At 41.6% G+C, this 243,793-nt stretch overlaps 2 protein-coding genes across 2 annotated transcripts; one reads left to right on the top strand and one right to left on the bottom strand.

Moving 5' to 3' along the window:
• Nucleotides 1–5,521: 5,521 nt before the first annotated feature.
• On the bottom strand, nt 5,522–120,682 carry LOC126176355 (enkurin). Its single transcript, XM_049923509.1, has 5 exons — nt 120,520–120,682; nt 50,390–50,541; nt 43,438–43,661; nt 18,886–19,026; nt 5,522–5,707 (listed from the first exon to the last, which is right to left on the bottom strand). The coding sequence occupies exons 1-5, from the start codon at nt 120,603–120,605 to the stop codon at nt 5,522–5,524; spliced, it is 789 nt and encodes a 262-aa protein (XP_049779466.1). The 5' UTR covers nt 120,606–120,682.
• Nucleotides 120,683–120,933: 251 nt separating this feature from the next.
• On the top strand, nt 120,934–140,891 carry LOC126175189 (FAU ubiquitin-like and ribosomal protein S30). The gene is made up of 4 exons (XM_049921782.1): nt 120,934–121,079; nt 121,381–121,461; nt 137,890–138,084; nt 140,632–140,891. Exons 1-4 carry the CDS (start codon nt 120,963–120,965, stop codon nt 140,755–140,757), a joined length of 519 nt encoding a protein of 172 aa, XP_049777739.1. The 5' UTR covers nt 120,934–120,962; the 3' UTR covers nt 140,758–140,891.
• The last annotated feature ends 102,902 nt before the right edge of the window (nt 140,892–243,793 follow it).

The following is a 243,793-nucleotide window of genomic DNA, read 5'->3' as shown; positions in this document are numbered from 1 at the left end:
TGTGGTTCCCTGGCTGGAAAGCATGCTCCGCAACAGCTGATCGTTCCGTTTCTCCTCTTCTACAATTTCCCCACGGCATAACAGCCCGGATAATTATAATGGACATGATATTTCCGGCCGTGAAAGTTTACATTTTAGTAACAGACATAGATTGCACAGATAAGAGTCAAAACCAAGATGGTACCCGACACTGCATTATTGATTGCTACGACTCCACGATGGTGATTATTTCAATATTACAGCATGTTCCTAGCCGGCCGGAGTGGCCGAGCGGTTAAAGGCGCTACAGTCTGGAACCGCACGACCGCTACGGTCGTAGGTTCGAATCCTGCCTCGGGCATGGATGTGTGTGATGTCCTTAGGTTGGTTAGGTTTAAGTAGTTCTAAGTTCTAGGGGACTTATGACCACAGCAGTTGAGTCCCATAGTGCTCAGAGCCATTTGAACCATTTTTGAACAGCATGTGCTGAAACATTTTCTCTCTACAGATACATCACTTCGGTGTTCATACCGGCTCGCTTAACATCCCTCTCCCAACTCCCACTTGAGCATGAATGCAATTAATCATCATGTAACAAATATAAACTAATAAAATAATATTACAAAAAACTTTCTTAACAAATTCCCTTAACAAATCGCCTTTTAACGGCAAATGGACCTACTCAGTTTACCTCTCATGATTGGTCTTTGTTCTCATTTATCCAGTGACTTTTGTATTCATTATTTTGGTATATCTCTCGACAGTTTATCTTTGCAACAAAGGTTTGCCTAATGTTTTCCCAAGAAATCAATTCCTAAATCAATTTCATATGATATTACCAGTACCCACTAAGGTAGTCTCACTTATTTCCACCACTTCAATAATAAATACAGCTTAAAGCCTTTCTGCAATGTTATGTTCAAAAATGGCTCTGAGCACTATGGGACTTTACATCTCGGGTCATCAGTCCCCTATAACTTAGAACTACTTAAACCTAACTGACCTAAGGAGTTCACACACATCCATGCCCGAGGCAGGACTCAAACCTGCGACCGTAGTGGTCGCGCGGCTCCAGACTGAAGCGCCTAGAACCGCTCGGCCACACTGGCCGGCGCAATGTTATGTTCCCCTGCACCTTACGGCACTTTAACATGTGAATTGAGCCTTGGTGATTTTGCACTCAAAGAGACAAATCTTTCAGCTGCACGTTACTGACAGCAGTTTCTCTCAGATGCAACAATCACTGTTACTAATGTTTAAACTTGTTGGTCAGGCATTAGAATCACTTTAAAATGATGTATCTTCTGTTATGAAGTTGAATAAAAAGTTTACTTAAGCTCTTTATGCATTCGGATGTCTTAGTTGTATACACTTTATGTTGCGCAAATACCGTCCATATTTTATAAATACTATCAACGCCAGCATATATTATAAGAGGTAAAAGTCTTTTTTTTTATCGTAATAAACTGCTTGAACTACACTGAACAGTTTCCGTTTATTTCGCAATTGTCTGCAGGATCTGTACCTATTTAATTCCCATTTTAGTGATAAGATTACATAATTTAACAATAACATTGCTATTAAACTGTTACACCAGCGATTGAGTATGGAAAAGCCGAAATAAGTCTGATGAACAAAAGACATTCTACACTGCGTAACATACCACGTGCAATTCTTGACAAACAGAAGCATCTACTAACGCAACTTGAGAGTTGTTCTATATTCGACCTGTGACAGACTGAAAAGCTACCATACTGGAAGAAACTGCAATTTATAAGTGACTTTGTATTTCTTTATAATTATCAAGACGATTCACTAGAGAACTTGGTATTCACCGTAGAATAGCTTTATGTCTGCTACCTCAGAAACATGTAATACTCCGTTACTGACATATCAGTTCTATCAAGTACGGAAAGTTAAGTTACGGCTGTAGTAGAACTCCAACTCCAATCCGGATTCCTACCTTTTGCAGTCAGATCTCTATCAATAGTGACTTCCAAGCTGTAGTGATACCAGGTTGTGAATTAACATAGAGTACTTTATCACCTGCACGATGTGTGGTGCCATCTATAGTTTTGATTTTATTACAACAATTTTTCAGTATAATGAAAACCACAAAGTGTTTTGTTTGCTTTTTCGTTACATGTCCTTCTTGGAGACCTGCCGAGCGTTGAATTCTATATTTTTCGTGGAGTGAGTTTATCACGTGGCTGGATTCAGTACTCACCCGGTTGAAGGCCGTCCACTGCAACAGAATGTCTGAGACTATTCCACATCTCAGATTACGATCTTATAATGAAATAATTGAATGAATAATGGACGTAATTTGAAATTGTATTCAGCCTTCCTTGTCCACGCTAGAATAACATTCAAATTTTAAGAAGTGAGTTAAAATTTTTTATTAGGTGGCATACCATTGGTACATCTCTGATGAACTTAAACACAGTTGAAATGTTCGTAAAATTAACTAATAATCATTGAACTATGAATATTATCTCATGTGTCCACGAGGAAGATTATTTCATTTGTGACTGTTGTGACAATTATAATCACCCGGTAACATATATTTGAAAAAAATAAGTGTGAAAAGTCAGACACAGTATTTTGGTGATTCAAAGATCGGAATGAGCTGGTACTGAGTGAATTTGTCCCTGGTTTTCTAGACTTCTCAGCACCCTATAATGCACTGCGGTGTCCCAGCTGTTGCCTTCAGATCTACAGGTTGGCACTTTCCGTAACGTCTTGGTGTTGTGGAGGCGCTCTTGCGTGTGTCTTAATGATCTTACTCCACCCTGTGGTGCCGTCAGACTGACGATACAGTTTGGTCATTCTGTTGCAGCCGCCTTCTGCGCTCTCTGCTCGAATGTTGTTTGTCAATGCCCCAGTGTTGTGCCTTGCTATTTGCAGCACTGGCTTTCGTGCTTGCCAGGGAAAACTTAAACAAATTTTATGGGCACCCAGAGTTCCCCTCTGTAGTGAAACAATATATTCCGATAACCTGAAAATAACCACAGGATGTACGAATGTTGAAATCTTTTAATTTCAAGTATAGCTACTAGTTCAATAACGAGCAGTTGATCGATTTTAGTTGATCACTTGCGATCTCTTGATATAACAGACAGAACTTTACGAAGTTTCAGTTAAAATTTTGCATTTTTCTTTAACAGTCAGATCAGTAAAGAATGAGTGACTATTACCACCTTATTAATCTCCGGATTAGTGAATGTAAAATATCATTAAGTTGTAGGCTTGTAACTAACACAAGTATTTTCGTTTAAGAGGAGTTGGTTTGTATCAGTCCATCGTCGTCCAGTTTGAAAATCGTTGTTGAACTTTTCGATGGATTTTATTTGTGTGTGTTCTGTATTTTGAAGGGTTTTATTGTCTTGTGTATGTGGGTGTACAGAATGTGGTCAAGATTTTAAAGTCCTTTTTTTCGAGTTTTAGGAATATTCGAAGTTAGCTTTCATAGGTTATGTCAAAGTAAACGCGTGCATGAGTGAGAAACCTGACAAGAATGAGTGAAATCGGGAGAGAACCATCTGGTGATTTAGAAAGAGTAGATAACTGGTTGATGTTGGAGGCTCAGCAGGAAAGCATTCGGCAGGCTGATTTTAATGGAGCACAGAGAGACCTCACAGTCTGGAGTAAATGTAGAATAGGATCACACTAATAATCAGAATCGCAGGGATACCTTAGAAACAGAATCCATGGGCGAGCATAACGGGATAACTTCACAGGCGACAGAAGCATCTGACGCCACCGATCACGAAACAGTGAGACAGTGTGTTGGAAATTATGAACCCACTTCTCAGACCCCAACAGCAATTGATTTGCAAACTTTTGTAGTACATCAGTTCACGAAGAGTGACGAACAATTAAAAAAAAATTGATAAAGGAAGTTATCCGTTTTGCAATGCCTGTAATCAAATTCACGTAATCCTATGGGGAGCTGTCTGTTTATTGGTAAGGTCACTCAACACAGAACTTTCTGATATCAACGTGGATATGTTAATGTCTCAGCCGTAAACTCACAGTATCATGATATGACGATAGTGTGTACGAGCGGAATAAAGATGAGCGAGTACTGTAAATCCTCTATAATGCGAGAACACAATGACAATGTGTTTCAGTTGTGTCAGCTACCAAATGTAACTGCAAATAAAACCAGTTCATACAGACCGAGATGAAAATATCTTCACTATATACCATAATGAAAATTTAAGAGAGGTTTAAAACCTTGACCTTATAACCATCGAAAGAGGCACTCCCTTGATCTCCATTAAATCTCCGAATATAAGCAGTGTTAAATTTTGAAGTCCCGTCGATATCCAGATGTTTCGAGATTTATATTCCAATAGATTTTTGTGTTTTAAAATATTATTCGTCATAAAACGTACAATCATGAATATTAAAGGATATTTAGCTAAAAGAGAGAAAGGAAGTGCGACTTTTCGTGGATATGCAGGCTTAAAACTACACTGAACGAACGTTTTCGTTAGCTGTTACACTACACAAAATATTTTTTAAGTTTTTCAAGGCTGATAAATAGTTCGAAATACCGAAATATTGGACAGCCATGATCATCATCAAAGATTTTATTTAATGTAGAAAATATATCCCAATAAATATAACATTTTAGTCACGGTTGTTTGGAAGAAATATTCTTCAGATGCTGTGCCGAAAACACTATAGTGCGTACAGTATGTCTGACAAGAATTTATTGTGTTCCGAGGTTAGGGAATAAATCTGTCCTGGAATGTCACAGGTCACCATGAAGAAATTCGGTTCTCGATACAAACCGCATATTGTTCCTGAAACAGGCGTAGTACTAGGATTGACTTAGTTCATTCTTTCGTTCAATGGTTTAGCGTTATCTAAGTAGACTGCCGACTCTCTGATAGTAGCTCTAATCGTTTCCTTTCCTTGCTAAGAATACAAATTTCTGAGTGCCATCAAAACCACCCTTACTCTCTGATCATTTATACAGTCTTTGAATTTTATGTTTTTGGAGACAACAAACTGTCTTTTTTCTCTCAGAAACTTTACTGTGATAATGAAAAGCCTTTGAATAAAAAGGTTATAGATCCAAGCTACGCTTTGTTATGAAGCATTTCGCGATGTCGCTAATCATTTCCAGAGGCTGTAACCAGAAATCAGTTGCTGCATCTCACGTGCAGCATGTTCGTTCAGTTACTCATCAAGTGACGTGTTCAGCACAACATTCGCTAAAAGCAAAAGCTGTTTCAGAGAGCTCAGCTCTATTCCCAGAGTGTCATATTCATAAACCTCTTCCCGTCTGCGAAACTTATACAGATACATGCAAAGCAGGAGCTCTGTAAAAGCGGAATTAGGTAGAGAAAATCTTGGAAGGCTTATATTATGTTCCAGAGTTTTAGACTTTAAATTCTCGAGTCTTATGGATGAGCGACAGAAACAGGACATATATCCTCCCTGTTCAACACAGAATTTCATTAGTCTGACGCAAACCATTGAATGCAAGTAAGGCTGATGTATGTACTTCATTCACACTTTTTATTGGTCACGATGAATTTTCGTCATCATATATGTAAATATATTCATGTTTTTCTAAGAAGGTAATATCGTTTTCCAACTGTGTTAATTTCTTTTCCAGCATAATTTTTCTTCTGAGCATGGATGGAGTCTCAATGATAAGAGGCAGCCTTTGATAAGCGGTTTCGGCCTCTTCCCAGTTTTTCTTGAGACCCTGAAACAATAATAATACGTAGTCAGGAAAAAAATACTTGTTTACACAAATACATCTCATGTTCTCTGCATAAAGGGCCAATTATTCTCTATCTTGGTTGTTAACATCGGAAATTACAAGGTACTTTAAAAGTTATAAATCAACTCTAATGAGCATTTGCTACGTGAATAAGTAGCTTGGAGAAAAGTTATCGCTTTACGACAGAATCACAAGAAAAAGTTGGGAAAGAAATTCACATAGAAATCTGTAATGGACGAATGCATTAGGGATCTCTTCCTTATAAGAGAGCTGTGACTACAATATACCAGCGATCCTCAGGTCAATGTACAATACATTATACTGAGTGAATATTAACAAAACTGAAAAACTGCAGGACGGATTCCTGACTGGAAAAGGTCCTATGAACATGTGTCCGAAAACGCATCTTTGCCATGGTAAATGGCGCTGACGAATGACGTTCCTCTGACCACGTGGCGTGTGTTATTTGTTTGTTGCAGGCTGTGTATTCACGTCGGAAACAAGGCGAGATGGTGTTTGTGTGCAACAAAGCAGAGGGAAACGGTCGGAAGCAGTACGGCTGTACTAAAACAAGCACCCTCACAGACACCAATCACATCACACAACATTTCAAGCCCTTTTTGGGCCTTTTCATGTTCACGCAAACGCCCAAAATTGGTTTCCATTCAGGAATCCGTTGATGCAGTTTGTCGATTTTATTAATGTTCATGCCGTAGACAGTAGCTGGCATTAACATTACTTGAATAAAATCTCCTCTGTGTCCAAGCCCCGTTCTTTCAGATAAATTCCTCGAATTTTCAACAGCTGTCTCCACCGTCTCAATTAAGGTGGAAGTCCTGTATTTTATTGTAAACGTCGCAACTTTAAAACCAAGAAGATTCTGTTAAGTCGTGGCACCACGAAATATTCCATGAACACTTTAACTTTCCTTTCCCCCTTTCTATTTTCTTTCGGGATAATGCGAGGCATAAGCGATTGTATATATGTGTCTGTATATCATATAAAGTCGTTTTGTCCGATTTTACGTTTTTGTACAACAAATACATGACGGATACGATTGAAATGCTTTAAAGTACTGTTATTCTTAATTTAACCAGATACTTTAGTCAAGATAAACATTATCTGTCCTGTTCACGCTGATCTTTCAGCCCCCTTAGCATCTACATTGTACTCATCTGTTGGCAAAACAAGCCTATTAAAAATTCAGCGTTACGCAACTAAATCCGTTCGATCTACCACGTCCATCGTATACGGGAGGGGTCACAAGCTCTCGAACTGTTTAGAAATTGTATCGTTAAACAGTTTAGTATTCAGTCTCCTTCGAAAATAGACTAGTTGGTTTTATTTGCACTTTCAACTTTATGCGACTACGCGTCGAGCATTATTTGACCCAAGAAGCTAGTAAAATTGACATTTCTTGCAAGTTGACTTGTGGTACGTACTACTCGAGGCAAGGTACTGCTTCACTTTTTGTTTGATGTTGAGGAAGACATAGTTAAACGATATAGAAATCAACTGTTAGTATTTCCTGACGTTGACCCGATGCGAAAACGAACATTTCTAACACTGCTTTATACTGAAGTCTTAGTCAGACTCTTAGGAAACCAACGAACAGCAATAACAGAAGGACACAACAAAGTGTCTTGCTTGTAAATTTTTGGTAAATCGTAGTCTGGTACGAAATATTTCTAGTCGTCGGAAAATTCAAGAACAATTTGCGTTTCTCAGTTGTTCGACCTTTGCTGCCCACGTCCCGTTCCTAATACATTACGCATGGATACATTTCTATACTTTTTTTTACATTCACAGTGCCAGATTTGCACCTGGTGGCTGAAATTGAAACTAATTCTTTTCTCATCGTAAATCGGTTCCGCAGTGGCGCATTAGAAAATCTACCAAGTTTTACTGCCATAATTACAGTCCACAATGGACCTTTGTGAGTAGATGCACTTTAATTATAACCATCTTGTACAAAATACAATTATAACAATTAGAAGAATTCAGCAAGCTAAATAAAGATGTAGTTTCATCATATCTCAGTTTAGAACTGTGTCTAAAATATAGAATAATACTTCATCATGCACTTGATACGTAGGTATCTAGTAGAACAGTTAATGATGGAAGTGACCCTCGGTTGTATACAATCACTGTAAAGAAATACAGACTACTGTATAATAGCTGTAAAAAGAAGCATAGGGCTAGAGATAGGGAGATGCTGAAAAAAATGTATTTGGTTTTCAAGAGGGCAACGCGTGAAGCCTTCAACGATTATCGTGGCAGAATACTATCGAGGAATATCTCACAAAGATAACAGAAATTCTGGTCATAAGTAAAGGCTGTTAGTGGTACTACAGATACGCATGGACGAGGCAGGTATTGCAATTGAGGGTGTCGAAACTAAAGCAGAAACGCTGAACTTGGGGTAATGCCCCAGTTTAATTCTCGCACTGCTGCAGAGACGAGTAATATAGATATTATTATCAGTGGTGCTGAGAAACACCTGTAATCGCTAAAATTAAGAAAGCTCCAGGCCCTGGCGGAATACCTGTGCGATTCTATGCCGAATTTGTGGCTGAGTTAATCCTTCTTTTAACTATAATTCGCCTAGATTCCTCGAAATGTAAATAGTGCCAGTAGCTTGAAGAAATCATATGTGACACCTATCTACAAGAAGGGTAGCAAAAGTGACCCACAAAAGTTTCGTCCAATGTCCTTGACGTTGTAGAATCTTACAACATACACTGAGTTCAAACGATACGAGATACCTCGAACAGAATGACCTCCATGTCAACCAGCTTGGATTCCGGGAACATCGATCACGCCAAACCCAGTTCGCAGTTTTCTCACTTGACTTCCTGGAAGCAATTATAAAGCCAGTCAGATGTAGTATTTGTCTATTTCCGCTAAGTATTTGATTCAGTTCCCCATATAACCTAAGATAAGAGTACGATTGTTGGAATATCAAGTCAATTTTGTAACTGGATTGAGCATTTGTTGGTAGGGAGGACGAAGCAAGTTATCTTGGATGGGGAGTCATGGAGAGATGTAAAAGTAATTTTGGGTGGAGCTGGGTGTGCTCCAGGAAAGTGTGTTGAGATCCTAACTATTCACGTTGTATATTAATGACCTTGCGGACAATACTAATAGTAAGGTCAGGCTTTCCGCAGATGATGCAGTTATGTACAATAAAGTACTGTCTGGAAAAAAATAAATAAAAATTAAAATTAAAGTAAAGAACTGTACTCATATTTAATCCCGTAGAAATGTTGGAACACGTGAGGCAATACTGACCCTATGACTTATCTTAGAAAATAGATTAAGGAAAGGCAAACCTACGTTTCTCGCATTTGTAGACTCAGAGAAAGCTTTTAACAATGTTGACTGGAATACTCTCTTTCAAATTCTTTAGCTGGCAGTGGTAAAATACAGGGAGCGAAAGGCTATTTACAATTTGTACAGAAACCAGATAGCAGTTATAAGAGTCGAGGGGCATGAAATGGAAACAGTGATTGGGAAGAGAGTGAGACAGGGTTGTAGCCTATCCCCGATTTTATTCAGTCTGTTCGCCGATGACATTGTAATTCTGTCAGAGGCAGCAAAGGACCTGCAAGAGCAGCTGAACGGAATGGACAGTGTCTTGAAAGGAGGATATAAGATGAACATCAACAAAAGCAAAACGAGGATAATGGAATGTAATTGATGCTGAGGGAATTAGGTTAGGAAATAAGACACTTAAAGTAGTAGATGAGTTTTGTTATTTGGGGAGCAAAGTAACTGATGATGGTCGAAGTAGGGAGGATGTAAAATGTAGACTGGCAACGGTAAGGAAAGCGTTTCTGAAGAAGAGAGATTTGTTATCATCGAGTATAGATTTAAATGGCAGAAAGTCGTTTCTGGAAGTATTTGTGTGGAGTGTAGCCATGTATGGAAGTGAAACGTGGACGATAAATAGTTTAAACAAGAAGAGAATAGAAGCTTTCGAAATGTGGTGCTACAGAAGAATGCTGAAGATTAGATGGGTAGATCACATAACTAATGAGGAGGTATTGAATAGAAATGGAGAGAAGAGAAATTTGTGGCGCATCTTGACTAGAAGAAGGGATCGGTTGGTAGGACATGTCCTGAGGCATCTAGGGATCACCAATTTAGTATTGGAGGGCACCGTGGAGGGTAAAAATCGTAGAAAAAATCGTTGAAATAGGTCACCTCACACAAATACCTGAGTGTAACACTCTGTAGGGATATGAAATAGAATGATGACATCAGCTCAGTCATAGATAAAGGAGGCTACACATATCGGTTAATTGGTAGTATAATAAGAAAATCCAATAAGTCTACAAAAGAGATTGCTTACGAATCTTTCGTTCGACCCATCCTAGAAAATTAATCATAGGTTTGGGATCCTTACCAGACAGGATTAAAAGGCGATATTGAGCGCGTACAGAGGATGATTACAGGTATGTTTGACTCATGGAAAATTGTCACAGAGATGTCGAAAAAACTGAACTGTCAAACGCCGGAAGATACACTGATCAGCCACAACATTATGACCACTGCCCATCGCGACGGTGGATGCTGGCTGGTGGCGTTGTGGACACGTTCCGCTGTAACAAAAGTATGTAAACGAAGCAGACACAGACGGGGGATCACCCTAGCGAAGATATGGATTGCAAATGGAGAAATCCACTGAGAAAAGCAACTCTGACAAAGGCCAGATTATCATTACGCAAGACCTGTGAACGAGTATGTAGAAAACGGCAAAGCTGGTCGAATGTTCACGTGCTGCTATCGTGAGCGTCTATGGAAATACGACAGTGAAATTGTCACTAGGGGCTAAATGATAAGACATCCACGAATCTTCACAGAACGTGGGGTCCAGAGGCTCTGCTCTGAAAAATAGGACAGATGGTGATCTGTGGCATCTCTGCCGAAAGAGCAAATGCTGGTGCACGCAAAAGTGTTTCGAAGCACACCGTTCATCGTACATTGTTGAACATGGGCTTCCACAGCAGACCATCCCTACGTGTTCACATGTTGACCCTAGGATATCGTCAATTACTATTTCACTGGGCACGGGACCGTCGGAATTCGACCGTAGATCAATGGAAACATGTCGGCTCTTCGGATAAATGACATTTTTCCTGCACTGGGTCGATAGTCGTCTCCACAAACGCTGTCATAGAGGTGATCGTTGGTTCGAAACGTACAGCGCGCCTAGGATGCAGTCTAATGGTAGCAGTATTATGCTATGGGAGACATTCCCCTGTGCTTGCTTGAGGCATGTGGTAGTAACCGAAGACACACTGACAGCCGCGAACCCCCTGCATCCCATCATGTTTGATATCTTCCCCGACGGCGAAGTCATCTTTCAGCAGTATAATTGTCCGTGTCTCGGAGACAGTGTTTTGAGGAGCATTGTAGTAAACTCGCATTGATGTCCCGGTGACGAAATTCGCCTGATGTAAATCCTATGGAACACATCTGGGTCGCTATCGAGCTACGAACAAACTGTCGGGTCCCTGATACACGAAATCAGTGATGTATTTGTTCCACAGACGGACAAATAAGCTATTAAGCAAGTGGTCATAATGTTTTGGCTCATCAGTGTAGATGCTAACTATCCATAGGTAGCCAGTTTACGGCGTTTCAAGAATCACCTTTAAATGATGAATCTATGAATATACTACGACCCCCCACATATCGCTCCCGTAAGGATCGTGAGAACAACATTTGATCAATTACAGACTACACAGAAGCATTTATAGCATCATTCTTCCTGCGCTCCATACGTGAGTGGAATGGAAAAAAGTCCTAATAATGGTGCGAAGGGATGTAACCTCTGCCATTGACCTCACAGTGGTATATAGAATATGGATGTAGATGTATAGCAACACTGAAGTCATTCTAGGGGCAAAAGACATGAAACGTCTGGCTTGTTGAGTCGCAGCCTTAGCACCGGCAGCCCCATTCCCGACATGTCGACGTCTCTAGAACCCCATGTGAATGGCATACCAGTACCAAGCACAGCGAGCGAGGGAACACATTCCTGGATCCGTTGTACTAAAGGATGGTACATTTACATCGCAGAGAGTCTCTGGAAACCCGGAGGGAAACAGAGCATACGAGAGATTTAGAGGTTTCATTTCGTGCTGTGTGTGTGTGGGGGGGGGGGGGGGGGGAGGGTTGTACGAAGGTAGCCTGATGAAAAGCAAACAGCTCTGCAGTAAAAATCGAGCACTGGTCTAAAGGTTTATATCTAAAGATCTCTTCGCCGACGACTAAGGCACATCGCGTACTGAGACCATCCTTAGAACCATCTGTGTAATCAAAGGCACTCTTCTCAAACTGCGTAAGAAACTCCAGAAGTGACAAGCACATCACGGAAGTTCTACACCGAGCCAGGAAGGGAAGGATTCTTAGCCCTCAGTACCAATGCACGTAACGCAAGATGAAGCTTTCGAAGTAGGATGCGAAAGCGAACTCTGAGTGACAACAAGGAGGCAGTGCGTGCCTCAGATTGCGCTCCGTCGTCAGGCCACAATTGTCCCATCGGGACCATCCGACCTCGGTGTCATCCTGATCTGACGATGCGGATAGGAGGGGCGTGTGGTCAGCACACCGCTCTCCCGGTCGTTAAGATGGTTTTCTTTGACCGGAGCCTCTACTATTCGGTCCAGTAACTTCTCAATTGGCATCACGAGGCTGAGTGCACTCCCAAAAATGGCAACAGTGGTACCTCAGATTGGCTTCCATGAAAATGATCAAAAGTGGAAGCATAAGATGGGTGACTGGACGTAGGAGGCCAATCAACCAGCGTATCTGCAGAGGAGGACATCGCCTCATAATACTAGAGGTAATTCAACAAGTAAATGTTATCCGTAATGGATGTAGCTGTATTCCGTGACTAGTCCTTTATAGGGGTTGACTAACAAGAAGGAGATTTTATTTAATGCACGGCTGGTTTCGAGCTTGTGCCTATCTTCAGATGTTTTTCGTTAACTTACACGTTTCAGAGCTCATTGTTGTAGATCAAGTACAGTTCGAGTGTCGATGTCATTTCCACATCATATTTCTTACAAAAACATTTCGAGTTTTTACACATTAACTGTACACTAAGGTCAGAAAAGTCATGGAATAGCGATAGGCAATAGGCGATAGGCGATCGCAGTAGTATCGCGTATACGAGGTATAAAAGGGCGGTGAATTGACGGAGCTGTCGTTTGCACTCAGGTGATCCATGTGGAAATGTTTCCGACCTGATATAGCCAGACTTTGAACGCGGAATGGTAGTCGGAGCTACAAGCATGAGTCATTTCACTTCGGGTATCGTTAGGGAATTCAATATTCCGAGATCCACAATGTCAAGAGTGCGCCGTGAACACCAAATGTCAGGCATTACCTCACCACTGACAACACGGCTGCCGACGGCCTTCATTAACGACCGAAAGTTTCGGCGTTTGAGTAGAGTTGTCAGTGCTAACAGACACGCAACACTGAGTGAAATAACCGCAGAAATCAATTTGGGACGTACGAACAAGGTATCCGGTAAGACAGTGCGACGAAATATGGCCTTAATGGGCTATGACAGAAGGCGACCGACGGAGTTCGTTTGCTAACAGCACGAAATCGCCTGCAGCGAATCTCCTGGGCTCGTGACCATACCGGCTGGACCCTAGACGACTGGAAACCGTGGCCTAGTAAGAAGAGTCATCATTTCAGTTGGAAAGAGCTGATGGTAGTGTTCGAGTGTGAAGAAGACCCCACGAAGCTATGGATCCAAGTTGTCAACAAGGCACTGTGGAAGCTGGTGGTGGCTCCATAATGATGTGGGTTCTTTTTTCACGGAATGGCCTGGAGCCTCGATTATGTTCGGCAACTTGAACACAATTGGCAGACATTCGTGGACTTCATGTTCCCAAACAAGAATGGAATTTTTATGGATGGCATTGCGCTATGTCACAGGGCCACAGTTGTTGCGATTGGTTTGAAGAACATTCTGGACAATTCGAACGGATCATTTGGCCACCCAGATCGTCCGACATTCATCCCATCGAACATTTATGGGACACAATCAAGACATCAGTTCGTGCAACACTTTCACAGTTATGGGCGACTATAGAGGCAGCATGGCTCGATATTTCTGCATGGGACTTCCAACGACTTGCGTTGGAGACGATTTCCTTGGCAGCTTCGGAGCTCCTGGTTTCGTAAGCGTTGTAAAGCAAGATTCCTCCATGGGTAGATCAATGACAACTACAAAATCGCCATCGCAAAGGAAGAATGCACACAGATTGATGGTTTTACTGCACCTTTGTTATTTTGTTCGGTTTTTTGTTGGGCATTTTTCTTTAGTTATTGCAGGTGACGGCTTATTGGGCCTCTGAAGCTTAGGAGTATTTTTGAGATCGCTCCATCGGAGACTCATGAGCAATTAGGGAAATGAATGTCGACTCAAGCAGATGTCGGTTTACCTGACCCAGCCTTGTGTATGCAACTATGCAACTGGCAAGGAAGGGGGGGGGGGGCGCCAACAGGTGTCCCAGTGGTTGTTCGCTAGCGTTTGTTATATCTTAACAGCCATCCACCCCATAGGCACGTTACCCACACAGAGACTGAGATCCTTTTAATGGATTCACGCTGTTAAGCCAAGGTACCTCCCCATCCTCCGAAACGCACAACATTCCATTGTCATATCTAACACTAGTCGCTAAGTATGCTAACGTAGAAGAGGACTGGCAGTGGTGACCAGCGCTCAGCTTGAAAACCCCAGGTTCACAATGCAGTGCTGCACTGCTGTTGGAGATCCTTCAGGAAAAAAAAATCAGTCCTCCCATCCCTAATATTTACTGATACCTGTCCTGCTACGCTACCGCCGCCACAGCTCTAAACTTCACTGATCGCCCAAAACCTTCTGCTTCCACCGGTAGGGCTTTCAGCTACGATCCGTTGCGGTGCGGCCACTGGATGCAACACATAAAACATTGAAAGTTGAGTAAATTATAATCTGTGTGTTGCGTTATCGTTAGCCATTAACAAACATATGGCCGCAATTTTCAATTCGTAATGCGTCTGGTATGGGAGTAGGCCACTCGATTGAATATTCTAGCATAAACTCATCCCTATTATCACTGAGGTGTTCACAGTATCTCAGCAGTATTTAGTATTAATCAAATAGAAGAGAACGTTCTCCCTTTGCCACCATTCCTGAAACTCTTGTCTTGTTACAGGGGGCAGTTTATGAGGTATTACGGATTATCTATGTTATAAGTGTATGTATCGCGAACAGCAGTAGTTCCAGCCTTATGATCAAGTGTATGTTATATTAATTCGCTGTAATAATTCTCCCTGTACGCATATCAAATATCATAAGAAGTTGAGTGGAGATACTGTTAAAATGAATTAAGTTGCAAAAACTTGCACACCAAGCGAACGGTCAAAATACTAAGACTCTGCACTCTGGTTCGCAAGGACAACCCTTCAAATCCCAGTCCAGCCATCCTCATTTGTGACGGGTCGATTCCGGCGCCAGCGGCTGCCACTTTGAATTCCCGCCGAGTGGCGCCTGCGGCGGCCTCAGCGACTGAGAGGACGCTCCGTGATCGGTCGCTCCCGTGCTGCTGGCAGAACCTCCAGGAGTGGAACGACACAAGCTTCTCGCTGATGAGGAGTGGCTGCAGTCCTTGCCTTGGTGATCCGTTGGACTGATCGAGGCATATGGTCTGTCAACTGGAGGTTCCAAGCCGTTGTTGAATCGAGTGGGCATGAAGTATTTTATGAAGGGTCCCGCTGGAGCTGCTCCATAACGCCAATCGCCAAATTTATCACTCTGAGCGACGTTAAACAGCAACATAAAAGGAAGGTGATGTTGGTCGAGATGATCGTTTCTAACTCTTAGCCTATGTGGACTCGTGTGGCCTTTATAGCTTGTAAAAGCGCATTTACTGCCCATACGACTGAGTGACTTGGTTGTAGTGAAGTACGTTACTAGTGCGCATCGTGGTTATTGTACTGAGTCCAGCTGGTTTTGCATGTGTGTGCTTGTCTTGACAACAACCACGTTTATTACATTATACTGAGTGTATCCTGTTATTCATATTATTGTTGTTGAACAATTCAGTATGCACTGAAGGGCCATGCAGAATAACTTGCGCACCTACTCCACTCTTCGCAGTAATCGATAGATTATCAATAGCTTTATACACTGTAAGGGGCGAACGCCTTCTCCTAAAATAACGCGGCATAGCTAGTCTACGCACTACACGCGAACTTCATTGTCACAGCGATAAGGTGGGCTGAACTCAATTAGAAAGGCACACTGTATTCTTTCTTTATTTTACTGAAAAGTGATCAGCAGCACTTTGTTTTTCTACACTCGCAGACAACATAGTAGTCTCTCTGTCAAACTCTATGAGTGGCGAATCCCTTGGTTGGCCCATACTACCACGACGATTATTCCACTCAGTGCCAACACTAGATTCGCGTGAATGCATCACTAAAAATCTAATTGTTGCCAAAACGGCACACGGCAATTTAAAATTCGTTTTCCCTGTATTGGGGGATTCTGATATCGTATCAATCCCGCGTCCGGCTATCCTGATTTAGGTTTACCGTGATTTCCCTAAATCGCTCCAGGCAAATGCCGGGATCGTTCCTTTGAAAGGGCACGGCCGACTTCCTTCCCCATCCTTACCTAATCCAATGAGACCGATGTCCTCGCTATTTGGTCTCTTCCCCCAAATAACCCAACCCAACTCTGATATCATAAATATGGCCCGCCATTCTCGGAAGCTACACAATAATTTTATTCGACGAGGCAGTCAGGTATGGCCAGCAGTTGTGAATGGTAAGTACACTACTGGCCATTAAAATTGCTACACCACGAAAATTACGTGCTACAGACGCGAAATTTAACCGACAGGAAGAAGATGCTGTGATATGGAAATGATTAGCTTTTCATAGCTTTCACACAAGGCTGGCGCCGATGGCGACTCCTACAACGTGCTGACATGAGGAAGTTTCCAACCGATTTCTCATACACAAACAGCAGTTGACCGGCGTTGCCTGGTGAAACGTTGTTGTGATGTCTCGTGTAAGGAGAAGTGCGTACCATCACGTATCCGACTTTGATAAAGGTCGGATTGTAGCCCATCGCGATAGCGCTTTATCGTATCGCGACATTGCTGCTCGCGTTGGTCGAGATCCAATGACTGTTAGCAGAATATGGAATCGGTGGGTTCAAGAGGGTAATACGGAAAGCTGCGCAGGATCTCAACGGCCTCGTATCACTAGCAGTCGAGATGACAGGCATCTTATCCGCATGGCTGTAACGGATCGTACTGCCACGTCTCTATCACTGAGTCAACAGATGGGGACGTTTGTAAGACAACAACCATCTGCACCAACAGTTCCACGACGTTTGCAGCAGCATGGACTGTCAGCTCGGAGACCATGGCTGCGGTTACCCTTGACGCTGCATCACAGACAGGAACGCCTGCGATGGTGTACTCAACGACGAACCTGGGTGCACAAATCGCAAAACGTCATTTTTCGGATGAATCTTGGTTCTGTTTACAGCATCATGATGGTCGCATCCGTGTTTGGCGACATCGCGGTGAACACACATCGTCATCGCCATACTGGCGTATCAACCGGCGTGTTGGTATGGGATACCATTGGTTACACGTCTCGTCACCTCTTGTTGGCATTGACGGCACTTTGAACAGTAGACGTTACATTTCAGATGTGTTACAACCCGTGGCTCTACCCCTGCGAAACCCTACATTTCAGCAGGATAATGCACGACCGCATGTTGCAGGTCCTGTACGGGCTTTTCTGGATACAGAAAATGTTCGACTGCTGCCCTGGCCAGCACATTCTCCAGATCTCTCACCAATTGAAACCGTCTGGTCAATGGTGGCCGAGCAACTGGCTCGTGAGCATACGCCAGTCACTATTCTTGATGAACTGTGGTATCGTGTTGAAGCTACGTGGGCAGCTGTACCTGTACACGCCATCCAAGCTCTGTTTGGTTCAATACCCAGGCGTATCAATGCCGTTATTACGGCCAGAGGTGGTTGTTCTGGGTACTGATTTCTAAGGATCTATGCACCCACATTGCGTGAAAATGTAATCACATGTCAGTTCTAGTATAATATATTCGTCCAATGAATACCCGTTTATCATCTGCATTTCTTCTTGGTGTAGCAATTTTAATGGCCAGTAGCGTATTTGATTATTACCGGATTCGAATATAAATTTCCACTTGTGATTGGTGTTCACATTTATTAGCTTCTGGAGGAGGATAACGTATGTACGTCCGAAACCGGTAAACAATAAATATATACGTTTTGCAACTGTTGGCTGTAGCTGACACGTTGCGCGTGAAAAGCTTGCCGTTCACCCCAGGGCCTAAGTTGGTTGCAGCGGCAGATAGCTTTGTTGTTGCGGAGCGCTTTCTCGTTTATCTTCCGGGCTTGTGTTCCTTGTACCAATCAGTTGCTGCAGTGTAAGATTTGACACTGAAGTAACACGGATTCATGAATATGCATCTTCAACTGCAGTACTTATTTGTAGTAAGGAATATTAAATTAAATTAACGCTCTTGTAATACAGAGCAATGGGTAGAAGAAAAATCCCATTCAAAACAGTAGTAAGCGTTTGTGTGTCTCGTGTTGCATAACGCTTTTAAATGCAAGTACAATTACTATTGGTAATCAATGAATCATCCGCCCACAAAGGCAACACAACACTTCGTCATATAATTACAGTGTCACCACTTTGGATTCGTTGATGTGGCAGGAATCTGAAACAGAACAGTCAACACGATGTGTCCCGAATGGTGCCGAATTTTAACAATCAGTGCTTGGGGTCCGTTGACCAACTTATCGCGCACTTAGTATAGCTAGACTACCAGGGATTCATAAAATACTAAATCATGTAGGTTACCAAAAAATAAGATCGGAACATAGACGCCCGAGGTGTCGCCCCGTAATGTCATTGTAGCCTCTTGAGCAAAAACGTTTGACGACCATTCTTATACAGGGCTCTATGAAACACATGTCCAACAAGAGACAACTGATACGAATGTACAGACATTTTCACCGGTCGGTTTTGGGCGCAGTCGTGTAACAGAGGAACTACGTTTACGCCATTGCACTCACCTCTATCAGTTCCGTCCGTTCCGCTTCTGACAAGGCTCTAGTAGCCGTCTCCGCTGGATCCTTTCCTTCCTCTTCCACCTTTTGTTGCTTCTGGCAATCTTTCAGTCGTTTCTGCAGGTATTTCGGAACTTTTCCATAGCCCTAAAACCAATCATTATTAGTAGAACAAAGTATTCTTAGTTGCTGAAAGTACAAATCTCTCATTCGACGTAAGAGTGACACAGTTCAGTACACTCAATCGGAGGAACTTTTACCAGTCAGGACACCTTTGTACCACGTAGCACTTTATTTCAATGGCTGCTGCTCCACCTACTTGCGTTATTTTGTACTAAAAGTAAGTTTTATTACCTCTGTGATTTCTAGTTAGTATTTCAATTTTCTTTCCAACTTCTTACAAGCTCTTAGGCTTGTGATTATCCTTTGATTGTGGTGTCTGTCGAGAGAGTTTCTGGCGACAGTGATTTAAACTGAACAATGTCATGTCCATACAAATATCTTGATATTTCAACGTAAATCTGTAATACTGAATTAACACCGCTTGTTTTTTATTCTTAATTTCTGATTTTCTTCTCACATAACCTAAATGAACCTAGATCATTAAACATAGGAAAAATTATTTGCTTTTAAGAGCAGTCTAAAGTTATCCTGAATGACAGTGTGACTTTGCACCAGCATTAAAACTGAAATATTACCCTAATAGGGCATAGCTAGTATCTATTTTCACTTTTTCAAGCTATCAGTAACTAAATTATAAAAAGTGGTACAAAGTTATCCCGACTGACTGAACCTACGAATTGTTAAGAGTCATTTTTAAAGATCTTGGAGTGCTGAAACTTGTTTAATTGTGACTGAACGTACAACTTTAGTGACGTACGCTGACACTAAGCTAGGCATATTGCTGCGATGAAAATGAGACTGACGCTCAATCGATAAATAAAAACGCAAGACTGCAAGAACGTGAGTCTGAATTAAATGCTCGTTGACTACCATGGCACACTAACAGAAAATGATAAAATGAAGGTTGTCTACCAAAACTGCTTAACCGGAAAAGATAACACACATCCTACGTTCTATTGTCACACCGATGGAACATTTTAAACACGGAAATAAATGATTGCGGAATCGAAAAACAGCTCAAATCGCTCTGTAGAGGAATGGCCACAGGACCGAACAGGCTGCTGCACATTAGATTCTACATTGAATACGCGGAGACACTGGCGCATCAATTCAGCGTAGTCGCTAAAATCACAGTGCGTATCAAGAGACTGGCAAAAGGGTCAGGTTGATCTAATCAACAACAATATTCGTAGGCCTCACGCGCAAAACTGTATGTCTCATTCAGTTACATTAATTTGTTGTCGAATAAGTAACATATACTGTGCTGAGTTTTCTAGAGAATAACACCTAAACAGCGATCAACATGGTCCCCAGATACCGACCGTGTGAAAGGAAGGCTCCAACATGAGACCCAGGAAACAGTAGATAGCAGAGCTCAGATTAATTCCGTGTTGCATGTATTCCAGAAATCAGATAATCCCAGCCTGACGCAAAGGTTGGCGGCCAATCACAAATATAAATAAATGTGATGTAAGACGCGCAAAAAAGTTGGAAACATCCGATGATATTTGACAACACAATCGAACAACAATCAATAGAATCGGTCACAGCCTTCATGTATCTAGGAGCTTCTGTCCGGAATAATTTAATCTGAAATGACCACATGAATCTAATCGTTAGGAAGACAACTGACAGGCTTATTTATAAGGAGAATTCAAAGAAATTTAATTCAGGTGTGAAAGACGCCGCTTACTAGCTTGTTTGGACAACTTTTAATATTACTCTTAAGTCTGGTATCCTTAAAAGCCTGAATTAACAAATGAGATAGAAAAGGTTACGGAAGCGCTGAACAAATTGTCAAGGTTTTTTAGCAACTGTGTTTGACAGAAATGCTCGAAAGATTGCAGCAAGCTACACTACAAGAAAGTTGCTTAGCTCCACAAAATTCCGAGAGTCCAAGTTCCAGAACGATTCAAAGGACATATTGCTTGCTACAACATAAATGAATTGCCAGAAATCATGGGAAGGTGTGCAGCGTACGCCACCCAAATGTTGAGGCTAGATGCAGCGAATGTCGGAGCTAGTCTAGGCTAGGAACGTGAGCGGTCTATTACAGACAGTCGTTTGTATATACGGCTCCACACTCACTGTGAATTTCTTCAGGGGAAGTCATTTTCCTGCGTAAATTGACCAAACTGATCAGAAAAAATTATCTTAAACTCTTCTTAAGAAAATGCAGATGACGTTCATTAAAGTCAATCTTACATAGTAGTTTCTATTTCAGTTAAATTTTATTACGTAAATATCTCATCAGTTTTATACTATAAGATAAATAAATTCCATTCTTAATTAGCCTAATACATCAGCTTGGTTTTTGAGGGAAAGTACTTGTTCCTGAATCTCTTGGAGTTTTCGCATAATATAATTTTCTTAATTTTATATCTCCAGAATCCATTCTTTCTCCATCATGGATTTCAAACAACAATACACATCGAAATTAAAAAAAAATTTTAGAAAAGAACAATAGGGGTGTTTTTGAGAATTTCCAAAAAATATTGTTTCAGATTTTAATAAAATCAAACAAATATTGCAGCATAACTGTGTAACGTGTTAAATTGAAGCTTAAATCATGATTTTGACATTGACATCATTTTGAACTTGCTAGCATCAACAGTTCCGAAGTTACACATTTGTTTCAGGGCACTCTTAGAAAAATGAGACATTTGCATATATTGAAATTTGAACGGTAAATTATCTGTGAATCAAAAGAGAATGAAATTTCGTACTTTGTTTACTCTACGGTAGAGAAAATAAACAAAGTACCATAAATATCTCACACTATCAGTTTCGAATATTTGATCGATTTGATATCGACTATGTTTTTCAACACTGGTACTATTCGTGATACACTTCTATTAAGCTATGCTCCACTCTATATTGAGACAAAATCTCATACGTCTTCAGCGTAACATGCAAATGCTAATTAGTCTACAGAAACAAGACATGGAAATTTCATTGTTTGGTATCAACATAAAACGAAATATGTTACAGAAATTACTTTCATTTCCATTTATATTCATTTCCTTATCCATGCTACTCATAAGACAATGTTCCACACTTTTCCTTTGAGATAGCCCTGTACCAGTTGCTCCTTCAAGCGTGCATAAATCTGTGAGAAATTATTGATTCCTGTTTCGCAATCCAGCCGTTCTTGACATTCCACAATTCTAATAACGTCTTGAAACATAAAGCGCCACCTTCTATCGCATCTTCTCATCTCGTTATCTGAAGTTTAGCCGAACGATGTAGCCGAGTATAACAATGACTAGCTAATTTACCATTCCATAATTTCACTTCCATCTTTCATTCACAGCACCTTTTTTGTTTCTCAGTCAACTTTTTACGTTAAATCTCGTTTCCTGTTCTCTAAGATTGTGACAGATGAAATATTAGCATGGTCGATGTGAGTTTGGAAGACGAACTACATCCCATTTCGCCAAAATGTTGTGTTTCATCAAGTTGTTTCTCGTTACTACTTCAAAACGACCTCTGAGATGGTAATTGGTCAATAGTGACGAAACAAATTTTAAGTTTCCAGAAAATGTCTACAGTCCAATTGGAATCACGGTTTTTATGGTTAACCCTTTCGTCAGTCTTCCGTAGACTCTTCAACAGTCCGACACACACTAGGAAACGGAAATTAAATATCTCTGGAACGTTCAAACAGTGTTGAGCAAATGACATCTCCGAGTAAATTACATGTTCTCTTATGAGAGAAATATATTTTAATGACAGTTGGTGGTGTTCAGAAGCAAATGAAATCGCCGAAAATCTACGTGTCTACAGAATCCAAAGGTGTCTGGTCCGTACGAAATTCCTAAGTCCCTTTCCCATCATCCAGATTTAGATATTTGTTTGTTTTGTTTGTTTAAGGTGAACGCTAGAAGAGGGTACAGTACTCACCAAAATAATCTAATAGAATTAGTTATAGAACTTTATACCTGTGTCACCCACCTTACCTACAGGTACAAATATTTGGGAACAGAGAAAGAAATGTGTTAACCCACAAGTGCCTAGTTTGAGCAATTGCGCATTATATGCTTGGTGAAATTAGAAAACAAGAACATAAATGCAGTAAAAACGTTTATTTAGCAGACAGCGTTTCCTAGCGGTAGAAATGAAATTAGGTTTCACCAGCTTGAATATACACACATCAAAAACAAATTTTGCATCAACCCGGTTCCCAGAACTCCTTAAGATAGACGTTGACTGTGGATATTGTATCACAGACACAGTCTTTTTGACTGTTGAGAGGTCTCACTTAACCCGCCCAGAGATGTAAACAACCATGCTTGAGCAGCACCTGTTAGACGGATGGGGTCTAACAGCCGATCAGTTCCAGCTTTCCATCAGGAAGGAGGTACACGGCTCGTGTTGTCTGTAGTTAAACCGTGCCTAGACGGTCAATACCGCGGTTCGATCGCGTCCGCATTGTTACTCTGAGCCAGAAATAGGTCTCAACAAGGGAACCAAAGTGATGTTGTTCAGACATGGAGGAGATACAGAGAGACAGGAACTGTCGATGACATGCCTTGCTCAGACCGCCCAAGGGCTACTACTGCAGTGGATGATCGCCACCTACGGATTACGGCCCGGAGGAACCCTTACAGCAACGCCACCATGTTGAATAATGCTTTTCGTGCAGCCACAGGACGTTGTGTTACGACTCAAACCGTCCGCAATAGGCTGCATGATGCTCAACTTCACTCCTGACGTCCATGGTGAGGTCCATCTTTGCAACCACGACACCATGTAGCACGGTACAGATAGGCACAACAACATGCCGAATGGACTGCTCAGGAATGGCATCACGTTCTCTTCACCGATGAGTGTCGCATATGCCTTCAACCAGACAATCGTCGGAGATGTGTTTGGAGGCAACCCGGTCAAGCTGAACGCCTTAAGACACACTGTCCAGCGAGTGCAGCATGGTGGAGTTTCCCTGCTGTTTGGAGTGGCATTATGTGGGGCCGATGTACGCCGCTGGTGATCATGGAAGGTGCCGTAACGGCTGTACGATACTTGAATGCCATCCTCCTACCGATAGTGCAACCGTATCGGCAGCATATTGGCGAGGCATTCGTCTTTATGGACGACAATTCGCGTCCCGATCGTGCACATCCTGTGAATAACTTCCTTGAAGATAACGACATCGCTCGACTAGAGTGGCCAGCATGTTCACCAGACATGAACCCTATCGAACATGCCTAGGATAGATTGAAAAGGGCTGTTTATGGACGACGTGGCACACCAACTACTCTGAGGCATCTATGCCAATTGCCGTTGAGAAGTGGGACAATCTGGACTAACAGTGCCTTGATGAACTTTTGAATAGTATGCATGAGGCCGTGCTACTGGGTAGTAGAGGTTCCGGTGTGTACAGCAATCTGGACCACCGCCTCTGAAGGTCTAGCTGTATGGTGGTACAACATGCAATGTGTGGTTTTCATGAGCAATAAAAAGGGCGGAAATGATGTTTATGTTGGTCTCTACTTCAATTTTCTGTACAGGTTCAGAAACTCTCGGAGCGGAGGTGACGCAAAACTTTGATGTGTATACAGCAGATAACACAATCAAATTAATCTGTTCTAAACTGAGGATTAGCACTTTCTTCCAACGACCTCTTCAGTTTTAAAAGATATCGTGAGGCCGAATATAATAGGCAACCCTGAACAAAATAACCTCATTTTTAGTAAGGGAGAGCAATTCCAAAAACGTAGTAAGTAAAGCTGTCATCAACTCGAAGGTCGGTTTGAACAGCACAGTACTTTATTAGGCTTGACCCTATTTGAGATGATATGCCATTGCCTTCCTGCAATCTTTGATCTGACTTATTCAGCCATATATACTGCAACCAGCTGTTTGACGTGGAGTTCGAACCACGAGCCATCTTGGCATTTTTCCATTAGTAGTAGTAACAGTAGTAGTAGTTGTTGTTGTAGTTGTTATCGTCGTCTTCAGTACAAAGACTGGTTTGATGCAACACTCCACGTTGTTCTATCCTGTACAAGGTTTTTTTCACCTTTTTACGAGTTGCATTCAAGAAGTGAAGCAACACTTTTTTTCTGAAAGGAGATTTGTCGTATTGAGGATTCCAATACACGGTATTTTTCCCAACTCTTCTGGCTACAAAACCTACTTCTCAACATAGTCTCCTTCCTGAGACGGCCTGTATACCTACGTGGTACCAATCTACTGGTCGACGTCGGAGCCAACAACTTTCTGCATCATTAACATCCCCATCATGCTCGTATTGCTTCTCGCGAAGTGGATCTTCCATTGCTCTTTACGGTCTTCTGTTAGGAGGCAAGCAACCCAGCAGACACACATGAATATCTGCAAGGATCTGGATTTCAGGCAAAAGAAACTTAATGACAGCTCTCTGCTTGGACGCACCTCCATTATAGACGCCATTTTGAAGGCTACGTATAGTGCCACCATCTATCGGATATAAGGACAAAAACGTATTCCACGATGTCACGCAAGAAATTCCGCTTTTTTCCATGAAATGGCCGAGAAAAAAATAACACGCCTCGTATACATCCATCTGAACTTGCTAACTGTAATCAAGCATTGATCTCGATCTAGAGTTTTTAACTCCTAGTCTTCCATTTATTACAACATTGATTATTCCTTGATGCCTCATAATGTGTCTTGTCAACCGATCCCTTCCTTTAGTCAGTCCGCAGCTCGTGGTCTTGCGGTAGTGTTCTCGTTCCCGACGCACGGGGTCCTGTGTTCGATTCCTGGCGGGGTTAGGGATTTTTCCTGCCTCGAGATGACTGGGTGTTGTTGTGTCGTCTTCATCATCATCATTCATCCCCATTACGGTCGGAGGAAGGCAATGGCAAACCACCTCCACTAGGACCTTGCCTAGTACAGCGGTGCGGGTCTCCCGCATCGTCCCCTACGCTCCTCGGAGTATGGGGCATCATCATCATCCTTAAGTCAGTTTGAATCATTAATTTATTTTCTCCCTGATTCCATTCAACAGTTCTTCATTAGTTATCCGATTTACCCATCTAATCTTTAGCATTTTTCTATAGCACCACACTTGAAAAGCTTTTATTATCTTCCTGTCTGTACTGCTTGTCGCCCACGTTTCACTTCCGTACAAGACTACATTCCACATCAATACCTTCAAAAATGTTTTCTAACCCTTAAATTTAAACTAGACATAAATGCACTTCTCTTTTTCCAAAATAATTTTTTGATTACCGCAAGTCTGATTTTATATCTTCACTTCTTTTGCCATCGTCAGTTATTTGGTTGCCCAAATAGCAAACCTGGTCTACTACTTGCACTGTATCGTTTCTTAATCTTATTCCCAGAACATCTCCTGATTTAATTCTACTAGTTTCCATTAATGTTGTTTTACTTTCGTTTATATCCATCTTATAAACTCTTTCAAGAGACTATCCATTTCGTTCAACTGATCTTTCCGTCTCTGATGGAATTAAAATACCATCAGCTAACCTCGAAATTTAAATTTCTCCTCCCTGAACTTTAATCACCATTCTGAAGTTCACCTTGGTTTCCTTCATAGCTCGCTCAGTATACCAATTGAAAAGTGTGGGTGCAAATACAATCCGTCTCACTCCTTTCTCCGGTTTTGCCTTCGTATCATATTCCTTGTCTCTTATAACTGCAGTCTTATTTCTATGCAAATTGCAAATAACCTTTCATTCCCTGTATTTTTTCCCTGTTACTTTCAGAACTTCAAAGAGTGTATTCCAGTCGACATTGTCAAAAACTTCCTCTTAATCTACAAATAACTATACCGCAGAATCCGTATTGCTCCGCGTTTTCCTATATTTCTACGGAACCCTAACTGGTGTTCATCGAGATCAGTTTCTAGCAGTCTTTCCATTCTCCTGTAAATAATCAGTGTTAGTATTCTGTGACCATCACTTATTAAACTACTGGTTCAGTAAAATTCACACCTGTCCTCAACTGTCTTTCTGATATCGAATTATTACATTCATTTTGAAGTCTGAGAGTATTTCACCTGACTCATATGTCTTTCACACCAGATGGAATAGTTGTCATACCTGGGTCTGCCAAAGGCCTCAGCAGGGTAAGGTCGGCTTAATTCGGTAAAAATTTGTTAAAGTATTTTCACAAAACATATTTTTGTCGCATGTACTTGAGAAGTATGTTCTTTTACCTAAAAATGTGTTTCATAGTTTGTCTGTAATAAACAAATGAAATCTGTTCTTTTATAATCACCCAGTATAAATATACATAAATATTGTTCATGGTTTCACAAAGTTAATTGAAAAACGAGCTACTTGGACCCTATTTGCCTTACTTGAAGAAGTAAGGCGACTCGAGTCGTTAAGTCCGGCGAATAGGTTCATAACCAAAAAGTTCTTCTCACATTAAAATAACAACACATTTCCCACAATTAAACATTTTCTTCCCCACTGCAGTAACACATTTCTCATGGTACCATTCCATGCTGTTGCTGCACACTGAATGCAGTCAGAAAGTTTCGCCGGTACTGGGTCGCCGTATTTAAACTTCAAAAGCAAACAAGACAGTTCCTTGTAAGAGGTTTCACTATCTTCATCGCTTTCTTCAGAGGATTCCCGTGAACCTGATTCTGTTGAGTCATCCTGTGGGTGTAGTCTCTTCTTAACCTGGCGTCTCTTCGAGCACTATGGCTGAGAAGACTTTTTCCTTTTGTTTTCCAATATTTTTTAGTTTCATTTATATTTTCTGGGGATGTAAGGTGTAACGTTTTATGTTTCCTGGGCGGAAGATGTTAATGCAGACTTTTTTGGGACTGCAGCAAGACTTGGAATGAATGATAATAATTTGATGTGTCATTGTTATCATGAACTGGACTAGTGGGAGGTGACGTAGACTGAAGGTCGTATCCCTTTGGTGTTTTTCCTTGGTTCGACAGTGCAGTACTCAGCTAAAACTCATGTTTAGCTATTGAGTTTCCATCTAATGAAAAATGTCTGTTGAGCGAAATCCCTTTTATGCAGCTGTTGGATTGTCGCTTTGAAAATGTTTACAGATTTTATATCTTCACTTCTTTTGCCATCGTCAGTTATTTGGTTGCCCAAATAGCAAACCTGGTCTACTACTTGCACTGTATCGTTTCCTGGTCTTCCTTATCCCTTGAACCGAGCGAGGTGGCGCAGTGGTAAGACACTGGACTCGCATTCGGAAGGACGACGGTTCAATCCCGCGTCCGGCCATCCTGATTTAGGTTTTCCGTGATTTCCCTAAATCACTCCAGGCAAATGCCGGGATGGTTCCTATGAAAGGGCACGGCCGACTTCCTTCCCCATCCTTCCCTAATCCGATGAGACCGATGACCACGCTGTCTGGTCTCCTTCCCCAAACCAACCAACCTTATCCCTTGATCTTTCTTGTTCCTTATTTCTTGACCACGTTTTAACTTTGCTGGATAATCTTTTCCAAACTGCAGTCATCTTCGTAGACAGGAATGCCGCACCTCAAATATTTTCACTGCATCGATCAGCCTCAGCCTCAGCCTCACGGTAACGTTTAACATCATTTTGCATTACATTCTAGACCCACAGAAAGACTTTTTCCTTTTATATTTTCTCATCTGCAATACAAAACGAAAACAAAATAATGCAAAACTAATAAAAATCAATATACTTACATAAAAATATTGACGTTTCTCGCTAGCGTTGTACTCCCATGATTCACTGGAAATGCAAACTTTTTTTCTCGTTAAGTGGATAGTCCTGCAGGCATATTAACGCCCCGATAGCACGATAATCTCTTCTCCAATATATAAACTTACTGTACAACTAATGCTTAATAAATTACTAAGCGAATTATCAAAGATATGCTAATGTCAATCCAAAACTATTTTACAAAGCTGAATATTTTCAGAACTTGACAAACGTCATAGACCTCTACAGACTAGGCATTTTCCTCCATTTTCCAATTATACACCGAATTCCAGCAGTCATTGCTATGTGGCAACATTTATTTCACCACTTCGTATGTGACGATCAGGAGGAAATTTTACAATTGGCTGATTCCCTAGTTCTATGGGAATGTCATTTACTACTGTCGTTTTCATATGACGAAGACTGTATGTAAAACAATTATATGGCCCAGTACTGTTACGGTGCATGAGTTCCGTATTAATTCGGGCCAATAGAGAGTATCGAGCATACACAAATAACAGCAGCGTGCTGTGTCACATGCATGCTTCATAGTGAGAAATTGTTATAGAAATGTCTAAAACACTCAACCTAGCAGACATTCGAAAAAAGAAAAGTTACTACAATCCATCTTCAAGAGACAACCTATGTATCTTCTCCAACAGCCTTCATACTGCTGTACTTGGGGTCATGAATATAAACTTCTCCTGATAGCATAACCTACAGAGACACATGAAGAATCATTTTTCCGCATAAATCCGTAACAGACCAGGAAAATTTCCAACATTTACGCAATAACAAGTATCCCTGCCACAGATTTTACAGTGAACTTCATCTTTTCATCTTCTTTTAAATCATCTGCAATCATTTTCTCTGTGAATTCGCAAGTGTTCTCTACAAAACATCGCTTGGTTCAATGATAAGGCCAACTAGCATGGGGATCAAATTATTTTGTTGATCCATTCCGTTGAGTGAATTTCTACCACCATCTTTTTCATAACTAAGCCAATCTACCGAATAAATTTTCTGTAAAGTTTCACTGGTATACACTGTCAACATTCTCAAAGACTTATACTGTCCAGCTGGAGCCTGAAGACGAGACTGGCGTTCAAGGGTAAAGCCGATTTCCCCCGTTAATGAAGTCTGGCGCTGCTTTGAAAGTGCTAGACTCTTTCGCAAGGAAACTTCGCGAAACTTATCAGAGATGTCGATTTTAAGCCTCGAAAAACAAATCCACGATTAATGCCTCGTAGAACTTTGCTGGAAAGATAAAAGATTATATCTAACAAAAGTACCATGACCGTTATGTTATTTTTTCCTGTGAAGCGCTCCGCCCTAAAACTCTTGTGTACATTATAGTGTTGGTAAGGAAAGGGGGGGGGGGGTGAAGATTTATTTTTTACATACTCTCTCAACGTTTATATATACTGGGGTACTGTTGTTTTAAAATAGATGGTATCATTTGCATAGAATTCGAGAACGCTTCAAAATGTAGGAAGTTATATAGTAATGTAAAACTCATTAATTTGTTACACGTGCAGAGGAAGGAGGAAGAGGAAACAAAAATCTGAACTTCACTTCACCCGTGTTAGTGATGAACGAGTTCCGTGGCTGTGGATTAAATTACTTGGAAAAATGCAGCAACCAGCCACTTTTTGCTGTGTCTCTTCAAGTATTAACAAAAATCCTAACTTACTGCTATTTGTGTAATAATGTATGTAATATGTATGACATTTAGATTTTATATCTGAGAATGTAGGTAACCTAATTGTAAAACAACATCATTAATATGAAAGGCAATTAAACCCAATGAATTCTGTGGAAATCGCAGTTTTCTGAAAAGGGATCCGTTTTTAGTAAACGCATACTACTACTATACATGTGAGTCAGTCATTTCATGTAATTCGACGAAGTTCGGTCACAAAAAATTTGTGTGGATAAAATGTGAGACTTGAATGTCACAGTTATAGAATGAAACCAATAAACTCCTGAAAATTTCAGTACTTCGGTACTGCCTTTCTCTTAGCATATCACTACTCTCACCTCACGGGTACATTATACTACGAGGAAGGTTCACAATGTTCATATTACTGACATTGTAATAACTATGTTTGCCATTATAACCTATACTTATTTTCACTGAACGGAGATACGCAGCGGTAGGATATTAGAATCGCATTCGACATGATCGTGGTTCAAATCTCCGTCCGACCTTTTAGATTTCGGTTTATCGTTGTTTCCCACAATCCATGCATATTACAAAAATGGATGTACGTATGTAAGTTCCACGCCTTCTTCTAAACCACTGGACCGAATTCAACCAGACTTAGTAAACATATCTCTTACTGTCATACAACAAACGCTGTGCGGTAAGAACCACCAACCTATCATCGTTCAGGAGATATCACGTCATAAACACCGTATCTAAATAAGCCACTGAGTGAGACTACACAACTAACTGTAAGACACGTAGTCCAATGAGATGCATGGAAAATACCGCAGTATGCGTAAAGTTTTAAACATTTATTCTTTACTACTATGACACTAAGTCGAATCAGCTTAAGGAAATCCCTGACAATTGACAGCGCTTTTGACAGCTTTAAACTGCGAAGCGCAAACGGCTTTAGACGAAAATAGCAGTCTACAGAGCTTTGAAGAGGCGTTGCCATAGAGACGTTTACAAAATCGCGTTGTAGACACGTGAAGCAGCTCCGCCTACTTAAACACAGTTCATTTTTTGTTTTCGTTTCCAATAGGAAATTGGCAATATCCGCGCCCGGGCAATGCCGGATCTGTCAGCTAGTACTTAAAATAAAATTCCGTGATTGTTCCTTTGAAAAGCATATCGACGACATCTTTTCCACCGTCCTTGCCGTACACAAGCGTATCCTCCGTGTTTAAGGACCTCTTCACCGACAGTATACTGGACTCTGAATATTTCTTTTTTTATTATTGCATTGGGTAACTCATTTACTCACGCACATTTCTGTGTAAAGTATAAAGGGAATTTCTGAGTGTGTAAGAGAAGGCCTGAGTGTCCTGATCTTACCAATTAAAATAATTTCATGAATAAACCATGACACACCCTTGCGGTAAATAACTCTACACTTGACTTCAAATGTTTCCTACTCACTACAGCAAAGTCAGTGCTTAAAATCACGCGCCCCTCCTAAACGTCCAACGCCTCTTTTTGTAACTCGTTTGTTAGGTTGATTGGCTTGATTCACAGCATCTAGTTTTGGAGGAGGAGATTAGTGTTTAACGTCCCGTTGACAACGAGGTAATTAGGTACGGGACACAAGCTCGGATAAGAAAAGTATGGGGAAGGAAATCGGACGTGTCCTTTCAAAGGAACCATGACGGCATTTGTGCAAAGCGATTCAGAGAAATCACGGGAAACCTAACATCAAGATTGCCAGACGCGGGTTTAAACCGCCGTCCTTCCGAATGCGGGCCCAGAGTGCTAAAACAGTGCGCCACCTCGCTCGGTCTCACTAGTATTCCCACTGGTTCAGCCCCCTCTACAGCTAAAATACACCTCCAGTTCAATGCTATCCTGAGAGACCCTGTCGTAACCAAACTTTGTAAATTAAAGTCAGCATAACTATTGTCTTTGTAACTGCGACGTCAAGGGAAACGTTTGAGTACTGGTCGGGAAAGATGCTAGCCCTAAAATTCCATCAAAATAAACAATATACTGTGTAAAATTCCGTGAGTGGAACAGTATTTTGCATCAGAGGAGAAGCCGCTGCATTAGTTCAACGCTGCTGACAAACGACGCATCTCAGTTCCTGCATGAATAGGAATATTATCTAAATAAGCCAGCGAACGCTTGCGGTTCCCTCAATGAGCATGGCGGCAATGCGCTTCATGCATATAAAATCACTCTCTAGAAAGGTATTCGGATCGCTAAATTACTCTTCTAACAAACTGTCTCTACCGATTTTCAAAAGGCTTTTGACAATTAAAGTGGTGCTCCATACACTTTCATAGACATCTCGTTTTGTCATTCTTGATAATAACCTTATTGGTGTAGCCTGCCGTTCTTTAGCGTCATGAGTGGCGTGCAACTACATGTTGTAAATGTCTGTAATGAGTGTACTTGGAACGTGTGTCTACTGATTCTGTGAGGAAGAATATTAAGATACGAATGCATTGGCAGTATGTACTGATAAAAGTCGTCTCGTTGGCTGCAGTAAGATGTCTGTTTTCTAGGGCATGCTCTGCTATACTCCGTTAATCTTAAGAATAAACGTCATGTAAACATTAAACTATGTATTGTTCCGTGTTTTCTGGAACCTCATTGGATTTCGTTTCGCGTGGAGTGGAAGCCAAGGTGTCTCGAGTAAATCAAGTACGACGATAATGATGATGATGATTGCTTTGTGGGGCGCTAAACTACGCGGTCATCAGCGCCCGTAAAAAAAAAAAAAAAAAAAAAACAATTTTTACACAGTTCGATTCTTTACACAGTCCAATGGAGTTACTGTCACGAATTATTATGAAGATAAAATGATGAGGACAACACAAACACCCAGTCCCCGAGCAGAGAAAATCCCAAACCCCGCCTGGAATCGAACCCAGGACCCCGTGATCCAGAGGCAGAAACGCTAGCCACTTTTTTTTATCCTCTGCAAATACAAAAAAATCATTTTAAAACAAATCACAAATGTAAAGGAACAGGGATACAGGGATGTTGTTTTTATTTATTTATTTATTTATTTTCCATAAAGATCACTCTGTTAATTGGAACATGTAGATCATTTCATGGTATAGTATGTGCATTATTTATGGAGCGGTGAGAGAAGCGTGAGGTTCATTATCAGCTGTCAAATGTGCACACCGACTGCACCCGGCACATCCCAACTGCGTGGGGGGTCGAGGAAGACTGCCTGAAGATAGTTGGCAAAGGTTTTCCGATACTGTAACCATCTATGAACCTCATTGTGAGCTTGCTGCAAGAAATACCAAAAGTCGAGTCGCGACTTGGCAGCATCCCCATAGAGGTAAGCGATCGTCCCACCTTTGACCTAGATGATCGAGTGTGATTTAGTCGCCGGAAAGTAGTCACTTTCCGGATGTAAGAAGGAAGCAGGTGTAATATGTTGCGGGGTCACACGGAGGTAGCAAGCCACCATCTGTCTTCCTAGGAGCCATACGTCCTACACCGCGATACAAGTTAAGCGGTGATGGTCGTCATCCACTTGGCGACATTTCGGGCATAGTGGATTGTCCACTAGTCCAATTGCATGGAGTCGTTGGTTGGTGTTGAACTTGCCACAGGTGACAGAGAACCACAGTGCCCGAACGAAGGTAGGAAGGAATTTTTGGTGCACATATCTCCAAATCTTCGGCCAATGCAACTTGGGGTGTTTGAGTTCAATGACATTACGACTTATCCGTCGTAGCAGCCAAACATAAAAATCCTTCGCGCATGGTGGTCTCATGCGCGGAAGCACGTCTCTGATATAACTAAGTTCCACGATAAATGTTGATACATGCGCAAAATGTGACGTAATGTTGCCCACCGCCACCGGAGGTGTGAGGGACGCTGGAACTAGGAGATCCAGTAGGCGGGATGTAAGGGAATCACGCCCGCTACGCCATTGCTTGTACATAGTGGCTAGAAGGAGCGCCGTCGCTCGGCAGTGAACATTCGTAAGTCCGAGTCCCCCCTTGTCCGTACGGAGCGTGAGCGTTGCGTATCGCACCTTGAGGGGCGATCCAATCATCACAAAATAGCCTAGTGCTGATTTAAGTCGACGTCCGAGCGTGAGTGTTAGGGGCAGGATCTGCGAAATACGCACTATTCGAGAAACCACATAAGTGTTCAGATATTCGACTCGCTGCAAAGGATCAAGGCGCCGTAGGAGATGTTGTCGGACCATGGTACGTGTTGTCTGTAAAATACGTCGGTAGTTAACTGCCGCAGTATGTTTTACAGATGAGGTAAAGTCTATGCCGAGATAGCGGAATCGTTGCACATAAGGAAACGGACTGATTTCTTCCGGCGTAAGTCCCCTTCCAACAGGCACTGCTGCCGATTTGCTCATGTTCACTGCACTACCCGCCGTCACGCTGTGGTCCAACAACAGTTCAAGGACCGTCTTCACCTCTTCTTCAGAACGAACGAGCAGCAGGAGGTCGTTCGCATAGGCACGACATTTGAAGGTGTAGCCCCGCAGTTCCATCCCAGAAAGAGAATTTGTGAGCCTCGCAATTAATGGTTCCAACGCTATCGCGAACAGCAGCATCGAAAGAGGGCAGCCCTGGCGAATGGATCGTCGAATTTGAATGAGCCCTGCTATACGCCCATTAACCTGTACCAAGGATTGTGCGCCCCCATAAATCCTTCTAATGAGACCAGTAAAACGGTCTGGAAATCCCATTTGTTCCAGTACAGCGTACAGATAGTTGTGGCGCACCTTATCAAAAGCACTGTCAAAATCAACCGCCACCATCGCCGCTTTAAGCCGGCACTCCTCCGCCAGCGCTATCACATCACGGCATTCGCCAGTAGCTGTTTGCACATTCACCGATCCACCCGGTGTCGTCTGTTCTGGAGAGAGAACGCTACGAATTAACATGCGACATCGGGACGCTAGCAACCGTGCAAAGATCTTATAGTCGGCATTAAGCAGGGTGATGGGGCGATAATGTGTGACCGTAATTCCTGGCTTCGGTTTATGTACTGGCACCAAGAGGCCTTCCATAAAAGCTGGTGGAATAGGCGCATCGGAATTTAACATCTCGTTGTACATTTCCGTCCATCGCGGTGCCATTTCGTTGCGAAATTCTCGATAAAATTCAGCAGGAAGTCCATCAATGCCTGGGGACCGATTCAACGCACCCTTTGCGATCGCATCATGTACTTCCCCACAGCTAATGGCTTCCAGTAAGGTTCCCGCGGCGTCCACCGTCAGTGTACGGGAGACGTACGTGGCTATACGTTCGAGGTCATCGACAGGGGCTGCTTCTTCCCGATAGATGTGTTGGTAATGGTCGACGAATGCAGAGACAATGTCCGCTTGACGCGTCACTCTTCGGTCTTCGCGGGTAATTAATTCCCGTACCAAAACGCGTCGTCGGTGCTTTCGTTCATTCACGACGTGGTGCATGGAAGGAATCTCGTGCCTAAAGCCACTAGTTTAGCTTTTATCCTTTTGCGTTCGATCCAGACGTCCTGTCCCGGCGGACCATCGTCCAGGTCGCGCAGCGCTGCAAAATAAAAGTCGGTCGTACGGCGGCGTCATTCTGCCATCTCCCTGCTATATGAGATGAACGTACGGCGAAGCGCCGGTTTAGCACAAGTCAGCCACCAATCAAGCTTCGTCGCATACCTTCCAACCCTTCGCTCGCACATCGTCCATGTCTCAAGGATCCGGTGACGGCATTCAGGATCATGTAGATGTTGAATGTTTAATTTCCACTGGGCCTTACTGTTCCACACCTCTCTACGGGGAAGAAGCACCGTACAGATGTAAGCGCTGTGATCGGAAAATGCCAATGGCCAGCGTTCCGCGCCCTGGACATCATTTGCATGAGCGCGTGAGATATAAATACGATCTAACCTGCTCGCCGAATGACTTGTCACATAGGTGTATCCCGGTGCATCTCCATGTCGTAATTCCCACGTGTCACTAAGTACAAGGTCGTTGACAACGATTCGCAACTCTTGGCTGATGTTTGCTTGCGGCCATTGGTCTTTCTGGCTGAGAACACAGTTGAAATCTCCACCAATTATTACACATTCATAACGTCCATGGAAAAGTGGGGCAATGTCTTCTGCATAAAATCGCGCCCTTTCCCGCCGCCGATTGTTTCCCGACGGTGCATAAAGATTGATGATGCGTGTCCCAAACGTCGTGAAAGCCATTCCCCTGGCCGACGGAAGGTAACACACGTTTTCCACTGGGAAGCCATCTCGCACGTAAACTGCCACCCCACTCCCATTGTGATCTCCATGTGACGAATAGGATTGGTAACCTGCGATGTATGGGAGTGCAGCTATGTGGACTTCCTGCAGCAAAGCAATATCCACATCAGATGCCCAAATCGTTTCCTTCAGTAGGTGTATTTTGGCCGGTGAACGCACGTCATTTATATTGAATGTCGCAATACGGTTCGCATGGCGTTGAATCCCACTCTGTCGATGCGCAACACCATCTCCCTGCATCGGCGCTGGGGGCTGAGTTAGAAGACGTTCTCTCGCCCCTCTCCCTTCACCTTCAACAATTATTAGGCCGTCTTCGTGAGTGCCGGCTGCCTCTGTATGACGTCCGGCGCCTCTTCAATATCGTCATACCACATCTTTGCAGGCAGTGATATATTCGTGTCCATTGCCACAGCTTCTGCGTCTGGAGAGCCAACTGGTTGTGATTCCTCTTCAGCATCACCACGTCCCGGTACCGTCAATGTGACAGACCGCTGCGGGTCTGATCGAACAGTTTCCATTGCCTCATCCGGTTTCGTAGAAGCTGTTGTGTCGTCTTGGTCCACAGGCACATCGTCGTCGGGGCAAGGGGAGTCATCCCTAGGAGATGTCGTGCGACGCCGCCGTTTCCTCCTTTTCGGGGAACGTTGTTTGCGTGATCTTCCTTCCGTGTCCTCAGATTGTAGGGAATCACGGCTGCCCGACAGAAAAGCATCCGTAGGAACAGGAAGCGTTTCGAGTCCCATCGTTGGACTTGGCGGGAGTTCGGTCGAAACTGATGTTGTCGTCACAGAGTGCGTTCCAGACGGAACAGCATCCGTAGTGGCTGGAACTGCTTCGTGTACTATCGTTGTGCTTGGTGGGAGCTCGGTGTCATCTGATGTTGTCGCCGTAGAATGTATGCTCGATGGAGCAGCATCCTCTGTCATCCCGACGTCTTCTACAAGGTTTCGGAGAGTGCCATCTTGATCTTCCACCAGGGCTGTGTCTTTTCGGTCATCAGCGGACGCAGTGAGGGCGTTGGCATAGGTGATCGGTAGTACTGTCATCGCCGGCGACGGCTCCCGCACATCTGAAGGCAGTTGCGTAATCCGCCGTTGCATACAGTTCGACCTGAGGTGTCCCTCCTGGCCACAGCCAGAACATGTACGTGGTTGACCATCGTAAATCACCACCGCCCGACAACCACCAATTGTCAGATAGGACGGTACATGCTTCTGAAGATCAATAGTGATCTGTCGCACTCCGTTAAGAACTGGGTACGTGGCGAATTGTGTCCAGCGTTCTGCTGTGTGACCATGTACCGTGCCGTATGGCTTAAAAGCCTCGATAACTTCGTCAGCCGGGAGCTCAAATGGCAGCTCAAAAACACGTATTGTCCGTACACCCAGACCAGCATGTTCTACAGTTACCGTGCCGACATTCCCGTCACTATGGCAAAATCGGAGACCTGCTTTTGTCGCCTGTAGAATTCTCTCACACGCCGCGTCATTTACCATCTTAACATACACCGTGGGACTAACGATGGACAGATGAATTCCGACAATATCGTTTGGCGGTATCTTGACGTCCTCTCGAATGAATCGTTCCACTGCTAAAGCCTTTGGTCGTTCGTAGTCTTTGCAGAAATTGAATCGTAAGGTAGTTTTCCTGTATTTGTTCGCCATGATCGTTGTTACTAGCCCGCGCGCAGACTAAGTCCACAAGTAAACAAACACTCGCACACGCCGCACAGGCGGAAGTATCGGACCTCCGCTTCGCACGGCCGCTAGCGCCGAACTGACCATCTGAGCTACCGAAGCACGACTCACGCCCGGTACTCACAGCTTTACTTCTGCCAGTACCTCGTCTCCTACCTTCCAAACTTTACAGAAGCTCTCCTGCGAACGTTGCAGAACTTTCTTTCCTGTACTCGTTCGCCATGATCATTGTTACTAGACCGCGCGCAGACTAAGTCCACAAGTAAACAAATACTCGCACACGCCGCACAGGCGGAAGTATCGGACCACCGCTTCGCACGGCCGCTAGACCACGAGCTGCGGACGATCCAAGAATTCTCCCAACATTTCACGTCCATGAGACTAGACAACGAACATGTCGTCGGCTTAACGGTATAAGCAACTAGGCTTTTCAGGGTGATGTTCTAAAAGTACTCCATAAATAGGTTGCCTATAACTGGAGCTAATGGGCTCCCCATCGCTACGCTATCCGTGTGACTAGAACGTTCTCCATGACACAAAAATACGATGACGTCAGAGTGTGCTTAAATAAACCCACCACAGTATCGTGCAGTACTGGGAGAGAAGATCTATAGACTCTTTGATGGTAACGCGCGTGAATAATGACGCCAAACTGACCATAGTATCTCCTTCTCCAAGACGCAGGAATTTAATTCGTCGCATGAAGTCAATCGTATTCTTGATGTGTTGCACACAGTGATCAACATGAGGAGTAAGGATGCTGGCCAGATGTTTCACGAGTCTGTAAGTCGGTGATCCAATGAAGCTCACAATGAAAATTTGTGACGACACCCTCAATAGGGACAGCAGCCTGCAAGTAAGCACGGCTTGGGATCAGGCCATCGGAAGGTTGAAGCGGGGCGGAGGGTTCGCAACGAAAATATTATCTTATATGGCACTGAAGTGGGCATTAGTGACGTCACAGAAGGTAGCGTGGCTATATAAGGATGGTAGCAGCAATCAAGACAGTCGCCATTTGACAGTAGCCAAGGATTACTCGGCCGAAACCCTCTAGATTTTAAACAACTTGACGCGGCTGGAAACTCGAGAGAATTTAATGGGGAAGACGAAATGGTTCAAATGGCTCTGAGCACTATGGGACTTAACATCTAAGGTCATCAGTCCCCTAGAACTTAGAACCACTTAAACCTAACTAACCTAAGGACATCACACACATCCATGCCCGAGGCAGGATTCGAACCTGCGGCCGTAGCGGTCGCGCGGTTCCAGACTGAAGCGCCTAGAACCGCACGGCCACACTGCCGGCAATGGGGGAGACGATTAGACATGGACAAGAAAAGGAAGGAACAGAATAAATAAATTATACACACACCCCAATCCCCCCCTCGCCCTTCATTCCCTGCTCCATTAACTTCTTTCCTAGCCCATGCTGCTTACTCTCCTCGTTACTTACTCACAACTCCTCCCCTTCTTTCCTCCCCTCTCCTGTGTTTCCCCACAGTCAGTTGAGGCACTGAGAACCATAAGCGCACAAAGCACATAAACAAAGTTCTGTGAAAAATAGATGTTCGTGAAAATCAAATTTATAATAAAACTCCGGTCACATAGGTCTGAATTGCTTTTTAGCCAAGTCCCAACGTCGTAAGCTTCCTTCAAAAAAATTATGTACCCACTTTATGTTATGAAATATTAATTAATGTTTAGGACTATAATTATTTCCATATATAGGCTAGTGACAATAGTGTCATTTGACAGAACCACAACACAAAGAACATACACGAAATTTATCACACACGCTGCTATGACATATTCCGACATGTCAGGGTCTTCATTATCATTTCCATTAAGCACATCTATGGACCTTAGGTTCAGATAAAACTGCCGATACACCTCCGACTACAAAGTATTACTACTACATAAATGATGTAGACACCAAATTATGAAGTCAACCCTAGATACCAACAGAGCAATGCAGAACAGATAAATTTTCTGATTTGGGCCCTTATGAAACTGAAATTTATGAGACAGCTTTTTGTGAATGTTGAAATGGTTCAAATGGCTCTAAGCACTATGGGACTGAACATCTGAGGTCATCAGTCCCCTCGTCTTAGAACTACTTAACTAACCTAAGGACATCACCCACATCCATGCCCGAGGCAGGATTCGAACCTGCGATCGTAGCAGCAGCGAGGTTCCGAACTGAAGCGCCTAGATGTGAATGTTCATACACACAGTGTGGTTCTACAGATATAGATGAAACTGGTTCACTGCAAGATCAATAAAGGTCAGGTATTCGTGGAATAATCTCAAAACCAAAGACAGTGTTCTTTAGACCCTCATGGGTCTCAAGGCCTCAACTGTTGTATAAGTAAACATTTTTTTGACTATCGTCCGGCTAGAGCAATTTGTTTTTAACTGATGATATAATGGACGGTCTCTCATAAAACCGGAAAAATATTATTGTATTTTCTTCGCTACTTTACGATCCCTGTAAATGGGTAATATTTGCTTGTGTTCAATCTGTTACAAGCCCTCATAATTTTTTTTCATTACTACTTCAGGGTCTTTGTAATTATACTATACCGTATTTGTTGTAACTTTGTTAGTTCGGTAGCACTAAAAGTTAATAAATATGTAATTTTGCTCATTCCCCGTCTCCTCGTTTTTGTTCCTATTTGTCTGCGTCTCTTCCTGTCTTTACAAACTCATGGATTGAACATAAGATAATGGATATATCACATCCTCACACATACAGCGCCGGTGTAATTTATTGTTGTATTTGTGCGCTCTAAATAAATTGAAACGTATTTTCAGTCATGCAGTTTTGCAATACCCAGTTGATTTCTAGTTGATTTCTCCTCAGTATTTTAAGTACTGAATTGTCCAGTGCCCCTATCTTGTCACCCTGTCTTCCCTTCCATCCCTTCTCATAATCCCTTTCACCTAACACGTGTATTATTTGTGTGTTTTTGTTTAAATGTAATCTGCCCACATTTCAAATTTTTAATTCTAGTTCTCCTCAAAAGAAAACCCCTTCTTATACACTCCTGGAAATGGAAAAAAGAACACATTGACACCGGTGTGTCAGACCCACCATACTTGCTCCGGACACTGCGAGAGGGCTGTACAAGCAATGATCACACGTACGGCACAGCGGACACACCAGGAACCGCGGTGTTGGCCGACGAATGGCGCTAGCTGCGCAGCATTTGTGCACCGCCGCCGTCAGTGTCAGCCAGTTTGCCGTGGCATACGGAGCTCCATCGCAGTCTTTAACACTGGTAGCATGCCGCGACAGCGTGGACGTGAACCGTATGTGCAGTTGACGGACTTTGAGCGAGGGCGTATAGTGGGCATGCGGGAGGCCGGGTGGACGTACCGCCGAATTGCTCAACACGTGGGGCGTGAGGTCTCCACAGTACATCGATGTTGTCGCCAGTGGTCGGCGGAAGGTGCACGTGCCCGTCGACCTGGGACCGGACCGCAGCGACGCACGGATGCACGCCAAGACCGTAGGATCCTACGCAGTGCCGTAGGGGACCGCACCGCCACTTCCCAGCAAATTAGGGACACTGTTGCTCCTGGGGTATCGGCGAGGACCATTCGCAACCGTCTCCATGAAGCTGGGCTACGGTCCCGCTCACCGTTAGGCCGTCTTCCGCTCACGCCCCAACATCGTGCAGCCCGCCTCCAGTGGTGTCGCGACAGGCGTGAATGGAGGGACGAATGGAGACGTGTCGTCTTCAGCGATGAGAGTCGCTTCTGCCTTGGTGCCAATGATAGTCGTATGCGTGTTTGGCGCCGTGCAGGTGAGCGCCACAATCAGGACTGCATACGACCGAGGCACACAGGGCCAACACCCGGCATCATGGTGTGGGGAGCGATCTCCTACACTGGCCGTACACCACTGGTGATCGTCGAGGGGACACTGAATAGTGCACGGTACATCCAAACCGTCATCGAACCCATCGTTCTACCATTCCTAGACCGGCAAGGGAACTTGCTGTTCCAACAGGACAATGCACGTCCGCATGTATCCCGTGCCACCCAACGTGCTCTAGAAGGTGTAAGTCAACTACCCTGGCCAGCAAGATCTCCGGATCTGTCCCCCATTGAGCATGTTTGGGACTGGATGAAGCGTCGTCTCACGCGGTCTGCACGTCCAGCACGAACGCTGGTCCAACTGAGGCGCCAGGTGGAAATGGCATGGCAAGCCGTTCCACAGGACTACACCCAGCATCTCTACGATCGTCTCCATGGGAGAATAGCAGCCTGCATTGCTGCGAAAGGTGGATATACACTGTACTAGTGCCGACATTGTGCATGCTCTGTTGCCTGTGTCTATGTGCCTGTGGTTCTGTCAGTGTGATCATGTGATGTATCTGACCCCAGGAATGTGTCAATAAAGTTTCCCCTTCCTGGGGCAATGAATTCACGGTGTTCTTATTTCAATTTCCAGGAGTGTATAATCTATTGTTATTTCACGTCATTACAAGTTTTCAGTATTTGATCAAGTTAATATTTTATTTTTCGACGTTTAACGTTCGGTCCTAGCCCCGTTACAACCATTCCACCTCGTGGTATGTTATGGAAACTTGTCTTGTAACTGCTGGTCCGTGTCAACTGAGTACCAACATCAGTAGAATTACCACGTGACACGATACTTCATGTCAAGCTTGTTTATTGAACCTGAGCTTGGTTGTCAAGGAATCTGAATAGGTTTCCACTTAATGTGCCTTCCGTAATTTATGCTAGTGTGTCAATCGTCGTGTTCCTCGACAGATGTTCTGATGGTGGGTGATGCCCGAAACGCGTCAATAAAGTTTTTATAACACGTATATCCTTGCTCTTCAGCGACCTGAAGCAATGTTAAGAGCGTGCTTAGTCAATCATGGAATTCGTCTTAAATGATTTAGTGCAACCTGAAATAAGCTAATTCGAGACATTCAGACGAGGTTCTGAATGCAACTTCTGCCCGTTCCAGTACAATGTAAACGATAACATGTCTGTCTGTCTTCGGGATTGGCAATTTGCAATGTTGTCCATGTTGAAGATTTTTGTATGGTAAATAATACATATAATCATAACAGAGTGTGTGCAGTGCTGAGCCTTGTTGTTTTAGCTGACAAGCGGGTTGCCTTACCTTCTTAAGGGCGTAACGTGGAACAGTACCGGAGGGCTCTAGAAGGCGCGTGTCGCCGCGGCGGGTTAGCACGTACCGCGGCACGGGCTGCCGGGCTCGAGAGCGCATCGCGTTCACCACGTTGTCCGCTCGGAAGTTCTTCTCCTGCACCACCGGCGCTTTTGGGACCACATGCTTCGGCACTGGTGGCACGGGTTTCCCAATGCCTTTCCCGTGGCACTGGTCTGCAATGCACGACATTCAAAGGTCATGAAGTTTTATAAAGGAAGTAGGCACCAAGTCATCATAACCTCGCACAGTGTCAAAGCAAGTCGCCTACCCAAAGGAAGAGAAATGGGGACACAATTATATTTGTGTACTCATCCTCACGTAACGATGTAGCTGCGTTATGCTGTCACACGTACACCACTGGCCACTAAAATTACTACACCAAGAAGAAATGAAGATGATAAACGGGTATTCATTGGACAAATATATTATACTAGAACTGACATGTGATTACATTTTCAGGCAATTTGGGTGCATAGATCCTGAGAAATCAGTACCCAGAACAACCACCTCTGGCCGTAATAACGGTCTTGATACGCCTGGGCATTGAGTCAAACAGAGCTTGGATGGCGTTTACAGGCACAGCTGCCCATGTAGCTTCAACACGATACCACAGTTAATCAAGAGTAGTGACTGGCGTATTGTGACGAGCCAGTTGCTCGGCCACCATTGACCAGACGTTTTCAATTGGTGAGAGATCTGGAGAACGTGCTGGCCAGGGCATCAGTCGAATATCTTCTGTATCCAAAAAGACCCGTACAGGACCTGCAACATGCGGTCGTGCATTATCCTGCTGAAATGTAGGGTTTCGCAGGGATCGAATTAAGGGTAGAGCCACGGGTCGTAACACATCTGAAATGTAACGTCCACTGTTCAAAGTGCCGTCAATGCGAACAAGAGGTGACCGAGTCGTGTAACCAATGGCACCCTATACCGGGTGATACGCCATTCTGGGCCGGCCGAAGTGGCCGAGCGGTTCTAGGCGCTACAGTCTGGAACCGCGCGTCCGCTACGGTCACAGGTTCGAATCCTGCCTCGGGCATGGATGTGTGTGATGTCCTTAGGTTAATTAGGTTTAAGTAGTTCTAAGTTCTAGGGGACTGATGACCTCAGAAGTTAAGTCCCATAGTGCTCAGAGGCATTTGAACCACTTTTTTTTAACGCCATTATGGCGATGACGAATACACGCCTCCAATGTGCGTTCACCGCAATGTCACCAAACACGGATGCGACCATCATGATGCTGTAAACAGAACCTGGATTCATCCGAAAAGATGACGTTTTGCCATTCGTGCACCCAGGTCCTTCGTTGAGTACACCATCGCAGGCGTTCCTGTCTGTGATGCAGCGTCAAGGGTAACCGCAGCCATGGTCTCCGAGCTGATAGTCCATGCTGCTGCAAACGTAGTCGAACTGTTCGTGCAGATGGTTGTTGTCTTGCAAACGTCCCCATCTGTTGACTCAGGGATCGAGACGTGGCTGCACGATCCGTTACAGCCATGCGGATAAGATGCCTGTCATCTCGACTGCTAGTGATACGAGGCCGTTGGGATCCTGCACGGCGTTCCGTATTACGCTCCTGAGCCCACCGATTCCATATTCTGCTAACAGTCATTGGATCCCGACCAACGCGAGCAGCAATGTCGCGATACGATAAACCGCAATCGCGATAGGTTACAATCCGACCTTTAACAAAGTCGGAAACGTGGCGGTAAGCATTTCTCCTCCTTACACGAGGCATCACATCAACATTTCACCAGGCAACGCCGGCCAACTGCTGTTTGTGTATTAGAAATCGGTTGGAAACTTTCCTCATGTCAGCACGTTGTATGTGTCGCCACCGGCGCCAACCTTGTGTGAATGCACTGGAAAGCTAATCATTTGCATATCACAGCATCTTCTTTCTGTCGGTTAAATTTCGCGTCTGTATCACGTCATCTTCGTGGTGTAACAAGTTTAATGGCCAGTAGTGTAGCACGCGTCTAGAAGTTATAACTACCAACTACTTAAATACCATGGAGTTCGTCCACACAAGAATTAAATTTTGCCAATACTGTTACACCAATTGCATTTAAATGCATTATAATATTCTGTACTTTCAACAAATATCTTCCATTTCATACTTTGCCATCCTCGCACAATACACAGCCTCAATTCTGTATCTATGACAGTGAATTTAAAAATGCTGGTAAGTCGCTTAAATATGCAGATCCAGACGGTATTAAATCCTTTATTGTGGTCGTTAAGCGTTTCGGACACAGCGCATCATCAGATGACCTGGTGACAACTAATAACGACAGGTGCAAATAACGATATCATACAATACAACCAAACTAAGGAAATATGATTATGTAAACCGCAAAAGAAATTAATTGTACACAGTTTTGAAGAACAGAAGTACATACCATCTGTGATCATTACGTGCATTGCCAAAGACGTTGAATAATGTCCATACAAAGGTCAAGCAAACCACATGTGCTGTCGTATACAATAAAAAGACCTAACCACCAGCTGACTAGAGTTACAGTCTAAAGGCACCGTTAGCGGAGCAATAACGTAAGGTGGTATCGCTAGAGGGCAGCACTACTAATATTGTGTAAAACATAAATAATAGTCTAATATAAAATAATAAAAGCTGAATCAGCACTAACGTGCAAAAAAGTCAATTGTAAAGCATAGTATAATAGTACAAGACATACCATTTCCAGCAACTTCATATAGAACCACACTCGGAATGATCTCATAATTTCAGTAGAGAGCATCACTTCCAATGCAAAGTTAATTAAAATAAATTTCAATAAAACACAGAAAACTAAAAAATTAATTCATTTTTACCAGCACAGCTGTCCAGGAAAGTCAACAGTAAAACCGAATGCAATAGTACTGATTTAGTAAAACAAACATATTGTTACGTGTTGTCTCTATGTCTGCAATATGACTTAAAATTATACGTGGTCATTAATAAGTCCACAAAACATAAAAAAAGTTAAACGAAGAGTGACCGGATGGGGACTCATTGTTTTTTTCTAACCACAAATAAATGTTGAAAAAAATCAAAGCACCACCTACGACTATTTGAGATCTATTCACTTATTATAAGTTTCGGGTCTACCAGATTACTCACATATATTTCACTTTCTTAGAAATTGTCCAGTACTATACCTTTGTTACCAAATGCAAAACAGACATACTTCATTGTACAATGGGGCTGCAAGAGGCCCGGAATGCATACTATACCAACAGCCGCTTTCAGATTTCTATCGATTCATACGCTGCCATCTCCGAGTGTTTTCTTGGAGGGGATATAACTTAAGTTCGTGCCGAAGACGAACTGAAGTACTGCAGACTCGTTGTACAGCGAAATGGGAAGCGGACTGGCGATTTTCTAAAAGAAAAATTGACCTGCTGATGTCTTACGATTCATAAAAAAAGATGTAGTTCTCAGGATATCTGTGACTACTAATATGTTAATACGTCGTTAGTAGTATCAGAAAAGAAGTGGTGGTAGTAGCACCAGTTTTATTCACACGTAGATCACTTTTACAGGGGTATTAGATTTGGAGGACGGGTAGATAAACGTATGAAAACACCAAAAACACAGCACATTATCATGCACAATGCGGTGTCAGAAAATCGTTGGCGCTCGAGACAGCTTCCAATCGTTTTGGAATGGATAATTACAGATACTGCACGGTTTCAAGGGAATATTGTACCATTCTCCAAGAAAAATAGTGGAAAGTTCAGGTAATGATGATGGAGGTGGGTAGCTATCAGGCACCCTTCTCCCCAAAGTAGGCCAGAATAGCTCAATAATATTGAGAGATAGCAACTGTGGTGGTCATGGGAAATGCGACTACTCTTCCTGGAGCTCAAGAATTAGTACTAGACGATGCGAGTTGTGTGAACAGAGCTTTGTCGTTTTGGAATAGAGCTTCACCACTGAGGAACAAACGTGATACCATGGGATGGACCTGAACAGTGAAAATTTTCACATATTCTTTGGTTGTAATGCGACTTTGCAGAGTAGCCATGTTACGGGCATTTACATCACTAATGAATGGTATTCGAATTCAAGCTCACTTTTTCAATTTCCTTCATACAAAGCACCCTTCGTGTTGTTCCGGTGCCGACAGAATTCGCGAGTGCGACGTTCAGTTCTGCAGTGACTTTTACAGCTGTCGTCGCTTTATTTTTCGTCACAGTCTTCTTCAACGACCGTCCGTCACGGTTACTCAGCACATACAGGGTGTACATAAGGTCCGCGAACACTTTCAATTATTTGTTGCCAAAGAACAACACATTGTACAGATATCATACATATGTCACTTTGAAGAAAAACCCTGAAAGTTTTTTTTCATGTATACCGCCACAGCGTAGTTTGGTAATTTGCCGATAGGCAGCGCTAGTCGCAAACATGGCGAGTTCGGGTGCGGAGCGAGCTTTCTGTATGTTGGAGTTCGACAATAACAAGTGCGCTACAGCTGTTCAGCTGATGTTTAGAACCAAGCACGGTAAAAAGGAACCAACAAGGAAGGCCATTTACCATTGGCACAACAAATTCGTTACGGCGGGTTGCTTGTGCCTGGCAAAGGGAAGCAGACGTTCCAGTGTGACGTTACTGCGGTATAAGTGAATGTGGAGCGCGTACGAGAGACATTCATAAGGAGTCCAAAGAAATCGGTGCGTCGTGCATCCCGCGAACTCAAAATGAGTCCAGTGACAATGAGGAAAGTCCTGCGACAGAATATGTCTATGAAGCCATTCAAACTGGAGCTAGTGCAGAAGCTCAATGACGACCACAAAGACAAGCGTTTTGAATTTTGTTCGCAGTTGCAACAATTGAATGAGGATGGGTTGTTGTTGGTTGGTTGGTTTGGGGGAGGAGACCAGACAGCGTGGTCATCGGTCTCATCGGATTAGGGAAGGATTGGGAAGGAAGTCGGCCGTGCCCTTTCAGAGGAACCATCCCGGCATTTGCCTGGAGTGATTTAGGGAAATCACGGAAAACCTAAATCAGGATGACCGGACGCGGGATTGAACCGTCGTCCTCCCGAATGCGAGTCCAGTGTCTAACCACTGCGCCACCCCGCTCGGTATGAGGATGGGGATGGCATTGTTGATCGCTTAATTTTTAGCGACGAAGCCACTTCTCACAGTAATGGGAAAGTGAACAGCAATAATTGTCGAATCTGGGATACAAAGCATCCACACGAATGCACTGAATTTGAGCGTGATACCCCAAATGTAAATTTTTTTTGTGCCTTGTCATGTCGAAAACTGTACGAGCCATTCTTCTTCGTTGAGATTACTGTCACTAGATATTCCTACTTGGATATGTTGCAGTAATGGCTGATGCCGGCCGTGGTGGCGCTACAGTCTGAAACTGCACGACCGCTACGGTCGCAGTTTCGAATCCTGCCTCGGGCATGGATGTGTGTGATGTCCTTAGGTTAGTTAGGTTTAAGTAGTTCTAAGGTCTAGGGGACTGATGACCTCAGAAGTTAAGTCCCATAGTGCTCAGAGCCATTTGAAGCAAGTTATGGCTGATGCCTCAAATGCAATCGGACTCTCCATTCATCTTTCAGCAGGATAGGGCTTCACCCCATTTTCATTGTGAAGTTCGTGGGTACCTGAACACGGAGTTACCGCATAGATGGATCGGCCATGCTACAGAAGGGGACAGCTGTTTCATTGCCTCCCCGATTACCAGATCTCACACTCCGTGTGTTTTTTTCTGTGGGGACGCACTGAAGATCTGGCGTATATACCGCCTCTACCAAGTGATGTAGCAGAGGTCCGGGAGAGAATACGGGAGGCGACTGCCATAGTCGGCGATGCCATGCTGGGACAGATATGGCAAGAATTCCATTACCATATTGACATCTGCTGGGTCACTCATGGTTCGCATACCGAATGTTTGAAACAAAAACAAAAAAAACATTCGAAGTTTCTCTTCAAAATGTAATATTTATGACATCTGTACAATGTTAAGTTCTTGTGCAATAAATAATTGAAACTGTTCCCAGACTTTATGTACACCTTGTAATTCATATGCGTTGTGACTTAGCGGATGATGTTTTTTCGCTTTCCCTCTCTGCGCTATAAATCGGCGATACGGTGAGTCTTGAAACACTGTACACTCCGGCCACCTTGGTTTACGAAAGCATCCACCATACGAGCATCAAAAATTTGCCCACGTTCGAAATTCTTTAGCTCCAACATAATGCAGTCAGAACTACACAGAACACTGTTCTTATCACGACTGACACTTGCGACGTATTGAGTACATGGCACAGATAACGTACCTGGTGAAATACAACAGCGCAACTTGCAGGGTTGGCTAGAATCTGCATTTGTGTTCAAGCACGCATTTCTCGAGGTGATTCCCATATTTTTGCCCGTCCCGTGTAAGTGTAGTTTAAGTACCGATACTCATGCCACCAAGATACTGAAAATACTGAACAGACAGACACTTCATACAGTCCAACTATCCAGTGAAAGCCGACTTCTGATATTTCAAGAAACAGGTTAGCTGTATTCTAGGAATACACAACAGTCACCTACATATCATTACTTCAGGACTACGAAGACAAAATTAGACTAATTACAGCTCGCTCCTAAGCATTTAATCAATCATTCTTCTAGCACTTCATTTGCAAATGGAACAGGAACGAACCTTAATACATGGTACAGTGTGAAGTGCCCTTTGCCATCCACTTTGCAGTGGTTGGCAGAGTATATAGATCTTCTAGTTATATCTCCAGTACACACTGTTTATATGGAAGATGAAGATAAAACAATAAAGAGAAATGTGACATATTTTAATTAAGAAACAACTGCAGGACTGAGTTTTATATCTAACACAAATCTGTTTAAACAGGATGAGTATGGTACATTCGCTTACCTACTTCTGGTTTTGGTGGAGTAATGCGTGTGTTTTTCCTAAGAAATTCTTTCGGTTTTCTCACACGAACTTCTGCTTCGCCAAATGTTTTATGGCCATACTTGTTCTTCTTGGCTTCAGCTTTAATCAGGGGTCTCAACTTTGATACGTACCTGAAAATTTCATAAATTCTTTAACACCTTACCCACTCAGAGTAATAGTTACTCATATAATTTCTTCCTCATTTTAAAACAGAGAAACAAAATAATACGGTGTATTTTCTTCCCACCTACTTACACAGAAGTAAAATCAAACAGATATTCAAAGCTTCATACGTGTTAAGTTATGTTCAACGTAAGTTCTATAACAGAAAATAGCTTTGGAAAGTATACAACGGTCGACAGATACGTTCAGAATAAAACATCATGTTTCAGACTTCTGAAACCAGACGTTATTTCATTATAAAGTAAGGGAAAAGCAAGTAAAACTAAAGGAGCAAGAACATTGTGGAATTAATTAGAGAAATGAAATCACTTATATTGCCAGGAAAGCCTTCAAATGGATGACAGAAAGAGAAATAAGGTTAACACGAGGGTTGGAACTTTAATAGCGACAACTATTTATTTACAGCTCGTACAAAATAGATACATGTTTCAAAGTTTTACTGACCTTCAAAGTAGTCACTAGCATTGTATATAAGCAGTTGCCAGCGATGTGGAAGTCGTAGGATACTCTTAGCAGTTCCAGTTGTGTTGACAGTTCGAGCGGCGCGGTCTATTGCCTGACGAATTTGTAGCAGTTCTGAAGCGAATGCCGTGAGGTGTTTCCTTCAATTTAGGAATAGATTTGAACTTACAAGGGCTTAAGTCAGGTGAGTGCAGTAGGTGGCATAGCATTTAGCAGCCCCATCAGCCAAACAAATCAGTAACAGCTTGCACTGTACGTGCTTGAGCATTGTCCTGCAAAATGATGGTTAGGTCCTGCAGAAAGTGTCATCACTTCTGTCTCTAAGCTGGTCGTAGGTTGTGTTCCAAAAATGAACAGCATAGAGATAGAAGTGATGACACTTTCTGCAGGACCAGACCATCATTTTGCAGGACAATGCTCAAGCACGTACAGTGCAAGCTGTTACTGATTTGTTTGACTGATGGGGCTGCTAAGCACTATACCACCTACTGTACTCCCCTGACTTAAGCTGGTTCAAATGGCTCTGAGCACTATGGGACTTAACATCTGAGGTCATCAGTCCGCTAGAACTTAGAACTACTTAAACCTAACTAACCTAAGGACATCACACACATCCATGCAGGATCGAACCTGCGACCATAGCAGTCGCGCAGTACCGGACTGAAGAGCCTAGTCCACCGCGATCGGCCTGACTTAAGCCCTCGTGAGTTGAATTATATTTCTAAACTGAAGGAAACACTTCATGGCATTCGCTTCAGAACTGCTACAAATTCGTCGAGCAATAGACCGCACCGCTCGAACTGTCAACACAATTGGCACTGCTAAGAGTATCCTACGACTTCCACATCGCTGGCAACGGATTACACACAATGCTGTTGACTACTTTGAAGGTCAGTAAAACTTTGAAACACGTATCTATTTTGTACGAGCTGTAAATAAATAGCTGCCGCTGTTAAAGTTCCAACTCTCGTATGTAACACCCAACATCAAAACTTTCCGGTCTTGCAACTAATATTATCCACGTTGCGGTCCAACGTCCAACCCATTGGTACTTAGTGATTTCCCAGTTTCAGTTCTATGGCCCACCCATTTTCCTCTAGAAATTCATCAGGTATAATCTACCAGGCCATTCTTCTCTTTTAATTCCACTATGTTATGCAGAAGTTCTAACACAAATGTGTTGACTGTATAACTATTCAGCAATGGCTATGGCGTTTCGACTGAAGGACACACTTCTTAGTGACAGTGGAACTGAAAACCATCTCAATCCAAGTGAAAGTCTGCTACAGTAGATTTGGCTTCGCTGCTGATAGACAGAAGTGTCTTCACAATCAAAAAAGCAGTAAGAGCGAATTGTATTCGAGCACTATTCGGCAATTTATATTACTGATAATTTGCAAAATACTCAAATAACCACCACTGTAGTGACAAAGACGCTTTAAGAGCCTAAAATTAATCTTGAACTAAAGATCCCATATCAGATTCACTAGGAGGTTTCTATATGTAACAACTGGAAATAGCATACAAATTACTCAAATCATATCCTCTGCAAAACTATAAATATGATACTTGTCAGTGCCATATACGACAAGGTTGATATGATGACTGCAAAATTCGGAGGAAATCGAGCTGTTCCGAACTTCACTATACGGTGCCTGTACTCTGGAAGGACCATAATTATACAAATATTTGGCGTCGCCTCATGCCACTTGGACCATCATTAGTAGAGGATCTCTGTAGCTCTGTATACAGGGTGGTCCATTGATAGTGACCGGGCCAAACATCTCACGAAATGAGCATCAAACGAAAAAACTACAAAGAACGAAACTCGTCTAGCTTGAAGGGGGAAACCAGATGGCGCTATGGTTGGCCCGCTAGATGGCGCTGCCATAGGTCAAACGGATATCAACTGCGTTTTTTTAAATAGAAACCCCATTTTTTATTACATATTCGTGTAGTACGTAAAGAAATATGAATGTTTTAGTTGGGACCACTCTCTTCGCTTTGTGATAGATGGCGCTGTAATAGTTACAAACGTATAAGTACGTGGTATCACGTAACATTCCGCCAGTGCGGACGGTATTTGCTTCGTGATACATCACCCGTGTTAAAATGGACCGTTTACCAATTGCGGAAAAGGTCGATTTTGTGTTGATGTATGGCTATTGTGATCAAAATGCCCAACGGGCGTGTGCTATGTATGCTGCTCGGTATCCTGGACGACATCATCCAAGTGTCCGGACCGTTCGCCGGATAGCTACGTTCTTTAAGGAAACAGGAAGCGTTCAGCCACATGTGAAACGTAACCCACGACCTGCAACAAATGATAATGCTCAAGTAAGTGTTTTAGCTGCTGTCGCGGCTAATCCGCACATCAGTAGCAGACAAATTGCGCAAGAATCGGGAATCTCAAAAACGTCGTTGTTGAGAATGCTACATCAACATCGATTGCACCCGTACCATATTTCTATGCACCAGGAATTGCATGGCAACGACTTTGAACGTCGTGTACAGTTCTGCCACTGGGCACTAGAGAAATTACGGGACGATGACAGATTTTTTGCACGCGTTCTATTTAGCGACGAAGCGTCATTCACCAACAGCGGTAAAGTAAACCAGCACAATATGCACTATTGGGCAACGGGAAATCCACGATGGCTGTGACAAGTGGAGCATCAGCGACCATGGCGGGTTAATGTATGGTGCGGCATTATCGGAGGAAGGATAATTGGCCCCCATTTTATCGATGGCAATCTAAATGGTGCAATGTATGCTGATTTCCTAAGTAATGTTCTACCGATGTTACTACAAGATGTTTCACTGCATGACAGAATGGCGATGTACTTCCAACATGATGGATGTCCGGCACATAGCTCGCGTGCGGTTGAAGCGGTACTGAATAGAATATTTCATGACAGGTGGATTGGTCATCGAAGCACCACACCATGGCCCGCACGTTCACAGGATATGACGTCTCCGGATTTCTTTCTGTGGGGAAAGTTGAAGGATATTTGCTATCATGATCCACCGACAACGCCTGACAACATGCGTCAGCGCATTGTCAATGCATGTGTGAACATTACGGAAGGCGAACTACTCACTGTTGAGAGGAATGTCGTTACACGTATTGCCAAATGTATCGAGGTTGAGGTTTTAAGCATTTATCGCATTAATGTGTTATTTACAGGTAATCACGCTGTAACAGCATGTGTTCTCAGAAATGATGAGTTCGCGAAGGTACATGTATCACATTGGAACAACCGGAATAAAATGTTCAAACGTACCTGCGTTCTGTATTTTAATTTAAAAAAACCTATCTGTTATCAACTGTTCGTCTAAAATTGTGAGCCATATGCTTGTGAGTAATACAGAGCCATCTATCACAAAGCGAAAAAAGTGGTCCAACTAAAACATTCATATTTCTTTACGTACTACACGAATATGTAATAAAAAATGGTTTTAAAAAACGCAGTTGATATGCGTTTGATCTATGGCAGTGCCATCTAGAGGGCCAACCACACCGCCATCTGGTTTCTCCCTTCAAGCTAGACAAGTTTCGTTCCTCAAAGTATTTTTGTTTGACGCCTATTTCGTGAGATATTTGGCCCGGTCACGATCAATGGACCACCCTGTATATGCTACTGGTCTTGAACGCTGCTTATTACTCCATTTACTAGAAACAATTAGTTTTATTAGTATTAGTGTGTTTGTGTTCAGTTAGCGTTTGTCACCTATGGATTTACTGTTGCCTTCTGACATAAACAACGGTAACTTCAATTCACAGTAACATTTTCTACATTATGAAGTATAAAATCAATAAAGGAGTCGTTTGTAAGCATATTTTGCTAGTTATCTTCCACACCGTACAGGGAAAAAAATAAATTGTCGTGAATTCAGTTCCTATTTGCGTAGAACTTCACTCATTATATGCTGTGAAATTCTTGTAATCGAGAATGAACATTGTAGATAATATTGTAACACTTATTATTTCGAAAATGTTAGCTACTGAGGTAATATAAATTATTTCGCTTGGATCGTACTGATATTCGTAAATATTTCTTTTATATCTACAAGAATGAGTTCATGGAGATGGCATAGTTCCATGGCAGATGAAGTTCTGGCTGATCAGGTATTAAACTGCTAGGCAGAGGTTTTAGAACAGCACCCAGTCGATTCAGAATTTGGAGGAGATTCTGACGTAGATAAGGCAGCTACGGTTTCTACAGCTTTAAACATTGCTGTAGCGCCTGATGGTAGACTGGGTAACACAGTGTCATGTGGACCAGAGCACCTTCTAGTACAGCAGCAGCAGGAAGGACAGACTGTTCGCCTGTGCTAGAAGGAGCATTTCATGGAAGTCGTGAAACTTATTCCACTACCGAAGTTGCTGCAAATATGCATTCATATTTATCGTCTTTGGTGTGAACAACAGTCTTTTGGGATATGTCTTCCTTCTGAGGCTACATGCTTACTAACGGAAGCTCACATAGCTAACTTACTTACTGCAGAGTTTTCAAACATTTTCATCACAGATTTTGTACTCCAGATTCATTGATGGGAATTTTTACCACCCCATAACTCCCGGCAGACACACAAATACAAAATAAATTTAGTAGTTTTATTGATTACTGTTTCCAAAGAGTATATACTGGCTAATATTTCATTGTTATGCTGGATAAACCATTTTGTCACTTACAAGGTTAAGGTGCCCCTGCAAGAAGAACAACACACTAACAGATCAGGGGATCTGGGAGGCCATGGAATCTCATCTTTTCTTGAAATTATACGATTGCCAAATAATTGGCGTACGCCAGTCATTGATATTCGTGCTGTTGTGTGATGCTGATTCCTCTTACTGAAACCAGCGTTTGTTAACAATTCGTGGAATAATCTGTGGTTTTTGAGCAGCAGAGGTTTCGAGCACGGAAACTTACCGATCGGATGTGACTTTAGTCGCAAGACCATCTTCGTTGTCAAAAAAAAATAAGGGCTATTAAGTCATATGGTGACACAGCACACCACACGATGACTTTGTTGCTGTGCAGTGATCGTTTGTGTAGCTTAGTAGGATTTTCTTGTGCCCTATAATGAAAATTTTGTTTATAAACAAATCCATTAATATGTAAATTACTTTTGCCGGCCACTGTGACCAAGCGGTTCTAGGCGCTTCAGTCCGGAACCGCGCTGCAGCTACGGTCGCAGGTTCGAATCCTGCCTCGGGCATGAATGTGTGTGATGTCCTTAGGTTACTTAGGTTTAAGTAGTTCTAACTCTAGGGGACTGATGACCTCAGATGTTAAGTCCCACAGTGCTTAGAGCCATTTGAACCATTTTGTAAATTACTTTCGTCCAACATCCACGAATTGTTGACAAATTAATTGTCGTCGTTTATCTTTTCAAGCATTGGTTCATATAATTATCGTTGCATTTGGTGACAGTTGGACGATGTGCAGCTTGTATGAATGGTAATATTAGTCCTATATTAATACTGTTCAGACATTTGAGAAGGTAGAGAGAGGGTGTTCTGATACGGGATAGGTCACTGATTACATCACCGATAAGTCACTGGATTTCCCTACCCCCTCCTTTCTCTCTGAATAAAATTGTGGGAAATTTTAATATTGGCGCGAAATTCAGAAAATGCGAGAAATTCAAAAATTGGTGGAAACTTTAAAAAAAATAGCCTAGTTGTGCTCGTGGGTTTTCACCCTACTCCTTCGTCATCAGTGTGGAAGCGTGGCTGTTGTCTAAGAATAAAATAGCGGAAAATTCAAAAATCCAAGAAAGTGCATTGTCATACTGGAATTCAAGATGGCTTACCTGGAATATTGGCATTGGCTCTAAGACGTCAGATTACCCCCTGAGACAAAGGATATTTCTTTCCGCTAGATGCCAAGCCCTGCCTGTTAGACAAAGCTTGCCAGTCTGCTGATCTACCGTAAGTAGGTTTTTTTATTGGTATCGCCACGTAGCGCTCTGTATGAAAATCACTGGCTGTGCTGTGTGCAGTCTGTGGCTGGTTAGCATTGTTGTAATATTTGTCATTGTAGTGTTGGGCAGTTGGCTGTTAACAGCGCGTAGCGTTGCGCAGTTGGAGGTGAGCCGCCAGCAGTGGTGGATGTGGGGAGAGAGATGGCGAAATTTTGAGAGCGGACGATCTGGACGTGTGTCCATCAGAAAGAGTAAATTTGTAATATTGGATATCATGGACTGATATATATATTATGACTTTTGAACACTATAAAGCTGACAGTAGCGGCGCTCGCTGTATTGCAGTAGTTCGAGTAACGAAGATTTTTGTGAGGTAAGTGATTTGTGAAAGGTATAGTTTAATGTTAGTCAGGGCCATTCTTTTGTAGGGATTATTAAAAGTCAGATTGCGTTGCGCTAAAAATATTGTGTGTCAGTTTAGTGTTGATCCGAATAAGTAAAGAGATAATATCTGAGAACGTTCAGTTTTGCTCAGCTGTTTGAAAAGCAAAGAACGTAAGAGGTTTATCAGCACAGTAATTCATTAATTTTTCTAAGGGGACGTTTCATATTACATAATGTTCCTTCAAGCTATTATTCATTCAGACGGGTTGGAAGCTTCAGTTGTAGTTGTCAAATCACTTGTTCTAAGTTGTTGTTGTTGTTGTTGTGGTCTTCAGTCCTGAGACTGGTTTGATGCAACTCTCCATGCTACTCTATCCTGTGCAAGATTCTTCATCTCCCAGTACCTACTGCAACCTACATCCTTCTGAATCTGCTTAGTGTATTCATCTCTTGGTCTCCCCCTACGATTTTTACCATCCACGCTGCCCTCCAATACTAAAGTGGTGATCCCTTGATGCCTCAGAACATGTCCTACCAACCGATCCCTTCTTCTGGTCAAGTTGTGCCACAAACTTCTCTTCTCCCCAATCCTATTCAATACTTCCTCATTAGTTATGTGATCTACCCACCTAATCTTCAGCATTCTTCTGTAGCACCACATTTCGAAAGTTTCTATTCTCTTCTTGTCCAAACTATTTACCGTCCATGTTTCACTTCCATACATGGCTACACTCCATACAAATACTTTCAGAAATGACTTCCTGACACTTAAATCTATACTCGATGTTAACAAATTTCTCTTCTTCAGAAACACTTTCCTTGCCATTGCCAGTCTACATTTTATATCCTCTCTACTTCGACCATCATCAGTTATTTTGCTCCCCAAATAGCAAAACTCCTTCCTAATCTAATACCCTCAACATCACCCGACTTAACTCGACTACATTCCATTATCCTCGTTTTGCTTTTGTTGATGTTCATCTTATATCCTCCCTTCAAGACACCATCCATTCCGTTCATCTGCTCTTCCAAGTCCTTTGTTGTCTCTGACAAAATTACAATGTCATCAGCGAACCTCAAAGTTTTTATTTCTTCTCCAAGGATTTTAATACCTACTCCGAATTTTTCTTTTGTTTCCTTTACTGCTTGCTCAATATACAGATTGAATAACATCGGGGAGAGGCTACAACCCTGTCTTACTCCCTTCCCAACCACTGCTTCCCTTTCATGTCCCTCGACTCTTATAACTGCCATCTGGTTTCTGTACAAATTGTAAATAGCCTTTCGCTCCCTGTATTTTACCCCTGCCACCTTTAGAATTTGAAAGAGAATATTCCAGTCAACATTGTCAAAAGCTTTCTCTAGGTCTACAAATGCTAGAAACGTAGGTTTGCCTTTCCTTAATCTTTCTTCTAAGATAAGTCGTAAGGTCAGTATTGCCTCACGTGTTCCAGTATTTCTACGGAATCCAAACTGATCTTCCCCGAGGTCGACTTCTACTAGTTTTTCCATTCGTCTGTAAAGAATTCGTGTTCGTATTTTGCAGCTGTGGCTTATTAAACTGATTGTTCGGTAATTTTCACATCTGACAACACCTGCTTTCTTTGGGATTGGAATTATTATATTCTTCTTGAAGTCTGAGGGTATTTCGCCTGTTTCATACATCTTGCTCACCAGACGGTAGAGTTTTGTCAGGACTGGCTCTCCCAAGGCCGTCAGTAGTTCCAATGGAATGTTGTCTACTCCGGGGGGCCTTGTTTCGACTCAGGTCTTTCAGTGCTCTGTCAAACTCTTTACGCAGTATCGTATTTCCCATTTCATCTTCATCTACATCCTCTTCCATTTCCATAATATTGTCCTCGAGTACATCGCCCTTGTATAGACCCTCTATATACTCCTTCCACCTTTCTGCTTTCCCTTCTTTGCTTAGAACTGGGTTTCCATCTGAGCTCTTGGTGTTCATACAAGTGGTTCTCTTATCTCCAAAGGTCTCTTTAATTTTCCTGTAGGCAGTTTCTATCTGACCCCTAGTGAAATAAGCCTCTACATCCTTACATTTGTCCTCTAGCCATCCCTGCTTAGCCATTTTGCACTTCCTGCCTTCTCATTTTTGAGACGTTTGTATTCCTTTTTGCCTGCTTCATTTACTGTATTTTTATAGTTTCTCCTTTCATCAATTAAATTCAATATTTCTTCTGTTACCCAAAGATTTCTACTAGCCGTCGTCTTTTTACCTACTTGATCCTCTGCTGCCTTCACTACTTCATCCCTCAAAGCTACCCATTCTTCTTCTACTGTATTTCTTTCCCTCATTCCGGTCAATTATTCCCTTATGCTCTCCCTGAAACTCTGTACAACCTCTGGTTCTTTCAGTTTATCAAGGTCCCATCTCCTTAAATTCCCACCTTTTTGCAGTTTCTTCAGTTTTAATCTACAGGTCATAACCAATAGATTGTGGTCAGAGTCCACATCTGCCCCTGGAAATGTCTTACAATTTAAAACCTGGTTCCTAAATCTCTGTCTTACCATTATATAATCTATCTGATATCTTTTAGTATCTCCAGGGTTCTTCCATGTACACAACCTTCTATCATGATTCTTAAACCAAGTGTTAGCTATGATCAAGTTGTGCTCTGTGCAAAATTCTACCAGGCGGCTTCCTCTTTCATTTCTTAGTCCCAATCCATATTCACCTACTACGTTTCCTTCTCTCCCTTTTGCTACACTCGAATTCCAGTCACCCATGACTATTAAATTTTCGTCTCCCTTCACTATCTGAATAATTTCTTTTATTTCATCATACATTTCTTCAATTTCTTCGTCATCTGCAGAGCTAGTTCACATATAAACTTGTACTACTGTAGTAGGTGTGGGCTTCGTATCTATCTTGGCCACTATAATGCGTTCACTATGCTGTTTGTAGTAGCTTAAATGGCTCTGAGCACTATGGGACTTAACATCTATGGTCATCAGTCCTCTAGAACTTAGAACTACTTAAACCTAACTAACCTAAGGACATCACACAACACCCAGCCATCACGAGGCAGAGAAAATCCCTGACCCCGCCGGGAATCGAACCCGGGAACCCGGGCGTGGGAGGCGAGAACGCTACCGCACGACCACGAGATGTGGGCGTAGTAGCTTACCCGCATTCCTATTCATTATTAAACCTACTCCTGCATTACCCCTATTTGACTTTGTGTTTATAACCCTGTAGTCACCTGACCAGAAGTCTTGTTCCTCCTGCCACCGAACTTCACTAATTCCGACTATATCTAACTTTAACCTATCCATTTCCCTTTTTAAATTTTCTAACCTACTTGCCCAATTAAGGGATCTGACATTCCACGCTCCGATCCGTAGAACGCCAGTTTTCTTTCTCCTGATAACGATATCCTCTTGAGTAGTCCACGCCCGGAGATCCGAATGGGGGACTATTTTACCTCCGGAATATTTTACCCAAGAGGACGCCATCATCATTTAATCATACAGTAAAGCTGCATGCCCTCGGGAAAAATTACGGCCGTAGTTTCCCCTTGCTTTCAGCCGTTCGCAGTACCAGCACAGCAAGGCCGTTTTGGTTATTGTTACAAGGCCAGATCAGTCAATCATCCAGACTATTGCCCTTGCAACTACTGAAAAGTTTGCTGCCCCTCTTCAGGAACCACACGTTTGTCTGGCCTCTCAACAGATACCCCTCCGTTGTGGTTGTACCTACGGTACGGCTATCTGTATCGCTGAGGCACGCAAGCCTCCCCACCAACGGCGAGGTCCATGGTTCATGGGGGGGGGGGGGGGGGTTGTTCTAAGTATAGAATTCAAAACGGGCCCCAGATTCTCCTCTGACGTTACCCGCCGCCTGCCGCGAGTTAAAGTTCAGCTGTCCAAAGTTTAAACAATTATCCCCCACCCATTTCACATCATAGTTTAAACAATTAAGTTATGAGCTGGCTTGGCTTATGGTTCATACCACTCAGATTGCTGCTACTGCCTCACAGTCCATTACACTACACCATGAGTCAGAAGCCGCGCCACCGTCAACAGTGACAGCTGGCCACATTCACGGTGAGCCGTGCAGGGCTGGGAGCTCTGAGTCTCACTCACCTGGAGTCACGCCACCGTCCGCTGGTGACAACTCCGACCGGAGAGACACCACATTCGACAATATAACACGAAATGCAGTATAGAAGTTCGCATTCCCTACGCTAGTATGTTTTTGTGACGCCGCTGCAGTCAGAACCTGTGTGACCCAAGTTAAAATGAAGGGTAACATGAAAAAATGCAGAAAGTACACTCGTACCTTAACCCCCATGACAGGGATTCAAAATTCGCAGCCGGCCGGAGTAGCCGAGCGGTTCTAGGCGTTTCAGTCTGGAACCGTGCGACCGCTACGGTCGCAGGTTCGAATCCTGCCTCGGGCATGGATGTGTGTGACGTCCTTAGGTTAGTTAGGTTTAAGTAGTTCTAAGTTCTAGGGGACTGATGACCTCAGAAGTTAAGTCCCATAAAGCTCAGAGCCATTTGAACCAAAATTCACATAAACTGAAAATGATGTATAGCCCGCTATTACGTTCTGCACGCAAATTAAAAAATCGAGAGACACATATTCGTCCTTCTGGAGGTGGATACTTATGTGCTAGCTCTGGAGCAAAAAAAAAAAAAAAAAAAAAAAAAAAAAAAAAAAAAAAAAAAAAATTCAGTTACTACGCTTGTAAAATTCATCACAACAGATTTATGTGTTAAACAGATGGTGGCTTTTTTTTACCACGAATTAACATAGCCAATCACCCCTGTACTGCTATAAACAAATCGTTCTTATACGCAGAAGCCACGTAGCAACAACACTTGAGAATGAAAACTCTTATGTTTATTTACAAGTTAAATCTTAGCCATCAAGAACGTGTCAAATTTATAGGACAGGAAAGTATGACTTTTTTTCTAAGAGAGTAGTGGTCAATACTCTACTTGTACACATCTCAAGATGAAAAACTGAGCTCTCATCAAAAACAAAATTCATCATCTACTGGACGTAACGTGCAATGAGGTGCCCCCAGCAACAACCATTTAATGGGAATCACGCAAGAAAGTGCTAGCTGGCCAAATAGTCTGCGTAAGATTCACGTGCTGCCCATCACTGCAGGGTCGTACTGCCGACTCATGCGGCGGAGAGATGTCACCGACTCTGGCCACAAGCCACTGGTACGCTGTTGTTAGCTAGGTTCGATTTGTGGGATACATTCGTGATCGTAACCGATTGGTGGAGACTGATAATTCAAACTATCGAAGTTTCACATCACTACTGCGTCGGAACAGCGAATATTCTACAGAAATCAATTAAATTTGTACCGAAATAAGTGTAAAGCTCCTCTCCTGGTGTTGTCATACGCTTTTAAAAGCAACGTCATACCGACAACACTGAATTTTGCGTTGAAAATGGCCACCAAATTATCAACCTAAGATGCACCCAGATTATTTGTCATTCAGACAGAATGCATAATAGCCTAGACATGTTCGAGAATGGATGCCAGTGAAATGTATTTCTTGGAGAGCAACACTGCCAGCAGAACAGTTGGAAATTGTTACATGTAATTCTAACATGTGGCAGTACTATCCATTGAATTATCGCGTTAAGATGTTCACATTTCTCCTACAGTTCCGCACATACATTTCTGATGGATACTGGTGCTAGAGATACAATGGCTTGTTAATGTTTCCAAGAAATCTTACTCTTCTGTTTGCTTCTCCTGTGTGACCCATCTCTAACTACGAAAGGTTTTCATGATCATAACAGTTTGATATGTTTCACACAATTTCATATGTTTTAGTGGTATTGCATCTCTCAAGTACATTGTACTCAAGTACATCTCTCTCTCTCTCACACACACACACACACACACACACACACACACGCACACGCACACGCAAGCAAGCAAGCGCGCTCCCGGGGTCCCGGGTTCGATTCCCGGCGGGGTCAGGGATTTTCACCTGCCTCGAGATGACTGGGTGTTTGTGTTGTCCTCATCATTTCATCATCATCTAGGAAAATGGCGAAATTGGACTGAGCAAAGGTTGGGAAATTGTACGGGCGCTGATAACCACGCAGTTGAGCGCCCCACAAACCAAACATCATCATCATCAAGCAAGCGCGCTCGCACGCGCGCCTACACACACACACACACACACACACACACACACACACACACACACGCGCGCGCGCGCGCGCAAAATAACTCTCAAGCAAATGGCTGGAGAAACATATGCATAGAGTCCCAATGGCCAGCAAAGACACGTCTGAAGATGCCGCAGACATGGTGGTATACTAACCTGACTATCGCTCGCCATACGACCAGGCATTATGGAGTGATGGTCTCGGGTGGCATTTCATTTCATAGCAGGACTCTTTGGTTGTCACCTGTGCTAACCTTACAGCACGGAGGTCAGCCCTTCACGGCAAGTCATCCTGGGCTTACATTTCAGCAAGATAATGCCCACCTGCACACGGCAAGAGTTTCTACTGCTTGTCTTCGTGTTTGTCAAACCCTACCTTGGCCAGCAAGGTTTTCAGATCTCGGTCCCATTTGAGAACGTTTGGTGCATTATAAGTATGGTCTTCCAACCAGCTCAGAATCTTGACAATCTAATGCACCTGCACGGAATCTGGAATGATGTCACTCAGAAGATCCAACAACTTCATCAATCAGTGCCAAGGCGAACAGCTACTCACTTAAGGGCCAGAGATGGACCAATGCATTATTTATTTCTTCAATTTATGAAGCTCCTTCTCTTGGATAAATCATGCAGTTTTCTGAAATTGTATTCAGTAGTTCGTCTGTATATACGCATCACATCTTCCGATTTCCGTCCCATTCTGATAATTCCTTCATGGTGTGTCGTTTTTGTCTTAAGAGTGTATATCAAGCTAATACCTCTGGTGGCTTCAAATGCTTTGACGAAAAATTGCAGTCTTCTGGTCAGTATTTCTGATGACGGAAATTATCTTGCAATAAAAGGAGATATGTGATTCCTAGAGCATAATATTTGTTGGGCCCAAGGCAGCCTGACAAAAATTATGATTTAAAGAGTGATACAGATGGCATAAAGAGAACATTTCGATTCCATTGGTTTTCATTATATGCAAGGTTGGTTTAGTCCAAAGAAGTTAAAGGTACATTTTGTAATTTGTGTGTGCTTTTCCAGTGCAACACACTCATCATATTCAGTTAGAAACCGGCTACAAAGTATGAAGTAGATTACAACAGAGCCATCCGCAGGTGAGTGTGGATGTTATGACAAACAAAACACAACATAGCCATCGCACATTGCAAGGCAAGCTGTCCAGGTGAGATGTGGAAATAGTTGACCTAGCAGCACCTAACTGAAAGAAGGGAGAATCCTTTCAACACCATCAACAGTGGAGGTGTTTAGTAGAAGTGCCGTAGGACATAGCAAATCTCAAACAAGCACCGCCCATGGGTGTATAAATACCTAGCAACTTTCGTACTGAAATGACCTTGTGTTAATATTGCAGCACTGCCATCATGGGGCAAAGACTCTTGGGACACCCTCCAGAATGTTGTACGGAGTCCGCAGTTCGACTTCACATCTGGGCAGCTTGTCCAGAGACATGAGACACTGAGCTGCCTCTGCCGCAGGGCCAGCCGAGCCCTGGGACACAGCCCGCCAGCCACAGTGGGTCATGGCCGCTGCAAGGCTGGAGACGTCAGTCATGCCTCGGCCATCACTCTTAGCTGCTTCACACGCACAAACGCGGTAGCCAACTGGATGCCTCAATCATAGTGCCTCTGCTTGTATTGAATTGTAGCGGAGGGTGGTAATAAAGCATTTGAAGAGCACGAAACTAATTGACTGACTCCAGTCCTATTTCACTGACGTCCAGATACCAATGCCACCTTGTTAGAGCAATGTCTGAACCTACAGACTACAGTACGGCAAGTCAAGAAAATTTTATTGTTGAGTGTTTTAGCCGTGGAAAAGGTATTTAACTGCCATCCCTTTTGTAACATGACTTTGTTTCACAAGTAAAGAGTCAGAAAATTTGTCATACTTCAAAGGAAATGGGAGTCACGATTGGTTAGCATCTGGTAGATGCACACAGTGTAACTTAGGTCATTCAGCACCGGGTACAAAATCAGTGTCAATGACATGTTTCACATGTTAATGCTACGGGCATATTGCTGGGCAGTGCTGAGAATCGAAATGGTCCATGGTTGGATGTAAGAACTAGGTTAATATGTTTTATTTTGTGTGTCTTGTGATTACTAGTGTTTGAGATTGAGTATCGGGAAGCACAAGGCTTCTGCAGAGTCAGAGACACAAGGTGTGTCAGAACCAGTAGCAGTTGACATACTATCAGAGAGGTCAGTACAGGTGACAGCAGTTAGTAGGAAATTACGTGGTCTAGTGGAGCTGCAGTCACTACAGTGAGGTATAGATTTGTCAGCCACACGTTTAATTACTAAATTTATGGTAAACAAACTGAGGATGTGCAAGCATTTCTAGAAGATCTGACGTGGAGCTTTTAAGAGTAGCAAAGTTCAGTTAACAGGAGAAGAAAAAACTTATACAGTCTATACACATGCTCTCAAGGGAGCTAGAATGTTTGAGGAATTTAAGAAACGGTTAATGCAGATTTATATGAAGCAGAATAGTGCCAGACATTTTAGGGAGCAGTTGAACATGACAACAAAGAAGTGTGTAGAAACAGTGGAAGAATTTGCAGGCAAAATAAGAAGGATCAGTGGGTGTACTTAAGAAGTGAGACAGAATGCTACGATGAATAAGATGGTTTTATGAGAGGCTGAGCAGAGGGCACTTAATGCATTTTTGAGAGGCTTACCTTTGAAGAGGTTAAGAGTGTGGACAGGGGATTCGAATGAAATGAGCGCAGCTGTTGGATTAGCCTCACAACATGAAGAAATTTATGCCAGTTGGAGTGCAGATTAGACAGATAGTGTTTTCAACCCCTATAGGGTGTTATAGGTGTGAACAAATGGGGCATGCGAGGAGGAAATGTCAGCAGCCTCAAAACAATGGTCGTAGACACAGAGGCCGCAATTTCAGAGGTAAGGAATCAGGAAAGAACCAGACATTAAATGCCAAAGGGAACCCAGTCATTCAGTTATGTTAGATGCTAAAAAGTCGCTTGCAGAGGTGGATTGTGCAGTCAGAGGAATAGTAGGAAAGAGATATTGCAGGATATTGTTGGACACAGGGACACATGTGTCAGTTGCCAGTGGGGATCTTGTGTAACATAAGCAATGGCACCCATCATGATACAGATTAGGTGGAGTGGGAGATAAAAATGTCACACTGTTGTGAACAATGGATGTAGATTTTTGCCTGGGTATGGTTCAGTACAAACAATTGTAGAGATAGTAGCACATGTAAGTGAGGACTATGACATGACTTTGGTGTTGGATTCTTTAGTAGAAGTAGAAGTTTATCTCATAACATACAATTTCAAGACACTGACTTACAGTACAGGAGACTCATCAAAACACAAAAACTGGTTTACAATTTACCTTACTTACTTAATTCAGCAATTAATAATTTTTCTTCAAGAGTAACAAACTTTTTTAAGATTAACAGTCCTAAGTATTTGCTCTCTCCTGCTCAAATTTTCAAATTATCATTTATGAATTCTTTCACTGAATAGTAACATTTTTGCACTAGTTTCTCATATAAGGATTTTTGAGTATTTCTAAATTTATGCTGAGCAATTCTCTTCCTTTCACTTTGTTATAAATTTCCATGCCCATATAATGTGGAGTCTGAGCATAAAGTTTTAAATAGTGGGTGGGCAGCATAAAAGTATTTTGATTTCTGGTGATGTAATCATGTTGAAAATGATTTGGTACAAATAACTCTGGGTTACTGTGTACAGAGATAATCAGCTCATATATGTATAGTGAGGGAACACTTAATATATGGTACTTAGAATTTTTAGGAGTGGGTGACATGATTTTCTTCGCCCTACATTGTGCATATTTCCAATGAGGTTTTCTGAAGTTTTAGTATTTGACACATATGGTTTGAGTTACCCCAAAATACAAATCCATACCTTATTACTGATGCAAAGCAGCTGTGATATGCTACTTTTCTTATGCCCATACTAGTAGCATTGTACAATATTCTCATTGCAAATGCTAGGCTATTTAATTTATTTGCAAGGTACTGTATATGTGATCCCCGTAATAGATCTTTATCTAGTTGCATTCCTAGGAATTTCACAAATTTCCTGCAAATCCTGGTTTCTGTGACTCACCTGAAAATCATTTAATTTTGCTTGTTTTGTTTTAAACTGAATTAACTGAGTCTTTTCCATGTTTAATTTTAACCTGTTTAAATCAAACCAGGAATCTAATTTTTCTAAAGTATTTAATACAGTTTGTGAAATTTGATACGTACTGTTACTTTCAATGATTATAGATGTCATCTACAAATAAAACTGAGTAACATTCAATATTCAGTTCCAGATCATTTATGTAAAACAAAAACATTGGGGTACTCCATGTGAAATTGTTTTCCATTTTGAAGTATAAGTTCCTCTCTCTGAGGTTATAATGAATCTTTGTCTTTGGTTGATTAGATAAGACTTAAACCATTCTAATACCGTCCCCCTAATTCCATACTTTTACAGTTTACAGAGTAGCAAAGAGTGATTCACACTATCAAAGGCCTTTGATAGGTCACAAAAAATTCCTGTGGCATGCATTGAGTTGTCTAGAGATGAGCTAATTTTATCAGCAAAATTATTTATGGCAGATACTGTGGTTCTACTTTTTTGAAACCCATACTGATTTTTTTGAGATTATTTCAAATTTTTTAATGAAATTTTGGATTTTTATGGTCACTACCTTTTCAAATATTTTTTATAGTGATGGAAGAAGAGATACTGTGTTGTAGTTTCCCATATGTTCTTTTGTGCCTTTTTTAATAGTGGTTTAACTACTGCATACATCAGTGTGCCAGAAAAATAACCTTCTTGAAGGTACTGGTTAACTATTGTAGTTAGTGGCTGTGCAATTATTTTAGACACTGTTTTAACACCTTTGTTTGTATCCCATCCCATCCTGATCTCCCTTCAGTATCACTTTCCTGTAATGTTTCCTTGCATAAAGACATGCAGTGGTGTTCAGTCATTGTGTGTAATGTCTGCCCATACCATAATGCCTAGGCAGTACTTGTGACATTTATGAACATTCTGTGGTTGTAACATGTTCCTCTCTCTCTCCATACTAAATGGTGATCAAAATAACCTCCCACAGTAGAGCAGGATTCATAGGAGGACATCACTTTGAACCCCTGTTGCTGATTCCAACTAACATGCTCCCTATACCAATGAATTCTTTCTTGACAATGGTTTGGTTGAAGTGGAATGCATGTAACAGGCTTCTGAGCATATAAACCAGCCTGATTTAAGCACCATGAAATGGTTCTGGCAAAGACATGAGTACCCATATTGGATTCAAGGTCTGCAGTGATATGCCTGAGAGTGAGACATCTACCCTTTTTTGCCACTAGGGCTACATATTGACCCACCTGTGGTGTAGTGGTGCATCTAAACCAATGGTATGCTTTTGCTTAACATTTCCACACTTCAGCAGCCTTTTTTTAATCATGATATGACATTTTTGGGCACACCCATTGTTGTGGCCACAGCAGTGACACTTTGACTCGCTTAAAGTGAACCAGCTGCTCATCCACAATTGTAAGCATTCAAATGACATCTAGCAACCATGTTGCCACACCGCATGTAGAATCATATAATCAGTCCACAACAACCTTCAACCTTCATCAAATATTGTACTGCATGAACTGTTAAATACAAACAGAGCATTTGTGCACAGGATTCGCTGGAGGTAACACATCCCATCCTCTATATTTCCTTTTACTGTCATTGATCAGGTATTCCATACAAATTGTCAGTTGTCATGTAGCAGTTGGCAGTTATTCCTTTGCAACTGTCAGTTATTGCTTAGCAATTGCCAAGTGCTGTAAACTGTATTCCCTAACTTGATACAATCTGTCCCATGTCTACTTTCTCAATCAGTAGACTATGGCATAATTGCTTAATCACTCAGTAGGTCAAGTAAACAGAGCCCCATCATTATTTGTGAGAGAAGTAACAGACCTTTCTGATGGTAATAAAAAGTTTTGACCAAACACAATCCTTGACCAACTTACTAGACAATTTCCCCACAATTGACGAAAATAACATATTACAGCACAAATTTATGGTACTGTGTGGATGGCATTTTTGCTGCTCAATGTTTACAGTCTGTTGAAACCTGTTAAATGCTTTGTGCTTAATTGGTCAACATGTGTCGCAAAGCTCCTGTTTTAATGTAAATTGATTCCCATGTGTCAAGAAACTGCTCATTTGCAAATGAAAATATCATTTATTTTAATTACTGGATTTCTATGCAGCAGTCCTTTAAATACCAGATATACTACTAGAAGTAAGACTTTTCAAAACACAGAGGCATTTCTCCCAAAGTAATGAAATGTAGTACTTATTTAATAGTTGCCTTCCTTAGCATCTTTAAAATCATCAAATGATTCCAAGAGTACTTATTGATGCACTGTAATATCCAATATTTTGGACCATCTACTGAGGTGGAGATACTCAAATAAGATCACATGATTCCCTACAACAATCTACCCCCCCCCCTCCCCATAGCACTATGGCAGAGGCCATACAAGAAACCAGTGCTTAATATTAAAATATTCCCTTACAGGAATAAAATCAAATTTAAAATGTGAGAAACCGAGTAGTCCATATTTGTGCTCTTAAAATGCACAAACAACCTTAAAAAGGCATAAAGTCATTTGCGAGACAATAATAACAGGAGCATACAAACATTTTTGTTCAGTTTGATCCTCATCATATTACAGAGATCATATATCTGAAAAGACTCATTATTGGTTCACAGCATACTGCAGATTTATGAATTTCACAAAAAAAATTCATTATGTACGTGTCGTTCTACACTCCTGGAAATGGAAAAAAGAACACATTGACACCGGTGTGTCAGACCCACCATACTTGCTCCGGACACTGCAAGACGGCTGTACAAGCAATGATCACACGCACGGCACAGCGGACACACCAGGAACCGCGGTGTTGGCCGTCGAATGGCGCTAGCTGCGCAGCATTTGTGCACCACCGCCGTCAGTGTCAGCCAGTTTGCCGTGGCATACGGAGCTCCATCACAGTCTTTAACACTGGTAGCATGCCGCGACAGCGTGGACGTGAACCGTATGTGCAGTTGACGGACTTTGAGCGAGGGCGTATAGTGGGCATGCGGGAGGCCGGGTGGATGTACCGCCGAATTGCTCAACACGTGGGGCGTGAGGTCTCCACAGTACATCGATGTTGTCGCCAGTGGTCGGCGGAAGGTGCACGTGCCCGTCAACCTGGGACCGGACCGCAGCGATGCACGGATGCACGCCAAGACCGTAGGATCCTACGCAGTGCCGTAGGGGACCGCACCACCACTTCCCAGAAAATTAGGGACACTGTTGCTCCTGGGGTATCGGCGAGGACCATTTGCAACCGTCTCCATGAAGCTGGGCTACAGTCCCACACACCGTTAGGCCGTCTTCCGTTCACGCCCCAACATCGCGCAGCCCGCCTCCAGTGGTGTCGCGACAGGCGTGAATGGAGGGACGAATGGAGACGTGTCGTCTTCAGCAATGAGAGTCGCTTCTGCCTTGGTGCCAATGATGGTCGTATGCGTGTTTGGCGCCGTGCAGGTGAGCGCCACAATCAGGACTGCATACGACCGAGGCACACAGGGCCAACACCCGGCATCATGGTGTGGGGAGCGATCTCCTACACTGGCCGTACACCACTGGTGATCGTCGAGGGGACACTGAATAGTGCACGGTACATCCAAACCATCATCGAACCCATCGTTCTACCATTCCTAGACCGGCAACAGAACTTGCTGTTCCAACAGGACAATGCACGTCCGCATGTATCCCGTGCCACCCAACGTGCCCTAGAAGGTGTAAGTCAACTACCCTGGCCAGCAAGATCTCCGGATCTGTCCCCCATTGAGCATGTTTGGGACTGGATGAAGCGTGGTCTCACGCGGTCTGCACGTCCAGCACGAACGCTGGTCCAACTGAGGCGCCAGGTGGAAATGGCATGGCAAGCCGTTCCACAGGACTACATCCAGCATCTCTACGATCGTCTCCATGGGAGAATAGCAGCCTGCATTGCTGCGAAAGGTGGATATACACTGTACTAGTGCCAACATTGTGCATGCTCTGTTGCCTGTGTCTATGTGCCTGTGGTTCTGTCAGTGTGATCATGTGATGTATCTGACCCCAGGAATGTGTCAATAAAGTTTCCCCTTCCTGGGACAATGAATTCACGGTGTTCTTATTTCAATTTCCAGGAGTGTAGAAATATGACTGAAAGGTCACAGAAACTGGCATTCAGTGGCTTCATAGTAATTATATTCTGTGTATATAAAGTTAATTCCTACTTGAGTCAAATTGAAATAAAACTAGAATCAAAACTAGTTGACAAAAAATGATTTTTCCAGATAGAGCACTTTCATTTTCAGATATCTGGATTTTTCATATAGTCCTCTACCAACAAACAACCAGACCATAACTCAGGATCCAACTTGAAGTTTAATCTTTCTATTGGGATGCAATGGGAAGTTTAACTTCAACCTAACCACAACAATACTACTAATATTGTAGCTTAATGCTGTTTAGGAGAATGCATGAGGCTCTTGACATAAATATGGAAAAAATGAAGAAGATCTTAAGGTTTAAATCATCACACAGTGATGCCAGGGGAAAAAACAAAATTCAGAATGAGGAAATGTTAAATATGCAATGTTAGGTACTTGGCCTAATCTTGTTCTTGTGCTACAGAAAAGATTCACCAAAGGCACCAGAGAATTCTTCAAAAACTATGGTTTTGCTAATGATAAAAGAAAGCTAGTGAATGGTTGATACACATCATAACAGATAGAGCCAGGATAATAGCAAAACAGGTTCAAAAATGGTTCACAGCAAACATCTGAACTCTTAACATTACAAAAACTCATATTATGAAGTTTCAAACAAATGAAAATGGCTTACACATACCATATGTATAGGTCAATGTACTTATACTGAATGAAACAGTGTGAAAGTCCTAGGCATTCAGATAGATAGCAAACTGAAGTGCTGTCAGCAAATTATAAGTTAGCCAAAAAGCTCAGTTTTGTCTATTTTGCACTTAGAAATCTCTCTACCTGTGTTGACTGGCAGCTGGTATAGGATATTTCTACTAAAATTACTGTCCATAGCATAATCTTTGGGGAAAATACAGCTTCGGGGAAACAAGTATCGAGTATTTATTCTATGGAAGAGTGCAGTAACAATATAATTTAAAACTGATAAGTGATAACCAAACGTCTTGCAGAAACCCTGCAGGGAACCTGGGATTCCTGCACATCTGAGCTAATACATTTACTTGTTAATAATAATTGTTGTTAATAAGGAGGTAGCTAAGGATGCTGTGAAATTTACAATCACAGAATTATGAGGAAAAATAATCTATCTGTCTGTGGTTCAGAATAGGGTACAAAATTCTTTAGCTGTTTTCCAGCAAACATCAAGCAGGCAACTGCAAATCCCAATCTATTTTAAACTGAAGTAAAGGAGTGCCTTATTAAACATTCCTACCATAATTGATGAAAATATTTTATGTAAATTATATTCAACACTAAGGTTCATATTAAACAGTTTTTAACTTATCCAGTCAACACAAAGAAGGTGGTGTTTTAAAGATACATGACTGCTTGTTTAAAGTATAACTTGACTCATACCACATATCTGAAGGAGCTTCTTCATTACCTGTAACCAATTTATGGAACATAGTGTATTATTGAACGAATGAGTGAAATTTTTCATGGTAGTGTAGCTGAAAACAATAAAATAATTGAAAATCCAGAATTGAATATAAACCAACTAAAAGATACACTGAGCAGTGGCTGGGCATGTAAAGAACAGAGATAAAATCTTAACATTTAGTTGACGATGACATCATCAAATACAGAAAACAAAGCTGGCTTGCGCAGGCATGTGGAAAATACATTTGACTCACCAGGTTTGACAAAATAAATGAAATCTGAGTTTTTTAGACTTGTAGTTGAATTCAGACATCCTAATTCTCATGAGAAATTCTAAGTGCCAGGTATTCAAGTACATTTCTTGGGGACACAATACTAATAAATATCTACTTATGATTAAGGAAAAAAAAACACACACACACACACACACACACACACACACAGAGAACCTATTATTTCTTAATTGTCATGAACATTAATTTCACGGGGATAGGTGGCGGTGAGCTAAAATATCTGTTGTTATTTATTTATTTATTTATTTTGATCCAACATAAATTGATTGCACCCCCCTCCCCCTTCTGATGGAAGATCTGCAAAACTTATCAGCTATAACTATGTTTAGAGGTATAAAAAGTTATAATTTGGCATCAGACAACCAGTACTCACTAATAGCAAGTATGTCAGGCATAGTTTCATTTACAAACACATCTAATTGTTCATATTTAGTGCTCTAGTCCTGTACATTCTGATGGATTATTTTACAGTTGTAAATATGTTGTTGTGGATTCCTCTGCTTTTCCAAATTAAATAATGTCATATCTCTGTTTATTCTTGTGGCCTTCCTCCTCTTTCTGGTTTCTTGTCACATATACAGGCAAACACAGGGAAGGGGGGGAATGTTGCCATTTGGAAAAATGATTAGAAAAAGATGCAGGTTGTTCATTTAAGATCCAACTAAGAGACAGAGATAAGCAACAGAAGATATGGGTGAGGTAGGATGGAGCAGAAAAGCAACAGACTGAGTGTGAGGCTTGTATGGTGGCTGGAGGATGGGAGCAGTTGAAAGGGTAATGGCAGGTGGAGGACAGTGACTAGTAAAGACTGAGGCAAGGACAGAAAGTGAGAAGGGAACCTTGCATGGAAAAGGAATAGTCAGTCAGAAGATTTCCAATCAATCAGCAGAAAAACATCAATTTTAACAGTTGCAAACAATTCCAGACCCAAAAGTTCCTCCTACACACACACGGATGCTGCATCTGCAGTGCCAAGCACTCTTTTCCCTCTGTGCTGAAGATGATTGTGCTGAAGGCCACAAATCAAAACTAACCCTCCTACTCCACCTTATATAGCTCTCCCATAGATTATTTCAACAAGCATCCATCACTCTTTGCAATTACATCCAGCTGCCACATTATGCGAGATTCAGTTGAGAAACTGTGTAATGACAGGTAGAAATACTATCACACCAAGTTAAGTCTACTGAACAAACAAAATATTGAGCAAGTATGCAATGCAATGAAACTGTACCACTCCCTTAATTATTGTAAAGGAATAGTGATGTATAGTTCACTTTGGCACTACAGAGCTTTAGCTGAAGTAGGTAGAGAAGAGTCATTAGTACACATAATATTAAATCATCAGATGTGCCAGAATATCTGATTTATGGATTAGGCTTATAGATAAGTTCACACATCCTAATGTTCATGAGATGTTGTAATGGCCAGAAATTCAAGCACATTACTATGTGACACAGTGACAACAGGGTATCTACTCATGATTAAGGACAGAAATGACCCCTGACTTCTTTGTGAACAGCTCAGATAAACAAATGTGAAGAGGAAAATGCCATGTTTTCCAGGAACAGAGAAGAATCAAGAAGATTAAAGTGGCTAATCATATTTCATGCGCTGAAACACAGAAGACCTGCTAATTTCTTCAGTCCCCAAAATTTACAACATATTACATAGTCATTTTCAAGAAAAGGACTCAGTATGGCATCAAAAAAGTTCAAAATGAGCAGTTTTGTATATTGGGAAATAGAGGATAGAGAGTAACACATATGATACACAACTTGGGATGGCAATCATTAAAACAAAGGCATTTCTTGTTGTGGTGGGATCTTTTCACTAAATCTTTTCACAAAATTTCAATCTCCAATTTTCTCCTCCAAATTCTAAAATATTTTGTTGGCACCCACTTACAAAGGCAAAAAAGACATGGTAATAAAATAAGGGAAATCAGTGTGGCACTGTAAGATTTAAGTGTATGTTTTTCCTGTGCAGTGTTCAAGAACAGAACAGTAAAGAAACAGTGTGAAAGTGGTTCAGTGTACCCTCTGCCAGGCACTTAAGTGTGAACCGCAGAGTAATCATGTACATGTAGATGGAGACAAAACAAGTCTGCCAACACAGACTTAGGCTATGGATGCTAATACAAGTAAATGTGCACCTACCACATTAAATGCACCACTGAGCCCGTTGTGGATTCCAAACCAGTATACAGCAACACCAAGTGAGGGTGTGCCATAGTTAGCCCAATGGACTCGCATTCAACAAGGTGGTGGTTTAAATTCACATCCATTCTTCCAGATTTAGGTAGTCTGTGATTCTTCAGGTAGGTGCCAGGATGGTTCATTTGAAAGGGCATGGCTGATTTCCTTCCACATCCTTGAAACAATCAGAGCTTATGCTCTATCTCCAATGACCTCAGTGTCAATGGAACATTAAACCAACTTGCTTCCTTCCTTCCCACTTACCTTCCAGCAAACAACAAAAGAAAAATATGCCTCAGTCTAAATCGGTGTCCCCAAAGTAAAAATGGAGAAAGCAAAAGGGGGGGGGGGGGAGATTCCAGAAACAAATAGGTTGGAACATGTAGACATTAAATCACCTACTGAGTCAGATAATGAGGACTTTGTGATGCACATTGATGTCACTTCAAATGGCCCTTTGGTCCTCTCAGTTGCATTTTCATTTTCCAACTCATAAATAAAGAGAGAGACAATAACCCAGCTGATAAATGGATCCTGTACTGCAGTGCAAAGTGAATTTATTCAAAATATATGTTGTGTAACTGAAACAGTTAGCACAGGAGAAACTCTCATTTATTTACTTATTTATTTATTCATCCTTTGATTGCTGTTTGGAAGAAGACTGGCTATGCCAGTTTATGAAATCATATACAAAATAAAAACTTTAATTTAAATTTAATTTACTAGATATAGGCCACCAATTTAGTTTTCTGCTGCAGTGCTAGAGTACTGACGAAACATAAGAAAATTTTCATGTTTATCTTTCACTGACACAGTATATGTAGCACAATTCTCAAAGCATTGCTTTAGTGCTGCAAAATCTTTCTAATTCTAGAATCTTTGTCAACGAGTTGTAGTTGTCGGGTGCTATTGACATAATAGTCATCTTTCACTCTTGTGCTGTAATTGTGTAATTCTCTGTTTAGCATTGGTATGCAGTTTAATTTCAGATACATGACAGTATCAAACATATACACAGAGGGTACATTAAAATTTTATATTATTTAAATTTCATTTTACATGACTTCTTGGTGAGAGCCTTCCAATACATCTGATTGTGTAATTTTTTATCACCTCATATTATTATACAGTATAACAAATGTGGATATGTGGTCCCCCCTAAAAAATACACTGCTGCTTATTTTTGAGCAGTTATTTTCTGTATGATTTTACCAAGTCATACACCTGTCAACCGTCAATTCCAGGAACCTGCTACTGTCAATTCTTGTTAGCAATGTGCCTCTAAGTCTCTTCATTTGTTGTTCTCTTTGCAAGTATTTTCATGTGGACTGTTTTCTTTTCATTTACAAATATTGTTTTCACTTAAATATTCATTTGCTCTTTCTACATCCATGATAGTGTTTGTTTCTAAATCATTTATTGAGCTACTTCATTTTAGACTTGAAGGAGAGTGGTCATCTTTGTGTATAACAGTTGCTATTCAACCTCTGTCACTTTTGGAGTAGTTATTTAGGCAGTTAGTCTCAAAGTGCATTTTCCATGTTATGTTAAATTGTGTAACAATTACTTTCCACCCAAACGGGCTCTATATAGAGAAGCTTACCCTCCTTTGGCTCCTTCCTCATCCATTTCTATTATAAGCAGCACACATAGTGTTAATGAGGAGAATGATACATTGTGTAACATAGTAAAAGCTACTTTAAAAGTGCTGTGCTAAGAAATTAGAGAGATGTAGGTAGATTACATCCCATTAAAAATCTCAGTTACACACGTATTATGAATATTATGAAAAATCTGACAGGAGACTTTACTTAGCAACAAGGGACACAGGTGATAAGATTAAATCACATTAACACTTCTACTGATTATGCAGAAGGAATAGTAAAGGTCTCTTTATCAACCCATAACAAGATAAGCAGACAATGTAATATATAGTCTTAATTTGTGCAAAAAATATGTAATATTGAAAACACACAGATTGCTATATGGATGCATGGATACTTACACTGGAAACATTAGACAAGAGAATGTTGTAAAGGTAACAAGGGGAAAATAAATTTAAGTAGTTCTTCACTGTACATATTAAACATTTACCGATCACCAAATGCCAAATGAATGGCGAGACAATTTCATTGAAAATATTTGAGAACACAAGTATATCACATATTCACAAATCTATATGATTTTCAGTTCAAAAATGAAGTCAAAGTAAGTTCTGTCAGACCATGATACAAGAAAAATATGATTAAATTGTTTCAACACAAAAGAAACTGTACAAAAATGGGAAAAACAAAACCTAAATGAATAAAATATGAAATCACTTATTATTAAACATAAGGAAGAACAATGTGAAATACTTCAAACTAGATTTTTCACTGGATGATAAAATATCATATTTTATAAATCTCTTTTCTTGTTATCTTCATATAACATACCCAGAAATGAAGACTAACACAAAATTCCCCAGTAATCAATCAAGACTGGTAACGAAAGGTACTTTAATCTCTAGAAACAAGATGCAGCAACACACTACAGGATGTGTGTGCCCGCCACCCATCTGCTTCGCCACATGATAGCAGCAGATGGCACGCAGACTGCCCACAAGCCAAGATTGCCTAAGTAATGGAATCTCTCTCCACCATGCCCTGCCTTACTGCAACTCTGGAGTTCCTTCAGGGAGAAGCATGCAAAGGAAAGAGCTCCCTGATGGCATTTCCTGTGCCAACACAATATGACTAACACGTTTGCCCAAGTGAGATAAGTATTTTATAGTGAGTGTCAATTGTGCTGTGTTAACTTGAAGAAGGGACTTGCCACATGGTGCAGTAACAGTATACTGGATGGGTACAGGTGCAGAGAAGATGATGCTCATGAAGCTGTACCATACTCTTTCAGCTGAACAAGGATTGTTGGCATTCCAAATCTTGCTAGCACTAGATGCAGAGCATTAGATTTTTTGTTCGTAAGGACCATTTAGATTTTGATGTTTTCACACTACTCCCAGAAGTTTCGTGACATCAGTTGGCTACTTCCACATCACGGAATTCTTAGTCACAACTGTATGCTAGTGGATCATGTACCGCCTGTCTCCAATTGCTGCAGATTACCACATGCATGCACCCAAGTCTTTCGTTTGCTCCTGCATCATCATCACATTCATAGGTGTATGAATGGCATGTGCACATTAACTGTGAGACCCTACGGTGTTGCCATCATGGCTTCTACCTAGCATTTCACCTGTTGTGATTGACAATACCATACACTGCACACAGGCAAACCCTTTACTTTTTATTCTTTGTATTTGCTCAGGTATAGAATTGCTCTATATAATTTTTGACATTTACAATTCATTACTCTCCACTCATTGCAACATCCAGTTCAGCAATGCTACTGTGTTCTGTAGGAATTATTTCCCCCATGTCCATTTTTTATTGTTATGCAAGTTTACTGTGTTTTATGTAATTGTGTCTGCTCCAATAAAGAAACTGAAAAATAAAAAAAGTGCTTTGTGTCCTGTTTACTTTGTTTTCTGCCAACACCCATACATACTAGTGTACCACAGGCAGATTATGTGCACAATGTTAGTGAGGAATGTGCTTTCCATACTAGTAACCCTAAACTGATCCTCCTCCACCTATCATACGCCACAGTGGGTCACGTGCACCTCACAGCCATGCTGTGCAGCTGTACCTGGTCCTCCACCTGCCACCACTAGTGAAGACAGCAGTGTCCCATGGTACAGATTAATCCCACTACTCTGCTCCCAGCAGGTCAGGCTTCCAACAACAGCGAAACCCCCACGACCTTTCTCAACCCACAGGTGTAGATAGATGGATTCCAAGCATTCCTAAGCTGCTTCGTACAGCCCACAGATGTTGTTAGTGCACAGGTGCATACATCCTTGTCCACCAATCCACCTGCCACTGTTCAACACGCATGACCCACACCTGTGGATTTCGCCTGCAGAGGTGACATCTTGCTAAGATTTCAATGTGGTGCAGAGATTGACAACTTGCTTTAAATGTTCAGAAATGTAAAATTTTGCACTTCAGAAAATGAAAAAGCACAGTATCATATGACTATAATATCAATGAGCTGCTGCTGAAATCAGCAAACTCATACAAATACCTGGGTGTAACACTTTGTAGGGATATGAAATGGAATAATCACATAGGTTCAGTTATGGGTAAAGCAAGTGATAGACTTTGGTTTATTGGTAGAATACTGGGGAAGTGCAATCAGTCTACAAAGGAGATTGCTCACAAATCACTTGTGCAACCAGTTCTAGAATATAGTTCAAGTGTGTCACACCTGTACCAAATAGGACTAACAGGGGATGTTGAACGTATACAGAGAAAGGCAGCATGAATGGTCATAGGTTTGTTTAATTCATGGGAGAGTATCACAGAGATACAGAAGGAACTGAACTGGAAGACTCTTGACTCTTGAAGATAGACATAAACTATCCTGAGAAAGTCTATTAACAAAGTTCAGAATAATTTCTGCATGCACAAAGGCATTAAGACAATTATTCTTCCTGGACTCCATATGTGAATGGAACAGGAAGAAACCCTAGTAACTAGTACAAGGGAATGTACCCTCTGCCATTCACCTCGCAGTGGTTTGCAGTGTATAGATGTAGATGTAGATGCTGATGATATTCACAGGCTCTTCCATCATGAATAATGTAATGCAGTTTGCACTTGCTGTCACACAACTGGAAACGCCAGTTGCCACAGAGGCACACATCATTGCAAGCCCACGACAATTCGACAAATTCAGTGTTCTACATGCCTGGCTCGCAGAGGGACGAGCCATATCAGAACTTCAGCTCATGCATATGCCGTTTTCATGGGAGCATTGTGCTGAAATGCTGCCCTCACGTCTCCTCCAGCACTTCCAGATGCAAGCCGAGCTGGCAGTGCTTCCCAACAGGCTGCTAATAGCAACTTGGCATACACATTTGCCCACCTCAATACACATTATGTTAGCTGCAGAAGAGTTTCAAAGTGTCAATGCAGCGGCTACCACTGCATACAGGGTTTTAAAAGCCCTCAGCCCACACACCATTGCCACCACCATACAGTATCGTAACATCTGTGTGCATGACCACTTGTTCGCATAACCTGAACCATTCTATGCTCCCCCAAGCCCCAGACTCTCTGCAGACATGGCACCACTAATAGCCGAGATGATCAGTGAGATGGAAGGGCTCACTACTGCTTTGGAGTGCACACATCTGCCTCACACCACATATTGCCCAACTCCACCTAGCGATGCTTAGGACTGTCAGCATGCATGCCCACACAGGCACATTCGCTTCTGCCCACTCCCAATTATCTGATGATGTCTGTGGCATGCATGGGGATAGCAAATATTGCTGGTACCATGAGCATTGCAGCAGAGACACTGCAAACTGCTAAAAATGGTTCAAATGGCTCTGAGCACTATGGGACTCAACATCTTAGGTCATAATCCCCTAGAACTTAGAACTACTTAAACCTAACTAACCTAAGGACATCACACACACCCATGCCCGTGGCAGGATTCGAACCTGCGACCGTAGCAGTCCCGCGGTTCCGGACTGCAGCGCCAGAACCGCTAGACCACCGCGGCTGGCTGCAAACTGCATGTGGGCCCCAAACACTGACAGCAACTGGCAGTAAGCGCATCTGGCTGCTCCACAATTTCGCAGAGGCTATTTCTATGTGAACATGGTAACCTCTGCTCCTCGACACCCTGCCTCCTCGACACAGATTCGGACCTTTCTGCCTATCCCCACCAATCGCTACTCTCTGCTGGCTACTGTCCATCTTCCCCTTATTCTTCACTACAGCTAACAGCTCAACCATCACAATTATTTCTCCCACACCTGCTCCATCGACCTAGGCCTTAGTAAAGATTTCCTGTGGACCTTCATCATGGACTACATTATGGATCCCATCCTTAATGCCCATTTTATTTCTCATTAAGGCCTCCTCCTCGACCTGGTAAACCACCATATTCCCTGTGACACCTTCCATCGTTCTGCCCCTTGTCAATCCTGCCTGACCACATTTTGCTCCACCAAACAGCTTGCCTACTCTAGCTCTTTTCCCGACCTCCTAGTTACCTGCCCCTTCTCACCTACCCATCCAGCACCCCCCATGAGGTACACACGACACCTGGCACTTCATTGCCACAAAAGCTGGACCGCCGGTTTTCTGTCATCGCTGCTGCATTGCCCCTGACAAACAAATAGCCATGCACACTGACATCAAGGCAGCAACCACCGCAGGTGTGCTCCTCCCCTCCAAGAGCCTGTGGGCCGTCGTCTTACACTTTGAGCCAATGTGAGATGGTATATGGCGCCCATGCAGTGACTTCTGGCCACCAAACATCAAAACGGTGCTCAATCTTTACCCCATTCCACTTTTGGGCAGTGATGACTCGTGGGGCATAACCATTTTCAGCAAGGTGGATTGCGAAAAAGCATTTACACACGTACCAGTTGCCCCAAGGACAATGAGAAGATGGCTGCACCACGTCAAGAGTGCCTTCATGCCATTCAGCTACCAAAACACAGTCCAGACATGGCAATGTTTCTTTTACAACGTCCTATGTGGCGTTGCAGGGTATTTCGCCTTCTTGGACAACATCCTGAATCATTCAAGCGATCTTGAAGAAAACCGTCACTGTTTCCAGGAGATATTGTCGTCTCCAGGAGGCTGGTATCATTATCAACCTGGAGAAGTGCATTTATGGTGCTCCAATTATTGGCTTCCTGGGGCACAGGATATCGCCTGCGGGCTCTCGTCTCCTTGATGAGGATGTCCGAGCTGTGTCCGAGTTCCCAAGTCCCACTACAAACAAGGAGCTCCGCAGGTTCCTTGGTCTGTAAAAGTTTTTCAGACGTCACCTAAAGGACGCCGCAAGTATGTAAGTGTCATTTATGGCCGCAAATCAGGCCGACCTCACAAAAAAAGACCACACGACTGTTCCTTGAATGGCACAAATGTAAGCAGTTTTGAATGAACAAAGCATGACTTCTCGCAAGCTGCCCTCCTAGCATATCCAACCACCGCTAAGCTCGCAATTGTCGCCAACGCCAGCCAGGCTGCCACAGGTGCAGTCCTGCAACAAAACATTGAATGGAATTAGCCCCCCTTGACGTTTTCCTCATCGAATCTCATGGAGCCACAGCAGCGCTGGGCTGTGTATGATTGTGAACTCTTCACTGTGTATGAGGCAATTAGGTATTTCTGACCCTCGACGTAATGGTGCCATTCCCTGATTTACTTAGTTGTTTCTGACCCTCGGCATAATGGCGACATTTCCCCAATTGACCGACCACCACCTGTTGACAACAGGTTTCTGTCGCTGAGAGGGCATGCAGATCTAACGCCACCAACTCAGACAGCAGAAGTATATCCTGCATTTTACCACTGAAGTTCGGCACATGGCTGGAATTGACATCATAGTTGCTGATTGCTTTAGCTAATTATGTACCCTCGACTACATAGCCCTCCCACTGCCCAGATTGCAGACCCCTACTTTCCCCCACACTTCCATAAGGCTGTCTTCGAGCACTTGCACATCTTCACCCACCCTGTGATCTGTGCATGTGCTGTGCTTATTCAGGGCATTTCATTTGGCCCATTATCCAGCGTGACAGAATCAGTTGAGCCCATGCCTGTGTCCCTTTCCAACACTCTAAACTAGGCAGGTACGTGCATGTCCCCATCATCTCTTTCCCCCCAGTGGATCGTTGCTTCTGACCACATACATATGGATATTGTGGATGTTGTAGGTCCCCTGCTGTCATCCAACCGCCACCAATATCTCGTTATTGTCATCGATAGGTTCAACTGGTGGCCTGAATCAGTAGCTCTGCCTGACATAACCATGGACACCATGATAAACGGCTTTATAGACATTTGAGTCATGGATTTCGGGTGCTCTTGTTACATCATCACCGACTGCAGATGGAAGTTCACATCTTGTTTAGCTAAGACTTTTGCACAAACTTGTAGCACACTCCTGTACATCTCAACAAGCTACCACCCTGCATCTAACGGCATGCAGGAGCGATTACACAGGTCACTAAAAGTTACCATTATATGCCACTCCACAATTTGATCCACCAATCTGCCTCTAATCCTCTTAAGTTTCCAAGTCACCCACAAGGCGTATTTGGGCACATCCACCTCCAAGCTCATGTATGGACAGCCACTCACCCTCCCTCCCACATGACCGCTTCAAGCCACAACCCCTGCCACCCACGACCTGCACACTGGCCTTCATGGCCGCTGACCAACCTGGCAAAGCCGCTGATGACATCAGCCACCCCGCCTCCACCGCTGGGCATTTACCTGGCCGCCATGCCTGGCTCATCGGGCGAAAATGCTGCACCCCCAGTACTTAGAGCCAATCCACCACCACCACAGTGCCAACACAGACCACCATGGTGATATGTGACAAGGCCTGTTTGCACGAGGCACCCACAGTGAACACTCACAGCACCAACACAGGATAGCAGACAGTATACCACCCATGAAGGGTGCACTGTGTGCCACTTGCCATGTGTCACTTGCCTAAGCACTGCCACACAGCCCCCACAGCATCACATCACCCGAGCACCACGCTCACCATATGATAATGCCAATGCAAGCTGTCATCATGCCTGCCACCATTCTGGCATGCTCTGCTGACACCACGCTGCAACACAGCACTTGGGCACACAAAGCGTGTCAATAACACGTCTGCCTTCGTCACCTCAGCTGCCATTGCGCCCCGTCCCTTGCCAGCACCACATCGCTGCTTGGTCTGGGGGCCACCACAATAACTGACACCTACCCCATCATTTCCTTCTTACTGGGAGGGAACTATGTGGCGATACACACTACAATGCATACATGCATGCCACCCATCTGCTTCAGCAGACAACAACAGCAGACAAGATGTCGATCAGCTGTGAACAAAGTGTGCCTCAGTAGTAGAATCTCTCTCCACTATACACAGCCTTACTGCAACTTGAGGGTTTTTTCAGAGAGAAGAATGCGACAGAAAGAGCTCCATGACTGTCACTTCTCATACTGACACTGAATAACTAACATAGTGTTTTATAGTGAGTGTCGACTGTGCTGTGTGCGAACTTGAAGAAAGGTCTTGCAATGAGGTGCAATAACAGTATTCCGAAATTGTATAGGTGCAGAGATGAACAATGACTGTTGCCATCTCCAAACCTCGCTGAGTGCTAGTGGCAGAGCATTAAATTTTTTGCTCATACAGACGAAAGGGTATTGATGTTTTCACACCATTGCCTTGCAGTTCCATGGGATTGGTGGGCTACTTCTGCATCATGGAATTCATGGTAACAATCGTATCTTAATGGGTAGTGTGCTGAATGTTGCCTCATTGCTGTAGACTACCATTTGCACGCCCAAAAAGTTTTTTTGTTGCCTTCTACATTGTTGCAGTGATGGATTTACATATAGGCCCACTAGGCACGAGCCTAGGGGCGGCACCTTAAGGGGGAGGCGTTTTTTGCTGTGTAGGCCTACTCTACATCTACATCTACATCCATACTCCGCAAGCCACCTGACGGTGTGTGGCGGAGGGTACCTTCAGTACCTCTACCGGTTCTCCCTTCTATTCCAGTCTCGTATTGTTCGTGGAACCTTTTACGTTTTAAAATAACTGCGCTTACAAATGACAAAATTTTTTAATATTGTTAAACAACTTGCTAGTTTAAATAAGCCTTAAGAACGAAATTCGACAATACAAGCTTGGAAATATACATAGTTTACTTGGTGAGCTGAATGGAAATTTAACATTGGGTTTCTGTCTGGTATCATCTTCATGTTTGTTCAAAATATTTTGAAGTAAGCTGTCAAGATGGCTATCTACAACACAATGTTTGAAACGTTATTATTACGAGAATGTTGGCGGCTTCTACTTAACCCTACCACATTTTCCCCATGAAAATACCGGGACCCCTGAAAAGCTGTGATAAACTAATCAGCAATTTCTGAAATACTGAAACATGTGTGGGCCTCAGAAAGTAAAACACGACTCTACTTAAATTTCTTGTAGAAATTATGGGGAAGTGTCAAGTTAACCCTCCATTACTGCAGTTAATGTAAAAGCTCTGTGGTCTTCAATATCTGAGCTTTGGTTTAACGACACCCATTTAATAAAACATGTTGTTACTGGGAACGTTTTATGTTTTTAAACATATGTTTATACGAAAAGAACATAATCAGGATATGTAATTATGTGAAATACACTTCACAACAGTTTAAAAATTTTATTTATTTATTTACTTAGTTACTTTTTTGGCGAAAAAAGAAGAAGAAACCAACTTTCATTTGTCTCATTTATTGTGCTGCAGCATGCATGACATCAAAGATCCCACTCTGTGCCATTGAGTAGTATGTGGCATTGCAAATTTCATAGTAAACTTCTGAACTAAGCTTTTTTTCTTTGAGGAAAGGTTATTTTTATTTTATGTTGGAACAAAAAGTGCATTTGCGTGTAGACATAACAGCAGTGTTCACACAAATGACAACACACTAAAACAACTGCCAACAAGACTACTTAAACTTGTAGTCTGTCTCCTCTGCCCGCAGAAACCGCTAAAATGTTATAATAATAAGTGGGATAAGCGTCGATCCAGCACACTTCACTGCAAGAAATTGCAAAAATTATTTGCTTTTCCAATTAGAAAGATAGTGTCAAAAATATTTAGAACATATTTGCGTCCCAGCTAAAAATCCGGCGACGCGGGAAACAGAAGCCAAAAAAGGGACTGTCCCCTTTTCTTTACGAGAGGAATTCCAGCTGGCAGGTGTGCTTCTATTGTTCACTAACAACAGAAAACCAGGCGACAAAGAAATTAAATTATTCTGTATTGTCGTTCTTTCATAATACAGTTACGCCGAGTAATCCGAATTAGTTAGTTCATTGCCCAGTGTTTAAAGGAAAAATCTTTGTGCTCGTGTGCCTTGTTTAAATTAAAAAGCTTTGTGCTCATGTGCGGTGTACTATGATTGGAACTGGATACAGTCTTCCTTTCTTTCCTTCTACAATTTTTTTTTTGTTTTTTTGTTTTTACGGTTGGTTGACGATTCTGTGAGTGCCTTAACATGAATAACAGTGAAAAAAAGAAACGTGCAAAATTAAGTGGGGCAGCATTTCGCAAATTATCGAAGAAAAGGCAAGAACGAGAAGCTAATGTTCTAAAGACTCTTGGCAAAGTAGGTAAATTTTTCGTAAAAAATGCTGCTAGTTCGACTTCGAGTTCAAGTAGCACGGATGATATTTCTGGGACAGCAGCTGTCGTAAAAGAAGTAAACAGACGAAACAAAAGCTAAATGAAGAATATCAAATTATTCCTGATTTCGAGTTTCACGAAAAACTGAGTGTCGAGTCAGACATTACAAAAAGAATTAATCCCGTTAGTGATGGTCCTGCAGGATGGTGTGTCAATGAATCAACAATCGTCATTCTCTTACATGGCATTAATCAAAATTCTGAAGGTGATTTTCCTAATTCAAGAAGATCAGTAGGCGATAAAACCAGATATTTGAACACAAATGTATTTTACCGTAAACTTTTAAATGGTGAATTAATTTAGCGTGATTTTATGCTATACTCCTGTAGCACCGGTGCTGTTTTTTGTTTGGAGGTAAAGCCGTGATTGCTACTAATGGTTTTGCAGATTGGAAAAATATTTCTAATATTTTATCTCATCATGAGATTTCACTTGAACACAAAAATTCTGAGTTACCACTATTAACAAGAAAAAGTCACTTGGAACAATAGATAACCATTTAGAGTCATATGTTGAAGACAGAAAAAATGTACTGGTGCAGTGTGATGAAAAGGGTGTTTGCAGTAGTGAAGAAGCTAACAAGTCGTGGTCTTCCCGTACGTGGACACGTTGAAAGATTCCATTCATTACATAATGGTCAATTTATGATGTCTCTTGAACTTATAGATGAGTTTGATCCTCTTCTCACAAAGCACATTGAACAATATGGAAATCCAGGCAGGGACATACAAGTTATCTTTCTTCAACAATCTGTAATGAAATAATTGAGCTTCTTTTTGAGCGAATTACAAGAATTACTATAAGTGAAATAAAACAGGCTAAATGTTTCTCTATGACAATAGATTCTACAGTGGACATTAAGATATGTGAACGAGAATGGTGAACCTCTTGAACATTTCCTTCTGTTTTTACCAGACCCGGGACACAAGTCCGAAAACTTAACTGAGCCGTACTAAAAGTCCTGTTTACAAATTACATTGATATTACTGACTACAGGCCATATGACAACGCAAGCAATATGTCAGGCACTGGTTTGCAGGCATGCATTAAAGATCGAAATCCGAAAGCGCATTATGTGCCATATTGCAGCTCATTCTTTGAATTTAGTCGGCACTAGTGCTGAAAGTTTTTGTCAGGAAGCATGTTCATTTTTGAATATAGTGCAAAAGCTTTATAATTTTTTCTCTGTTTCTACACAGTGCCGTGACAAACTTATTTCTTTCATGAAACCAGTAAGCAAAACGGTAAAAAGTTTACGAAAAACATGTTGGTCAGCAAGAGAGAAAGCGTGTGTAAGTCTGTATTAAAACATGGAGGGCGTTATCAATGCCCTTACACATATTTCCAATAATACGTTTGAAAAACCATTGTGTGAAATGAGGTTTCAGCTTTATTGGATCATTTCAGCAGACTAGAAACAGTATTCATGATGGTAGTTTAGGACATATTCCAGAGATTTAATGGTGTAAATCTCAAATTGCTAAGTGTAAATATTGATACTAAAATAGTGCATTAATTATATGTATCACTTCCAGGATTTTTTGCATCTATTCATGGCATGTTCGGCTATTATGAAAATTGGATAGTGTGGCTGATATAGACTATGAATGCACCTATAAAAGATCACGAAAATGCGAACTTCATGGTGACGAAGAAGCGGACTCTGAAGAAGTTTTTCTGACTGGAAGGGAAAAAATTAGATTCGAAGCATTTCTCCCAGTACTCGACAACTTGTACGCCGAATTAGTGAGGAGGAAGGAAAGCTATAGAATACTGTTGGACTCCTACATGGTTTTCAGTAACCTTAAGAACAGTTCAGCTGACGGAATTGTTCAATGTACAGCAAAACTCCAAGCGTCATATGACACAGATTTAGAGCCTTCCTTCCCTAGTGAATGTATACATTTCGCGGAACTTCTGAAATCTTCCGGGATTAGTAATATGCCAGTCGAAATAAATAAACTTGTACGAAAAGAGAGGTTACAGTCCGTGTTTCCGAATGTTGACAATGCTCTTAGAATATTTCTTTGTATGGCACTTACAAATTGTTCAGCAGAACGTTCGTTTTTGTGCTCTTAAAAGACTGAAATCGTACCTACATTTTACGTTGTCTGAGGAATGGTTGAACGCCTTGTCCATTCTTCACATCGAAGACGACCTCCTAACTGATAACCGTCTGAAATATGAAGATATGGTCGACGAGTTTTCCGCCACCAAAGCCAAACGCAAACTTTGCTGACTGGTGAGTTTGTTTATTTTCTCATTTCAGTTTCAAAAATTTAAGATTATAACTTAGAGTACATTCATTGGATTTACAAACTTCGTATTACCTGTTTATTTTACAATTGCCGATGGCAGAAAGCGGAACTAAACCTCGTTTAAGTGCATACGTGACTAAACAATACCCCAATGAACCAGGCCGCTCGGCGCCGTACAATCAAGTCATACTGATACTGCAGTATATTACAACTGATGCGTATTCTTGGCATCTGCTGAAATGTGCGGAAATATACGTTATCAGAGAGTAGTACTCTCATGTGAAAAAGTGTCAATAAATAACATAGTTCAGTTCTGTCGATAAATACGTAAAAGCTTTGCTACGGTAATACCGTTAGAAAGAGCTATGGTGAGAGCAGTAGTTGCAGTACAAAACTGTTCAGACCTCACATGGATTAAAGGTATTGTGTACACTTATTACGCAGAATCTAGCTACACAGACTGTAATGCTTTACACGTTAACTATTAGATTATAAAACAAATTTGATTTTTCCACACAAGTCTGTAAAATTATGTAATAACAAATCCAGTTTTGTGTTTGTTCGTCTGTGTTTAGTTATTAGTTCATGCACCGAAATCTCTATTTCATTTTCATTTCTTACGCTTTCCTATAGATTCACGTATTAATACTGAACTGCTACACATTCAAGTAATGAGGTCGTAAAATGACAGTTTAATTTTAATTTTAAATGTATCTCTGTAAAAGTACCATATGTATTAATTTCTAATGTACGACACTTTCGCTTCAACTTTAAATCGTAACACAACTTTTTTATTTTCATTTTCAACTGTTTCGTGTAGGAGGACATATTAAAAGTGAATGTATAACAAAAATTCGTTGTCTCCTAGACGCTCTGCTGAATTTTTAGGCCATAAAAGAAAAGTTGTTTTCCTTGTGTTCGTTTCTGTTATCTTACCACAGAAGAATGTGTTAACACAATGCAATTTAAGTTTGTTTCATCCGCTGTCGTACACCAAGCACAGTTCACGAACCATATTGCATTTTGATTGAACACAACTAGACCGCTGACGCGTCCTTCAGAACAATGATTAGCAGAACACGGAAACAGCTCACAGCTCCCCTACACAAAACGGCAATTGTGCAGTGATTGGGTAAGAGTTATTATTTAAAACTTTTTTTTTTTGGGGGGGGGGGTCATAATATGGTGTGCCTAGAGACGCAAAATTCTTTAATCCGCCACTTCTTTGTTGTCACGATTGTATGTAAGTGAATGGCATGTACACCTTAAATGTGAGATCCTGTGGCATTGCCATCATAGCTTATAACAAGTAACTCACCTGTAGTGATACAATGCACACTTGATTAAACAATATGACACAAGGGCTACTTGTGGACCCTTTACTTTTTATTCCTTGTATTGGCTTAGGTATAGAATCACTACATACAATTTTTGACATTTATAGTTCATTGCTTTCTAGTAACTGCAACCTTCAGTACAGTCAGGCTGCATTAATGTTCCTGTTAATTTTTATGTAATTGTGTTCTGTTCCAAAAAGGAATAAAAAAAGCTCTTTCATGTCATGTTCACATTTTTTCCTGCTAACGTCTATACATACTAATGCACCATGGTCAAGTTAAGTGGACAGTGTTAGTGAGGAATGCATTTCCTACAAAGATAAAAGTGTTGTAAACGATTCAACTTTAAAACATATTACAGAAAATATTTAAAAACATATGTAAATTCCTGCCACTGAACTTCACTGATTCTCTTTATATCTAGTCAAAATCAAGTAGGGGTAATGCAGGAGTAGGTTTAATAGTAAATAACAAAATAGGAACAGAGGTAAGCTATTATGAATAAAATAGTAAACGAATTATTGTAGCCAAGATAGACACAAAGCCCACACCCATCACAGTAGTGCAAGTTTATATGCCAATTAGCTCCACAGATGACAAGGAGATTGAGCGAATGTATGATGAGCTAAAACAAAATTATTCAGATAGTTAAGGGAGAAGAAACTTCAATGGTCATGGGCAGGGGTGGATGTAACAGTTTTACGAAGGGGGGCAAGCTTAAATTTGACTCCCCTTCTTTCACCCCCAATCATAAAAATCAAAAAATAAATTTGGGTAATATATTTCGAAATAAATGTCAGTATCTGACAACATTAACTTATTTTATTAAATGAATTAAGGTCAAAGAAAACAAACATAAACAATTTTAAAATATACAAGAATATAACATAAATCTCATACAATAACCAATTTAAACTTTCGCTTTCTGATCATTTTTGGCACAAAAAACGTTTATGATATCATCATAGTTTATGGAAGCAGCTCGATTGTGCTCTGTGGAGATTATACTGAGATTTGTTAATCTTTGTTGAGCAGTCACTCTCCTCAAATGATTTTAATTACTTTCAGCTTGCTGAAACTCCTTTCTCCAGAGGAAACAGAAACTGGCATGGGCGTACCCAGTGAGGGGCAGGGGGGGGCAGCTGCTCCCCCTCCCCCCTAGAAGATGTTCGCAGTTTTTCACTAGTTTACTGTTTTATTTAATAAGAAATGCTGCATGTTTTATTGGATTGTACAAGTGCGTTCTTGTATTTAAAATGTTTATTAAAAGCAGTTTTTCACTGGTTTACTGTTTTATTTAATAAGAAGTGCTGTATGTTGTCTCAAGTCCTTGTTTCCTGAGACTAGTATGACATGCCCCCCCCTACTTCAGATCCTGGGTACGCCCTTGGAAACTGGTATGGTAAGGAATATTCTTAAGGTTGTAGTTATGTTGGGATACCCCTCTACCAATTTACTTTTATAAATCAAACTTAATGTGGATGATACAATGGCAGTTTGCAAGTCTCTCTCTATTACCAGGGTATGGTGTTTGAAACTTTCAGTTTCAAAAATAAATTATTCCATGTTTGGATCTTCTGTGTAGGTATCAGAGAGTTCTGCTGCTTTGGCCTTTAAGTCCTCCACTTCCATTTCTTGAATTTGGACACCACACAGAAAACTAAATTTTCCACTAATGTTCTCCAGTGCAGTAAACTGGGTACTCACCTCCATTATCACTCTGTCAATTATTTCTAACAGGTACATCCTGAACAAACCATCCTGTGAATGTTTGGATACTTCGTCCTCACAAAGCTCTTTGGTCATTTTTTTCTCTCTTCTGATCCTTTTTTCTGAGAATACCACTGATACCTCATTAGCTTCTGCTAGCACTTTGGCCTCATAAATAGCTTCAGAGGTAGAGCCTCTGGAAGTTTTCAGAAAGTTCAAAAGGCCTTGAATGTTTCGAACAGCTTTATCAATTGTAACGTCTTCTCTTCACAGAAACTGATTAACATGATACCTTTTTTTCAGTATTGCATACCAGAAACACATTAAGACAATAAATTAGAGTTTTCTCATATTTCATAAATTAGACCTTGGCTCTGTTTTTGTTCATGGTGTTGAGAATTTATAAGTTTCAATTTCTTCTAGAGCCTTAACAGCTTTATTAAAATGCTTATAAACTGTTCAACTGCCTCTACTCTTGCAGACCACCTAGTCTTGCTCTGGGGTTTTCATGTTGTGAGTGCATATTTTTGTAAGATGTCCCATCTTGATGTGGGACCCACAGAGAATAGATACAGACAGTCGACAGTTTCAAAAAACATTTGTGCTTCAGCAGATGTGTCAGCTGCATGTGTTCCTACCAAATTTAAAAAGTGAGCAGCACATGGTAAGAAATAGGCCAGATTATTTTTCTCAAGTATCGTTGACTTGATCCCTTTGTACTTTCCAGCCATGTTTGCCCCATTTTCATAAGACTGACCTCAGTAGTATTTAATGTTCAACCCATCTTGTTGTATTTTTTCAGTATTTTTTGACTAAGACCTTCTCATGTTTTGTCTGTAACTATAAAAAAGTCAACAAAACTTTCCACAATCTCTGAGTCATTTAGCATGACATAGCGAACTACTTGAGTCATCTGCTCATTGTGGTTGATATCTGGAGTGCAGTCAGACATCAATGAAAAGTATGTAGTATCTAAAATATCTTTAATTAGGTCTTGTCTTATTTTGATGGCAATCGAGTCAAGGAACTCATTTTGTATATGTTTGGAAAAATAGCTAATCAGCCCTTTCTTGTGGCGTTCAGTGTGCAGATGAAGGGGACACTATAGTGTAATATAAGATCAAAGGTATTTATAAATTTCCTGCTCTGTGGATCACCAAAATCACCAATTTCTTTTGCTCCTCTAAACAGACTTCCTTGCTTTGCTAGAAAAACGACAGCGTCAGTAATACAGTGCAACACTGCTCTCCAGTGAGATTCCTCCTTTTTTATCTGGTCTTGCATCTCTCTATCAATGTCTCCGCTTCCGAGAGAAGACTCTGGAGCATTCCAAGAGCAAAAACAAAATTTATGGTTTGGTGAATTTTCATGGACAGGCAATTTTTCACTAAGCTTTGTCCAATTAACAATCCCTTCCTCTTTAGCTAAGAATGATTTTGACTCAGAACCTGAGCCTAAGTGACAAGATAATCTGCAGGGAATACAATATAAAGCCTTTATCCTCTCACTATAACCTAGCCATGATCTTTTAACTTTTGTCCCACTTTTTAACTGCATTAGAAACCAATCTTTACTTAAATTACGACCTTCTTTATAGCTCCTACGTTCGTTTTCTGCTCTCATTTTTATAATGTTACATCTTTCAGAGTCAGAAATTCTCTTCGGCCATGTACCAGGATCTTTTCCTAAACACTAGCTGATGTTCCAGAAGTAGTGTTCCACATTCCTTCACAGTGTGGCCTATTACCTTCGTACTCGGGCCATCTTCGGTTTCACCTGAAACTAAAAAATATGTAATCCATACTGAACTTGAGAGATTTACTGTCTTTGAGTAATTTGGTTACGTCCTTCTCTGTTGTGGTAGTGTTACAGTAACTGTAAGGGATTGATCCCCGAGTCAATCCATATGAAGTGGTCCAGTGAGGATTACTTGACCATTTTTAAATATTTTGATTTCTTTATGTAACCATCCTATAATTGAAAAGTTTAAAACAGCTTTAAAAATATTACCTTGGACCATTTCAGAATGGCAGCCATTTTTATTTGTAAGTAGAAGACGATTTTCCAATCTGGAGACATTAGTGATAATTTGTAGATCTCTGATTGGGATTAAGTTACAACTTTGCAATTGGTATGCTTCTTTTTAGAAAAGTCTCCTTTACAACATTGTCCATTACACAAAGTACCCTAAATTCAGTTCATACTATATGATCTTATCTGATGTTTTGTTTTCTTTGCTGACAGCAGGCTTTGTGAAAAAGGAATCACTTATTATTTTCTTCTTCTCTTATGCTATTTCTCTATACATTGCCCCACAACTCCATTTTCGACCATTCGTTACTATATAAGTTACTAAACAAATTTAAATACACAACAGAAGAACAACAGACATCAATACAACAGAAAACAATGATACACCATGTAACGCTGTTGTGCCCCAAAAATAAATGGCGACAGGAGAGGGTAGGCTGCACATACTTCCTGTCTGAGAGCTTTAGTGTGAAGCTATTCCCTGTCAGCCGATGTTGCCATTTAGCCGATTTTCGGCAGATGCTCGCTGATTTAAGGAATACAAAGTCGGAAAATATTTTTGTTAGTCGACAGCCGAAATTATGGCAGTCTTCTTGTATTGCTGCAATTACAATTAAATAATTTAACTGACTTGATGCACATTGTTATTAAAGTATGTACATTCAAGCAAGAAGTTCTAATAAGTTAATAATGATATTAATATTTGGAATGGACCTTTAGAACAGATAGCTTAATACACTGTTTGAGTCAGTATTATGATATTGCTGCCAACTGCGTGATGTCTGGTGCAATAAGGTTGCAGCATTACAAAAGTGGTTTCTTGAATAACTATCGCACTTCATAGGTGCAGCCAGGATTTGATTATGGAACTATTTTTCAACAAATTGTAATTGTAATAATGTAGACTTCTAATAGAACTCAAAAAGGCACTAGTACTGTATGTACTGCATCTTAATCTGAACATTTCATTCCAAAGAACTGTTTGCTAGATAGCCACAATAGTATAAATGGAACATTAAGGAGCTTCCTAAGAAAAAAAACTCCCAAAATTTGCCACCCCCACCCTCAAATTCTGCCGCCCGAGTTAGCTGCCCCCCCCCCCCCCCTCTGCCCTTGATCATGGGCGACTGGAACTGGATAGTAGTAAAAGGAAAAGAGGGAAAAGTAGTGGGTGTATACAGACTGGGGAAAAGGAAAGAAAGAGGAAGCTACCTGGTAGAATTTTGCACAGACCATAATTTAATTATAGCTAACAGTTGGTTTAAGAATCATGAACGAAGGTTGTATATGTGGAGGATACCTGGAGTGTGTGTGTGTGTGTGTGTGTGTGTGTGTTGGGGCTTACGGGCGCTCAATGTCGAGGTCATCAGCGCCCTGAAACACATTAAAAGAAACGAATGTGGACAAATTTAGTAAAATGGAAGCATACACGCAAAGAAAGCGGGAAAAGACGCAAAATGCTGTGTAAGAAAATAGCACGTAAAGAAAACGAGAAAGGAACGTCGAGGATGCCACAGGAAATTGTCACTGGCTGGCCATTTCCGTAAAATATGGGCGAGTCAGTCATCCTGTGAACAAATTAAGAATTCTCTCCCTAAAATCTTGGCAAAAACATTGGACAAGTCACAGAACTTTAAAACTTTAACCACATTCGTTTGAGTATTTACTAAAAGAGATGACATGTCCAACGGCAAGTCAGCCATGGCCGGTTGGTCAGAAAATAAAACGCGATCCAATAAAACGTGGCGCATAGTGACCTGGACGGCACAAGTACCACTCATTGCAGGAAGCCATGCATCATAGGACTGTGGCTTGTCCGAAGCCGAGTGAGGAGAACCTCGTCCCGTCTATGGGCCTGGAAAGAAGTACATCACACACGCGTTGTGGGCTTAATTAAACGGAGCTTATTGTCAGTCATTTCCAATCACTCATCCTCCCACCGACACATGACTTGTGAGCTCAATAGTGAGGTGAGTGCGTGCAGGGGGATGGCACACTGAAATACTTGTGGATCGAGACATGCCTCCTTGGCTGTGAGATCTGCCCTTTCATTCCAAGCAATGCCAATGTGCCCTGGAACCCAGCAGAAAAACACCTCCTTCCTCAGTCGTTTAGTTGGAGGAGGGCATCCTGGATGTTCTGGACTATTTTATCTGCTGGATACAAACGTTGCAATGAATGAAGGGCACTTAGTGAATCGGAACAGACAAGAAATTTAGGACAGGAAGAGCATCTCATATGCTCCAGTGCCTGCAAGATCACAGACAATTCTGCATGCTTGAGGCAGTCAGACCTTGAGGCCACGATCTCGAAAAACAACAGAGCAACCAGCAGAATCCTCCTTTTCGACCCATCTTTAAAAACAGCTACATAGTCTTGGTGCTCGTATAAAATGGCAGGAAATGTTTCACTAAAAATGGTGACAGGAGTGCAATCTCTCTTGTAATGCACCAAATCTAAAATCACTCTGGGCCTCTCCAGTAACCAGGGTGGCATGCGGTTAAAACCCTGGATTTGGGGCTGTACAGGCTCCACACCAAGCAACTCCAGCACACATTGCACACAGATCCCTAATGGCATTATGGCTCATGGACAGTTGGAAAAAAGGCGCTCCAGAGGCAGACGAGCGACAATATGGTGAGTGGGTGAGATTGGAGCTGCAAGGAACTTACAAGCCTGTCGCACCAACAGGAGGTGCCGCCAGATGGTAAGTGGCGGTTCTTCTGCCTCAGCTCAGAGGATGGGTATGGGACTAGTCCGATAAGCAGTTGAGTCCCCACATGGCGGGCAGCCTCAAAGATCCACAAATAAGAGGGACTCACTGACCCATACACCGTGCACCTGTAGTCAAGCTGTGAACACACAAAAGCTGGAGGAGACCCGCCCTGTCCGCTCCCCAAGACCTGTGGCTAAGGCACTTGAGGATGTTCAGCGCCTTCAGTGCTCTGGCTTTCAAGTCTCGCAGGTGTGGCAATCTGGAGTCAAAAATAAGGGCCAGAAACCGCACTGTGTCTAAAATGTAGGATAGTGTCCCCAATATGCAAGGCAGACAAATTAAAAGGACGACGAGAACGATTAAAATGAACACACACACACTTTTCGCCAGAAAACCGAAAACCCATCTTTGCAACCCACTCCTCTAACCACAGCACTGTAAGTTGCAAGTGACACCTCACCGTTGCAACACTGGAGGAGGAACAGAAAACAGCAAAGTCGTCCACAAATAAGGAGCACTGTACTGGAATCCTTATCGTAGATGTTATGCTGTTGATGGTGATGGCAAAGAGGGTAACACTTAAAACACTGCCCTGGGCGACACCATTCTCCTGCTCAAATCGATCAGACTGTTCACAACCAACTCGGGTCCGAAAAAACAGCTGAGACAGGAAAGACCGAATGAAAATGGGGAGGTGGCCACGAAAGCCCCATTGATGTAGTTGTGTGAGGATACTGAGTCTCCAAGTAGTATTGTACGCCTTACTGATATCAAAGAATATGCCAATAAAGTAATTCTGATGGAGGAGAGCTTGCTGAATAGCCGCTTCCAGGAGGGTCAGGTTGTCGACCGTGTACCGAAACTTTCGGAATCCACACAGAAAGCGGCTAAGGAGTTGCCTGGTCTCTAAAAGCCAGATCAGACGATGGTTAATCATCCGTTCCAGGATCTTTCCTACACAGCTCGTGAAGGTGATACTCCGGTAACTACTGGGACATGTGCAGTCCTTTCCTGGTTTGAGGAGAGGGATTAGAATTGCCTCCCTCCACGAGTTGGGGAGGACACCTGTCTGCCACATTAGATTAAAAAATTCGAAGAGGATTTCCTTTGACGCCGCTGGCAGATGTCGAAGCTTGCAGTACAGTACCGGAAGTGGTCGTGACTGGGTGCAGAGTCAGATGTCTCAGTTAGTGTTTATTCGAGCTCCCACATTGAGAAAGGGGAGTTGTAGGCCTCAGAACTGTTCGACCTAAAGTCCAACTTTTCCCTCTCGACAGTCGCATGGTAGTGACAATACGCTGGATCCTGGCTTGCATTGGCAGTCGTTTGTGCAAAATACTCGTCCAGCATCAGAGCAATGATTGTAGGTGTTGTTTGGAGACACCCCTAGTTCAACACTGCAGCTATTGGTAAAAGGCTGTGTTTGCCGGAAATCCTCTGTATGGCGTCCCATGCTTTTGAGGAACAAGTGGAACGATTGATGGAGATTACGAAATCATGCCATGACCGCTTTTTGCTCTCTTTAATGACACAGTGAACCTTGGCTCTCGCGACCGAGCGGGGTGGCGCAGTCGTTAGACACTGGACTCGCATTCGGGAGGACGACGGTTCAATCCCGCGTCCGGCCATCCTGATTTAGGTTTTCCGTGATTTCCCTAAATCACTCCAGGCAAATGCCGGGATGGTTCCTCTGAAAGGGCACGGCCGGCTTCCGTCCCAATCCTTCCCTAATCCGATGAGACCGATGACCACGCTGTCTGGTCTCCTTCCTCAAACCAACCAACCAACCTTGGCTCTCGCGATTCGAAAGGTTGAGAGATTGCCCGCTGTCGAGCGGCTTTTAAACTGTCGGAGAGCAACACGCCTATCCCAGATGGCTAAATGGCACTCTTCTGTCCACCAAGAGACAGATCGCCTCTGAAGAGAGCCAAAAGACGTTGGTACGGACAGATCAGGAGCGTGATGGATCAAATGTGTGATGTGATCCACCCATTCCTGGACTCTGTCACAGTGTTCAAACACAGTCAGCTGGCCGAACAGCGTCCAGTTAGCCCTACCAATCATCCACGTTGGTGGCTTCTGTTCCAGCAACACACCATCGAGTAGCTGAAGACTGGTCGGGAAGTGGTCGCTGGAATGAAGGTTGTCAATGACCTCCCATTGAACGGAGTCGGTAAGGACTGGAGAACAGAGAGATAAGACGATGGCTGTGAACGACCCAGAACCACCACAGAAATGAGTTGTAGTACCAGCACTTCGGAGGCACAGCTCTCGAGATGTCAGGAGGCTCTCCAAAACTCGACCCCGATGGCAAGTAGACGTTGAGCCCTACAAGACATGGTGGGCACTGAAGTCTCCCTGGAGGAGAAATGGTTGAGGGAGTTGTGCGATAAGATCTGTGAGAGGCTCAGAGTCTATTGCATCCAGTGGAGGTAAATAAAGAGAACAAACTGTAAGCCGCTGGCGTGCAGAAATATCAACTGCACCTGTTTGCAGGCTGGTATCCAGGGGAAGAGCAGAGAAGTGGTGCACATTATTGACAAACACAGCAACCCCTCCTTTGGCTCTTTTCCCAGTCAGATCATCCTTGTGATATAGGGTATAGCCCCATAGTGTGAGGGCATCAGATGCTTTGAAATGTGTTTCCTGCAAAAACAAGCACAGAGGGCGTTGCTGTGCCAGCAGTTTCGGTTCCTTCATGTGCGTACTCAATCCATTCCTGATCCAATGTATAATGGGGGCCGTCTATCGGGGGGGGGAGGGGGGGGGTACTACTTTAATCCTGAATTTCTCAGGGGGAGGGGAGCCCACAATGGGTGGAGGCTCAGGTTTGGAGCGAGACAGTTGCCCCAATCCGCATTAAGCTCCATAGCCTCTAAAGAAAAACCGACTGAGATGTCAGAGAGGTCGATGTCGACACCGACAGGCTGTTTTCTGCCCGATTACACCGGTGTTGGACGTTTTACATTGGATTTTTTTTCCCTAGGTAGACTTTGCAGCCGCAACTGCGGTTGAGAGTGTGGCAGCATTTGACAGTGTACCAGATGGAACCATTGGAGAGGTAGGGAGCTCCACAATGTCAGCAACCTCAGCTTTATATGAAGTTCTCGAGGGAGGGACAGGCTTAGACACAACTGCAGCAGCACAAGTGCAGGGACACACACACAGGTGCTAGTGCTGACAGCAGTAACCTCCGTTTGTGTAGCGGCATAATATTTCAGGACCGACTGTTTCAGAATGGAAGAAAAGGAGGCAGTGAACGTGGGTGGCTGCATGGACTTATATAGCTTCTTCGCTTCACCATATGGGATGCGCTTTATGGTTTTAATCTTCTGGATCTCCCGTTCCTCAAGGAAAACTCTGCAGTCCCTGCTCCACACAGGGCGATCCCCAGAACAGTTGACACACTTGGGAGGAGAGGAGCAACCAACTCCCTCATGGGCGGCTTTACCGCATTTCCCGCAAGTGGCTTCCCCTCGACAGCCAAGAGTAGTGTGCTCAAAGTGCTGGCATTTAAAACACCGCATTGGACTGGGATAATAAGGCCATACACTGAGGTGTAGGAAAACTGCCTTCACATGCTGTGGTAGTTTGGTGCTGTTAAAAGTAAGGATAATCGAGTCTGACTTCACGAGAACGCCATACACCCGTTTCATAACGGATTGTACGTCAACAATACCTTCCCGTGACCATTCAGCTTTCAGTTCTTCTTGGGGAATGTCAAAGAGATCCCTACAAGTCACAACATCTTTGCTGTAGTTCAAGGTGTTGTGAAATTCAGTTTCTATCGCAAACTCCCCGAAGCATTGTGCTTGACTTGTTGGAAGCTAGATGTTTGAACCAACAAAGTCCCATTTTCCAAACGCTGAACAGATTTCAAGGTGCCAGCAATGCCTTCTAAGCCTTTCTGTATACTAAAAGGTGAAACTTTGTCAAAACTTAAACACATTCTGCGAAGCAGCATGCATTCTTTTACTACTGACTGAATCAGGAGGACTGACTACACGAGCCCTCTTGTTAGATTGGGTGTTGATACCTACCAGCGGCCCACCCTTTCCGCTTGGAGGAGGCAAAGAAGATTTCGAAGGATCCATCTCGGTCCCACAAGCAGCTAGGGAACTAGACGTCCACCTAGACAGAGCCCCGCGTGCCTAGGTAAGCCTTATACAACTGAGGTGCGGCAGGTTCCCCAGAGGTTGCCCGATAACGATTGTTCCACCTCAATAGCCACGCATCTCATCAGTGCGCAGCACACCTTGAGATTGAGGGTTTTTTTATACAGGTTTTTACATCCTCGTGGTCTGGGCAGTCAAGCTAAGATCCCCATGACCTGAGACACACAACATTGCAACGCCACGCCACACGGTGGTCGCTGAAGCATGCCCAGAGCTTATGGTGACAGGGGACTGGCCGCACTTATCAGTCGCCATCTCAGGAACCCCAGGGTCGCCAAGCCTGTACTCAGCAAATGAATCCTGAGCCCCTGGAGGCAGAGACCTGGAGACACTGGAAGGTTTCAGACTGATTATGTAATGGTAAGACAGAGATTTTGGAACCAGGTTTTAAATTGTAAGACGTTTCCTGGGGCAGATGTGGACTCTGACCACAATTTATGAACTGCAGATTAAAACTGAAAAAACTGCAAAAAGGTGGTAATTTAAGGAGATGGGACCTGGATAAACTTAAAGAACCAGAAGTTGTAGAGAGTTTCAGAGGGCGCATTAGGGAATGACTGACAAGAACAAGGGAAAGGAATAAGAGATATTGAATTTAATCAATGAAAGTAGAACATATAAAAATGCAATAAATGAAACAATGGAAAATCCAGGAAGCAGTGTGGTTTCAGTTCCGTGAGACTGCAATAATGTGTGTGAATTGCGTTTGCGTAAGAGTGTGTGTGAAAATCTTTTTGTTGTACGTATCTGTAACTCAGCATCTCCGCTATATGGTGAAATGAAATAAATGAGGCAAACAAAAAGGAATACAAATGTCTAAAAAATAAGATCAACATGAAGTGCAAAATGGCTAATCAGGAATGGCCAGAGGACAAATGTAAGGATGTAGATGCATATATCACTGATGGTAATAAACTTGCTGCATACTGGAAAATTCAAGAGACCTTTGGAGAAAAGAGAACCACCTACATGAATATCACAATCCAAGATGGAAAGCCAGTTCTAAGCAAAAAAGGGAAAGCAGAATGGTGGAAGGAGTATATAGAGGGGCTATACCACAGAAATGTACTTGAGGGCACTATTATGGAAATGGAAGAAGACATAGTTGAAAATGAGGAGGGACATACAATGCTGCATGAATAATTTGACAAAGCACTAAAAGACTTAAACTGAAACAAGGCCCCAGGAGTACACAACATTCCATTAGAGCTACTGACAGCCTTGGGAGCTACTGACAGCCTATGACAAAACTCTTCCTTCTGGTGAGCAAGATGTAAGGGACATGTCAAAAACCTGCAGACTTCAAGAGGAATATAGTAATTCCAATTCCAAAGAAAGCAGGTGCTGACAGAAGTGAAAATTATTGTACTATCAGTTTATTAAGAACAATTGCAAAATACTAACACAAATCCTTTACAGAAGAATGGAAGAATTGGTGGAAACTGACCTCAGGGAAAATCAGAAATTTAGTAACATGTGAGGTAATACCGACCCTACAACTTCTCATAGAAGATAGGTTAAGGGAAGATAAACCTACATTTATAGCATTTGTAGACTTATAAAAAGCTTTTGACAATGAAGTCCTGGGAGAATAAGTAAAAACTTTGACGTTTACCAATGACATTGTAATTCTGCCAGAGAGAGACAGCAAGGGACTTGGAAGAGCAGTTGTACAGAATGGACAGTGTCTTGAAAGGAGGATATAGGATGAACATCAACAAAAGTAAAACGATGGTAATGGAATGTAGTCAAATTAAATCAGGTGATGTTGAGGGAATGAGACACTTAAAGTGGTAGATGAGTTTTGCTACTTGGGAAGCAAAATAACCGATGATGTTCGAAGTAAGGAGGATGTAAAATGTAGACTAGCAGTGGCAAGAGAAGCGTTTCAGAAGAACAGAAATTTGTTAACATTGAATATAGAATTGAGTGTCAGGAACTCCTTTCTGAATGTATTTGTGTGGAGTGTACCCATGTATGGAAGTGAAACATATAAGATCAATAGTTCAGACAAGAAGAGAATAGAAGCTTTTGAGATGTCATGCTACAGAAGAATGCTGAAAATTACATAGATAGAGGAGGTACTGAATAGAATTGGGGAGGAGAGAAATTTGTGATACAACCTTACTACGACTAGGGATCCATTGGTAGGACACATTATCAAGCATCAAGGGAACCCCAATTTAGTACTGGAGGGAAGTGAGGGGGCTAAAATTCGTAGAGGGAGACAAAGAGATGAATACAGTAAGCAGATTCAGAAAGATGTAGGTTGCAATAGTGACTCAGAGATGAAGAGGCTTGCACAGGATAGAGTAGCATGGAGAGCTGCATCAAACCAGAATGAAGACCACAACAATGCATATATATAAAAATACATAAGCAGCCAAGCAACTAGAGAAGATAAGTAGTGTTGACAATAAAAGCAAGGCTTGCTGGTTTATTTTAAATGTAAATGACAAAATACAATTCACAATCAAAAAATACTGTCACTTAACAGAATAATGTATCATAAATCTCCCCATTACCATGTTTCCACAGTAGGCCAGAAACTAACAGAAAATACAAATTCTAGACACACTAGTACAGGAAATCAATTATTAACCCCCACAAAAAGCTACAGTGCTATTTCTGGTGACAGAAGAAAATGTGCTACAGAAAAAGAACAAAAAACTTAAACAAAATAATATGCACTGATGGAATATCATCTACAGCAGTTGAATGTGGTATGAAGAAGTCCAAGCAACATCTTACACTACTAATCAACACATTGTTCTTGGAAGGAGGAATGTTTCCAATTTCCTTGTGGACAGTGCTGATAAAACCAATACATAAAAAGGGAAATGAATACAAACCAGTAAATTATAGACCTGTACCTCTTTTACCAGTCATATCAAAAACTTTGAATGAGTTTACATCCAGAAATCTGTTGCATTTCCAATGAAATGTGGTGTAATCTGTAAAGTCCCATTTTGTTTCCAGAAAGATGAATGTACCATAGATGCAAACATAGATCTCACTGAGAATGTCAAACAAGATCAACTCAAAAATAGATGAATAAGATTGTTTTTGGAATTAGTAAAGGATTTTGACTGTGTAGACCAAAAAACATTAATAAAAACGTTAAGTTTTATGCTACCAGTAAACCTCTGATTCTTCAATGACTCAAACTTCCATGTATAAAACAGCAGCAAACTTCTGATTATTTTATAAATGAGTTAAGCACATAACCAGAAAAATTTTAGAAAAGGTTTGAAATTATGTTTAAAGTTAGTTGGAAGTCCCTGAATGCTCTCATTATCAAACACTGGATGAATATGATCTGGGTAATTTCCTCTCCATTTAAGCAAAATCTAGTTTTTCATGTACCTCAGTGTTTAAGATGTCACATCTCATGAAATTTGTGTCATTTAATTTTGCAGGACACTCAGTGAAACTGTCTGCAAGATATGTTGCAAATTGTTAGTGGTAAAGAAGTAATAAATTAAAACATCACGTTTGATGCTGCACTATTACTGCATGAACAGCAAAAATGTAGTAAGTGATAAACTTTCTCCTTTCATCGTTTTGTGGAGGTGGGGCAGTGAAGGATAGTTCCATAAAGGTTTGAAATTATCGATACAGTTTGCTACAATGCACGAAGTGCTCTCTTTCTCTGATGAATTATGTCCTGGTATTTGACATAGTTATGCTGCATCAACATATATACACTTTCTAACTAAATACTGGCCATACTGCATTAAATCTTTAATATAAGATAATAGTCCTTAATTAGTAGATTATGACAGTATTTTAAATTCTTTAATTACTGAATATCAAATCTATGTTATTGTGGAAGCTGTTAAATGGGCAGCCTGCAACTGGGACCATGAACCCTGAACTTGATTAGCAGTTTAGTAATGCTGATAAGAAGGAAAGCAGAGATCTGAAAAAATGGGAGCCAGTATAAAGAAATTATAAAAACAGCAAGAGAGAATAAGATTTGATGTGAGAATTTGACACTTCTCTATTCCACAGGGAACCATACTTGGCCCATTGCTTTTCATTTTATACACAAATCACATTCCAAACACTGTTAATCTCTACATATGAAATGCGGTGTCCCAAGTGGCTGACTAACTCACTGACTCATTATTGCCCAGTCCAAATCACTGAGGATAGAAACTTCAAACAAGAACAGGGTGTTGGATCTTACACTCCTAAGGCGGGGTGGGGTGAAAGACTGTTTGAAAATATGTCGCTATTAGGGAATTTTAAACCTAGAAAAACTGTACTTGGTTTCTCAGTCAAAAATAAAAACCGTGTGTTTCAGAATTTTCGGAAATTCAATCACTAAGGAATAAAATAGTGGTTGGAAGCTTTTTTGAAAATCAGTCGTTATTAAAGAACTACTAAAGCCTCTATGAAAACTGGTATTTGACTTCTTACTCAAATATGAAAAAATGAATGTTTCAGTGCTTTTGGAAATTCAGCCCCATAAGGGGGTGAAACAGGAGATGAAAACTTTTATGAAATTATTTCATTACGAAAGCATTTTCAAAGGTAACTCTATGAAAATATGTATTTGGCTTCACTGTTAGAAATAAAAAAGTACATGTTTCACTGATTTTGTAAGTTCAACACCTAATGGGGTGAAGTAGGGGATGAAAATTTTTCTGAAAATATCATGTTATATTAAAAATTTTATAGAGCCTGTTATTTCACATATTGGTTAGATGCAAAGAAATTTGTGTTAGTGAGCAAAAGTTTCGGAAATACCACCATAAGAAAGCAAAAGGCATGATTAACAGAAACGTTGGATTCCAGTTACCAGAATCGCTTCTTGGTCAAATGTACATTTAGAAAAAGCCATACTTCTATGGGCTTAACTAGTGTGAAGTGTTTATAAAGTGTTGCAATTTCTGAACAACATAAAAATTCAATTATAGGAAAACTAAAAGAAATTTTTGCAGACCATAGACAGTTTGGTTTTCAAAAGTGGTTTCAACAGAGCGAGCCATATTATCACTCACAAATAATATCTTGGAGTCTATTAACAGTAAGAAGTCACCAGATGGCGTTTCCTGTGACCTTTCTAAGGCTTTTGATTGTGTAAACCACAAGATACTATTAGAGAAGGTCTATCATTGTCAAAGGGTCTATAGGTAATTGGTTAAAATCAGATCTCGAAGACAGGAAACAATAGGTGGTTTTACATGGCTGCAATAATGGATCTCTTACTACAGTGGCTTCTGAATGAGGCAAAATACAGCATGGGGTTCCCCAGGCATGTGCCCTTGGGCCCTTGCTGTTTTTAATATATGTTCATGATCTATCCCTGTCCATTAGTAAAAAATGTGGATTCACAATGTTTGCTGATGATACAAGCATTGTGGTAGATAATATGTCCGCAACTGATCTAGAGTCTGGTGTTAATGACATACTCAGTGAAGTTACAACATGGTTTACAATTAATTCTCTTTCAGTCAATTTTAAAGAAACGGGTGAATGGAAGCAGCCGATTCCACCTGTCTGCTTTTACCTGTGACATAAGGATGTTGTGGTGTGGACGTCATTATGGCAGGGAGGGTATGAGTTGATTGTGTTTGTAGATGCCGCCTTGTTTTGCTTGATGGTGCCCTCTGGTGGTGTGCGTGTGTGTGTATGTGCTGAGTGGAATTTGTGGTATTGAGTTCATTTGAGCTTTGGTGTTGGATGTGTGAAGTCGTTGGCAGTGTTTCTAGTTCAGGATGTAAGGTTTGGAAGTTTTTTCAGTGAGTTGTCAATTTTTTTTTGTTTATGTGTTCGACGTTTTCTTTAGGTGTTATTGATTTGCTATTTGTGGTGTGGTAGGACGTTTAATTTATTGTGTGGCTTCTGCTCTTAGGTATGGATAAGATGATGAAATATAACAGTGCTATGTTGTAGTCGGAGATGGGGCAGCACTTGTTGTTCGTTATTAAATTCCTCCAGTTACTTGGACTGATCGCTGAGATTATGAAGTGTAGTGTGTTTGGGAAGCGGGGGCGGAGCGGGGAGAGGAGGTGGCGGGCAGGCGGCCAACAGGCCGACCAAGTTTGCAGTGCGGGAGTTTGTTGGTGGAAAGTAATTGTTTTTTTTTTTTTTTGTCTATTCTTCTCGAGTTGCGATGTTTTGTGTATTTGCGCTGTAGTGATTGTGTTTTAATTCATGTAAGGATGTTTTATGTCGGTAAGATCATGTTCTGCATGGAAGATGGCATTCCAGTCAATAGACAACCACATCAACTAGGATGGAAGCAAGACAGCTGTATACTGATGTGGCCCAATGACTCAATGTGAATCGTTCTGCTGTTTCTCAGCTGTGGCGACAGTTTACAGAGACTGAAACTGTATCTTGAAGACCAGGGCAGGGCCAAACTTACGTTAAATCAGAAAGAGAGGACCGTTATTAGGCTGTAAGGGCATGACAGTAGCGCCTCATATTGCACACAACTGTAATCTGACCTCTGAATGTGTTGTATCAAGGCAAACAATGTACAGAAATCTTTGGCAGAGTGCCCTTAATTGTTAACAACCTATAGTGTGTGTGTCTTCACAGAAGGGAATGTCTAGAGTGGAGTCGTCAACATGTCACCTGGATGGCTGAACAAAGAGCAACTATTCTTTTCACACATGAGACCCAATTTGGCGTAGAGAATGATTCTTGGCGGATTCGCATCTGGAGGGAACGTGGAACGATTTTGGGACCCAAACATTATGGAGAGAAACCGTTATCAAGGAAGATCACTAAAGGTGTGGGCAAGGATAATGTTGACCACTCAAATACCTCTTCGTGAAATTGTATGGGTGAATCAGCAAGGTCTAACTGCTCTCAGGTATCGTGATGATATCTTAGAACCTCATGTAATGTTACTGCGAGGTCCTGTGGGTCCAGATTCGTATTGACAAACGATAAAGCTCGATCTCATAGAGCATGGGTGGTTGATGTTGTTGGAAATGACAGGTATTGCATGCATAGCCTGGCCTGCTCTCTCTCCCAACTTGAATCCCAAAGAGCATGTCAGGGACCCACTAGGAAGATGAGTTGCATGTCAGCAACCACCAACCACTCCAAAGACTCGCGAGCAGCTTCCAGGAAAAGTGTGCGCTATTGGCTCTGGATGATACTGGTGATATCTTTAATGGCACATGCCATCTTTCACAGGCTTGTACTGCTGCCAGCGGTGGTCACACCCCACACTGCACACATTAATTGGTTGTTGGAATGTGTGAGCAAATCCATTAAGTTGGAAAAAACGAAGAACATTTTTGTCCACTATTATGTGTGTTGCAGTTGTTAATATTCTGTATTCCTCTGTTTCTACTTTATTATCATCTGTATCAGTTTGTTGCTCTAATTTTTATCACCAGTATATGTTCCTGATACTCAAGGTATCAACATAAGACACAGCCACGACACATGAGAATGAAACTTCTTTCTTCCTTTCGTCCAGTCACAATACAATGAAATTCTAATAAGAGTTGTCCTATGTTGGAATGCAATCCCTAGAAAAACTCCCTTCAAACTTGAGAGAAATGAAGGAAGTATTTTCACTAAAAATCTCAAAACAATTTTGACACGTAACTGTTTCTATAATATAAATGATTTTGTGTACACTACAGTATTAGAAACATGTAACCTTCTCCATATTTGTGATACAAATTCGACTTGATCCACACAATGTATCTTGTCTATACATCCAAGTAACTTTACATGACTGTAAAATTTAAAGCTACATTATTAGAAAATCAATATATATGTATTTTCAAACAAAAGTAAGTTCTTCTAACAATAAGGAAAAACTATTAGGGACGTATATGAAATGCATTCAAAGTAGCGAATATGGACATCCATCAAATGGATGGACAACAATGAAAATTTGTAACTGACTCGGACCCAAACCTGGATTTACCGTTTGTTGTGAGCAGTCGCCTTATCATTAAGTTAATCAAACAAGACTCACAATGAGATCCAAATTTCCATATGGTGTCAACTATGTGACCACAATCTGTACTTGTACAACCATTATGTGTATTTCAACACAAGGGAGACATTTTACATGAAAATCTCTTGCCCAGTGTCTGTAGGTAAATACAAAATTGCAGTCCAAATTGCAATACAATATTCCATCTGACATGCATGCATGTGCAGAAGGACATTGCATCATAATTAGAATAACACAGGCATTATAATGTTGTGTTACGGACACAGTAAAAATATTAGACAGAAAAAACGAATTAGTAAAACGAAAAAAAAATTCTTTGAGGTTTAATAATGATTTGATCAAAGATAGCCCCAAAACTGCAGATGGTTTTAATAAATATTTTCTATCAGTAGCAGATATGATGGATGATGATGGTGGAGAGGGTTGTATGGGTGCACAACGGCAAGCTCTTCAGCGCCCACTCAGTAACAGATTCAGACTGGTGTCACGAAAAGACTGAGTACAGTAAGATAAAAGAGAACGTAAAAGACAGGTAACAAGCTTGGAAAAATATGTGCCTACCCACACCGAAGCATGGGACGAAGCATGCCGCCAGCAGTAAAACATGGACAACACAGGAAGAAAGTGGTAGAGGGAGCTAAAACAAATGAGCAGATGGAAGTGGCTGGCTGACCACAAGGAAAAAAGGGAGGAGCCAGCCTCTCTGAAATACACTAAAACCTCCAGCCTAAAAGTTTAGGCCAGAGTCCAGACACATCACAAAACTTTAAAACCCTAGACACACACGTCTTATCATTAGCTAAAACACAGGGCAGATCTCCATCAACTTGTGCTTCTGCCCTTGCATCAGGGTATAAAATGCAGTCTGTTAAAATGTGGCGGACAGAGATGTGCATACCACAAGCATCACAAAACGGGGCATCCTCCCGCCGTAATAGAAAGCTATGTGTGAGAGGACAATGCCCAATCTGAAGAGGCGTGAGGGTCATTTCTTCCCACCTGAGCAACTGTCAGGAGGAACGCCATGGCCGAGTTGTTGACTTCACCAACCGCAGTTTATTGGCCGTCACCGCCAGCCATTCTTCCTCCCACAACTCCATGCACTTCTTGTGGAGTGCAGAAATGACAGACTGCAAGGGAATAGGACACTGGACCACATCCTGCTCTCTGCAGGCCTCCTTGACAGCCCAATCGGCCTGTTTATTGCCCCATATTCCTACATGAGCAAGCACCCAGTGGAAGGACACCTCCTTACCCCACCGTTGGAGCAAGTACAATTGGCCATATATCAGCTGGACCATCTCTTCAGTTGGGTACAGATTCTGCAATGATTGTAAGGCACTAAGAGAATCGGAGCAGAGGAGAAATCGATTGCCCTGAACACGATTCATCCACTCCAGTGCCTTCAGCATCGCATGGAGATCCGCTGCGAAAACGGTATATTCATCAGGGAGGTGAATCCGGGTAACATGATCAGGGAACACTACAGAACAGTCAGAAATTCTTCTGTTTGGAGCTATCAGTGTAAACGATGGTAAAACCGTGATGCACATCTAAAATGTTGAAAAACAGAGATTGGAATGTAAAATCTGGTGTACTATCTTTCTTAACATTAGTCAAATCTAGAATAAGTCTGGGTCTCCATAGGAGCCAAGGTGGAAATCTGCTCCAACCGCGATGGAAAACATGAAGACCAGCCATATCCATCGCAGAGAGGCAATCCTGTGGGCTAATCGCATAGGGCTACGTTTCTCGTTGCCGGTTATGAAATAGCCATGCCAAAAGAGGGTGAGCAACGTTATGGTATGCAGGTGTGTGTGGTGTGGACAAAGTTTTATATGCCTGGCGCACCGTAAGTAGCTGCCACCACATATGAAGTGGCGGTTCACCAGCCTCTGCACAGAGGCTTGGTATGGGGCTAGTTCTGAATGCCCCATTCGCCAACCAAAGCTCTTCATGGTGCACAACGTCCAACATCTTTAAGTAAGAAGGCCTCACAGACCCATACAATGTGCACCCATAATCGAGCTGAGATCGCACAAACGCCCTGTAAAACTGGAGCAGACAAGTCCTGTCGGCTCCCTATGTACTGTGGCTAAGACATTTTAAAATACTTAAAGCCTTAAGTGACCATCGTTTCAGGTCTTTAAGATGACGTAACCACGTAAGCTTTGAGTCAAAAATGAGCCCCAGAGATCTCACTGTGTCTTTAAAAGTAAGGACTGTGTCCCTCATCCTCCTGAGTTGAGTAGCAGATAATTCATGTCTGAAAACTTCCTTAATAGCTAGCAGTAGTTTCTATGAAAAGCATTGCACAAGACATTTGACAAAATGAAGTGGAATTCTACATCACCGTATGAAGTTTTAAAATTTATTAACTCTTATATGGTTACAATGAAAACAGTAATAAAGTAATGAAATGTTGCTTAGTTAACATTTGTAATATTTTAAGTTACTCATGTTATGACTAGCACTTTTCATAGTACTGTTGCATTTGTTTTTCACAAAAATGGAAATTAAACTTTAAAAAATAACTAACCCACCACATTACTGATAGATTTTCAAAAATTTCAAGAAGATTTGAAACAACTGACTTTGTCAACAATTTGTACAGAACCACATACTCAGTAACAAACTTTTTACCTTCAAAAAGAAGTGGCAATTGAACTGCTTACATTTGCCTTAATAGATTATATATAACAAACACTGAATCGTAAATTTTTATCTTTATGAATATTTTGTGGCTTGTTTATTACTTTTGATAGTTGGAATCATGGTATCTTCTCACAAATATTATGAAATATTGGATCTGCAAATTCAGGATTCTTCTTTTATGTGCAGGACAGACAGCAAATTCCATCAACTCCATCTCATCGAAATTTGAAGCCACTGGAGAGCCACCAGTCATGATGTACCATAGAGCTCTATTTTGGGTTTTCTGCTACCTTTGAGACACATAAACGATCTCTCACTTGCATATATTTTATAACTAACTACTTGCACAATAGCAGTTAATCATTTTATATCCACAGTTGAAGATTAACATCAAATGTTCATTGTTTGTGGACAACTTCACAATGAAGCTTCAGAGTTCTTTACATTCATTGCAACCTGCCAATATTTACACGCAGTTGATATGTTATCGAGATGCTTATCATTGCAATGTTTATAAAATACTTCATTGTAAATAACCACACAATTAGCAATGAAATAATTAATAGCACATAATAAAGTTCCATTGTCTGTAGCCAACTTTCTGTTAGTGGTGTGGTTTATACAACTGATGTTTTATGGAAATATTCAATGGCAATCATTAACATAAAGTTCTCTATATGCGTGTAAAACCAAATTAAAGTTTAAATTGAAGATGATCATCACAGTCCTTCTCATAAGGTTTAATCACCTAATGATTTGGATAGTGGCAATATTTCTGAAAGCTTGCATGCAACTGTAAGTTTGACATAGCTTGTGTTATAAAACTTTGTGTTATCTGCACAAGGAGCTATTTTGCTACACCATGGCACAAATGTCAACTGAATGGCGCCAGAAATCCAAGATTTCTTGAAAACAAGATTTTGGCTTTACAGGTTCAATCAATCTCTTTTCCTCTCTCTCTCTCTCTCTCTCTCTCTCTCTCTCTCTTCTCTCTCTCTCTCTCTCTCTCTCTCTCTCTCTCTCTCTCTCTCTCTCTCTCTCTCTCTCTCTTTTAGAAACGACCTGTATGTTTTTCAAACAATATTGTACAACATCAATATTCTGAGGCTAAATAATGCTTTTATTTTTATATATAAATTTCATTATTCTATAGACAGTGAATATAATTACATATTACCTAAGATTAATTGATTGTGGCTGACAGAACTGTCTTATTGGTTGATAATTTAAGCTGTCCATAGAAAAGCACATCAAATATGCTCGAATTACAAATTTTAAAGGTTTATTCATTTTTATCATTTTCACTGTACATGCTCCATTACAAATTTTAGGTTACAGTGTTAGTGTTAATTTTCCCAGAAAGACTAGAGTATTCAATATGTCATTTCTGATATGCATAATTTCAACATTCGAAGGTCTTAAGGAGTTTTTTTAAATTTCTCTGATGGAATGTAAATTTTTGGTTATCAGTGCAGATATACAAATCTGTGAAGTATTAGTGAACCCTAAAATTCTTCATGTTCGTGTACATATTAAGCATGATATGTTTTATCATTGTGATAGTTCATAACAGGAAGTAAATACAGATACTATGTCCTGATTTCTTTTGGCTGCACTACGGAAGGAGGAGAAAAACGCAGATCAATGTATTGATTCCCATAAGAGATTGGAAACAGCCTTCTATTAAAATGCATTAATAACTATTTAAATCAATATGCAGTATTTGAACAACAGAAGCAAAAAAATATATACATAATAGGTATAACTGCTCATAAAATAACGGCATCATGATCTTATTTCATGATCAACTTAAGAAATTTTATTGCTGGTGTTACATATTAGCATAATGACAAAACGAGACTTTTCCCTAATTCAGATTTGTTTGTAATTATTGTTCCAATGTGTTTACATACTAAAACTTGAATCTAAGTGTAGTAGTAAACTCAAATACTCAAGAACATATGTCAAATATGACATTTACTTGTTGTAGTAAATGCAGTAGTACAGCATGATAAATTAAATATAACAACAACTGAGAATGTGTTGGGGGAAATAATGAATTTCGTAGATTGTCTCTTCTAATATGCTTGTTGATGATACTTGATTGGCAAATATTCTTTAAAACAATCAAACAAAAATGAGCTATACCACACAATTTATTATTTAAGGAGAATTAAATTGTCTCAGACTTAAGCATGTACCTAAACACTGCACTGTTAATGAAGTTTGTAACTTCAAATCGAATATGTGAAACTGAATGAAATTATAATTATTTTCAACTAATATACGATGTAAAAAGAAGATGAAAGAATTTTTTTAAGATAACATATCGTATCTTCCAGCCAGATTCAAAGACTGAATCCAAGATGGCCACCTACTGATGTGTTACTCCTTATCTAGTGCGAAAATAAGTAAATCCCAGGTAGAAAACGAAATTCAGTTTAGAAACATAAAAAATGTTTTTCATTAACATAAGAACTATTTCAGTAGCTACAAATTTTGCGTCTTTTTTGTGTTTGGTTACTGAAAACAGGGTGTGGAAAGTTCTGTGACTTGCAATATTTACATCATGAGTAAAATGTCCAATTGGAAGTGTGTGGAAAGTTCTGCAGGTCCCAATGTTTATGTTGTGAATTTAATGTGTGAATCAAAGACATGAACTATAATGGACATGCAAGCAAATACCTTGCAATAAGGGATGAGTTCCAGAACTCTGCAAATTTAGCAGACAGTGTTACATAAAATGCCTATGTTGCAAAAAGAAGTTAAAATAAGAAAATGTGCATCTCATATAATATAATAACAAAAGTGACGTAAATAAGTACAGTGAAGGAGAAAAATGCGCCAGTTCCGTTAGCTTGGGTGTACAGCATCCACACTTTATCACAATTACTCAGTTTTTTTTTCAATAGCAAACCTTTTATTGTGTGGAAAATTTTCAGTGAAAGGAATTGTGCATCCAAAGCAGTATATCCTTATAATTAAGTGAACATTGAGCAAAAACAGAAAATATGATTGTGTGAAACATGTGTTGCTAACATAGGCCAAAAACTTGTTAAGAAAGATAGCATAAATGAGATCATGACAGTGTTGATTGACAAACTCATTGACCTGATAAATAATAGTGCTCATCATAAGAGTTATGATCTATAACCACTACAAAGGCAGTAAAATGAAGATAACAAATACGCCAGTGAGCTGGAACAATCGTTAAGTGTACAGAGCAAGATTCTAAGAGCCAAAGACAAATTTCACGTAAATCTGAGAACACAAGTGCAAATTTGGATTATGCTTTGCCAGTGACATACAAGTTCACGACCTGTCCATGTAGAGGGATAAAGAAAGGTCCAAACATCCACTAAGACGACAAAACGATCTGAAAGTAAAGACCAAAACTGGAAATCTACATGTGCTGTCATCAACATTAGGCCTGAATCAAAAAGACGAAACATTTAAGAAGCAAATGCTGAAACTAAGCACAATACTAAATACACAAAAATGTGAAAGTAACAAATTTTGAGTGATAGTCATGGAATCATCAGAAGAAACTTGGGTATAAAGATATTTAGGAGTCGCGTAAATGGGATATTGAAGATGGAAAAAATCTTCAAAAGTAAAGAGTTATAATTCGAACGATTCTATTGTGCTATAGTGGTAGTAAATGATGTATACAGAAACCAATCCCACATGGCTGTTACACTGTAAGAATCTGTATTGAATACATAACACATATGAATGTAATTATCATAAACATTCCACAATGTTTGGATTTACCATCATGGTCGTTTGTTGACACTGAAATCTACAGAACAAACCAGCAAATAAAACAAAATGCAGTAATGTTAAGAGTATACAAATTATAGATATAAGACTACACCTTAATTACCACGGTAATGTCCGCCCCTGGTATCTGAGTGGTCAGCGCGATGGGATGTCAATCCTAAGGGCCCAGGTTCGATTCCCAGCCAGATCGGATATTATTTCTGCTCAGGTACTGGGTGTTGTGTTGTCTCTGTCATTATCATCATGTCATCCCCTTCGACGTGCAAGTCGCCAAGTTGCATCAAATCGAAAGACTTGCAGCCTGCAAATGGATTATCCGACGGGAGGCCCTAGTCATACAACATTTATTTACCTAGGTGATAAGTTACTGAAAACTGAACTCATCACCGCTGTTGGGCAACTAAACATTACAGGCACATGAAAAACAGAGCGTACCTATTCCATAGTGTTGCAAGTACCTCTAGTGAGCCTGCCCACGTAAATTATGCAGCATAAGAAACTCACAGAAACAAATCAGGAAAATGTCACTTCCATCAGCAGATAAGAAAGCGACCACAGCAAGCACGGGATCGTTTCTTCAGCACGTAGTGAAGTGTCATCAAGTGCATCAAAGCAGTCATCCTACTCTAAAGCATTATATGTTTAACAAATCACCCATGCCAGACAAATTATTCAGGAAGCGAAATAAAACATTCTGCCAATTGAGTCTCAAACAGGAACAAAAAATGTGACATGCAAAAAGAAACTTCCAGCCACTACAGAAATGTAACCTCACTACAACACCAAATGTATGGACCTGTCGGTATATCAGTCTGCTGATAGTAATGCCAAACAACTTGTAGTGTGTTTCATAAAGTTACTATCCACACAGAAAAGTGTGCCAAACACCAGACATTTATTTTTGGAGATTTAAATTTTCATATTAAAAAAGACACCCAGAAACGCTAATTTGCTTAACATACTAAGATCTCTTTCTCTGCAACTTACAGTGCCTCAAGACAACTCCCTTGTCTTGACAATTTTATTTCAAATGTAAATAAAGACGATTTTCAACTGGAGCCAGTTAATATTGACTGTCTGACAGATCATAAAGATTTAAGGGTAAAAACCATCCATTAACGAACCAAAGAGGGATCGTAAACCTACTCATTGTGACAGACTCTTAAGTGATAAAAGTATATATAGCGTTAGGGAGAAGCAAAAGATATTAAACTGGAATAATCTAATATATGCTTCCAGCACTGTTGAGGACGCTTTTAGCAGGTGTATTAAGTACTCTATGTGAAATTTTCAGTACCTCATGTCCAATGGCTACCAAACAAAACAAAACAAAAGAAAGTAAACACAGTTAAACAACACTACATAAATGTTCCACATCACAGGTAAAGAACCTAAGATAAAGTAAATAGTGGTAGCTCTGGTAAACCATTATGCGTTACCCTAAAGCGATTCTACAGATCACAAATCAGATTAGCCTAATCTATAGCATACGATAACTTCATTGGAAACTTCAATAATATATGTAAGTCCGCATGGAGGGTCATTAAAGCAGAGTTAGGTACACACACACATTGTGTAAAAGTTACAGATAGTATTAATGACACTCCAGATGAATTTAACAATTTTTTTTATCAATGCTGTAAATTCTAATTCCTACCCTCCTTATAAGAAGAGTTTGAAACTTGCACCAAAACCTAATTCACAATGTTTAAACAAACCATTTTTTACAAAATTTTGCTGATGTTGTGACAAAAAATTGGAAAAAGAGGTAATTAACTCTCGACCAAACTTAAGTGGCCCCAGATAGGAATATATCTAGTCTCCCAATGTTGTGATTATAATGGACTTAATATCACTCCCTGTCCAAACACTTATATATTGGATGTTTGTTAACAGTGTTTTTCCAGAATGTGTAAAAAAGACAGCTGTAATTCCATTACAAAAAGTTGTGATAAATGCTGCACTAATAATTATCGTCCTTTTTCTCTGGTACCTATTTTCTAAAAAATAATTCAATATGGCATAGAAAAGGAAATTCATCAAAAAAGAATATACTGACTAAGCCTCAATATGTCTGTAGCTCATGGTCTTGTAGTAGCATTCTCGCTTCCCAAGCACAGGGTCCCGGGTTCGATTCCTGGTGGGGTCAGCGATTTTCATCTGCCCCAAGATGACTAGGTGTTGTGTCATCTTCATCATCATCATTCATACCCATTATGGTAGGAGGAAGGCAATGGCAAACCACCTCCATTAGGACCTTACCGAGTATGGTGGTGCAGGTCTCCCACATCATTCCCTACACTCTGTAAAGAAGCATGGTAATTCATTTCAATTTTTCCAAGCCTCATTACGGCTTTATGTCCCAGTTATCAATAGTTAAAGGTGTTCAAAACTTTGTTTCTATTGTGCAATCCTCTTTTGGATCAAAATTATCTGCTCAACCAAGGCATTCCATTCTGTAAACTGCAGAATATTACTGGAGAAGCTGTGGTGTTATGGCATTAGGGACCTGGAACTCTCCCTCATTAAATCCTGTCTCAGTAACAGGAAGCAACTTGTAAGCCACAAGGTCAATAGTCACAGTTACTGAATGTTACTAGATGTGCTCTCCAGGGATCAGTCCTTGGGTCACTACTGTTGAAATTATTAAAAATTACCTGCCCAGCAATATACCATGCAAATCTGTGTTTTACGCAAATGATACAACTTTAATCAACTATGGGAATGACGTAAGCAGACTGAAGGAGTGAAGTAAGGATTTCCTCAGATTATCCAATATGTCGATTGAAGCCAATGGATTAGCTATTAACTATGAAACTGGCGTATACCTAGATACAAAATTTAGTTCTGAGAGTCACATAAACTATATACCTTGAAAACTTTCACGAGTTATGTATCCACTGAAAAAATTATGCACATCTGTTTCTTAGAAATTGCTGATTAACTCCTATTAAACCTGCTTTCACTGACATCTAAGCTATAGTATTCTTCTACTGAGTAATTTTCTTCAGGGGCCAGGAAAATATTTATTTGGCAGAACAAAGCCATCAGGAGCATCTGTGGGATTCCCAAAAATAACATACTTATAGGTCTTATTTCAAAAAATTACATATAATAATAGCTGTTTCTCTTTATATATACAGTTGCCTTTTGTACAAAAAGAAAACTTTGGCAGTTACAACTTTAGGTGGTTCATTCATGATCAAAATACTCATCAAGCATTAAAGATAGGCATCCTAATAACTCGAATTTTTTAAAAAAAATAGAAGGCAGTTTCGTACATGTAGGAATTAAACTTTTAAACACAATACCTGTGCACATGCATGCTAGCTTTCTTAATATTTTTACAAATTATACCGAAAAACGTCTGAAAGAGAAACCTTTTAACATTCTTGAAGAATTTGAAAACTCTTCAAAAGTAGATCTCATTTGACAAATAACTTATAATACTGTTTCCTTGTACCTTCTTATTATGTTTTTTGTCCCCTCTGGTAGCTTGTGTTAACTTTACAGCTCGTAATATACTATTAACAACACTGGCAAATTTTGGTGTATACCCTCTGCCCTTTTAGTATGTGGAACTTGGTAATTTAACAATGTTTTGATGCATATTTAACTACCAGCTGTAGAAGAAATCTTTATGTATCAGTTACGTTGTTCTACCATATATGAAGGGCTTATTTCAATAGTGGTACAAGTCCATTTTTGTTCATATTGACATACAGAGTCCTAAAGTTAAATGAGCGCTGAAAAATCTGCAGTTGAGATACCAGAAATATTCAAGCATATGGCTTCTTGCTAGAGATGAATCTTTCTTTCTGTTTGTTTGGTTCATTAATTTCAGAAGCATTCACACAGAAAAGTGAAGGTAATGGGCTTGTACCACTATTCGAATAAGCCCTTCATTATATGTACTTTAATTATGTGTTCCACCATAATATATATAAGTATGTTTCTTAACATGTCAGTCACACTTTATATAATCTCTTGTACAATAATAATGGCACTGATTGCATGCAGATGGATAAACATGGATGAATAAATAAGTAAATAAATAGGCAGACAAGAGTTTCCAGATAAGTGCATGGCACAGTAGCACATTCATCGTAAAAAAGACTAAGGTTTTCTTACAAATGTAGGCCTACATAACTATTATTATCTAATAAATATCAATATATTACTTGAAGCATTAAGCTAGCAGTGGGAGCCAGATACCAGCCAGATACCGTAACTTAAAGATTTCGCAATACTGTTCAATGTAAGAGGCTTAATTCCAATTTCATTTTGGAAGCACGAGTAGTTTACACAAGTGGAGTAATAAAATTTTAATGGCGTTGTATTTTAGAAAAAGAGACAACTGCTTTTCATTCGATAATATATACTTTGAACATTCATGATGCGCCTACAGAACACAGTGCATGAGAAGAAACAAAATTAATATATTTAGCAAGCACGAGTAGTTTACAACAGTGGAGTAATAAACTTTTAATAGCGTTGTATTTTATAAAAAGAGACAACTGCTTTTAATTCGATAATATATACTTTGAGGATTCATGATGGCGTCTACAGAACACAGTGCATGAGAAGAAACAAAATTAATATTACTATAAAGCAATGAGAGAGGGTGATAGAACGCTTTGGTGGTTACTATAAAGTGAACTAATAACAGCAGAGAGACACTATAAATATGACTGTACCAGGGATATTTTATGAGAACAAGTTCGATTCTCAGTAGGGCTGTAGAAGCCGAAATCATTTTTAAAGCTATTTATTTTCATCTCAGTGCCCAATGTCCCCCTTTCATTAAAATGTTATTCAAATCATTCGGACTTATAATTGCAAATCTTGCTTACCGTTCACGCAGAGAGACGTCGAAGTCTACTAGGTTTTCTGCAATATCTGGACGCTTGTGCTTAGCAGATTCTACCAAATGTGGCATAGCTATTCAAAATTATGTACTGGTCTTTTCGTTGTAAAGTCTAATTAATAGTTCAGCCTTAAACAGACCTCCTGAACCTAGCTACTCTAATCAATAGTGTTGTGTTTGGAAGTTCCATAGCAACGGGAAAATATCGCGCGTCATTTACTGTTATCCTTGCAGCGTGCTGCAGATTTCCGCTTCTTGCCATCAAAACAGAATACTTTTTACAGTCATAAGAAGTAGCTGTGTATCTTGATTCTCACTGCTGCAGCATATTAGCAAAATATGTTTTTAAATAGTTTTATTGGCCTACGCGCTTTATTGCTCAACCAAAGGGAAATATTAAATGATATCCGATGTTATTGACTATACTCTATGAATAGTCAAAGATATTATTTTTACAGTTTCCAGTTCGTGAAATTCCTTTGCTTATCTGTGGTAGTTGACTGTAGTTGTTCAATATTTGTTGTGCAAGTGGATTTATTTGTTTCGGTAAGATTCAAGTGACTTGTATTAAATTTTGTTTCAGACCTTCACAAAAATCGCGTTTTATTAATAAGTAGTGATGTAATCTGTTCGTTTTCTTTTGGTCGTTCCTTATATTGTACACGTGGTTGAGCGATGTTTATCAGTGATGTTTCGTTGTTCGTTATATAAGTTAAAACGTAAATAAGATTTTAAGTTTCAGCGTGTTTTGTAATGCAAACTGGATTACAAATACAGCTGATGCTAAATCATTATGTAAAAGAGTTCGAAATTTTAGTTTATTTCCTGTTACATTTTTTGTTAACAGAAAATGATGCAGATTCACATCCGAGGGCAGTCGAATCATGTAATTGACTGCGAAGGAGACGAGTGTGTCGGTCAGATTAAGGTAATTTAGTTTAGTTAGCGTCGTGGTCGCTACTGTAGCCTTGTTGACCCTTGTACATGTTCAACTTCTCTCTCTCTCTCTCTCTCTCTCTCTCTCTCTCTCTCTCTCTTGTGTGTGTGTGTGTTTTCATAATAAAATAATCTTTTTGCACCGAGTAGTTTCACCAAAAGTCAATATTTATTGATGTTTGTCACCTATGAGTGAGTGATACCATGTAGGAAGTAACATTATTTTGTGAGAATGAGCCGTATGTCCTTCAACGTATTAAAAGCGGTTCAGTGATGGCTTTTTTTTTCCCCCCCAGCTAAGACAGATTTTGATATAATGATTTAATCTTAGAACTCTTCCATTTGGTCTGTTTGCATAGAAAAACAGTAATATCAGAAATTGGATTCGCCTTGCTGTGGAACACCTTGTGATTAAGAAATAAACGAATAATGAGGTGTTTTGTAGCAAGGCGTATCCAATTTCTGATATCACAGATTTTGATATGCCTTGTATTTTCTGAGGTAGACATGTAAGCCAACAAAAATGATGTGGGAAGACAGACCAAACAAGAGCTATTTGTATGTTTTTGTCTCACAGAGTGTAAGAATCTAGTTATTGGTGTGTTTGCTGCACCACTTGTTAAGGTAGGCACCAGATTTGGGCTCCTTCCTTTGATGAGGATCACCTCTCTTGTTGCCACCATCCTGGTGAACTTTGCAAGGAAACTATCCCGTTGTGATGGATCCAAATAACTGTTCATTGAGGCATGTTTTCTACAAATGTGTTAAATGACATGCTCAGCTTCCCAATTGCAAAAGTTATTTTGCTTTTATTGTTTGGAGTGGAGGTTGTGGTGAAAGATTGATGTCATTGAATCCAAGGTCTGTGTTAGGTTGGAAGATGCTAATGTGGTTAGCACCATAGTTCATGCATTTTGCTGCATTTAACACTGTTTTATCTTAAAAACAGGAAAAGAAAATTCAGAAAGCCTGTATAAGATAAATTTTTTTTGGTTCACTATACATACTTATTCGTATATTGTAGTATTTTAGTGCCTGCTTTTGCTCACATAGATTGCAGGTTTTTTCTTTTTTTCTCTCTCTCTTTTCATTTAATCGAATTTTTATTCTGTTAACAAATTGCAACACCTTAATGTTTTCACGCTAATAAAGGCCATATAAGAATGGTACTTTACAAATATACTTCCGAACAAACAGTAATTCTGGTAGCTGGAATCCAAAGTTCTTGTTAATCATGCCTTCGGCACTCTTGTGGAGATATTTCCATAGCAACTTACATCCCCTAACAGATATTTCTTTATATCTGAGAGAAGTGAGAATTTTTATAAACTTAGCTTTAAAATTTTGTTAATCTAATGAAATATTTTCTTAAAAAATTTCATCCCATATTGCACTCCCTTGGGGGTTGAATTTCCAGAAACACTGAAAGACATTTTTTATTTCTAACCGAGAAGTCAAATACCAATTGTCATAGTTGTAGCCTTAAAAATCCTTTAGTAGTTACTTATTGTCACTAATAGCTTTCACCTACTACTTTACACCCTTAGTGATTGTATTTCCAAAAATGCTAAAACATGCATTTCTTATGTTCTGAGCGAGAAACCAAATATCTGTTTTCATAGTTGTACCTTGAGAATTCCCATAACAGCGATGTACTTCCAAAAAGGTTTCACCCCCTCACGAACAGTTTCAATCTCTTTTCAATGATGCCTATAGTATAAAATCCACACCCTCTCCAGACTTAAAGTTTCTATTCTTAGTGGTTTGGGCTGTGTGATAATGAGTCATTGAAACACTCTGACACCATTTCAGCCTTTCATGGGTTGAATTTCCAAAAACAGTGTAACAAGTATTTTTTTATTTCTGAGAAGCAAGCCAAATTTAAGTTTTCAGAGGCTTAGCTTTAAAAATGCTTTCAAAATAAAAATTTTCATAAAAATCTCACCCCCATTTCCCTCCATCAGGGGTTCGATTTCCAAAAACACGAATCAATTTTTTTTACCAAGAAGACAAACACCATTCTTCATAGATGGAATGTTAAGAATACTCCAGTAGTTCATTAATAATGATATATTTTCAAACAAGCTTTCAACCACTATTTCCCCCCACAGGGTTAAATTTCTAAAAATGCTGGGTCACATTGTTTCTGACCAAGATACAAAATACCAATTTTCGTAGGTATAGCTTCAAAATTGCCTTATTTGTGACCCTTTTCGAGACAACTCTTCACCCTTAGGGTTGGATTTTCGAAAATTCCTTCCTTAAATGATGCGTACAGTACAAGACCCACGCTTTCTCCAAATTTCAAGTTTCTATCCTTAGCAGTTTGGGCTGGGCGATGATGAGTCGGTCAGTTACTCAGGACATTGCCTTTTGCACACAGAGGTGTACACTTTTAAAAAATGTAAATGGGTCCACTAAGCTAACTTACACCTGGAAGGTTGTGGTTGGGCTCTGTGTTTGCAAGCCCAATGTGTGTTATGTCAAGAGAATAAATATAATCATTGTAATGACATATTTTTGCTGAAGTATTTAAAACCTTTGCAAGATTTGGGCCAATAGGCCCTGTTGCGTCCAGCTAGTCATTTTACATTACATTCATATGATTAGTGTGTTATAATCTGCCTCTGATACAGAATCCAACACTTAGAAACTGGTATTCATTTGTTCATGAGAAGTACATAAATGAGAACTTACATATAGGTAGATAAACAACGATCGCTAGCAGCACCTTGTAGCTCAGTGGTCAGTGCAACGGAATGTCATACCGAATGGTCCGGGTTCAATTCGTGGCTGGGTCAGAGATTTTCTCCACTCAGGGACTGGATGTTGTGTTATCCTTATCATCAGTATTTCATCCCCATTGACACACAAGTCATCTCAGTGACATCAACTCGAAAGACTTGCACCCAGCGAACGGTTTACCCAACAGGAGGCCCTAGCCACACGGCATTTCCATTTGCTAGCAGCAGTGACATGAGAAGGGGTGCAAGGGGAATATGATACAACTTGTATATTGGAGATAGTGTAAAAGTATCTGGTATAGCTGATTGAGAAATTGAAAAGAAAGAAGTGTAACTGGGAAAGATGAGTGTATTTGCTTTAGTGTGTTAGAGGGAAACTGACATGTGATAATTTTTGGAGAAACATCATAATTTTAACAAGAAAGAAGTGCTTCAGCTTCTTTAAAGCAACAGGGCATTGAACTTTGGATGGAGTTCAGGGTAGTTCGTTTTAGGTGGACAGCCATAATAGATGAGTTCTGAATGTTTTTTGTACTATGGCTGGGCACAGCTCTGGTGATAAGGTGGTTAATTTTAATGCATGATACTGGTATGCATGTGCACTGAGGAGCCAGTGAAGTCCAGACATATTTACGGTAGTCATGGAATATCTGTTATCATCACACCTATTTTGGATTTCAACTAGTGATATTTATCTGCCGGCTTGATTGCTTGAATCAAAATATTTTTATGTAATTGGCAAGTCAAATATTTCTCATTATTCAAACCTTATGACCTATAACTATAGCCTCATTCAAAACCCGTACAAGTGTGAAAACACTTTCAAGGTACAGATGACAGAGTGTGTGTGTGTGTGTGTGTGTGTGTGTGTGTGTGTGTGTGTGTGTGTGTGTGTGTGTGTCATGATTCGTTCTGGTGTTGTGTGTTTCTCCACAGTAGTCTCCTCTGCAAGCCTCATTATCTACATCTACTGCAACATACACCCATTTGAACATGCTTACTGTATTCATACCTTAGACTCTGTGCACAATTTTTACTGCCATGTTTCCCAGCGGTACCGAATTAATAATTCCTTAATGCCTTCAAATGTGTCCTATAAACCTATGCCCTGTTTTACTCAGGTTGTGCCAGAAATTTCTTTTCTCTCCTATTGGGTTCAGTAATTGGCTCATTATTTATGGCATCTACCCATTTAATCTTCAGCATTCTTCTGTAGCATCAGATTTCAATAGCTTGTCTCTTCTTGACTAAACAGCTTATTGTCTATGCCCACTTCCATGCAAGGCTACACTCAGAAAAGATAGCTTCTAAAAAAAACTTCCTCCAATTACATTTATAGTAATGTGAACAAAGTACTTGAGACTTCTGCTACTGAGTATGAGGTCTCCTTATATTACTTCTGCTTGGTCTGTGTCCTTTGTTTTGTATCTGGATAACTAGTGACCTGAAAAGGCAGCATCTATTTTTGACGAAATGATTAGACGTAAAGTTTGAAGAGGTCGTTAAGCTACATGCCTGAAGAAGCATCCTAAATGCTTTGAAATTGACGTATTAAAAGTAGTGATTGGGGAGTTTGACAGGGGTATTAGCTTTTGCAAAAACGTTTTCCAAAGTGGTTTTTTTCTTCTTTTGGCTGTATTGAAACTTATCAACAAATTATTGTTTCTGTAGAGAAGCAGCGGCATTTGCCCACCAATGAATTAGTGCTTCTGATTTAAAGCATTTCTCAACATTATTTTCCTTTTCCCACCCAGTTCTGTAGTAAGAATATCTGGAGAATATTGATTTAGATGTTTTATGGGCTTTCACGGCCATTTGTCCCATATTTGACAAAGTTACAGGTAGGACCGACAAGGAACTTAATGTAGAACATGAAATACACCTATTCAGATGTTAGGGGAAGATTTGTGGCATCATGGAAATGTGTTGCAGGTTATGTTTTCCAGTCACTATATTGCACTGTAAACTAAATTGGCAGGAGGTCACAAACATAAACTATAAGCTCCCTGCCTCACGTATTTGTTTCATAGTTTAATTCTTAATTTCTTTGCGTGTTTTCGAGGACTTGCATAGTTTAATTCACAAATTTTGAGCGTATTATAGTATTTGAGTGTTGTAGCATTGCGTTTTAGTACCCATATAGTGTAAATTTGCGTAGTCGTCAGTTATCTATTTGGTTTGAACAGCTTGTGAGATAAGAGAGAAAAAAAAATTGTTGGGATGGATAGGGACTGCGCCTGTTGTGCACGGATTCGGGGGGAATTGGCCACTGTCCGTAAACAGCTGGAAGCTGTGTTGGCCGTGGTCGACAGGCTCCAGGCTTTTGCCCTGGGCCACGGTAACATTGGGACACCTGAGGCAAACACTTTTATGTCTCTGGAACCTGTAGCATCACCTGGGATCTCGGATGCTACTGCGCCCTCGGATTTGGACGTACCTGCTGGTCGGTGATTGGCGATCCGTGGCGGGGTCGCGAATCCCTGGGTGGAAGGCGAACGTTGGTGCTGGCCCCAGGGCTGTACCCTTATGCCTCCATAACAGGTTTGAGGTACTGCCCAGTGCTGAAAGTACTTCTGAGCCAGTAAGGGCGGCCTCACCTGTTGCGGCAGTGGCTGGTCTTCCTGAGAGGTCCGGACAAGCACAGAGGGTGGGATTGCTTGTTATTGGGAGATCCAGTGTTAGGCGGGTGATGGAGCCCCGTAGGGATATGGCAGCTAAGGATGGGAAGAAAGCCAATATGCACTCAGTGTGCATACTGGGGGAGTCAGCCAAGATGTGGAAAGGGTCCTTCCGGATGCCATGAAGGGTACACGGTGCAGCCAACTGTAGGTGGTGGCTCATGTCGGCACTAATGATGTGTGTCGCTATGGATGAGAAGAGATTCTCTCTGGTTTCCGGCGGCTATCTGAGTTGGTGAAGACTGCCAGTCTTGCTAGCGAGATGAAGGCGGAGTGCAGCATCGTCGACAGGACCAATTGCGGACCTTTGGTACAGAGCAGAGTGGAGTGTCTGAATCAGAGGTTCAGACAGTTTTGCGACCATGTAGGCTGCAGATTCCTTGACTTGCGCCATATGGTGGTGGGGTTTCGGGTTCCGCTAAATAGGTCAGGTGTCCACTACACACAGGAGGTGGCTACAAGGGTAGCTGGGGCTGTGTTGTGTGGACTGGGCGTTTTTTTTAGGTTATACAGTCTCTGGAAAGATCAAAAAGGGCTCCAGTCTCAAAGGTTACAGGGCAAAGAAACAACGAGAATCGATCAAGCAACAGTCGGTGTTGTCATAGCTGTGTTGAAAAAGTACCAGAACTTCAAGCACTGATAGAAAGCACTGAAGCTGAAATCATTATAGGAACAGAAAACTGGCTAAAGCCGGAGATAAATTCTGCCAAAATTTTTATCGAGGCGCAAATCGTGTTCAGAAAGGATAGATGAAATAAAGTAGGTGGTGGTGTGTTTGTGTCTGTTGGTAGTAGGTTATCTTGTAGTGAAGTTGAAATAGATAGTCCCTGCAAATTACTATGAGTAGAGGTTTTACTCAACAGCCGTACCAAAAATAATAATTGGCTCCTTCTACCGCCGCCGCCCCCCCCCCCCCCCTCCTGACTCAGATGATATAATAGCTGAATGGTTCAAAGAAAACTTGAATCTCATTACGAATAAGCACCCCACTCATACAGTTATAATTGGTGGAGACTTCAATCTACCCTCGGCTTGTTGGCGAAAATACACGTTAAAAGCCGGTGGTAGACAGAAAACATCTTCCAAAATTGTACTAAATGCTTTCTCTGAGAATTACTGTGAACAGTTAGTTCATGAGCCCATACAAATTGTAAATGGTTTGCGAAAACACACTTGACCTCTTAGCCACAAATAATCCTGATCTAATAGAGCGTCATGACGGATACATGGATTAGTGAACGCAAGGTCATTCTAGCAAGGCTCCAAACCATTTCAACCAAAACCACTAAAAATAAATGCAAAATATATCTATTTAAAACAGTAGATAAATTCACTTGATACCTTCCTAAGAGAGAGTCTCCATTCCTTCCAAGCTAATTATGTAAGTGTAGACCAGATATGGCTCAAATTCAAAGCTACAGTATCGGCAGCAATAGATTGATTCATACCGCATAAGTTAATAAGAGACGGGTCTGATCCACCTTGGTACACAAAGCATGTCAGAACACTGTTGCAGAAGCAATGAAAAAACATGCCAAATTCAGAAGGGTGCAAAATCCCCAAGGCTGGCTAAGTTTCACGGAAGCTCGAAATTGAGAGCGGACGTCAATGCGAGATGCTTTTGATAGTTTCCACTATGAAACATTGTCTCAAAATTTGATAGAAACCCCAGAGAGATTCTGGTTGTTTGTAAAGTACACCAGTAGCAAAAAAACAGTCAATACAATCACTGCGTGATAGCGATGGAAATGTTACCGATGATGATGCCACTAAAGCGGAGTTACTAAATACAGTTTTCTGTAATTCCTTCACAAAAGATGATGAAGTAAATATCCCAGAATTCGAAACCTCGCTGTCAGCATGAGTGGCATAAAAGTGGATATCTTAGGTGTTGCGAAACAACTCAAAGCACTTAAGAAAGGCAAGTCTTCTGGTCCAGAGGTATACCAATCAGGTTCCTTTCAGAGTATGCAGACACAATAGTGCCTTTCTTAGCAATCACATAATACGACTCCCTTGACGAAAGGTCTGTTCCTAAAAACTGGAAAGTAGCACAGGTCACACCAATATTCAAGAAAGGAAATAGGAGTAACCCATTGAATTACAGACCCATATCACTGACTTCAATTTGCAGTAGGATTTTGGAGCATATACTGTACTCGAACATTATGAATCACCCTGAAGAAAATGACTTATTGATGCAAAACCAACACGATTCAGAAAATATCGTTCTTGTGCAACACAGCTAGCTCTTTATTCCAATGAAGTAATGAATGCTGTTGACAAGGGATCTCAGATATATTCCTAGATTTCCAGGAGGCTTTTGATACCGTACCTCACAAATGACTATTATTCAAATTGTGTGCATATGGAGTATAGTCTCGGTTGTGTGACTGGATTCGGGATTTCCCCTCAGAGTTCACAGTTCTTAGTGCTAGACCATAAATCGAGTAGAACAGAAGTGATATCTGGTCTGATAATCTGAGCAGCCCCCTTAGATTGTTTGCAGATGGCATAGTAATTTACCGTCTAATAAAATCATCAGACAATCAATCCCAATTACAAAATGATCTAGAGAGAATTTCTTTATGGTGCGAAAAGTGGCAATTGGCACTAAACAAAGAAAAGTGCGAGGTCATCCACATGGGTACTGAAAGAAATCCAATAAATTTTGGGTATACGATAAATCGCACTAATCTAAGGACTGTCAATTCGACTAAATACCTAGGAATTACAATTACGAGCAACTTAAATTGGAAAGACCACATAGATAATATTGTGGGAAAGGCAAAACAAAGACTGCACTTTGTTGGCAGAACGCTTAGAAGATGCGACAAACCCACTAGAGACAGCCTACATTACACTTGTCCATCATCAGCTGGAATATTGCTGCACGGTGTGAGATCCTTACCAGGTAGGATTGACGGAGGACATCAAAAAAGTGCAAAGTAGGTCAGCTCGTTTCATGTTATCGTGCAATAGGGGTGAGAGTGTCACTCATAAGATATGCGCGTTGGGGTGGCAGTTACTGAAACGAAGGCGGTTTTATTTGCATTCTTCCAAATGCGAAAATGATCATAGTAATAAAATAAGAGAAATCAGAGCTTGAACGGAAAGATTTAGGTGTTCCTTTTTCCCACACGCCACTCAAGAGTGGAATGGTAGAGAAGTAGTATGAAAATGGTTCGATGAACCCTCAGCCAGGCACTTAAGTATGAATTGCAGAGTAACCATGTAGATGTAGATAATGACCACCAGAGGGGATAGAAGAGTGTGGTGAAATAAGCCCCAACTCTCTCACAGGCCAGAAGCTTCCGCCTGTGTTCCGCATTTCTGTGAAAACAGAACTGTCACTTGGTGACAGGGATTGCAATCCCTTAGAGTGTTGTAATCAAACTCCATGATGGGCCAGGATTAGTCTTTTCATTCATTTCAAAATAAGAAAACAGCAAGCAGAGCACATTGCAAAGCATTCGGTAATGGCTGCAGCAATTTCTTACTGAGGTTGGCGGTATTGTAAATGAGGTAGATCACGCCTGATCCCTACCAGTATTTGACACCACCGTAGTTCAAAACATGTTGCCTAGTAAAACTGCTGTGTTAAATGTTCACATTATACTAATTTTTGAACTTCCCTAACAGATAAACATGTTATACACATGTCTATCACCCTAATAAGACTATTGCCTATGTTCAATGTGAACATGGAACCACTCACAGACAGCAGGTGTCGGTAGTAGTTGCAGTGGAGGATATAGAAAGTGTTTTGGGGAGGGAATGGAAAACAGTGCAGTTATTGTCAAAATGTGGAAACTAAATGATCTATCTGACGTCCAAAAGTGGCACAATCATTTGTTTTGAGGCCAAAGGTGGGAGCACTTCTGAAATGGCTAAATTTTTTACCTGTTCACGTGCTACCGTTGTTCAGGTACACAGTGCTTGGCAAAATGGCACTACTCAAATCTGGCACCAAGGCAAACGTGGTGCACCATGGGCCATAGGTGACAGGGGTTAATGACAGCTGCAGAAATGTGTACGTGCTAACAGATGTGCGACTGTTGAGCAACTGACTACCCAGGTAAACAAAGGGGCTACAGATGCTGCATCCTCAATGACTATAAAGCAGATGTTGGTGCATTGGGCCACCTCAACGAGTGTCTGGTTCATGCACCCATGCTGACTGCTACTCATTGGTGACAAAGGCTGGAATTTCTACACTAGTACTGCAACTAGACTTCCACCAAGTGGTGGCAGGTGATCTTTTCTGGTGACTAAAGTTTATGCTCCATTGATTGAAATGAAAGGTCTGAAAGTAAACAGCCTGAAACAGTTGTCAAAGGGGTCCAGGATGGATTAGGGAGTGGTATGGTATGGATAATGTTTCTGTGAAATTCCATGTATGATCTCATCATTATGGACCCCCAGGGGCTCAGTATTTGGTTGCTGGGTACGGGCTTGGCAACCCCTAGTTCCTGAGCTGGGGACTGGTAAGCTCCATCAGTCCTCTGTTATTGTAAGTTCCGGGCATGCTTCAGTGACCACTGTGCTGCGCAGCGGTGAAATGTTGTGTGTTTCAGAGAACGGAGGCCTTGGCTTCCCCACCTGGGCTGCAAGGAAAGTACACACCTCTATTAAAAAAATCTCAAGCGCAAGGTGTGACATGTGCTGATGAGGTGAATGGCTGTTGAGGTAAAACAGGCTCTAGCGGGCAACCTGTGGGGCCCCTGCTGCCCCCTAGTTGTAGAAGGCTTGCTCAGGCATGGAGTAGTCTGTCTAGGTCGATGGTTATTTTCCCTAGTGTCTTGTGGGATCCCTATGGGGGATTCTGCATCTGTTCCTGATGGGATGGGTGTACTGTCGGGTAGAAAATCATCAAGGAGAGCTTGGTTGGACAGTCTTCAGGAAAAGAAGTCACAGAATCATAGTAACATTGCATTAGTGGGCCATAACACTTTCATTGTAATTGAACAAAGGGGGGAATCTATGAGAAGGTCTCCCCTTTTTGTATTCATAAGGCATTGGAAGGTCTTGCCAGGTCACTAAAACGTGTCAAAACTACTTCGTAAATGGAATACTTTTGGTTGAAACTGCTAATTCAAACCAAGTATCTAAGCTTCGGGGTGTAAGGCCTTAGGTGACTATCAAGTCGAGTTGTATAACACGCTTAACTTTAGTAAGGGCATGGTTACCTGCTCAGATATTTGGAGCTGGACTCCGCGGAGTTAGCGAAGATTGGAAACATATGGGTGCCACAAAAGTGCAGAACTATATGAGGTGAATCAATGGCAAATTGGAAAAATTGCCACATTTATTGTAACATTTGGTACTCCAGAATTACCTGAACATATCCTTGCAGGCTATATCCATCTTAAAGTTTGCCCGTTTGTTCCTAACCCAGTGTGATGCCTCAAATGTCAAAGATTTGGCCTTATCACTACGGGACATACTGGGAGGGCTACGTGTGGCAATTGTGGAGGCTCAGCTCACAGATGAGGCAATTCTTGTACACTTCCTCCGAAATGTGTAAACTGCTCTGAGGCTCACCCAGTGTGGAGCAGAAAGTGTGAGGTTTACAATGAGGAAAGGAAAATTCAGGAGTTGAAAGTTGAGACACACATACCCTATGGTGAAGTTAAAAAGCTTTCAAAGCTACACAACCTCTGGTTTTTGCTACTTCTTTTGCATCTGCCACACTAAGTCATACCACAGATTAAAGTACGAGCACATGCACATATTGGTGTACCTGTGTGGGAAATTCTACACTTGAAACAGAAGTCATTTGGAAGCCGACAGTAATGGGCTTACCTTCTAAGCGACATACCACTGCCCACTGTCAGAAGCATGCTAAGCCATCTCCACAAACCAAGTAATTTAAATGGATGTCGCTCACATTTGGAAGAATTACAGCTCATGGTCCAGGAGAAACCATTCTGTATCTGCTTACAAAAGACGCATGTTAAAGTAACCGACAAACCTGCCTTTCAGGGTTACCAACCCTACATGGAGGGCAATATTACTGGAGACAGGGCTAAAGGTGGAGTGCCAATCCTCCCCTCTCCTGTTCCTCTTACCACAACCATACAAACAATTGCTGTGAACATTCTAGCATCCTTTAATATAACAGTGTTTTCTTTGTATCTTTCACCTAATGATGCTTTGGCTGCAGGCGCACTGACACAACTCCTCCAAGCATTCCCATGCCCATGCCCACTCCCATTTCTCCTTGGGGGGGGGGGGGGGGGGGGACTTCAGTGCATGCAATGTGCTGTGGGATCAGCTACCAGTTGCTAGAGGTCGGATGATCAAGTGACTTGTCCTTTCTGAGAATATCTGCCTTGTGAACAGAGGTCAGATGACACCATTTTCCACAGGTACAGAACGTTTTTCAACCATTGACCTTTGCTTTTGTTCGCCATCTATTGCAGTCCCAGTTCAATGGTAAGTGGCTGCGGATTTACATTCTAGTGACTACTTCCCAGTGTGGATCAGTCTGCCAACTAGGACGGTGGCTGACAGGAGATGATAAAGATGGATGATGCAAAGGGCAAATTGGTTGCAGTACAGTGGACAGGCTACTTTTTAACAAAAGGATTGTACACAGGAGATGGTGGCCCATATCACTTGAGATATGATTGGGTGCCGCAGAATTCATCTCCCAGTATGGTAACCACCTCGGATGACGGCCTGTACCTTGTTGGAATGACAACTGTCGATTGGCAATTGGGGCCAGACGAACAGCTCTGCGGAACTTCAAACACCTCCAACTACAGAAAACCTTCATGCCTTCATATCTGTGAGAGCACATGCAAGGTTAGTGTTGAAAGAATGGAAGAGGTAGTCCTGGAAGGAATTCACGACTTCCATTAATTAGTCAATTTCCACTGTGCAAGTTTGGGATGCAATAAGGCAGATTTCAAGGAAGGGCAGTGCACATCCCCTGACAGCCTTGTCAAGTAATGGGGTCTTGGTGGACACGCCAGAAGACATGGCTCAAGTTTTAGTTGAACACTTTTTTACTGTCACTACATCATCCAGACAAGCTCCTGCTTTTCAGGTGTTCCGTAGGACTGCGGAGATGAGGAAGCTCAGTTTCTTCTCACACATTAGGAAGTCTGCAACCTTCCATTCTCCATGTGGAACTGGAATCAGATTTGTCTGCAGCCAGACCCACAGCTCCAGGACCTGATGAGGTCCATTATGCCATGCTTAGTCGTCTGTGCCCTTACGTGAAAGGACAGCTTCTTTCTTGTTTCAATCAGATCTGGTTTGATGGACAGTACCCCACGACTTGGAAGGAGGCCATATTAATTTCATTCTGGAAACCAGGAAAGGACTGTAGTGCCTCTTACAGTTACCGGACTGTAGCCCTTACCAGTTGTACGGGTAAGACTCTTGAACGCTCGAATCCCAAGTTTACTTGAGTTGCTCCCAGTGTGGTTTCAGGCACTACCGTTCCGCCCTTAACACCTTAATTCTACTGGAGACGGTGATACAGAAGTCCTTACGCCAAAACCATTTCGTTTGTAAAAAAAGCATACAACATTACTTGGAGGTACAACATTCTTCGCCAGTTTCATGTGTGGGGACTACGAGGATGTCTACCATTTCTTAACCAATCCTTTCTCGAGGACCCGTTGTTGATATTGCATTGGCGATGCCTTGTCTGACTGCTTTGTTCAAGAGGTTGTGGTCCCCAGAGGCGTTGTCCTCAGTGTCACATTGTTTGCCATCATCATGAATGGCATTTCCTCTGCAGTCAGGAGCCTGTCAAATGCTCTTTGTTTGTGGATGACTGTGCAATCTTGTACTCTTCCTCTGATCTTGCGATGATGACGAGGCAGCTACAACTGACCATTAGGAGGTTGGAAACCTGGACCAGGACAACTATTTTTCGTTTCTTACCAGAGAAGACTACATGTGTCAGTTTTAACCATACTCAAGCTTTAACCATCCAGTGCTCACAATGGGGGCAATGTTTTACATTTTCAAGGAACTGTGTGCTTTTTGGGTGTATTATTTGACTCAAAATTAACTTATCTCCACACTTGAAAGATCTACGAACAAAGGGCTTCCAGTCATAGAATATTTTGAAATGCCTTAGCGGAGAAACGTGGAGTTGACGGGTCCCTCCTCCTGCGGTTTTATAGGGCATTTGTTCGAGCCTGTTTAGACTATGGCAGTGTGGTCTACAGATCAGCCTGTACTTCCTACAAGATTTTAGATGCTGCCCACCATGGGGCATTCAGATATCGACTGGAACCTTTCGGACCAGCCCAGTTCAGTCTGTGTGCAGAGGCTGGTGAACTGCCACACTATATTCGACAATGTATCGATTTGGCTCGACAGGCACTGAAAATCTCGGAATCACCACTGTCATTGGCATATAATGCAGTGTCGCACCTTTGAATGGCTGTACAGGAATTAGCCCCATGCGACCAAGCCATTTGGGATATGTGCTATAGTCTGTCGCAAGGATCTGCATCTATCAGACATTAAAATACACCGCCAGGGATGGAAATCATTGTGCTTTGGTGTCTTCAGAGGTCCAACATGATTGTAAGCTTGACACAGTACAAGAAAACTTGTACTGCATATTATTTTTTTTCCTACTTTGTTTTTGTCCATTTTAAGTACATACCACAGTTTTATTGTTGAACAGATGGATCGTAGCAAGAGACAGCCCTCAGTTGTTCTGCAGTTTTCGCTGATAGGGTTTTTAAAGTGCTTCTTCCAGAACAATTTACAAATTATAATGCGGAAATATGGCATTCTGATGGCACTGGAGAGTTACCGCAGACATCACTCTAACCAGGTTTCTTGTCTGTTCAGACTTGCTTAATGCACTACAAGCACTTCACCAATTGTATCCAGTAGACCATCTGACTCATCTCGTCCATGACTCCTTACTGTGGTTCTAACACCATGGCAAGGAGGAGATCTTTTGCTGGGTAACTGGCCGGATTGAGTTACAGGGAAACGACATGGCTGACAAAGCCGCCAAGGAAGCTGTCCATCGATGTCCCATCCTGTTGCACGCCATCATCTCATTTTCTGTCAGACTGAATGGTTTCAAGTGATGGAAAACAAACTGCAGTCAATCAGATCGACCACACAGGCATGGCAGACTTCATGTCAGTCTCGCCACTGGAAGGAGGTTCTGCTTACCGGACTCCCTCCTCCGGCGGGAAGATCCACCACTCTGTGAAGTTTGTGATGTGCCACTTTCAGTTCAGCATATTTTGGCAATGTCTGTCATATATACTGATATTAGGGCAGCCCACAGTGTAGATGGAGATTTGCCCACCATCCTCACTGATACTGCTTCCATTGTCGCAAGAGTGGTGAAATTTTGTGACTGTCAAGCTTCATCCCTAAACTGGTTGGAAAGGGAGGCAGACTTTAATTCAATACAAACAGCTCCACATGTAGGGACAGCCTTTGTCCGCACCCATGAGATTGGCATGCTGACTTTTCGTCAGGCCGCCGAGGACCATGATATTTAGTGCCCCTCACCTGAAACCATCACAACATTCCGAAAGTCACAGTGTATCAGCACAAGTGTGCATCTATGCTTGGGGACCATATCCTTCCCTGAAAGCAGCATGTTTTTCTTCAGCACAATGGCATCTACCAGCAAGGCATAGCACTGTGCCACACAACTCTGTTTACATGCATGGTTTAAAGAGCAATAGATGAGTTTAGTTTACTCCTCTTTCTAAGAAACTCCATGGATTTAAACCCAATCAAGAATCAGTGGGACCATCTTGATCAGGCGGTCTGTGTCATAGTCCACAAGTGAGAGACCTAGTGCAGCTTACCACAGCACAAGACTTGGCATTGCTCCACATCCCTGTTGGTGTCTTCCAGAATCTTGTAGACTCTCTTCCTGCTTGTCTCACAGCAGTCCACAGTGCAGAAGGTGGTTGTACAGGCTTTTGACAGAATAGTCACATTAATGTAACTGGACAGTGCAAGATGCTAGGTCCTTTGGCAGAATCTTCGTTGTGTCCCATGGTGTATATCTTATACCCCAGAATTGTTGTGGCACTGAGTGCACTGATACATTGTTGCATTTGTGTGATTTTTATTTTCCAAACACATTCGAACAGACATTGTCTTTCCAAACTGAGCTTTGTCAGCTGTGCAATATCACTGTCTTTCATAAAATAATTAATCTGGATACAATTCGCTATGAAATAGTCTCTATTAGGTATTTATACTTTCTAGCATTTTGAGGCAGAATTGGCACATATATTTGCATGTATTGCAATATATGAATTTTTCTTGTCCCTGTAGATTAGTTTGTGATATATACATAGCCAATAAATCATGGGAGTAATAAGTAATTTCCCAGACTTGAAGCCGGCATGAGAAATTGCCCTGATCCAATTTCTAACAACTACAGTTCTGTTAATTTGTGCCTTGACTTTTACCACACTTGTGAAAGCTTCCTTCCATGATCAGAATGTAACAATATTATGAGAAGGAAAGTTGCCACTTACGAGCATCTCCGCTTTATGGTGAGTGGTAACTTGCCTTCTCATAATATTGGTGCATCCCATCCTGGCTTCCATGATTAGACTTACACAATACTTTGTGTAAATGAAGGACTGGATTAATGATGTTGGCCTTCAGTTAATGAGCAAATTGCCATTATAGGGAAACAAGCAGATTCTGGTTTGATATTTACCTGCACCCACAAATATGACAGTGGAAAACATTGGAAGTAGTAAAAGCAACAACTCCCAACATAATTGAGGTACTGAGTGTAGGCATATTAGTGAGACTGACACAAACTTTCAGACAACTCCTGTTTTTAGAAGTGATATAGCGTGCGCGCGCGCATACACACACACACACACACACACACACACACACACACACACACACACACACACACACACACAATGGTAACACAGATTAGTAAGTAAAGATAAGTAACACATCTTTTTCCTTGTTTACGTGAGGCTGTCATAATTTCATGATTCTTTTTTGCAGGAGCGTGTGTGCCACCTGGAAGGTGCCGACGATGTGGATTCGGCAAGTTTGTACTGTGCAGGAGCTCCAGTTGCAGATGATGTTCTAGTGTCTGCACTATCTTGTCTTGAATTAGACTTCACCGTGAGCCTCAAGGGAGGAAAGGTTCATGGATCACTAGCTCGAGCTGGAAAGGTCAAGGGTCAGACTCCAAAGGTTTGTGTTCTTTTTCAAGGGATAAGAAGTTAGTTGCCTAAGGAGACTTTGTTTTTAGTCATGTTCTGTTTGCTTAACATGTAATATATGTGGAAGTGAAAGTTCTGTCCAGCAGCTATGTATCAAATTGTTTTCAGGAAGTACAACACAGGGTAATGCTGATAAAAACACTTAAAATAGAGCATAACACCCCTAGCATCTTTAGAGTTTGTAAAAATTAGTATGAAGAGGGAGGAGCTGAATGAATGGGGTATATAGCATAGTAAGCACTCAGGTCTCTTGAGTGTGATGTAGAGAATGCGCAGTAACTGTATTCTGGACTTTCTCATTAATCTGTTTTGCCAGTTTGGTGGTTGTTATGAAAAATTTCCATGGCTTTGGTGTAAAATTTACTACTGGTGGGACTGGGACAGGTGGTAGTGGATAGATGAATTTGGCAGGTATTATACTGCAGAATAGTTTCATGGGACAGATTGTCAATGGGTGGTGGTATAGAAATGTCAGAATTGGTAGCTCTGATCCTGATGAGAGTGAAGGAGACAGCTGTAAAAAGTTACATAGTTTAATTTAAAGTGAGGCAATTTGGAAATTGAAGATTGTAGTCAGTCAGTCGGACAAGTATCCTGTGGATGTTATATTAGTGTTGGTATGGTATTTTAAAGTATGAGTTATATAGTAATCCTGGGAGAATTCCCTGTTGAGGCCCTCAGTGTGGGTAGCACTGGGTGATAAGAAGAGTGATCCACACTTTATTAAATCGATGTTCCTTAGACCGCCAGAGGCCCTAGTGCAGTGTTGGTATGTAAACCATGTGAGTGATAGAAGTGTTTGGCAGTCACTTTCCTGTAAGACCCTTTGTAGATTTGATGCTGGAGTAGTTGTGTTCTTAAACACAGCATTGTGAGCTTCAGTGCTTACGCATATACTTAGTTTTTAATGCCAGTGAAAGACATAAATGTAAGATGAAGATGCTTCCATTTCGTATCTGACTGAAATAACCAAATGAATTGTAGTCACTGATCACTATTTGACAGTTGTGGAATGTTGCACCAGAAAGTTTACTTTCTATTGTTGTCATCCCTCTTAAACCTGATTTGATGCTACACCACCCTGAAATTCAGTTGTGGTGGCAGGCTGAAGTGTAGTGTAGCTCAAGGGCTAGAATAGATTGGGTGATGATAATTTGGTTGAGTTGGTAAAACCAGTGAATGTGAATACAGAATAGATTGTAGTAACACATTGATCAGTAACAGTAACATGGTGTCTAAATATGCATAACAATCAACACATTTTTTCTCGTAAAATCTAAAGTCTGTGGTGAATTGAGGAAACCTATATAATACAGTGGACAAGGCTGATGGGTATTTTGGTACATATCATTTAGGATTCTTTTCCCCACTTCGTGTGATAAAGAATATAGAAGGCATTGTTAGGACAAAGATTTTCCTTACTGTGTTGTGGGGATGACTTTGTTAATTTTCGAAGTATTCTGGAAAAAATACAAGTGGTGTAATCTAATTTGGCATCCACAAATGCTAGTTGATATTACATATTGTACTAGTTAATGTAAATTTAATGGAACTGCTTTAATGGTATTACAGATGAAATTCTTGACAAAAAGTTATCTTTTAAAAGTAAACCCAGATTATGTAATTTTCATATGAATGAAGTGTAATTTTTATTAAATCCTGTGTACTTTCATCTTAGTTATTGCATAATAACCTAACTTTCATTAAACCTTGCCAATTTCAGAACCTGTGTCAACAATGATAAAATTTTGAATAGCTTGAATATTGACAGAGCTCAACCCAAACATCCTACATTTCAAAATCAAAGACAACAGTCATGTGATTTGATTTGGTATCTTTGAAATTTATTTACAGTGCAGTGTGCACAAACCCAGTAAAAGTGAGAAATAGTTTATTGCCCCTTGTGAGGTTATCAGCAACCTATGCATTTATTTATCTTTAAATGAAATGAGCAGTGACATATGTAAATTGTATTTAAATAATGGAATTGGTAAGATAAAAAAATCTACTCACCAAGTAGCGGCAGGAGAAAACACACACAAAAGTTATGGAAATGTTCAAACTTTGAGCCACTGGCACCTTCTCCTGGTAGAAGGTTTTGAAAGGTAGGGAAGAGGGATGAAGGAAAAGGGCAGGTGAGGTTTATGAAATGGCGAGAGTTACGTAAAAGCCATCTGAAACCCCAAGACAGGGTAGACTTACCAAACGGGAAGAGGAGGAAAGTATTTCCTTATCATCCTGTCCAATAAGTATCATCCAACATGGGGTTCTGAGTGATTTTTTCGTAACTTCCCCCCATTTTGTAAACCTTGCCAGTCATTTTCCTTCATCACTCTTCCTTCCCTTCAACCGTTCTGCCAGGCGGAGGAGACACTGGGTTTAAAATTGCACACATTTCCACTTTTTGTGTGTTTTCTCCTGCTGCCACTTGGTGAATAGATTTTTTATCTGTTTCATTATATTTTTAAAAATTATTTGTATTGGTATGTTATAATGAGATATGTACATTTAACAACAGGTAGAGAAACAAGAAAAGAAGAAGAAGAAAACTGGAAGAGCGAAGAGACGAATCCAGTACAACCGTCGATTTGTGAACATTGTCCAGACATTTGGCCGTAGGAAGGGGCCCAATTCTAATTCATAAGCTGTAAAACAGTTTACTGTGCTTTATTTTGGATGGTCTATGAGTGGAGATTGACTTAAAATTGCATGTCTCCTCTTTTGAAACATATTCTTCTTCAATAATGTACAGAAAGTGAAATAAATGTGGGTCATTTATTTTTGTTTATTCATTCAGTTTCTCCAAAACATGATGAATCCAACTTATTTATGTTTGCTGCATTGTTTTAAAATTAATAGCTAAAGTCAGTGTTAATATTAAATATTCAAGAAAATTGATCTTACAAAATATCACGTTAAGAATTGGCTGTAGTCACTAATATGTGGACTGCAGGTAAATCAACTTGCTTAAGAAAATATGACTCCAGGCTTGACTTTATTTTTTACGCTTAAAAATAAATAAATAACTTACTTCCAATTCAAAAGACTGTGATAAATGTGCAAGTTAATGTGATCATATTGTCTCTTAAAAACAGAGAAGTGGGAAGGAAGAAAATTTGGGAAATGCATTGAGCTTGAGAGATTCCCAGTTACAGACTATCCAGCTTGGAATTTCAGTATTGTCTTCTTTCTATGACATACACACAAGGAATATAAATATTGCAAATGGGAGGACTACAGTTATTTCATAGTATTGGGTCCTTCTGTAAGTATGGCACCAGTACCTGCTAAATTATGAAATTAGGTGTCAAGTTCTTTGTTACTACTGCTACGTTCCTCATATCTAATGAGCTTATACAGAACAATTCTAAGCTTAGTATACATTGCACAGGTAACACACAACAAAAGGAAAACCTAAGTGTTCGTTGCAGATGTGCTGAAATGAATACTTGTAAAAATTTGTGCTCAGCTTTAGGGGTGTATTCTTTACCAGATTTTAATTTAATATGCCTTTTTGCCACGTTGATACAGAAACCCTTTCAAAATAGTTTGAAGAAATTGTAGTTAGTTGTGCTGCATGCACATCAGAGTTAAATCTATGCAATGCTGTCACTAAAAATTGCCACAGCATCTTACATGGTGAATGTTGGACAAGAATTATAGCAGCCACAGCTTATATCTTTCTTTGTGAGATTGGCAGAATGATGAGGAAACATAATTTGTGGAAATACAAATACAAAAAATTAACCAAGATTATCATCGGACAAGCATCAGTGCTCTCTTTGTCTCAGCAATTTATTTTTTCCCCACTCTGTTTCTTAGTAAGTCATCCTAATAGTATTGAGTCTTCCAGAAAGTCTTTAAATAGAATTGTAGTCGTATAGAGTCAAATTGTGGATTTCAAGTGATTGAAACTAATTGAAAATATTTTTGCTAATTCCAGAATAATTCCTGCTCTCCCAGCATTGAAAGTATTTTAAATGAAAAAGGTGGAAACCCAATAATAACTTTCAGGGTACAGTTTTTGAGGTCAAACAAAGCACCTGTGCCTTTTCTATAACAGGGTGTATACCACCCGGGAGATCCGGGAAAAACCCGGGAATTTTTTCGGCCGGGAAAAATCCGGGAATTTTTTAGATTTCCGGGATTTTTCATTGTTTTAGATTTCAGTTAAATTTTTGTAGGTTTTGTAAGATCTGATACACTGACAAAGAACTTTAGCCCACTCCTGCTGACTAATACTGCAGCAATGAAACTTAAATCAAAGAATAACACCAAAATAAAAGTTTAGTTGCATAGAAAATGAATAATTTACACAATGCACAGACCAGTTTGCCGACACCGAAAAGTGTCAAAGGCTTCAGGACGAAGATTATGCAGTACGTCCGTAACAACTAACGTGAATTCGATGTGCGTGACGTTACAACTGTTTACATTTCTAACAGATCACTGGAAAATATTAAGAATAGTGGCTTGAGAAGCGTTACTTTCAAAGTAAATTTCCACGCAAGATGATTTATGTTACGCGTGAGAATGTGCAGTGAATTTCTTAAATCACAGGGTCTTAAAACTCTCATTCAAAACGGAACACTTTGAGGATCAGCCATTTGAAAAATTTCGGCCCCACAAGGTAAGTCATTTATGCCACTATTAAAAATTTTACTGGCACATTTGAATTTGATAGGATTTAACGTGTAACACACGCTAAAAAAACCGAGCTGCAAGTTAGTTTTCATATTTAATGTTGTTCTTTCATTGATAAAAAATTATGCAATCGATGGCAAAAAGTATAATTGACCTTTAAAAAAAGTGCGTAATGTGTTACTGAGCAATGTCACAAGTCTCTGCATGCCTCAACACTTCGACTTATCTATAGTATAGAAAAGACTAAATGTTCTGGCATGCAGAGCAATACCAGTTCACTCCTTTTCTACTTTTTTTGCCGGTGAATTGTCTCTTCGTCTCCGAACAGCTGTAACGTTTGCTATTACTTCTTTATAATTAATCCTATAAATGGACAACAGAAGGCAGCACCAGTCAAGTGACAGGTAGCGGGACATCCATACCATGCTCTCATACGAAAGTAGTCCAGTTTTAGAGCAAAAACCTGTGTCAAGCGCAGCTACTATATTCCCCGCTCTAAACTTTGCTTTCAGTAGGGAAAGTATGTCTTTTACCTCTTCCAGTCCTCAATTTTCCTTATTCTATTATTGTTTTTTATTTAAATACTATAGCTTGCGGTTTAATCGTTGTTAAATACCTTTAATTACTTTCTTTCGTTTTAGAATAATAAGAGATTTTTTCCGTTAAATATTTTGTGCATTTTTACAGTTTTTCTTTTCGGATTTTCGTGTTGCTAAATTTTACTTCTGGTCTTTATTTTAATACTTAACTTCTTAAATTAGATGTATTTTTCAAATATTTTTGAATCACGAAAGTTATTGTTTGAAGTGTTTATTTAAACATCTATGGGAGTTAGCAGTTTAAAATAAATAACGCTATCATATTCATTTGTTTTAAAAACATTTTAATTATTATTAGACAATACAACAAATAATTCAGAAGGAAGTACCATGTTTAACAGCAAACACTGTAAATTAGGAATTGACTTTGGAGAATAACTCACTTGGAGCTGTGTGCGAGAGCATTGATTCGTTCTGTAATAGATTCTCGCTTTATCTGAGCATTTTGAATGGTCCCCTCAAGTTTTGCCTTCTTCTCTTTAAGCTGTCTTATTTCTGCGTCTACAATCTTCCTTTTAGTCAGATGATCCTTTTCCCTGGATGATTTGTCGTCTCGATTTTTGAGGTCTTCAGCATATCGATCTCGTGAGTTTCTTACAGAGTGTATAAGGGACTTTGTTATAGGCACTCCTTGGACTCCGCCGTGTGTCTTGACTGTGTCGTACACCAGTCTTCTGCTCACTACAGGATTGTTCCTTCATATTTTCGAAGAGGCACTCTTTTTTTTTCACCGAGAATCCTCGCTCCGCAGCTGCTTGGCCGTGCGGCAAAGTGAGTACGATTTCTATTGCCTTCTGCAACTCGTGGCACATTGCATTCTGATTCTTGAGACATTTCATCCAGAACTCATCCAGCCGTTGCTCCTTTTTGTTGAATGTTTCGAATTTTGTTTTGCAGTTCTCCTTTACAACAGAAGCGTATTGCCCTTCTCTTTATCGGCACATCCCTCATCCATCCAATTGCTCTCCACCAAAATCTGTAGAAAGGAATGAAATCGTTTGGGACCAGCCTCCCTGCACGCTATTGTGGGATCAAAGCAGCTTACAGCTTTTGTCAACCTAAAGTGTAGGGGAGATTTCTCCATCAACTTTGACACGAGCTTGATCATTGCTCTTCTGCGTTCGTTCCGGAACTTTGCAATTTCAAGGGCTGTGAGAGAACTGCACTTTCTGAACTTATTCTTGACGGTGAACTCAATCTTGACGTGGTTCACACCTAAAAGATTGGATTCTTTGTCCAAATAACTGACGGCGAGATCTTCGTTGGCTGGACAAATCGTGTCATCGTTGTCTCCATTATCTCTGTCAAAGCAGAGTGGAGGAACGGTGCTAGCGACCAATCGGATTGGAAAACCTTTAGGAAAGGTGTCAAGTCTCCAGCAAGAGTCTTGAAAAAGGCAATTTTCGGACCGAGAAGCTTGTCCTTGAGGTGATCCTCCACTACTCTGTAGCTAGCACATTTTGGTTTGTTTTTTTCTTCCAGCTTTGCAACAAATATTCGCAGAAACGGAAGCATTACTAGAGCTCGCTCAGCAACTTCCACATTCTCCAGCAATCGGATTGCGCAAAACTTTAAGGGAAATAGTTCAGATTCCGTTGTCGAAATATACAGAGCTCTTCTGGCAGGGACGTCCTTAAAAAGATTGTACAAGGCACGTAAAAACTGAATTATCATCCACTGTATTTCCTGAATTGCGTACTTGAAGACGCCTTGAACAATGTGAAGACCACACGTTCCAATTTCCAATAAAACAGTGTCTACTCCTTCAATTTCTTTCAAAAATTTTTTTAGTTCCCTTAAGAACGCTAAGTTGACTTTAAGGCCATCCATCGATACTTGTAAAAGTTTTTTCATTGCTTCGCCGGGAATTTTTTTCTTGAAGGACTCTAGTAGCTTAGCTGCCGTCAAACTGCCTAGAAAAGCTGATGCGTAGTAACGGGTGCACACTAGATTTTTTAAATGCCCCAATAACACACTAAAATGTCCATCTGGATTCTTATGCACACCTTGTTCAAGGATTCGTCAAAACAAACAACAATCCGTGATGCATTTACGAGGTCAGATTTAATTTCAGACTCAAGGAATGGAGCTAGTCCATATTGCACGATATAACCGATTTTGTCCTTTAGTAAACGCATGCTCTTGGCCATTTCACTGTCGGGGAACATTGCGGGGAAAAGCAACATGTCGTTCGCAGAACTATGCAGTGACTTGTGTGAGACAATGTACTCCAAACACCACAATATTTCTGACTTTGTTACTTCGTCCTTTATTGTCATCCGATCAATTCCTCTCAGTTTATTCCCAGGTTTTGACATTGCAGTGACATCCTTCTGTGGAGGCGCAAACAATTCCAGCAGCCAACGCCACTGCTGTTGACCCAGCTGAATCCACGGATGTGGTAGTGGAAGTAGAATCTGTCTGCTGGGTTGAAGTGGTGTAGACGTACAAACTTGCTGTGCTTCTCATGGCAGCTGCTTTCACGACGTGCTTCTTGGATTTTGTCATGTGACTCTCTCTCTCTCTCTCTCTCTCTCTCTCTCTCACACACACACACACACACACACACACACACACACACACACACACACACACACACACACACACACTATTTCTATTACGATTTCTAAGTTATGAAGTCTGCCAGTTACGAACGACTTGGCCTCCTAGTTGCTTTACAGCTGAGGCGCTCTACTGTATGTAAAATTTCCAAAGTGCTTTAGGACTTGGTAGACCTTCTGTTGTGCATATACCGATTTTAATTTAAAGCCTAGATTCTGTACCAGCGTACATGTTGTTTTACTTGTAGAGGAATGATTTACCCGCTTAATTTTAAAATATGTTTTACTTGACATGCAGTATATTGATAATGTCACTTTGTATGTATCCCTCCGTTCCTAGAAACGTAGTAAATGCTGTTCAGCTGTTATTGTTGTCTTCATGTTATGTTTCTTGCTGTTTTACGCACTTGCAAGCCCCCTCTCTATATTTTTCTGCTAATCGAGTCCGCAGTAAAGGAAACACTCTGGATGATGATTAGGTTTGTGTATGCCCTGCAAAACCTATTTAGGGATTTCCATTCCAGAGTAGCTCTGTATATTTGGACCACGGAATCAGGACGGTTTCCCTTGAAGTTTTGTGTGACCCAATGGCTGGAGAACTTAGATGTTGCGGAGTGCGCTCTAGTAATTGCTTCTGTATTTACGAATGTTTGTTGCAAAGATAGAGCAGAAAAACAACCCGAAACGTACTAGCTACACGGTAGTCTATGATCATCTGAAGAACATGCTACTCGGCTCAATAAAATCGTATTTCAAGACTGCTCCAGACTTTTCTCCTTTAATTATTGACCAACTTATGTAATGTTTTTGTTTACCACTTCTCTGCCAGCTAGTATTTTCCTGTAATACTCTCTCGACGTTTTTTCTCTTTACATATACCAAGTTACATTTTTTGGCATTGGATGTATAAACGGTAATTGTTTTATTTGTATTTAATCACGGTAACAGCGGCTGTATTATTATGGCATTTTACGGTATTGGGATTTTGAGCAGGCATGTAACGATGTTAGCTGCTGAAAGCGATGGCTCGTCTTTCGTATGATCGATTGCTCGCTTGGTCACCTCGCCTCGCCTCGCCTCGCCTCGCCTCACCTCACCATCTCAGATCGCAGCGATGTCTCTTCCCACTTCATCTAGTTACTGGATGGCTTTGCATTGACCAGCTGACGCCGTGGTGGCTGCTCCTATTCTGTCCCATCCATCATTGACAGTCCAGTCTGTCAGGCAGAATGCAGAATGCTCTCAAAGATCCCTAGACCATGCTGTGAGTGCCCACAGCCTTACATCAGTGGGTGTTTAAATGTTGTACAGTATATTTGAAGTTTCGAATAAAAACCATGTATAAGTTGTTGCATCACTCTTCGAGAAAATATGACACCGACTACAGCTAAGTATAAACATAACGTCACTTTGTGAAGGTTCTCCGAAATCGCTGCAGCCATGATCACGAAATAAAAACTAAATAAATTGTGTTATTGGAAAACGGCTTATGGAAAGGTTAGGGGTTTTACGCTTCCGAGCACTTTAGAAAATGAAATCCAGAAAAAACGTGTTTTGGAAAGATCTTTTATTCGCATTGGCATTTGAACTGCACATTTGCATAATACGAAAGTATATGTATGAAATACATCAAATATAGCAGTTTAGTTTCCGAAGCATTCTTAGATTCCTGCGTAACCATGCCCTCCGAGAAAAAACAGCAATACATTGTTAATGCCCAATATTATATGTGAAAGTTCAGCTTTTTGTGAAGATATAGTGTACTTACATTACTTTAACCCATTAACCTTTCGTCTTTCTATGGTTGTGCTACTTAAAAATGATGCTGCTAGTGGTTGAGTACATAACATGTCTTATGCACTGAACGAGGCCCACGAGAAAGACAGGCCTCGACACATACGTCACGAAGAACAGCCTGAGCTCGCTCGTTCCCTTAACTCAGTTGGCAAAATGCGTTTCACAATCTGTTAAGTCACAACCGGGTGCGTGCATACTAACGAGAATTGCATCTTGTACTGGAATCTGTTATTAGGACGTCGTAACAGTTCTTTCATAGATGATGTGGTGCCTTAAGCAACTGGTAATCATTTTGGCAGGATTTTAATTGCTAAATTAGAGCCTGTTGGTAGGCCTACAGACTTCATATCATTGTAGGATTAATAATAGTGGATTCCAATAGACAATGCAATTCTCGTTCGTACATACACATTTAGTTAAGAGTTAACCGGTGTAGAAACGCACTTTGCTGAGTTGAGCGAGCTCGGCCTACCTTCGTAATGTACGCGCCGTGTCCTGTCTTTCTCGTAGGCCTCACTAGCGAGATCATGTGACATGAGCTATGACTGGCTGACAAAAGTGCATCACTCAACGCAATCTCTATTTTAGAGCTTCGGAAGCTACAATGTTGTAATTTGTGGAATTTGTGTATATACTTTCGCAATATCAAAATAAACTCTGTGCACATTGTCTCGCATCAAACATCTTTCCAAATGCATTGTTTTTCCTGGATTTCGTTTTCTAAAGGGCTGGGACGTCTTCCGCCGGTATGAGAACTTCATGATTCAAAGGACTGATAAGTTTTACAGCTCCGAGGGATGTATTTTCACCCGCTTTATACGTAATTTCATCCGGGAAAAATTTTGTTTTTAACTGGGAAAAATCCGGGAATTTCTTTTTCTTGTGCATGTAGACACCCTGTATAACAAACTTCCTTATGTATATAATAGAGGGAAACATTCCACGTAGGAAAAATATATCTAAAAACAAAGATGATGAGACTTACCAAACAAAAGTGCTGGCAGGTCGATAGACACACAAAATTCTAGCTTTCGCAACCAACGGCTGCTTCGTCAGGAAAGAGGGAAGGAGAGGGAAAGACGAAAGGATGTGGGTTTTAAGGGAGAGGGTAAGGAGTCATTCCAATCCCGGGAGCGGAAAGACTTAACTTAGGGGGAAAAAAGGACGGGTATACGCTCGCTCGCGCGCGCACACACACACACACACACACACACACACACACACACACGCTAGGTGACTTCGAACAGTAAATTTTCTTGCTTCATTGTGTATGAAAGTATAGTAGCCTAAAATTTCCCCCCCCCCCCCCCTTTACTTTTATTCGCTTCATCCTCTATCTAGATATAAATGCACACCCATACACTAAACACTGTAATGTTTGTTGAGAAATTGTCAAACATATGCCAGTCCTTGAATTTTGGAGTTGCTCATTTGTTTATACAAATAATTTTCCTGCTTTATTTTTTACTCTTTATTTTCATAATTGTTGAACAAGATTTTGTAAAATATGAATACAGCTACATTTTTTTTTGTAAAATTTTTGCCACATATGGTATCACTGCAATTGCAATCTCTTAATCAACCTTTACAGTGTAATGTTTTGTTAATTTTTGAAGTAATTGTAGAGTGTTAAAAAATGGGTAGGCATAAGTTCAGTTTGCAAGAGTAGTGTCAGTCACTGTCCAAAAGAAGGCTTTTGTGTTCACAAAAAAATTCTTTTATATGTCACTTTTGTAATGAAAGAAAATCAAAAATGCTGTGGAGAATGTTGCTATTGTGATTATGCTGACGACCTTGCGACAAAAATGTAAGCTGCGTTTTTGCAGCTTTATTTCGTACGATGACTGCAACTGCTGAACAGAAAGTGTCTCTGGCATCCTGTAACATTTTAGATCTTGCTAACAGAAGTATATGTCCCAAGGCCATATTAGACACATGTAAAGACTAAGCCATCAAATGTGAAAACGTTGTGGGTTTAGTATCAGACTCTGCTGCATACATGGGATCTTTGATCCAATTAACATATTGATTGGCGACCATTTAATAATTTCAAACGTAGGGCACACACAATGAAATTGTCACATCTTCATGAAAGATCTAAAGGAGCTAATTTTTATTGTCAGTAAGGTGAAAATGGCATTTCTGTAGCCTCGCAACATGAAAAGTGCATACCTTCATCCCTTCAAGAGAAATTTCCTCACCTGCCAAAAAGTTTTTCCCCCCTCCAGTTATGAGATGGAACTCTCGGTTCCATGCAGTGCAATAGTTGGATGGATGGACAGACACACACACACAACACAACACAACACAACACAACACTAGAAGGCATGACTTACCCATTTGTTATGAGAGGCACTTCAGAGTATCAAATCACAATTGAAAAGAATTTCTGGAGGCTGTTTTTCAACAGGCATTGTAAACTGTTTTGACACACTCTAAAACGAGGCGCACAAAGCATCTTCATAAAATAATCTCAACCCTGCAGCTTCTACATCCTTGTGCCAGTGATCATTGCTGATTCTTCCACTTTTCAGTGGCAGTTTCTCATCTCGTGGGCAAGAGGGTGCCCCAAACTTCCGTCCACTCCTCTGCCTCTCTTTGACAGGACTGTTGGTAGAATGAGATGTGGCTCCTTACGCTAGAAATCATTGGCCACCATTGCTGAATGTTTTTATTCAACATTTAAAGAGCGGTTGAGATTAAACTTGGGACCCAGTACATTTCAGTTACCAGTCAAAGACACAACCTTTAGACCAGACTGGAAAGATACCGCAATAAAAGTCACAGTTGAAACATTGAAGTATTCCATTCCGTCAATGCATTGGCAGTGTTCAGTTTTCAACAGCTGTGAAGTGACCAAATATTAGGACAAAAGTAAATATCTAGCTCAGAAGACCATGAAAACATTTTTGAAAGCAAATATACCAGTGTACTAACAGGAACTGAAAGTGTTTCAGCAGTGGTCATAATAAATTGAATGATAGTAAACTGTGTGTAACGACAGTAAACAGTATGAGCGTTAAATAAAAGTTTTGATGTTACAACTTGGTAACATAATAAATTATAAATTTTGCTGTACCTTTATAGATCCGATACAGTTTCAGATCAAGTTTATGTTATTTGAATACTAATCAAGTGGTATTGTTTGCGATTGTGCTGGTGTGTGAAAAAATGAGGGGGACAGTTGTTCCTTATACTTAAAAGTAGTGAAAAAATTAAGTGCTGAAGTAGCTATCAGACAAGAATGTCATAATAACTGATGAGGGCCTTGCAGAAGAGGTCATGTATTTTTACTTTGCTACTGAACAAATGAGCAAAACTTTTTGCTGCATTTATACTTCCTCCTGACAGTTCTGCACTGTGTGGTCATCCTATATTCGGTACTCTAAAAGATATAAGAACCAATATGACACTGTAAAGGCAGTAGTTATTAGTGACAATGCTAGACATATAAACAAATGCATCAACTCCTTAAAAACAGTTATTTGAAGCAACATAAGCCATGTTTTACTCAACACAGGAGGAGGATATTAGTGTTTAACGTCCCGTCGACAACGAGGTCATTAGAGACGGAGCGCAAGCTCGGGTGAGGAAAGGATGGGGAAGGAAATCGGCCGTGCCCTTTCAAAGGAACCATCCCGGCATTTGCCTGAAGCGATTTAGGGAAATCACGGAAAACCTAAATCAGGATGGCCGGAGACGGGATTTAACCGTCGTCCTCCCGAATGCGAGTCCAGTGTGCTACCACTGCGCCACCTCGCTCGGTTTACTCAACACACAAGCTGACATGATTCAATTGTTTTTTGAAGTTGTGCATTGCCATAACTAACTTAGGACTTTACTGAACACAAAAAGAAGATATTTTTATTCGCAATTTTTGAAAAAACAAAATGTCATGTAACTAGGGCCTCCTGTCGGGTAGACCGTTCACCGGGTGCAAGTCTTTCGAGTTGACGCCACTTCGGCGCCTTGCGCCTCGATGAGGATGAAATGATGATTAGGACAACACAACACCCAGTCCATGAGCGGAGAAAATCGACCCAGCCGGGAATCGAACCCGAGCCTTAGGATTGACATGCTATCGCGCTGACCATTCAGCTGCCGGGGCGGACAATTTTTGAAAGAGAGAGTTCCAAACGTTTTTCCTCCTCCACTATTAACAGTGGTACTGTTGGCATTACACAGGATACATGGCACAATCTTTTTAAAAAAAGGGTAACTACATGCAGAAGATGAAATGCACATGTTGAGTATCTTAATTTACTTTCTAATGATTAAATGAATTCAATTCTTCTGGTAGCCCCATTTGTTGAAAAACATGTCAGAACATTAATGACTGTGACTGTATACATAGTCGTCAAATTACTTCCTACATGCACACCATAGTAATAAGTAATAAGTTCAGGGTGCTATACTATCCGTTCTGTAATAAGTTACAATTTGTAAATCAGGTGTGCTTAAGTGCGCTTCAAAGAAATGAGTTTCTGTTGTAATTGATTTTTGAGTGTTACCGTTATGTCATTGAGGAAGTTTCCTACATGTCATCATTCACTGGTGGCTATGCATCTCCATTCATTGCAATAAACAAGGCAGTTCTTTGCCAGGCTTTTTTCATGAGATAAGAAGTATTATGAATATTTCGATACAAAAATTTGGAACCAAAATCGTTCCTAGGCCCCATTAAAAGTGTGTTCCATTTGTATTGAAAAGTTCTAACAGAAAATAAAATGATGATTCTTTTATTCGCATCTGCCATCACCTATATGCCCTGTAGCTCATGTACCAGGTATACATATTATTACCCTCTTTATAGAAAGAGATAATGAAAGTGCTGTAGCTGCTCCAACTGCTTTCTGGTGATTTTGTGGCAGCCTAACAGTACAACACTGCAGAAACCAGGGACATCTGGCAAGTACAGCATACAGCAAGAAGGTTGTTCAGTCATTCCGAGACAGGCTGGGCTTTGGCACCAAATTCCTGGTGACACAGCAGAAAGGCATTGTTTCAGTTGGCCAATCCATGCAATTAATTCACTTTCAGGCCAGGAAATTGTTGCCCTGAATATGGCATGAAGTGAAGTGGTACATCATAACAACTGAACTACTGGCTTGCATATAGATTCACCAATTTCAGTTAAGGGATGAGCAGTCCAGCAGCATTTATTGGGATGAGGGGTCTGTGCTAGGTGATGAGGGGGCATGAACCAGACAGAAAACATCAGACTGGTCATTTGCTTTCAAAAATGTTTCCATGGTCTTGTGAGCTAGATATTTACTTTCATCCTTGTAAGGTATTTCGTCACTTGAAAGCTGCTGCAAATGGAAAACTGCCAATGCATTGACAGAATGGAATGCTTCAATGTTTCAACTGTGCTTTTCGTGAAAGTATCTTTCCACTCTGGTCTGGAGGTTATGTCTTTGACTAGTAATCAAAAGATGGTGGTTCCCAGATTTGATCTCAAATACTTGGTAAATACCAGTACTATATAGAAACATTCAGCAATGGTGGACAAAGATTTTCAGCATAGGGAGTTGCACTTTATTCTACCAACAGTCTTGTCAAAGAGGGCAGAGGAGTAAACAGAAGTTTGGGGCACTCTCCTGCCCATGAGATGAGAAACTGTCCCTAGAAGGTGGAAGTATCAGTGGTGATCAGTGGCATGAGGATGTAGAAGACAATGGAAACCACTGCATTAAAGAAACAATGTGTATCCACAGGACATATGGCCTGTAAATGCAAGTGTGTTATGAGAATTACTCCATTGGCAAAAGAATCATAATAAAGAGCTTGTCTTGTTACTACTGTATAATTGAAGCCTTAACCAGTGAGCATCCTTGCTATGACCATCTCGGCACAAGTAGCAGCCCGGAACCCCAGGGTCTACTTCTGCTGATGTCAGAAGTCCAGTAGACATCAGATGATCTGATCTGCACACAACACAATATTGCAACTGCAGCAGGCAGTACCATCATAGTGGAGTGAGTGAGAAAACTGTTGTTCTTGTGGATGTGGAAGAGAGAAGATCTATATGAGTAGTGCATCACAGTTTGAGAGCTACTTTGTTCTGGCTAATGGAACATGGTTTCTGGGCAAAAAAGACTATTTACAGCCTGTTAGATGTACAAAGTGTAACTTGACAGGGTATTGTGCACCATGTGCGGAATATGTTTGGGTAGTATGTCGTATGTTCCACTGTTACGGGCATACAGCTAGGCAGTGTAAGATGATTAAATGTAATTGGATCATTGCACATCAACTCACCCCAGACCTCCCTGTTCGCCTATCTCAAATTAAGATGACATTTTGTGTGAGCATTCCACAAGTCCCCAATGAATGAACATTAGTAAATTTTAACGTCCGTCCAAGAAACACTGGCCGGCACGTAGAGGTTTGACTCCGTGAGCGACTCTGCGCAGCGCAGAGCGAGCGTGAATTTCTGGTGGCTTTGGGCTGTTATATCTCTGGCAATATTTCTTTGAAAGAAATGGGATCTGGGCAGCTTGTACAACTTTATGCGTTCTGTTAAGAATAATACTGTAAAAAAATTTACCAGCGATATTCAGCCATATTCGTCTGAAATAATCGGCTCCCCATAAAATTTCAAAATTTGGCTTCGTATATTTCAGGGGCTAAAGGTATGACGGACGTGAAACTGAGCATGCAGTAACAGCACCACATTCTCAAATATAAAGTTTAATTTATATACCGGTTTCCAGTACTGAATAAATTACGTGCAAAGTTGAAGATTTTTTAAAACGTCAAAAATGTGATATTTTCTACCTGATTTTTTGTAACACCTACAGCGCCTCTCGGTGTTGAAAAAACAAAAATAGCTCCCAAATTAGCTCCTATGTCCTTAAAATATCAATTCACAAAATAAAAAACAAATAGAGGGAAATATCTAGTATAGAAAGCAAAAGAAAAGAAAAGGAAAATTTAATTATAAATTTTAGAAACATGGGAAGGGGGAAAAACAGTAGAAAATATTAAAATATTAGTTATACCAATACGTAAGAAAATCAATATTATAGTCATAGAACTTAGGTCTGGGACAGCAAAGATAGTGTTTATTAAAGTAAAAATAGCCATACGTTGTAATTACGATACTCTAGTCTGTTAAGTTCAGAAGTTATTTAGGACATATAGCTTTAGAGAACAACAATTGGAACTTTATTAAACGGGGTTCAAGAGTAGATCGTGATGAGATTGTTTTTGAGGATTGTTATTTCATGACTTTAATTTGGACATTTATCAGATTAGATAAACGGGAAGGTGAATGGTAATCTCTTTGGCTCTAATGTCAATTCGTGTGAATATTTAAACGTTTTTCTCAATTGAGAATTTTAACCGGATTCGAACTTTGAATTGTGATAGTGGGAAACTTTAACTTCACGCGACTAGTGATAATAGTTAATGACAGTTTGCGGATATTAAATAGAAATAACTTATTTACCGAAAGCGACATCATATCTAACATCTCTGATGCTAGCGGGAATCCTACTTAGACATCTAATTAAAGAACTTCTTTGAATGAGATCATATGAGTGAACCTATTTATTAATAATTCTTGTCAATAAACTGACGTTGTTAATTTGAAACATAATATAAGTCTTGAACATTAATTTAACTTAGATTAATAAACATTAAGGGTACGTGATCTACGCCAAGAACAAACTAGCGATTCGTAACTAAAACAATTGAACGAAAGGTTAAAGTATCGTCGTCTGTAAACATTGGTAGTAAAGCTACTAAAGATTTTTTCTCTCAGAGGTGGGAAGAATATATGTGTAGTGACCCACGTTTGACATTGGGTTTTAAAAGTAATCAAACTGATACTTAGCCGGGACAATATTAAATAAAAGGAATACCCTTCAATGACAGTCAATGTGTAAAAAATAAAATCAAACTTTCACCTATTAGAAGAAAAAGCGAAAACAGAAAAAGGGCTGCTACATTTCCCAAAAATCTATGTATTACAAAATTCTCAAAAATGGGCTCAGTAGAAAGACCATGGTTTGAACCGCAAAATAAAGTGTACTTCAATATCCAATGCTGATTGACACTTTGAATTAAAGTTGGGCAATAAAATAGTGGTGAGGAACAATGTAACCTTCGGGTTCTTATACGTATCTCGTAAACGCACGCTAAACATGAAACTTAATACCCAACATCTGGGTAGCACAAGGATGTGGAATACAAAATTTCGTTCACCTTCAATTTTTCAACAATCTACAGATTAGTCGAAAAAATGACGATTTTTGTGAAAATATAGGACATTCGATACTCCTTTAACAAATACCTTTTGTTTTATTAAATGTTCAAAAACACTCTCATTCGAAAAAAGTGCATTAAGCCCCCCTCCCCCAGAACAATGGGTTTACTTATCAGCATGAGCTAACAATGCCACATAAATTGAGGCAAATCAAGTTTTAACTTTGGCTTCTTATATCTTGTTGATTAAAGGCATGATATAAACGTGAAACTATTTACACAACAGCATAGCAACAGAAGGTTTTCCGACATAAAATACTCATATGAAGATGGTATCTGATACCACTGGTGATCTTGCACCTCTCGAAGAACGAAATTATAATGAAATCCAGACCATTAGCTGCTTACAGGCGTTGATAAATATCAACAGCGACAGTTGAAAATGTTTGCTCCGATCGGGACTCGAACCCAGGACCTTCTGCTAGATGTAAGCAGGAGATCCCGGGTTCGAGTACCAGTCGGGCACACATTTTCAACTGTCCCTGTTGATATTTATCAACGCCTGTAAGCAGTTAATGGTCTGGATTTCATTGTAATTTCATAAAATACTCAGATATTGCTTTTCAAATTTCTACAAAATCGGTTCAAACTTGATTTTCGTAAAAATTACAAAAATACATCATTTAATTTGCCTTTCGAAAAGTTCTTTTCCATGACTGATTTCAAACTAAGTGCAGTTGCAAACAACATAGTTCCAAGCATCCAGAAAATCACATTCGATTTTCCTATGTGCACTAACAATACGTGAAAATTATAGATAAATTTAAGGGATGTACCACAACTGGTTGCATTGCAGCAAACTGATGTCCATCTTTCGTTACATGTGGTTTTTGTTTTTAAATTGACAGGTAATATGAACTATATTTTGTTGGTCCATGGTGACACTGTCACTGAGTACCCATCCAAGAACATGAACTGGCGACTCCATCGTCATGGGAATCACGAAATACCAGCCATGGGTGGGTTTCTTTACCCAGATTCCCAAGCCTTTAATTTGGTTTCTGAATTTAGGTTCCAAAGCCATGTGGTGGTACCTGTCTGCTTACAGTGCCATTTGCTAAATAACTTACACTATGTGATCAAAAGTATCTGGACACCTGGCTGAAAATGACTTACAAGTTCGTGGTGACCTCCATCGGTAGTGCTGGAATTCAGGATGATGTCGACTCACCCTTGGCCTTGATGACAGTTTCCACTCTCGCAGGAATACGTTCAATCAGGTGCTGGAAGCCCATTCTTCACGGAGTGCTGCACTGAGGAGAGGTATTGACGCCGGTCGGTGAGGCCTGGACGTAGTCGGTGTCGCAATACATCCCAAAGGTGTTCAATAGGATTCAGGTCAGGACTCTGTGCAGGCCAGTCCTTTACAGGGGTGTTATTGTGTAACCACTCCGCCACAGGCCGTGCGTTATGAACAGGTGCTCGATCGTGTTGAAAGATGCAATCGCCATCCCCGAATTGCTCTTCAGCAGTGGGAAGCAAGAAGGGGCTTAAAACATCAATGTAAACCTGTGCGGGTGATAGTGCCATGCAAAACAATAAGGGGTGCAAGCCCCCTCCATGTAAAACACGACCACACCATAACACCACCGCCTTTGAATTTTACTGATGGCACTACACACGCTGGCAGATGACGTACACCGGTCATTCGACATACCCACACCCTGCCATCGGATCGCCACATTGTGTACCGTGATTCGTCACTCCACATTACGTTTTTTCACTGTTCAATCGTCCAATGTTTACGCTCCTTACACCAAGCGAGGCGTCGTTTGTCATTTGCCGGCGTGATGTGTGGCTGTAACAGCCGCTCGACCATGAAATCTCAAGTTTTCTCACCTACCTAGCTGTCATAGGACTTGCAGTGGATCCTGATGCAGTTTGGAATTCTTGTGTGATGGTCTGGATAGATGTCTGCCTATTACACATTACGAACCTCTTCAACTGTCGGTGGTCTGTCAGTCAACAGACGAGGACGGCCTTTACGTTTTTGTGCTGTACGTGTCTCTTCACGTTTCCACTTCACTATCGCATCAGAAACAGTGGACCTAGGGATGTTTAGGAGTGTGGAAATCTCGCATACAGATTATGACACAAGTGACATCCAATCACCTGACCACGTTCGAAGTCCGTGAGTTCCGCAGAGCGACCCATTCTGTTCTCTCACGATGTCTAATGAGTACTGAGGTCGCTGATATGGAGTACCTGGCAGAAGGTGGCAGCACAATGAACCTAATATGAAAACAATATGTTTTTGGGGGGTGTCCGGATACTTTTGATCACATAGCGTACCTCCGATTCTCAAATCTATCGGAGTATCTCACATAGGTGGCAAGCAAGAGCTAATACCAATTTTTACTGTAAACTTCGCAAAATTGCAGTTTACATTTCTAGATAATTTTCTGCTATTTTCCGCAGTTCATTTTCTGTAATTCGATACTGTCGGCCAGATGATGATATCGAAGGAAAAGTGAGCGTGGAAATGAGGTGTTGTTTTTGTATCGAATAAGAAACCTCTCTTTGGGACCAATAAAGTAAATGAGCTGCACCTTTATGAAGCATAATTTTGTTCCGTTGATTTGTAAGTAATGTTGCTGATCCACAACTCATTATCATACATACAGGCAATTTAACGACTAGGTAACGTCATTAATTTCAGACTTAGCATGGCCGAGCTAGATACTCCGGCGGCAAAATTTATTGTGTCATTAGAAACTTTGCTGATATAGTCCGAGCTCGAGTCAGCGGTACACACCAGCAACAGTGTTACGGTACCTTACTCCTTGAAACTTTTGCTTTCTTCTATTTCTTATTTTGGAACATAAGTATATTTGACACTTTTGCTTTCTTAGATTTCTTGTTTTGGAACATAAATATACAGTATTTGATGCTATGTATATGTATTTTGGTCGCAAAAATTGAACAGATCTTTTGGCGTCAATATTTGAGTTGTTGGGGGCCTTCGTTGGTCTGCGCGAGCTGCCTCGTTGTGCCACCAATCACAGCAGACTAAGATTTTCCTAGCTGGTGCCAAAAAAATTCCATTCTGTATCAATGTTGAAATCGTTTTTGTGCCTATATTGTTGTAATTTTTATATTGTGCAGCTTACAAGACACTGAAATAATGTATTTTGGTAATTCTTATTTGAATCGACAAAAAGTCGATCAGTTTTCGAATAAACACATGTACAGATACCGTATCATGTTGCAAGTGACCTGAAATAAAGCAGCAACTAAGAGTTTGCAATATACCCTCGCTGACAATAATAAGCTACAAAAGGATGTAATGTAGCTTGCGAATTTTCCCAATGAAGCCTATGAGCATCAACTTGAACAACAAACATGATTTTGAGCAAAGTCTTTGGAACCTAAATTAAGAAAGCAAATCTTAGGCTTGGGAACTTGGATGAAGAAACCCACCCGTGGCTAGTATAGCGTGACCCCTATGGTGATAGGCTTGCCTTTCATGTTCTTAAACCGGTGGTAACATTGTCACCATAGACCAAGGGAATGTAACCTGTCATTTTCGGGTATTGTTAGTGCACACTGAAAAAGCGAACGTGATTTTCTGGATGCTGGAAATCGTCTTATTTCCAACTGTGATTAGTTTGAAATCAATTGGGGATAACGAATTTTCAGAAAGCAAACTGGATGTTACCTAGTCGGGATGCCAGTTACTTTGGAATAAGGCTGGGCATCTCGGACATATTCTGAGTCGTGGTCACCTTTGTGCTCATACGGCAAAGACTACCAAATCCACCGGTTAGTCCCTCAGCCGTTAGGGGTAAAACCCAATGGGACTCGGGGCAAGTAAGGCTAGCAACCTGCTTCCCTGGTACTTTAAATATGATGCTGGCAACAATCAGAGCAAAATGCCTCAGACCTTTGGAGGTGACGGATTCCCACCTCTAACTGACAAACCAGGGACTCCTAAGATACGACTTGGCAAACAAATGGTAATGAGATGGGGAGCTATTAATATCAATGGGAGCTACTCTGGGAAGAAGGTAGAGTTGGCAGAGGCTGCAAGTAAGATGGGGCTGGACGTTTTAGCTGTTAGTGACATTCGGGTAAGGGGTGAGAAAGAAGAGGAAGTGGGAGAATACAAGGTCTACCTGTCAGGAGTCAAAGCAGGAATAGCACAATGGGGTGTAGGGCTTTACATCAGGAAAGAAATGGAACCCAGCGTAGTTGCAATAAGGTATGTAAACGAACGACTGATGTGGATAGATTTGACAGTGTCTAGCAAGAAAATTAGGATTGTGTCAGTATATTCGCATTGTGAAGGGACAGATCAAGATAAGATGGATAGTTTTTATGAGGCACTCAGTGATGTAGTTGTTAGAGTAAAGGACAAGGACAGTGTTCTGCTCATGGGTGATTTTAACGCCAGGATTGGAAATCGAACAGAAGGGTATGAAAAAGTTATGGGTAAATTTGGAGAGGATATGGAGGCCAACAGGAATGGGAAACAACTCTTGGATTTCTGTGCCAGTACGGGCTTAGTAATGACAAAATCTTTTTTTAAACATAAGAACATTCACCGGTATACTTGGGAGGCAGGGGAACCAGATCTGTCATTGACCATATAATAACAGATCAGGAATTCAGGAAGGCTGTGAGGGACACACGTGTATTCAGGGAATTCTTTTATGACACTGATCATTATTTAATCTGCAGTGAAATTGGGATTGTGAGGCCGAAAGTGCAGGAGGTCAGGTCCATATGTAGGAGGATAAGAGTGGAGAAACTTCAGGATAAGGAAATCAGGCACAAGTACATAACAGCGATCTCAGAGAGGTACCAGTTAGTTGAATGTAGTCAATTACAGTCATTGGAAAAGGAATGGACAAGGTACAGGGACACAGTACTAGAAGTGGCTAAAGAATGTCTTGGAACAGTAGTGTGTAAAAGTAGAATGAAGCAAACAGCTTGGTGGAATGATACAGCCAAGGCAGCCTGTAAAAGGAAAAAGAAGGCGTATCAAAAATGGCTACATACTAGAACCCAGGTAGACAGAGAAAGTTATGTTGAAGAAAGAAACAAAGCCAAACAGATAATTGCAGCATCCAAGAAGAAATCTTGGGAAGACTTTGGAAACAGGTTGGAGACTATGGGTCAAGCTGCTGGAAAACCATTCTGGAGTGTAATTAGCAGTCTTCGAAAGGGAGGTAAGAAGGAAATGACAAGTATTTTGGACAGGTCAGGAAAACTGCTGGTGAATCCTGTGGATGCCTTGGGCAGATGGAGGGAATATTTTGAAGAGTTGCTCAATGTAGGTGAAAATGCGATCAGTAATGTTTCAGATTTCAAGGTAGAATGGGATAGGAATGATGATGGAAATAGGATCACATTTGAGGAAGTGGAGAAAATGGCCAATAGATTGCAGTGCAATAAAGCGGCTGGGGTGGATGAAATTAAGTCGGAACTCATCAAATACAGTGGAATGTCAGGTCTTAAATGGCTACACAGGATAACTGAAATGGCCTGGAAGTCGGGACAGGTTCCATCACACTGGACAAAAGCAGTAATCACACCAATCTTTAAACATGGAAACAGAAAAGATTGTAACAACTACAGAGGTATCTCTTTAATCAGCGTTGTGGGTAAAATCTTCTCAGGTATTGTTGAAAGAAAAGTGCGAGTATTAGTTGAGGACCAATTGGATGAAAATCAGTGTGGGTTTAGGCCTCTTAGAGGCTTTCAGGACCAGATCTTTAGCTTACGGCAAATAATGGAGAAGTGTTATGAGTGGAACAGGGAATTGTATCCATGCTTTATAGATCTAGGAAAGGCATATGACCGGGTTCCTAGGAGGAAGTTATTGTCTGTTCTACAAGATCATGGAATAGGAGGCAAACTTTTGCAAGCAATTAAAGGTCTTTACATGGATAGTCAGGCAGCAGTTAGAATTGACGGTAAATTGAGTTCATGGTTCAGAGTAAGTTTCAGGGATAAGACAAGGCTGCAACTTGTCTCCACTGTTGTTCATATTATTTATGGATCATATGTTGAAAACAATAGACTGGCTGGGTGAGATTAAGATATGTGAACACAAAATAAGCAGTCTTGCATATGCGGATGACTTAGTTGTGATAGCAGATTCGATTGAAAGTTTGCAAAGTAATTTTTCAGAGCTAGATCAGAAATGTAAGGACTATGGTATGAAGATTAGCATCTCCAAAACGAAAGTAATGTCAGTGGGAAAGAAATATAAACGGATTGAGTGCCAAATAGGAGGAACAAAGTTAGAACAGGTGGACGGTTTCAAGTACTTAGGATGCATATTCTCACAGGATGGCAACATAGTGAAAGAACTGGAAGCGAGGTGTAGCAAAGCTAATGCAGTGAGCGCTCAGATACGATCTACTCTCTTCTGCAAGAAGGAAGTCAGTACCAAGACTAAGTTATCTGTGCACCGTTCAATCTTTCGACCAACTTTGTTGTATGGGAGCGAAAGCTGGGTGGATTCAGGTTACCTTATCAACAAGATTGAGGTTACGGATATGAAAGCAGCTAGGATGATTGCAGGTACTAGTAGATGGGAACAATGGCAGGAGGGTGTCCACAATGAGGAAATCAAAGAAAAACTGGGAATGAACTCTATAGATGTAGCAGTCAGGGCGAACAGGCTTAGATGGTGGGGTCATGTTACATGCATGGGAGAAGTAAGGTTACCCAAGAGACTCATGGATTCAGCAGTAGAGGGTAGGAGGAGTCGGGGCAGACCGAGGAGAAGGTACCTGGATTCGGTTAAGAATGATTTTGAAGTAATAGGTTTAACATCAGAAGAGGCACCAATGTTAGCACTGAATAGGGGATCATGGAGGAATTGTATAAGGGGGGCTATGCTCCAGACTGAACGCTGAAAGGCATAATCAGTCTTAAATGATGATGATGATGATGATGATGACGAAAATCAAGTTTGAACGGATTTCGCATAAATTTGGAAAGCAATATGTAAATGATATTTTATACTGGAAAATCTTATTTTGCTTAGCTGTTTTCATGTTTATCATGCTCTAATCAACGAGATATAAGAAGTCAAAGTTAAAACTTTATTCGCAGTGTCGATATTTCCGGCTACTTTGCCTTAATTAATGTAACATTGTTAGCCCACGGTGAACAGTAAACCCATTGTCGTGGGGGGGGGGGGGGGGCTTAATATACTTTTTTGCGAATGAGACTGGGTTTGAACCTTTAATGCAAAAAGATATTTGTCAAAGAACTGTCGAATGTACTATATTTTCACAAAAATGATTATATTTTTCGACGTATCTGTAGATTGTTGGAAAATAGGTGAATGATATTTTGCATCCCACATTCTTGTGCTACCGAGATACTGCGTATTAAGATTCATGTTCAGAGTACGTTTACTCTACCAGATAGTATAAGAATCCGAAGTTAACATCGTTTTCGTGTCTCGATTTTCTTGCCCAATTTTAATTCAAAGTACCGTACTCAGTAGTGTTAGCCCGCTTTGGATAATCAAATACACTTCGTTTTCCGGTTCAAATCATGAGCTTTCTCATGAGCTCTTTGTTGAGAATTTTATAGATATAGTTTTTTTCAAAATCAGGTCAAAAATATAGCATTTTTTACATTTTTACCAAAATCTTCAAATTTGCACATAATTTATTCAGTATTGGAAATTCGTATATACATTAAATTTTATATTTGAGAGCCTTTTGCTGTTAGGTTACTACATGCCAAGTTTCACGTTCGTCATACGTTTAGTCCCCGAAATATACGAAGCCAAATTTTGAAATTTTATTGGTTGCCTATTTTTGCGGCTGATTTTGCCTGAAATGTTATGGCTGAATATCGCTAGTAAAATTCTTTTCAGTATTATTCTTAACAGAACGCATAAAGTTGTACAATTTGGTCTGATCCCTTTTTTTTCAACAAAATATTGTCCAATATATAACGGCTCAAAGTCGCCAGAAAATCGCGATCGCTCTGTGTAAAGTCGCGCAATGACTATAATGTCGGCCAGTGTTGCTTGGATAAACGTTAAACTTTAGAAAATTTTATCGAAATCCGTGATCGTCGTGCACGAAAATGTTCCGAAATTAGACGATTTGACATGGAATGACCCCAATTGTAAGTAGCTTTTTAGTGTGTGACAGGTTGTGAATGGGGCAGCATATTTTAGGTTAGTGCACAAGTTCGTAGCGTTTTTGTTTAGCATGTTGATATTCCGGCTGCTATGGGTTTACTTACCAATTATTATTTTTTTCTGATTGTAGTTCATTGTTGCTATTTGAGTTTACATATTGTCGTTTGGAGATAATGAGTGGAGCTGTGGATGCTAGAAAATAGAGTGCCATGTGGAGAAATCGGAACGTTTCCGACGTACTCTTCCGTTTGAGTTCAATAGAGGGGTGACAGTAACGGAGGCAGCCAGAAGCATTTGCGCCTTGTATAGTCATAATGCCACCGGACAGAGCGCGGCAAGAGAAAGCTTTTCTCCTTTTAAGGAGGATCATTTTGACATTAGTGACCCTCCATGTTCAAGAAGAGCTTCGGAGTTTGATGATGATCCTTTAAACGCATTAATCCATAATGACCCACGTCAGTGTACACGAGAACTGGCAGATGTGGTAACCGGTGATCATTCTACCATCGTGCAACATTTTCATGCAATGTGGAAGGTTCAAAAATGAGTGTATGGCTATAAGCCAAAATTACAAAATACAGTGAGTTGCCATGTGCACATCTCTGCTTGCTCTTCAATTTTCTCACGAACAACACCGAACATTCGCATCACGTGTCATTACAGGTGACGGGAAATGGTGTCTTAATGCGAGCATAAGGAAAAGAAAGGAACGGTTGAGCCCAAATAAAACAGCAGATCCCTGTACAAAGACCAACAGTACCTGCATCAACCAAAGATGATATTATGCATCTGGTGGAACAGCGACAGTGTAGCATACTACGAATTGCTTCCCCGAGGTGTAACCGTCACTGCTGACTTTTGTTGTCAAACAACTGAGATGTCTTGCACATGCAATCCAAGGACGAAGACCAGCAAAAATGTCTGTATTAATGGTACTGCACGGTAACACCCGCCCACATTCTGCAAGACTGACAAAAAAAAATGTTAGGTAGGAGGTGGACTGGGAACGCATTATGCAACAACCTTATTCACTTGATCTTGCGCCCTCTGATTTTCACTTTTTCTGCTCTCTATCGAACAACATTGAAGGAAATTCCTTCCTGAATGAAAATGCGCTCCGGATATTGTCGACAAGTTCTTCGCCACAAAACCACGTGATTTGTACACTCGCAGAATTGAAAAGTTACACCTGCGTTGGCAGACTTGTGAATAGTGAAGGAGAATATATCACTAATAACTAAAGTCTCTGTTATGTATATTAATTCTTAAGGGAAAACGCTTCGAATTTATGCACCAACCAAATGTGATAACTACATGATGATGTGCGTAAGGATGCTGGAAAGTCACTTTGACTGAGTGTGGAGCTGGACATACCAATTGGTATATTGCCTGGAGCTGGACATACCAGTTGGTATAGTGTGTGAGAAATTTGTGGTGGGTCTCATTAAAACAAGTCAGAAGACTGATAAATAAAAAATAAAAAATGTGTGTGGTACAACCACTGAAAGATATATTGCGATACTTTGTATTGTTTCGTTATAAGGGCACTGTACGCATACTTTGATGCATGGAATGCGAGCCATCGTCAGCCACATGCTGCTGCTAGAGCTGCACTACGTAGGAAAATAGAGAATCTACAAGGGACAAAAAGAACTAAACAGAATTGTTACTTGAGTTTGAGGACTTGTGATTTCCTCAAGGACTGTTACTGGTAAAACCAGTGATGTAACATCGTACAACAGCGGGAAATGAAGTACCAGTGTACCGTAAAATATACCAGTTGCCTCATTATTTGCAGCAAGTTATGGAGGTAATACTAACCAGCAGTTAACCAATAGATAGCAGAGGAAATTAATAGTCCACAGGGAGCTGCTAGTTTGGTTGTCCCAAAGAAATCGACAGATAGGTTCAAGAAATAAGGATTTTGTTGTAACTATAGACACCTTAGAAGTAAAATGGTGAGTGACACATACTACATTCCTAATAACACGAAGACCACTGAAAATTTAGAACAGTTCCGATATTTTTCCACTGTCGATTTGAGAAGTGGATACCACCAAATAGAGATATCTCCGGAGGACTGATAAAAGACAGCATTTTCGGTCCCCTGAGGTCGTTATCAATGTAGACAATTGCCATTTGGATTTAGAACGCTTTAGCTACATTTCAGCGCTTATTGCATGTGGTTCTGAAGAGATTAAAACCTGCGCAGTATTCGATGAATCTGGATGATATACTCGTATTTTTGAAAGATATGGATAAACATGAGAGATGTTTTCGAGATTTTGGACAGCTTGTTTGACAATGAGCCCAGAGAAGTGTCATTTTATCAGGTAGGAGGTGGATTACTTAAGTCATTTAATCAACAGGGAAGGTGTCAAGAAGACCCAAGGATGGTACAAGACTTCTCGATTCCTATGTCTGGCAAGGAGTTGCAGTCATTTCTAGGATTTGCAAATCACGAGTATGTTATGAAAAGCAATGCCTAAAATTTATGTGAAAACCCTTTAAAACTTCATAAATAAAATAAAACTTTATTAACAGCCTACATCTTTATTCCTCGTGTCTACATCTTTATTTCTCAACATAGTCGCCCTGGTGATGTACACATTTATTCTAGCGAGAGAGCAATTTGTTGACACTGTCACTGTACAATGTTTGGTAACGGAGCCACATCCTCACCTGTTCTTGCAGCTCTTCCTAACTATCAAAGCCCTCGACAGTGTTCTTTAACATTTGGAAACGTGAAAATTGATGGTACTCAGTCGGGACTGTAAGGACGACGATCAATGACAGTGAACCCAAGATGTCGAATTGTTGCAGAGGTCATATGTGGTCTGGCATTATAATCCTGAAGGAGGGAGTGCTTTCAGTTTTTTGAGGGTCTCTCACACAGCGTCATAATTACGTTATACATCGACACGTTACACACTGCATTTCAGAGCCCTCTTAGGACAGTAAGTTGCAACTTGCATCAAGAAAGTGGACCACGTGATGTGTAATACCTCAGCAGATACCGAGAACAGAATAAAAAATTCAGAGTAATTACATTACAGCAGATCACTGTATCACAGGGAATTATGAGGGGCTTTGCAGGTACAGTGCGACTGCTTACACAGTTGTTAAAGAAAGGACTAAAATTATATTGGATGGAGGAATGTCAAAGCGTGTTAGAATCTTTAAAGAAAGCATTAACATCAAGTCTTTTTTTTTTTGTATTGCCAGACCATCAGAAAGAATTTCTGTTGTTATGCAATGTAGCTAATCAGATGCTAAGTGTGTGTTGAACCAAGAGGTCAATGGTGAACATTCAAAAGCTTATGCTTCACCTCAACCAAACGAAAAGAATTGTTCCATTACAGATAGAGAGATGCTTTGTCTGACATACAGAATTGCATATTTTTGGTGTTAATTAAATGAAGAAAAATTTAAAATAGGTAGACATCAAGCAGTCTGTGATAAATAAATCTGTTGTGATAAGCTAAAAGTTCAGTTATTGCTTATATGTCTGTCACTGTCTAAAACTGTTGCTGTAATCTCGTTCTTCAACTTCAGAAGGAACTGAGGCATGTATAGCCTCCTTCCTGTCACCTTTCTTCTTCCATCCATCTTCATGTAAGGACGCATTTCTTCTTTACTTATAATTTTATGAATAATAATGATAATATTTAAATGCATTTATATTTTTATTTCATAATAATATGATAAAAATCCTTTTACTAATGATGTTTTCAGAATATGTGCCTGTTTAAGTTTTTAATAACTTTGGAAAGCGACTGATGTTGTGATGCGTCGATTGTACACTATCCCGAAGCCATTACATGCATATTTGCAATTTTCATAAGTTGAACCTTGTGATCTAAATTTCTTGTCACGAAGTCCGATTACTGTTTTCCTTTGTGTAATTATGTTATTCCTCTGCATTATACATCATATTATCACAGTCCACTATGAACAAGCTCTTCTGCTCCCCTTCAATGACTATACCTGAATACAAAGAAAACGGGTAATGCAGGAGTTTTATTTCAGCCAAACAGGAGGTTTGAGTTTAATCAAAAATTGAACTCCTAATGATATACGTTTTTTATTATGCTCCTGCTGTGATTGCTGTGCTATATTCTGGTTCCGAATGATTAGCTTTCAGAAGAATAAAATACAAACATTAGCAATTCGTTGCATTTCCTCACTATACATTTATAACGGATACATTAGGAGTCCTACATTGGTTAGTAAACTGGAAGGATCCATCCTCTAGGTTAACGGTTGACATTGCATCTCAGTGGATTTGATTATGAAGCAGTGCAGACACCAGGGAATAGACTTGGGAGTGCAGGTGAGTTGACCAAAAAACTGGCTATATTGAATGGCATGACGTGCAAAATTCTGACACGAGCTGCAAGCTACATAGGACACACCTGCAGTTCAGCGTCTGTGAGGGTCTGTCGTGTAAGGTAACAAAGTTGAGGCCGTTCACTGTGGTGTCGGCCACCCTCAAAGAGGAAGCACTAAAGGAAGCTTATGGTCACATACTATTTGGAAGTAGAGGTTGCAGAGCAGACATGACCTAGAATTCGGCTCGTGAGCCACACCTGGGCACGAGAGCCATAGCGCTCAGTCTTGCTGCACATTTCCCCCACTGCCATACCACGCTGTCAGAGCACAAGGAGGGGGAAGATGGGAACTGCGAATGTGTCGCACTTAATGGTAGTGCAGCTGCACATTTTACGACTTGGTTTTTCACATTTTGCAACCATGTAGATTACAAAAAAACGAATTTTCAGTATTATTTAATTATTTTTGGCGTAGTGAGACATCATATAATTTTTATCTGGTGCAGAGTAACAAGTACAAAACATCAGCATACGAACAGAAGCAGATAATTTCACTCAGGTTGCCATATAATCGTGACTTACTTAGTTTCATAATCGAAAAGAGGTCTTTCACAGAAATGTGTCGGTCGAAAAATTGTAGCAGTTTTGCAACCTCATTACGAAGACGTGAAAACACTGCCTGAGGAAAGCAATGCAGACATCCTGGACAGTTTTAATGTAAAAACATTTATCATTAAAATGGGAAATGCCTCACAGGTCAATCAGTTGCCTCTACACATGCACAGGGGAGCTTTAAACGGAACCGGTAAACGTTGTCGAAAACGGATGTAAGACTGGCAGTACCCTCAAAACATTTGGGAAACTGTCCTTATAATTCCTTCAAAGTGGCAATGAATTCTGCAAACCTCACGTTTTCTTTAACGTCAGTATCAGTGAGATAAGAGAAATGGAGGGTGTTTTTATCAGAATTTGTACCTTCCACAGTGCGATTTTCTTTTTAAATGCATACACATCAAATCAGAAATTAATGGTTGTTCCTTACACTGCAGCGGCTCACTGTGGCCAGTGTGCAATCAAGTCCACTTAAAATGCCAGTTCTGCAATCCATTCCAGATGTTCTAATTTTCGTTCTTGCACTCCTTCTTCCTTCACATTTTCAACAATAGCGAGTTTTAAACCGAAAAATAGTTCCATGCATGCCCCTTGACTTAACCAATGTACTTTGCAGCAATATATAAAGTCTCCACACTCTTTGTTCAGTTCCATCGAAGACTATTGCAAATGACAGTGGAATAATGGTTGTGACTTCAGAAATTTCACTGTTCATACCACCAATTACTTCACATACTACATTCCTGCACATTTATTTAGCTCAAAGTGCTTCTTGATCTATAGAACAATGAATCCTGTCTGTCGATTGTCGTCCCTTTTTCTTTTTGCTCTTTCATTGTCAACTAAATCTTTAAATTCTTTCTGCATGATACTCTAGTATCATTTCATAGCAAATCTGTTGTACCCATCGATTATGCAACTGCATAAAATATACTGAATGTTCTCATTCCTCTCTTCTGTCATTGCGATTCATTTTTAAAGGCTTCTAACGATAAATTGCTAAACTACATCTTTTTGTGCAAACAGTGCTGGACCTGTGAACATTCATCATACAAAAAAAATAGCACTCACAGGAAGGAGGAAGCAAAGCTGAGACAGGCAGAGCCTTGGCCCAAACACTTGACCCACATGAAATTTGGCACTCCTTGGTCGGCCATGTTGCACAACGAAAAATCGGAGGGTAGTAGAGAGGTACTGATGGAGAGGAAGAAAGAAAGATGTAGACCAATATGAGAGAAATTATGTACAGTATGTGTTGTAGAGAGAAAAATCAGGGGGTAGCAAAGAGGTATTGATGGAGAGGAAGAATGGAAGATGTAGGCCGATATTTGAGGAACTGATTGCAGTTTGCGCAGGGAAAAGATGTGAGCTGTAAACAAGCATTACTGCGGAGATTACCAGAGGCTACAAAACCACTAGAAATGATTGGGATAGACTCCTGCAGGGAACTATTCTATGTCGTCAATTATTGATCATTCTTTAGTTATGTGGATATGCTCACAATCCCTAATCGGCAACAATGTCACAAGTCATGGTCAAAATTTTGCTACTGATATTCAGTGTGCTGGAGACTATGACCATGGACAAGGGGACAAATTTCACGTCTGGCTTAACGAAACAGTTATGTACATTGCTACGGATTTGGAAAATAAAAACTAGTCAGCTACACCCACAGATGAATGGTGGAAAAGAGAGGGTACATCATACTATTAAGATGTCACTAGGTGAACTTGCAACATGATAACTGGGACACACATCTTTCATTCGTAGTGGCAGCTTATGACTCTAAGGTTCACTCCAGTATAGGTGACATGGGACAAAAATGCAGTCTCCATTTGACATTGCATGGGGGCTTAATTAAAAAGAATAATGAATAAATGCAATAACTTTAGCAGCTGTGTGTCCGGTTACAAAGTCTCGTAACCGGTTGACCCTGACTAGTATTAGACGCAATCTGACTGCATAAAATAAAAATAAAGAATGACAAGAAATTTCCATTAACACAATTGATTAATTAAGTCCCCTGCAACTATAAAAGCTACGAAACAACGAAGCACAAATGTAACTAATCTGTGTGTGGTAGTGTGACTCAACGTACATGTATCTGGCTCGGTTCTTCCTCAATACGACAAGATATTTTAAACACCATTTACAATGAACTAATTGAAAAACCAGAAATACTATAATTGCACATAGAAACGAGAATTACAAGTCTAATACATGAATACGAGCCAGATGCTTTGCTGACTGAACCTGTGACCAAGAGGCATTGTCATTAAAGAAATCTGTAATACTTTTTTTACCTCAGTATATATTGACGAAAAATACACTGTGATCATTGCAACATCTTCTATCTATACATTACACCAACCGAACAGCATCTACTCTCTCGCCCAACAGAACAACAACTGCACTCGACACCCTCTCAACGACTCCTGCCCACGACATCCTCTGAACTACTACTGCACCAGTGGAGGCGTCTGAATAGTAATCTTTGGCGCAATCTCTGGCGCTGTGACTCAGTGTAGCCACCTTTCGACATGGCTAAAACAACGTGTTGCAGAGACAGTGTCTGCATAATTTCGCAAGAACAGTAAGAGAGGTGTGGAGGCAAGTTCAGAGGGCAAATAGAAAGGGTTTGAGTTGATAAGAAGCTGTAGTGGAATGCAAGGGAAAGTTATAAAGTAACAGGACAGGGCAGTGGTTAAAGCTGACTAATCTGTATGCCGCAAAGGGTAAGATGAAAAAGTTTGTCACAAGATATCATGATCCTTACCAGGTGATGGAGACCTTCAACCTTACAGCTGATAGAGACCAAGTCTACAGTTAATGTGAAGCTACAGCTGCCTACAAAAACAACAGTAGTACATGTTGGCTGCCTACTACCATTCCTCGGTGCTTCAGACAGTATCACACGTATCGATTACTGTTAGAAGAAGCAGACAAATAAGAAGAAACAAAGAAGCGAGACAAGGGACATTAAACGGCCAGTGAGGGAGATAGCACACGCATTGAGGTCAAGGATGGTGGTTAATATACAGTGTATTTTCAGTTACAATGATGTTATCAGGGGAGTAAAGGATTTTGTGGTATTGTAAGCAGTTACACAGAGTTGTTGTTGTTGTTGTCTTCAGTCCTGAGACTGGTTTGATGCAGCACTCCATGCTAATCTATCCTGTGCAAGCTCCTTCATCTCCCAGTACCTACTGCAACCTACATCCTTCTGAATCTGCTTAGTGGATTCATCTCTTGGTCTCCCTCTACGATTTTTACTCTCCACGCCGCCCTCCAATACTAAATTGGTGATCCCTTGATGCCTCAGAACATGTCCTACCAACCGATCCCTTCTTCTGGTCAAGTTGTGCCACAAACTTCTCTTCTCCCCAATTCTATTCAATACTTCCTCATTAGTTATGTGATCTACCCATCTAATCTTCAGCATTCTTCTGTAGCACCACATTTCGAAAGCTTCTATTCTCTTCTTGTCCAAACTATTTACCGTCCATGTTTCACTTCCATACATGGCTACACTCCACACAAATACTTTCAGAAACGTCTTCCTGACACTTAAATCTGTACTCGATGTTAACAAATTTCTCTTCTTCAGAAACGCTTTCCTTGCCATTACCAGTCTACATTTTATATCCTCTCTACTTCGGCCATCATCAGTTATTTTGCTCCCCAAATAGCAAAACTCCTTTACTACATTAAGTGTCTCATTTCCTAATCTAATTCCCTCAGCATCACCCGACCTAATTCGACTACATTCCATTATCCTCGTTTTGCTTTTGTTGATGTTCATCTTATATCCTCCTTTCAAGACACTGTCCATTCCGTTCAACTGCTCTTCCAAGTCCTTTGCTGTCTCTGACAGAATTAAAACGTCATCGGCGAACCTCAAAGTGTTTATTTCTCCTCCCTGGATTTTAATACCTACTCCAAATTTTTCTTTTGTTTCCTTTACTGCTTGCTCAATATACAGATTGAATAACATCGGGGATAGGCTACAACCCTGTCTCACTCCCTTCCCAACCACTGCTTCCCTTTCATGCCCCTCGACTCTTATAACTGCCATCTGGTTTCTGTACAAATTGTAAATAGCCTTTCGCTCCCTGTATTTTACCCCTGACACCTTTAGAATTTGAAAGAGAGTATTCCAGTCAACATTGTCAAAAGCTTTCTCTAAGTCTACAAATGCTAGAAAACTATATTTGCCTTTCCTTAATCTATCTTCTAAGATAAGTCGTAAGGTCAGTACTGCCTCGCGTGTTCCGGAATCGAAACCGATCATCCCCGAGGTCAGCTTCTACCAGTTTTCCATTCGTCTGTAAAGAATTCATGTTAGTATTCTGCAGCCGTGGCTTATGAAACTGATTGTTCGGTAATTTTCACATCTGTCAACAGTTGCCTTCTTTGCGATTGGGATTATTACATTCTTCTTGAAGTCTGAGGGTATTTTGCCTGTCTCATACATCTTGCTCACTAGATGGTAGAGTTTTGTTAGGCCTGGCTCTCCCAAGGCTGTCAGTAGTTCTAATGGAATGTTGTCTACTCCCGGGGCCTTGTTTTAGCTTAGGTCTTTCAGTGCTCTGTCAAACTCTTCACGCAGTATCATATCTTCTATTTCATCTTTGTCTACCTGCTCTTGCATTTCTATAATATTGTCCTCAAGAACATCGCCCTTGTATAGACCCCTCTATATACTCCTTCCACCTTTTGCTTTCCCTTCTTTGCTTAGAACTGGGCTTCCATCTGAGCTCTTGATATTCATGCAAGTGGTTCTCTTTTCTCCAAAGGTCTCTTTAATTTTCCTGTAGACAGTATCTATCTTACCCCTAGTGATATGCACCTCTACATCCTTACATTTGTCCTCTAGCCATCCCTGCTTAGCCATTTTGCACTTCCTGTCGATCTCATTTTTGAGACGTTTGTATTCCTTTTTGCCTGCTTCATTTACTGCATTTTTATATTTTCTCCTTTCATCAATTAAATTCAATATTTCTTCTGTTACCCAAGGATTTCTACTAGCCCTCGTCTTTTTACCTACTTGGTCCTCTGCTGCCTTCACTACTTCATCCCTCAAAGCTACCCATTCTTCTTCTACTGTATTTCTTTCCCCCATTCCTGTCAATTGTTCCCTTATGCTCTCCCTGAAACTCTGTACAACCTCTGGTTTAGTCAGTTTATCCAGGTTCCATCTCCTTAAATTCCCACCTTTTTGCAATTTTTTCAGTTTTAATCTACAGTTCATAACCAATAGATTGTGGTCAGAGTCCACATCTGCCCCTGGAAATGTCCTACAATTTAAAATCTGGTTCCTAAATCTCTGTCTTACTATTATATAATCTATCTGATACCTTTTAGTATCTCCAGGATTCTTCCATGTGTACAACCTTCTTTTATGATTCTTGAACCAAGTGTTAGCTATGATTAAGTTGTGCTCTGCGCAAAATTCTACCAGACGGCTTCCTCTTTCATTTCTTAGCCCCAATCCATATTGACCTACTATGTTTCCTTCTCTCCCTTTTCCTACTGTCGAATTGCAGTCACCCATGACTATTAAATTTTCGTCTCCCTTCACTACCTGAATAATTTCCTTTATCTCATCATACATGTCTTCAATTTCTTCGTCATCTGCAGAGCTAGTTGGCGTATAAACTTGTACTACTGTAGTAGGCATGGGCTACGTGTCTATCTTGGCCACTATAATACGTTCACTATGCTGTTTGTGGTAGCTTACCCGCACTCCTATTTTTTTATTCATTGTTAAACCTACTCCTGCATTACCCCTATTTGGTTTTGTATTTATAACCCTGTATTCACCTGACCAGAAGTCTTGTTCCTCCTGCCACCGAACTTCACTAATTCCCACTATATCTAACTTTAACCTATCCATTTCCGTTTTTAAATTTTCTAACCTACCTCTATGATTAAGGGATCTGACATTCCACGCTCCGATCCGTAGAATGCCAGTTTTCTTTCTCCTGATACCGACGTCTTCTTGAGTAGTCCCCGCCCGGAGATCTGAATGGGGGACTATTTTACCTTCGGAATATTTTACCCAAGAGGACGCCGTCATCATTTAACCATACAGTAAAGCTGCGTGCCCTCGGGTAAAATTACGGCTGTAGTTTCCCCTTGCTTTCAGCCGTTTGCAGTACCACAACAGCAAGACCGTTTTGGATAGTGTTACAAGGCCAGATCAGTCAGTCATCCAGACTGTCGCCCCTGCAACTACTGAAAAGGCTGCTGCCCCTCTTCAGGAACCACATGTTTGTCTGGCCTCTCAACAGATACCTCTCCGTTGTGGTTGCACCTACGGTACGGCCATCTGTATCGCTGAGGCACGCAAGCCTCCCCACTAACGGCAAGGTCCATGGTTCATGGGGGGGGGGTAATGTCTAGTATTGTGTAGCAAGTAAGTTTCATGTGCAGTAATATTGTAGTATTGTAGTTAGGATTCTTTTTTTAGCATGCATGTGTCTTGTATAAACCAGTGGAGTACACCTTTTTTAGTGGGGGGAGGGGGGAGGGGAGGTGGATGTTGTCACTGTCCTTACATTGTTGTACACCGGATTTAGGGATGAAGGGGATTCTAGCCATGACAGTACTACATCTCTTCGCCAGGGGTGAGCTGTGGGCACTTCAAGATTATCGCCTGGAGATCAGAGTACTAAGTGGCAGTCACCAGCCATCTGTGAATACTGGAAATATAGTCTTGCTTTTAATGTATGGAAGTACGAAACGAAGTGAGATGGTTGAGAGACATGTTTTGCAGAATAAGGCGAGAAGTAAAGAGCAAGGGAATACTCAGAGTAGTGTTGGGCAATATGATAAACTACATGGGTCTTACTGAAAACTGAGGGAGCAAATACAGCATGCTATAGATATGGTGACATGAACTATATGATAATGCAAGAGAGGATGGCTAGATGCCGGAGGGAGAATCTTGAAGATAATTTTCGAAACTGTGAAAGAGCAAGACATCAGGGAACTGAACAGGACCATAGAAAGGTCGAAGGAAGTAGCAGGAAGCAGTAAGACAAATGATTGAATGCCATACCACACAGCTAGTGAGTCTAGAGCACGAAAAACTGAGAGGTAATGGACTTTGCAAAAGCTTCAGTAGATATTGTGAGATTTGGAAACTATGCAAACTCGAATGGGTTTGTTGTATGCAAGAGTCACCATAGTGAAGATGTTCCAGTCACTAGCAGATAGCATTTGGGATGCATGGATGGTGATGACAAGTTTGCAGGAAGCTATTTATCATGCAATAGGTGGCCAGCTGAGTTCGGCATTGCTAACGTCAGAACAACATTTGTTAGGGTGCAGGAAGATCTGTGGCTTGAGTTAGGACTTGTCGTGGAGCCCAATAGACAGAACGTATTGTTTTACTGTCTCATAGGAATGATAGAGGTCAGGAGAGACAAGGCACAGTTACACATATTGGTACAATTCCTGGTAGTAGGGAGTGATACGCAATTTAGATGTTTCACTGTACATCTTTACCGTATGAGGTAGGGGACCTTTGGGAAGTTTGTGCAAGTTAAGAGCCATAGAGGTGTTGCTGACCTCAGAAGAAAGGAATAGACATGCGAAAATGACCGCCACAGAGCTTCAGCGTTGCAAGAAGGAAAGGATTACGGTTTGCCCAACCACTGTAATTCGTACTAGCAAAAGCACATGCAAGGTAGGTGTCCAAGGGATGTTATGGAGCCCAAACCTTATTATAAGAAACAGGATTTCCCTGGACTTGCTCGTTAAACGGTGCCATAGTAGTAGTGCCGAACTTCTATGAACAGAGTAGCCTCGTAGGAGTGAAACAGTTGGAGTTAAGCAGTAGTGGAACATTGATGTTTGGAATCACATGTGACGTAATGGAACCAACCTTCCATTTACCAGCCACAGATACAGGAACTATCAAACTAAACATAACACATTCTCAGTCGCACTGCCCAGACAAGCTGCTAGGGATGTTCCCAGTGCAGAAATTCACCTACCTCAACAAGACCTTGAAACGAAACCTAATCCATTCCTTGAACGATATCACAGTCATGCAAAAAGAGTGTATGTCGGAAAAACAGATGTTATGACATATTTAGCAAACAAGGAGGGATAACATAAGATGACAGTTATTTTAGGTGTCATATTGCCTAGTGGGACAGTAGCTCTGCTTTGTTTTGTGCTGCCTATTTCTGCCTTAGGCGGAATGCTGCCCTCCTTCCCACTGACTGTACAGATCTTGATAGCCTGGATCACCAGTCGAGCTTACCGCTCAGAGAATATAAGAGAAGAAGTGTTGAATGAGTGACATTGTACACTGTAGCATGTGTGATAATAAGGGATGTATTTCATAGTGTATAGAGATTATTAGATTCGGACTATAGACTGACAAGGACGGTTCATAGTGGAAACTGCAATAGAAGAAGAGGAGTTAGCAGTATCATTCTGGTTTTTAAGTGGGAAAGCAGAAGTAATAAATAATTGTAAGTGCATGGGTTTTACAATGAGAGTAGTATGAGAAGTTTGTTCCCTAGTATGTAAGTTGTAGAGTAATATGAAGAAGAAGAGCATGAACATCCTAAAGAAATGTGGGCAACGTTAACTGTCACATGGAGGCATTCAAGGCGACATTAGCAGTGGAATGTGGCGATAACAATTGCGATTTTTGTATTTCTCAAGCTGTGTTGATATATCGACCACTGTGAATGAGTTGCCAGGAGGGCACAAATAGCAAGTGTAGACAGTTGTACTTCAGAGAGCTAGTCTGATGAAATTACAAAGTTGTAGTTTTAAGAGAGGCCGTAGGAGAGCTAAGTACTCTAAAGAAATTACTGCCTCTGAACCTTGGAGTTCATGCCACCTAGCATCATGAAGCAGTAGTTGTGAGGGGCGTTCAGTAAGTAATGCAACATTGTTTTTTTTTGTGGAAGCTGGTTTGTTTTTTCTGGAATCCAATACACCGTATTATTCCCCACTATTCTGGCTACAAATCTCTATTTTTTAATGCGAAGGCCTTACGCCACCTTACTGGGAGGGCGTGGTACCACCTTACGGGTCGACGTCGAAGCCGATGTCTCGCTGCATCAATAACAACTCCATCATCTACATACTGCTACTTGTAGAGTGCATCATTCATTGAGTGAAACACATGGAAATCGAGGGCGGGATTGGGTGTTTGTGTTGTCCTCATCATTTCATCATCAGTCGGGGAAGTGGCGAGACTGGATAGTTAAAATATTGGGAATTTCTACGGGAGCTGATAACCGCGCAGTTGAACACTCCACAAACCAGACATCATCGTCATCATCTTATCCCCTGCGGTAGACGCAACGTACAGAAGCTTTTCCCAGAACGCAGAATACGCGTTCTTTTCGTCCAAATGGGAATCGCCGTTCGTCCACCGTTTCGTCCGAATGCAAATTGAGTACTAATTGAAATTCAAAACAATTTGAAACCGTTCCCTGAGGAATAAAAACAAAAGATTCTAAAGTGATTCTACAAATGTACGGTGTAAAGTGATGACACATCAAAATACGAGAAGTGCTTCCTCTAATCTGAAGTGCGTTCTGGACTCCCAAACAACACAAGTTCACTTTACACGATTTTACATAAAAATTCACATTTTTAGGCGCCACCTACAGTATACCCAAAAAATGTGAAGTTTTAATTTGCAAGTGCAAAGAATTTCGTATGAAAAAATAAATTTTTGTAAGGTGCCTACGCCGCCAGGTTGCGGAATCAGATGATTTCCAATCACGATAGCTTATGCGAGTGTAGCAGTGGAATGCTCATTATACGGAGACAGCGCGTCAAAATGTAAAATGCTTTTACTGGGGAAAACATGCTGTCTAAAACCATAGTTTGGTGACCTCAGAACCCCTTTGCAATGATACCTCCACTCTTGCCCTGCGTTCACTACGTCAGTCAAAACTACATTTACGTTTCAGACGGGATGTTACGTCCATTAGTACGGTAACTTCGAACCTCTGTACCTCGGGACGGATGATGATATTAACAAAAGTTTCAAGGTTCCGCGAAAATGTCATCTTAAAAATATAAAGAAAAAATTTGGTCGATTTGCCATGAACAGGAATTATAGAAGTGGTCATTCCCACACTTGGTACTTTCGATACTCAAATGTCATGGTTTTTCGGGCGTACCTCGATAAAACGGGATGTCTAAAGAATATACAATTAAATTTGAGATATTTGTTATGGTTAGTTATTTAGGTAATTGCGGCCCACGATGCAAAAAATAGCTAAAAACTGGTTTTTGGCATTTTCGCAGGAGCCACCCATGAACAAACAGTGCTTTTATAAGACGCCCACATAGACCACACCTAAGCAAAAAAAATCTACCAATTTGCTCAATTTACCTGTGCTGGCGGAAGTTTGCAGTGTTTAAGTTTCGAACGTGTACTGTACGATGGCAACAGCACGCCCCTTCTTCCGATAAGTAGACATGTGGTAGCTAGGCCAAGGGCTATCCAAAACACTAAACCCCTTATCTCTGCGATCGACAGAACCCGAGATACGACCCCATGAAAAAAAAAGCATTTTTGCATGTGGCTTTTTGGTACACCGTGTTACCGATGAGTCTTTCAACCGGCCCTGGTGATCCAGCATTAGCACAAAAAGTGTTTCATCAAAGGAGAGAAGTTCTAGATACATAAAGTGTATACAAATAACCTATCATGGCATGGTGGAAATTATTGTGCTGGACCGCAATAAACGATGGCTAGTCTCTCACATTGAAAAATGCCCTCTTCAACGTCTACAGTTGCTACATTTTCCAAAGTAAATGCCAAGCGCAGCATCGTAGTAATTCAAGAAGCTGAGAAATTAGTGTGGAAGAGAACTGGCGTACTCTCTGACACGAGGAACCCCACGTCTTCCTCTGACTACACAATTATCAGTTGAAGTGCCAATGCCGATTGTAACACCACAACTCTGTGAGTGATCTCATTCATATAGAAAAGCCTAATTAGCCGAAGTGGTAGGATGGTTAGACGTGGCTCCCGGTGACAGGACAGTGTATTATAATTACGACTGCCCCGAGCCTTTCAAAATTACAGTGGTTAATTTCAATGAATAATAGTGAGAAAATTTTAGTTACAACAATACAGGCAGAATTGGGATTACAACGTAACAATACGAGCGTAGGTATATTCGACAGTGTTTCAGATATTGACGACGAACTAAACAATACTGGAGGAACGGAATCTGTGAATAGTGCAAAGATGAAGCAAAAATATTTGATGACAGTAATGATAATTTGGAAATGAATGACACAGGACATAAAAGGATTGTATATGTAACAGAGACGAAAACGAAACACTGGAACAGGGTAGTAATTTGCCGGTATTTAGTACGAAGGCTTTAATGCAAATAATTCAAAAAATGAGTGAACAAATAAGCAGTGAGATTAGCTCTGTGAAAAGCGAAATTTATTCAGTAACAGTGAGATTAGCTGTTTGACGTAGATCGTAAGTAGTGAGATAAGTTCTGTAAAAGGGGAAATAACTGCTGTGAGAGGTGAAATACAAATTTCAAACAAGGCCTTGCGAAAAGAACTAAGTCACTTAGATACTAAATTTAGTAATGACAGAAAAGATACGATAAAACTTTTTACAGACAACATGCAACGAAATTTGTGCGACTTAGTAGATGAAAAATGCGGACATAACGAGAATCAACTGAAATATAATATCGGTGTGAGAACGGACGAGATCAAGTAAAAAGTAAACAAGAAGGTAAATCGCGAAATAGCAACAGTCCGTTCTGACTTTAAAAATTCGGTGTATACTTTGAATGACAAAATTGTAAGTGTTAAGGTCAAAGTTCAGGCGTTGTAAACAGATGTTAATGATAAGTTTTCTAAAATAAAAAACAAAGATGTGGGGGAGATAAATGAGCGTATTAAAAATCTGGAGAACGGAAGAAATCTAACCGCCACGTACGTTGTTGGATGGACATGCCAGAGCCAAATAAGCAGTGAGATTGATAAATTTGATCCGAAAGGTGGTAGTAATCCTGTCGTGTTCATAGACAAATGTAAGTCGTTAATTCCGAAAGAATTGCCAGAAGAAATTCGCGTCAGAATTGCCAGGACACGACTGAGTGGTGACGCAGATAGTTGGGCAGTCAGCGCCCTCAGCGGTTGCGAAACGCTTGACGAATTCTTAAAACGATTTGAAGACGAATACTGGTCAACTAGTAAACTGGAGGAAGTAATTTCGGAATTTATGTATGCTCCTCCGTACCGTGCCAGCAGAGACTCAAATATGAAAAGTTATTGCGAGGATGTGTGTACAAAGACCGAGCGTATAAAAGGACACACAACCGAAAAGAGAATGTTGGACATACTGCGCGGCAAACTGCCACGTCGTGTCTGCGGTACATAATTGATGACTGTGGCATAACAGCGTTGTTGAAAAAGATAGGAGATCCAGATGTGTTATACCGTGACGAAAATCGCCAGTACAGTCACCACATCAGCAACTGTAATCAGAACGGATATAGTAAATACTACGACACACGAGGTCAAAGTAATCAAAGTCAAAACAGAAACTTAAATAGTGATTTCAATGTGTGATCGGCACATGTAAATAGAGGAAGACGCGGCGGAAAAGGTTTTGGCCGAGGTAGGGGAGATTATAAGTGAGTTCACCATGGCAGTGATAGAGTGGGAAACGGGGGTCCACAACAGTAGCGGATCGTACTGCTGCGGATCGCTTTGTGAGGCCCCACCAGCTTCAGAGGCAGTATTGCCACCGCAACAGTGACGATACAAAGGGAAACAAAACGAGTAACGAACTTAAACAAGGTCAAGAGTACGCTGGAAACAGAGAGAATGAAAAACGATGCAGAAATGTCGCGATTCGCACGCTGGTCGAATCAGATGTATTAGCAAGTGAAATCACGAATGTTGTTGGAGTGGATACTTGTGCGAGTACAGACAGTACCGCTATACCGAGTTTAGCGCATCTTTCGGTAGCGAATAAGCAAGTTGTCTCGGTAAATGAAGTCGAAATAAATGAGGATAAGTTTTCACGACCGGATGGTACTGTTGTTCCGGGTTATGTGGCCGTGGTCCATGGAATACTTCTATTCCTAACGTTTCGTCCAATACTACGTTGGACATCCTCAGACGTATGTCTGGTCCTGTTGAGTCCTGCCGACTGACGAGTCGAGCGTCGGAGAGCGACCTAAATACCGAGGAAAGTGGGTGTGGTCTAGCTTGCACATAGTAGCAGAGAGAAAACTAGTCAAAGATAAAGTGTAACTATCGATAATAGTCCGTCATAGATAAAAATCACTTATCGATTCTGTAACACCACTGTCCATATCTCGCTTAATTTCAAGGCCTCTTCTTTTCTAATAAAATTATCTTCATGTTTTAAGACCTAATTACAGCAGGCCAAAGGACAAGGATGGTACACAACAATGGAAGAACACGGTGTCTTTACCTTTCATTAGTAAGGTTACAGATCGAATCGGCAAAATTTTGCTGAAACATACAGTGAAACCGGTATTCAAACCTACCAGAAAAATAGGACAAGTACTTCGTCTGTTAAAGATAGAAGACCACCATTATCATCTAGCGATGTGTATAAAATTGCGTGTACCTGTTGCAAGGTCTATATTGGTACTACGAAAAGAAGTGTGAATACTAGGGTAAAGGAGCATAAAAGTCTTTGCCGACTGGGTAAAATAGATAAATCGGCCGTTGCGGAACATGCACTTCAGTCCGGTGACCATGTAGTTAAGTTTTCTGAAACTACAGTTTTAAGTGCTACCACGAACTATTATCCACGACTGTATAGGGAAGATAATTTTAATAGAAAAGAAGAGGCCTTGAAATTAAGCGAGATATGGACAGTGGCGTTACAGAATCGATAAGTGATTTTTATCTATGACGGACTATTATCAATAGTTATATTTTATCTTTGACTTGTTTTCTCTCTGCTACTATGTGCAAGCTAGACCACTCCCACTTTCCTCAGTATTTAGGCCGCTCTCCGACGCCCGACTCGTCAGTCAGCAGGACTCAACAGGACCAGCCATACCTCTGACGATGTCCAACGTAGTATTGGACGAAACGTTAGGAATAGAAGTATTCCATGGAGAAGGAAAGTAGCGTATATGTTATGGAAAGTAATAAGAAAGTGATGAGTAAAGAAGATGAGTTTTTTGTTTGTGAGATGAAAGGGGGCAAGTAATTTGAAAGAGGTGTTACGTAAAGTAAATAATGTGGATGAGATATGTGAATATAATAAAGAATGTGGGTCACGTGAGGTGCGTAATAATAATGTGTTTGTTGACGCCATTTCCGAACTCGATGAAGTCAGCGGATTAAAAAAAAAATCCGGAAACTGTGTTATGGGTCAAGAATATGTTTGTTCTGATAACTGGGTGAGATTATTGAGTGAAACGGAAGATTCCAATGTGTACCAAGTGAGGGCGAAAGTATTGTGTTCAGATGAAGTAAGCCAGCTTGACGATGCAACAGATACTTCGGAAATATAACATGTTTTGTTTCAAACAGAGGAAGGTAGGAGTAGGAGACAGAAAAAACCACTGGATGAAATGGTTGAGCCGGGTGGTATTCTGTGGAATGATTTGGAAGAGCAACAGGATTTATTATGGAAAGATAGAGGTGATGAGTCGAGACGATGTGAACAGATAATGATCCCGGTAAATGTACATGGTGTGGAAACTCAGATATTAATCGATAGTGGTAGTCAGATTAGTGTGTGTTCCCAGTCATTTTATGAGCATATTAGGAATGAATGTGAAAGAGTCGAGATGCCAGTTGAGGGCGTGCTACTGTTCGTTGTAGTAAATCAATTAAATCTCAAGTGTTATTACAAATGGTTATTAAAATGTGTTGTTTCAACACGATTCCTTAGTGGTTCCTCAGCTAAGTACGGAAATAATTGCAGGTATGTATTGGATGACTAAGCATAAAGTAATTATTGACTGTGATAGAAAGGGAATGATTTGTTCAGTGGGAGAAGAGAAGATAATTGAGTATTTTGATGAAGCAGTAGAAACTGGTGAAAAGAGTGAAGTTAATTTACGGATAATTAAGTTACCAATGTGTGCAGGTCTGAGCAAATGAGCTGAGCGTTATCAAGTTAGAAACTTGAATAAATTGTACCCATCTGTAGACGAAATGAAAGAGACAGTAGAAATATTGTGGGAATATCAGTAGAACACAAAAGGAATTTGTACAATATTTTAGCCAGTAATAAAGAATTATTTTCAGAGAATCCTGGTTTATTACGTCACTTTGAATATGAAATCGAAACTATAGAGCATGAACCATTTTTCGGACCAATCTATCAAATCCCGTTAGCTAGGAAGGAAGCAGTACAGAGATAAATAAATAGTATGGAGCAATGGGTAATAACTGAAAGATCTAGGAGTCAGTATAGTAATCCACTTGTTTTGGTCAATTAGGAAGACGGGGAAGTGAGAATTGTGAGAGACGCGCACGATTTAAACAAAATGGTGAAGCGTGAGATTGATAGACCAGAATGTTTGGATGATATGCTTCAGAAGTTTTATGCTGTGAAATACATGACAAGTCTTGATTTGACGTGGGTATTGGCAAATTAAGGAAACTGACAGCATTTGTTTTTACGGGAAAGTGCTATCAATCTCAAGGTATTGCCTTTGGATTACACATCTGTATCCGTGTTTATCCGAGTATTGAATGAAGTGTTAGGAAAAGAGCGAGTAAAATAACAATTTATGTTGATGACTTGTTGGTAGCGACATCATCATGGGAAAAGAATTGTGAGCTGCTAAAAGAAATTTTTCAAGCACTGAGACGAGGTGGAATGACGTTAAGAATCAAGAAGTGGGAATTTGTAAAAAAGGATTAGAATTCTTAGGTCATTTTGTAACAACTATGGGAATAACGAAACATCCGCGGAACTTAGAAATAATTAGAGATTGCCAACCACCAAAGACGAAAAACCAGCTTCAGTGGTCTTTTGGCTTATGTAATTTCTTTCGCAAATATGTAAATGGGCAAGCTTTCAAATATCTAGATTTATGTAATTTATTGAAGAAAAATAATGCATTCATATGGACACAAAAGTGTCACTTAGCTTTCAACAAATTAAAACAGGGACTTCTAAAGAGCTAAATTTTACACCATCCGGATTTATCATTACCGTTTCATATGGGAACAGATGCATGCCATTATGGCATTGCAGTTCATATTTTTCAGGAAATAGAGATAGGAGGAAGTAAAGAATGTCGTTCTACATCTTTCGCGAGTAGATCTTTGACGAGATATGAATATAATTATACTGCATCAGAAAAAGAGAAGTTGTCTATTGTTTGGGGATTTGAGAGATTTAAAGACTTTTTATGGGAGCGCAAGGTGATAGTGTATACAGATCATAAGGCCTAAAATGTTTGAAGAATTGTCGCCTACTGCATGACAGACTGACGAAGTGGGCGGTGTACATACAGATGTCTGATTACGAAATTTGTTATGTACGAGGTGTCGACAACTGTGTAGCAGACGCTCTATCAAGGTTACCATTGGATCCAAACGGATCGGGTAACAGGGAAAGTACAGAAAAGGTGTTCAAAGTAATATATTTCAAAAATGTTGAAGGGAAGAGGAAAGTGGAAGATACATGTAAGAACATGCACCGATATCAATGGGAAGACGAGTGCTTAAAGTCAGTGAAAACTTAATTCGATGCTAGAAGCGAAGAAGGAGAAAAGTTAAGGAAATATTACAAGGTGTGTTGTATTTACAAAAAGATGAAAGTAAGGAAGACCAGCGAGTATGTTGGTCATCTAAATGCGTACTCGAAGTGATCGACTATTTTCATTTGGCAGATGGTCATTGTGGGCCAAAGAAGTGTGTAGGTAAGATAGCAGAGCCAGTAACGTTCATTAATATGACAAGAAAATAAGCCGAGAGAGTACGAACTTGTGATAAATGTCGGAAGGTAAAAGTAACAAATGTGACTAGCCATGGTCCAATGCGAAGCACACAACCTGAAGACAACCTAGAAATGTTGGCAACAGGCTACTGGAAATTTCGCATATATTTTGGTGTTGTTAGATACGTTTCCCAAATTTGCAAAATTATACCCCTTACGAAAGGCTACTGCAAAGTCAGTATTAAGTAAATTGGTTGGTTATTTTGAGTAAATCGGGAAACCGAAAGCAAAATTATCTGACAATGATCCACAATTTATATCTAAGGTATGGAATGAAGGAATGAAAGAAAAAGCTGTAGAAGTTATTCATTTATCGCCATACCATCCCCAAAGTAACTGTTGGAACGCTACATTCGTGAACTGGGTAGTTATTTTAGGACATACTGCCATAGTAATCATAGGCGGTGGGGCAAATATGTTTCAGAAACTGAAGAAATCATATACTGCGTTTCACATAAGAGTGCAGCGTTCACTCCAATTGAAATTATGTTAGGCAACAAACCAAAAAGTACAGTAGAAGATTTGATTAATTTTACACCATGACAAAACTTAGACATGTCACAGAAAAAAAAGTTAGTGAGAGAGAAAATGATGAAATGTGCTGTGGCACGAATTAAATGACATCGTAAGAGAGAAAAGTCAGTAAAATTTAATGTTGGAGACCTTGTTCTCCTGAAAACTGACGGGAAATCCAGTGAGACAGATAATGAAATAATGAAATTTAAACTCATTTATAATGGACTTTTCAAAATTGAAACCATTCCTCACGCTAATGCTTTCTGTCTTGTTTACCCACTGTCAAATAAAAAAATTAGGTGTGCCTAATATAGTAGACTTGAAGCATTACCAAAGCAAAAATGACTGAACTTTCTGATAAAACAAAAGGAAAACATATACGTTATTTGAACTGTCATTATATAATAAATAATGGGTATTTCAATGAAATGATAATATGCTACATAATCCTACCCATATTCTGAGTTAGATACAATTTTTATAATGAAATTACAAATAACTGTTTTTGTGAAGGAGTCATGTACTCAAAGAGATTGTAGAAAAGATTTAGTGTTATTAGTATTGAGAAAAATTGGTGTCTGTAATACTGATGTAAAAGCAAATGAACTAAGACTTGTCATTTAAGTTGCAGGTAAAAATATGTGAGTTACTTTCATGACGAAGAACCCACATTGTAAGTGGGGTGAAAGAGAAGCAGAGCGCATATGGACGTGCTTGGCATGTAAGCACCACAAAGAAGAAAGAGTGAAGTGTAAAGGTGCACTGTTGAGTGCACAGAATGTCAGAATACATTACAAGAAGTGCACTATTGTGTGCAAAGGAAATTACATATTCTTGTACAGGAAGTGTAATGTTGTGCATAGACACTTTCATGTTCTTTTGCAGGAAATAAAATTTAAAATAATTGAAAATGGACACAGATTAATGTCATGCTATGTGAAAGGGAATATTGATTTTGTAATATTTAAGTAATGGATATTTTCTATGTGCTAGTGTTTGAAGAATGGAGTGACTGTTGTTATGCCATGTATATACATTATTTTCTGTGAAAATTACGTGTTTCAGGTTTTAGTTTTCAATTGTGGAATACAGTGATATATTCTTACAATGTGATGATATTGTGTGATGCTAATTTTATTATTTTTGTAACACATGAGCCATGAAATCCACAGTGTTGTTGGTTTGGACGTTTCCTTGTTTCTTCATCAGGTGATGAAGATCAATGAAACGTGGGGCACATGTAACACTACAACTCTGTGGATGATCATACATTTTCCATGCGTTTTGTGAAGTTTCCTTTATTAGTTGTGCTGAATATTATTTTTGTAAATATGTTGTCAAGTTACAAATGCTATTTGTTATTTGAGAAAGGGGATACGCAGGGAATGTTAACATTTTGTAAGTAGACACGCTGGCCTAGTCAAGGAAAAGCTATTGTAAAAGAGAGTAATAAATTGTAAATGCATTATCGCTGGGCATGCGAGCGCGCCAGAAAATTAGCAGTTGGGAGTCGCGAGGAGACGACTGGTGTCGTTAGAAGTCTGTGTTTGGCGGTGTGGCTATGCAAAAGTGCGGAAATAAAAAGACTTTTTCCGAAGTACCGAGCAGTGAAAACTGAAATGGTTGTTTCGGTGGATGTTTAATCTGGGCAAGCTATGGCATTTATTGGGCACAGTACAAATGCAGCAAGAGAAATTCATAGTACTGTGGGCTATGGAATGGCAAGAAGATCAACCTGTGCCCTATTCACCGCTAAATGAAGCCACTAGGCAAACCAACGGCATCATGAACTGAAGTAAGACCTAGACTTTTTATAACTAGAATTGTAATAGATTGACCAGCGTAGTTGGACTTTTATTGTTTGAATAACATTGTTTTGTTGCATATTGTCACGCAAATAATTTTCCTACGTCATTATCCAAGTAGTATCCACCCTATCCCTTTGTATGAACCGAGATAATCAGAAAATGAACTGAACATGAAGTGAATATTAATTTATTAGATTATCAGAACATAATTTTTTCCAACTTTTGGACAATTACGTAATAATGAAATCTTTGGTTGTAGTACGAGTAATGACAGAAATAGAATGATGCAAAAGCCAGTATTAATTCATCTGCTAAAAAATAGAGTAACTTTCATGACAAAAAATTTTGTAGTAAAACTTTACGTAACTTGCACACTGCATTTCATTGTCAAAGCACAGTTCTGATTTATAGCTTATGGCATAATTTGTAACTTTATTCAGTGTTACGGTGAGTAATGTTAACAGAAAAATATCTGTCCACAGCCAGTAAGCAATCTTACTTTAACTGATCTTTGAAAATTAACATGATATGTTGTATGTGTTTATTTGACTATTATCTGACTACTGCGAATGTGTGGTGTGGAGCACTTGAAAGTGTGCGTTAGTTACTGGTCCTACATCATGACTCCAATAACCATTCTTACGTAAGATTGCTTAAGAGTATAAAGTTCAGTTTCAGTTTAATTATTCTTGTTCCGATCAGGAACTGGCGACCGTTGGTTATTTCATTAATGACATATTTTGAAAACCTTTCTTCCAAATTTTCCACTAACTACTGTTAATTAAAAAACTAGTTTACGCAATTATATATATATAGTTAACCGAACTTCATTTCTAATCGTCATTGCTAAAATACTGAGCAGTGGCGATCCGGTTATAACTTCATCTACTTCTCTCGGTTTTGCATTATTCTTCGGAGTAGATTCCTTTTCCGCACAGATTACGGACTTTAGGTATACGGTCATACAGAAAAGCCTAAGTAGCCGGAGAGGTAGGAGGGGTATAGTATGTCTGCTGTGGCAATCCATACATATTATAAAAATGTATGTATGCATCTTCCACATCTCTTGCTAAATCACTGGACCTATTTCAACCGAAACTGGTACATATATGTATCACTTACTGTTTGGAAAGAATCACTCTGGGTGTAAGAAATACCTGCCAACCAAAGGGATGGGGGTGAAAAATCAGTGTAACTCACGACGCGTGAATACCCATACTTTATTCGTCCAGTATTTGAGAACGAGAGTACTTAGTCACTTGAAACAAACTTTACACGTAATTTCAAAATTTTGAAGAAACTTTTCCCACTGACAACCCCCAGAAAATGATGAAAGGAAAAGGGTTTATCGTTTACTAGATTTTCGCTGTTCATGCAGTAAGACTTCCCCATGAAACATGACGTTTTAATTTATCACTTCTTTACTATTAACTTTATTCGTGAGCCATTTTGCAGACAGTAAGATTATATCATTTTACGATAAATAGTTCACGAGGTATAATATGATAAACGTTGAGCTGCATGAAATATTGCATGGTAAAATTCGCTTGAGATACAGGTGAAACATGTGTGAAATATGTTAAACATATTGCAGGAAAAAATCAGTACACCTGGGAAGACTATGTCGATGTTGATCCGATGATGGCATATGCCACCTGGGGGGCAGTTGATGCACTAATAACGGTTTCAATGTCGTCCGCCAACAGATAGCATAGTGGCATAGCTACTAGAGCGCCATCTGTGGCCACCTTTTAATAGGGAATACTCACAGCCAAAAGGCTCAATGTGGTGCATACGTGTGTAGCAGGTAGGCATCCATGCCACGTAGAAGCACTCGTGCTTCCTACAGCCAACTGAGCGAGTTTGGAGGGGATCCAATTGTGGCCTTCCGAGTGGAGGTGGTACAATGTGTGCTTCAGCTTAACTGTTCACTTCAAGTATTTCCGAAACCATGTAAGGCATCGCAATTCTGTTTTCTCCCAGATGAACTGCGAGGAAGAATCGAAGTAGCCGGCCGAAGTGGCCGTGCGGTTAAAGGCGCTGCAGTCTGGAACCGCAAGACCGCTACGGTCGCAGGTTCGAATCCTGCCTCGGGCATGGATGTTTGTGATGTCCTTAGGTTAGTTAGGTTTAACTAGTTCTGAGTTCTAGGGGACTAATGACCTCAGAAGTTGAGTCCCATAGTGCTCAGAGCCATTTGAACCATTTTTTTGAAGAATCGAAGTACACAGTCTGTAGACTCTTTTCATTGCTGTATTAATTACAGAGATATGGGTATCAACTTCGCTTATACAAATGGGACTGTAGTAATGGCTGCAGTCATCCTAAAAGAGACGAATTCAACGGTGTTTCACTCTTCAAAATCCGCTCACTACTTTCGGAGGAATTCCCATCCGATGTGTCTGTTCTGATTATAAGAACGACCCCATCCTGTCTGTGTCGTTCGTGTGTTAAGTGTCGGTTAACTTGATGTAAACATCCTGCACGAACCAAGAAAAAATTAGACATGCAATTTCTTTACGGAGGATACAGAAGAAATGAAAAGAGAACATCTGAGTTGTAAACACACAGGTATCCCGACAGACGGTGTCTAACAAGACGATAATTCAGTGCATGCGCAAAAAATTCTTATTCGAAGGGCACTGGAATACTACACGGAGGGTAAAGAGCTAACCTGAACGAGTGTAGCGAATGAAACGGATGTTGTGGCTGCTGTTGCTCACAGTCCACAATTTAGCTCCACAGAAACTGCAATTTTCTCTGCAATAAATCAGGCCAGCATCGTTCGCATTTTGCGCTCAAACAGCTTCCATCCGTATCATGTGTCACTTCACCAGCAGATGAACCAGCTGGGCTGCAGGAGACATATAGCATTCTGTCGCTCTGTTCTGATGTGACATCAAGATAACAGGTTCTTTCTTCATAGAATTTTCTTTACCGATGAAACTACCTTTACAAATCATGGAAAACAGAATGTAAGAAATATTCATTACTGGGCCGTTTGCGCACTACCACACCCAACTTTCTTCTATCTTCCACAGCTCCCAAAATCGAAGGCAGCGTGAATGAAAAGAACTTACCACAGTTTGCTGACGAGATAAGTATTAACAAGTCTCTAGGGTTTTAAATTGATTTCCTATCCAGTATCCGACAATGTAAGGGCCCCCTGACTTGTTTGTGTAATGGGGAAAGGTAGGGTGAAGTAATAAAAACAGATATACATTCTGAAATTAGAACCATACAAGCCGCGCGGGATTAGCCGAGCGGTCTCAGGCGCTGCAGTCATGGACTGTGCGGCTGATCCCGTCGGAGGTTCGAGTCCTCCCTCGGGCATGGGTGTGTGCGTTTGTCCTTAGGATAATTTAGGTTAAATAGTGTGTAAGCTTAGGGACTGATGACCTTAGCAGTTAAGTCCCATAAGATTTCACACGCACCTAGAACCATACAAAACAATATTAGGACGAGGGCAATCTTCTTTGACGTTACGCAATGCCAGACAATGCAGAGAACAAATATTGGATCATAGTTAGACATACAAAAGTAAGACCAAATCGGAGAGACAATGCTGAACCATGAGAAACAGATCATGAGTGGGAGGGGGGGGGGAGGGGAAGGGGCACCAGATATCGGTGAATTTTACCGCAACTTTTGGCGCCATTGGGTGAACGAAATGGTGAATGAAATCGAACGTCAGGGCTACTGTATGTACTGTTCAAAGTAATTAACAACTAGCTTGCTACTTCCTCATGGCGGTAAATGTCTTCAACACACGGTCACAAATAGTGACGATGGCTGCAGCTGCTGGTCCATCTCGAAGTTCAGACAGAATCGGCTGGACGTGGAGTCAGGCAGACCTTTTCTGTATGTATGACGCCACTCTCTGGTAGTCTAACCGACTTCAAACAATTTGCTGTTGTCAACTTTGTGGGAAACCAAGGAGTATGAGCCTCGTTGAAACGTAGTAAACGACCACAATCTTTATTCCTTAGAGGTTGTCTACACAGGCGCAGTCTCAGCTGTCGTAACGGCGGTTTCCACTGTATGTCTACGTTTTCCATGAGCAAGAAGACGCTCATTTAAATGCAGAGCAGTTTTTAATGTGTGACATCTTCCTGAGATTGTTAACACAATGACGGAACCGAAACCTGTCTCCAGATTTCGGCTCCTTAGTATGTTAGAAATCATTATAATGAAGTTCCTTTTCTCTTGGAAATTTCGTTAAAGGTTTAAATCGCTTTTTATTTTCAAGTAAATGGAAATAAAATTGCTCGGCGAATAATGGATACAAGGGCTGGTTGTTCATTTCCAAAGCCTCGTCAATTTGTCCCCCTGATTATTAATTCCTATACGACTCTTTGTTTTCGGCTTTGTGCGACCGTCCACCCAGCGTCTCGGCACGTAGTGGCTTGGTGGTATTCGGAAGATTCGTAACACGTGGTGCGAAACACTGAGAGTCTGCACTGCTTGAGACAGATGGAACATCAGACGCATGCGTTTGTGAATGTTTGGTGTGGGATTATTGGAGAGTACGTGTTTGGCCCTTTCTTTATTCGAGAAATCTTAACGGATAATTTCTTAGTGAAGTTCTACCTGCTCTCCTAGCTGACATACCATTTGAAAAGCGTATAGATGTATGTGGTATCAGCACAATGAGAGTTCAGCTTAGCTCACTACTCACTTTGACAGCACTCACCCAGCTCTTTTCTGGTCGCTGGCTAAAATGAGCTGGCATTATCTGTTGACGTGAACGTTTGCCTGATTTGACGCCCCTGAACTTTTTTCATTGGGGTGAACTCAAAGACGAGTTCTATGCACAAGTTCCGACGACCCAAAAGGGTTTCAAACATCGCACTGTTGCAACATATTCAATGATATCATAGGAATCTCTTCATTTTGTCCAGAAATACTCGCACGGGGGACTATAAACGTCTATTTTAGTAGACAATGGACATTACGGGCACTTGATGAAATTAATGGAATTTTTAGGAAGTGTTTATGAACATGTTCTTTTGCGATGTCCTTTTTGTTGCTGATGTAATTCTGAAATGCTTGCGTGTACTTGATATTAAACTCATGTCATTATTTAACAATCTTCATACCGCAATTTCCTGTTCTATAAATCCAGGTTAGACAATGAAACGTGGTAATGACACCTGAAATGTATCTGCAGCTGTGTAAGGGAATGATGACAATGAAAATCTCTGCCGGACCGGGAATCGAACCCGGACTTCCCGCTTTACGCGAGCGGTCGCCTTAATCGCCCTGGATATCCGTGCATGACCCACGGCCAGACCCGAACTTCTATACGTCATTGTTCCTGCGTCACGACCTGTACTCGTAGACACGTTGTGTAACTCCCGTAAAGGGGAAGAATTTTTTTTTTTTTCATTTGGCGGCATATAAATACGATATTGCAGTGCCTGTTGTTAAGAACGATGCAATTCGGCATGCATGCACAGGCGCTGCAATACCTAAACGTGGTAATTTCAGTAAAAAAAAAGCGTCGGGTTTCAAGATTTATTGTTATGCTCCAGAACTGTAGTGAGCGCAAACCACCACTGATTAGACTCCTCTGACAATGAGTCGCTCGTTAATTGGTAGGCGGGCAGTAATTAGAGGGGGCGGTCGAAAGAGATGGCAATCAGACTTCTGCTGACTCATTCACTACAGCAAACAGGGCTCTTTGGTAGGTCGTGCAATACAGCGAACTTCTCCGCTCGCAAAGCTGTCGGTGACAGCAGAGGATGAAGTGCCAGCCACTGTGCGATGGAAGCTAAATGAAAATGGTTTCCCGTCTCTAGCGTTACGGCAGTCTGTATAATTCGAGGTAGGCTTGCAGTGCTCCCAACTTTTATTCGTAGTTGCAGAACGTTAAGCCCCTCAGACTGGTTTTACTCTGCTAGAAAAAAATTTGTACACCTGAAAAGACGACGTCGATTTTGATTCAACGACGGCATACGCCACCTGGGGGATAGTAGATGTCCTGATTGATAATGGTTTCAGCGTCGTCCGACAGCAGATATCGTAGTCGCATAGCTACCAGAGCGCATTTGCGTCTAACCTTTAATACAGAATGCTCACAGCTAGAAGGTTCAGTGTGATGCAAATGCGTGCAGGGAGTAGGCAACCATGCCACAGAGACCCACTCGTGCTTCCTACAGCCAACTAAGCGAGTTGAAAGCGCTCAAATTGTGGCCTTCCGAATAGCGGGATAGTTCTTTCGGAAAACTGCCACACAAGTTGGTCAGGCTACTTCAGCTGTGCAACGGTGCTGGTACGTGAACGTTCTCATAGCGGTAGACGAAGTTCTGGATGTACACACAGCACAGACGGCCGCCAGGAGCGTCGTATTGTAAGGGCAGCAGCGGTAGGAAGACTTGTGAGCCCAGGCGTGTCAACACTGTTACGAACCGGTTATTAGCAATGGGACGAAGAGCACACACACACCTGTAGGGCGTCTTCCACTCACGGCACAGCGTCGACGTGCACAGCAGTCAGAGGATCACAGGGAAGATGGAATAGCGCGCCGTAGTCTTCAGTGACGAAAACAGATTCTGCCTGCGCACAAGTGGTGATCGTTTGCGCATATGACATGGACCTGGTGAGCGCTGTCTCGTAGAGTGGAGTTGTCCAAGACACACTGACCTCACTGCAGTCATTATGGTCGGGGCGCGATAATCTACGAGGGTTGGAACCTTAATAGTGGCAACTATTTATTTACAGCTCTTATAAAATAGATACGTGAGTAAACGTTTTACTGACCTTCAAAGTAGTCACCAGCATTGTGAATAACCCGTTGCCAGCGATGTGGAAGTCGTAGGATACTCTTAGCAGTGCCAGTTGAGTTCGCCGACGAATTTGTAGCAGTTCTGAAACGAATGCCGTGAAGTGTTTCCTTCAGTTTAGAAATAGAGTTGAACTTACGAGGGCTTAAGTCAGGGGAGTACAGTAGGTGGTATAGCACTTAGCAGCCCCATCAATCAAACAAATCAGTAACAGCTTGCACTGTACGTGCCGGAACTGCGAACCATCCCGGATCTTTTTCTCAACATTAATTTCTCAGCATAACCTACCCTACAATACCGTTTCAAGCTTTTGAAACTGTTTCTGACCACCCTGTACAAGCAGAACAGAGATGAATGAGGAATCATTCTAGCGAGGATAAAGGCTGAAAATCGAGAGATTCACTGACATAAACGATTTGATAAATATGGGTCCAGGAACGAGAGCCTCGGAAACGGAGAAGGTAGTCGGCTGTTCTAGTACTACTAACGTGAACATCTTTGGAAAGTGGTTGTTGGACGGTGTAACAGTGTTTAGATGAGGTGTTGGATGTCCACGCCTCATCACAGAACGTGCTTGTCGGAGGCCTGCCGTTCTGCAAAGCAGAATAGAATAGGCGGCGATCTGTGGTAGATACGACGACAGAGTGGATTGCTGGTACAGACGCAAGTGTTTCGGAGCACACCGTTCAGAGCACGTTGTTGAGCATGGGGCTGCACAGCTGACGATTCAACGGCATCGTCAATGACCGGTACTGTTTCAGTGGGCATGGGATCCTTGAGATTTGTCTGGGGATCAAGTGAACGTGTCACAGGTTCCAGCTAGATAACTGTCCATGCCAAAACGCCATAATCGGATATAGTGGTTTCGAGAGCGTAATAGTGAACTTTCATTGATTTCTTGGCTATCAAATCCTCCTAATTTGAACTCAATGGAACACATCGGGGACCCCAGGGCGCCAGCTCCACGCCTGATGCACGTGTAGACATCTGGTGCCACATACCTCCGGAAACTTGCAAAGAACTTGCTTAGACCAGATGCAGAATCGCACCTGTATTGCATTCCAAATGCGAAGCAACAAGCTGTTTGGCAAGGTATCTTAATATTTTTGCTCATCACTGTATATTCATGTTTGGAAGTACTTTTAGGCATGTGATGATTTGACAATAACCACTGCAAACCAAATTTCCACAGATGTTGTGAAAATAGCGTCAAAGATATCAAGTGTTCAGAGAGGATAAGTTACTCTCTCACCTATTTTTCGCAAACAGAAAATTATTAAAGATTTTATTACAACCTGATGCACCTGGAACGAGGCTCCAGACAGTTAATGGCCTGAGCAGATGTTAGTGGAGCCTGGTAGAGCGCTAAAAGCATAACGTATTTTTATGATTCTTAGCTCATAGAAACGGCTTGTTGGGAGTTGAAAGCAATTGGTGGCTAGCCCATCCCTTAGTAAATCTTGCCAGACAGGTCCACAGCCGTACAGGGCAGACAGGTCAGCCCCTTGTCAGGACAGGGCTCCAGCAGAACAATGCCACGATACCAACAGAAGCCTGGGCAGGGGCGACAGTCTAAAGGAACGCGTCTACACAGTGGAGTTGTAAACCAGGCATTGTGTGCAGAGCCACGCATAATAAAAATTCAGATGTTTTTGTGTTCGCCAATACTTCAAGAAGGTCAGTGAGCCACTTCTCTCGGCCACCCCTATTGTATAAGAAAACTCCAGAATCTGAGAAATGTTTAGAGATGGAATCTTTATTACACCTCATAGCTAGGACTAACAAGCTCCAAGGTGCAGCCGATGTAGATAAAGATCTTTGTGTTTGTATGTGTTCGCTTGTTGTCGTGGAAAGAGACAAGACTTCAGAGAAAATCATCTTTTGCCCCTCTGCGAGAACTTAGAAAAACTAGTAAGTGTCTGTTTCTTGTTTTTTTCAGATACGCATAGTTCTTAACACTTGCCTTGGTGCGACATGAGTTTGTGCTGTCGTGGGGGAGGGGGGGGGAGATTTAGCTCCTCTAGAGCCTTGTGACAGGCTCAAGACGGCGTGAAGGCGGTGTCGTTTGTGCACTTTGCGGGAAATCGGAATTTTTTTTTCTGTTTAGGTGGGAAGCTCCCGGGTGCAGAGATTTGGATCTGGGAGGCTTTTCTGGTCGAAGCCCTGGCATGTGTGGTTGGTACTTGGGACCTGCCTTGGAGACTGACTTCACTTGTCTGGGTACCCTGTGTTGAAGTTGTTACTGTACCGACAGTGCGACTTCAAACGTCTCGGACTACTCGTTTGCCGAGGACACACTTATCTGTTTTTGGTTTACCAGTCTTGACGTTTGGTATCCTTGTGCACTCTGTCGTACAAGTGAGCCAAATTGGTCCTCGGTACAACCAGCACACAAGTGTGTCACACACTGAAATCTACCATGATTTCAGAGCTCTGGTAGAGAGTAAATTGCGATTCGCCTGCTTGATTGCTAGACAGTGAGATTTTTTGCATTTTTTTCGTGACCATAAGCGATTCCCAGGTGCCACCTCCACGTCTCATCTCATCTCGCCAGACACATCTCGCCAGCTGCAAGTCACGCCGCCCATCGCCGCACGAAGCAAACAGGGTAACTTATTGGCGCTCCAACATTGTCAGAGTGTAGAGGTCTCAATCGCTACTTGCTCTCAGCTGCACCTATATAGAGAAACTTCAGTAGATTTGATCAGTCAAAGTCTGCTCACCGTCAGATCAATTCAGCCTGCATTATCCACATTTTAGGGCCCGAGTACTTGAATCATTGATCACCTAGTTAAACTGTCTTTGTCAACCAGGTGCTACCAAGTAGAGCGTTTAGTCTTGTGTTAGCTGTTTAGGGAATTCAATCTATATCTTGTTTAGTATAATTTATGACTTGTTTGGTAAAATAAATGTTAGTAAACTAAATTTTGCCAACATTCTCAATCAATCAATCAATCAATTAAATAGTCCAAAAAAGTTGCATTTAAGTGTCAGTACAGAAACTTCACTTTTTATCATTTTTTCCTGTTTTAGCAACTCAGTTTTTTGCCCAGACGAATTTAGCAACTCAACTTTTTGCCCAGACCCCTATATGCAGTTTGTTTTTTTCTCAGCAAGATGGCATCTATCAGCAGAGCAATGCACCGTGTTACACAGCTCGCAATGTACGTGCATGGTTCGAAAAGTACCAGCTTGAGTTTACCGTACTCCCCTGCCCACCAAACTTCCTAGATTTAAACCCTGTTGAGCATGTGTGGGACCACCTCTATCGGGCTGTTTGCTCCGTGGAGATTCAACGAGAAATCTAGCGCAGCAGGAGAAGGCGCAGGAGGCAGCATGGCGGCTCCACGACCCTGTCAGTACCTTCCAGAATCTCATGGACTCTCTAACGGTATGTCTCGCAGAGGCAACTTTCTCTTCCGAATGCGAAAATATTTTGTTGACACCCACCTACGTAGGGAGAAACGATCATCATAATAAAATAAGAGAAATAAGAGCTTGAACGGAAAGATTTAGGTGCTCCTTTTTCCCACGCGCCATTCAAGAGTGGAATGGTAGAGAAGTAGTCTGAAAATGGTTCGATGAACCCTCTGCCAGGCACTTAAGTGTGAATTGCAGAGTAACCATGTAGATGTAGATGTAGAAAACGTGGTTATTTAGGATTTTGAAAGGTAGTAAAATTAATGTTACTGGTCAGTGTGAAACAGTGTGAAAATGGTTCAAATGGCTCTGAGCACTATGCGACTTAACTTCTGAGGTCATCAGTCGCCTAGAACTTAGAACTAATTAAACCTAACTAACCTAAGGACATCACACACATCCATGCCCGAGGCAGGATTCGAACCTGCGACCGTAGCGGTTGCTCGGTTCCAGATTGTAGCGCCTAGAACCGCACGGCCACTCCGACCGGCCAACAGCGGTCATCATGGACGTATGCACCAGTCGCCTGCTGCAGCGGCCCATACGCAGCGACATTTGCCGGACGCTCGTTGAGCAGACACTGTTGGTAGGACCTTGGTTCATGTGGGCCGTCAGATGCTCAACAGTTGCACATCTATTCGACGTCGTTCACCCCTGTCATCTATGGTACGTGGTCCAACACAGTTGCCTCATTGCCGGTTGTGAGTAGTGCCATTTTGCCCTGCTTGGTATATTTTAACTACGGCAGCATGTGAATGGTTTACAAAATTGGCTGTTTCGGAAATCCTTCCACCCTCGGTTCGAAATCCATTGATCAAACCTTTTGGACGTCAGATAAATCGCTCCGTTTCCTCATTACAACGACTGCACTGTTTTCCACGTTCCCCGGACACGCTTTATGTACCCTCCACTGCTAGTGCTGCCACTTGTCGTCTGTGAGTGGTTAATCCGCGTTGACATCGAACATAGGCTGTGGCGGCGCTAGTGTTAACTGGATCGTGCATTTGGCTCTATTTATAGTTGAGTTTCACAGCTTGTGCTAGACTATCCCTACAGGATTTCCAACACCATGAGATCGTTGCATATTCACAGCAAACCGGCGGGGCCAACGAGCTCCATGGAGGTCCACGATTCGGCCTCTGTCCACCTCATCCTTTTCGGGATACATACCCGAAGGTGTCGTCAGGGCGGATGTTTTTGTAAGAATGTACAAACCTGCTACGCGGACCCTCTTCGTCCCTTGCTAGATTTTATCAAGAGTATATGATGAGTACTATTTATATCTCTTCTGTGGCAGAGTGAAATTGTTACATTTGTGTAAAACATTTAATAGGTAAGCCCTTTCAGTAGTAGGCATCCTACAGCAAAGTTTTAGAAGTGGGGTTTTCAATAGAGTTATCCTATATGCATCCACACTAACAAAACATTATTAATGAAATCATTCAACGGTAAAGACTCACATGCGTACGACGAAATGTGAAGTTAGCTTTATGAACGCCATTGCGCCATGAATCTACAAAATACTCACTGACGTGCATTTTGTTCTTCAGATGCGGGCAGCTTGTGGACTAAAATTATTCATAGTAAAAAGATTTTACATAAGGGGAAAAAGATATAATGTAGACAATTGCAGTCTGGCAAGGCTGAAAGTCTAAAATTATTAGTCGTCATTTATAGAAAAGTTTAATTTGATCACATCGAGTGCTATCGTGCACTGATTAACGCACTGTACTCGGATTCGGAGTGAGATTTAAATGTCCGTCCACGCATCCATAATTAGATTTTCGGGAGATTTTCTACATTAATTAGAGACGATTCCCTCCCTCATTCTGGTACAACATGAGTTTGTGCTCCGTTTATAATGATCTTCATAATGGACAAGACGATAAAATCTAGCCTTCGTTCTTCTTTATGTTACACGTATGCCGTCTAGAGCTGAGTGTGCCTTCAAAATAAGTTTATGATTGGTAAAAAAATTACGACACAAAAATTAATTGCCTCCATTTTCACGGAAAGTGTTTCTTTTTGGCATTTGCTATCTGCATTAGCTACAATATTAGTCTTTCTGTTAGCTTGATAACACTGAATTTATGGGTATTTGGCTTAGTCTAAGCCTTGTTTCTGTACTGACGTTTGCCGGCTGGTGTGGCCGAGCGGTTCTAGGCGCTTCAGTCTGGAACCTCGCGACCGCTACGGTCGCAGGTTCGAATCCTGCCTCGGACATGGATGTGTGTGATATCCTTAGGTTAGTTAGGTTTAAGTAGTTCTAAGTTCTAGTGGACTGATGACCTCAGATATTAAGTCCCATAGTGCTCAGACCCATTTGAACCATTTTGTGCTGACGTTTCGTCCCTTTCTGTGTGAGACATAATCGTAGGGTATAAAGACGTAGTTGGTTAATTTTCAACATAAAACTTGTTTAGCTAGTAAAAACTAGAGAACCTTTTCTTAGTAACCACGCAAGGGCCAAATTGCAACGCAACGTGTGTTGGCGCTGGTTGCCTTACGAGGGTAATCCCAAAAGTAATGTCTCCTATTTTTTTATAAGTACAGAACTCTGTTTGTGTGGCAGTTGGTCACACTGTTATGAAGAGTGCTTCACCCGCTGAGAATGGAGCTCACGTTGGATATTACCACCAAGCACGAATTGCGCGCACTTATTCGGTTTTTGAACGCAAAGGGCACTGTGCCGATTGAAATCCATCGCCAACTGACGGAAGTGTATGGTGAGACGTGCATGGATGTCAAAATTGTTCATAAGTGGTGTAGAGCGTTTGCAGCTGTTCGGAGCGAAATTCACGACGAACAAAGGAGCGGGAGACGGTCAATTTCTGATAAGACAGTGTTGAAGGTTGAGAAAAGCATGCGTGAAGATCGGCGGATCATCCTGGATGACCTCTGCACGTTGGCTCCTGAGGTTTCCCGAAGCACCGCTCACAGAATTTTAACGGAAACATTGAATTACCGGAAGGTGTGAACAATGGGTTCCACGCATGCTGACTGAAGATCACATGCGGCAACGAGTTGATGCTTCCCGCGCATTTCTTCACCGCCTTGCAGCCGAACAAGATAACTTTCTGGACTGGTTAAAAGAACATTTGGCCGGAAAGCGATTCAGCTCCGACGACGAGGTGAAAGAAGAGGTTTATAACTTTCTGAACAGCATGACGGCGAGTTGGTATGACACGGGCATACAAAAACTGCCACAGCGTCTACAAAAATGCATCGAAATAAATGGTGATTATGTCGAAAAATAGCTAAATGTTCAAGCTGTAAACTGATGTAAACCGTTGTAGAAATAAAAAGGTCTATTTCCTAGCATAGTATTGATTGAACGTTGAAGAAACTTCAGTATTGGAGAATCGAATTTGGTGATTCTCTGACCTCACTGCGTGATCTGCTGATCTGTTGCTGCCGATTTATCCAAGTTGCCCACACGACAATTGTTGCTGTTTGCTTTAAGCTGAGTGTTGCAGACCATACGTCGGGATCAGGGACCACCAAATTTAATTCCCTGATGCTGAAATGTTGTGATGATCCAATTGTAAGGTTTTCGTATGTTTTCTGCCATTTAAATATTTCACCTTTACTGTACCGGGACAAAGATGCATAAGCCCGCTGCACGAGTAGTGGGTAAAATCCTTGACTGTGTGTTTGACGTTATGTGCTGTGCGTTTGGTAGCTTTTCAACTGTGCAGGGCATTCTTATTAGAGGCGTAGTAGTGAGCGGCTAAGTATCAGAGAAGTTCTGATGTTTGTAAAACTGGAAGAAATTATCTGGAAATCTTTCTTATAGGGATGAAACCTTGTTTGTAAAGATATATTCTTGGCTGTATGGATGGAGATGAATTTTGGAGGAATATTTCAAGTTAACAATGGACGCACAAGAATGAAGTGTTTGTCTGTCGTAATTATTAACTGACGGAAATCTTTGTCCCTTATATAACTAATAATATTCATGATTTGCATTAATTTCATCTCATTTTTTGTTGAAATGTCTGTAATTTTTGGGGTGAGATAATCTCGAAATTGTTAGAATCATCTTATACGGTACAGTTATTTTTGACAGTTATCAGAATTTAATTTTTCAAGAACGTTTTTCTTTAGAGTTAAACCCTCCTCCATCATTCTTGGTAAAGTTTTAAATACTTTGTCGTCTGTGGGTTGCACCTCACGCCACACGCAGCTGCAGATTGTTTGTGAGAGGCAAAGAAAAGCTAAGTAGCAAGTTGATTATTCCTCTTTAGCTGCAACATTTGCTGATTTCAGTTTGCTTTCGAGAATGCCAGTACACCAGACACAAAATGACTGAGCATGAGGTAAGCCACCTTTCTTTCAGGCAGATATTACTTTGCGTTCTAGTGAGCAAACAGTATGTAGTCAGAATTTTCATGTGTTGTGCTAAGTAAGCAGATTAATTTACACCGATCAGTAGGTAATCTTAAACAGTATTTCCTTTCTAGTTGAGCAGTATTTTGCTTTGTGAATATTTGAAGTCAGGCATTGTATTTCATTAACGTAACTTTCATAACGTACTTCAGTATTGAGTTTCAGTGAAGTAGTTTTCACTGAGTACACATTTATTTTCTTTTGGGATTTAATCAGAATCATGTGCTTTGTTTCAAATTCAGCATTTCATTAAGATTAAAGTTTTGTTTCACAGCACTGCTCACAACCGCAATACAGTGCCAACCAACAGTCACTATTGCTCAGCAGTTGAATGCGATATCTAAAGCACACGTTACAAGAGAAGTTTTTGAAAAAGAATGTTCAGTATTTCATAAATAGATAAATTTCATAGAAAGCTTATAACTTATTGCTATGCTAAAATGTAAAGAGAAATTTAAAAAAAAACATTGACAGAAAAGAAGAAGAACTGAAATGAGACAAGTTGGGTGCTTTAGTGTCGGATAAAGATAACAGCACTAGCTCTTCTGCAGTACAAGCTCCATAACACAGGTCGGCGGTACTCCGCGATCTTTGGCCGTGGTCGTCTGACGTCGCAACTTGATTCCACCAGTAATGGTTTACCAGTTTCGACTGGATAAACATGTTTACGTCTGAAAATTAACTTAAGCCTTCATAACGTGCGATGATGACACTCACAGGAGGAAGCGAAGTGTTGACCGCCGAAAAATATCATAGACTGATTTCCATAAAAGCAATGTAGAGAAGAAATTTCTATGGAGTGAGCATTCAGATTCGCAGAATGGAATTTTTGTCACCAAAATATATCGATTTCTACAGTCACGTTTTGCTGAGTACGGGCTTGGCGACCCCGGGGTCCTGAGCTGGGGACTGGTCAGCGCCGCCAGTCTCCTGTCACCGTAACCCCCGGACATGCTTCAGCGACCACCATATGGCGCGGCGGTGGAATGTTGTGTGCTGCGGGGAATGGTAATCTTGGCTTGACCGTCTGGATTGCGAGGAAGGCCAACCTCTATAAAAACCCCTCAATCTTCCGGTGTGCTCCGCGCCTATGAGATGCATGGCTGTTGGGGTGGAGCAGTCGCAAGTGGGCAACCTCTGGGGCACCTGCCGCACCCCAGTTGTATAAGGCTTACTCAGGCACGCGGGGCTCTGTCTGAGCGGACCTTTAGTTCCCTAGCTGATCGTGGGACGCACATGGCAACCACGTATTTCCCTTCACCAATTTCGCAATCAGTCAAGCGCATGAGGGAGGCTAGTCCTCCAGATATGCAGATGGAAAAGAGTAACAGGGCTCATGGAGTCGTAAATGACAATGTTTTCATCGTGATTAAGAGGAAGGAGGGCTCATTTGAAAAAGTGTCTCCTTTCTACATACATAAGGGTTTAGAAGGACTCGCAGGTACACTGAAATCTATCAAACGCCTGAGGAATGGTACCCTGTTAGTTGAGACTACTAGGGCAAAGCAAGTGGAGCTGCTTCGTAAGTCAACCAAGTTAGGCGAGTATGATATTACTGTCGAGTTGCACAATTCCCTCAACTCCAGTAAAGGCGTTGTCACCTGCCGTGATTTAATGGACATCGATGTCGACGAGCTGAAGCAAGAATGGGCAACACAGGGGATTGTAGACGTGGAACAAAGGATACGTAGGAATAATGGAGTTATTGAGAAATCTGCCACCTTCATTGTGACTTTCAATTCGCCTGACTTACCTGAATACGTTCTGGCTGGTTTCCTCCGACTTAGGGTTCGGCCTTATATACCTAACCCTATGCGCTGTTTCAAATGTCAGCGATTTGGCCATACGACACTGAGTTGTGGGGGTGGACCAACCTGCGGTATATGTGGCAAGGCAGCTCATGACGCTGGGACCAACTGCACATCTCCAGCGCTGTGTATCAACTGCTCTGGGAGCCATCCCGTCTGGAGCAGAGACTGCCCCGTCTTTGCGGAAGAACGAAAAATTCAGGAGATCAAGGTGACAAAGAGGCTACCTTATGTGGAAGCCAAAAAAGAGTATAGGGCTACAAAACCCCCTGTCTTTGCCACATCCTATGCCTCCTTGGTGCACAGCCGTGCGTCGCAAGTAGACGCTTCGACGCAGACCATGTCCAGCGTAGCAGTATCCTCCACCAATACCTGTACCTGCGTTTGTACCTGCCAGAGCACTCCCAATACCGATATAGCTATTCAGGCTGCTCCGCCTGCACCAACCGCTATTGCAGAGAAAGCTACAGTGAAGCCTTCGAAAGCCCCCCAGAAACAGAGTGCCTCTCCACTTCCCCCACCCCCGACTTCCACAAAGAAAACGGGACCAGGGAAAGGGGCACGGCGTTTGACGTCAAACCTGCCAAAGGCACCATCGGATGTCGTCATGGCATCCCTGACTGATGAGGAGGAAATCGTCATGGATTTTGATACCTCTTCCCCGGAACCTGGCAGCCCCTCTGCTGCCACTCGCTCTACAAGTGCCTCACCAGCGCGGCGCAAAGACAGGGGGAAATCTAAACCGAAACGCTGATATGGCTCCCATACTTCAGTGGAATCTGAATGGAGTCAGACCTCGCTTTGCAGAATTGCGGCTGTTAGTACAGGAAAACCCCTTTTGCATCTCTTTGCAAGAGACACATTTTAAAGATACTGACACGCCTGTACTTACAGGATATCACATGTACAGGAAAGACGACCTGACTGGTAATAGGGCTCAGGGTGGGGTGGCAGTGTTCATTAAGGACACATTCCACTCCTCACCTGTGACCTTAACCACAACGCTACAAGCGGTTGCAGCTCGGATCCTGGCCCGGGTTAATGTCACAGTGTGCTCCTTGTATTTACCACCCGCTGAGCTCATTGACAGTGAAGCCCTCGCACGGCTCATTGATCAGCTACCCCGTTCCTTTCTCATTTTAGGAGACTTTAATGCTCATAATGCATTATGGGGCTCCAACAAAACCTGCCCCAGAGGCCAGATGATTGAGCAGTTGCTCAGGACTTCCGACATCATACTGCTGAACACAGGTCAGGCCACGCATTTTAGCACCGCTTCAGGTTCGTCTTCTGCCATAGACCTCTCTATTTGTTCGCCTGTGCTTGCGGACATTGCTCGGTGGGTCGTAGACGACGACCTTCATGGCAGCGACCATTATCCTATCTAGCTCCATCTGCCAGCTGAAATGGGTCGTGTCGCACGGCCGCCGAAATGGTTGTTCCGGAAGGCAAACTGGACGCTCTACCGGCAGTTGGCTGTTTTTGAACGGTGTGAAGGCGTCCAGGATTGGGTGGATCACATTACGGCGGTGATGCACCATGCCGCTGATGTATCCATACCAAAGTCAAAGGGAACACCTGTGAGGCAGCCTGTCCCTTGGTGGAATGACGACTGTCGTACCGCCATCAGAGACAGACGGGCGGCTTTGAGAAGATTCCGTCGGTGCTCCACTGCTGCGCATCTGACAACTTTCCGAATAGCACGGGCGCGGGCGAGAAAAATCGTTAGGGAGAGTAAACGGAGGTCTTGGCGTGAGTTCCTGAACTCCATCAATAGGTCCACATCTTCAAGCAAAGTATGGGAAGCCATTAGGAGGATCTCAAGGCGATACTCTCGACCGCTAATAGCAGCTATACGTGAGCGGGGGTGTCTCCTAACATCTCCCAGAGACATCGCCCGGGCGTTGGCAGAATCTTTTCAAACTATTACGGCCGATTCTAGCCAGGACCCAGAATTTCTGCGCTATCGGGGTACACAGGAGAGGGCTGGTTTTGATTTCCGTTCAAAGAACGCTGAGGAATACAACCAGCCTTTCTCTTTGTGGGAGTTGGACTCTGCACTGTCCATATCTCGGGATACCGCACCTGGTCCAGACCTGATATCGTATAGCATGCTGCAGCAGTTGGATCTGCGGTCAAAGGAAGTCCTCCTTCAACTTTTTAATGAAATTTGGAAGACAGGCGACTTTCCTAGTTCGTGGAAAGAATCGATTTTAATTCCCCTTTTAAAACCAGGGAAGGATCGGACCGAACCCAGTAGCTACCGTAGCATTAGTCTCACGAGCTGCGTCGGAAAGACATTTGAGCGTATGGTCAATAGGCGCCTGGTGTGGGTTCTCGAATCCAGATCCTTACTTACCCGCTGCCAGTGTGGGTTCAGGAGGTATCATTCCACCCTAGATAACCTGATCCTACTCGAAACAGCGATACAAGATGCTTTCCTACGTAAGCAACACCTTATCGGGGTTTTCTTCGACCTGGAGAAGGCGTACGATACTACCTGGAGGCATACCATTTTGCGGCAGCTTTATGAGTGGGGTTTCCGTGGGCGTTTACCCACACTCATCAGATCCTTTCTGTCGGACAGGTATTTTAAGTATAAGGTTGGGAATGTCCTGTCTGACCGTTTTAAGCAGGAGAACGGTGTCCCTCAAGGAAGTGTCCTCAGTGTGACAGCTTTCGCAATTGCCATCAATAGTATTGCGTCCACAGTACGACGGCCCGTGCAGTGCTGCTTGTTTGTGGACGATTTCTCCATTTTCTGTGCGTCTTCCTCCCTCACAGCTGCTACACGCCAATTACAGCTGACACTCGTGCGATTGGAGGAATGGTCTAAGACCACGGGCTTTAAATTCTCTTTGGAGAAGACCGTTTGTGTAGATTTTAACCGTTCCCGTTCTCTTTTTAATCTCCCTGTTTTAAAACTCGGAGACACTGTTCTCCCCTTTATGGAAAAAGTGAAATATCTCGGGCTTATTTTTGATGAGAAGCTCACATGGTTGCCACACTTAAAGGATCTAAAAGTCCGCTGTTTCAAGGCTTTAAACGTCCTTAAATGCGTCAGTCATAGATCCTGGGGCGCTGAGAGGGCACGTCTGCTCCAACTTTATAAGGCCTTTGTGTGACCTCGACTGGAATACGGATGTCAAGCTTATGGCTCTGCAAGACCTTCCTACCTCAAAAATGTTGGATGTGATTCACCATGAGGGTATTAGGCTTTCAACGGGGGCTTATCGCACGAGTCCAGTTGCTAGTCTGTGTGTCGAGGCGGGAGAGCCTCCGCTGTCCATTCGGCGTCTTCTCCTCGTGGTACGGCACGCGTACAGGGCCAAGTCCACTCCTCTTTCATTGGTGTCCGACGCTTTTTCCCAGCCGGCACTGGCACGTCTTTTCCGCCACCGTCCGGCGGCAACAAAGCCGTTTGGCATCCGTGCAAAGGAAAGTCTCGAGTCAGTACACCTGGAGGGCATTAAGGTACTCCACCAGGGATGGAGTAGGGGATCTCCCTGGCGACTACAAAGGCCAAGATTACTTCTTGATCTGGCTGCTTACAGGAAGTATTGTACCCCGGACCACCTTTTTAAAATTAAACTTACTGAGATTTTAGAACGCCATTCCGATTTTATTACTGTTTACGCGGATGGGGGATTTTATGGGCTGCTCTGCTGTGTTTCCCGATACTGTCCATCGGATAGGGCTCCCAGATCAGTTCTCAGTTTACTATGCAGAACTGTTTGCCATTCTGCAAGCATTAGAGCATATGCGCCGACATCGTGGCACGAAATTCATCATCTGCTCCGATTCCCAAAGTGCTCTACACGCTCTTGAACAGATGTACCCAGCAGATCGGATGGTGCAAGAGGTGCAGGACGCACTCCTGCTCTTGCAACAGCAGGGTAAGGATGTAATTTTCTGCTGGGTTCCAGGGCACATAGGGATTCCTGGAAATGAACTTGCAGATGTGGCTGCCAAGGAGGCTTGCTCCATCCCACCTCCTGCTCGCTGTTCCGTCCCCCTGCAGGCCATTACGTCTTTCGTGACTCGGAAGGTCATGCGTTGGTGGGAGGCTCAGTGGCTGGACGTGAGGGATAATAGCTTGCGAGCGGTGAAGGATTCTGTCCGACCGTGGCTCACCTCCTTCCGACAAGGACGCGCTGAGGAAGTAGCCCTTACACGGCTTAGAATAGGACATTGTCCTTTGACACATGGTTTTCTGTTACGTCGTGAGGAGTCACCAACGTGTCAGACATGTGGGACACAGCTGTCGATACGACATATCTTAACTGAGTGTGTTTTATATGCGGGTTTGAGGGAAGATTTCAGTTTCCCACCAGACCTACCCTCTCTTTTAACTAATAATGAGGCGCGTGTCGCTAGAGTTTTACGTTTTTGTGTGATGTCTGGCCTTCTTCCCAAAATATTGGGATTGAAGTCTTAATGTGCTGTCCAGTGGTTTGGTCACCCATTATTTGTAAGTGATCACTCAGCCACCGTTAATTATTTTTACCTGTTTGTACCGCTATTTTATTTTTAGTTTTATCTCCCTGTTTTGATGTGCTGTGTCCAATCTTGCAATTTAAACAATACCAATTCTCTCACAATTCGGCTCTGTATTGAACTTTTGGGAACGGGCGCTGATAACCTCGCTGTTGTGCGCCCTAAAACACTAATAATCATCATCATCATCGAATGTTAATACATCGCTAGTACAGGTAAGTGTTGCAGTTCAGATACAGGTAAGTGCTGCAGTTCAGATATCTTTTATCTCATTTTTTTGCTTTATAATAGGACAAGAAGGGGAAGCTACCACTATTCATGAGGTTTTGTCGACCTAACGAATCTCTATTCTAATAAATTATGCTGCGGTATCATTGCGAAATAAGTTTCAAGTGTGCCAATTTGAAAGTGTCCCGTCTAATTTGGACCTATAAGATCCAGCAATTAGCAAATATTTTTGAGGCGGAAATCCAGCAATTCTTAATTTCTCTTGCAATATTTTAATACTTATTCATTAAAATAGTAAGTACACAGAACAAATCACCACGTCGAAATAACTTTATGACTCCAGAATGAGATTTTCACTCTGCAGCGGAGTGTGCGGTGATATGAAACTTCCTGGCAGATTAAAACTGTGTGCCCGACCGAGACTCGAACTCGGGACCTTTGCCTTTCGCGGGCAAGTGCTCTACCATCTGAGCTACCGAAGCACGACTCACGCCCGGTACTCACAGCTTTACTTCTGCCAGTATCTCGTCTCCTACCTTCCAAACTTTACAGAAGCTCTCCTGCGAACCTTGCAGAACTAGCACTCCTGAAAGAAAGGATAGTGTGTGTTGGGGTTTGTGGGCGCTCAACATCGAGGTCATCAGCGCCCGAAAGAAAGGATATAGCGGAGACATGGCTTAGCCACAGCCTGGGGGATGTTTCCAGAATGAGATTTTCACTCTGCAGCGGAGTGTGCGCTGATATGAAACTTCCTGACAGATTAAAACTGTGTGCCCGACCGAGACTCGAACTCGGGACTTTTGCCTTTCGCGGGTAAGTGCTCTACCATCTGAGCTACCGAAGCACGACTCACGCCCGGTACTCACAGCTTTACTTCTGCCAGTATCTCGTCTCCTACCTTCCAAACTTCTTTCGGGAGTGCTAGTTCTGCAAGGTTCGCAGGAGAGCTTCTGTAAAGTTTGGAAAGTAGGAGACGAGATACTGGCAGAAGTAAAGCTGTGAGTACCAGGCGTGAGTCGTGCTTCGGTAGCTCAGATGGTAGAGCACTTGCCCGCGAAAGGCAAAGGTCCCGAGTTCGAGTCTCGGTCGGGCACACAGTTTTAATCTGCCAGGAAGTTTCAACTTTATGACTGCTGTAAAATAAACACATTGGTTTTGAAACTGAATAATACGAATGAAATGTGTCAGACTGTATAAGTAAGCATTATCTGCGTGTGAAAACTGCTCGAAATGTGTGTACACGCAACAGATTGACTGACAGCACATTACCACACAAAGAAATTTTTCTAATAGAGTCAGTGTTCCGTGAGGTTACATGTCGTTGATGTGTCTGCAGTATCTGGCGCCATCTAGGAGTTGCGCTAAGATCATTGCCTAACCTAACAGATTTGATACAACTGGAAGCACCCAGTGGTGGCGGCCTTTGGAGAAGATGAGCAACCAGAACTCATACTGTAGGGGGTATCAGTGGTGGCTCGATTTCTGGGAAGTTGGGCGAAGGACGGTCGGGTGGATAATCGAGAGTTGTGATCGTCAAGCTTGTCTTGCGGAGAGGTGCGGTAGGAGGCTGAGAACAATGTGATTGCCTCATCTAGCAGATGACAACCAGAAGATTTCGCATTCGCACATCTGCTGGACCAGCAGGCGACAGTGTGATCGCCACAAGAGGTCATGGCCCTGTGGACCCACTTGCCTCCATGGGTCATGTGGCTGCATATAGACCTGGCTATATCCTGGCGCCTTCATGATATTTGGGTCGGCACTCAGCCTGTGCCAGTCAGTTTATTCCTAACAAGCTCTCTAGGCCAGGTGACGACCGCAGTAGCGGTTTGTCAGTCAGAATCTCGCTAAGGAACCATCAGGATATTCGATGCGGTATTCCAGCCAGCAACCTGTGCTGCACTGCATGGATCAGCTAGTGGCGTCACCAGACTTTAGCAAGACAAGACCGTACACCCGGGTCTTTTTCATTTCAAAATGATTCCAGAAATTGACTTTGATATTTCTTGGGCCATCAGTCCCAAAAACAATTATTGTGTCATTCAGCCTGCCAGTGTGGCCGAGCGGTTCTAGGCGCTTCAGTCTGGAACCGCGCGACCGCTACGGTCGCAGGTTCGAATCCTGCCCCGGGCATGGGTGTGTGTGACGTCCTTAGGTTCATGTCAAGATACAAATATAGAACACTGGCACTATGTGTTCCTTCAGAGCTAATTCGTTGCCATGAATCGAGAAACTAAAAGGAAGAGAAAATTAAAACCTATTTGCAGCACGAACAACTGTGGCAGTGCAAAACGGACAAGATCACAGAGGATGAGATTAAAAAATGTGCTGCAAGGGATACAACAATGTTTCCAGTTGCCCTTCTATTGGTGTGCAGCAACGGAGCACTTCAACTGCAAAAGAAGTACGTAAGAATGGAGCTAAACATATCCTAATAGTGATTGATGATTTTTCTGGAAAGATTATTTTTGTACATTGTCAACACTGAATATCAAGTACCTAATATTACGATCGATTTTAAAAGGTTTGTAGAGAATCGGATAGATTAAAGGCCTTTTATCTTACGAACTGATAAGGGAAAGTAATATGTACACGAAAGACTGACGAAATTCTTAAAGGACGAAGGAGTTGAAACATCAAACCACAATTCACAGAAATGGCCTCATGCAATTTTAAAAAAATTAAAATCACACAGAAAATCCAACACAGGAGTCGGCAATCCTGCCTCCAGGAAAAGAAAAGTTATTGACGCCAGGTGGGCTTTTAAGACAAAAAGAGACCAACGAGGGCAAATAATTCGCCATAAAATTGGTAGTTAAGAGATGTGCTCGAGGCAAAAGTTTACGCTACAGAGAAACATACATATGTCTCGATAATACGATACAACTCACTCTGGTATTTATTTAAACTAGTTGCTAAACATGACTTGGACATTGGTCATAGCCATGTCAAAATTCTAGTAGTTAACTAACTGACAAAAACAACAAAAGGCAAAAGCATTAAAAGACTTAAGAAAGTAGTCTACGGACTTAAACAGATAAGTTGCTGTTGGAACATCAAGATGCATACAGCTATACTAAGTTTGAATTTCTGTAGATCCATAGTTAAATCCAACGTTACCACTAAAATCAAGAAAGAGAATATATGTACCTAGTAGCAGATTAAGTAAACGATTTGCCGATATTTTGTAACTATCTGCAACAACAAATTACCGTTAAGCAGAGTCTAAGAGGACCTTGAAGAAATACCGATTGCCTACAATTCCAGTAACGAGAGATCTCAGCCGTGGACTTATATGGATGGACCAGACAATTATATAAATCAGACTTTAGAAAAATATAATACGCAAGACTACAATCTTCCACACTGTTATATAATATCCAAGTATGAATTCATGAAAACAGTCGAAAGACGGAGAAAGGAAAGACTGCCATGAAGACTGTCCCATTCAGAGAAACTATAGATAGCCTAATATATGATCAATTAGATATAAGACCAGAACTTCCAAACACAATTGAAGTTGTAAGTCGGTTTAATAATAAACGAACCGAGCGGAGTGGTTTGAGGCGACATGTCACGGATTGCGCAGCAGCCCCTTCCGCGGAGGTTCGAGTCCTCTCTCGGGCATGGGTGTGTGTGCTGTTCTTAGCATAAGTTAGTTTAAGTAGTGTATAAGTCTAGGGTCCGCTTACCTTAGCCGTTTGGTCCCTCAGGAATTCACACACACACACACACACAGAAAAAAAAACCGAACAATAGCCCGCATCTCGTGGTCGTGCGGTAGCGTTCTCGCTTCCCACGCTCGGGTTCCCGGGTTCGATTCCCGGCGGGGTCAGGGATTTTCTCTGCCTCGTGATGGCTGGTTGTTGTGTGCTGTCCTTAGGTTAGTTAGGTTTAAGTAGTTCTAAGTTCTAGGGGACTTATGACCACAGCAGTTGAGTCCCATAGTGCTCAGAGCCATTTGAACCCGAACAATACATCAATGGCAAGCTGTGAAAAAATCGGAGAGGAATTAAGATTTCAGATTACAATTTTCTAAAGATGAGCACCATAACATACAGAATACACTGATGCTAACTGGAGTTGGGACACTGGAGACGGAACATCGACCACTGTTTCCAGTTTAGGTCACAAGGTGCAGGAATTTTATGGAAAAGTGAAAAACAACCAACAGTAGCTCTCTCGACGACAGAAGCAGAGTACATGGCATCAACTTCCATCTGTATGGAAGCACTTTAACCGCAACGGCTACAAGGAGAAGTGAAGTATCCACCTCATCCCTGCCTCAACTAGAAAAAAACGTCTTTGGCACTGTTGCTACTTCTTTTGTTATGACGCTTTCTCGTAGATATTCTGTGCTTTTACATTTTGCAATAGTTCGTACATTCGCATTGTTTGTGAAAATAAACACTTTTTTCAATTTTCAAACCTTAACCGGTTTTTAAAGGATAAAAAATAACATCAACTTAAGGGTAACAGGAGGCATTCTATTAACTTTCGAAACCTTTCGTTAGAATATAATTTACAATTATGTAAGAACTGAACCTGTTCATGGATTCAGATTGAATCCATGTAGTATTCCACTGTAACCGTTAGCGGCGGGAGTCCTTTTGCACAGTAATAAAATAATAAATGTTACAGTTTGTCCAGGTAATTATTTTTGCATTAGCAACGACTGACAAGGCACAGCTATTGCTTACACTGGCTTCCCTCTTTTGTCGTACACATCGTTGGAAGAAGAGGAAAAACAAAAAGCAAATAATATAATATTAAGAGTTTGCTTGGAAATATTATAGAAAGCAGATGTGTTATTTGGAATGTCCAACGGCACGTGTAATGTTATTGTAAAATTAACACTGACTTGGTACAAAGATAAATAATTAGTTTTGCTTTTATTTTTTGACTACACGACACGATTTAAAATACACTACTGGCCATTAAAATTGCTACACCACGAAGATGACGTGCTACAGACGCGAAATTTAACCCACAGGAAGAAGATGCTGTGATATGCAAATGATTAGCTTTCCAGAGCATTCACGCAAAGTTGGCGCCGGTGGCGACACATATAACGTGCTGACATGAGGAAAGTTTCCAACCGATTTCTCGTACACAAACAGCAGTTGACCGGCGTTGCCTGGTGAAACGTTGTTGTGATGCCTCGTGTAAGGAGGAGAAATGCGTACCATCACGTTTCCGACTTTGATAAAGGTCAGATTGTAGCCTATCGCGATTGCGGTTTATCGTATCGCGACATTGCTGCTTGCGTTGGTCGAGATCTAATGACTGTTAGCAGAATATGGACTCGGTGGGTTGAGGGGGGTAATATGGAACGCCGTGCTGGATCCCAACGGCCTCGTATCACTAGCAGTCGAGATGACAGGCATCATCCGCATGGCTGCAACGGATCGTGCAGCCACATCTCGATCCCTGAGTCAACAGATGGGGACGATTGCAAGACAACAACCATCTGCACGAACAGTTCGACGACGTTTGCAGCAGCATGGACTATCAGCTCGGAGACCATGGGTGCGGTTACCCTTGACGCTGCATCACAGACAGGAGCGCCTTAGATGGTGTACTCAACGACGAACCTGGGTGAAACATAATTTTTTCGGATGAATCCAGGTTCTGTTTACAGCATCATGATGGTCGCATCCGCGTTTGGCAACATCGTGGTGAACGCACATTGGAAGCGTGTATTCGTCATCGCCATACTGGCGTATCACCGGGCGTGATGGTATGGAGTGCCATTGGTTACACGTCTCGGTCACCTCTTGTTCGCATCGACGGCACTTTGAACAGTGGGCGTTACATTTCAGATGTGTTACGACCTGTGGCTCTACCCTTCATTCGATCCCCGCGAACCCTCACATTTCAGCATGATAATGCACGACCGCATTTTGCAGGGCCTTTCTGGATACAGAAAATGTTCGACTGCTGCCCTGGCCAGCACATTCTCCAGATCTCTCACCAATTGAAAACGTCTGGTCAATAGTGGCCAAGCAACTGGCTTGTCACAATACGCCAGTCACTACTCTTGTTGAACTGTGGTATCGCGTTGGAGCTGCATGGGCAGCTGTACCTGTACACGTCATCCAAGCTCTGTTTGACTCAATGCCCAAGCGTATCAAGGCCGTTATTACGGCCAGAGGTAGTTGTTCTGGGTGCTGATTTCTCAGGATCTATGCAGCCAAATTGCGTGAAAATGTAATCACATGTCAGTTCTAGTATAATATATTTGTCCAATGAATACCCGTTTATCATTTGCATTTCTACTTGGTGTAGCAATTTTAATGGCCAGTAGTGTAATATAGTGCAGATACGCACGTCACCCTGCGTCGGACACTACAACTTCTACTGCAGAATATTTGAACCATTTACCAATAAATGTTTGTTCGGTCATTTATTATAACTACAAGGCTTTAAAATTGATACATGTGGGTCTCAATAAAATTCCTTTTGCACAAGAGCCCTTGGTTAAGGCTGCTTTCCGCTGCGAACGTAGACATTTATGACTGATTCATTTTAAGTGACTTCGCTGTCGCTTAGATGCTCTGCAAGTAACAAGTCAAAGAGTGGGAGAGAGGGAGGGAGACGAACCGAAGTTTCACTAACTCAACTGCGAGACAGTCACGTCATATTTGCATCAGAAATTTGAACGTTTATTCCACCTCTTCAGAGGCGCAAAGCCGAAGTTGTGCGGCGGGCGACGAATCGGCTTCCGGAAATTAGGCGACAACTTGGAGAATAAATAGCGGGCGCTGCGTTGTGGACGACTCTCACGTCCGGCGGCGCCGGCAACGCCGCGGCGCCGTCTCATGTTTACGACGACGGCCGCCAGAGGCCATATCCGTAGATGGGAGACAATCCCGTGAACGACGACCCCGTTTCTCTGGCAGACCGACGTCGCCTCCCAAAGCGGATAGACGTCACTGGCAAGTGCTGAGCGGATGGTGAATGTGCGTGACCCACCGGAAGACGTCGCTCGGGATGTTTATTCACGCACTTTTACACGCTCTGCTCTTTCACGCATAGAACGCAGCAAAAATCAACAGCAACGACTCTTTTACAACAATGTCACACACCTTTCAAAAATAGTTCTACTACTGCATGATTTCTTGTGCCAGAACGGAATTCAAAAGCAGAAACCTGATAGAGTTTCGTAGTGCGAACACACTTCTCTTTGGTTTTGGGTGTTACAGTTTTTGACCGTTATATCTTTCATTTTTTCTCGTTTTTTTATAAAATTCTTTATAGTCTACTTGGGCGATAACGTATCAGCTATTTTGAATTTTATGTGGAATCAAGTAAGAGTCCTCCATTGACACGAATCAGAATCATTACTGAAAGCTCACTGGCGTTATCGTCGCTAAACGTTCTCGATAACTAGTCGTGTTGTCTCATCACATCTCTCCTGGTCTATCTTTCCTAAAATTTTTCTTCTTCATTCATCCTTAATTTGTGCTTCTTGCAACCAGCTATTCCTTACAGTTTCTCTGCCTACTTCAGCCCCCCCCCCCCCTTCCCCATCCAAAATGAAACCACAGTCTTTCTAAAAGGAGATTTAGATAGTAAAAACAGCGTATCGTAATCCTCTTTAATCAGTTAGTTCTGAGAAAGTAACTTAGGACTATCATCTCTGGAGCCATGTTTGATAATGCAGAACATTTCGTGTTTGTTACGCTGACAATTATCACGTTACGTCCATCTAATTACAACTGAAGAAAACGATTTTTTTCGTGCCATGCTCGTTTCACCTTTGGTTCTTGAAAGGCTTCGTCAGCGGCCTGAAATATACACATATTTGTGTTTATACTATTTTGTTTCCCATATTAGACATTGTACATCGAGGTTATAAACAATTCTGGCATTTTCTGAAATTCTGTGAGATAATAATAGTTTAAATTTCCACTTACAAAGTTGTAGATGCTGCACTACACATGTTCTTGTTCTTGTTCTGGTTTTAGGGTTATTCTCTGCTCTCTTTCATTCGAATTTCCATTAGCACAACACTAAGAAATGTGCATTCATCTACTTCACGTTATATTTTGCGTGTTGTTGTCAAATGTTGAATTTTATTGCCAACAGTTGAATGTGTTTTATGATACCTGTGATCAGCGTGTGTCTGTGAATTGATATTTGTTTTCATATTATTAGGTCTGTGTGTGCAAATTGGTTTATTTACTCTATGTTGTGTGTGTGTGTGTTTGTGTTTGTGTGTGTGTGTGTGTGTGTTTATTTTAGTATGGTACTATATCTTGTCTTTTTATCATTTTTTATTAGTTTTAGCATAGAATTTGTGTTGAAATATGTCTGGTCTTTTATCATCTGTTTGTTCTCTGCAGTGATTTTGTGGATGTGGTAGCTTTCTGCATTAGGATGAGGCATTTGTTGAGGTTATTCATCCTGAGGATTTTCATATCTTGTCCTATTTTGGTAGGATGATGGTTATGGTGCTTTAAGTGCTCAGCGAATGTGGAATGGTATTTTTCATATTTCCAGCACCTAGCATATTCTTTGTGACGTGTTTCAAAATTCCTGCATGTCCTTCTTATAGACACTGCATCAAACTTTGTGATTTAAGTATGCATATTCCTGCTCCCTGTCATTTGTCCCTCATGATTGTTGGTCGACTGAGGTTATTTGATGTAAGTTTTTTTTTATGGTAGATCATATTATCAGGCAAGTTTCCCGTGTTTGTCCGCCATTGACAGTATCTTCACATGAGTTATTTGCAATTCCTCTGAGTTACAGTGTACTAATTATACAAGACTTTCGTTTGGAGAGTCTGTACAGTTTTGTACGCTGTATGGAGGCCCTGTTTCTTTAGCATGTTTGACACTTTGTGTGTTACTTTATGTGTTTGAGTCATAGTGTACCATGTACTTCGTTTTTATGCAGTATTGTCATTGTGTACATTTTTCGTATGTATTTATGAGTTTTGTGGATGGGGGAGCTTAAGAGTTTTCCTGCATTCTGTATATGTGGAATGGGTGGCGTTTGTATTCTATTTGTTTTTCAACTTTTTGATTGAGTGTATATACTACATGTGTGTCACATGCAATTTTTCTAGCTGTTTTGTGATTGCATCCAGATCTTTTTCTTAATTTCTTCTTGTTGTGTAGAATCCTGTTTATTTTGCGTAAGATGTGCCTTAGTGCTCCTGGTTGTGGGTTTGGTTGGGTGTCAAATGTATGGTTGTGTCTGTAGCCATTGGTTTTCTGTATCTGTTAAAAGAACGCTTGCCATATTCTTATATTAGTGTTATATTAAGAAAATTTATTTGTTCTTCTTTTTCTTTTTGAGTGTACGAACTTCATATTATTATGTGCTTTGCTCATTTCTGAATGGAGTTCATCTATCTATTTTTTTTCTTTTAGTTCATTTATCAGACAAATAATGTCATTCACATATCTGTGCCTATAACTGAATTCATCAGTTGCTATCTTTTCAGATATCTGGTTTTCTAAATGGCTGATAAAAATATTGGCTAATGTTCCTGATACTGGGGGTCCTATCTACAGCACATTGTTTTGCGGGTAATATTCATCCTCATAGTTTTGTTCAGTGACCAGTCTGATAAAAATATTGGCTAATGTTCCTGATACTGGGGGTCCTATCTACAGCACATTGTTTTGCGGGTAATATTCATCCTCATAGTTTTGTTCAGTGACCAGTCTAAGTATACTTGTTATTTTTATTATTGCTTCTGTTGTAAGGTTGCTGCAGGATGGAGATTTTATTCTATGATTCCTGTTGTTTCCTTGATACCTTGCTGTCAAATGAATCAGTTATTCTGTGTGTGGTACATCTGTGTTCTGTATGTGTTCTATTAAGTATACTGTGTTTTTCAGGTATCTTGGGGCTTCCCTGGAACTTATAACTAGTCTCATGGCTATGCTGTGTATATTTGGTTGACCATGAAGTGTCAATATGGGCTCTTCTGTGTTATGTACTATTTCTATCAGTGAGAACATGTTTCAATTTTTTAAACTGTTTTTCTTTCATTCGCCTGAAATAATTTGGTTGGATCTGATTTCAATATTTGTATGGTGTAGGCACTTGTGTAGTCAATGGTTTTTATTATGTGTTGTTCTTTGTTCATGAGTACTGTTACCTTTATCCACCTCAGTTATTGAAAAGTTATTCGCTATTTACTTTTGTTTCAATTTTCTCAACTGGCTGTCCCTATGTGGCTATTGTTATTATGTTTCTTATATGGTTGTTTTATTGTGCTTTTTATTTCTGTTTTGACCAAGCCTCCTATCAGCCCAAAATTTATTTTACTACTGTTTTCTTTTTCTCATGTGAAAGGATGTGTTCGCTGTGTATTGGTTATTTAACCTGCTGTTGGTCAATGTTTCAACCCTATTGATTGTATCAGTTTTTTCTTTCTCACGCAGTTCTATCTCAGTCAGGATTACTAAACACGGGTGATATGTGTGGTAGTGTCCCCGTGATTTCCCACTTTGAGTTAATTTTATGCTTGTGTCTCTGCTTATGCTTATTTTGCATGTGTTTCACTGCTGTGTACTTGTGGTGTTCAGTTTTTCAGTCAGTGCCAGAGGGAGAATTGGGTTTCCTATGTGCTGTGCTAACTCTAAATGAGTCTCATACAGTGCCATATTCACCTGACTATTTTTTCGAATATAGCCTCTTGATTCCATTTAGTAACCACCACCTTTCTGCATTTTGTTTCGAGTTTTGTGTCATTGTAGAACTGCTTTTAACCTTAACCTTTATATAACACGAAATTAAGCTGTTCCTCTTGCAAATTTGGTTAAATACTATGTGTTGCACTTCTTATCTCGTTACATCCTTAGATATCACTCTATTGTAATACCTTCACCACAAACCCTTCTTCTTGTACTTCATCATGGTACTATATACAAAATTTTTATAACACGATCCAATATTATCATGAAACACAAGTGTGTTATAAGAATTTTGAATATATATATTTAAGTCCACATTTTGATTTCTGTACAATTTTAATTTCATTATCAAGTTGTTCTTTTCTTTCCGTGGAAGTAAACACCGCCACTGTACCAATACAGTCTCCGAGCTAGTGGCAGTTCCCGGTAGTAACGTCATCTCTCCATCAATTGAGTACTGAAGATGATGACTGTCGCATGTGTATGTCTACTTTTTGAATGGACTTTGTATTATATTTTGTACATTTAATCTTAATGATTTCGTCAATTACGTTTGCGCTTATGGCTCTTATTTTTGGTTGACAGACATTCTGATGATATGCTGCTCCCGAAATACGTCAATACAATAAATAAATTTTCAACAACAAGTGGCCAGTTCAATCTAGTTACCTATTCAGTAGTGGCATAAGTCTTCCCTAATTTACGTCGTGGTCACAGGGCTCCTGTTCGACTTGATGTCCCACCTTACATTAGATATACTGATGGCTTAAATATTACTCTGAGGCCATACGCTCTCAATAGGACACTCGTGAAGAAATGGTGGACAAAAATATGGAAAAACAGCGAGAAATGTATGCTTGGACATACAGGGTGACTTCGATATGCCTGACATCATTGGCGATTATGTGGCGCACATGAACAGCGAAATTCTGCATGACCTACTGAAGTGTGGGAACGTCGATGCTGTTGATGACCTCCTGCATGGCTCTTTTCAGCTAAGCAATGGTTCTGGGGTTATTTCTGTACACCTTGTCTTTAACACAGCCTCACAAAAAGGAGTCGCATGTTTTCAAATCCGAAGAATATGGGGGACAATCGAGGCACATGCTAGTGGCTTCTGGGTACCCCAGAGCCAATATGCGGTCCCCAAAATGCTCCTCCATGACATCAAACACTCCCCTGCTTCGATGTGTTCGAGATCCGTCTTGCATGAATCACGTGTTGTCGAAATCAGGTCACTTTGGATAATGTGAATGAAATCGCCTTCCAAAACCTTCGGCGGTCACCTTTCCATCAAGGAATATCGCACCAATTATTCCGTGGCTGGACATTGCACACCGCACAGTCACCCTTTGAGGGTGAATAGACTTCTCGATCGCGAAATGCGGATTTGCTGTCTTCCAAATGCGCCAGTTTTTCTTATTGACGAACTCATCCAGATGAAAGTGGGCTTAGTTGCTAAACCAAACCATTCATGCGCATACTGATCCCCACCATGCCCCGCAGCCAATCGTGCAGTTTGAAAGTCCAAAGAGAAACCTTTCAGAAGTTATGATTAAGTTATTTCATATAGTTCAATGACTGTCACCCTGTAAATACAGATGCCAGCCAAGCCCGTTGGTTCACCGTTGTATTTGACCACGAACAATACCTGTGCAATGTCCTCAGTAAGTTACATGTGTGTCAGTCGTGGCCAGAGCAGTGTTCTGTGTAATTGTGAGGGCGTTGTGTTGTAGCTAAGTACTTTCGAACATGGGCTAATTGTTGGTGCTAATATGCTGCGTGCTTCCGTAACAAAGGGGGACGAAGTGTTTGGTGTCTAAAAAAATATTCAAATGTGTGTGAATTCCTAAGGGACTAAACTGCTGAGGTCATCGGTCCCTAGTCTTACACACTACTTAAACTAACTTAACTTATGCTAAGAACAACACATACATCCATGCTAGAGGGACGACTCGAACCTCTGGCGGAAGGGGTCGCGCAGTCCGTGACATGGCGCCTCAAACCGCGCGGCTGTGTTTCAAAAGGCACCGTATCGGAGAGTTATGCCGTATACAAGAAAGCGGAAAACATCATCCGCTAAGTCAAAAAGCGGACGAAAGAATGTGTTGAGTAATCGTGGAGGACTGTCGTTGAAGAGGTTGTGACAAAAAGTACGAGGACGACAGCTGCAAAAGTCATTGCAGAACGGAATGTCGCACTAGCGAACCCCGTCAGCACCAAAATAACACGGACGGGAGCTCCATAACTAGGTAACTGCAGGGCTAGCTGGAACTCAATAACCACTGATCAGGGGTGGCCGAGCAGTTCTAGGCGCTACGGTCTGGAACTGCGCGACCGCTACAGTCGCAGGTTCGAATCCTGCCTGGGGCATGGATGTGTGTGATGTCCTTAGGTTAGTTAGGTTTAAGTAGTTCTAAGTTCTAGGGGACTGATGACCTCAGAAGTTAAGTCCCATAGTGCTCAGAGCCATTTGAACCATTTTTGAACCACTGATCAGGAGTGGAAAACAGGGAAACATGATGCTAGAGCCATAAAATCTGGTCCAGTGATTTGGTCAGACGAATCCTGTTTCATACTAATCCCAATTTCAGGCCGAGTTCGTGCCCCAAGAGGGAAACATGCCGGGGTTCGGTGATAATATGGGCAGCCATATAGTGGTATTCCATGGACCCCATGACTGTTCTACAAGGTCGCATTACTGCCAAGGGTTATGCGACCATTTTGGCTGATCAGGTACAATCCAAGGTACAATGTTTGTTCCCCAGTGGTTGATGCTGTTTCCAAAGACGACAGGGCTCCTGCTCACCGAGCCAGCATCGTCCTGAACTGGTTTTGTGGGTGCTAGGACGAACTGTCGCATCTCCTCTGGCCACCACAATCAACAGACCTCAGTATTATTGAGCCTTTGTGGTCTACTTTCGAGAGAAGGGCGCATGATCCTATACACTTCCGTCATCGTTACTTGAACTTGCCACTATTTTGCAGAATTAACGGTATAAGATTCCCTTGTAAACCTTACACGACCTGTATTTATCCATTCTGAGTTTTCTAGAAGCTCATTTGAATACCACTGCCGGCCGGAGTGGCCGAGCGGCTCTAGGCGCTACAGTCTGGAACCACGCGATCGCTACGGTTGCAGGTTCGAATCCTACCTCGGGCATGGATGTGTGTGATGTCCTTAGGTTAGTTAGGTTTAAGTAGTTCTAAGTTCCAGGGGACTGATGACCTTAGAAGATAAGTCCCATAGTGCTCAGAGCCATTTCAACCATTTTGAATTCCAACTGTTTTCCTACACCGTATTATACATGGTAATATGTTGTGCTTTTGGTGTTTCCATTTTTCGTTCATCCGCTGCAAATTGCCTCAATGTTGAGGTTTCGCCGTAGAACGTATCCACTAGTTGCCGCTTAACATTTTATTAATTACAAGAAGTGACGAATGCATCTACTGAAGAATGTCGCCGCTGGCCCGCGAGTTTCTGATCTGCTGGACGAGTGGACTGCTGACTGTTCCACTGCTGCTGCTCTTAATCGTGTGCTCTTTCTTTCCTTCCACCCAAAACCCCTACTACTTGTTTTGGTACTGAAGCAAGTTTTTGACAGATACTTAAATGGTTACTGTATTTAACTATGCTACCGTTTTGCTACGCATTTTTGCCGCCGTGTAAGTGGTATTTCTTATTTTATGTGTGTGTTGTGCTTCGAAGGTATCACTTTGGTGCAGATAGCGCAGATTATCATTCGTAGAAATTCACTCTTGCATTTTGATATTCGTAACTGCTTTCCAGTAATCAGCATCATGGCGTTTAAACCATGGTAATTTCTTAAGAGCGTACGAAAGCAAAATTTCTTCGTAACACCTGAGCTAAATTCGAGTGTGCGATTTTTAAATACGCTTCTAAATTATTTCCCCAAAGTCTCGTAAACGAGCAAGCTCGTTTCCATGAAGAAGGTTGGTTGATTTGGATGAAGGGACCAAACAGCGAGGTTATCGGTCCCATCGGATTAGGGAAGGATGGGGAAGGAAGTTGGCTGTGCCCTTTCAAAGGAACCATCCCGGCATTTGCCTGGAGCGATTTAGGGAAATCACGGGAAACCTAAATCAGGTTGGCCGCACGCGGGTTTGAACCGTCGTCCTCGAATGCGAATCCAATGTGCTAAGCACTGCGCCACTTCGCTCAGTGATTAAGAAGGAGTGAAAAGTAAGATTAATTGCAAAAGTTGAAACCTCCCCTTAGAAAAATTTATAAGTTACTGTGCTGGTAAACCCCTTACGTTATTTGATTTTCAAACAGCTGAGCAAAACTGAACGTACTCAGACATTTCTCTCTTTACTTATTCTGATCATCACTAAACTGACACACAATATTTTAGCGCAACGCAATCTGACTTTCAATAATCCTTCCAAAAGAATGGCCGTGACTAACAATAACCTATACCTTTCATGAATCACTTACCTCACAAAAATCGTCGTTACTCGAACTACTGCAATACAGCGAGCGCCAATACTGCCAGCTAAATAAAGGATTCTAACTACTGAAGGCACTAACTGCTGATAGGCATAGTTAGCGAATGAAAGAATTTGATAGAGAACAAACAATATATTTACCGTAATAGTGTTCAAACGTCATTATAGTTCATGACATCCAGTCTTACAAATTTCGTCTTTCTGACGGACACACGTCCAGATCGTCTGCTCTCAAAACTCTGCCATCTCTCTTCCCACATCCACCACTGCTAGCTGCTAGCGGCTCACCTCCAACTGCGCAACGCTATGCGCTGTTCACATCCAGCTACCCAACACTACAATAGCGAATATTTCAACAATGCGAACCAGCCACAGACTGCACACAGCACAGTCAGTGATTTTCATACCGAGCACAACGTGGCGTTACCAACATAAAAACCTAAACAGCCTACTTACAAAGTGTACATCTACATCTACATACATACTCCGCAAGCTGCCATAAGGTGTATGATAGATGGTACCTTATACCACTAATAGTCATTCTCTCTCTTGTTCTACTCGCAAATTGAGCGAGTGAAAAACGATTGTCCACGCGCCTTTGCAGCAGCCCACATTTCTCTTAACTCGTCTTCGCGCTCCTTAAGGCAAATGTACGAAAGTGAGCTCAAAAATAGTGCCGCCAATTTTTATGTGAAAACTTTTTATTTAAAAAAACAAATGTTACCAAAATTCTACGTTTTTAGTCTTGATGTGTACGTAGTTATTTCACCATAGCGACGAACACATTCATCACAACAAGAGACCTATTTGTTGATACCGCCACTGTGGAATATTTAACTTTGTTGATGGAGCCACAATCAAAGTGAAGTCCTCGGAGATGTTCTTCAAGTTCTGGAAACAGATGAAAATCGGAGAGGGCCAAGTCGGGACTGTAAGGAGGCTGATCGATGAGAGTGAACCCAGGGCGTGGGACTGTAGTAGACGTCGAAGCGCTCATTTGTGGTTTGGCGTCGTAAAGCTGAAAGGGAGGGTCCTCCATGTGCAGACAAACTCTTCAGATTTGTGGTTTCGGTTTTTGAGACCTGTTTCTCATTCACCGACGTTGTTACATCACACACCGCCGTTTTACAAACTACAATTCAGAGCCCTTTAGAGGCAAAAGGACGCAACATCCGTCAGCGAAGTAATACGCATGACGTGTAAACCTTAACTGATATTGAGTACAGAATTTTAAAAAATGGCGGCATTACTTTTCAGTCTGCCCTCGTATGTCGGCGACAGTAAAATTGTTCTGAAGTCAGCTGCAAATACTAGTTCTCTAAGCCGGCCGGAGTGGCCGTGCGGTTCTAGGCGCTACAGTCTGGAACCGAGCGACCGCTACGGTCGCAGGTTCGAATCCTGCCTCGGGCATGAATGTGTGTGATGTCCTTAGGTTAGTTAGGTTTAAGTAGTTCTAAGTTCTAGGGGACTGATGACCATAGATGTTAAGTCCCATAGTGCTCAGAGCCATTTGAACCATTTGAACCAGAAAGCCTCTGAATTCCATAGAATTTCGAAGTCTTTCTTTCATCCAATCTGTTGGGGATCCCAAACACTCAGCATTACTAAAAAATGGGTCGTATCGGTGTTAGATACACAGTCTCATTCATAGCTGACGTCGTTTCCTAAAGTTCTCCCAACCAACTGAAGTCGACAATTCGCCATCCTTACTACCGACCTTTCGATCTTGTGCCGTTGAGAGGTTCCATGCCCCCTTTTTTTTCTTTTTCTTTTTTTTTCATGTCGCCTTTCATTTTCATCAATTTTATCAATGTTTTATATCATTTGATTTTGGGAACGGGCCGAATATGGTTATTCTGATGAGAGTATTTGTACTGAGAGCTCAGATCACTTTTCACTTTACTGCTATGCGTGTTGGGAACTGTATGTGGTCTTGCTTTTAGTTTTCTCTGTTACTTTCCGGTGTGGCTTGTTGCGAGGCGAGCACCGGAGGATGAGACACACTGCCTTTTCATGGGGGGTCTGCACTTCCGCAAACACGGAGAGGGTCGTGCACTATGGGCTTGAGCGCCTGACGGGCGACTGACCTCGGTCGAGCTTCGCTTATCGTATGCAGGGCGAAACGACCTGCGAGCCGTCTGAGTGTCGCCACAGTTTATGTGTTTACGTTACTGGTGTGTCTGGAACGAAGACGACTGGCACCGACTGCCTGTATTGCCTGTATGATTCTGAGAATTCTTGTGGGCGGTGCGCTGCTGGCTGCGACTGCTTGGCGACGGATGGCCGGTGGTCTTGGCATGCTGTTTTCGTAGCCAGTCAAACGGCAAGTTCAGTGCCCCCAGCTAAATAGCAGAGGCGTGATTGGTCAACTTAAACTGAGGCCAGTTAACGTCATAAACCCCTGCACGAAATTCGAGGGAACGGTCGCTATTGGTGCGAATGATGTTCTGAGATAGTGTGGCGGAATTTTGGAATAAGCACTGAATGCTGATTTGTGGCTTTTCGAGGGTAGTGGGAAGTTGAACGGCGTTGGCTTCGCTCTTGCATTGCGCGGGCGCATGGATTCGGGATCTGATCTTCGTCGGAATCGGACGGTCTTGCGACTTAGTCGCACTTTTGCAGAACCGTTGTGGAGCATGACTTCGGTCACACTCCAGTTTCATTCTGTGACTTAAGACTCAGATTCTTACTCTGCTTTTTCGCACCTGTACCAATAGGGCGGGTTTAGAAGGTTTTGCTGTGTCTCTGCATCCAGGAGTTTCTCTGCTTCGGCCACGCAAGGATAACTTACAAGCGAACCTCCCCATCGCACCCCCCTCAGATTTAGTTATAAGTTAGCACAGTGGATAGGCCTTGAAAAACTGAACACAGATCAATCGAGAAAACAGGAAGAAGTTTCCAGAATGAGATTTTCACTCTGCAGCGAAGTTCTCACATAAAAATTGGCGGCACTATTTTAATCTGCCAGGAAGTTTCAAACAGGAAGAAGTTGTGTGGAACTATGATAAAAATAAACAAAATATACAAACTGAGTAGTCCAAGGGCAAGATATTCAACATCAAGGAGAACGTGAGCTCAGGAGCGCCATGGTCACGTGGTTACCGTGAGCAGCAGCGCAACAAGAGGTCCTTGGTTCAAGTCTTCTCTCGAGTGAAAATTTTACTTTCTTTATTTTCGCAAAGTTATGATCTGTCCGTTCGTTCATTGACGTCTCTGTTCCCTGTAATAAGTTTAGTGTCTGTGTTTTGCGACCGCACCGCAAAACCGTGCGATTAGTAGACGAAAGGACGTGCCTCTCCAATGGGAACCGAAAACATTTGATCGCAAGGTCATAGGTCAACCGATTCCTCCACAGGAAAACACGTCTGATATATTCTATACGACACTGGTGACGGAATGTGCGTCACATGACAGGAATATGTTGTCGACCCACCTAACTTGTACACTTGGCGAATGGGTAAAAAGATTTTTCTACCTTGCCCGATTTAGGTTTTCTTGTGGATGTGATAATCACTCCCAAAAAAGTGATGAAAACGTAAGAGTTTGTCACATAAACTGCAACAAATGAATGCACAGTTTTCCCTGTGCTCTGTCAAAACATATGTTTTTAACGTTTTCAAATTTTTCCGTGTGTAGACCGTCAAATCCTGCATATGTCCAAGCAAATCTGAACATGTCCTGGAATTTTGGAGAGCGAAGTTGATTATGTGTGAGTGCCTGAAGTTTGACAATTGTCTGAAAATAAAAAGTCAGACTTTTCACTCGAGGGAAGGCTCGAACCAAGGACCTCTTGTTCCGCAGCTGCCCACGCTAACCGCGGGACCACGGCGCTCCTGAGCTCTTACAATCTTTGATGTTGCGTGTCTTGCTCATGGACTACTCAGTTTGTATATTTTGCTTATTTTTTTCGTAGCTCCACACAACTTCTCCCTGTTTTCTCGATTGATCTGTGTTCAGTTTCTCAAGGCCTATCCATTGTGCCAACTTATAACTAAATCTGAGGGGGGTGCGATGGGGAGGTTCCCTTGTTAGAATTATCGGACAGCATTCGAGGCCACGTGTTGAAACAGAGTTGCTGCACAGTAGGAGTCGGCGCCTACATCGTCAGAACGCAGCCTACCAACGACGTGCTGCAGGTTTCGAGACTGGTAAAGTATTTTGGGGCTCCGGCATTGTAGGACCTATCATTTTTATACTGAAGTCCTCAGCAGCACGTGCGCTCGCTTTGCTACAAGTCCACCTTGCTTGTTTTCCACGTGTTCCCATTTGAGCTCTCACTATTAATAGCGATACTGCATTATAGTAGGGGGAGTATGATTCATTAGGACCTCCAGTCATTGTCGTCAGTCTATTCCATCACAGAGAGTAGGAGCCCCTTGTTCTCGAGCCAACTCTTATTCTCATAACAGTTCAGTGTACTCTATGCTTTAGTATTCTCTATGCATTCGCTTCCTGTTTGTATCGACAATCAAGTAACATTATGTTCTGATTTATAATAAATCTCATTGTAATGTTTAATCTGCATATCATTTTATAGATAGATGCAGAATCCCTTTTCCTGTCATTTATTATGATAAAATCCCCTTTTTTTACTGAGTAGATTACGATTTTTATTAAATTATTGTGAGTGTGCACACCGTATTTTACCAACTAGCAGGGTCCACCATCAATTCCTTTCGTTACCGCTGTGCACATAATTAATTAGGTGGTAGGTAGGGTGGGAGTCGAGTGCATGTCTAGTTCTTATGCAAAATTCGCCAGGATTAAAGAGATTCAAATGGTTCAAATGGCTCTGAGCACTATGCGACTTAACTTCTGAGGTCATCAGTCGCCTAGAACTTAGAACTAATTAAACCTAACTAACCTAAGGACATCACACACATCCATGCCCGAGGCAGGATTCGAACCTGCGACCGTAGCGGTTGCTCGGCTCCAGACTGTAACACCTAGAACCGCGCGGCCACTCCGACCAGCGATTAAAGAGGTACAAACTCTTTTCCACCACGGTACCTCGCACCGTTTCATCTCGTTTTCCTGGTCATCAGTCAGAGGTTCTTGCGAGGAGAAGCTGCCAGTAGCGGCCATGTGATGCAGTTACTCGGCAAGTACAGTGCAAGCAGTGGCTGGCTGCTGCTCATTTCGCTGAAGACATTCTTGAAATAATCTCCAACAGTGTTCCAGAGTAGTAGGAATATAGATTTTTACATTTTTTTGTCATCAGAACATCGAATTATATTTACTTTGCAACCGAACATTGCGATAGGTTGGAAGGACGGAAGGAAGATTAGGGTTTAACGTCCCGTCGATATCGATATCATTAAAGACGGAGCACAAGACACTAATGTATGAAGGATGGGGAAGGAAATCGACTGTGGCCTTTCAAATAAATCATCCTGTCATTTGCGTGATATGATTTTGGGAAATCACGGGAAACCTAAATCTGCGTGGATCTGAACCGTCGTCCTCCCGAGTGCGCGTCCATGTGGAAATCACGACGCCACCTCGCTGGATGCCTATAGTTTGGTTGTTAACAGTAATTCATTATTTTTGTAAATGTGACTTAATTTTCTTTCCTTAAGCCATTACATAATCCCGAAAATGGAAGCTGGTAAATACAGTAAAAACATTGGACAATAAAGCAATGCTAATGTGTAGATACTAAGAAGGAAACCAGGCATTTCTTTGTATAATGCTTGTAGTACCTCAGATTCCGCTTTTAGGCTTGAGATTTCAGCTTGTGAAAAAGTATGCCATATTTAAAGATCACAAACTAGTCAATGCTTTGTCTCAGTTTCTCAAACATTCCATGTCAACAACAAGAAATATCACTGGGGATGATTTGACAAATGAAAAGCGCAGGACAGAATGCTTAACTCTCCTTCTAAAGAAGTACTCTATGCACTGGAAGCCGCTTCACGAATCCACTTCAGCTGAGGGTGCGTGTATGAAGCGCAGCACCGTTAACAGCAATCCGCACCCTTTATTGCCTCTCTGGTAAGGGAAATCGATTAGAAAAGCTGATGTGCCGAACTTCGGTTAATCCCTTAGCACTTGAATAAATTTTTACTTGAAAGAGCAGTCATAAATCACACTTTGAAACCAGTAAGGAAGTGTTATAAGGTACAAAAGATAAAATCTAAGAAATGTTATACCTGTCGGGTATAATGTATGTCTCGTATTTGCAACACCAGGCATTTGAAGTATGTAGACAAAAAAATGGCTCTGAGCACTATGGGACTTAACAGCTGAGGTCATCAGTCCCCTAGAACTTAGAACTACTTAAACCTAGCTAACCTAAGGACATCACACACATCCATGCCTGAGGCAAGATTCGAACCTGCGACCGTAGCGGTCACGCGGTTCCACACTGAAGCGCCTAGAACCGCACGGCCACACTGGCCGGCGAAGTATGTAGACATTTGAGAACTTGTAACACTTCATTTAGTAAACGATTTGTATGTGGGGCGATCAAAAAGTTTCCGTGTCAGGGCGTCGGTGCAGCATGTATTGAACATATCGCGACGGGTATATACACTAAGGACAAAAATCGTGGGATAGCGATATGCACATATACAGATGTCGGCAATAGCGCGTACACAAAGTAAAAAAGTGCAGTGCATTGGCGCAGCTGTCATTTGTACTCAGGTGATTCGTGTGAAAAGGTTTCCGGCGTAATTATCTTCCGCGGGGGGAAGGCCCTGCCCTAATTTAAAATTTTCCTCTTTTCATATAATCATTCTTTGGAGTTTATTTCTGTCAAATTTATTGTGATATTGAAAGATTCCTAAGATACAGTAACAGGATCTGGTGGACCTGATTAATATTTTATTAATTTTTAAAAAACTCTAAGAGTGAAATTTTATTAGTTACATCCATTTACATACAACATATACAAATAATTTTATTAATTCACTTATAAGTTGCAGTTTACATTTTATAACATTTATTACAACCAATTTCTTCAATTAAAACATATTTATTATTCACAATATTATGTATATAGGCAATATTTTGACAAAAAAGTTGTTATTCATTATATTAACAGAATCTTCCGTCGGTTCTTGGTAGAACAACATTAGAATAATAAATGAAAAGCAACAGTTTGCTTTTGTTCTACAATTATTCATTGTTCACATAAAATTGCATTTTTCTTAGTTTTCAACATGTGACAAACGAGAAGCACAAAGAACGCCACTATATTCCTTACAAATGTTGGTTTTACACTTAATGCATGTCATAGCACTTTTCCTGTGTTTATTCTATGGACAATAACTGCATCTTCTTCTTTTTCCTGAAACAGGTAGTTGGTTCGGCAATATGACATCTTTTTGAACACCACATCTTTGCATGGCATCAACGATTTTCTTTGGAAGATTAGGGATCTGAATACGAAGTTCCATTAGTGGTCTTACCATTTCCTCTGCTAAATCTCTTTGGAACAAACGCCTTTTATCACTTCTTCCACTGTAATATGTCAGATGTTGGGTGAAAAATAAAATTTCACTGTTCATTGCTGCAACGTCCATCATATTCATCCATAATGCAAATAGCCATCTTCTTGTTTGTCTCTTGCAAGTGTAATAACGAATTTTCTGGTCCATTTGATCTAATCCACCCTTCGTAGAGTTAGAGAACTTTATTATTTGCAGGAGTTTCATCAATGTTTCTGTCGTGATGCTTTGTGCTAATGAGAACTACAGACTTTTTCTTTTTGGGAACAAAACTCACCATTGCAATGTCACCTCTAAATGCAAACTAAGAGGAATGAATCGCTCTTGTATCAGATGGTTTCATCACATTAGGAATTTCTGGTTTATTTTGTTTGATTGTTCCCCCACTGTAATTTGCTTCTGAAGCATCTCTTCTGCCAGCTTCACATTAGTAAAGAAGTTGTCAACAGTAATATTTTTTGATGATCCTTCAATGCTTTTAGCAAGATCTTTCACCACATTCAATCCAAGATTTTTCTGAATAGATTCATGGGGCTTCCTTCCCGTGTAAACAATTCCGTCTAAAGCATATGCATATATAGCATCAAACAACCAAAATATTTTTATGCCATACTTGGCTGATTTAGAGGGCATATACTAGGTGAAGCTGCGTCTTCCACGGAATGGAACTAGCTGTTCGTCAACTGTGAGCGAATCATTGGGAATCATTCTATTTCTACACTTGTCAAGAAATAGTTCCCATACATAGCGAACAGCTGCAAGTTTGTCATCTGTAGATCGAGCTTCACGGGTGCGCCTGTCATCAAATCTAATCATTCTCCTTATATCCACGAATCTGTTCACTGACATGGTGGAGCTTATATGTAGGATTTTCCTTTTCATCCAAGAATTACTCTCTGATAGGGACATTCCAACTCTTCTCAACACCAGAAAGCAGTAAAAGACCAAGAAAACCCTCCATTTCAGCAAGCGAAAAGTTTTTCGACGTTTTACCACGTAAAGCAGCCACTCTTTTGCCTTCAATATTTGTGCAGTTGATGATTTCCTCTAGCATTTCCTTGGAGATGAAATAGTCCCAGGCATCCTTAGGTTTACAGATTTTCAAACCAAGGGCTGGACCAGGTGCCTTCTTTACGATATTATGGACAGGCGTACGAAAAGTTGCAGGAGGATCTAATTTCCAAATCGTTCCATTCCGACTAATGTATGTGTGGTCTTCTATACCTCTTTGTGGTGGTTCTTCATTTTCAGACTCTGATGAAGTAATATTATCGGAAGGACTGTCATCTGCCTCAATATTCACATCTGCTGGTTCATTGGCTGATTCTTCACTACTTGCGTCTTCAAAAATATTTCCTTCCTCGCAAGAATCATCTTCTTCAAACCACTGAGCCACAACACTTTCAAAATTAGCTGCGTTTGCACGTACTTATTCTCTTGCTTTGCTTGTCTAAGCCATAGAAAAAGGCGTGTCTCTCGAACAGTAGCTTGTGCAGCACTAAATGAGTCATACTCGTAACAATATGGGCCTTGCAGCAACAAACAAGCTATAGTAACAATGAGGCTGACAAGAGCAGCACCGGATAACAATACTATGCAATAATAAAACATTTGATAGCAAAAAGATCACTAATACACTGACATCGCCAATATGTGAAATTAGTGTGTATACTTTTTTAGGTATACTATTACTGCTACAGCTACTGCTGCTGCTGGCACTCCTGTTGCTGGAAATACCACTACATTTATTGTTGAATTAATAACTGCTCCCAAACAAATGTTGAAGACAATATAGGCTAAAGAACATTTATAAATGTGTGAGGGCTTCTGAAGCCCTGCTTATGCATTCACGGAGTATGGGTAAACGTATTGAATTATACAAAAACTTAAAAAGGTATCTCGTTCAGACTTGATAGGAGGAATGTCACAGTGTTAGTGAAAGAGTACTGGAAAGCAGTTTGAAATCAAACAAAAAATTACAGATTTTTTTTTTTTTTTAAATGAAGACATACAAAGGCCTCGGAGGCCCTATACATGCATCCTAGGGTGATGGTAGATTAATTAGTGTATAAGCCTAGGGACCTCAGCAGTTCGGTCCCATAGAACTTACCACCACAAATTTCCAATTTTCCGTAATAATGGCCGCACGACGGGATTTAACAGACCTTGAACGCAGGCTAGTAATTGGAGCTGGACGTATGGGACATTCCATTTTGGAAATAATTAGGGAATTCAATATTCCGAAATCCACAGCATCAAGAGTGTGCCGCGAATTCCAAATTTCAGGCATTACCTCTCACCGAGGACAGCGCAGTGGCTGACGGCCTACACTTAACTGCCGAGAGCAGTGGCGTTTGCGTAGAGTTGTCAGTGCCAACAGACAAACAACACCACGGGAAATAATCACAGAAATCAATGCTGGACGTATGACGAACGTATACGTTACGAGAGTGCGGCCAAATTTGGCGTTAATGGCTGTGGCAGCAAGCGACCGACGTGAGTGCCTTTACTAACCGCACAACATCGCCTGCAGCGCCTCTCCTGTGTTCATGACCATACTAGACGACTACGAAACCGTGACCTGGTCCTATGAGTCCCGAGTACAGTTGGTAAGAGCTGATAGTAGGGTTCGCACGTGACAGTGTGGCGCAGACCCCATGAATCGATGGACCCAAGTTCCAACAAGGCACCATGCAAGTTGGTGGTGGCTCCATAACGGTGTGAGCCGTGTTCACATGGAATGGACTAGGTTCTGTAGTCCAAATTAACTGATCATGTTTCCAAATAACGATGGCGGGCCACAATTGTTTGCGATTGGTTTACAGAATCGAGAGGTCAATTCGTGCACAATATCCTGTACTGGCAACACTTTCGCAATTATGGACGGCTGTAGAGGCAGCATGGCTCAGTATTTCTGCACGGGCTTCCACCCCACGTCGAGGCAACAGGAGGTCCGACACGCTACTAGGAGGTATCCCATTATTTTTGCCACCCCAGTGTAAGTATCGACATCTAGGAAACGGATTAGTGTAGAATTCGTGTCTTTTCGGCGAGGGATAAATGCGGAAACGTTAACTATGGCAACGTTATTACCAAACCCGTCGAAGAACGACCAACGTGCTGTTATTCTTTTCTTGGCCGCTGAAGAACGAACACCGGTAGGCATCCATTGGAGAATGAAGAGTGAGTATGGGGTAACATATCTGTCCAAAACCACCGTTGTGGAAACCTGCGTCAAGTTCCGTGCTGGTCGCGATTCGACACAAGACGCCGGTCGAATTGAGAGGCCAGCCTCATCCATTACAGCCGAAACACTCGAGCACCTGCCCTATAGTCCTGATCCCTCCCCAAGGGATGATCGCACCTTCAGCCCCTTAAATATGGCCTTGAAGGGTCAACGATTCCTGTCGGACGTGGATGTGCATGCCTTCTTCATGCAGCAGGGCACGGTGTTTTACCAAACGGGTATCTTCAACTGGTGTGTTGGTGGGATGGTTGTCTCAATGCTCAAGGCGATTTTGCCTCATTGGCATACCGATTCTGGGCTGCACGCCCTTCGAACTGAAAACTGTTTATCACCTCTTATACTCAATGTTTTGATGAAATATTAATGTAATTCATGTCATTAAAAATTAAACTTTAAGTGATTATAAACCTTATAATACAGTATACAGAAACAGTTGACTGTCTCGATTACATACAGATGAATGTTACACTCTGTACACTTGAACACCGTCTGCTTTTTAACTGATTTTATGAATCTTTGCCTTGTGTCTGTAATCTGAGGCAAATGACGTACTGAGTCAGCTGTCGTATACGTAAATATTTTACATAACTGGTGAATGATATATCTTGATGCTACAGATCCACGGAACTATTTACTTTCACTTCATTTGATTTTATCTCCTGCTTGCCCCCCACGAAGATACACAAAAGTCTAATGATGCGTATTTTACACATTCAGTATTTTCGAATTCAGTTCCACATGTAACTAATTTATTTCATCAAAATGTGATTTAGTCACATTAGAGATACTATAGAGCAAACAAATAATTTTCAAAACTGAACCTTTCTCTGTATCTAACTCCAACTGTCCTAATAATGACGATAACTTGTCTGTGTGCCATGAAGAAAGGCACGAACAGGAGGTCGCTCTATAACTACCTGAAACATGCAGGAAATGGCTGCACTTGTTGGAGGCATTGTACCTTTGTGCAGAAACTTCACCTACCGTCATTGGCACTAAAAAAACAATTAACCTACCATCTATTAGTGTCACTTAGGGACGATGAGAATCCGCATCAAGTAATTAAGGGGTTCATTATAGGATCTAATCATGAATCTGAAACGTAATTGCCCAAGATAATATGAATCAACACAAAAAGCACAATAGAGCGTGCTCATTAAGGTATTGAGTCCCAGATAAGAGCCAAATATTCCCCGTGAAAAAGAAATTACCGAGCTGATTACCAGACTAGGCAAAGCTTTTAGCAACGCTTGCAGGCAATATCGCGCACTACCGAAGTGGAACGCACGTGACACGGAGTGGCGTCAGTTTGGAAAGCAAACGAAGCAAACACAGATCAGATCACGGTGAAATAAGCTGACTTTAGCTCGAGTAGTTGCGTAACGCTTGTTTTCAACCTAAGGCGGAGTCCTTCATGGCTTTTGTTAATAGTAGTATTTATTTCGCTACATTGTTCTTTCTCCTTTGTCTCAAATGTTCGCTAGTTCGCGCCACATCATATTTCAGCTTTAGAGGTACAGCGGGTGGACAGAAATGGGAACACCAAATACGGTCTAGGAAACACGTTGGCACTGAAAACAGCTTCCTGTTGCCTCGGAATGATAAAACGGGTCGTGTATGGTTTTCACGGGAATCTTATACCACTCTTCCTGCAACGTAGTGGCAGGTTTAGGTAACTATGATGGAGGAGTAGACCACAAAGATTCAATTATACTGAGACCTGGTGAGTGTGGTGGCCAAGGGAGACGCAACAGTTCCACCTCGTACTCAAAAACCATTCCTGGAGGATGCGAAATGTGTGAACAGGGTCCTGTCGTCTTGGAACACAGCGTCACTATTGGGAACAAATATATTATTGGCCATTAAAATTGCTACACCACGAAGATGACGTGCTACAGATGCAAAATTTAACCGACAGGAGCCCGCATCTCGTGGTCGTGCGGTAGCGTTCTCGCTTCCCACGCTCGGGTTCCCGGGTTCGATTCCCGGCGGGGTCAGGGATTTTCTCTGCCTCGTGATGGCTGGGTGTTGTGTGCTGTCCTTAGGTTAGTTAGGTTTAAGTAGTTCTAAGTTCTAGGGGACTTATGACCACAGCAGTTGAGTCCCATAGTGCTCAGAGCCATTTGAACCATTTAACCGACGGGAAGAAGATGCTGTGATATGCAAATGATTAGCTTTTCAGAGCATTCACACAAGGTTGGCGCTGGTGGCGACACCTACAACGTGCTGACATGAGACAAGTTTCCAACCGATTTCTCATACACAAACAAGTTGACCGGCGTTGCCTGGTGAAACGTTGTTGTGATGCCTCGTGTAAGGAGGAGAAATGCGTACCATCACGTTTCCGACTTTCATAAAGGTCGGACTGTAGCCTATCGCGATTGCGGTTCATCGTATGGCGACACTGCTGCTCGCGTTGGTCGAGATACAATGACTGTTAGCAGAATATGGAATCAGTGTGTTCAGGAGGGTAATACGGAACGCCGTGCTGGATCCCTAGCAGTCGAGATGACAGGCATCTTATCCGCATGACTGTAACGGATCGTGCAGCCACGTCTCGATCCCTGAGTCAACAGATGGGGACGTTTGCAAGGCAACAACCATCTGCACGAACAGTTCGACGACGTTTGCAGCAGCATGGACTATCAGCTCGGAGACCATGGCTGCGGTTACCCTTGACGCTGCACCAGCAAGGCAACAACCATCTGCGCGAACAGTTCGACGACGTTTGCAGCAGCATGGACTATCAGCTCGGAGACCATGGCTGCGGTTACCCTTGGCGCTGCACCATAGACAGGAGCGCCTGCGATGGTGTACTCAACGACGAACCTGGGTGCCCGAATGGCAAAACGTCTTTTTTTTCGTATGAATCCAGGTTCTGTTTACAGCATCATGATGGTCACATCCGTGTTCGGTGACATCGCGGTGAACGCACATTGGAAGCGTGTATTCGTCATCGCCATACTGGCGTATCACCCGCCGTGATGTTATGGGGTGCCATTGGTTACAGGTCACAGTCACCTCTTGTTCGCATTGATGGCACTTTGAACAGTGAACGTTACATTTCAGATGTGTTACGACCCGTGGTTCTACCCTTTTTGGATCCCTTCGAAACCATACATTTCAGCAGGATAATGCACGACCTCATGTTGCACGTCCTGTACGGGCCTTTCTGGATACAGAAAATGTTCGACTGCTGTCCTGGCTAGCACATTCTCCAGATCTCTCACCAATTGAAAAGTCTGGTCATTGGTGACCGAGCAACTGGCTCGTCACAATACGCCAGTCACTACTCTTGATGAACTGTGGTATCGTATTGGAGCTGCATGGGCAGCTGTACCTGTACACGCCATCCAAGCTCTGTTTGACTCAATGCTCAGGCGTATCAAGGCCGTTATTACGGCCAGAGGTGGTTGTTCTGGGTGCTGGGTGCTGATTTCTCAGGATCTTTGCACCCAAACTGCGTGAAAGTGCAATCACATGTCAGTTCTAGTATAACATATTTGTCCAAGAAGACCCGTTTATCATCTGCATTTCTTCCTGGTGTAGCAATTTTAATAGCCAGTAGTGTATTATATCATAGGGTGGACGTGGTCAACCAAACGGGTCTCATAATCGTTGGCAATATTGCGGCCTTGCAGGATAACGATGGACCCAAATCAACAACGAATTCCTGCTGTATTTCACTCTTCGGACGCAAACTCGGCCAGATGTTGAGAACAATGTGCATCAAGACTCATCCGACCAAATGACATTCTTCCATTGCTACTTTGTCCATGTTCTACAGCTTCGGCACCAAGTTTTCCTTTTACGGGCATTTTCACCACTGATAACTGAATTCCAGCTAGCCGTGCACTTCCCTGTTTATGGAGCTCCTCCGTGTTATTTTGGTGCTGACAGAGTTCGTGGTCCGCCCCCGTGGTCTCGCGGTAGCGTTCTCGCTTCCCGAGCATGGGGTCCCGGGTTCGATTCCCGACGGGGTCAGGAATTTTTCCTGTCTCGAGATGACTGGGTGTTGTTGTGTCGTCTTCATCATCATCATTCATTTCCATTACGGTCGGAGGAAGGCAACGGCAAACCACCTCCATTAGGACCTTGCCTAGTAAGGCGGTGCGGTTCTTCCGCATCGTTCCCCTACGCTCTGTAAAGAAGCATGGGACTTCATTTCCATTTCCAGTGTTCGTGAGTGCTACAATTAGTTCTGCACTGACCTTTGAAGCTGTCGTCCTCTTGTTCTCCGTCACAATCCTCTTCAATGACCGTCCGTCACGATCACGCGACGTACACCTTCGTCCGCGTTGTGACTTGGCGGATGAGGTTTCTCCGGTTTTCCTTTATGCGGAATAAATCTCCGATAAGGTGCTTCGTGAAACACCGTTCCACGTTGGCTACCTTAGTTACGAAAGCACCAACCATACGAGCACCAGCAATTTTCCAACGTTCGAATTCTGTTAACTCCGACATAATGCAGGTCACTGTTCTGACCACGACTGACACATACATTGTATTGAGGATATTGTGCGAGTGCTACTTGGCTTGATTAGCATCTGGATTTATGTTCAAACATACATTTATCGCGGTATTTCCAATCTTTTTGTCCAACCTCTGTACATCATAATAAAATGTAAGACTCGCTACTAAATTTCCAAAACCCTTACGTTATCAAAATGCTAAGGAAATTTCCTGATTATTAGTACGGTCTCCCAGCAGGCAGCTTCCGCAAGTAATGAGCAACACTTCATCCATGTCGGTTGTAGTTTCCGTAGACTGTTTCCTTTAATCCAGATTCAGATGGGTAGTCCAGTGGTTCAGAAACCCCGGCCACTTCAGGGAAACTGCCGGCAGGGTTGCGCCCCGTCTCTCCTGCGGGCAACGGCCCTTTGCGACCACGCGGCGGTTGACCTTTGCGGACCTCCACAGGCCCCTGGCTAGTCAAACGCTCTCGGCGTTGTTTGCGCACCGAGAAGAGGCGGCGAGTGTACCGGAGCGAAGCACGTCGGCCGGATGAGTGCTCGTCCGCGCTGTCTGTAAGCTGGATGCTGCGTCAAAAGCACCAGAAACAGCGCAAAGTGAGTACACACGAATTCCAAAACTCGTGCGAGATACGGGAAAAAACGCTGACGTTTGTCGGCACTCTGTGACCTTACCGAGTTGCGTATCAGTAGTCTCTCTCGTTGCGGTACGTGTCAACCGCGCAAGATACTCCTAAGCGGTTTCGCTCATCTCCAGCACCGTCGTAATTCACGCCTGTAACGTATGCTGCTGCCGTACGATGCGCTTCTGAAGTGTTTTCGAGAAATCGCTGTTAAATATTTTATGAGCCCTTTACTTACCGTCCGAGAGCACCAGCAGTCCGACTGCGGCGATAGCACAGCTGCCTACGGTGGCAGCTTAGGAGTCTTAAAACGGTTTCTAACTCAATTCTTATGAGTAATTATCACGGCTATTACCGTTACTGGATTAGTTAAGAGAGTTTCACAAATTTTCATTCAGTTTGAAATATCGTTGAAGTAAGCCAGAAAACGTTTACTCTACGTGTAAAATATATCCGAAACCGATACTCTCACCTCAATGTCTTCAATGCTCCACTTAGTTAAGAGTGTAACGAACTGTCGCAGATATTTTGCATCTTCGTGCACAATGTGGCCACAGTAACAACGTCTGATCAAAATTAATTCACAGAAAAACCACGCTCATTTTTACAAATTTAGTATAGGATACTACAGATCTAAATGAATGTACCCAAGAAGTGGTCTTGTGGCTTCCTTTCCTCTTACGCCAGCTAAGGATGAGCGAAGCAACACACTCACATGCACTATTACAAATAACGATATACGTCCAAAACAATGTATCCACTGTTTAAAAGTCCTTAACTGGCCAACTAATTGACGGAGTTGTCTCATCTTTGGTAGCGTAATAGTTTGTGATTCCGGCAGTTGCCACACAAGCGTTGTATTGCGTTTTGTCAGATGACAGTCGCCAGATAGTCAGTGCTTTGTTCTTAGTTGCGCCTAGTTACTCGAGTAAACATGGCTGGCTAAAAAATGGTTCAAATGGCTCTGAGCACTATGGGACTTAAAAGCTGTGGTCATCAGTCCCCTAGAACTTAGAACTACTTAAACTTAACTAACCTAAGGACATCACACACATCCATGCCCGAGGCAAGATTCGAACCTGCGACCGTAGCAGTCGCACGGTTCCGGACTGCGAGCCTAGAACCGCGAGACCACCGCGGCCGGCTGACATGGCTGGCGCAAGGCTTACATTCGATGAAAGGAAGTCAGTTTTGAAGTGGTATTTTAAGTATGAAAACATTAATGAGGTTCAGCAGCAATGGCGAAATGAGTATCAAAGAGAGCCACGGACACGTTTAACGATTCGTCGCATTCGAGACAAATTTGAAGCCGAAGGCTGTGTTAAAGATGTACACAAACAACGGCTGGTTCAAATGGCTCTGAGCACTATGGGACTCAACTGCTGTGGTCATTAGTCCCCTAGAACTTAGAACTACTTAAACCTAACTAACCTAAGGACATCACACACACCCATGCCCGAGGCAGGATTCGAACCTGCGACCGTAGCAGCAGCGCGGCTCCGGACTGGAGCGCCTAGAACCGCACGGCCACCGCGGCCGGCCACAAACAACGATCTAGACGACCTGTAACAGTAAGAAGTCCAGCTAATTCCCGTCGTGTGTTACAACAATTCACTCCCTCACCACAGAAGTCTATGAGACAGTGTGCCCGTGAAACTGGAGTGCGTCACTCAAGTGTTCGGCGAATTTTGAAGACAGCAAAGTGGAAGTGCTACATCCCACGATTGCTACACACAATGAACGAGGACGATCCAGATCGTAGAATGGAGTACTGCGAGTGGTTTACTAACATGGTGCGCAACAATGAAGAGTTTGCAGAGATGATTGTGTGGTCTGACGAGGCGCAGTTCAAATTCAGTGGTGCAGTAAATCGCCACAATTGCACCTACTGGGCCTCCGAAAATCCGAATGTCCATGTACACAAAGGCGTGAATTTGCCAGGAGTAAATGTGTGGTGTAGGTTGTCTTCCCGGGGCTTGATTGGGCCATTCTTCTTTGACGGCACAGTTACCGGTGAGGTGTACCTTCAGAAGCTTCTGACATCCATTTTACCTGTTATCCCAGACTTGTATGGAGACGGAAAAGTTTACTTTCAACACGATGGTGCCCCAGCCCACTACCAAAATCGTGTTATGGCGTATCTCGACGAAAATCTACCAGGAAGATGGATAGGCCATAGAGGTGCTGTGGAGTATCCACCACGTTCCGCAGACCTAACTCCTCTGGACTTTCTCCTTTGGGGAACACTAAAGGACGGCGTTTAACAACAAAAGCCAAGAACATTGGATGAACTTCGAGAATCCATCGTACATTCATGTGCAAATATCCAACTGAACACGTTGCAGTCAGTAGTTCGTGCTGTAGTTCGGCGGCATCGTGTGTGTGGATGTTAATGGTGACCATTTCGAACACCTACAGTGATATCTTAAGCTACACTTTGACCAAAAATGAGACAACTCCGTCAATTAGTTAGCAAGTTATGGACTTTTAAACAGTGGATACATTTTTTTGGACCCCTCTATATATATTGGAGCTTGGTACTTCGAATTAATTTTGGTCAGAATTTGTTACTGTGGCCACATTGTGCACGAAGAAGCTAAATATTTGCAACAGTACGTTTCACTCTTAACCAAGTAGAGCATTGAAGACAGTGAAGTGATAGTACCAGGTTGAGGTATATTTTTCACTTACAGTAAACGTTTTCTGGCTTACGTCAGCGATATTTCAAACTGAATCAAAATTTGTGAAACTGTCTTAACTAATCCAGTAACGATAACTGCCGTGATAATTACTCATAAGAAGAGAGTTAGGGCCGTTTTAAGACTTCTAAGCTGCCACCTTAGGCAGCTGTGCTAACGCCGCAGTCAGACTGCTGGTGCTCTCGGACGGTAAGCAAAAGGCTCATAAAATATTTAACAGCGATTTCTCGAAAACTCTTCAGAAGCGTGTCGTACGGGATCAGAATTTTCTGGATATGTCTGTTGTAATGATAATCTCTCAGAAGTTACCTGTTTGCTATGAAGCTGCAGTGGGGTCAAGTAAGCAGTTATGTTTAGTGGGTTGTTATGCGAAGTGCAAGTGAACAGATATTGGCTCCTCGTATTGCATAAGATATTCAGATTGAAAATAATGGCAGAATACTAGCTACTGCTTACTAAAGTGCAAAGCTTAACCAGAGTTAGTTTATCGCAATACAAAATGGCACTTACATTCAGTAAATGAGCAGTACACTACTGAACAATACCCGAAACTCAACGTGGCTAACAGATAACCTTTATTTTTGTTACGTCCTTGTTTGTTAAGTAAAATTTCTGCTGGTCCTTTTACAATTAACTCGAATTATTTAGTAGAAATTATTTCAGTATTGGCTCTTTCGTTGTTTTATCCACAAAC

Source organism: Schistocerca cancellata, chromosome 3 (genome assembly GCF_023864275.1).
Source record: "Schistocerca cancellata isolate TAMUIC-IGC-003103 chromosome 3, iqSchCanc2.1, whole genome shotgun sequence".
Classification (NCBI taxonomy): domain Eukaryota; kingdom Metazoa; phylum Arthropoda; class Insecta; order Orthoptera; family Acrididae; genus Schistocerca; species Schistocerca cancellata.
This window is presented reverse-complemented; position numbering and strand designations above follow the sequence as displayed.

Coding starts and splice junctions, on each gene's coding strand:
- LOC126176355 (XM_049923509.1), bottom strand. CDS start 120,605: ATGCCACATTTGGTAGAATCTGCTAAGCACAAGCGTCCAGATATTGCA. Junction 43,662..50,389: donor TCCACCAAAACCAGAAGTAG/GTAAGCGAATGT, acceptor CGTGCATTGCAG/ACCAGTGCCACGGGAAAGGC. Junction 5,708..18,885: donor AACGGACGGAACTGATAGAG/GTGAGTGCAATG, acceptor TTATTGTTTCAG/GGTCTCAAGAAAAACTGGGA.
- LOC126175189 (XM_049921782.1), top strand. CDS start 120,963: ATGAATAGTCAAAGATATTATTTTTACAGTTTCCAGTTCGTGAAATTC. Junction 121,462..137,889: donor AGTGTGTCGGTCAGATTAAG/GTAATTTAGTTT, acceptor TCTTTTTTGCAG/GAGCGTGTGTGCCACCTGGA. Junction 138,085..140,631: donor TCAAGGGTCAGACTCCAAAG/GTTTGTGTTCTT, acceptor ATTTAACAACAG/GTAGAGAAACAAGAAAAGAA.